The 286941-nt window shown below is 43.7% G+C and overlaps 9 protein-coding genes and 1 long non-coding RNA gene across 20 annotated transcripts in view; 9 read left to right on the top strand and 1 right to left on the bottom strand.

The window, feature by feature from the left end:
- The first annotated feature begins 28961 nt into the window (after positions 1-28961).
- Positions 28962-39238, top strand: LAG3 (lymphocyte activating 3). Its single transcript, XM_020804201.3, has 8 exons — positions 28962-29148; positions 29419-29578; positions 29770-29996; positions 30805-31065; positions 31290-31586; positions 34234-34509; positions 36991-37103; positions 37804-39238. The coding sequence occupies exons 1-8, from the start codon at positions 29094-29096 to the stop codon at positions 37909-37911; spliced, it is 1497 nt and encodes a 498-aa protein (XP_020659860.3). The 5' UTR covers positions 28962-29093; the 3' UTR covers positions 37912-39238.
- Positions 39239-51978: 12740 nt separating this feature from the next.
- On the top strand, positions 51979-57691 carry LOC140704762 (uncharacterized). Its single transcript, XR_012084178.2, has 4 exons — positions 51979-52157; positions 52266-52409; positions 53438-53542; positions 53962-57691. It is a non-coding gene; the product is annotated as an uncharacterized LOC140704762 (long non-coding RNA).
- Positions 57692-67587: 9896 nt separating this feature from the next.
- Positions 67588-106457, top strand: CD4 (CD4 molecule). Its single transcript, XM_020804155.3, has 11 exons — positions 67588-67659; positions 88205-88248; positions 95519-95621; positions 96160-96327; positions 96436-96576; positions 96735-97010; positions 99079-99381; positions 104596-104826; positions 105055-105185; positions 105291-105358; positions 105669-106457. The coding sequence occupies exons 3-11, from the start codon at positions 95579-95581 to the stop codon at positions 105697-105699; spliced, it is 1392 nt and encodes a 463-aa protein (XP_020659814.3). The 5' UTR covers positions 67588-67659; positions 88205-88248; positions 95519-95578; the 3' UTR covers positions 105700-106457.
- A 15589-nt stretch (positions 106458-122046) lies between these two features.
- On the top strand, positions 122047-137935 carry GPR162 (G protein-coupled receptor 162). Its single transcript, XM_020804145.3, has 5 exons — positions 122047-122465; positions 125404-127533; positions 132347-132536; positions 134522-134673; positions 136997-137935. Exons 2-5 carry the CDS (start codon positions 126619-126621, stop codon positions 137507-137509), a joined length of 1770 nt encoding a protein of 589 aa, XP_020659804.3. The 5' UTR covers positions 122047-122465; positions 125404-126618; the 3' UTR covers positions 137510-137935.
- Positions 137936-146122: 8187 nt separating this feature from the next.
- On the top strand, positions 146123-175152 carry P3H3 (prolyl 3-hydroxylase 3). Its single transcript, XM_020804189.3, has 15 exons — positions 146123-146714; positions 148949-149101; positions 151050-151236; positions 154441-154572; positions 154710-154843; positions 157922-158011; positions 160471-160523; positions 160746-160804; positions 163687-163811; positions 164671-164766; positions 166022-166172; positions 167737-167854; positions 173118-173193; positions 174026-174166; positions 174478-175152. The coding sequence occupies exons 1-15, from the start codon at positions 146268-146270 to the stop codon at positions 174691-174693; spliced, it is 2178 nt and encodes a 725-aa protein (XP_020659848.3). The 5' UTR covers positions 146123-146267; the 3' UTR covers positions 174694-175152.
- A 9102-nt stretch (positions 175153-184254) lies between these two features.
- GNB3 (G protein subunit beta 3) lies at positions 184255-210848 on the top strand. Of its 2 annotated transcripts, XM_020804142.3 has the most exons (10): positions 184255-184344; positions 201129-201230; positions 202853-202891; positions 203082-203188; positions 204978-205041; positions 205288-205450; positions 206591-206657; positions 207715-207916; positions 208111-208327; positions 209909-210848. In XM_020804142.3, the coding sequence occupies exons 2-10, from the start codon at positions 201174-201176 to the stop codon at positions 210013-210015; spliced, it is 1023 nt and encodes a 340-aa protein (XP_020659801.1). In that variant the 5' UTR covers positions 184255-184344; positions 201129-201173; the 3' UTR covers positions 210016-210848. The 2 variants fall into 2 exon arrangements, with proteins under 2 accessions (XP_020659801.1, XP_072847874.2); XM_072991773.2 differs by lacking the exons at positions 184255-184344; positions 201129-201230 and adding an exon at positions 201718-202592.
- Positions 210849-213735: 2887 nt separating this feature from the next.
- On the bottom strand, positions 213736-220997 carry CDCA3 (cell division cycle associated 3). 3 transcript variants are annotated; one of them, XM_020804139.3, is made up of 6 exons: positions 220858-220997; positions 217878-218056; positions 217583-217721; positions 216020-216283; positions 215430-215551; positions 213736-214146 (listed from the first exon to the last, which is right to left on the bottom strand). In XM_020804139.3, exons 2-6 carry the CDS (start codon positions 217995-217997, stop codon positions 214003-214005), a joined length of 789 nt encoding a protein of 262 aa, XP_020659798.3. In that variant the 5' UTR covers positions 217998-218056; positions 220858-220997; the 3' UTR covers positions 213736-214002. The 3 variants fall into 3 exon arrangements, with proteins under 3 accessions (XP_020659798.3, XP_078240854.1, XP_072847876.2); XM_078384728.1 differs by lacking the exon at positions 217878-218056 and adding an exon at positions 219128-219244 and having other exon boundaries at positions 220858-220990; XM_072991775.2 differs by lacking the exon at positions 220858-220997 and adding an exon at positions 219128-219244.
- A 410-nt stretch (positions 220998-221407) lies between these two features.
- On the top strand, positions 221408-255451 carry USP5 (ubiquitin specific peptidase 5). 2 transcript variants are annotated; one of them, XM_020804138.3, is made up of 20 exons: positions 221408-221580; positions 229449-229574; positions 229787-229853; positions 230123-230256; positions 230473-230618; positions 232586-232770; positions 233718-233812; positions 234214-234407; positions 236219-236290; positions 238113-238194; positions 238309-238434; positions 238744-238897; positions 239401-239575; positions 247986-248074; positions 248716-248838; positions 251022-251165; positions 251299-251444; positions 251720-251873; positions 253724-253808; positions 254820-255451. In XM_020804138.3, exons 1-20 carry the CDS (start codon positions 221473-221475, stop codon positions 254911-254913), a joined length of 2499 nt encoding a protein of 832 aa, XP_020659797.1. In that variant the 5' UTR covers positions 221408-221472; the 3' UTR covers positions 254914-255451. The 2 variants fall into 2 exon arrangements, with proteins under 2 accessions (XP_020659797.1, XP_020659796.1); XM_020804137.3 differs by having other exon boundaries at positions 248716-248907.
- Positions 255452-259083: 3632 nt separating this feature from the next.
- Positions 259084-268460, top strand: TPI1 (triosephosphate isomerase 1). The gene is made up of 7 exons (XM_020804191.3): positions 259084-259338; positions 265189-265312; positions 265407-265491; positions 265620-265752; positions 266864-266949; positions 267134-267221; positions 267841-268460. Exons 1-7 carry the CDS (start codon positions 259227-259229, stop codon positions 267957-267959), a joined length of 747 nt encoding a protein of 248 aa, XP_020659850.1. The 5' UTR covers positions 259084-259226; the 3' UTR covers positions 267960-268460.
- Positions 268461-281547: 13087 nt separating this feature from the next.
- Positions 281548-286941, top strand: part of LRRC23 (leucine rich repeat containing 23) — an 8801-nt gene continuing 3407 nt past the window's right edge. For 2 of the 7 annotated variants that reach the window (XM_020804176.3, XM_072991766.2), the window contains exons 1-6: positions 281548-281686; positions 282866-283015; positions 284270-284382; positions 284552-284805; positions 284901-285031; positions 286326-286462. In XM_020804176.3, coding sequence (XP_020659835.3) covers positions 282890-283015; positions 284270-284382; positions 284552-284805; positions 284901-285031; positions 286326-286462 — 761 coding nt within the window. In that variant the 5' untranslated portion in view covers positions 281548-281686; positions 282866-282889. The other 5 variants (XM_072991770.2, XM_078384727.1, XM_072991772.2 and 2 more) reach the window with 5 other exon arrangements.

Raw genomic sequence — 286941 nt, 5'->3', positions numbered from 1 at the left:
CTGGGTAGTGTGGGCGGCATATAAATTAAATAAATAAATAAATAAATAAATAAATAAATAAATAAATAAGTCCAGTTGCTGAAGCCTGCAAATTAGGAATAGGACGTCTGGAGAAATTCCACAGTTGCAAGGCAAACAGGTTAATGAGAGGAAATATGTCTTCTCCTTAATATCTGGTCTGACCCAGAGTTAGGGCTAAATTCAACAGTGAGTCCAAAGTAGAATAAACAGATTGAGTGAATAGGAGCTGTTCAGCCCTACCAGTTGGATTGAGCCTTAAAATGTTAGAACGTTATCCCTGCTGTTGTTACATGGCTACATACAGTATGTGTTGCTTACTTCCCATCTCTGGTCTTATCAGCAGCTCCCAGACAGTGAGCCTGTTTTCTTGCAGTCTATTTTTTGATTCCTAAATGATTCCATTTCCTTTGCCATGTACGTTCCCTAGACAGTTGGGAGCCTTTGGGTGCTTTCCATTGTGCTCGCTCTCCTTCCCGAAGAGCTTTTCAGTCATTACAGGAGGTGGTATCCATGCTCCCTCTGGTGCCCATTCTGAACATTGTTTGCACCTTCGTAACATTCGCTCCTGACAGATGTTGTTTTTTTTTCAGGGAGAGAGCTACAGATGTCTTGAAATCTCAGGCATACTGGCTGTCCCTGACAAATGAATTAAAGGAAGCAGGAACACTCTGCTCCATACAATTGGTTGGACGGAGAGAACTTGGGCTTTTGCCCAGCTCATCATTCTGCGTCTGTTACTGAGAATCCCTTTGCACAAGATGCTGCTTTGCTCTCGGCTTCGCTGCTCAATCCCCGTGCAATCAAGGTTGCGGTCTTGTTTTGTGTGCAGCCAAAAACACGGGCGATCAGGGAGCAGAAAAAGTCTGACAGCCAGCTTTGAGAGCTGGTTTGGTTTTTCAGGTAGAGCACAGCATCACCTCTGAAGAGTGTGGATTTCAAACCAGTCCTTGAGATATTTGGAGAAAGAAGACAAAAGCAAGGGCAGGCGATACCTTTATCGGAACACTACTTGTTTTAAAAAGCTAGATTTTTTTTAAAAAAAAAAATGATCCAATAAAGGTATCACCGCCTCTTGCTTTTTGTATTGTGTTAGTGCAATGGCTTGTTTTTAACACAGAGAAAAATCTCTTGCAGATTATTTTACTGTAGGCTTTTGTAATTTCACCTTGTCACCTTTAACCTTTAACCTTTCAGCATCTGGTCCTCTTCTTTTCCCATTCTTTTAAAAATCTTTAAGACAATATATAGCAAGAGCATAGACATCATTCAGCAGTGAACAAGTGCAGCTTGTAGTATGACCCCTTCTCTCAACCGTAAAGATTATACAGAGCACCCATGAGCCAAGACGTCTTGTAGATTTGTTGGGTGGCTTTTTACATTGATGATGAATATAATGCCACATTTCTCCCAACAAAGGACGCAAAGTGTCTCACAACATTAAAATTCACACAATGTAAAACACAATAAGTTAAATATTAAAAGATAAATTAATATATAATTTAAAATACAATTAAAAGATTAAAACATGAAAACATTAAAAATATCAAAATTTCTGCTGAAATGGGGTTCAGGGATTCAGTTGTAACTGTTAAAAGCCCACCTGAAGAGATGGGTGTTTAGCTTTTTTTTTTTTTTTGGAAGGAGAACAGGGAAGGGGCCATCCTGATCTCTCGAGGGAGAGCATTTCATAGCCTAGGAGCTGCCACAGAGAAGGCCCTCTCCCGTGTCCCCATCAGCTGTGTTTGTGCTGGCAATGGGACCGAGAGGAGGGTCTCCTCTGCTGAACTTAATTGCAGAGAAGGCGCATATAGGGAGATACAGTCCTTCAGGTAGCCTGGACCCAAGCTATATAGGGCTTTATAGGTAATGACCCGCACTTTGAATTGGGCCCAGAAACTGGACTGGTAGCCAGTGCAGTTCTTGTATCAGGTGCATTATAGGCTCCCTGTTGCTGGACCCAGTCAGTAGTCAGGCTGCAGAGTTTTGCACCAGCTGAAGTTTCTGAACCATCTTCAAAAGCAGACCCACAAAGAGCTTGTTACAGTAATCCAAACAGGATGTAACTAAGGATGTGCCACTGTAGCCAAATCCAACATCTCAAGGAAAGGGCGCAGCTGGTGCACCAGGAGTGCAAATGCATTCCTGGCCACCACCGAGACCTGGGCATCCAAGCTTAGGGATGAATCCAGGAGTACACCCAAGCTGTGGACTTGAGTTTTCAGGGGGAGTGTAAACCCATCCAGCACTGGTAGTATCCCCATTCCCTCATCTGCCTTCTGATTATCTAGGAGTACTGGTTTAGAGTCTTCTCTGGAATTAGGTGGAAAGGAGAGATAGGCAGCTTTGTTATCTGCATACTGGTGACACCAAACCCCAAAATTCTGGACAACCTCTCCCAGCGGTTTCATGTAGATGTTAAAAACATGGGTGACAAAGGAGAACCCTGAGGAACGCAACAGGCCAATGGCTAGCGCATTGAGTAGGAGTCACCCGGCATCACCTTCTCCCCTCCAGGAAGGACTGGAGCCACCATAAAACAGTGCCTCCAAGTCCCATCCCAGAGAGATCACCCAGAAGGATACCATGGTTGATGGTATCGAAAGCTGCTGAGAGGTCCAGCAGAACCAACCACACTCTCTCTGTCCAGTTCCTGGCATAGGTCATCCACCAAGGTTACCAAAGTTGTCTCTGTCCCACAGCCAGGCCTGAAACCAGATTGAAATGGGTCTAGATAATCCGCTTCCTCCAGGAATCCCTGGAGCTGAGAAACCACCACGCACTCCAGTAGCTTGCCCAAAAATGGGATGTTTGAGACTGGTTGGTAGTTATCCAGTACAATGGGATCCAGGGAGGGCTTCTTCAGTAGTGGTCTTATTACTGCCTCCTTTAAGCAAGCAGGGATCCTACCCTGCTGCAAGGAGGCATTTACCACTCCCCGTACCCGATTGGCTATTCCTCCTCTGGCTGCTTTTATGAGCCAGGAAGGGCAAGGGTCCAGCACACATATGGTGGCCTTCACCTCGCCAAGAATCCTGTCCACATCATTAGGCTGCACCAACTGAAAAGTATCCATTAAAACAAGACAAGTCGGGGCCAAAGTTACATCATCCACTGGGTCTGTATCAGTTACAGAATCCAAGTCAGATTGAATCCGAGTGACTTTATCTGCAAAGTGTCGTGCAAATTCCTCACAGCGTGTTGTGGGGTGGTCAATATTTTATTCTTTAGGTGGGGCAAATACTAAGCCCCTGACCACTAGAAACAACTCAGCTGGACAACTTTGTGCAGATGCAATGGCAGCCTCAAAGAACCTTTTCTTTGTTGCAGCTGTTGCCACAGAATAGGCCTTCAAATGGGCTCTAGCCTGTGTTCGGTCGGATTCAGCCTGAGTTTTCCTCCATCGTCGTTCTAGTCTCCGTCCCACTCGCTTCATCACTGCCAGCTCACCGGGGAACCAGGGGGCTTGTCTGGCTCTACTTTGTGGGAGAGGACACTTAGGAGCGATTGTGTCCACCGGCCTGGCCATTTCCACATTCCAGAGATCAGCCAGAGCTTCAACAGGATCACCTGGTGAGGCAACAGAAAACTCCCCAAGAGCAGTCAGAAAACCACTTGGATCCATCAGTCTCCTGGGACGGACCATCCTAAAAGGTCCTCCACCCCTGCAGGGATAAAGAGTTCCAGTTGCCCGGCCTTTCCTCCAGTGAGCTTGTGGTGGGGTGTATGCAGCTCTCCTTCTTTCTGCTTCATCCTCACAAGAACCCTATGAGGCTAGGGGGATAAGAGTATGACTGGCTCGACATCACAACTAAGAATTAACTCTTTTTCAAAAAGCTGCTTTTCAAATGAATTGTTTTCTACAATAATGAGCTGGAATGAATGTACTTTTTTTTTTTACTTGTAAAGTCCATGGTGGTAATATACAAGAATGAGAAGAAGCCTGTGACTTATTTCTGTTTGGGTAGTGGCCTGAGAGGTGATGTTAAGGAAGAAAAGTACACAAGGTTAGTTCATTTCATTTGAGGAAGAGCAGGCACCCGAGAGACACAACAGGTATACAAAAGAGCGAGAGGAGGTGTGCTTAATTCTTTGTTAAATATTGTAATAATTTAATTGCTTTTAGCTTTTAATATTGTTTCTTTTTTTTAATACTGTAGGCTGCCTTGGATCCTTTTTAGGAGAAAGGTTGGATATAAACAAACAGACAGACAGACAAAGGAAGAAAGAAAGAAATCAAGCAAGCAAGCAAGTGGGGACATAAGAGAGAAAAGTAAGAGCTAGCAGGCAAATGGTTGCACACAAATGAGAGAAAACAGACAGGGCACGTCTGAGGCCAGGGGTGCATGGAAGTGAGCAGGCATAGGTGCAGGTGCACACGCATGCACACACGGACACACAGCAAGTAATATCATGCAAGCAAGAAGTGAGGACATGTCCATGCAAGAGAGAGAACATGTGAGCACATGTGTAAAAGAGAAGGCAAGTGTGAGCAGCCAGGCATTTGCGTATGAGAGAGAATCATTAGGCGCGCAGGTGGATGGGCATGACCATGTGCACAAAGGAATGAAATGGGATGAGAGAACGAGAGACAGCAAGAGAGGAAATGGGCATGCATGAGTGGGATCAGAAGTTAGGCACATGTACATGTCAAAACAGGCGGATGCATGGGCATGAGAGACTGTAGGCATGGGAGATAGTGTGTAAGGGAGGTCATCTGTGCATGCACAAGAGAGTTAGATTGGCTGAGTGAGCGAGTGAGAGAGGGTGCACACATAACTGCAAGAGAGCAGATGCCTGACAGATAGAAAGAGAGCCTGCATATGTGCACATAAGAGAGCTTAGGATCTGTGGCTTAGGCAAGCACAGCAACAGACAGCTAAAGCATGCACTGGCAAGGTGACCTGGTTTAAATGAGCTGTTGTGTGTCACATGGCCTCTTGTAATTCTTCTAGCCAACGTAGCCCCTAAACCGACATGGATGTAGTTTTTAATTCCTGATGTTCATCCTGGGGATGGAGCTCTTTGGAAAGGCATTTCACGATGACCATTCAACTCATTCACTAAATATCTGTCTATGGAATTCCAGGCACCCTGGGGTTTTCTTGGTGTATTGCACTGTAGATCCCTCCCATATGCAAGCTGGATTGTGTAGGGATGGGACCATAGCTCCAGGCATATGGAAAGAACGTGCCAAGGGAAGCTTTGCTTTGTGATGTATTTATTGTCGTATTTTCAGTGCAGAACGAACGGAATTGGCCACTTGAGGGAACCAGTGAGTATCTTCATGTGTTTTTCAATGACTGTGGCGGTAACAGTAATAGCAATGTGTTAGTAAAGGGAGATTATATATATGTATATATATATACCGTATATATAATCTCCCTTTACTAACACATTGCTATTACTGTATATATATATATATTTGCAAACAGGGTAACTATAATAAAAACTGTCTGCTACTGATCCAAAGCCCTGAGTAACAGAATGAGTTCCTTTTAGAAAGCAATGTTTCAATCTTTGGCCAAAATCATCCAGTGACTTCATGGGCCAGCTGGAGTCTCCTGTATACTATCGCAACTCAGTAACCACTGCATTCACAACAACATCTTATAAAAAGGGCAAACACCCTCCCCAAACCTGCATAATCAAAGTACAGAATGTTACATGGGGTGCTAATTTGACCCATGAAAGAACACTGGGTAAGAGGGTTGTTAATCCATTGTGTGACGACCCAATTCAGCATTCCATAGACCAACCCCCAAAATAGGGGTGCACCCCCCAAAATCATAACTTTGAAACTGGACCTTGCATTAGCATCAAATTTGGCACGGATGTAGCGGTCTGCTCCTGCTCTGTGCCAAATTTGGGCATTCACACTTGTTGAAAAACAGCCCTGACAATTGCTTTGTATTTGGGTGAGAAGTCGTTAAGTGATGAAAAGGAGTCAGCCTCTGGGATTTTCCTCTGTGTGGTGTCACTTTGTGAATGATAGTGAGCAGAAGAGGGGTATCCTTAGACCATCTTGACAGCTGCCATTGCTGTCATCAACATTCAGGCTGCCCTCTGCTATGTAAAGCTTGGCATGCTGTTCCCTGTTGGTAAGGTGGGCACAATATTGTGCAGCAATCTCGTGCCCTTTCTTGGCTTTTTTTGAATCATGAGCACAAAAGTACAATATCCCACATTCATAAACCGGAGTATTATTTTTTGTAAAGAATTGACTTTCCTCCTTAACTTGAATCTCTCCTAATCTGCTACTGGGGGATTCTTCTTCTAAGTGGGGGAGAGGAAACAGGAATAATGTATAATTTGGTGCAGCACATGCCCGATATTTCTAAAAGGAATGGAAGACCTGCACTGTGTAGAACATTTATTTGATTTCACAACAGCTCTTTCCCAGTTTCTACCCCACATTAAAATACTCATGTCTCAGAGAAAAAGGCAGTCTTTGCATCAGGGTGGAAATGTCTTTCGAGGGCAAAGGATGGTAAAATAGGACTACAGAATGTTATTGTGGCCCAATAGTGGGTATATTCCTTGGGTGTCTTCCTAGGATATCAGCAAGTCCAATCTTTCATGAGTACAGTTAAATTAATTCTTATGTTTCCTTCAAACAGCTTGTTTCTAGATGATCTTGTTTGTTTGTTTATTCGATTTTTACCCCGCCCCTCTAGACAACGTCTACTCGAGGCGGCTTACATGTTAAAAAACATATGTTTTTTACAAGTTAAAAAACATATAAAATGCATTTCTACTAATTAGTTCTAAGCAACAGATTTCCAAGATGTTGATATACAAAAGAAAGAAAAAAAGAAAAAAGATAGAGAAAAAGAAAAAGAAAATCACTTAATTGACTGGGGGGTAGGCCTGTTTAAACAACCAAGTTTTTAATTGGCTTTTGAAAACACCCAGCGAGGGTGCCAGCCGGATTTCAGTGGGGAGTGTGTTCCACACAGCTGAGGGGCGACCGCCAAGAAGGCCCAGTTTCTTGTTTTCTCCTTCCGGGCCTCTCTCAGCGTCAGGCCCCTCTTACCACCAGACAGTTGAGGAGGCCAAACTTAGCTTCAGCAGTGATCGGGCACATTGGTTCTGTTGATCCATATTCTTGATCTAAGCCTCTGCCTTTTTTGACTAGACACATGTAATAGCCTGTTTCCCCGAAAATAAGACCTAATCTGAACATAAGCCTTAGTATGATTTTTCGGGATGCTCATAATATAAACTCTACCCTCAAAATAAGCCCCTGGTAAGTGAAACCCCACCCTCCACCATTGTGCAGCAACCAGAAGAAGATGACATGACTGTATTTTAATAAATTTAGATTGTTATACATGAAAAAAATAAAACATCCCCTGGGGAAAAAAGCCTTAATGCGGTTTTTTGGAGAAAAATTAATATAAAACCCTGTCTTATTTTCAGGGAAACGCGGTAACTGGTCTATTCTTGATGCTTGTAACTGGGTTGTGTTCTGCCTGCTCACAACTAAAATGTTTGTCTTCACATTGCCTAGCCATATGAGTGATGTTCCGTGGGATTACTTTCCAGGAAAAAACCAGAACTCATATAGTACTTCTGTTAAGTATCCAGTCCTTTCCAGCTATGTGTTGCTGTTGTGGCACAAAATTTAAACACAATGTTAGTTCTCAAGAAGTTTCGATTAAGACCACATTGGCAGTTTTGCTATGAGCAGACATAAAGGCTAGAAAAACCATTTTCCATTCTAAGCAACTGCTAAACATGCAAGCATGTGCATAATAAGGGCATATAGTTTTCAAATATATCAAAAACAGGAGACCATGCTATTTGCAATGTGAGTGCCATAAAGGCAAATAGAAAGTCGATTTCCACCTGAGCAGAACATGTAAGAAGAGACTTGCTGAGAGTGCAACTACATGATCAAATACCATGAGATTTCTTCCACTTATAAAATGGTGAATTCAAAAATAATTTTTTAGTGTCCATATGACACAAATGCTTAAAAGTTGAATTGGTTCTTTTTTTTCTCCCAAAGTGGCTTTTTCCCCCTCTGTGCTGGGTGGGGGGCCTCTACGCCTTCAAGCCATAACAATTCGAATGGGCTTTCCCTTGTGCATGTCTGTGGGTGGTGTTTTGGTGACACAGGCAGGTAGGGCATGATGTCCAGACCTTGTGGGGGGTGGGGCACATGCAAAAGCCAATCACATTTTATTGTGGAGGGTTGAGTGCTAGTCCTGAATCCTTTCAAACACAGTAAGCTTCAGATCTTGGGGGACAGTCCTTGTGAAGCAAAAGCTTAGTGCTGTTAATTCCTTAATTGACAGGCCTGAAAGTAGACTTTAAAAGTTTATGATGCCAATAGTTTAGAACCATATGTGACTAGAAACTAGATAATTCCTGTATGCATTAATGGAAAGTAAGGGGGGAGTAATGGATGGGAAGGGGATGTGTGACTTATGACGTATTTTACAAAATTACTGTTCAGACTTTTGGTGTTCTGTATTGACTGTTAAATATGTTTGCATGTAAATTTTCTATAGAAACATTTTTCAGAAACATAGTAGTCTGAAGCTTTAAATGAGAAAGTGGCTTCACAACAAACCATAAAATGATTAGCAGAATGGTGAACTCCCAAATCAATCCTCAATCCCTTCATGAGCACTTATGATGATTTCAACATAATACAGGTTGTGAATCAAATTGGCTTTCCAGTATAGACACACCCTAACTCTCTCCAGAGCCAGTGGTTGGGAGTTCAATTCCCCACTGTGTCTCCTGAAGGAAGAGCCAGTCTCTGTGGCCTTGGCTAAACAGCACAGTCCCAAAATCCCCCCAGAAGAAAGAAATGGCAAACCACTTCCTTATTATTTAGTCTTTAATTTCAAGCAACTGTAAGGAAAAAAAATTAATTAATTTCCTACAAATATCTCAGAGTGACTTATTGAGACTTTAAATGCCAATTAATGAGAAAGGGGTGGACTCTAGAGAACTTGTAGCTATTATTTTCTATGGATCTGTGCAGTTGTACTGCCTAACAAAAGTAATTTTACCCAACCCTTCTACAGTTACAATGGTTGAAAAGTAATCAATTTCACAAGCTTATGATAACGCTGAACATTGGTTTTTGTGTTGCTTGGTTTTGGTTTTATTACTTTCCCTTACTTTTAAAAAATGTCAGGATAACTAAAAAGTGGTATCAAACCTGAAAAATCCCTAAGGTAAAGGTAAAGGTTCCCCTTGACAATTTTTGTCTAGTCGTGTTCGACTCTAGGATGTGGTGCTTATCCCCGTTTCCAAGCCAGCGTTTGTCCGAAGACAATCTTCCATGGTCACATGGCCAGTGCGACTTAGACACAGAATGCTGTTACCTTCCCACCGAGGTGGTCCCTATTTATCTACTCGCATTTGCATGCTTTCGAACCACTAGGTTGGTGGGAGCTGGGACAAGCGCCGGGAGCTCACTCCGTCACGTGGATTCGATCTTACGACTGCTTGGTCTTCTGACCCTGCAGCACAGGCTTAGAGGCATTAAAATATAATGTAAAAGTAATTTTTTTTAAAAGTACAGTAATGTTATTCATTACACCCTTGAAATAACTTCAGTTCTGTTTGTTTTTAAATGTAATTTTATTACTTCTCAAAAGACAGAAATTACAGGTAACTACACGCCATGAAACACGTGGCTTCCAAGCCATTGACTGAGATGGGAATTGCAAAATGCCATCAGGGCTTTCATCTTATGGACTGTACAGATCCACTGACCCAGCTGGGCTGGCAAGCGGCCAGAGTGTTCCTTCCAACCATTAACGGGTGGTCCAGAAGAACAGAAGGGATCCAGCCAAGCGTTTCCTGCACTTGTGAACTTCATTTCTTGTGGCACTGGGAGAAATCTTCAATCAATCAATCAGACCTTTATTGGCATAGACAAGGCAACGTATAAAAGGAAAGTTAAAAGAGGAGTACAGTTTGCTGGTCTTTGTTACACAGGATTGTAACATAGTGTAGAAAGGATGCTACACTCGCAGATACATCCTGTAAAGAGTCACTCAACATAAAATAAACTTTGTCGGCTTCAGAGAGGCCTGATTTGTTTTTTAAAATTGGTTCTAAAAGTTGGATACGAGGGGCAGTATACTTGGGACACCCTAATAGGATATGGGAAATTGAATCGATACAGTTTTGTTTGCATGAACAAAGCCTATCTGCGTGGGGGGTCCTTAAAAATCTGCCCGTCAGGACTGCAGATGGCATCACATTAAACCGGGCCAATGAGAACGCCCTCCGGTGCTGGGGGTTACTTAGTGCAGAGAGGTATGAAGCTATATGTCCAAATTTGCAAGGAAGAGACAATTTCACTGGTGAACAAGTTTTGTTAGCCGCATTGTAAAGGTTTTGTTGCTCAATGTCCAGGACTCTTCGTTTAATTATTTGAAACGTTTCAGAGGCAGACAGCATATAGAAGGAGTCCAAGCATAGACCCAAAGCACTAATTTTTTTCTCGATGATGGCAAGCCAGTTGGAGGAGGACGAATCTTGAAGTAGTTGAAAAATGAGACTATTTGGATCAGGGGGGAGAAATCTTAAAGGCCTGCTGCTAGATTAGCCTCACAGATCCTTACAGCTGATTGAATTCATTTTAGTGTCTGAGGTTGAAAATCCAAGGGGAGTTTCCTTTCCTGCTCATTTTTACTACAGGGCACAAACAATCAGGGAACATGTGTCTGCTTGCTACTTTTCCTGGAAAGAACAGGACATGGATGATAATGCATATATGTATTCTTTGCAGTGGCTGCTTTCAAAGGGTGAGATCTTGAGATCCAAAAGGGGAAGCCTAAGGACTGAGGAGGGTGTAGAGTCTAATAAAGAACACTGGAGTTGAAGGTATTTGATATTAAAGTTATTCTTTGGTTAACTAGTTGAAGATGTTCTTCAATCTTGCTTCTGGCTCTTTGTCCTAGCATTTCCTGGCAGAATCCCCTTCCCTTGAACATCTGCCAACTCATGGTAGTGCCTGGGCACATGGCAATTTACCAGCGTGGCTGTGCCTGGCATCCCAGGGTAGAGCCTGAAGGACATGGGTGCTCAGATAAAATGTGGTGCAATCTGCTGAGAACCATTTATGGTACATGGTAATATCATATTTTTCTTTATGTTAAATATTGTAAAGCCTACTTTTGTACAGCCTGTGTCCTTTTCCTACTTGGGCAATGACTAATGGTTTTAAGCAAATTAGTCAACGTGAATAGTGGGAGTGAAGGGTAAAAGCTCTCCAACTACATGGAAAATGTCCTTGACTCTGGCTTTTTTGTCCTATGATTTTATTTCTTGACATGGAGATCTGGTTGCTTCCATTTCAGCAGAGTTTGGGAAAAAGTGCTTTGTTGATGAGTACTCCCCCATTCTCCAGAATCTAAATAAAGGACTCCGAGAGACATTACCATTTACCATAAATGGTATTCCCTGGATCGTATCACATTTTATTGAGCTGCTACATTGCCAACCCACTGCATTCAAATGTTTCCTGTATTACCTTCCTGGTTTTTTTTTTCCTTTCAGACTCAATTTGTGGCTAGTTTTTCAATCTATTTAATATTATCCAATAAAGTGGTGGATTTTAGGGACCTTTAATCAGAGGCTTCTTTTTTGTCTTTCCCTTTAAAGTGACTAGGTAGGGTTGTGAAAAACACACAACTGTTCTCCATTCCTGATTGTCAGTTAGTCAGTTCCTCTCCAAGGTGATGATGCTAGTTTTCTTTTTCAGTAACCAGAGTTGTTTCTGTTTGCTGAAAAAGAGTTTGATTTTTTTTGTATGGTTGCTGTGTGTGTGTGTTTAGTCGTTTAGTCGTGTCCGACTCTTCGTGACCCCATGGACCAGAGCACGCCAGGCCCTCCTATCTTCCACTGCCTCCCGGAGTTGGGTCAGATTCATGTTGGTTGCTTCGCAGACACTGTCCAGCCATCTCATCCTCGGTCGTCCCCTTCTTCTCTTGCCGTCACACCTTCCTAACATCAAGGTTTTTTCCAAGGACTCTTTTCTTCTCATGAAATGGCCAAAGTACTGGAGCCTCAGCTTCAGGATCTGTCCTTCCAGTGAGCACTCAGTGTTGATTTCCTTTAGAACTGATAGGTTTGTTCTCCTTGCAGTCCAGGGGATTCTCAAGAGCCTCCTCCAGCACCACAATTCAAAGGCATCAATTCTTCGGCGGTCTGCTTTCTTTATGGTCCAGCTCTCACTTCCATACATGGTTGCTGGTTGCTGAAAAAGATTTTGATTTTTTTAAAACCCTTTTCACAATATAAAGGAGCTTATGAGAGCCCAATGTAGATAATGTGCAGCCGAGATGAATGAATAGGAAACAATCAAGAACTTGGAAAGTTACTTTAAAATGTTTACTTATTACTGTTTTAATGTATTTAATGAATAATTCCTTGTCATTGTTCATCACACTGTTTTAAAAGTAATTCATGATGTTACTTCCTAGCCAAAATCCTGTTGAGTAAATTCCACCTCCTTAAAGGTGATGGTGTCAATGGCAGGGGGAGATGGCCAGTAATTAAAGAGTACCTGCTTTGATCCTAGGGCTCACCCAACTCACCCATAATTTGCCTGCAGTCAGTGTCATTGCATACAAGATGAGCAAGCCCCAGGACTGAAGCAGGATCTTTAATTTCCAGCAATTTACTCCTGCTCATGGTGTCATCATGCTTATGTAGGCATAAGTTCCTCATCAGATTTTGGCTGTTATGCTGTTTGTTATTTTTTCACTGACTTTGGAGAGAAAAATAGGATAGCTAGGAGAATGGCATAAAAATGCAAAAAAAGTCATACCAAATGGCTTTTAAACTGTCCTTCGAATACAAACAAGCCTTTTAAAAAATGAACAATAAAATAATGTCGCTCTTCTTCATTACTGTAGTTTGGAATGTGACTTCATTAACTATTTTCTACCCAAAAGTAATAAAATAATAATGTGTGCCATCAAGTCAATGCTGATTTATGGCCATCCTTTTCAGGATTTTCCAGGTAGAGAATACTTACAAGTAGTTTACCATCCCTTTCTTCTGGGAGAGCCCTGGGACTGTGCAGTTTGCCCAAGGTTACACAGGCTGGCTCTTTTCCCAGGAAGGCACAGTGGGGAATGGAACTCCCAACCTATGGCTCAACAGTCAGATACCTGAGCTATCCAGCCATCCAAAAATAATAACTTACTACATTTGTGATAGTTTGTAGCTCATTGCTTGCAAGCTCTCAGTCAGCTGTCTTAAAACAAAGGGACAAAGAGGACCATTTTGTGATTTTTCCCCCAGAGCAAACATACTCTGGGACCTTGCCTATGGGGACAGATGTTACAAGACTTTAATGAGGAAATAATATTGTATTACATTCCATGCACAGTCACCCTTTCCATTCCATGTCCAGCCCCTTACCGGAAAGCAGTGGCAAGTAATGCATAAAGGTCTTAAAGTGACAACAGTCTGCAAAAAGGGAACTAAAATCTCCGAAGCTTTGGGTCAGATGTTGATTCTTGGCACCCCTGAAATTGTGCTGGTCAGAACTGTCTGCCACTCCCACTTCTAATGGCAGCCATAGTCATTCCTCTAAGGATGCCACCTGGTTGTATCTCATGACAAGTGACATTTGCTTCCCAGACAACTAACAGATAGTGAAACGTTTGTCAGAGTGACAGGTATCACTCAACAGGGACCTAATTGATATTAGAGGCCAGAAAAAGCAATTGAGAGCAAATGTTGCAGGACGTAGGAACAAACAGATAATTTGTGGTCCAGCCAGCAGTGTGGAGTGGGGGAAGGGGCACTGGTTGGTACCATACAAACATAAATTCATTTTGTTCCCTCTCTGAAAAGGAAAATGTTCTGCAGGAAATCAGGAAACATATATGAATTCCTGGCCCTCTAGTTTCAGCCATTCATACACGGATGTAAGGGCTAGCCTTCTTGTGGTGTGAAATGACTAAAGATGACTATGTTTGCCCACACATATGTTTGCCCACACAGGAAAATAAAAGGCAATGCATTAGGTGTCGGTTACCAGAAGAGTGAGATGCCCAGTAGCCAGAAACAGATGATAGGGGCAGCAACAGCAAGAACATTCTTAAGGAATATAGCTGCATCTTGAAGAATATAGTTTCTGGAGAGCCCTTGCAAAGTTAACTATTGCTTGGGGTGGGGGACTGAAACGGAGACAACTTTCATAATGCCTCCTGTAAGGAGTCAGCTAGGAGAAATTTGGGGACCCAGTGTGTGCTTGCTTTGCTTCTGTTGAGGGTACTGTGTTGGAGGTGGGTTGAGTTGACATTTGAGCAGCTGATGATCAGCCATATTGGCATTAAAAATAGAAGATCCCCCCCCCCTTTTTAAACACATATAGGAACATACGTAGGAAACTACCCTATATTGAATTGGGGCCATTGGTCTGCCTGGCCCAGTGCTGTCAACCTAGCTCCCAGCAGCAATGCAGCATTTGGTTCATGAGTCTTTCCTAGCCCTACCAAAAGGTCCCTGGACATGAACCACACAAGCACTATTCAGGCCTGACCCTACTTAGCTGCTGAAATAGTCCACCTCTTGTTATCAATGGAAGTAGAAGCACAAAGATTGCTCTAACTCAGTGGTTCCGAACCTTGGGTAACCCAAGTGTTCTTGGACTGCAATTCCCAAAAGCCTTCACCACCAGCTGTGCTTTCTGGGAGTTGCAGTCTAAGAACATCTGGGTTACCCAAGATCAGGATCCACTGGTCTACCTGATGTACAAGGGCAATAAAAAATTTAAAAATATATATATTTGCAAAGGGTAACAATAGTGGCCCTTAGAGCAAAATCCATAAACTCCATAGGATCCTGGTAAGTGTTAAAAGCCTATTGCTCCTGATCAATGTTAAGCAAATCCCAGGAAGACACTCCTATGGGACTTGACTCTGAAATAAATCTGCTTGGCATTAGTCTCTTGGGCCCGAATCACACATGATGATACAAATACATATAACGGTAGAGCAATGGACAATGCTGAACTGGAAAAGTCTCTCCCAGAGCACCAGGGGATTGACAGCTGCCATTTCCCTGTTCTGAATTACCTCTCCATTCTAGCTCTGCTCCCCCCCCCCAACATAAGGCTTAAAACACTGGTGGGCAAAATGGGTCCATTCCTTCAGATGAGTCCACGCCTTAATGTCCCCCCAGTACCAATGATGTTCCTTCTTCTGCAACACTCTGGGCCCCTAAGGATAGTGCCCTATGGCTGATGATTAGGCATTGCTTCTTTTGTAATCCTGAATTCCTTACCCAATCTGCTGCCCCACAATTCTGGAGGATGGTGGGGTAAGGGAGTCAAGGACTGAGGCAGGGCTTAGTAATAGGGTGTGTGTGTGTGTGTGTGTGTGTGTGTGTGTGTGTGTGTGTGTGTGTGTGTGTGTGTGTGTGTGAGAGAGAGAGAGAGAGAGAGAGAGAGAGAGAGAGAGAGAGAGAGAGAGAGAGAGAGAGAGAGAGAGAGAGAGACTGGAAATTGTCGTCCAAAAATATAACTTTTCCAGGTTCTGCTCCCTAGAAATTTTAAATTATTGTGTATTAATGTGCAATCAAGTATGCCTGGTTATCAGATTACTTTGTGCTATAGTGATTAATAATATGGTGAACATCAATATTTTTGCTTCACTTAAAAGCATTTTTGTGAATTTTTAATGATATTGTACAATTTTTGTTTGTTTTCTATGTGTACATTGTGCCCTTCTGTCATTTACCTCTCCTTGGTAAAATTATTCCCCAGACCAGGAATAATTTTGTAGAAATTTCTATTCCAATTCCACTATCTGATCTTTTTTTCTAAGCAAAATATTATCCACTGCTGAGCCACAGGGCTTTCTTCAGTTGTTAGTCATGCACCACAGACCTTCGCAAAGGCTAAAATACCATTCACACTATCCTAAAGTTTCTTTCAAGTCTCTCCATGGGATTTTGTATATTTTATCCAATTCAATAGTTCTATCAAATTTAGAACCTCTTGCTGATTATTTAAAAACCTCTGTGGGAATTTCTGTTGCTGGACTCCTTCAATAAATTCAACTAATGGGCAGTTCAGCCAATTGTTAAGCCATATGTTATTATTTCTGTATTAAAGATCAGTCTTGACACAAGGAAAGTAGGTAACTTGTGACATAAATATCACTAAGTTCCCCAATTCATTTCAATGGAGCTTTGAAGGAAGGTGTCTTTATGGATTGTTTCCCCACTGATCACAATTGTTTGCCTTAGTTTGCATCACAATAGGCCTCCATCTGGGATGTGGTTTCATAGCATTTTGGTTACTAACCACCAGCGGGCCTATTCTGCATGAATTTGTTTATACAGAGGAAAGTTTCAAAATTGCTCAGTGTTAAAATATTTAATGCACTTCTGAGTGGGTGAATTTCAGAGAAGGTAGCCTGTAGTGAAAACCACCTGTGGCATCCTAAAGCAGGAACAGGAATTTATGGCTTTCTAAGTTTTGTTGTTTAATTCCATCTTAAATCTATGTATAAGGGACATGGTGGCGCTGCAGGCTAAAACGCAGAAGCCTGTGCTGCAGGGTCAGAAGACCAGCAGTCGTAAGATCGAATCCACCCAATGGAGTGAGCTCCCGTCGCTTTGTACCAGCTTCTTGCCAACCGAGCAGTTCGAAAGCATGTAATAGATAAATAGGTACCACTTCAGTTGGAAGATAAAACGGTGTTCCTTAGTCACTCTGGCCACGTGACAACAGAAACTGTCTTCAGATAAGCACTGGCTCTACGGCTTGATAAACGGGATGAGCACCGCCCCCTATAGTCGGACACAACTGGACTAAAAATGTCAAGGGGAACCCTTACCTTTCCTTGTACCTGCGTTTTGTTGAACTGTAATTTCAAATGTCCTTCACAATTCCTTGTGTCCTCCAACAATATATGGAATTACAGCAAGGGTGGAGAAATTGGGACTGTGCCCCAGGATACCAAATTGTTGTTAGTATGTGCCATCAAGTCAGAACTGACTTACAACCACCCAAATGGAGTTTTCAAGGTAAGTGAGATATTTAACAAGTGGTTTTACCAGTTCCACACTCCCAGTCAGCTTCTATAGCAGAGCGGGGGAATCAAACTCCTGGGTTTATTTATTTATTTATTTATTTATTTATTTATTTATTTATTTATTTATTTATTTATTTATTTATTCAATTTCTACCCTGCCCCTCTAGACAACGTCTACTCGGGGCGGCTTACAAACATTAAAACACATTAAAACAATGTAGAAAAATAACTAACATAAATATTATAATTAATATTATCCAAGATGGCAACATTAAGAACCAGAAAAAAGGGGAAGGAACTTAGGTGACTGGGGGGAAGGCCTGTCTGAATAACCATGTTTTTAGTTGGTTTTTGAACACACCCAGCGAGGGTGCCAGCCGAATTTCAGTGGGAAGTGTGTTCCACAGCCGAGGGGCAACTGCCGAGAAGGCCCGGTTTCTTGTTTTCTCCTTCCGGGCCTCCCTCGGCGTCAGTCCCCTCAGCCGTCCCTGCTGGCTATGTCAGGTGACTCGGGTAGATCTGGGTGGGAAGAGGCGATCTGCCAAATATTGAGGTCCCAAACAGTTTAGGGCTTTATATGTAATCATTAATACTTTGAAGTCAATGTGGAAACGAATAGGTAACCAGTGCAGCGCAGCCAGAGTGGGGGAGATGTGCTGATATTTTCTCACCCCACTAATAAGCCTGGCTGCTGCATTCTGGACCATCTGGAGTTTCCGCAAGAGCCTCTATTCTATTCTGTTACTCTATCCACAACATCCACTGGGTACCAAACCGCAGAAGGTGCAAAATCTAGAAGTGAACCTACTGATGAATGGTAGGGAAATGAACAGCGATTTACTTTAGCCTCTTGAGGAGGCGGTGGGGGGGGGGCAAAAATATGTTCTGCTCTGAATGACAAAACTTCTAGTTATGGCTGTGGAATGGTGCCATTTTCCCCTCTCGGTCTTAATTCCTAGCCAATTATTGTATCATACTTTTTATAGATTAGATGGCTGCCTTCTTCTCTAGACAGCTTTGCTGCCACTTGTCTCTAGCAAGGCCTTTAAACTCTTTTTCAGTGGATTCTGACAGTTTCTTCTCAGCTTCCCTCTCCTGGTCTCCTTTCCTTGACTTTTCTTCAGCCATCTTTGCCCAGGTCAAGTTTTGTGCTACGGATGATAAACAAGGAGCCACTTAGTCAAGTCGGCGTTTAAATGAACTGAAGGAGAGAGAGCGACTCAAGGCATCAGTTCTAAAGATAGAGTCACATGCTGAGTAAAACAGAGCCTCCGGATGGAGCCATCATTTCACAGCCGCTCACTCGGCATAAAAACCTCTGAACCAGAAATGCCTTCTCTTGATGGACAGCTCCCATTTCCAGGCAAACCCTCAGTTTTATTTTCCAAATTGTCAATTTTGCCTTCTGCTGACACTTTGAGTTAACTTATAAAGTGAAAATAAAACCATAGTGTATGCACACAGAGGGCCTTTTCTCCTAACAAACTACAGAGCAAAAAGCATACCAAATGCCAAGGCAAACTATGTATAGTGCTGTCAGCTCTGCCCACAGATGTCAAACAGCTGAAGGCGCTACTGAATGTATAACAAGAAAAGAGAAGGCAGTTCTTGATCAACAGTAGCAATGCGAGGGATAGCACCACTGTTGGTTTACTTATTTTATCAAATCATGCAAGTGCCATCCTTCAGTTGAAAACCACACTTAGAAGCTGACAAATTAATAAAAAACAGTACTTTAAAAGCTGGTAAAACAAGGACAGTGTAGTCATGTGCATAACCAAAAAAAGATAAAACTAGCAGAAAGCACTAAAAGATTGCAAGACTGAAACTAGATTGGTGACATATTGGAAAGTTTCTGGAAATAAGACAGTCTCTGTCTGGCACCCATTGGCCATCAGATAATGTGCTAAATTGGCCTTCTTCAGGAAAGTGTTCCTTGCCAGCCAGGGTATTAGCAAGGTGATGTGCTTGTCCCCCCTGGAATCCTAAATTTATTTATTATTTTAATTCAAAGATAAGGATGCAAGGTGTGTGTGGATTAGGCTAACTATGCAGCTTCCCCCCTGGAAACATTCCTGTAGACCCTCTTGGTCACATGAGGGGCCACCCTTGAGAAGATCCTTACCGCCATCAGCCCCTGAATTTGGGAAGCATTGAACACCCAAAGGGAAGACTTTAGTGGTGAATGTTAACCAAAAAGACTGTTACATGCAATTGTGATCACAAAAAGATTGCTGTAAAGTGGATTCGTCGTAATGCGGGACAATCGTTAAGCAAGGCACCACTATATTGTGGGAAGAAGAGTCTTCAGAGACACAGATCTCAAGCCACGTAGGGCATTAATGTTTAGCACTAGAACTTCGTCATGTCTTGTGATTAGAAATAAACCAGTAGGCAGTGAAATCTTGATCAAGCTGCTCAACCATGGAAGTAGCTCAGCGGCTTTGTCCTGAACAAATTGATACTTGTGACTAAGGTTGAGGAGTAAATTATACATTACAGATAACTTGTCAATAAAAGAGGGCATTCTTCAAATGACAACTGTGTTTGACTATCACAGCAGGAGCTTTTCTCACATGCCATAGTTTGAAATTTAGCTTGTTTTGTTCTGTGATGGGTATTCAGGCTCTTAGCTTATTCTTCCTTTGTAACTCTGATTTTTCAGACATCAAAGACAGTCTCAGCAATGTCTCTTGAACAGTAATGTGATTTCAAGTTTAATTATAGGCTATCTGTAATGTACAGTTTGGACCCTGGACACTATTATAACACATCATTTACTGCTCTACCTTTATTAAGCAGCCTACCTTTGTCCAAGAGAGGTTGCATTTGGTGCACCAACTCCCACTGGTGAAAAGCCCTCGGTGCCTCAGAAGAGTGCACTTGTATCTCCAGTGACAACATGGTGTCTGTCAGCATCCCACAATAATACACTGGATCCTTTCGGAGAAGTGCATCCCATCCAGAATAAGTTGGATGTCTCACTCAGATGAACTTCCTGACTATGCCACCTCCATCTTCTTAGGTCTGAGCTTGGATTGAGTTTACACAATAATTGAGTGCTTGGAGTGTACCATTGATGATTCATTCAGCAAATGTTTAGAAGTGGTGTTCTTTCAAGTAGTGAAATATATCTTTGCCAAAGTATCTGCTTGTCCTCACCTCCATAACACATTCATATCATACATTTAATTGTGCTTTATTTTCTGACTGATCAAGGGAAAGTAAGCACAAACTTGCTTTGCAAGTCAGACAGCTCAGGCACACACCTCTGGAGAAACCCCATCCTGTGATGCCCCTTTGCCATGTTCAGTGAAGAGCAGCAGCATCAAGCCTGCTTCCCCCATTGTGCTTTTCAGCAAATACCAGGAAATGCAATATTTTATCATGCAACACTATGATAGGTAGAAAAGCAAATCAGTAAATGCTTTTAAATAAATAATGGCTGAAATCCTGTTGCTTTAACTTATGCTGCACAAGGCTGATGATGTCATCAGCCATAACAATTTTTCATAAATGAAACAGTTCCAGTCCCCCTTCCCAGTGGTCCTGTGGGTTTCCTTTCATTATGTGGAAGACTTTGGGGACCATGGGACATGGGGGATGGCTCTAACTTCCAAAAATCACCTTCACGTGGTGTTTCATATACATTAAAGCCTTCCTCCTGTCCTGCAGTCTCCAACGGCAACCCCTTTGACAAAAGGGATTCCACAGGAGCCTTGAGACCTTGGGGGCGGAGGTGTTCAGAAATGTTTTATTCTCCCCCCATTAAAAAATTGATGTGATTCACAACATCATTAGCCCTATGTGTCATAGCTGGGCAAAGAGGATTTCAGCCAATAAATATGAACAATCATGTTAGCTTCAAATATATTGGTGGCCAAATCTGTTGGATTTGGTCTATGATGTTAAGAGGGAAATGGGACTCAGAAGTTATTCATATTAGAATCTCCATATGACTATTTGCCATTTTGCAGGACAGCATGCAGAAAACATGTTCTTCCTTAATTCAAAGGAAATATATGTAAATTAATCTTTTGAATTCCTAAACTTGAAGGGAATATTTACTTTAATTAGCGATGGACATATAAATGAACACTATTAAGATTTTTTTTTTACAAAATTAAATATTTTCCTCATTCTCCAGGATCTGTGTTGCAAACTTCAAAAAAACATAGAATATTCATTTCAGTTGAAATATTTATTTTTCTTTTCAAAAAGATGGGAGAAATGCAAGAATTGAAGAAAGGCTAGTGTACAATGAAAACGAACAAGAACTTCAAAAGTGATTATGGTCGAAAGTGAACCAAGGAGACTTCAAAAATAAGTCTGTATCATTTTAATTATGGTAAAGTCTCCTTTTCTACCAACATACGTGCAAGATCCTTATCTTGCTGATTAAGCATAAGTATTGTTAAGGAAACTGCTCTTGAACAACTCCAAGAATCTGTTGATTTGACGTGTATTGTTGCTGAACAGGTGGAAAATCACTCTTGCCTTTGATGATAATAGTATTTCAGTCTGCCTGGATATTCATGCTTCTCCCATAACACCTCCTTCAGTCTTTATTCTTGCAATTCTGAGCCCCATGCCTATCCTGTCTCCTGAGGTCAATCTCTTAGAGGTCACACTGAGGCTGTGGTCACACCAGCAAAATGTTTTGGAGTTACTCCTCATGAATTTCAACCCTTCTTGAGGGTTCAGACAATGTAAGGCCATTATCGATTTTTTTTGTTCCCCCTCCATGCTATCTCCTCATCGGCCTGTTGGGAGGCTAAAAGCAAAGTGTGCTGCTACTGCTATATTTGTTCCGAGTTTCATCACAGAATACAACCAACATTCCATTGAGTGTGTACTCCGAAAACAATTCATTTCTTATGCATCTGGTGTGTAGTCCCACCTCCTTCACTAGCTGTCCTTTAACTCCCTTAATTTTAAAAATAATAATTTTCAAACAGGAATGTTGGCGCATTGGTATACTTCTGTCAAATCAGTCCCCCTGCTGCCTTTTGACTGCCACTGCAGTGCATTGTGGGTTCTCCTCCATAGAGAGTAACAAAGGACAGACATAGGAAGACACGGTCCAGATCAGTACATGGCCAGCAAGGGCATTTTGCTGACATAGCAATGTACCCACACAAATTTTATTTTATTTTTTAAAGAAGGAAGGGAAGCAAAGAAAGACACAACGAAAGGAAGGGGATATGTCCCACTCAAGGGGTGTAGATGAACATGCTGCGTCTAATTCACCCCCCAAAAAAGAGGGGAACAGTTAAAAAAAGATATGAAGCACTATTACAAGATGTATGCCATGTTCACACAACACACAACTATACAGGAAGATGCAACAATGAGAGGAACGTTTCTCTAGTGTCACCATGGCCTGGGTATCTGTCAACTGAAATGTATGTCCTTATATCTCTGACTACTGGAGGCTTAGCTGCTATGATATCACAGCAGGCTGAAGTTAAGCAGCCTGATTTGCAGAAGAAAATGGGAGACTTTAGAATTTGAATTTCAAAGTCCACAACAAACAAACCACACACACACAAAACCAAAAAAACCTACCATATCAACTGCATCCAAACTCTGTGAATATACAATTAGACTAATTTCCTTTGATTGTAAATGTATGTTTTATGTTATTTGTTCCAATGGAGAGAAGGTATTACAGCCAGCCCTGATGTTCTTTTTTGAAAACACTTGTTTCTTTCTTGGTTTGAGTAATATAGTTTTCTTAGACTTTTCAGTCTACCAAGCTGACAGACTGATGTGTAGGTGTTAAAAAAGTACCTAGCATGCTATTTTGCACCTGGACCTCAACTTCTCCCTCTTCTTCTGTATGTCAGACCCTTCCCCGCCCATGGCTTCTCACAAAGAACAACCCCTTTCTTTAGGGCCAGTCGCACCAGTAGTCAGAGTGAAGCAGCCCTGGATGCTGGATGGTGTGGAGGGGGGTAGAGGTGGTGCTCTGTAGCCAGAGCGGTGTGATCTTTGTGGCTTGCCCTGTACCTCTGAAGTAAGCAAGTGTGGTCAATGACACTGTTCCACCACCCATGTATATGGAAAGGGAACGGGAGATGCCCTCTTGACCTCCAGGCAGAAATATGTCTTGGTTCCCCTCTAACTCTCTCTGAACATAACTGAATTACATTGTTCGGAGAGATGCCTCAAGTGGAGAGAGAGAGAATTTCTATTTTTTTTTTGCTAAAGATCTGACTTTGGCACTTAGCACTGGCCTACAACAATACCTCTTTTATGAACATGAAGAGAGCCATACGGGAGCAGGCCATGTGGGGCGTATCTAGTCCAGCAATCTTGTTCACACAGTGGTGAACCACATGCCATGGGAACTCCTACGAGCAGCACATGAGTGCCTCTGCGCCTTCCTGTTATTGTTCCCCACCAGCTGGTATACAGAAGCTCTAGAAGGAATCCACAGTCACAGCAACTGTTGATGGCCCTGTTGTTGTTATGTGCCATCCATCTGCTCCAAAATTATGCTGATCCTAGTAAGAGTTTTCATGGTAGGTGAGATGCTCAAGAAGTAGCTTATCATTGGCACTCCCAGCCTTGGGAGTCTTAGTCCCACCCTCTCTCCACTCTGCTAATACTCTTCCCTTCCCTAATTTTGTCTAGTTCCTTTCCAAGTGCCCACCTTCCTGTTCCATAGTTTACCCATGTGCTGAGTGGAGAAATAGTTCTTTGCATCTGTCTTGGATCTTCCATCTTTCAGCATCGCTTCTACCACTATGAGAAAAGAGAGAAGAACATTCCTATTCATTCTTGACACCACGCCAAACTCTATACCCCTAGATAACATTCATGTTTCCCCTTATTCACTTTCTTTCTCTGCTAAACATTCCTAAGTGCTGTACACGTGCATCAAAAGGAAGCTGCTCCAGCCACTTTTGCCTTGCCCTTTTCTCTGCAGGTTTTCCAGTTCTACAGAGGATGCTTGCCAGAACTAGATGCCATTTTTAAAATTATGATTGCACCATAGATTTGCACATGTGTCTTCTGATACTGGTAGTTTTATTTTTGATCTTGCTTCTCATCGTCTAGTCGTTTAGTCATGTTCAACTCTTCGTGATACCATGGACCAGAGCACGCCAGGCCCTTCTGTCTTCCACTGCCTCCCGGAGTTGGGTCAAATTCATTCTGGTAGCTTTGATGACAGTGTCCAACCATCTCATCCTCGGTCGTCCCCTTCTCCTCTTGCCCTCACACTTTCCTAACATCAAGGTCTTTTCCAAGGAATCTTCTCTTCTCATGAGATGGCCAAAGTATTGGAGCCTCAGCTTCAGGATCTGTCCTTCCAATGAGCACTCAGGGTTGATTTCCTTTAGAATTGATAGGTTTGTTCTCCTTGCAGTCCAGGGGACTCTCAAGATCCTCCTCCAGCACCGCAATTCAAAAGCATCAATTCTTCGGCGGTCAGCTTTCTTTATGGTCCAGCTCTCACTTCCGTACATCACTACAGGGAAAACCATAGCTTTGACTATGCGGACATTTGTTGGCAAGGTGATGTCTCTGCTTTTTAAGTTGCTGTCAAGGTTTGTCATCGCTTTCCTCCCAAGAAGCAGGCGTCTTTTAATTTCGTGGCTGCTGTCTCCATCTGCAGTGATCATGGAGCCCAAGAAAGTAAAATCTGTCACTGCCTCCAAATCGTCCCCTTCTATTTTCCAGGAGGTGATGGGACCAGTGGCCATGATCTTAATTTTTTTGATATTGAACTTCAGACCATTTTTTGCACCCTCCTCTTTCACCCTCATTACAAGGTTCCTTAATTCCTCCTCACTTTCTGCCATCAGAGTGGTATCATCTGCATATCGGAGTTTGTTGATATTTCTTCCGGCGATCTTAATTTTGGCTTGGGATTCCTCCAGTCCAGCCTTTCTCATGATGTATTCTGCATATAAGTTGAATAAGCAGAGGGACAATATACAGCCTTGTCGTACTCCTTTCCCAATTTTGAACCAGTCACTTGTTCCATATCCAGTTCTAACTGTTGCTTCCTGTCCCACGTATAGGTTTCTCAGGAGATACAGTAGATAAGGTAGTGAGGCACGCCCATTTCTTTAAGGACTTGACATAGTTTGCTGTGGTCCACACAGTCAAAGGCTTTTGCATAGCCAATGTAGCCACCCACTGGCACAACTCTTGGGGCGATCAGACAAAGCTATAGCTTGCTATTTGATTTGCTTTTCATGCAATTTGGTTCACCCTATTTTCCATCCACCACATGTGATTTAATTAAGAGTGGTCCATCGAGCTGTTCTGCTTCTTTTCTGGCACAGTGCTAGGGCTGTAGCTTATCTGGTGCAATTGGGAGTGCTCCTGATTATCTCGCTCTGCAGTCTGTGTGGTGGTTTAATTTGCTCTCAAACAAAGCTGTGGCTGGCATTCTCTTTGATAACAACCCTGTGGTGTATGCAGTGGGTTTTGACAGTAGAAAGGACAGCAGGGAAATCCTCTCCTCTATTTTCCTAGTCTCATGATTTTTTTTTACAAAAAATATGTTCCTAAGTGATGCATTGCTGTAGCACTATGTCACTCAATAAATTAAACAAAAAAAGTGGGGGGAGAGTTGCTGTCACTTGCAGAATGACAGCCACAACAAAAGGCAGGGAAATGGGTGGGGAGGGGTGTCAATACTTGCAATTGGAACATTCTGAAGTGCTGTCTGGATCTCTCTCTCATGGGAGAAGAAATGTCCCCTGTGTGAATGGAACGATCACTCAAGTGCAAGATAAAGCAGATTGCACCAAATATGAGAGCCCTTTAAACACAACTGGGATCGCTCCAAATTTCCCCATCTAGTTATGCTCTCTGTCGTCAAGCTACCCACCACAACCACAAGTTGTCTTTCTTGATCACTCAGCACCACTCTGAGCAAACTTAGGATTCCACCAGCATAGATGTACATTTGGGACTCATTTGCCCCGTGTGCATCACTTTATGCTTGCTTACGCTGACCTGCTTTTGCCGTTTTAATGCCAGTTCCTATTTGAAAAGGCCCTTTGCAACCTTTTCTTCAATTTAACCACATTAAGTAATTATGGTGTAAACATGACCACCTCACTGATTACCCCAAAGTCTAGATCATTTGCAAATAAATTAAAAAGCACTAACAATTCCAGTATATTGGGTGTGGGGGTGGGGAGACTCCTCACATCCCTTGATTGCAAGAACAAGATAAGTCCTATAACTGGTTTCTTCTTCCCCTTCCATTTCCAATTTATATTCCCATGACTGATAAGTTTGTTCAGGATTCTTTGGTGAGAGACTTTGGCTGAAAGCCTTTAGAAGTGCCATGCTGATTCATCTTCAGCACGACTTGTCCTTCTAGATGCTTGATATTTTCCATTTATCCAGAGTAGATATCAAACTTGCCAGTCTCTAATTTCCTTTAAAAAAAAACAACACTTCAGAATGTTCCAATTGCACGTATTGACACCCCTCCCCACCCATTTCCCTGCCTTTTGTTGTGGCTGTCATTCTGCAGGTGACAGCAACTCCCCCCTTTTTTTGTTTAATTTATTGAGTGACATAGTGCTACAGCAATGCATCACTTAGGAACATATTTTTTTGTTTAAAAAAATCATGAGAATAGGAAAATAGAGGAGAGGATTTCCTTGCTGTCCTTTCTACTGTCAAAACCCGCTCTTCAGTTCTCTACCACAAAGCCCATCATGGGAATATATTAAATTTTTTTTGTTAGGACAAGCAATTTCTTATTTGAATTCTTCAAGTACTCTCAGATGGGCATCTTCTGGTTCTGATGATTTGTTTGTTTTTAATCTGCCAGTAAGGTCTAGAAGGTGATGTCTTTTCATCACCACTATTTGGCTCTTGTCATCACTGTGTCTCAGTCCCTCCAACTCTTTTTGAAATTATAAGAGTAGGAAAATATATTTTTCCTATGTCCTTGTCAATGAAGACAGACAGAAAACATTCTGCTTCTCTCTAATATCTTTATGCTCCTTCACTACTCCTTTAATTCTGTTGTAATCTATCAGCTTTGCTAGTCAGGTTTCTGCTTCTGATATCAAGTATTTTGGAGTTTCCCTGGTACTTTTCCACTTATATATTAATTACTGTACTTCTGATAGTACTGTACTCTGGTCACTGTGTATCCCATGATGGCCAGAATGTTACTGGATATGCATGCATGGGCAAGAGCAATCACAAACATGGTCATGAGTAATTGATGACTTGCTCGTTTGTCACATGCTTCATTGTGCATCCAAAATGCATCTAGCATGCACAGGGCACCCTGTCAATTAGCCGTGACAATTTCCAAATTGCCTCTTGCGTGCACATAGGCCAAAAGCTTGTTACATTGCAGTCCCATGCACATTCTGGACAGGCCAAAGATTCTGCCAGTATACCTCTCGAGAAGTCGTCCTTCTAAAGAAGGGGCCAGCCATGACCTTCTGCTGCCTGTGTCCTTGTTTGATAGCAGCTCTGTTCCTGTTGCAGGACCGGTGCATCCATTGTACAAAGTGAGGCGCCAGTTGCAGGCTAAGGGTGCCACTAGCAGTTGTTGTCCCCTGGCCATGGCTTCTGCTCTTGCCCTGCCCTTCCCTAGATAAGATCAATCTGCACTAGTTCTCTCTTGGAGATAAATGAAGCAAAAAGGGGATGAAGGATGCATAAGCTCATCAAGTATAGTGCACTTTAAAGCAAGTATTTCTTTCTGGGCAGCATACCAGTTCAGTTGCCATATTGGGGCGGGGGGGAAGCAAGTGGTGGAATATTGTATTCTGTCTATTGATGCTAAATAAAATGATCTTTTAAAACCATTTTCTGTACATTTAGGGGATTATATGCATCATGATTTGGAATGAAGGAGAATTTTCTCTTTTGGCTCAGGCTGCAGAGTATCTTTGCTAACCTTGGCTGCTACGTGAAACCAGTCAGGAAAGCACTTTGAGTCTCTTACATCATCATCATCATCATCATCATCATCATCATCATCATCATCATCATCATCATCATCATCATCATCATCATCAATTTATTTATTTATTTATTTATTTATTTAATTTATATGCCGCCCACACTACCCAAAAGTCTCTGGGCAGCTTACAGCATTTAAAATACAATAAAGATATGTACAATTAAAATAAAATTAAAATACAATTAAAATTGCCATCAGACCCACAGCTAATATTATTTCAGTTAAAAGCCTTCTGGAACAGGAAGGTTTTGACCTGGCGCCGAAATGTCATCAGCGTCGGCGCCAGACGAATCTCAGTCGGGAGGGCATTCCATAGTCTGGGGGCAGCTGCCAAAAAGGCCCTTCGTCTGCAAGCCGTCCCTCTTACCTCCTTGAGGGACGGCTCTTTCAAAAGGGCCCCCTGGCTAGATCTTAACTGCCGAGTAGGCTCATATGGAAGGAGGCGGTCCTTCAGGTATTTATTATTATTATTATTATTATTATTATTATTATTATTATTATTATTATTATTATTATTATTATTATTATTATTATTATTATTATTATTATTATTATTATTATTATTAACATGACCACTAGAGTTTTAAACAGAACCAAACTGAGTGAGATAAAGAACTCATGCCATATAAAGGAAAAGATCAAAGAAAAACACCAGGGGTACTTCCTGAAATTTAGCCCTATGTACATTTTCCACTGCAAGCAAAACTATGAAGAAAAACAACACTGAATGAGTGGATGGAATGAGACAGAAACAGTTTCCACTGCAAGAAGCATTCGAGAACTCCCTTCGCTCTGCCTTCCTGCACATGTTTTGTTTCAAGCTGGGTTTGGTTTCTTTCTCGGCTATGACGTTTCTCACCTCACGCTGTCAGGAAACCAACAGCCCACCTGCCATATAAGGTCCACTTTGAAGGTCCTCTTTGATCAGATATCTGCCTCAGCTTCTGAGCCTAAGCCTCCTGCATCGTCCAGCCCTCTCTGTGCCTCCTCTTGGCAAAGCCCTGCCTCCCTAACTGGCAAGGGAATGGTGACCAGTTCGGGGAAACTGGATCATTGGGCTTCTTAACAGCACCATGAATTCAGGGTTCCTTTTCTGGACCCTTGCCCTCAGTTTGCAGTTGACCAATGGTAAGGATACAAAAGAGGATGTTGTGCTGAAGGATGTTTGGATGGGCTAATCATTGGAGGCTTTGCTTCAGGATTTGCAGTAAAGTCCCTGTGAGGTAACTTGAAGGCCTCCTCCATTTTGACTCCATACTTTTAAGCCACAGATACCATACCTTTCCAAACCCTCCCTGTCATCCTCAGAGCAAAGCCATGTAATACGTTAGGCTGAGAGATTTTAGTTATACTTGTAGACTTGTCCATTCTTTGTTTGGGTCCCTGTTCTTCCTGCAGCCAGAAACATCGCCGGTGTGCCCGGAGAAGAATATAAGGTGTGGGCTAAGGAGGGGAGCCAAGCTATACTCCCCTGCATCCTGAGTCCTCAAAAACTGAAGAGCACCTGGAGGCAGCTGTACAAGGGATTGGTGGTTCGCTGGGTGTGGCACGGAGACAGGTAAGCCGGGAAGGACCATTTCTGTGGAGCAGGAGGGGGGCATTTATTGTTTCCCTGCTTTGCCAATTCCTTCCATTTCCCATATATTTCCTGCATTCCACGTTCCACCTCCTGTCCCCCTGTCTTCTCTAGCCTCTTTCTCAGCTAGCAGGACACTCATCCAGCACATTTCCCCCTGTTGTTGTCTCCAGCTCCCATAAGAGACGTCGCCTGGTGTTAAAGATGGAGCCCAGTGGGCTCAAGAAAATGGGCCTTTTCACAAAGCACCGAACAACAGTCTGGGATCCTGGCTTTCTCCGGGGGAATTTCTCACTCCAGATTGACCCACTGTTGAAAGAAGATGCAGGAATCTATGAAGCGCTGGTGAAATATGGGAGAAATCTTTGGCGCTGCAAGGTGAAGCTGGGGGTAGTGACAGGTACGTGGATTTCCTAGCTATCAGGGGTATACCGTAGAACATGGTTCTACTGAGTAGGAAGAGATAGAAGACCCCCCCCCCAAAGAATTAAGAGTATTCTTCTTTTAAAGAGTTCAGCTGCACTGCTCAGCCATGGGCAATTCTAAAGTTGAATATATTTAAACAAAGTCATCCTTGGAAATAAAAACCAAATCCCTCCCCCTATTTATCAGAAGCAACAGCATCCAAGTGGGGTTAGGGACAGAGATTACCTACAAAGGCAAGGGATGAAATCCATGGGGCTAATCTAGATAGCACAGGGGTACGTGTTGTTTTATTCACATGTGAGTCACATTCCCAAAGAAACCGGTGTGGAGTGAGCCGCAGGTTCTGTCCTAAATCCACCTACAAAAAAGCCGTTGATTCACTGGGGCTGCTCTAATTGGTAGTAGCATTTGGAATTTAGCCTCTATTTCTTCTAAAAATGAAATCCTGCCCCCTCCTATCTTGCCACCATCCACTGCTTCAAACGTGTCCGATATCAGAGTTAATTGAGGGGGGGAGGGAGAAATAATTCAATAAATTTAATGGCGGGAGAGAAGTAGCATGAAACGGAGATTGCTTTGTTCCCCTCAACCACCATTGCAGTATAATGGAAAAACGAGGGGGCTCCTCCACCTCCTATTTGCCCCTTATGAACAAGGCAGCCACAGACATAAAGTCAAAGATTGTAACTGTGCCATTAAACCTAATCTGGCTGTTTGAGTGGATGAATCGTTGAGATATAGTGCATAATTCTTCATTTCAATATATTTTATTTTTTTGACAGTGGCAGCTAGCCCTCCTGGTCCCTTGGTTGAGTCTGAAGCCGTCAAGTTAAGCTGTAGCTCCACCCATCCAGAAAAGCCCACAAAGATACGCTGGTTTCATGCTGATGTCCTCGTGCACCCTGTGACGGGTCGGTTCATCCCTCTTGACCACTCTCTGTCTATCTCCCGGTTGGTGAGCAGTGACTCTGGCCCGTGGGTCTGTGACCTCAGCTTTGCCAGTGGGGAGAGAATATATGCCACGCACAACTTGCAAGTCATAGGTGAGATCAGACTCCACTTTATCTTTCATGTGGCCTCCAAACACAGATTGCTCTTGGGAGGAAATGTCATGAATCAAAAACAGGCTTCCTTCTCTTGATCTTCTAGAAGATGGGCCAAAAGATATATATCCTCTCCAAATGCTTGCTAACTGCTCTGTCCTTTGTAGGAACCACACCACCTAACGCTGTGCACCTTTTCTTTTCTTTTTTGGCCCCCTCCCCAGGATTTGCTGAGACAATGGTTTCTGTAGTCTATACAGCAGCAGGATCTGATGCTCACCTGCCCTGTGCCCTGAATTACAATCCTACGGACTACGGCATTTCAAAAGTGGCTTTCCATTGGAGCTACATGGCAAGAGAGGAAATCAGGGCAATGCCCATCCCCAGTCATGGACGCAATAGACATTTCAGCCTCCATCTCCCTGCGGTGGGCCTTGAGGACGCAGGCCAGTACCTTTGTGAGATAACCCTCCAAGACACCACCACCATCACTAAGAATGTCACACTGGCCGTAATGAGAGGTGAGAAGGGCATTTCTGGCAACAGATGGGAACATATACTTCATATTGCAAAGAGATGTTATTAAGGATTCAGGAATTATAGCCCTTCATCCCCACCTCTCTAGTTAGAGAGTTTGGCTGTTCAGCATGTACTTCTAGCGAAGCAGCAGCATATCGCAAGCAGATATTTAGTTCACTAAGAATTGGAATGGGTGAAGGAAAAAGAGTGAAAAAAAACAGGTTACTGGAGCAGGGAGAATGCAGGTCATCTGGGGAGCCATACAAAACATTTAACAAAAATTTGAAATGCTATTAAATTTACTGTTAATTTAAAAAAATCAACAACAGATTGATGTTCTATGGCCATCTATCTGGTATTAAGCCCCACAGAATGCAGTAGGGCCTTTTTGTTCTGAGAAAACATATAATCTGCTACCTGTGAGTAACACACCCAATGCCATGAGCTAATCACTGGCATCTTATATATTTTCCCTGTGGTTCTTCCATCTCTTCTCACTGCAGAGGTTGAACTTGCCAGCTTTCTCTTCAAGCAGGCTTCCCCACAGTGACTGGCTGTTTCAATGCATTGTTGGGCCTTATTGTTTTGAATGTGTTTTGATGCTGGTTTTGTTTTGTGTGTGGCATTTGTTTGATCATTTAAAAAATCTTTGTATACTTATTGTTTTTAGCTTTTAAATATTGTCTTTTAATGATGTAAGCCACCTTGGGTCCTTTTTAAGGAGAAAGGTGGAGTAAAATAGTTTAAACAAACAAAGAAACAACACATATGCAAAAGGAATGTAATCAGTTCAGGTACAGATGATTTTAGCTGTACCATTCCATTTTTGTGAAATGGCAGGGGTTTGATCTAGGCAACAATGTGTGGGAAATGTGAATCTAGCACAAGTCAACCACAGACATTTGTTATAACTTTTGCATTGGGTGCCATATTACAGCTCTGTTTTTGTGTTTTTTAAATCTATCATTTATCTTTTTTTAAAAATCTATTATTTATCTTTAGCAGCAAAATCATGGAGCTGGACAGGGGACAGATTGTATTTGTCTTCAGTGTGGGAGGGATTGTCACTCTCAAATTGGCCTTCTCAGCCACACTAGATGCTGTTCCAAGTCCTCTATTCAGAGCATGTTGCCATAGTCTCTCGAAACTGAAGGATGCCTAACCTAATCTGTCTTTAACAAAACACTCTTCTGGAGTACAAATAAGTACAAAGGTGCAATCATCATCATCATCTTAGAACTACACAATGTCAGTTAAACACATACAAACACAAATTTAGCATCATCATATTACTGTGTGCCGCAGCACTGTGACCCTATAGCAGAAAAACTATTACTGCATTGTGATAAAATAGTGCTGATCTGCTAAGAAAGTGCTGGCATAGTACTTTAACACCATAATACTATAATATTAATTTTTTCTTTATAGTATTACAAATGATGATGATGTTGTTGTTGTTGTTGTTGTTGTTGTTGTTGTTGTTACTACTACTACTACTACTACTACTACTACTACTACTACTACTACTACTACTACTACTACTACTACGTTATAGTGCTATTACACCGTGATGCAATAATGCCATTTTTTGAAGTTAACATTTTAGTAACTTCTAGACAGTTTTTTTAAAATTCAGAAATTAACATTATAGCATTATTAATGCTAGTGCATTAACAATCTTTCCTTAAAAACAGGAACAGTCTTCCAGAAAAGTGTTTTACCAATATTTGAAATATGGATTTAAAATGATTTAAAGAGAGAGAGAGAGATTATAAAACAACATCCGCTGCAAAGGTTATAGTGCATGTGTGCTGTGCTTCAAACTGTGATGCTGCTGCTGCTGCAACTGTGTCACACCCACTTGTGTCATCAGAATGTGGTAGGATGATGTACACGTACCTAATCTGCAGTATTCCTAACTGTATGGAAAGTCATTTGCAATTCCACTTGAAGTTTACAGGGTAGCACTAAGAACCCCAGTGATTCACCACCCATCTGGAGGAAGCCTTGGTGTGAAAAGAAACAAAAAGAAAATGTTAAGTTTGTCGTTAACTAGCAATAGCTTTTCTTTTTTAATCAAGGTTGACTCATACTTCCTTTCAAATGACGAAAATGCACATATCCCAAAGTATTAATACTGTGAAAATAATTGTCTAAATTATGTCACTGTCTACTCAAACGTTAGGTCCCAGTGGCTGGAATCCTGTTGCGTAGTTACACAAAAGGTGTAACTTTTATTGGGAAATAGTTACAAGTTTAAAAATCTCCATAGACATCTATTGAATACTGAGTTGCTAAACTCAGCATGCAGCAGATTATGTCAACAGAGATTGTTTATAGCAATTTCTCTGATGTTGTCTCCCTGTTAAAAGTCACACGTTTTGCATAACTGTGCAACAGGATTTCAGCCACTGAGTTCATGCTTCCGGATAAGGGTATACAACTGTAGTCTTAATAAACTTTAATGTTAATTACATTAAAGGCAGAGGACTCGTTAGCTTAAAACGAATTGACAATCCTCGTTGTGAAAAAGAAAAGAGGTAAACGAGTGAGGCCAGAAATAGCCTTATCTTTGGTAAGAAACTTGGGGGAGACAAGTGAGAGATGATGAATCTTTGTAGGAACGTTTTTCACTTCTGTTTCATTCAGTCACTACAAACGCTGAAGCGGCAGTAGTCACGGAGGGATCGCACTTGCTGCTCACCTGCAACCTCAGCTACCACACAGGGAATGAGCATTTCCAATGGAGGCAACTGGGTTTCGGCTCGTGGCCTGCAGCTGCTTCCAGCCCTGCTGAAGTCTCCAGCTGGGAACCAACTCTGGAATTCCCTGCAGTGTCACTCAACGATGGAGGCACCTGGGAATGCAGTGTCTATGGCCCAGATGGACAGCTGGCATCCATACAGTATCATCTGGAAATCGCAGGTATTACCGGTACAGTATTTATTTCTTTATTCTCCTCTGCTTTTCTGTCGTGGCAGCTTACAGTAAAGTATTTAAAATACCATAAAATAACTAATATTCAGAATAAGCCAAAACTAGGAAATCCATTTAAAAAATCATGCAGAAAAAATAATAGCAACAAAGAGAAAAACAGACCAGCAGGAACTTGGACAAATAGAAGGCTGGCATCAGAAAGCTATCAGGGTGGACACCAGGCATGTTTTTCTGTGCAAAATATCCCTACGCCACAGCATTGCCAGTCCTTTTCTTTATGGCCAGATAGAGTACTTAAGAGGATGAAGAAACTCTGAGACAACCCTCAGAAGGTGATGGTGATCTCAAAATACAGGCAGGCATAAAGTGAGAGACGTGATTATGTTGATATGCCCCACCCAAGTCAAGCAGGCCAACACCAGCACCTTGATCTGGGTGGTGATAAAACTGAATGTATTACAATCAATAAATTATCAATTCAGGTAGACATTTGCTAATGGACAGGAGAAACGTAATTCCATTTTTAAAGTAAAAGTAAATTACTTAAGTTTGCATTTCTACATTAATGTTCCTCCAGTATTAAGTTAGTTAATAGTAGAGCTAATTCCCAGCCTGACCTTCTCCACAAGGTTGTTCTTCAGGTAAAGTGAGAGGCAAGGGGAGTGGGGAGAGCCACATATACTGCCTCACTCTCACTAGGGCAAGGGTGAGACACAAATATCTATCAAAAATTGCTTTTTTGTTTTGTTTTGTGTTTCTTGTTGATATACTTGAACAGACCAACATGGCCACAAGTTCGAAAACATAAAAATATAGTACTAAATAAGAATTCACCCAGATTCCAATCAAGTAACATATGTAGATGCCTCTCTAAAAATTGGGATTTGAGGATTAATCATGAATGGGATGTTTCACCTTCACTTGGGTAAAGCTTTTAAGTGTAGCAAGGCAGTGTAAATTTAAAGGTGAATTTAATTTTTGAAAACACCCCCTTTTCCATGTAATTAAATGAAATATTGTGAGGTTATTCATGATCAGCCATGTGTATTAACTATTTCCCTCTAACTATCCCATCTCTGGACTTGAGTCTGAAAATGGGCCAGAATCCAGTGTTTGTCAAAGAACAGGCATGAACTGATCACATCACAACATCTACTCCTAGGCAGCAGCCTCACAACCAGATTCTGAATGAAATATAGTTCCCAACCCATCTTTAAAGACAGCCCTGCATCTAATGTGTTGCAGTAGTCCACTCTGGGGGTCATCCAAATTATAGATCAGTGTTTGGAATACGTCTGTACAGAGAAGGACACCACTGGCAGGTAAACAAGCTTCTACACCAGTGGTTCCCAACCTTGAGTCCTCAGATGTTCTTGGACTACAACTCCCAGAAGTCTTCACCACTAGTTGTGCTGGCCAGGATTTCTGGGAGTTAGTCCAGGAATATCTGGGGAGCCAAGGATGGGAACCACTGCTCTTCACTGTGGGAGACAATTGCATCACCCGCATAAGAGGGACGTCTTTTACGGTTCAAGAAACAGGACCAAGAGCTCTGTGTCTCTCTCCTGGGAGAGCTATCAGTAAGGACAAGGAAGGCTGTTTCTGAGCTCAAACCCCTTTTAAAATCCAATTGAAATGGATCCACTGAATATTTTAGCCCTAATTCAGCTATTACTCATCATGCTGCAGCCAACATGGAAACAGGGAACTGCCTAGCCCCATGTCCCCCCCCCCCATTTTAAAACTCATGTGGAAAGGAGCCTGAACAGGAGGAGGTTTCTGCTCATGAGGAGACCCATCATCCCTGTTTTGCTAACAACGGGGGAACAAGTCTAGGTGTCCCCTGCTGCATGTTGGTGCCACTTGAAGCTTATCACCTACCCTGGGCTTTTCTCACATCTTTTCCAGTGCTTTGATCCTAAACAGAGGCTGGAATCGATGCACAGGCATAAGCCCCATAGAATTCAGTGGGACTTCTTTTGGGGGAGACATAGGGATGGACCTATGATGTGCAAATGGACAACAACACCCACATCTTTGTTTCATGGCTCGATCGAGGCATCTCTTTCGAGCACACCCATCAGAGGCGGAAAGGCAAGGGTCCTTCTTCACCACAATGACATCCTTTATATCTGCTGTAAAAGCCATCGCTGGCTAGAAAACAAGAGTGTCATTCCATAGCGGTGTGTGTGTTGTGATATAGTCATCGTCGTCCTTGATATTCACATTTACAATACTTTTGCTTCCGGTAAGCAGGCTTTTTTTTCATTTAGAAGAGGTAGCTGGAAAGAAAAATTAGCATGTATACACTGGAGAGCTGTGGTCGTTTCATGTTACCTTCAGTTTTCCTTAGGTTCTCTTCTGTCCCTGCATCTGGTGTGGCCTTCCTCTGAACAGCCATGTTGTTGCTGAGCCTTTCTGGCCCATTTTCTCCTGGACAAGTTGTGTAATCCACGTTTTGTGTTGCAGGTACCCAGACATCCAGTTCACAGCCTGTAAATGCTAAGGTCATTCCTGGACTTATTCTTGCCTTCATCGTTCTGGTAGCCCTTGTTTTGGCTTTGACCCTCTTGAGAAAAAGGGTGAGTCGTTCTGTCTGTCTGCTGGCTTTTTGTCTCTACATGTTTCACATAGTTTGCTCTTGTTCAGAACAAGAAAGTGACTGCAAGAGGAACTTGGGGGCGTGGAAGCTGGTTCTGTGTTCTGTCTTCATTGCAGATGCTCCACCACAGTGCATGGATATCTTAGGGAAAGGCGAGCAATGTGCCCAATGTCACAGACAGGGCAAGCCATGGAACCTTGTTCCCCATAATCACCTGATGCGCATGATGCCCTTCATGCAGTCCATGCATAGACACGGGGAGGGCTTTTCCCACCCAGAACTGTGGGTAGAATATAGCAAAATGTTTGTGCGCTCACACACAGACACACAGACACAGACACACACACACACACACACACACATACACACTTGTCAAGAGGATAGAAAATCATTTGCAGTCCTCCAGAAGACCATTAACTAGAAAGTACTAAACACTTCCTTTGGAAGCAACCCATTATTCTGTTTCCAACTCTGAAGAAAGAGATGAGCAGGAAAATCTGAGTGAAGTGGGCTTGCTTAATGATTATCATTTTCTCCTGCAAGGCCATGTTATAAGCTGATAAACTATGTGCATTAGAATAATGAACAAGTTGTAACTCCAGTCCCTATTTCCTCTTCTCTCCCCCTCTTCCTTTTCTTCTTCCTCCTCTCCTCCTCCTCTTCCTCCTTCCTCTTTTTAGAGAGCCTCCCCAAATTTCCCAGCTCTGGACAGGATGGTACCTACTTTGCGAGAGAAAGGAGTGAAATCTGGAGACCAAGAAGAGAAGGTCCTGAAGATAGAGTATTGATGAGAAAGAAGGAAGGAGATCATTTACGTAGCTGACAGCTACTGAGGTTGGCCAGATGGGTTTGTGAAGTTTAGAGTTACTGTATGTGGGCATACTCAAATATTTGGTAAACTCAGTGGTTCTTAAATGTGAAGGTCGGTCCTCCTGAGCTGTATGAGGCAGCTGCAAGGAGACAGGATTCTCCAGCATGCCTCCCTGTATTACCAGCCAAGAAAAGAAGGACACTTTCGCCATCTTCCCAGCCTGATCTGGAAAGAGTTGTTGGTTGGTGTTGTTTTTTTATTTTTGTTTTTTTCCTGTTTTCTGTTTCCTTTGAGGGATTTGTTTTGTTTAGAGAAAGTTAGAAGTGTCTTACTCTGTTTCCCACTTCTTCTTAATGCCACTATTGGGTCCATGTCCTAATCCATGGATCTTGGCATAAAAAAGCAGGTTATATGCATGTAACAGCATGCAAGGCTATATCTCATGTGCTGTGACACAGAGAGTTGATGTTGGGTAGTGGAGCAGTGAGCCGGTGGCCACAGGGCTGAAGCTTTCTGATTAACAGAGTGTGTGACATCATCAACCCCTCTCCTTTGCGCTGCTTCCTTGTTCCTTCTGAGCTTAGTAGTAATTTCAGGAAAGAAATTAATTGATTTCCCCAGGAACAGGATGTTGTTGCAAGTTATCCTTGTTGCAATTCAAAGTATTTGAAGGTGGTTTCATTTTGAATAAGCCACTAGTTCTACCAAAGTTCCACTCCACATTTGTTGACATGGACCAAGCCAGCTGCCTCCAATTTTGGATTTTCCTTGTGGTGAAAGGTGGCCATGGAGACTGCCATGATGAGCGCCTACGCATCACACATAGGTTCTAGGTTAGGATGCAGAGAGACAAAAGGTTAAGATGGTACAGGTTTGGGAGCTCCAAAAATTTGAGGAACATCTAGTGAACATCTAACTTTGGTCAGATGCTAAAAGTTCAAGGACAACACAAGAGGTTCCTGTGGGCATCACAGGCGGAGAAGACCTTGGCTGTGAATTTTTTGTGCTTCTGCTTCCCTTTCTGTAAACCAGACTTTGTTTGTAAAAGTATTTCCTACCTTCCTGGCATATTTAAGAGTGTCACACAAGACCAAAATATGGCTATCAGTGCCTAGAAAGACCAGAAGTCTCTGCACTGCAAATATTTTACAACATTTCCCTTTTGCTTTTTCCTCCTGACTACGCAGCATTTTCATTACCACAATGATTTGAAGCTGTATTCATGGAAATAACTGTACCAGAGAGCACTTGTAACTTTAAAGCATGTTTCATTCTCAGAAAACTATAAAGAAACAATCCAACAAGTCTTTGGCTTCTGAATTTTATGACTATTGGTAGGCAGGCTTACTTTTCACTCATATTTCTAGTTTATGTTTTCCTTTTCCTTTTATCTCCTTGATGCTCATGGTCAATAAGAGCTCGTCTTCTTAGGAGAGAAAAGGGATGATTGAATGGCCATAGAGAAATAATGCCTATACACTTTGACTCTAAATATTGCAAAACAGGTATGAATTACTGCAGGTAGTCACATACTCCTGAATATGATCACCATATCCGACATACTGCATCATTACAAGTACACTAGAGAACTCAACACCTGGCCAGTGGTTTTGGGCAGGTAGGCAACATCAACACTACAGACTGAAACAATGTGCATGGCAAAACGACTCTTGGAATATATATCTGTGAAGATTCTCAGTCATCCAGGTGAGGTTATCTGGAAGTTGAGTCATGGCAACTGGACTTCGTTCTTATTAGGTTGAAACATTTCATTTGACTACTCATCCAAGCAGCTTCTTCAGTCTGGGGAGAGTTGGCAGGGAGACCCCTGAAATATCCTTCCGTTGGTTTCACTTCCCCCTGGTCTGAATAGGCTCATTAGATGGATAAATGAGCAAAGTGTGCTGCTTATATACCGCCCCATAGCGCTTCAAGCACTCTCTGGGCGGTTTACAAGTTAATTATGCAGGCTACACATTGCCGCCCCCTGTGAGCTGGGTAGCATAAGCATCCTTCAGTCTTGAGAGACTATGGTAACATGCTCTGAATCAAGGAGTGTCCTCTCCAGAGCATGAAGCCTGGGTAAAGTAATGTGGAGGATAGGCTGTTACCCAAGCAGCAGATCCCCCCTCTCCGCGTCGCTGAAATGGTCCAATGGAAAGGCAAGAGCCAATACAACTGGTTCCAGCAACGTTGCAGGAGTTGGCAGAATGACACAAACTGCCTCTGGGACTCCAGCTCCAGATCTTGCCTCGAGGTTTACTCCTGAAGCCTTTTCCATGAGTGGATATAGCCACAAGGCAGTGGAGGTTTGAAATCGGAGTTTTATAGAAGGCTGAGTCAACCTTGAGCCAGCTACCTGGGATTGAACCCCAGGTCGTGAGCACAGTTTTAGCTGCAGTACAGCACTTTAACCACTGCTCTACGAGGCTCTTATAATGGGGGGAGGTGAGGGATAATCCCACTTCTGCAGTCCTTCTCCATCCATTGTCATGAGTCATTAACAGTCATTAATCTTTCTTGTGTGTATCCCTAATCCTTCTTGAAGGGGATGAAAGGGCAGCTTGATAAATAGGAGACAGATTGTATCTAAGGCCTCCACCCCTGTTGAGTGAGGATTTTCTACATGGATGTGTATGGCCTCCCTGAGACTTGAAATAATTTTTTTATGAATGTGTTTTAGGTGAGTATTTCTTTCTTAGAAGACATTAGTACCCCATCCTGTTGGTAAAATACTGTATGGGCTTGAATGGTAACTTAGTTAGGACTCACCACAAGGTAGAAATTGATTTAAAGCTAGACTCCATTAATGAGGGAGCAGGGGTACGTGTTCATGAAACTGATCTGCTTGTTTACCATACAGCAATGAAATTGCACACAATTGCATTCTCAGCTCCATTGCTTAAAGTGGAAAGAGGGAGAAAGAACTGTTGCAATATATTTTTTTTAAAAGGATCAGTCACAATATTCCATGAATTTGTACCTATCATGCTGAACTGCTCACATGAAGGTACTGTTAGGCAGTCCAAGACTGGAAGAGGGAAAATCATAACTAATTTAAGCATCTGAATGTCACCACACAAGCTTCTCTCACCTCCAGGATTTTGCAAATTATATTAACGTATAGGTGTCAAGTAGCCTTTGAATACACTATGTGTTGCTGCTATGTGCCATTGAGTAGCACCCAATTTATAGCAATCATAACAGGGTTTTCACAGTATGTGAGATATCTGTAGAGTGGTTTTACCAGCACCACACACCTCAAATGAGTTTCAGCGGCCAAGCCAGGATTCAAACACAGGTCTCTAAAGTCCTAGTCCAGTGGTGTCGAACTGTGGCCCTCCAGATGTTCTTGGACTTCAACTCCCAGAAGCCTTCACCACCACCTCTGCTGGCCAGGATTTCTGGGAGTTGAAGGCCAAGAACATCTGGAGGGCCACAGTTCGACACCACTGTCCTAGTCCATCATTTTACCCACAATATCCCTGGAATTTCACCTCTACTATGAACTCTACAGATAGCATCAGGCCTTGCTCACACTGATAAACTAACAGAACAAGCTTTTGCTTAACTGACATAATATTTTGCATCATGTTCAAGTGAGTCCCTGGGCAGTAATCTAACTGGATTGCTATTGTTTCTGGCAGAAAAAGTCCATGGCCAAAATCCTATAGCCTTATGTGACTGTATAAAGTCAATTGTGCAAGCAATTCTCCATCTTGTAACTTGGCTGTTCCTTGCCCATGACTGAGCAATTAACCATGCACCCAGTTGCATGCTTGGCTGTGAGCTGGACACTGAACAAAAGGGAAAAACCAGCCATGCAATTGCCCTGATGTATGCTGATTTCCACAGCAAGATTTGTTGGTCCATATAATAATAATAATCTTAGAACTGCTGAGCTGCAAGGGATCATCGTGTCCAGCCCCTGTCAAAGAGGCACCGGGGGGGGGGGAATGAACTCCCAACCTCTGGCTCCTCAGCCAGAGACCTTCTTGGTTACTAGTGTGTTTGCACTTGCTGCATTGCCTTCTCTGCCATCACCACTGACCAAGCCCATTCATACACCAACAGTCTCAATGGAAGCTGGTATAGTCTTTTCTTCCATTGGTTGGCTTCCTCCAACCTGGTTGCATGCAGGAAAGCAGAAATAGATTTTTAGGCAATACATCTTTATTCACCCTACCTTAAAAATCCAAAAGTGTAGGTTTGTGTCAGGTACAAATTAATGTGTCAGAATCTAATATATTTTATGCTGGACACTCCTCCAAAATTTAACAACTACTGGGCACATCCTCCAGAGGTGGACTTCTTTATGACCTCTTTAACCAGGTGAAGTTCCACCTGTGCATGCGTTGGCAATTATGTTCTTTTCCACTAGCAGGTGCCAACTACATACCCCTTCTTCACCACATAAAACGTATTTATCAAGGATTAATTCATCAAAACTCTTTCCCCACATAGCCTATAACTACCCACACACAAATGTGGAGATGTAGAAGGTTTATGAACTCATAATAACAAAAAGGAGAATATTATGAGGTACTGTGTAATAAATGACAACCTTTCAGACTTTGCTAAGAGTTTGCCTCTGGATTTGGGGACATTTGCTTGCTTGCTTGCTTGCTTGCTTGCTTGCTCGCTCGCTCGCTTGCTCAAGGAGCTGTTTTACTATAAAACAGCTCCTAGTCAGCCAGAAATTCTGTGGAAGCAACGAGTCAAAACCCCTGGTTTGCATCCATGATCCTTGAACTGTGTTCCTGACTCTGGATTCTGACCCTGGACTACACTGTGTATTTGACTCTGGATTCTGACCTTGGACTGCATTCTGTGAGTTGGTTTATGGACACTGGCTTTGCATTCTTGTTATTCCTGACCCTGGACTGGTTTATAGGACTTTGGCTGTTGTAACCCCCAGGAACGTGGCATTTGACTCTAATCTGCTAAATAGGATAGCCAAATAGCATTTCATATACCTGGGGGCAGGAATGTTTCAGGAGTAGGATCATACTTCCGCACTATTAGGGAGCAGGGCGGGTAGGTGGGACTCGTCAGCCATGTAAGGCAGCCCATCTAGGAGAAGGAAAACTCTGATTTCAAACCTCCACTGCCTTGTGGCTATATCCACTGATAGAAAAGGCTTCAGGAGATAACCTCGAGGTGAAATCCAGAGCCGGAGTCCCGTAGACAGTTCGTGTTGTTCTGCCAACTCCTGCGATGTCACTGGAACCAGTTGTATTGGCTCTTGCCTCTCCATTGGACTATTGCAGTGATGTGGAGAGGGGGGATTTGCTGCTTGGTTAACAGCCTATCCTCCATATTATTCTACCCACGCTTCATGCTCTGGAGAGGACACTCCAGCTTTGCATACAGTGTTGAAATAACACAGGAACTAGCAGTTACTGGTTATAAGTCTTGCTCGATTGACGTAGAGCACTGGTTCTTAACCTTGGGTTACTCAGGAGTTTTGGACTGCAACTCCCAGAAGCCTTCACCACCAACTGTGCTGGCTGGGGTTTCTGGGAGTTGCAGTTCAAAAACATCCGAGTAACAAAGGTTAAGAACCACTGACGTAGAGCATGATGCCAGGGGCTACTTCTGATGGTGGGAGAGCCGAAAAACAGATCAATAACCCTGCACCATGCAACAATCAGAAGAAAACATCTACCCTAAAGTTGGGCACCTGGAATGTTCGGATAATGACCCCTGGCTTTTCTGACAACCTGCAGGAGATAGATGATGTGCGCAAGACAGCTATCATCGACATCAAACTGAGTAGACTGCGGATGGACATTGCTGCCCTGCAAGAAATGAGATTGCCAGACATGGGATCTGTCAAAGAAAAAAACTTCTCATTCTTCTGGCAGGGAAAACCATTGAATGAGACCAGGGAATATGGTGTTGGCTTTGCGGTCAGAAATACTCTGCTGAGATCCATTGTTCCACCTACTGTGGGGAGTGAAAGAATCCTGTCTCTGCAGCTCCACTCATCAGCGGGACTGGTCACCCTCATCAGTGCATATGCACCAACACTGTCATCCACAACAGAAGTCAAAGACAAATTCCATGACAGTGCAGTTCAGTTTTTCATAGCATAGTCCATTCCTGGACCTCAGTGTCTTCAATGACAGGAAATGAGCAAACCCAGTTTTCAGTTTTTTACTCTGGAAAATTAAGAAGCCTCCATCTCATTTCATAGTTTGGCTTTGAAGAGAGACAGTTGCCAGAAATTTTACAACTCCTTTCAGTAATCCCTTAAAAGAAGATGCAACTAGCTTTTTGTTTTCAATGCTGGCTGGGTGAAGAGCTACTGTTTTTTCATATTAGGGAAAACGTCTTATGTTAGTTGTTTTTGCTAGGCTTTTGATTCCAAGAGACTCTTTCACATTTTAATATTAATTAGACTTAATCAAATGTATTTCAGATTTTTAAAAACTATTTTAATGGTGGAGAGACTTTCAACTGGAACCTTTCAACATAGTGACTAATTTCTACTTGTTGTTTGAGGGTTTTTCCAGATATATAGAACACAGATACTCAAATAAATAGAGAAATTACTTCAGCATGATTCCTGTGTTTTTCTCCTTAGAATTGAGGTAGAACATTTCTGCAAGGATTCCCAGAAAAATTAGATAGATGGGAGGTGGGGGTGTACAGATGGACAGATGGACCAACCGCCTACGCAACCGATAGGTGGATGGATATTAGAGGGCAATAAAATTATGTGAGTTTCCATGTGGGAAAACCCTTCCTTGAGGAAGAGCCTGTGGCTTTTCTACAGGAATCTCTCCTGGCCTCCAGGGTCCATGCGGGGTCTGCGCTCGAGTATGATCTGGGGAAGAGGTGCTGTGTTAGGACCTCTGAGCTCCCACAAAAGGGACGGTGAAATCAAAAAAAGGCACCGACTTTCCCTGCGTTGTGGTCTTTTCCAGAGAACTTTGCCTTCTCACGATGGGCCTAAAGTAGGACACCTCCAGTTTTATCACGTTTGTCTCCAGAGATCATTTAGGCTTGATTTGATCAAGGACCCACTTGTTTGTCTTTTAGAAAACCCACTGAAATGAATGAAAGGTGCTTGGTCTAGCCAGCGGAATCCCCATTTGGAGAAGGGCTAATCATAGCTTTAATCTGCCAGTTCTGGCTGGTAAAAGATGGCTGATTTTTAGGCATGGGAAGCCATTCGTAAATTCATTGTCCTCGCCCCCACCCCTACCATTAAGATGCCACAGATTGTCCTTGTTTCCCATCCTAAAACATTGCAAGAGAGCTACTTTGCCCCACAATATTTCACAAACCAGCACTTCTTTCTTAAATAGACCTTCAAGGATGCTTGTTCCTTACCATCTGCGGAAGATCAAGCAGACACCAAATATGTTCCATATACATGACTGGCAATGCTTTTCTTTTGCGCCTGAAAAGTTGAGAACGAGGCACAGCTCGCCTTCCAAGACTTTGGGGCCACATGGGCTAGAAACCTGGCTATATGTTCAAATGAAGGCTGAGATAGTTGTGTTGTTTGAAAATAGGAACAATCCTTCCTTATTACAAGCTCCTGCTTGTTTGCAGACCCACAAACCTGGCCCCTAGAAAAAGGTTCAGGTCCAAGTGCTGTTCTCTTCTGCAGCTGGAAGATGCTCTCAAAGCAGCCTTTTCAATCTGGTAGCCTTCGAGGACTACAACTCCCATTCTCCCCAGTAGCATGACCCATGTGGGAAAGGCTGCTCTAGCATGACCCTGGAGAGTTGCAGCCTGCCAGAGCATCTAACCCTGGGCACAGGAACCAATGGTGATGCGATGTGATCCAACAGGGTCCAATTTTGCCACTGACAACATGGAGTCCTGTTTCATTTGGCCCATCACCTGGAATTACACCTTTGGGGCCAGGGGGCAAGCTGGTACCCAGGCTAGCTTAACAGTCCCCAGGGCAGAGGGCAGGAACCTGGGCACCTAGCCTGGCATGAAAAGCTCAGCAGTGGTAGCGCAGTCCCTGAATGGCCCCAGCTTTCTTGAATTTCAGGTGGTTATTCTGCCCACCTCCAATCAGCCACTACATCTGGGCAGGAGTCCACTGTGCCTGCTGTGGAAAGAGATACACAACCATTGGCTGTCTCCCTGGATGAAGAGGGTGCCTGTTGCACCTCCCGGCGATGGCTAGTTCAGCTGGACTGCCGGCTACTGGGCTGCTCCCTCACTGCCTCCTTCTGCAGAGAAGCTGCAGATGGATGGGAAGCACCGCTCCCTTTCTACAAACTGTGGTCAGGACAAGGGAAGCTGGATTAATTTTACGCCGTGGCCCTGCCTAGAGCTCAGCGGATTTCAGAAGACGAGGAGTAAAGGTGCTCCTCCGGAAACGAACCACCCTTTATGGAGGCACATGCCAGGGCAGAGTCCTAGTGGGGTGCACACCTGCAGCTTTTAATTTATATACATATATGTGTTTACAAATAAGTTATTTTTAGCATAAAAGCTGCATACTTCAGTGTCTTGCATCAAAATGACAGATAAGGCCAGACAAAATACTTGAGATGTCTTGTAGAAAATATTATGGTAGAAGACAGTGTGTATGATTTGTGGCAGCCCATCAGTTTTGGTTTCTCAGCTACCTTGTGGGTGAAGGACAGAATATACAGGATATGCAACTCAAAGTCTATTTGTATTTGCCCTCTGGCGCAATCATTTACTGATTGTCTAAGTGGGGTTTTGAAATTGGCATAATAAGTATTTTGTCATTCCTAATCTGTTTGAGCCTCATGGCACCGTCCCTGAATGGCCCCAGCCTTCTCGAATTATAGGTGGTTATTCTACACTGAGTGGAAACGTGGACAAAACGGCCCACGATTGGATACTTTCAGATATTTACATTTCTGCTCGCTTCTCCAAGAGTGCATATGAGCCCAACACTGGTGCAAAGGAATCATTAACACCGACATGAAAGTCAGTTAATGGTGCCTATGAGGCTCAAACGTACCCGGATCTAGAGAGGGTGCTGTTGCATCTCTCTTAGAGTCACTGTTCTGACCAAGCTGTTCATATACCCACCTCCAATCAGCCACCACATTTGGGGAGGAGTCCACTGTCCCTGCTGTGGAAAGAGATGCAAAACCATTGACTGTCTCCCTGGATGAAGAGGGTGCCTGTTGCACCTCCTGGTGATGGCTAGTTCAGCTGGACTGCCGGCTACTGGGCTGCTCCTTCACTGCCTCCTTCTGCGGAGAAGCTGCAGATGGACGGGAAGCACTGCTCCCTTTCTAAAAACTGTGGTCAGGACAAGGGAAGCTGGATTAATTTTACCGCCATGGCCCTGCGTAAAGCTCAGCGGATTTCAGAAGACGAGGAGTAAAGGCGCTCCTCCGGAAACGAACCGCCCTTTATGGAGACACATGCCAGGGCAGAGTCTTTGCGGTTGGAAAGTTGTAGAACTTTGTCCATTCCAAAGTGTCGTAGGACCGTTTGCAACGGGAGATCTGCAACACTTGGGATCTACCTATGAATCCACTTGGATGGGGATCTAGTTTTCAGAGTTTCACCATTGTCTTTACCCTTAAAAATGCTCATACTGTATTAAGGGAAAGCGTGCATCAAAGCACCTTTGTGGGTAAGGGCATGAGGAGCCCCACAACAGAGGGGAAAGGCTAGCCACAATATACACACCTTAAGGAGGGTACACACAAAAAGTAAACACGGGGAAGGGAAAAAGCACAGGAATGTGGGGGGGGGGGCATCCTCAAAGTTGCTAAGCTGTTATCTGATTCTACAGTTGCAGAGCATACTCTCCTGGATACGATGCAGCTGCTTTTGATGAGAGAGGAGTGGCTACCCATTCTTCCCCTTTCTCGTAGAGATAGAGAGCTAACTTCAAAGGCCTTTCTTTGTCCAATCCTAATTGGCATTATGCAACCATGCCGTATCAGTATGTCAACTATGTGTAAGCCTGTTAAAGTAGTAAACGGGAGTCCTCCTGGGGGCGTTGCCCAGAGGTGTGTGGAGAGGTGTGTGCGGAGGGCTCCGCTGGCAGACATCTCTGTGTGTGACTGACTTCTTCAACTTCTCTCTCTAAAACTAAATGCTTTCTTAATTACTTGTGATCACCTGAACTATCAGCCTTCGCATCCCGCAACCACTGCAGGAATGTGTCCTGGTTTCCAATGTTCAGAAAGCATCCCAGTGGCTTCCAGTCAACCCTCGCCCGTGCAATTTCTCCCTTACCAAAGGAGCCAGGAAAACGGACTGGCTGGAGTCAGGGGCATTGCTCTTCTCGGCTGGAGGCCAGAGCACCAGAGGGAGCAAAGAAGCAGAAGCCAAGAGGGATGAGGACCAAGAGGGAACCCCTGGAAGAGCAGAGGGGACTTGCCGATTACCGCCGGAAGATCCAGAGGAGACCTGGACGTTCCCCCACCTCATTGCCTTCTACTCCTTCCCTGCAGGCTCCTGCACCCACCACAGCTGCTGCTTTGGGGACCTGCAAACCAGTCTTAATGTCACCTAATCAGCAGGTCTGTATCTCATTTATCATATTGTTCACAAGGAATTGACTTGATGATGTGTGCGCACGCATGCATGCACACACAAACACAGAAAATGTATGTATGAACTGGAATGGAACTAGATCCACCAAAATCACAGATATAAATCTCTATTTTTATGAACTTTGTTCCCTATTGGAGTCATTCCTTTTTTTAAAAGCATAATTCATTTGCATATCATACCAGATAGAAATATCATCCACAGTTCAAAACGTTTGTTTTCTTTTTTTGAAATAAGTCTGCAGGGTCCTGATTCTTAGGCATTAATCCCAACTTTGCAATCACGGCCGTTTGCCAAGGATTTCCCCACTTCGTTCAGCTGAAGCAAATAGGCCATATACATTTAACAGGCAGCCTTGTTTAGTGGGTACAATTCCCTTCCTTTTCAAGGGCTCAGGACTTACCCTTTAGACATGTTCAGAAGCACCCTGTGGTGCATTTGCCTTTGGCAAGTGAAGGGAGGGAGGGAGGCCGTAGCCTTTGGAGGAGGGCGACCTCGCAACGCCTTCGAGCACCCAATGGTGGCATAGGCAACCTTGCCTTCTGTGCTTAGAAAAGAAATCCATTCGGGAGCTTTCTCCAGATTACCCAAATGCTACTTTCCCCAATGGGGCCAGATTCTGACGGCCCCCTTGGGACCCAAAGTTTGTGACAATGATGGTTTGACTGGGATTGCTCAACTTTTTCAACTATGGTTCATTTCACTGGGGCATGTGCAGAATAATTTTCCCAGTCCAGATTGGGAAACTGTAGCTAAACCCAGCAGCTCTTGATGGCTCTTCCGAAATATCAACCAGTTCAGAATGTTCGCTGCTAACATTTCTGGGCTCTTGCTCTTGTTCAGATTACTAACAAAGATACAAACAGAAACAGATATATACACTTTGAAATCAGGAGAAATAAGATAAATACAAGTGGTGCCTCGCAATATGATTTTAAGTCATTCCGCAAAAATTGTTGTCTTGTGAAAAATGGTCTTGTGAGGTTCCCTATGCATCGGTCTAAAACAAAGTCTTGCGAAGCATCAGTCTAAAAAAAAAGTCTTACGAACCACAGTCATAGAAAAAACATCTTGCGAGGCACCATAGTGATCGCAAAAACCAATTGCCTTGCGATTTTTCGTCCCATGAGGCAATCGTCTAGTGAGGCACCACTGTATTCTGTCTCGCTGTTCTATAGTCAGTTCCATTCCACAGCAAAAGGAATTTGACTTGAAGTTCCAAATTCTGCAACAGAAAACTATCCCTCAGCAGTATCAGGTCCTGGTGGCCAGGTGGCTCTGTTGGGGGAGCATTGTGACAGGTCCTTGGTTGTCACAGAGCTGCTTCCCAAGTGGCCCTGGGGGATATCATAGGCATCCTTCAGTCTCGAGAGACTATGGTAACATGCTCTGAATCGAGGAGTGTCCTCTCCAGAGCATGAAGCCCAGGTAAGTTAATATGGAGGATCGGCTGTTACCCAAGCAGCAAATCCCCCCTCTCCACGTTGCTGAAATGGTCCAATAGAAAGGCAAGAGCCAATACGACTGGTTCCAGCAACGTCGCAGGAGTTGGCAGAACGACACGAGCTGCCTTCGGGACTCCAGCTCCGGATTTTGCCTCGAGGTTAACTCCTGAAGCCTTTTCCATGAGTGGATATAGCCACAAGGCAGTGGAGGTTTGAAATCGGAGTTTTCCTTCTCCGAGATGGACTGCCTTCCATGGCTGACGAGCCCCACCTACCCGGCCTGCTCTTTAATAGTGTAAAAGTATGATCTGATCCTTAAAACTTTCCTGACTCCCTGGCTTATGCAAATCTAATTGGCTTTCCTATTTACCATATTAAGGCCAGATACAAAGTTTGAGAATTTCACACGCCATTAGGCGCGCGGTCCTGGGACACGCGCGGCCCTGGGGGAAGGGGCCTGAAAAATCCTCATTTCTCTTCATCTTCAGTGTGGAAGAAGTACCCAAAATGTGAGTCTGTTCATTTTTAACCCTCCCCCTATGATCGGGTGGCAGGCTGCAGTTTCATATGGAGGGTATAAGAGGCGCTGTCTTGGGAGAGAGGCGGAGAGCGAGGCACGCTGCCGGCCCTTTTCCCCGAGCGCCTGAGCCGCCAGTGAGCGATGCCTGAGATCGGAGCTCACTCCTGGCCCATCCTCAAAGAGTGCCTCCAAGCTGTCAACAGCAGCTGCCGCCGACTCTTCAAGGGAAGTGGCTCTCTGGCTCTCTTTCTCTCTTGGCACCCCCAGCACCAGCCCGGATAGCAGACGCCTCAGCACCCAGCCGTGCTTCCTCCTCCTCCTCCTCCTCCTCCTCTTCATCCTGCTTCAGCTGCCTTGAGTCTGGAGGCTGCCTGGGTTTGCCTCACAAAGTTTGCTCCTCTGTTGTGGTGGGGGTAGCTGCTGCTGCTGAGTGTGCCTTTTTTGAGAGGGGCCCTCAGAGGAAGGTTGCTGGACCTCCGTGTGTGTGTGTGTGTGTGTGTGTGCGTGTGTGTGCCTGCACACGCACACCCGAGGGGCCCCCCGTTCTGTTTAATTTTGCAGGTACCAATGGGGGCTTTTCTCCTTTGGCAAGGCGAACTCTGTGAGGTTTTTTTTTTTTTTTTTAATGTCATGCCCTCCCCCCCCCCCCCCGCTAGGTGGTCGCTCCCTCCCTTCTCCGCTTCTTTCTCCTGCTGCTGCTACTGTTGGTGGTAGTGAAGAAGGAGCTAGAGGGGGTCGTGGCGATGAGGGCTTGCGCACCTCTCCTCCTCCTCCTCCCCCTCGGAGCCCCAGCCGGGCTAAGGAAACTCCTGGGCGGCTTCCTCAGGCTCTTGCTCTGCTTGGCAGAAAATCTGATCTGGCCCAGCCTCACCCACCTTCTGCCTCCAGCAGCCCTCAGGCAAATTGAGTTTGAGACCCTGGCTCTAACCCACTTAGCGCGGGGCTGCCTCTGGATAGAGTCCAGAAAAGTCAGCAGATCCAAATGTCAGCATCCATCTGGCTGCCTGGGGTTGCTCCCAGGGATCCCATCACCCCTATTATAGCAGCTCCTCTGGCCCCTTAATCCATTTCCAGGCAGCTCTAACTCCAAACCTATAAATCCCGAAAAGGCTTTGATCCGAGCTGCTTCCAAGACCGCCTCTTCCTTGCTGGGCCTGTGACGTCCATTTGGAAGAAGAATAAGACTTCTCAGCTCTTCCAGGATCACATTGGATGCAGCTGTGGGAGAGGGCCTTCTCTGTGGCTGCTGCTTGCAGCCTTTGGAACTCCCTCCCACTTGAGGCCTGGCTGTCCCCCTCTCTGCTGTCCTTCTGCAGGCAGACCAAGACCTTTCTCTTCCAGCAAGCTGAGTGCCCGGCTGCCTAAGTGGAGTTTTTAACCAGTGGGCTTCACTCCTTTGGTCCTTTTTAAGCAGAAAGGTGGAGTACCCCAGATGGCAACGACAGAAATCACTCAGCGGAAACGCCTCCGGCCTCCTCGCGGACCTTCTTGGCTTGCTGGCCTGACGGAGCCCTCATCCCCCTCGTCTCCTCTTCCTTTCCAGGCTTTCAAAGCTGAAAAGCTTGTTCCAGAGAAAGGAACCTTCGGGAGAGGAGGGGGCCAGACGCCACCTCTGTCCTGCCTGGAGGCTGCCCAACCCAACATCAAAATTCCACCTGGAGGAACAGACCGGGGCCCCATCCACCTGAGGCCTCTCCAGTGTTCCCGCTGCAGCTGAGGAGCGCCAGTCTCCAGGTAAGACCCAGGTGGTCACCAGTGGGGGAGCCGAGGGGCTGTGGCCAGCTGGCTCGCCTGTGGTGCTCACTGCAAGTGCTCCATCTCCCCCTCTCTCCCCCTCCTCAGCCTTGCCGAGATCTTCCAGGAGCCCCACCAGGATCTCCCGGGAGCCTCGCCAGTTCCGTCTCCTCCCTGAATGGTGTAGAAGCAGCCAACGGTCCGGCCCAAATCACGGCAAGGTTCCTGAGCTGATGAGGGAGGAAGTCAGAGGTAGTCCTGTCCTAGGAATCCCCCCCTCTAGGTCTCACAGGTCTTGGGGTGTGGAGGGGGGATGCCCTTGGGAGGACGGGGCTTTCTGCTTCCTCAGCCCCATCTGCAGCTGCTGCAAGAAGGCTCTCATCCCGGGAAGGGAGTGCCGGGCCCTGCCCTACAGCCTGGCAGAGCTGCTTTCGGTGGTGGTGGTGAATGACCCAGGAGCCCTCTGGTCCTCTCGGCCACCCCACAGGGTAAGCTGCGGGACTGGCGCTTTGGAGCAGGTCCCTGGTCAGGCCCATGGCTCTTCCGTGACCAAACCTCCACCCCCATCCCCGCAGATCTTGGAAAGGGACTGGAGCTGCTCCTTCAGGGTCTGCGGGGAGAGGAGCCAACAAGCGGCTACCTCTTCCCTCTCTTGGATGTAAGTCCTCAGTGCCTTTGCTCGAACCACGTTTTACATCCCTGATATTCCAGGGAAACCTGGTGTCCCTCATTAGAACCCATTGTTGCGCATCCTCCCCACTGGGATGATGGAGAACCGATCCTGTCCCTCTTCTGTGTGACTCCCTTTCAGGTCTTTGAATAGTGCTCTCCTCTCTCCCCTCCGTTGTCTTTTCCCAAAGCTAATCCTGCCCCGTTCTTTTGTCTTTCTTTAAATGCTGCCTCAAATCGCGCTGCCCTTTTTTCCAGCCCCCTTGCACTGTTGGCTCATCTTCCACAACAATTTCCGCATGGCTGAGCCAAGTATCCCCCGTAACTGAGTGTTTGGAGGTTCTTCCCCAACTAGGTGTAGAACTTTGCATTTCTCCCTCTTAAATTGCATCCTGTTGTTCTCAGCCCTTTGCCTGAGCCCCTCACGAGAGCTGCTTGGTGGGTTACTCTTCTTGTGCGCAAGTCTTCACCTGTCTTCACCTCTCAGCTTGCGTCTCCCTCCTTCTCCGTTCCAATTCGGTTTGCCCTGTGAGGACCCTGCACCAAAAGCCATGTTGTGGAGGAAAGTGTTTGCCAGTGAACGGTTTCTGAGATCTCTCTTCTTCTTCCAGCACATGCAGATTTTGTTTCACTCGCCAAAGGGCACGGAGAAGGCCTGAGCAATGCGAAACACCACTCTGTAGCTCAGGCACGCCATTATCCTGCAGCATTTCCAAGTAAGTCCTCAAGGAAGTGACTACGGGGCTCTGGGAGGACGGGACCGATCCGAGAGCCTTTGTTCAAGGACTGCTGAAAGTCCCAGATGACTGGACAGGGCTCCTCATCGTTTACACCTTCCTCGGGATCGGTGTGTGTGTGTGTGTGTGGGACGGAACACCTGTTACCGGCCCGTTTGGAGGGAGGAGGGGAGGAAGGAACTGGGTCTTCTGTCTCCCTAGGCACAGGGGACCGAGGGCAAGATCTGCCACCAGATTCTGCTAATGTTTGGCCTCTGAGTCCTTTCCACAGAGAGCCACTCCTGCTTCCCTGGCAAAGTCTCCCTTTCAGCCGTAGAGTGGAGGGTGAGGGGAGAGCCCTCTCCTCTGGGCAATCCAGCTGCTCTAATGAGGTCTCTCTCCTCTTCTTCTCCACCCAGATGACATCCTGATCGAAGACCTGGAAGAGTACGGCGAGTAAAACGGTTCTCCTCTTTGGCTGTCATGGCCACCCTTGGATCTGTAAAGCTCTTTCATTGACTGAGTGGAGAAAATGAGGTAGATGGCTGTAATGCCAAACGTACTGATGGAGTGATGTAGCAAAAAACATTTTACAAAAGTATTTTTTTAAAAAAATTATAAAGAAAAATGGCAGTACCCCTGCCACCCAAAACCCACATAGGCACAAATTAAAATTACAGCACCATTCACATCCACAAAACCCAATTGTATTGAATCAATTTTAGAAGCAAGGTATTTGAAAAAGCCTCTGCTAGCCAGTTGGAAAAAAATCTTGTTTTAACATCCATATAAATTGATTTCACCTTTGCGTTGTGTGAATCATAAAACGGAAATCGATTTACATGAGGCTTAAATGCGGTGCTTCTTGTCAGTGTGACCGCAGACCGAGTGTTCATGTTTTGATAGTAATGCTACTATACTAATATAAGCAATATATCATAAAATATATAATAAAAACCCACAACAACCAGTTCTCACACAGTTATTTCAGTTATTTCAGGTGTGGATGTGACTTGGGAATCATTCTCATGGATTCCAAACACCTTCACACGATCATGGACTCTCTGCGTAGGCACTGAGAGATTCCGCTAGGGCTAGGCTGCCACCTAGAGTCTACTCTAGAAAAAATGCAGGGAAACAAGAGGAACAGGCATACCTGGGAACGCGACACCCCCTGCCATAGTTTTCATACAATATTGATATAACTTATGCCCTCACTCTGCTTTTGAAGTTGATATTTATATGATAAGCAATTTTTCCCCTTACCACACCACATAGGAAAAGTAAGACTGAATGATGCCAAGGGGGTATGCAATGACAGATCTAATTTAATCAAAAAATTAGGTCTGTCTTTTGCACATACAGAAAAGTTCTACCTTCTTGGGTGGTCATTAAGGGGTGTGGAGTTTGCCAGGATTTCTACCCAGACTTGCCGTTAGAAATCCACTTCCTGTCTTCCACAGAAAACCAGTGTAGGGCATTTTTAGGAATTATTTTTTAAAAAATAATTGAGAACATCATTTCTTCTCTTCTGGGGGTTTTGCAGGGGGTGGGTGGAGTGTTAAATTGAAAATATCTAATAGGAAGTTGTCCTGTACGCCAGCTTAAAACAATGGGAAGCATCATAGCATTAAATGCCATCTCTAGAACCAAGCAAACCTCAGTTTCAGGAGTGATGAAAAGATACAGAAAAATGCCACTGAGCTATGCAAGCCTAACCTTATGACATATAAATGAAAGGGAGGACACTGAAGGCTTCGGTACAGGACCCAGCCATTTTATTAAGAGCAAATGTTCTCTCTGTATAAGCCTCGAGTCTGCTGCAAACACTCTTTTGTTGCATTTGGGGCATAAGATTATTTCAAGCTCAGGGGAAAATCTATTATTTTGGCTTCCCAATGTACAGGTTTTGCACAGGGCTGAAGGCACGGAGCCATCTCTGTGCAAGTTAACAGAACTGAACAGTTTTTTAAATGTTAAAAATAGTTCAGGAGGTTTTTTTAAAAAAAAGTGCAAAGTAAATGAGCAAATAAACACCCTTATTGAAACATGAGGTTGGGTGAAACGGGAAGGGGCAAGCAGAATTATTTGATGTGCAGCAGCACTTGCAAATGGTATCTTTGTGGGTGGGTATAACTCCCGGGAAATTATTTATTTAATATTTATTTAAAATATTATGATGGGCATAATTGTTTGCTGTTCTAAACAAGACAGGCTGTTTGCTGTTCTAAACAAGACAGACAGAGCTTCAGTTAAGGGCCTTGTGTTTTTTTAATGACAGAAGTTCATGTAACTTTATTAGCTGGTTAACTCAACAAATATAACTGTTGTTCTTTCTCTGCATTTTGCCGCTGCCGCCTCCCCCCCTCGCCCTCCTGGCTCATTCAGAATGAGTGGCAGTCCAAGGCCTTCTTGCCCTGTGAGATGGGAGCAGAGGCATACGAGGTGCATTTTGAGAACTTCACCCGAGCGCCATTTCATCGCTCCATTTTTCCCCCTCTGATCCATCTTGTTTGTCTTCTTTCGGATCCTGTGAGGGTTGTTGTTAATTGTGCCTTTTTCACTGGGGGGGGGGTCTTGCCAAGGCAAGGACAACAGACAGACTAGTTTGCAAAGCTGTTCATTGACATTTTATGTGGCTTACTGCCTCTGTCGGCCAGCTGAAGCTCCCTCTTCACAACCGCCACAGGTGTCAGGTGTTCCGGCTGCCGGCAAAGAGTTTCTTCCTTTTGAAGTTAGCGACAATACGTTTCCGCAAGATATTCTGACTTGGCATTTTGTGCTTTCTACTGAGCAGTCCAACTTTCAGGCACTCCTTGCTGGGCCCAGTTTGTGAAAGTTTTATGGGCAAACTGCCAGTGGTTAACAAGAGGTATTAACTACAGGCCAAACTTTCAGGCCTGCTATACCTGAGCAGGTGAATACAGGTGCACTAAAACTACTACTGAGGTACCCAGTGCAGTACAGTGGACAGAGTGACAGGCTAGGACTCTGGAGATCCGGGTTCAAATCCCCACTCAGCCATGGGAACTCATGGACGGAGAGGTGTTGTACTGACAAAACCATGCCTTAAGCATCTCATATGCCTTGAAAAGCCTGTTAGGATTGGTAGAAGTCAGTACAACTTTACAACACAAAACACACACACAAGGCTGCTATTCATTGTAAGTCAATGTGAAACAGCAGCAATCTAAATGCATGGATTGATTACCAACTGGTGGGTCGAGGATGAACTACCTTGGGTAAAGATTGTGTCCAACTCCCTTCCTTTCATGGTCATTTGCTTCCCTGAGAAAAATGGAAGAACATTTAGCGACTTCTGTGGGAATACTTCTGAAATCTTACTGGAGGAAAGGGAATTATTACTCAACACATTGGTCAAGAAAAGTTTTTTTTTTTAAAGTAGAAAAATGTTGTGGCTGCTTCAGCTATGTAGACTTCCAGTCAGAAAAACAGGATTGTATCCTAACTAAGAACATTATTTGTAAATGTATGTTAAATATTGGAAGGATTTACTATAAAGAAACAATACACATGGTTCTCTCTCACACACATATACAGGGAATGGTAAATCCAAAGGCAAGGAAGGGGTGATACCTCTAGAAAATCACTTAGAAAATCACAAACAAATGCAAGCGTTTTCAGCTCATGTGAGCCTTCATCAGCCTAGGTATCTTGGTCTTGTGAAAATGCATGGGGGAAAGTACAGGGGCATTAGTCACTGAATTAAAAAAAAGTTGCAATACTCACAGTTATGTCGGTACTTTTGTAGTGTATTCCTTTGCTAAAAAGTCTGCAAATCTGTAGCCACTTAACTCCTGAGAAGATATGTGTAGGTTTCCACTCTTAAACTGTGCAAGACTGAAACAACTTTTATTTCAGTATGTAATGTGGCTTTTCCCACCTTTCCATACATAACTATGAGTAAAAGGATTGTGTTGTATGTTTTGTGCTCTCCTCTCTTTTGGGACAATGCTGGAAATGCTTCACATCACCCATGAACCTCTTGCTGATCATGGATAAGGCTAGAAATTCCCATGGAGGAGACTATTAATACATATATTTTCCCCCTCCAACACAATGATGTGTGTGTATGCGCAATGTTTGTGGTTTACACATTTTTCCATATAGCCTATTTGTAAATAAAAACTTTGAAACACTCTCACTAAATCCCTTCAGCCAGCTTGCTCCAGTTTAATACCCCTTTGAGATCCCATTTGTTAAGCAGAGGAAAGATGGACTCAGCCAGTGTTCCTCTAGTAAGCCACAGATCAAAGACAACTGTTTCCTTGACTAGGTATGTCAGAGGTGGCTGTTTTTGTGTGGGCTTTTATAAGGGTACCATCACTGGGGTGAGAATTGATCTGAATGTCTTTAACGGTGAGAGAAATGTGTGTAGAACACTTCTGGGTTAGTTTACTGAGGAAGCCTAGAATTGATGGCATGGATAGACAGAAAAGAGCCGTAAGGGAGATGCCTTTACCACCAGCTACTCAGGAGACTAAAGCAGACGCAAAGAAATAGACGGCAAGGCCTTTCTTATTAACGAGAACAAATGTCCTGTCACAGTGATTCCAACGTATGGCGACCCTTCCTCTTTTCTTCCCACATCAGGGACATCCAGAGTATTCTGAGGTGAGCCTCCCTCTATTTACCAGACCTCTTTAGCTTCAGCATTGATAGCTTCGTTGTGTGACTTAGGACCATTCCATGGGGCTCTTTTTCTACAGTTGTGCTAGCTAAAATGATTGCAGTAATAGGACCTATTCCTTTAACTAGCCCAGATACAGAAAAATAATCCCAGTAATTGACTTGATGACATATCATCATCATCATCATCATCATCATCACTATACTAACTATAGAGTTAGTCAGGTACATCCCAATCCAGATTTTCCTAATAAATTTCACAAGAGAAACAATCCTATTTATTTGTGCTATCAGAGCCAAGTGAGGCTTTGGAGATGCTGAACTGCTGTCTGGACTTGGTGTTGGCCCAGATGAAGGCCAATAAACTGAAGCTGAGTCCTGACATGACAAAGGCATAATGGTTTTGGTGGTTCCTTGGTCTGGAAGTTGGTGGAAGGGGCTGCACTTGCCACGAAGGAGCAGATGCTCCCTGATCAAGTATAGTTCTTATAAATCCGTGTGGCTTTAGATGGTTTGCCAGCTTTGGCTCTTCCTCAACAAGCACAGTCTAGCCACATGTGAGCAATGCTGTGGGCATTTCTAAGTTGCATAAGTTTCGGTGCTGCTGTTACAAGTGATTTGGAAGTTTTAACTAATATATATTTAGAACTAACAATTCATATTAGTTCTACAGGAATTATCTGGCAGCTATCAAACTCAAATCAAGGTACTTGTGCTTCACATTAAAGCCCTAAAACCAACCTCCTGGCATTAAGATAATTAGGGAATGTCTTTTTTCTGTATTCTTCATAAGAGAAATTAATTATGCATTAATCAAGTAGGTTTGGCATGCCCTCCCGATAGAGGTACGTGTTACATCAACATTATATTGATGTTGGTATCAGCTTAAAATTGCATTTGCCCTTATGTTTAAAATTATTGGGTTTTAATACTGGTTTAATATTTAATCCTCTAGGTAAAGGTAAAGGTTCCCCTTGACATTTAATCCAGTCTTGTCCGACTCTAGGGCATGGTGTTCATCCCCGTTTCCAAGCCATAGAGCCAGAGTTTGTCCGAAGACAATTTCCGTGGTCACGTGGCCAGTGTGACTAGACACAGAACGCCGTTACCTTCCCACCATGGTGGTACCTATTTATCTACTCACATTTTTACATGCTTTCATACTGCTAGGTTGGCAGGAGCTGGGACAAGCAAGGGAGCTCACTCCATTGGGTGGATTCAATCTTAAGACTGCTGGTCTTCTGACCTTGCAGCACAGAGGCTTCTGCAGTTTAACCCACAGCACCACCACGTCCCATTTAATCCTCTACTTGTTATTAAAGTTGTTTAATGTTTGATTGTACTTTAAACCTTAAATTTCTATGTTGTTCTTCTCCAACATCCATATTTTTGGATGAAGACATAGTTTATACATTCTTAAAATAGAGCATTCTTAAACAGTATAGTGGGGGTTATAAAGAAGAACACCCTGTGGGGTTGTGCCCCGTGCCCCCTTCTGTGCCTTTCTTTGGGGACTCAGAATCTACTGCCTCAGGTGAATCCATGTTGTGGCCACCTCAAGAGTTACAGCAAGCATGAAAGAGGTAACTCAGACATGGCTCTGTGTGCTGCTTGTGGCATTCACTGTCTTAGCCACAATGCATGTCTTTCTGTTTTCTCACCTGGAAATCAAAGCTGTGCCACCCTCCACTATGTAGAGGGGTACAAGTGGCAAGGAAGGCGTGGGTGGCGGAGAGATGAAATCTCAGCTCTGTCTCGAGGCCCTGTGGATTTCCTCTGTGTTACCTATACCTGGGATTCATAGAAAGAGACCAACAAGGTCTAGGTGAGAAACCACAACAACCCCTCCCTTTTTTTCCTTCAAAGGGAAGAAATCACTGAAATTTAACATTGCTCTGTGATCTGTTTACTTGAACCAAGCTCCGGAGCAATTTTCCAGCATCGGGTCCCAGAGCTGTAAGCAGCCATATTCAAAATGTCTGGGTTTTTTATCTACTGCCGTACTGCCTGGGAAATAATCAAGACCCATTCACTCCACACAGTGGTGCCACATGGAAGATTCATGGTCTCCACATAAGGTATGAGAAATTGTGCCCTTTTGTATGCAAAGGTATCAGAAATCAGTTTACAAGCCATCCTCAAAAAAAAACCAAAAAAAAAAACAGCTGTTTGCTTTGTAGGGGAAAACTCCCACTGGTACACATCCCCGCTTCAGGGTGGCTGGCTGGAGGAAGATGGTTGACAGGGCCGCGGTAGTGGAAGGCGAAGGCTAAACTCTCTCACACACCCCACCCCTAGAGTTGGTGTGGTTCTGAACTTCCTTGGGACTCCGTGCTCCACTCTTTTTGGGGGGGCTTCAGGAACCATCAAGAGAGGCAACTGAGTTCATGAAAAGCCTTCTGATTTAACATGTTGCATTCAGGTCTCTCAGTGTCATCAAGCTTCAAAACGCCAAGAAATAAAGCCAGGCATGACCTCTGAGGGCTCAGATGAAGCCTGGACTATGTCACATTGTGCAGCCCACATACCCACTGCTTGAGATGAAAGGTAAAGAATTTTCTTTAAACATTTCAAATGTAAAAAAATGGCTAAAGTGGAGGACCATGGGTGAGGTAAAGCATGGGCCAAATGGCCCTGTTGCCCCCTGGTGGAACCAGTTCCCAGCCAGCTGAGTCAGTTAGGTAACATGGATATGGTGTGGTGCCTTCTGCTGTGGCCAGTTCCACTTTCGCCACTATCTCAGGGCTGGATGGCTGCCCGTGGCAGATGCCCGTTTCATGCTCCTGATTTGACAATCGAATAGAGAAATGGTGCTGTCACGTAAATGTAACTATATTATGCCTTACAAGTACCGAGTGGAAGTCAATACAATTCACATAGAACAACCCCAATGGAAGGGTGTTGGGAACGTTTTTTACTCACTTATTTTCATTTATACAGTATGCTATTTTTCTCTCTGTAGAGTGCACAACACAAACAATACATATAAAAATATAATAAAATGGCAAGCCTTCAGAGGCCAGCAACAGCTATTCCACTACTTATGTGGCATGCATTTTTATATGTTAATGTTTATGTTGTTGCTCCATTTTACTGCATGTTATCATTTATATGGGATATTTTATTGTTATGTATTTCTTTCACATTGTGTACCATTCTGGGTCTCTATGGAGAGATGAATGGCATATAAATGAAAATGGTAGGTAGGTAGGTAGGTAGGTAGGTAGGTAGGTAGGTAGGTAGGTAGGTAGGTAGGTAGGTAGGTAGGTAGGTAGGTTTTAAAATAATCTCAGGATACCACCCATAATCCTCTCAACCACTAAAAGAAAAACGCTGAGGGGGAGAGCTGAGTGGTGAAGTGTTGTTTGGGAGGGAAGGGTGAACGCATCTCATACATTACATCATTCAAGCATTTTTGCCCCTTTTAGCTTTAAAGTTGCTTCTGGGCCAAGCAAACAGGAGGAAAGGGGTCAGAGATACCATATAGTTTATGAGTGTTCCTGCATGGATGAGGTGTGAATAACTGATGGCAACTCTCATTCATCCCAGCAACAGCAGCAGAAGAAATAACAAATTTGTTGGAGCAGAATTAATACTACAGCTTCTATTTTCTTCCAAATATCATTGTTCCCCAGCTGTTCAGTTGCACGATTCCTTCTTCGCCTGCATTTTTGTTCCTATTTCCCTGGTAGCCTGCCACACTCACTCCCTTTCTATTCCTTCCTTCCCTCCTCACATAAGGTTCATTGGATAGGCAAAAGATATTCATGCTAAGCATACCCAGGCCAATGATGACCTTCCATAGCCAAAATGAGCCAAGCTCCCAACCCACAGTTCTAATAAAGCTTCAGAGATGTTATACTACTACTGGGACAAAATCCATATTAGTTTCCCCTGTTCCGACCCAACAAACCTTTGCAAAAAGACACTGCACCAGGAGTCAAGGGTGGGGAACCTTCCAAACCCCTGAAGATCTCTATTCTTTAATTCCTACAAATGACAATTTTCTCATCCTTCCAACCTCTACATTAGAAAAAGGCACCCACCTTTGCTACACAAGTCATTTATAGGGAAGATCACAGGTTAAGGTAATTGTTTCCCCCTGCCTTTTATAAAAGCATTCAGCCAACCACACAGAAGCTCCCGATTCAAAATCCTTCTCCATATTATAACTTCTTAAGTAATTCTAAAAACTGCAAAAATATTCTCCAGAAAAAAATTAAGCTACAAATAATACATAGCATTTCTACCAAATCTAATTAGATTACTAAGGGAGGTATTCACATAACATTTACTGCCTCTGATGGCTACAAGAACAAACATATATTTCTAGACCAAGGAACTGGTAAACACTGAACAGACTTTTACTTCTGAATTTAAAAAATTACAGAAAGCCAAACCTATCTAAAAAGAAACCAAACAACCAACACTACAAACCTCTCTAGACTAAATGGCTCATTTGACTTTGAAGACATCCAGATCCTGTCAGTTGAATCTCAGAGCCTGTTAATAGCTTTTTGTAGTTTCCTTAAAGAAAGCTGAACTGCATAATTCAACAGGCAGATGATTTAACACTGTCAGGTTCTTAACAGCCCCTTCAACTCTCTTTAAAAGAACCTCAGCTACAGGTTCTGAAGAAATAGCACTGGCTGCCAATACGCTTACAATCCAAATTCAAAGTATTCATGACAACGTACAAAGCCCTAATTGGCTTGGGACTCTCCCTAAAAACACCTAAAGGAAGCCACAGACTGGAGTTTAAAAGAGTTGAGCAGGGCAGTCAAGGACATGACATTTTGGAGATTGATTATTCATAGGGTTGCTGTATGTTGGGGGTGACTTGACAACACCTGGAAATTTACTCATCATGGCAACTGGATTCTTTCTGGTTAGGTTGAAATGTTTCGCTACTCATCCAGGTAGCTTCTTCAGTCTGAGGAGAGTTGGTAGAAGATCCCTGACATATCCTCCATGTTGGTTTCACTTCCCCCTGGTCTGAATAGGCTCATCAGAGGGACAAAGGACTGGGGGTGAGGGATAATCCCACTTTTGCAGTCCTTCTCCACCCCTTGTCATGGGTTGTTAGCAGTAGTTAACATTGGTCTTTCTGGTGTGTGTGGTCCTGATCTTTCTGGGGACAGATGAAAGGGCGGCATGATAAATGGGAGACAGATTATATCTAAGGCCTCCCCCCTGTTGAGTGAGGCCACATGTATGGCCTCCCTGACCCCTCTCTCAAACCACCTATCTTCTCAGTCTAAAAATTTATTTATTTATTTATTTATTTATTTATTTAATTTATATGCCGCCCACTCTACCCAAAGGTCTCTGGGCGGCTTACAACAATTAAAATTCAATGCGATAAAATAAAATGATCAAAATACAGTTAAAATACAATTAAAATACAATTAAAAAATACAATTAAAATTACCATCATTAAGACCCACAGTTAATGTTATTTCAATTAAAAGCCTTCTGGAACAGGAAGGTTTTGACCTGGCGCCGAAATATCATCAGTGTCGGCGCCAGGCGAATTTCAGTTGGGAGGGCGTTCCATAGTCTGGGGGCAGCTGCCGAAAAGGCCCTTTGTCTACAAGCCATCCCTCTTACCTCCTTGAGGGATGGCTCTTTCAAAAGGGCCCCCTGGCTAGATCTTAACAGCCTGGTAGGCTCATATGGAAGGAGGCGGTCCTTCAGGTATCCAAATAACAACATCTTGGTCATCAAATGAATGTCCTTTGTCCTTCAAATGAAGGGACACTGCTGATTGTTGTTCTGAACCATTGCCCCTCCTGTGCTGGGCCATTCTCCTGTTTCGTGGCTGTTTGGTTTCTCCAATGTAGAGCTCTGAACACTCCTCCATGCACTGGGCCACTGCATATACTATATTGTTCCTGTTGTGTTTTGGTGTCCCGTCTTTTTGAGCTTTTCAGACACACCCACCATGGAAGGAATGACCAGGTTCTTCCATCAGCTCTGAGTCTTGCACTGTTCCATTGTCGGGTTGGGACACTGCCTTGTTAAAGGCCCATTTTGGAGATCCACAGGCCTTAAGGGCTGTCTTCAGGTGTCCATCTTCCTTCTTCTTGGCTCTTGTAGAGGTGGGGATGTTTCTTGCTCTGTGGTTTAATGTCCTGATGACCCCTAGTTTGTGTTGCAATGGGTGATGAGAGTCAAATCGCATGTATGTGTATGTAGGTTTTCTGTAGATTTCTATTCCTAAACTGCCATTGGATCCTATGATGACTGCACAGCCCAGGAAAGGCAGCCGGTTGTCTTTGGTGTCTTCCCTGGTGAATGTGATGTTTGGAGCCACTGCATTTATATGGTCTGTGAAAGCCTGTAATTTCTGAATCTTGATCTTCAGCCAGGTATCATCCACATACCTGAAGCAATGGGTTGGCGTCGTCCCCTGGAAGCTGTTTAGTGCCTTCTTTCCCACTTCTTCCATGTATAAGTTGCCAACAATGGGCGACACCCGGGAACCCATGGCACAGTCACGTTTCTGTCTGTAAAAGTAACCTCTGTAGGTGCAGTAAGTGGTGCTCAGACACTGGTCCAGGCATATTTGGTCCAAGTTAAGGCTACTTCTGCTGGAGAGGGTGTTGTCTTCTTCCAGTTTCAGAGTGAAGAAGCTACTTGGATGAGTAGCGAACCGTTTCAACCTAATAAGAAAGAAGTCCAGTTGCCATGGCTCAACTCACCTCACCTGGATGACTGAGAATCTTCACAGAAATAAACGCCTAGTTGATCATTGAAATCTACTTCGAGGGGAGCTCCTCCATGCCCCATCCTGGAGAACAATGCACCACGCAAAGAGACGAGGGAGGGCTTTCTCAGACATAGCACCTCATTAATGGTACAGTCTCCCCTTAGAGGCTTGACCGGAGCTGGCACAACCATCATTGCAGCACTAGGTTAAGATATGGTTATTCATCAAGAGCAATGGTGATTAAGGATAATGGATTTAATAGGCCATTGGGGCTTCTTTGTTATTGCTGGTTTGAATGTATTGTGTAGTTCTAAATATCTTAAATTATTTTAAAATATGGAATTGTTTTATACTGTTTCTATTGTTATACTCTACCCTGAGATAGTAGCATATAGGGCTGAATGTAAATGTATTCAGTTAATCACTCTATGAGTGGATAAACTACTGGAGTCCAAACGTGCAGTAAACTGATTAGGGATTACACAATTCAGCCAGTAAATCCATTTGACTTCCTTATGTAACAGTTTGTCCTGATCTTCCTGGTTATATTTTAGTGGCAGAAAAGCAGCATAAAAATGCAATAAGTAATAAAATAAATAAAATAATAAAGGTGCCAGTAACAACCAACTAGAATCCCCGATCATAATGCAAATGGTCCATAAAATGCTCAACTAATGGTGCACTGAGGAGTTTACTCAAAGTAAAAATGTGATGAGCTAGAGGGGGCTCAAAAGTCTTTCGTCTGGAAGAAAAGAGAACACGCTTGAGCACCCATCACTCTTGAAATGCTCCCACATCCGCCGGCCCTTGGGTAATGGGAAAACTAGTAGCTGAATGGGCTAAATAAGGCCTAGGACTATTTGTCTGGCAAAAATCCTATACGATCTCTACTGTCAGAAGTACGTCTGTCTACGTGCCAGTGTTGATGAATTATTGTAATAAGAGGAAAATAAAAAAAGGGACTACAGTACTCAAAAGCCCGTTAAAAGAACTCTTGATATAAACCCTCAGTCGCTCTTTTCTGATGTCTGAACCTACTTTTGTTTCCAGGATAATCCATATCTTGTGAATTATGTATTTCTTTTAAGGTGAACATGTTGTTCATAAAATACATCCCTACATGAGCGTGAAAAGGTGTAAAATGTAAAAGGGAATTTACATTTGAAGGTTTAACAAAAATGCACATGATCATGGTTATTTATATGGCTTCATGTCCAAAAGTGGCTTCATGTCCAATATGTTTTTTGCTGAACTGAATGAAAAATATATGTCATTGTGCATGTATATAAAATATACAAATATAATACAAAAACCTTCCATCTTATCTTCGTAAAACAACACAAACAAAAATACATGTATCATTTGTGAAAGATAATACCATTGTAAAATGGATTATGTGCTGGATTACATATTTTTGCTATCCTCCAAAGAGGCCATAAATGAATAGGCTGTACATAGGGCAAGACGACTCTCTATAGCCACACGCTAATTTGTTCGTCTACATACAGTATATATACTGTATGGATTAGAAGTAACAAATACAAACTGGGACCTGGGACAAATGGGGAGGGTTTTATGAGCCCCACTACCAAAAATCCATTTAATTTGAGTTGTGAAATAAGAAGGAAAATGTCCACACAGGTGTGAAATGCATTATTTTTGGTAGCAAAGATGACATTTACAAGTAACTTACGTAACCCTAGATTGAAAGCCCTCTTTTCCTCTTGTGATGATTCACATTATGATGAATTAACAACTAGTTCCTGTTACGTCCTTGGCATTAGAGATGCAGCATAGAAAAATTAACCCTGGGAGGATATTGTTGTTACCTGCCATCAAGTCTCTTCCAATTTATGGTGATTCTGTGAATGAGTGACCCCCAAAATGTCCTGCCCACAACTGCCCTGCTCTGTTTCTGTAAGCTTAATGTTGTGGCTTCCTTTACGGAGTCTATCCATCTCCCATTTCATCTTCCTCTTTTCCTGCTGTTGTCAACTTTTCATAACGTTATTGTCCTCCCCTGCTCTAGAACAGTCAGTCCAATCTTACCGTGTTTTTGTTTGAACTTGCCATAGAAAAGTCAGAGACCTGTTTGTAGCTACAATAATTTATGGCGTTCTGACCCTGTTGTTTACAGTTGTTTCTGTGTACCCAAAGGATAGTTCATGAACCAAGCAGGATAGCACACCACCAGAAACTTTTGGGGATGGGATCCTCCCCCCTCCCTTCACAAGTCATTTATGCTGCACCAAAAATGTCCATAAAATATATACCTTTATGGACTAGCACATCTAACAGACACAAGTGATTTCTGGCCCTTCTGAATTCTAGAGAAGAAAAATAATTTATGTATGTGTGTGCGTGTGTGAGGAAACACATTGAGGCAATGTGAATTCATTGGAAAGACTCACGAGAAATTCTGTTTGCTGTTTCGTATGTGGCATCCCTCAAATCAAAGGCAATTTAAACTCCAGAGTTACCAAATATGGCGTGTCCTGTAGTGTCCATGTCTTTGGCATGTCTCTGAAGTCCATACCAAAGAGAACTTCTTTCCACTGTTCCTGATGTGACAGGAAGAGAGACTAGAAAGGCTCATTGGCTTTCTGAATACGACCGACTATTGCAAAGTCTCAGTATTTCAGGTACAAGAGGAAGGCCCTTCCCCTTTTCTTTCCTCAGTTGCTGTTACTCATAGAACAGTTAACATCTGGTGAGGAAAAGACAGAGAAGAAAAACGTGACACAGAGAGAAAAAGGTAAAGATGACATTTAACTTTTTAAAAAATTCTGTCCTTTAATTCAACAATAGTAGGATATTTCGACTAGTTTACATGATAACCTGACACATTCCCTCTATTCCCAACTTGCTATCATTTTAATACGGGTTATTTTCTGGAGAGGCAGAAAAAAAATGTTCTGTTTTACTTATGGAAGCTATTCCTTCCATCAGAGACAATAAAAGTCTTTTCCTCTAAACGCCCTTTGGTTTTCTTGTCACAAAAGTCACCAAAAATATGGTAGCAGTAGCCTGTTAATGAGGCCATTCATCTTTAACTGGTTTTGTTTTTTTAAAGTTAGTTTCTATCTTCTTTGTCAGTTTTATTTCTTTTCCTCTAATTTCTCTTGTCCTTTTGAGACATTCAAGGAGCAGGTAGATGATCAGGAGGAAAGGGGTCTCCTATTTCCCCTCTTTCACAAAGTGACTCATGGAAATAAATAATAAGAGCTTCCCTGGATGATAATGGTGATTAGTCTAATAACCCATTATTCTGAGTCTGGTTTCATTCCTCTTTAGGAACAGTTTTGCACCACGACTGTTCTCTTTTTGATGTAGTACGTATTGTTCTTTCCTAAGCTTTTCCTTCATGACTCCCAACCCTCACTTCCAATCTGCTGTTTCTTCTCTCCCTCTTCTTTTTCCTTCTAAACTCAAGCTCAGTCTGTTTCTTCTTCCATCCCATCAGGGCAAAATGGTTCCTCAAAGTTCCACTGATAGCACTTTTTCAAAGGCAGGTGGAAGAACTGGGATGGTGGGAACTCAGTTTTGGCTCTGTTCCTTTTCCCACCTCTTCGGTCAAGGTTCTTGCATGACCCTCTGCCATATTTGCTCCCAACCTCTGTGCATTCACCTGCACATGTGAAGGCTTGCTGTACACAATTAATACATTTTGCAAAAGGCAGGCAGGCAGGCAGGCAGGCAGGCAGGCAGGCAGGCAGGCAGGCAGGCAGGCAGGCAGGCATGCATGCATGCATGCATACATACATACATACATACATACATACATACATACATACATACATACATACATACATACATACATACATACATACATACATGCACTGTGCAATTGGCCTGACTAGGTTGCAGTGTTCCATTATCATGCACATAAATGGTCTTAAATTGTTTTAGTTCGTTTTAAATCATTTTAAGTATTTTAAGTTTTCATTGTTTTCAACAGCTTTGTGATCTCTACCTTGTGATCTTTTTCATACAAGGTGAGTGAGTGAGAGAGAGAGAGATGTCACCTCGACCCTAAATTTAGGGGAAAGGCACCTTTCTTGGCTTCCATCGTGACATGCCTATGACAGAAAAGGCACTGTTCAGACTTCTGGATGCATATATGGAGTTTGGGAACAGCAGCTGCATTCTTGATTCTTCCTGTTCTCTTCTCTCTTCTCCCTTACTTGCATTTTCTTGAACATTAGAACAAAGGGCACTTCTCTCTCCATCCTTCCACATATGTTTAGATTTGGCTTCCTTGGGTTCTTTTTAAGGAGAAAGGTGGGATAAGAATATTTTAAATAAAATAAATTAAATACATGGTTCTTTGTATCTCTCTAGCTTTTTTCTTACGTTGTTTTTCCAAATTTCTGACACCGTATAGACTGTACTCTTTCCTATAATACTCGTTTAATCTAAACATCTTCTTGTTATGTTCTCTCCTGTGTTCCATTCCTGCAGTACAACCTGATCCCTGGAATGTCTGACTGAAATTTCTCAGGACATTTGTTTCCACTTGCCTTGAAAAGAGCTTTGATCATCAGGCAAACATGGCTGCTTCAGCTCATGTGTGTTTCTTTCATTGGCGGGAGAAGTTTCTCTCCTATCTCATGTACCTCCACAGTTCCTCCTACCAAGTGGGAGATTAACCTGCTATATGCCAAGTACTGTGAGGTACAATCAACCAAAAAGTCCTGTGCAAGAGTAATAGAAATTATAGGGGATTGTTTTTTCCTCATCATCCTCTAATTTTTGGCAGATTGTGCCTCATACATCACTTAGTGCCACCTTTCTTGAAGGCACCTGGAAACAACTACTTGATTTGGTTCCAGACCAAGTAGGATTACAGATAATAAAGCGAAGATATTTCTCTTCAGGCAGGTTTTCCCTTAATGACTGACTGACTGAGGGGGGCTTTAGAATGGATGGTTATGCCTCACTGCTTTAAATGTGTTTTTGGTGTTGCTTTTATTTACTGTCTTTTAATGTGGCATTTGCTTGATCCTTTTTAGTATCTGTATGTTTGCTGTTTTCAGCTTTCAATATTGTCTTTAATGCTGTAAGCTGCCTTGTTTTTTTTTTTCTTAAGGAGAAAGGTAGGGTAAAAATATTTTAAATAAATAAAAAATATAATAAACAGTAACTTCAAAAGTGCCTGAAAGCCACATGTGATTTAAAATCTAGCTTTCTGCACCTATCTTAATACAATTAAAAAAATAAATCCAAGAATATATGAAACATCACATATGGGTACTAACAATGCAGATAAATAGAAAAGGTGCTTTTAACACGATGGCTGAAAATCCTCTCACTCCTATCAAAGCATAAGGCGAATAACAGCAAGAGAGAGTTTTCTTTAGGATTGTGATTCGGAGGAGACACAGACACTCACCTTAATCAGTGTAATAAAACAAAAGAGAAATACAAAGTAGAAATCAAGACAAAAACAAAAGGAACGAGGGAGATAATTTTAGATAAACTGGTTGATGCGAGAAAACCAAACAACTTGGGGCTGTGCACAGTTTAAAAAACTCCAAAGACATGGAAGTCTTCTGCCAGGTTAATAGACAGAAAAGACTGCATCTCAGTGCTTTGTCAAAAGGGACGCTTTTACCTTTCTGAGTTTCCAGCAAAGTTCCTTGGCCATTCTGGTCTTAAACATAAATTGATACACTCAAAGATGCTGTATTTCTGAACTTGTCCATGAGATTCTGCATTATCTCTTTGACAATGACATGCAAACCAAGTTAAATTATTTCTTCAGTTCCCTGCTTATATTGGGTTCAGTCTGAGAAAGGTCTAAATTTTTACTTGGAAGTAAAGGAAGTTTCATTTTGTAACAGGCAGTCTTTCAGGGACTGGCAGCAGGTGGGGGGCGGGGGAGGAAGACCGTGCTGGTGAATATTAATTTGATAGATTTCTGTAAGGATGCACATCTCTTAACAATTCAATGTATTAATTTGGTTGTAGAATTTTATTTCAATGTGATGTGTACTGGATTTGTGTATTGAATTTTGGATTTATGAAGATAACCCGGTATTTTCTTATTTCCTTCTTCAATCAATATAATATTAGATATACGGGGAAAGTGAAAAGCAGGGGCAGATGATATGCTTATTAGACCTCTAATTTTTTTAAACAAAATACTTGTTGTTCTTATATGGCATCATCTCTCACTTATCAAGACTCTATGAACGAGCAATCTCCAAAATGTCCTGTTCTCAATAGCTATGCTCAGCTCCACTAAACTCAAGACTTTGGTGTTCTTTAGGGGAAATGGTAGTGGTAGTGGTTACAGGCCATCAAGTCATCACCGGCTTATGGTGACTGTATGAATGAAGGGTCTTCAGAATGTCCCCTCCCTGCTACTAGGTTTGTCTGGAGATCATTTTGAGAATGGGAGTCAAAAGTGGCAAACAGTTTATTGTTACAGTCCTGAGACCAATCACACAGGGGAAAAACATATAGACATTTACAGTTTCCAAAATTCCAAATACCTTGTAAAAACATTTGACATTAAAAGACCATTTAAAATCTAGTAGCTAGCTACCATAACATTTCAAAATTTCAGGTACTATGTTAAAAAAAAAACATTTGGCATTTAAAACACAATTTAAAATCTAGCATCTAGTTACCATGGAATTTCCGAGACCTGAATATCGCCATACAAAATCTGGCTATTTGATCTTGGAGTCTATATCAAGAAACTCAAATCATTTTTTTTCTTTGATCAACAGGGTGATGCTCTCACAAACCACCTCATAATCAATCAATTCTTTATTTTTTATTTATATTTTTACACTTTTTATTGTATTATAATTTTACCCTCACTTCACTTTATGAATTGTTTTTATTTTCACCCCTATGTATTAATGTTGTTATTTGCTATTTTGTTACACTGTTGTTTTTTGTTATTTGTTGTAAAGTGGCCTTGGATGCCAAATGGACAGTATATAAATCAAATCAAATAAATAAATAAATACATATTTACAGTTCTTAGACCTATCAGAGCAGTGGACAACCTAGATCCACACAATTTCTGCAGTACATAAAAACATCAAACATAGACATAAAACAAACAAACAAGTATACAAACAATTCGAAACCCTCCATACCAATATCAGAGTCAGGTATGGGGGGGGGAGTCAAGAGTGAATTTTAAAGCCATAGTCTAAACCCAGCCAGGGCCAGGGTGATGGTGGTGTGAATGAAGGTGGCACAACAAGTTCTCTGGTAAGTGCCAGGGGCCAGAGTGGCCTCTCTTTCAACTCAGAAACCATAAAGAAACTGACCACGGCAGCAAAACTGAGCTGGCCCATTCATTTTTAGGCAGAGCAAAAAGATGTCCACTTGTGACAACAGAGCACCATAAACAATGAATGTTCACTATTTCTTTTCCTGATGAGGTCCCTGATGCTGCTGAGACTTTCTAAAGAGTAAGGGACTCTCAGAGCCAGGCCGTTTGGGCAGAGTCCCCTAGGACAGTGGTCCCCAACCTTGGGCCTCCAGATGTTCTTGAACTACAACTCCCAGAAGCCTTCACCACCACTTCTGCTGGCCAAGATTTCTGGGAGTTGAAGTCCAAGAACATCTGGAGGCCCAAGGTTGGGGACCACTGCCCTAGGAGACCAGCTCAGCAACTGAAGCCCCAGAGGCTGACTTTTCTGCCAACATCAAAGCAGGATGCGGCCTGTGCTGTTCTCCATAGAGCCCAGTGCCCTCCATCTTACTCTTGGAGTGATACCATGGACATTGGCAGCAAGAAGGGGAGCAGTCTGGCTGCCAAAGAGTGCATACGAGCAGCAGCACGCATAGCAGCAAGGGTTAGGGTGTGGCAGTGGCATGTTTGCTCTCACCTTAAGGCAACAGAGACGTTTCAGCTCTTGCTGCAACAGAAGCTGTTCTTTAAAAAAACCAAAAAAACCCACACACCTGTATATGAAAATCACAATGAAAACAAGACACTATAAACCAGTTTATAGATCTTTATTGCTTTTCATTTCAGTCCTGTCTTTCTCCCAAAATGGGGACTCAAAGCAGTTGACAAAACAGTTAAAAGACAAATTTGACTAAAACCACACACAAAAAAAATCTTAATTCTTTAAAAATTAAGCATATAATACTATTAAGGAACCACTAACTCAGGACACTTTAAAACACTTTAAAAACATAAGAAAACACAGAAGAAAGCAGTAAAACGCTGTGTGTCTCCAATTAAAATTCTTCTCCCCACTGTCTGCTGGGTCGTTGCAACATGCCTGGGAAGCGAGAGGTCTTTGGCCAGCTAGCAGAAGGACAGCAGGAAAGCCGGTCCACCCGGAGACCTGCAGAAGATTGTTTTACAGTTTGGGAGCAGATATTGAAAAGGCCCTCTCTTGGGTCCTCTCACTAACTGCAAGCGGGACCGCTCAGAGACCACTGGTAATGGTGCGGTGAAAAAAATCTTGTGTATGTATGTATGTATGTATGTATGTATGTATGGATGGATGGATGGATGGATGGATGGATGGATGGATGGATGGATGGATGGATGGATGGATGGATGGATGGATGGATGGATGGATGGATGGATGGATGGATGGATGGATGGATGGATAGATAGATAGATAGATAGATAGATAGATAGATAGATAGATAGATAGATAGATAGATAGATAGATAGATAGATAGATAGATAGATAGATAGATAGATAGATAGATGTGACGGCAAAGGCAGCAGGGGTTAAATGAGGGGATATTCTCCTTCAGATACCTTGAACCCAAGCCATTAAAGGGCTTCAGAGGATGTAGCCATCATGTTGAATTAGTCCTGGCTAGACTGGCAATGAAGCCATTGCAGCAAGGACATTATATCACAGCTATAACGGGCCCTGGCCAGCAGTCTAGCATGCTGAAGGGTCTGAACATCTTTTAAAAGCACCTCCAAGTACAGCACACTACCGTAATCCAACTGGTATGTAACTAAGGTGTGTGTCCCTATAGCCAGCACAGGCAGTTCAAGAAGTGGGAGCAACTGGTGCACATGAGCTGCCATTGTGCCAACAAAGTCTGCAGAGTCTGGGAGCAGCGACAGAGAAGCCCCTCTCCTACATTCCCACTAAATGAACCTGTGAAGGTGGTGGGACAGAGAGAAAGACTTCCCTTGGTGATCTTAGTATCCAGGCAGGCTTGTCGAGGAAGAGACGGTCCTTGAGATAGCTCGGGCCCAAGTTGTTCAGGGCATTATATGTTAAAACCAGCACATTGAATTGTGCCTGGAAACAGATCAGCAGCCAGTGGACCTGCCGTAACAGGGGGTTTAATGTGATCCCTAACACTGAGGGAGGCCCGGAGAGACAGAACAAGAAACCAGGCCTTCTCGGCAGTGGCCCCTCGCCTCTGGAAGAGTCTGCCCCCAGATATCCGTCTGGCTCCCTCACTAGGTGTTTTTAAGAGCAATCTTAAGCCCTGGCTCTTTAGGCTGGCTTTCCCTCCTGTCATCATTTGATTATTTTTTTGCCATCTTGAACTATATTATTACTGTTGTTTTAATTTTAGTATATTGTTTTTACTTTTACCTATTATTACCTATTATTGTTAGTCACCCAGAGTAGACTTTGGTATGTATGTATGTATGTATGTACGTATGTACGTATGTACGTATGTACGTATGTACATATGTAATCTAGATGGGCGGGGTATGTATGTATGAATGAATGAATGAATGAATGAATGAATGAATAAATAAATAAATAAATAAATAAATAAATAAATAAATAAATAAATAAATAAATAAATTCCTGTAACCAGCCCCTTTCAACAATCTGGCCACAGCGTTTTGGACCCCCTGAAGTTTCCAAGCACTTTCCAAAAGTAACCCCACATAGAGCAAGTTACTATAATCCAACTGGGATGTAACAAAAGTGTATATCACCAAAGCCAGATCAGACCTCTCTGGAAAAGATGCAGCTGGTGCACTATTTTTTAGCTGTGCAAATGCACTCCTGGCCACTACCAAAACCTGGGCACCCAGGCTTAGAGATGAATCCAGGAGCAGCCCTAAGCTACACACCTGTGTTTTCAGAGGTGTAAACCTATGCTATATCATCATCCATACTTCTGCATAATGGAAAAATATCATATGGAGAGTAGTCATATGGCTACTGCACACCTGGGTAGGTTCATAATTTTGTTCAGCACAGGCTAGATTCCTATTTCTTGATCTGCATTTTGGAGATGAGGAACACCTTTGTCTAGATTTAAGCTTCCCTTTGTTTGCCTTTATCCAGCCCATTCGACGTCTACGTTGGCCTGGGCATGTCGTGAGAATGGCTGACTGTCAGATTCAAAAAGATCTCTTGTATGAAGAATTAGTGCAGGGAAAGCTCTCCAAAGGGAGACCAGAGCTGCAATACAGTGGTGCCTCGCATAACGAGTGCACCGTTTAACGACGAGTCCGCATAGCGATCTATTTTTTGGGATCACTAATGTGATCGCATTGCCATGTTTTAAATGGTAAAACATCGCATTGCCATGTTTTAAATGGTAAAACATCGCATTGCGATGATTGGTAAGCTTTTCGCATTGCAATGTTTTTAGAACAGCTGATCGGCGGTTCCAAAATTGCGATGTTTCCGGATAGCGACGATTAATCCAGAATGGATTAACATCGCTATGCGGGGCACCATTGTACAAGGATATCTGCAAGTGGGATCTGAAGGCCTTTGGAATGGATCTCAACAGATGGGAAACCTTGACATCTTAGCATTCAGCCTGGAGGCAGGCGGTGCATCATGGCCTCTCCCAATTTGAAAAGGCACTTGTTCAGCAGGCTGAGGCAAAGAGGCAGTCCCAAAACCAGCAAAATCAGTGAGCTGGACAGGGGACAGATTGTATTTGTCCTCAGTGTGGAAGGGATTGTCACTCTCGAATTGGCCTTTTCAGTCACACTAGACGCTATTCCAAGTCCTTCATACAAAGCACGTTACCATAATCTCTCGAGACTGAAGGATGCTTACATATCCAACCCATTCCTGACATCGGACACTGGTGTATAATTTCCTTGGAGTTAGATGGAAAGGAAAAGCTGAATAGGGTGCTCTCAGTACATTGTAATATATATCATATATTTAATATCCTTTTGGGGTCATGCTTTTGCTCATGGGACTGTTTTGCAGTGGCTCCAGTCCTTCCTCAAGGGACAAGCTCACAAAGTAGTGATGGGGGAACTCATGTGTCACGCTTTGGTCCTGGGCCTCTGGGGTCCTTCAGGATTCCCCAGTGCTATTTAGCCACAGGCCAAAGTGTGAAACACGAGTTCTCCCATCATCCTTTTCTGAGCTTGCCCCTGTATGAAGGATTGGAGCCACTGCAAGCAATGCCTCCAAGTCCCATCCTGGAGAGTGAGCCAGGAAGAATGGCAGCATCACTGGTACTAGAAGCCAGGGAGAGGTCCAGGAGAAGCATCAGAGGGTGTGATCAGAAGGGTGCATTGTCTGATTACATTGGAAACAGTTGCTTTGCTAGAAGTGATCTCCCTTAAAGCGACCCTTCCATCTGTCAGTAAATCACTCCAGCCTGTCCCCCTGCCCATAGTAGCCCTATTGCTGGACCAAAAAGTACATTGTGTGATCACCTAGAAATAGCTTGCACCAGCCCACACTATAAGTGGTTCAAGATGCAAGCGATATGCCCATGTGATCACACCCAGAGACGCTCTTCCTGTGTTGGCCACCCACCAAGGCACTCAAAGCTATAGGTGTCCAACGACAAAGGGCGGGAGACAGACTAAAATGGATCTTGATGATGGCCATTCTTATCCAAGGATTCTTGCAACTGAAAAGCTACCATATGGCCTAGTATTTTGCTCAGTAATAAAATACAGAAGACTGGCTGGTAATTACATGACACTTTGGGGTTCAAAGAGGGCCTACCACTGCCTTTTTAAGGCAGACTGGACCACTGCCTTGTTGCAGACTGCTGCTTACCACATATCTTAGCCATCCATCCATCCATTTCCCGTGTTACTACAGCAGTTTTTATGAGCAAGGAAAAACAAGGCTACAGGGGACACCTCTCTAAGCATCCTGCCTTCATCCTCAGGCTGCACAGGAGGAAATACATCTCTCGTCATGGAGCAAGCAGGAACTGAAGCACCCTGGACCTGCATCAAACAGAGCATCCAAGTGAGAGCAGGTCTGAATAGCGCCCTGTGTGAACTGGGTGGATTTGGAGTACCAGATGGACCACCTTGAGCCAGCTCTGTTAGCTACATCAGTGCAGTTATTCACAAGTAAGCCTGAATTCTCCAGAAAAGCAGGGAGTCAAGTTTTACTTTTTCAGTGAGGAATTTCAGGGCCTGAGCAGAGGAGGTGCTGATTCTGCATCTCGAGGCAGTGCGCTTGGAAGAGGAAAGCCTGGTTCTTCTGACTGTGGCTCAGCAGAGCTAAGGCTGGCAGGGTGGAAGCTCTGGGACTTTCCGAGCAGAGACTATGACATAAGCTGCCAACCCTTCAGACAAACCCCTGTTGGTTTTGAGCTTAGCTGTAGTCCTCACTGTAGTTGGGAGACAAATAGGTTCTTCAAGGAACAGTAGTCCATCATCTCAAGCTATGCTTGTTGTAATGTAAAGTATTTGATGGTGGTCTGGTCTAGAATAAGCCATTAAGAGTCATTAATTTTGCAAAAGATCTGCTTCTCACTGGTCGATATGCCGTTCCCTCCATTTTCAGACTCTCTTTACTCAGGGAAGCGTGTTGTGAGAACAGCAGTCTGACATTTACCACTGCGCCACTGATTTCAGCTCAAACGTGCCTCCATCTGCTTTTGTCAGGCTAGCTTGCTTTAGGGAATTGGGAGATATGGAAATACAAGCGTGGTTTTCTTTGTGTGCCTAATGTCTAAGATGCAGAGTCCGGAAGGAATTGTGAGCCTCAAGGGATAATGTTGTAAGAAGAGAAAATAGGCCTTTGCTTTAATGTGTGAATCTGGCCCTCAGTATTATGAACCTAAGAAGTAAATCTAGAATAGCTTATCGGTACTGTAATATTTTTTTTAAAAGATCAGATTTAGATAATAGGTGGTTTTTGCTGCTGCTGCTGCTGCTGCTGTTAACATGCTATCAAGCCTTCTCCAGCTAATGGAAACCTTATGAATGAGGGATCTCCAGAATGTCCCGTCCTCAACAGCCCTGCTCTGCTCTTGTAAATTCAAGCCTGTGGCTTCAATCCATCTTGTACTGGGTCTTCCTCTTTTCCTCCTGCTTTCAACTTTTCCCAGCATTAGTGTCTTTTTCAGAGAAACTTCTGTTCTCATAATGCGCCCGAAGCAGGACAGCCTCAGTTTCATCATTTTTTACCTCCAGAAATGGTAGAACATAGTTTAGTACTATATGATTTCATATTTGTCATGCCTCACCTGAAGGATTAAGGAAATGATGAGAGGGAGTCTTGTCCAAAAGTTCTGCAGTCAGTGACCACCCCTCCCCAGATCTCACTGTTAAAACATACTATATCTGTGATGTAAATATGACCTCGCTGACTTTTTTTTTACAAGAAACAAGAATCATTTTCTAAATTAATGTTTTTGAAGAATGTCACCAAATATTGTATTAAGTCTACAGCTCGTATATGTTGTCAGTCTGTCTGTTCCAAAAGCTCTCCAAAATGATAAGAACTAGAAACATGACATTTTGCATATGCATCAATTACACCTTGAAAATGTTTCACCAGAACACTAACTGGGCTCATTGTTCATTAGTTTTCTGACGTGTGTAGTCATAGGCATTTGCTAGACTTTTAAGTATGTCAGATAAATATCAGTTATGAGAACCCTGCCCTCTGGCTACAAAGAGTTATAAATATTTTTGAATGTTGGTTTGTCTGTCCCAAAAGATCTCCCAAACAGGAGCAGCTAGAAATAAATTATATGTATAGCTCTGATAGATTCTTTCCCTTTGACTGTGAACTTTGTCCTTAGTCTGTTGTGTGGCAGGCTTCTGTCAACTGCCTTTTATTTCCTTTCACTCAACAATTAGCATTGTAATCATGGTTTTTGAAAAATATTGCCTATTGTGATTATATGCTAGGATGAAAAACAACCTAACAATATAGGCTTAAAATGCTCTTTGATGAAATCAATCTAATTGGTGAAATCAGTATCCCCAAGCTTCTAAATAAGAATCTTGTCTGTCTGTCTGCCTGCCTGCCTGCCTGCCTGCCTGCCTCTTTCTTTCTTTCTTTCTTTCTTTCTTTCTTTCTTTCTTTCTTTCTTTCTTTCTTTCAGTTTTATACCACCCGTCTGGCCAAGCCCACTCTGGGTGGTTTACAACATATATAAGAAACATATTTAAAGTACAGTTTGACATAACAAAAGATAAAAATAATAAAAGATAAATAAGTAAAAGCTCAAAGCATAAAATGTTCAAAACATTTAAGACATTTAAGGTGGTGGACTTGATCAGATAAGCTAGTTAAACTCAGCTGAGTTTTCAGGTATAACATTTTCAAATGCCTGACTAAATAACCAGGTTTTTATTGACTTATAAAATATCACCAGTGAAGGTGCCAAATGAATTGGGGGGGGGGGAGAGAGAGAGTTCATTTCACAGCCAAGGAGCAACCGCCGAGAAGGCCCAGTTTCTCCTCTTCCACCTCTGGCCCTTTCTCAGAGTTAGCATTCTCAGCCAGCCTGCTTGAGATGTTCTTGTAGGATGGGCAGATCCTGTTGGAAGTAGGGACATTTTACCCCTGTCAGCCTCCCTTAGAAGGTCATCGTGCAGGGCAACCAATGCCATTTCCATGCCATGACATGTTCTAAACCCAGACTGGAATGGGTCGAGGGCATTGGTTTCATCCAAGAGTGCCTGATTTACATTTCCAGGTGCGCAGAAGTTACTACTGAGGTAAAGGGAGTGAAAACACCAGAAAGGGGGCCGGGTCAGAATGGGCCAGTGGGATGTGGTGAAGAGCATAGTTTGGAAGCATGTTTTTGGATGACAATTGCTGACCACGTTGGCTGTGGCCTTTGGGGCACTGTCATCCAACAGTAACATTCCTAATTGCTGATGAAAGCAGAACTAGAGTGGGAGGAACTAGCCTGTACAAATCAGTGAGAGGCAAGAATTTCATAGCTGGTCCCATTCACTGATGACAGAGGAGAGCCATTCTCCTTAGTGAGAAAGGAAGAAGCGTTGGTTTCACTGGGATTCATTCTCACTAAAACAACTGGCCTTAAAACAGACACCTTTCTCCATTCATTTTAAAGTGGTATGTCCAGCTCATGTTTAATTTCTTGTGCCTGCATGCTTCCAGTCTGTTTCTATTCAAACGTTTTACAGTTTTATTGTATAGTGGTTTACTGTGGCTGTTATGCCTTTAGGATCCTAGGATTAAAAATAAATTGAAATATTTGAGAAGGAGAGAGAGAAAGATAGAAAATATGCAAGATCACTGTATTAAAAGGAGAGAGTCTTGCTGTTTTAAAGGTTAGCATGTTTACCATGGATTGGAATCTACTTCATCAAATGCATGAAATGTTCTTGCCCACAGATGAGTAACTATGGGCACCTGTAACCTCATTGTTGTCATTTCCCCCTCTCAGTTCACATGGGACACCTGTATGTGTCTACCAAGGGAAACAGTTTAAACATCTGGTGAAGAGGATTCAAGTGGATCAAAGCTTAAGCTGTAATAAAGTTGTCAATGTGCCACAGGACTATTTGCAACTGAACTAACATTTGGAATCTTTTAAAAAAAAACCCAAACTGGATCTCTTCTAATAAATATGCAGCTCATTTCTGCTCAGAAGTAGGCCCTATTTAGTTCCATGGCATGTCGTCCCAAGTAAAAGTGCAGATCTATGTTTTTCAGATTACAGATCCTAGAATTCCCCAGGAACCATAACTTTTGGAATTCTGGGAGCCATTTTCCAAACCCAGAAACCTACATACTTGTATTGTCAAGTATGGGTATAGAGTTAAGAGTTGTCAACAGATATGTAATATGTGGAAAGAAACCTCTTGTTTCAGGGCTCAGAATATATTTTAATGGTACATATATTTTTTTTGAAAAAACATAGATCCTTATCATATGGAAAATCTACAGGACAACAGTAGGTCAACAACCAGTTTCATTATTACTGTGAATAACGATTTTCCATCTGTTCACCATGTTAATCCATCAGTCATGACTTAAGGTTTAACTAAATTGCACCACAAAACAGTAACTTCTTACAGGCACAAATTAAAGCAGTTTCCCACCCACAGTTCTTGTAAGTCTTCTGTTTCCTGTTACTTGTTTTGTGGTATTTTTATTGATAGCTTGTTTTTTATTGGGTTCCCGATTTTGATGTGGACCTGAATCTGCAATTCCAAGCTAGCTCAGACCTAAAACAAATAAAAATTTGGAAAAAGCTACATAAATGACTGAAAACCCCATTTCCCACCCACCCTGTCAAACATCTCCCTCTCCCCACTTCCTCATGTCATCTCTTTTAATTTACTGATTCCCAAGCAGATCTCAGAAATAGTCTCAGGGTATCAACACTGAATTTCCTGGGACAGATGGGGAACCTCTATGCAATACCCAGTATAGGATCAGAAGAGGACCACCATGGTCCAAAGAAGACCACCCTCCTTTCTAAAGCCATCCTTTTTACATATTGATTTTTTTTTAAAAAAAAATAACCTTGCACTATAATGGCTGAAATCCTGTTGCTTATTGTACTAAGTTACATTATTAGAGTACAATTCAATCAGTTGGGATTGGGTGAGTCAACTTCTCCATAGGTTCCATTGATTCAAATCAGGCTACTTTAGTTGTGGCTTTCTATGCTAAAGTAAGTCTCAACTGGAGTAGGCCTGTTTAAATTAGCCAAATCTATGAAGAATTTGATTCACCAAATCCCTACTGAATGAATTTACATCACTAAGCAACAGGATTTCAGCTAATGAAGGCTACCAGGTTTACATTCATTCAAGTTCAATACTCTACACATGCACCAGAATTGCCTTCAAAGTTCATTTAGGCTTACTCCCAGGAAAAGTGTCCATAGGATTGTGGTTGTCTAACCATGGTCCTATGGACAAACCAATCCAGATTTGCTCAGAAATAAATCCCACTGTGTTCTTATTCCTATGCATAGATGTTTATACTTATTAGTTACATGTGTCATCTGTCTTTTCTTAATTATTTTTCTATAAACATAATTATTTTTCAGTAAAAATATATATTTCTATAGACATTTTCTGAGATAGGAGGCTATGATTAGAAGGCACTTAAAATGAAGTTGTACACCCACAGATCTGAGAGTAAACCCCATTGGATGTAGTGGGGCCTATTTCTGAGTATACGTGCACAGGACTGCACTTTTAGACTCTTTTTAATGATAGAATCTGAGTCTATTATATAAATCGCTACATTAGAGCAGTGGTTCTTAACGTGGGCGATAATGCCCCCCAGGGGGCGATTTCATTTTTCAGGGGGGCAGTAGAACGAAAAGGGGCGGTAGGGGGGTGCTGGAGCGGAAGGGGGGCGCTGGAGCAAGCCAAACCTGTGAAGATGGCTACAGCCTTTTTACAGTGTGCATGAATATATATTTTCCTCCAATCTTAATTTAGTTTCAGAGTTTTTGTCTTGAAAGTTTTAGTTCCTGCATTGCAGTTTGTTTTTATGCCCTTTTTTATATTTCTTTTTGCGTCTTAAAATTCGCTTGCAACTGAATCATTAAATGTTACTTTTTTGGGGCATTTCATTTTCTTGGAATTGAATTTTGTTTTCAGGAGTCATTGGATTTAAGTGTCATAAACAAACAAACAAACAAACAAACAAACAAACAAACAAACAAACAAAAAGATATCATCACCGTGGGGAGGGGGGCGATGATAACTTCCTCAATGGCTCAAGGGGGCGTTTCTTTCAAAAAGGTTAAGAACCACTGCATTAGAGTACACATCACTTTATTATTTTATTTATTTGCAGTATGCTCTTTCCATTTTGTTTGACGTAAGAACATAGCACACATCTTAAGATCCGGCTGCAGTTGCATGTTGTGATCCTCTTTTTTGGGGGGGAGAGAGAATTCCGTTTTTGTGTTGGGTTTAGCAAGCCTGAAATCAGTTTAAAAAATTCTGCTTACATGATGTTCTGCTTACATGACATACTGCTAAGCACACACCCTTTTTTGGTCAGAAAGCATATTTGTTTGTTTTTTAAAAGCAGTCATGAGAGGCATGCTTATTTTAACTCCAATGTGAATGAAATTCATTTTGAATTGTTTTGGTAAACGTGAATGTCTCTGTCGGGGCAAATTGTCTCTATGGGGTTTGTCAAGCATTGTGTGACGTTGAGGACTAGTCAGTGTCCGCCTAGTCAGCCTGCTGCTTAGTGCCCAATGAAAGATATGGGGTTCTCTCCTTGGGTGTGGAGAATCAAGCAAAATCACATCTGCTGGAAGGAGCCCAGGAGCCCCCTTCTGTCAACCGAGGTTTCCAAGAAAATCAGCTACACATACCTCCTTGAAGCAGAGACTGGTTTTCTTGTATGGAGTTGCAACTGCAGCTTTGCACACAGCACCCCTCCACTGCAGCAAGAGTCCTCGGGAAGTCCCCTCCTCTCTCACTTCCTGCAGCATGATGCCACCTGCCCACCTACCTGCTCCAATGAAGGGCTGCTGAGGAAAACAGAAAGAGAGAGGATGGCTGGCAGCCCCACTGCCAAAGGTGCAAGCATCTTGGCTCTCTCCTATGTGAGGAGGTCCTGTTTCAGTTGCCTGATTTCCTGTTCCCTTCTTCCCCTCTCCCCCCCCCCTTGGTGAGTCTTTTCCTGAACTCCCCTTTCGCTCTCCTGTAGGTTTCCTAGAGTTAATGGGAAAACTGAGCCCAGAGACACCAACCAGTGAGAGGAAGATGTATGGAGCTTACCACCAAGTTGGCTCCAAATGGCCACCTCCCTGCCATAAGGCATGATCAACAAGCAAGAAGCTGTGGCTTTGTTAAGGATGCCCACAGTTCTGGCCTTCAAGTTCCACAGAGAAAGCCTCCTCATGTTTCATTCATTCCTCCTTCCATCTGATAATGTATCAAGGAAGAATCCTATCTTCCCCATCTATTTTGGTAACATGCTGTATCAACTTTTGATTCAGGACAGTACCAAATTCTGTGGAAAACCATCCGCTTGTAAACACCATGCTTTTAAAGTGCTTGTCGTTCCCGGGATCAATATACCACACCGCTTTTCAAAGTTGTCCCTAGAGGACACACATACTGACATAGAAACCACATGATTTTAGGTCGATTTCAAAAGTTGATACCTTTCAAGAGGGTAACCGCACCCTCGGTCTTTAGAAATGTTTCTGTTTGGCCAGTCGACATTTCTTTTTTGTTGGAAAGCACCAGATCAACATGTTTGATTAGAGCAACTCTTACCTTCTACCTACTCCTTCCTTCTGAAGAGTGGAGTTTGCCTTCCTCAGAGGGTTTAATCTGAATTATGGGATGGGTTTCAGAACCCACTCCATAATTTCATAACCTGGGTCCATGCAATTCAGATAAACAACAAATATAGAGTAAAGAAGGTGGGGAGTGGATTGGGAAAGGATTATAAAAGTAAGATTTAAAGTTAATACTGGTAGGATGAAGGAGAATCACTAATTGAAGTAAACAAAAAACTACAAGCAAGCTCCAGCAACCTCTTTTAAACACTTTCCTTTTCCTAACTGTAGTATCCAGTATGAGGTTATGGATAGAGTGATGGACTAGAACTCTGGAGACCTGGCTTTAAACCCCCCCACTTGGCCACAGTAAATCACTGGGGAGGGGCTGGCCCTGGAAAAAACCCACCTTACGTATTTCACTTACCTTGAAAGCCCTAGTAGGATTACTGTCAGTCTGGTGCAACTTTTCCACACATACAGCAGAGACTTAGTAAAAGAATACTTTCCACCATTCCCCATCATAAGTACTGTGACTGGGGAGGACTGGGAGATTTATTTATTTTATTTTTATTTTATTTTTTTGCCCCAGTTGAGCTGTTAATGAGTGAGGTCCTTTTTCTCCCTCTTCCCCTCTCCCCACCACGACTTTTTCCTTGTATGGGTCACTTCTGCAATATTTTGGAAATAGCGTTACAGGTATTTGGTTAGAATGTGGAGCCCATACGTGGTGAGGGGGAGCACGCTAGCCCCATAACTACCTGAACAAGGGGAGATTGCTGTACAAAGGTGGCTTGTCCACATGAACCAGAACACTGAGGAGGAGAGAAGAGGGGCTCCGATGCCAGAGAGGTCAAGGCTAGCATGCTCCTCTCAATGTGTGTGGGCCCTACACTCTTCAAAGCATAACCGCGTAGGACTTTCTTTCACATTGCTGAATCAATCTAATCTGGGCCTGATCTGGATTTATCTGAATTGGCCCAGTTTGATTTAGGATCCTCATGAATAAGTAGTGGGCCTCTGTTCTTAATTGAATGATCACAATGGCTCACAACTAGAAGTATACAGAGTTCTGCTTGTTGTTGTTGTTTAGTCATTTAGTCATCTCCGACTCTTCGTGACCCCATGGACCAGAGCACGCCAGGCCCTCCTGTCTTCCACTGCCTCCCAGAGCTGGGCCAAATTCATGTTGGTCACTTCAATGACACTGTCCAACCATCTCGTCCCTTCTCCTCTTGCCATCACACTTTCCTAACATCAGGGTCTTTTCCAAGGAGTCTTCTCTTCTCATGAGATGGCCAAAGTATTGGAACCTCAGCTTCAGGATCTGTCCTTCCAGTGAGCACTCAGGGTTGATTTCCTTTAGAATGGAGAGTTCTGCTACTGCACTGTAACTCCCAGAATTCCCTAGTCTGCCTGGGAATTGTTGCACATTTCTGTACACTATGTTTATCTAATGCAAGAGATATGTTAGAACCACACATGAAAAACAATTTCAGTTGGAAAGGAGATCGAACACCACAAAGGAAAAAGGAAATATTGAATAACCTGACTTTGACAGGGGAATTTAACTGGGCGCAGTTGACTTATTTAATAAAAATTGGTTTGAATCAATTTAAAAAACAGTGAGTTGTTTTCAATGAAATGCTAACCTATTTGCTGGCCATTCACAAACCCCAATCAATCCCCACTCTCATTTCTCTGTTCTAAACAGCCATGTCATAAACGTCTGTTTTGAGATGGATACATTTACTGTGACAACCCCCCCCCCCCAGCCATGCAGGAAAGAAGAGTTCAAATATACAGATAATGGTACTAATCTGATTCAACTAGGGTTGCCAGATTATCCAGTTGGGTGGGTTTTACCCAGACTCTAGGCATGACTCTTGATGCCTGGTTAGAGCATCAGCTGGCTGGATCCCAAACTCTCATTAAAAATGGAAAAATAAGATGTGTAAGCTTTATTGAAGATGAGATAGAAGTGAAAATACATATTTTGGCCTCTTTTTCTGGTGAGAAACAAGTTTTTCTGTGTGATTAGCCAATGAGTGGAGCATTTGACAGTTTGACAGGGCTTAAAGACTTATCGATTAAAAGCTCATCCTGTCCCACTTAATGGGTAAATGTTTAAACCATGGAAAGCCTGGACCTAACTGGTTAGTAGCCATCTGAATTCGGGTCTGTAGACCTGCCTGGCAAAATTGCATAGACAACAATGAGGCTAAAGGAATGTATGGTGGATGGTGTGAGAAACCCTAAGAATGCAGGTGAAGAAGGGTAAAAGCTGCTCATTACCTTTAAATGTTAATGTGAGAGGTTATTATGGATTCCACTGATCTGGCAATATTATACCATGCTTCATTTTTAGATGGCAACCCTCACACTGATTGGAGGAGGTAGTTGCAGTCCAAAAAAAAACAAAAAACAGAACTCTCCCAGGTGCTGATATTATGCATCTGACTGGATTCAGGGTGGGAGTGGGGGTCAAGTCCCATCTTCTCTTCCAGGAGTTTCAGAGATATCAGGAAATAACAAAAGAAAAAGAAAAAAAAACATTGTGGCACCTTAAAGACAAACTGCTTTTATTTTAATGTGACCCTTCCATGGATCAAGTCCGCTTCCTCAGACAGAAGAGTGAGAGGATACTTTTGAGAGGGTATCTGGGAATTGTTAGGTGCTGTTCTGAGAAAATATGCTGAGGAAAAAGGAGAACCAATTATTGGAGTCTTGTGCTTGTTATTGCTGTTGTTGTCATTGTTGTGGCTGCTGAGTGTATGTCTGCATAACTTTTAAATTTCTGGAAGGAGGTTCCAAAAAAACAGCAAGGAAATTTTGGAAGGATTCATTTCACCTTTAATTGCTGGACCTTTGAACTCCTGAGTCCTGTGCTGAGTGGGTCAGTGATGTGCATAGATCAATATAGTGTATTGGTATTTATGAGGAAGCAGAGCCTGAGAAAGTTACTCAACCTGAGAGGATAATATTAAGCAGTGTGGGGGTTCCATGCTAGATTAGCAGCTCTTCTGATAAATGTAGATATAGTTTTGATAAAGGTAGTTATAGTAGTGACATAAAGGAGATAAAACACTTCAGAGTTTTCAGAGGGCAGGTGTATTAATCTGTTGCATTGAAAATATGGAAATGCGTTGTGGCATTTTATGGACTAAGAAGTCGTAACTGATATAAACTTTTTTGGACACAGTGCCAAGATTTTAGCCTAGATAAGTGAATTGATATGCCATTTGTATTTTAATGAAAAGCCAAATATGAGGAAGAAAGGTAAGGTAATTGTCCCAAAATTTGTAATCTATATTGTGGAGGAAATTACACTTCGTTGTGTCACCATGATTTTGCAGTTTGCTCTCTGTGAGGGTTTGCTCTTCTCAGGTGGTGATACCTCATTAACTTCTTCCTTTGAGGTGAATAATGACAGCGGCTCAATAGGTTCCAAAACTTCCACACTTCTTTCAGGAAGATCAAGGAAACTATTAACATCAACATTAATGTCCAACATCTCCTCCCCACTAAACGGAGCAAGGAAGGGGTTAACATCTTATTTGATGAATGGATTAGAACCAGGGGTTTCAAACTGTTCATACCCATGAATTGGGTGGCCATCTTTTATCTCCAGTCCTGATGGCCCTAACAGCACAGGCAATGAGTTTAGGCACCAGGGGTCTTGTCCTGGATTTTCTCCCCCAAGTTCAGGAATGTCCCATGTGATGGGCTCCTGCCGGAAGCTGCCACTGTCAAATTGTGCCATTTAGCCTTCTCTCTCCCTTCCCAGACTAGCCTGGCTTTCTCCTCTCTGATCTTTCTACTCCACTCCCTGGCCTCCTTCTCTTCAGAACACAACGATTTCTCTGGTTTTACTTCCCTCCTTCACCTTTCAGCTTCCTCATGGGGTATCATCAGCATCTCTCATGCCCAGGGAAAGGTGAGCCACTTCAGAATATTCTATACAGTACCCAGTGGTGGGATTCAAATAAATTAACAACAGGTTCTATGTCCTAATGATAAATAAATAAATAAATAAATAAATAAATAAATAAATAAATAAATAAATAAATAAATAAATAAATAAATAAATAAATAAATAAATAAATAAATGCCCAGGACATTTTTTAAAAAAGGTACCACATAAGCAACAGTCTTATGCGGTACCTTTAACTTGAAAAAAATCATAGTAAAATGAGGACGGTTGTTTGTTTGACTGAAGCGGTCTCACCCCAAAACTTTTTCCCTCTGTGTCCTGCCCTCATGCCTTGTCAATCACTCCCCCCCCTCTGCCTCGAGGCCATGGGCTTTCCTCCAGTGATGTCAAGGACTCATCCTCCCCCCCTTTCCCCCAGTGATGCCTCTGCTCTTTCCAGGGCTTTATCTCTCTCACCCACACCCCACCTCAGACGGCTCAGTGTGGCACAGGAAGGGAGGCAGCTAATTGCGCCCCCCTCCCCCCGCTCGTCGCTGGTCACCTGGCCCCTCCTCCTTCATTCATCTCAGGCCAGCAAACGGTTCTAAGAACCAATAGTACATTTAGGAATCGGTTCTATAGAATAGGTGCGAACCTGCTGAATCCCACCTCTGACAGTACCTAGAAAACCCTGGAAAAGGTCACAGGAAGTTGGAATAAATTTGACGATAAGACATATACAAGCAGCGCACATGGCTGATTTAGATAGTGTCCCCTCTACATATAAAACTTTGAGGTAGATTTGGTAAAGAGATACTGACTGGTCTAAGGACACCAAGTAAGCTTTGTGAGTAAGCAAGAATTGGAACTCGGGTCTCCTTATTCCAAATGCAGTCCACTACATATTGATGCTATCAAATCAGTGATGATTATTTGAAATCAGACTGAAGGAGCATAGCCTACAGCTATAATCGTGATCCCAGTCTGTGTCCTATCACGTCCCTTCCCAGATTTCAGCCATTCTGCTTGTGGCCGGTTTCATCAGTGTTATTTGAGGTCTTTCCCCCAACAGATGTCTCTTGTGGACCTGGTGTATCTGGTGTTATGGTGCTGTGGAGAAATTTCTTCTGACCTAGCCCCCATCACCAACCTGCTCTGAATCCAAACAAAGAGCATGCAAATGAGGGCTCTCCTTGTATTCTTAAGGAGATGGAATGTTCCGCTTTGTCTCCACGTTCCTGGCATTATCTGTGTGCTTCCAGATCTCCAACTTAAAGAAAGAAAGAAAATGGCCACAAATGGGGTGGGGGGGATGCCAACAATGATGACTGGGCAGCAGTGCCCTAATTGTGTGACCTATCCAATAACAAAAGCCTTTGTTGGTAGCTTATAAGTAAGATGTGGCAGCCTCAGTTTCCAATGATAATGCCTTGAGATAAGAAAAGTAATTTCTACAGGCATGCTTAGTAAATTGCCATTAAGGGTGCAACTACACTGTTCAATTAAAACCGAAGCTGGTTCAAGTTTTTAGAAATCGATATCATGTGGTTTTGTCTCAGTGTGTGTCTGTTCTTATGGAAACTGCCTTTCTCCATATGCCAGGGACTCCGCAGAACCAAGAACGAGGGTGTAGTCCCACGCTCCGGTAAGGGGGAGTTTCCAAGAAGTGGCATCAACCCAGAGAGAAGAGCAAAGCATGTTCCCAGAAAGACACGAAGCCACCCACACTCCATGGCAGAGGAGACAGCTTCAGAGATCCCTTCGCCAGTGTGCCAGAGGAGGTTGGCGGGAGCAAGAATCACAAGTTTTAGTGCAGCTGCAGGTGTGACAGTGTCAGCAGCATTCGCTTGTCCCCAATCTCCTTATGTGGTTTTTTTAATATTTAATTTTTATATAAGTTTTGAACTGGCATAGCGATAGAGCGATGCACCACTAAAATAGAAATGGGGGGGGGGGAGGCAGAGCTCAGACTACAGAGAATCCTGTAGTGCAAAACTTGTGGAATTGTTCTACCTGAAGAGCTGTGCATTGCTCCACTCTCTGGAACGGCAGAAATATCCCCACTGCAGTCCATTTTTGTGCATTTGTCCAGAGAAGAGGGCACAGGGCTATTTTACACCCCACCACCTCTCAGCCAGTTGATCTCAGGTATAAATCTACCTCTGAAGCTGCCGTTTATTCTGCTAGGGGAAAAAAAGATAAATACAAATACAATACTGGAACCTATTTTTTTGCCCCTCAGCAGGGCAAATAGCATCTTTCCCCCTCAGCACAAGTACTGTACCAGCAAATAGCAGCAATATTTCATTGGACTGTATATAAATGAAGGCAGGGGACACCCATTCTAGGAAAAACACATGGGGGAAAGCCATCCTTGCCCCAGGGTTGCCCAGGTAAAAATGGGAATCCCATGCAGTTGCATTTAGGCAAAAAAGAGGAAAATGTCAGGGGAGCTGAGCATGCAACTCCCAGGTATCTTTCTTCCATTTTGCAGCTGTAATTTCTTGGCTTTGGATTTCAAGATTTGTGTTTTGAAAATAGACTGCCGGTGGTTTGTTCTCATCTGGTCCTGGAGGGTGGTGAGGAAGAAGAGAACTCCAGAGAAAGGCCTGGCCTTCTTTTATCCCCTCTCTGCAGGCTTCTGAACAAAAGCTCAGCCACAAGCAAGAACAAGAGCTGAGCGCAAAAACCGCAAGGCTAAGGGAGGAAATGTGAGAGGAACAGAAGGGATGTGCACAGAAACACACACACATAACCAAAAACAAAACAAAACAAAACAACCCTTGTTTATATAACTCTCACAGCACAAAGAAGCAGTTATAACACCTGCCTTGTACTTTTTCCCACAAAACAAGCTACATACCTGTGGCTTTGTGTGCCTTGCTTTGTTTTTTTCCGCTTAGGAGAAGAACACAACCTATAGTGTGCTGTCCCCACTCTTAGTGGCAATTTACTAAGCAGGTCTATAGAAATTACTTTCCTCATCTCAAAGCATTATGACTGGAAACTAAGGAATTTTCCCTATGAGAGCTTGCAATTTGTTTAATTTTTTAGTGATTCAATAAAAGTTTCACCCTATTCTTCCATTTGTGTAATCCTAAGGACCGCACAGCTTTTTTCTAATTCTTTCCGAGGCTCTCCTGTCTTCCTTATAAGTAGAGATGGGCACTTTGGCAGGTCATGCCGGTTCATCCTTTGGATGAACAGGTGTTCGGTGGTTCCCGGTCCCGCCTCCTTTGACGGGCGCCCACTCAGAGGCAGTGCCTGGAGGAGGTGGGGCAGGGAAGCCAGGGTCCTGCCTCTGATTGGGCGCCTGCCAGAAGAGGTGTGGCTGGAAAGTGCTGAACGCCTATTTGTCCAAAGGACGAACCAGCATTTCTACTTGTAAGCTGCAAAGAGAAGCTTTGTTATTGGACGATATGTAAAGTACTCAAGATAAAGATAATAACATATTGAGTTTTGGATACCAGATTAAATTCCTCTCATTTGACCTAAGCTATCTTTAACATACACGTTTAATCACCAAAGATGATTTCCAATATTGTTTGGCATCTCATTTACATGATGTGTTTTATTAGTGATCACTCCTGGCATCTTTTTCGCTATGCCAGATGATAGGATTAAATAAATACTCTTCACTGCTTGTCACCTGAATCTTGCTGATCCATCATCAAGTTAGAGGTGGCCAGTGTATGCGTGTTCTCAATATTTTTTTCTGAGACTTTGTGATCTGAGCATCAAATCTCTTAACCTTGAGTGGTGAGCCTTGACTCAATATTTTCTCTTAGAGGCTGACTACATGAGCCTGCCAGTTGGTTTGCTGTAGGGACAGGCTGGTTCATTCATTCTTAAAGCCAGTGCTCAGATGTCTGCAAGGGGACAGGAGGATGAATCTCCCCTTTTAACTAAACCTTCTACGCACCTTCACAATTCTGGATGATCCTCCTCCTGGCTTGATAAAGTTTGCCAGAATGTCAAGTGAATTTCAACTAAACTTTCTAGAAAACATCTGAAATTGCAGACCAAAGCAGTTACTTGCCAGCTTATTAACTTTAGATCTTTTGATACATGTCTTTTATGTATCAAAAAGCAAGAATATACTATAACTCAATGGGAGGCTTTGGACCTTGTGGTGCCAAAGGACAATGAGCACAAGTTTTGGGACAATGTTGCCCATGGTACAACTGAGGCTAGGGGATCACTGAAGTTAAGATCCCAATAGATAAGTGGACAGATTTTAAAGAAAATTACAGGTCTTCAGTGGCCTCTGTATCTTTCTGCAGATTCTAGAGCTCTTCCTTCTTGGGACCATTTTTTTAAAAATCCCAAGACGTGTTTAAAATATTTCATAACTGATGGACCCCTGTATTAGCCACATTGATTATGGAGATCAACATGATTGACCAAATTCTTATAGGCTGGAAATTATCTGTGATTTTCCCAATCTTTAAAATTCATGTTCTATTCTTCTCCTATTGGCCAGTATTATACTTTGCTCCAACGTATTGAGAGAAATGTGAGAAATGTTAGAAATCATTCTAGACTTTTTGCAACATTTGCAGATATCTCATCAATTGATTCAATTGATAAGATATCAATTGATTCAATTGATAGAAACTGCCTATGGTTGAAAGTTAGGGCTCAATCACACATAACAAAAGAACCCCAGTTACCGGTATATTGATTCTACTGTTTTAAAAAATCATTTAATAAATTTCCATTCACATGACACACCGGTAAGATCGATTCATTTGGCCAGCCAATTGTCTCTCCCCCCCCCACCCCCCAGACAGTTGGTTTAAAATGTATGGATCATGTATTGCTTCATTCCTTATAATTTCACAACTTGTCAATGTTGCTGTTGATTTGTTTACTTTGCAAAGGAGTTGGATTTCTGGGCATTGTGGCCACTTCATGGCAACTGCACCTGTACTTTTGTATTAAAAACAAAATTAAGGAGCATCAATAAATCACTAGTAGCAGTCACCACTGCCATAAAAATTTATTGCACAGAAGGAGACTACCTCCCACCTTTATTGGGTGTAAGGAAGGAAAGGGGAAAGAGGCTTGAGCAGGAAAAGCAGTATTTCCTGCTTTGACTTGTAAAGAAATGGGTGTTCCATTAACATCTCCACTCTCTTTTTAACCTTGCTCTTCACAATACTTTGCAAGTGTTTTAAAATCTGCTTCCTCCTCCCAATGCTGTTCAAGAGGGAAAAGAAAAACAAAAGTCAAGAAGTGAGAGGGAGAGATATGCAAGTAAATAAGTAAAAGGGGACAAGTGAGAAAAGGGAAAAGTGGGGGAAGAAAAATGGAAAGTGGAGCAATTTATTTATTTGTTTGTTTGTTTGTTTGTTTATTTATTTATTTGTTTATTTAGTTAGTTAGTTAGTTAGTTAGTTAGTTAGTTAGTTAGTTAGTTATCCATCCATCCATCCATCCATCCATCCATCCATCCATCCATCCATCCATCCATCCATCCATCCATCCATCCATCCATCCATCCATCCATCCATTAGATTTATATACCACACATCTAGAACGTGTCTACTCTGGGTGGTATATAAATCTAATAAATAAATAAATGTATTAGGAATCAGGAAGTGAAAATTAAAAAAGGAAGGAAGGAAGGAAGGAAGGAAGGAAGGAAGGAAGGAAGGAAGGAAGGAAGGAAGGAAGGAAGGAAGGAAGGAAGGAAGGAAGGAAGGAAGGTGACATATACCACCAGGTTGCAGCTTGACTAACCGTTAGAAGTGACGGGGAAATAATAATATATCGGTTACAAATTATTAAAAAGAAAGAAAATTTTAGGGCAGCAAGCACCCCCTTTTACCTGTAACTAGTTACGTCCAAGCTCTGATCTCATTTATATCCCATTTGATGGACCTAGTTTACTGGAGCCCATTCATGCTTCTCTCGACCATATCTACTTTGGGTGCAGATCATAATATTTTGGCATTTACTTTCAGCTGAACTCCTGTTCAATGGGCTGATGGTCTCTCCTACCTTCAGACAGACACAGTTAATAGCATAAGTGGCATCTTAAGTGCTGGTTCCTCTCTTGGTTTTGAATACACTGGAATGACCCCAAAAATATGTTTCCTGAAAGGATGGATCAGTGATGAAAGATGATTCACATGAACCCAATTCCCCCTACATTCTGGGGAATTATGTCCAGTTTATTGACTCCTAACATCCCTTTTATGTCGGACATTTCCCAATGGAGTTGCAGTGAGGCGGGGGCACATTGCTAAAAGCATTATGAAAAATGGAGCCCATTTGATTTTCTTGAGCTAGCAGCAGTCTGCAGAGCAGTGACCTCTATTTTTACTACTTCTTCAGAAACAGGCCATGGAATCATCACTGGAAAAACAAAGAACAGGTTTCCCTGTAAATAACATGGAGATCCAGTATTTCCTGGATCATATTTTTCTTGAGCAATGAGGAAAAAAAATTTAATCCAGAGTATGTATTTCAAAGAATGAAGACACACGTTTTATTTTTAAATGGTTATTAAGGAGTGCTTGAAAATGTGGGGATAAATCAGAGGAATTTCTGAATAAGATTCCCAGTGATTGTGTGGCTGGATATCAATGCCCTGGTTAGCTAGATTGTATAAAGTTCTTCTGCTGCAGAAACTGGGCATGAACAGAGTACAAAGAGCTTTGCCAGATAAGACTGAATAAATCATGCTGTGATATGCTCACGCTTCTCCTGTCCTTCACACAAGTACGTTGACTACTTCTGACACCTACAGGAACATGGGACATGATGAAATGAGGCAGAAAGAGATTGGGGTGGGCAAAGCCTGGGCCCATGGACTGAAGACAGCCCCAAGAGCCTCATCCCAGAGTGGTCTCAACCTCACAATTGGCCCCAATGACAAATTGCACACCCCAATTACCATCAGGGAGGGGGTTTCAGACTTTTTTTTCCAGGGTTTCAGCAGATGTCAGAGGTGGGCAGAACCCTCCAAGGTCTGGAGGAGGGGAAAACTGCTTATGAGACCCTTAAGAAATTGTCTCCCCTTATAGTACAAGTTATTGGGGATGTGTTGTGGTGGAAGGTTGGAGGTTCTTCAGAAACAGAAAGGAACAGTTTACCAGCTGACAAACCACATGCCACCAGTAATAATTATACAGCATAAATGATTGCCTGACACATCCATACGTGTGTGTGTGTGTGTGTGTGTGTGTGTGTGTGTGTGTGTGTGTGTGATGTGATACAAGATTTTTTTAAAAGGAATAAACCACTGGTGATTTATCTGATAAATAATTTTGTCTTCCCCTCCTAGGATCTCTTAGACAAACTACCAGTCTGCCATACCTACAGGAGAAACGGAGCACCAGTCAACATGATCTTGAACACCGTTCTTGTTTCCTTCATCCTTCAATTGGGTGAGTTCTCCTCCAGAGGTGCATGCAGGACATGAATATTTTTGTTTCAGTTGATAGTGGAAGTGTTTCTAATATACTGCTCATATACTCTCCTGTTTTCTGTCTTCAGCCCAATAATTTATTTTTAATGCCTTTCAGGACAAGCAAGTTTGCTTGACAGAAAAGATAAGAAAGACATGTGGCAGTCTATAAGAAAGAGTACTTATATCATCCAGCAGTTAATAATATGAACATCAAGAGAGGCAAAAATTAAACTCATATGTAAGCATGGCTGGGCAATTGACTACCGTGGTTTAATTTTGAAAATCCACTGGGGGCAAATAAATTGAAACAAAATTTAACAAGAAAAGCAGAGCATGAGGTTAAGTATATAAGAAAATGAAAGTAACATAAAACAGAAAGGTGGTGTAATCCATTTTAGCTATGTTGGTGAGCACAAACATAGTATTCGAAACAAAGTTTTAGGGTGGGCCAAACCTTTATTGCATCACTAAAAAGTGTCAAAGTGTTGCCTCACAAGCCTTTTCTGATCTTTCAGGGATGATGCTTCCTGTCCTTGAATGTTTAGACATAAACATTGTGGCCCATAAACCTGTTATCCTTAGCTGTCCAGTAGAGGCCAAAAAACCACAAACATTGAACAAGGTGTTTTGGAAACATAAAGAGAAAGTTATAATAAAATACACTGATGGGAGAGTTTTCAAAGGTAAGGCTTCATTTTGACATTCCTCATAAATTGAACATTGTCAAGCAAGGGAAACCTTTGCTCTGATTCAGACTGTTTTAACTTCTGGTGTTTTCCTTCTGTTCAAAGGAGACAAGTCTGCAACATATACATTTGTGAATGCAGACAATGGGAATTACTCTTTAAATCTGATAAATCCAGAAGAAGGACAATATATCTGTAAAGTGGAGGAAAACATACTAAGGACTTACGACCTTACAGTGTGGGAAAGTGAGTGATGTGATATCGAGAATAACTGGGGAGAGAAGGAAAGGGAAATATCAGCTCCCTATTTCTACCTCTTCTTCCTGGCAGTTGGTTGGGAAGAGGACAAGGGAAAGCCTAGAGTAACAAGAACTCACCAGATTGGTCTTTGTTCCCCTTCACAGTAACAGGATCTGAACAAAAATACTTCCTGCAAGGTGAATCCCTAACTTTGTCATTGAAGCAGCATGCTACTGTCATGAAGGAGGTCAAGGTCAAGTGGGTTAGCCCCAACAAGGTCAGTGTAACAGGTGAAGAATCACACTGGCAGCTGCGAAACAATAATCAAGATCTGCACATCAAACATCTGGAATTTGAAAAGGACCATGGAAGCTGGGGATGTCACATCTTTCTGGACAATGTACTTATAATCTCCCACAATGTCAACGTCAATGTGATAGGTAGGAGAAACCAGTGACATGGGTCCCAAACGCCTAGAATGTGTTTTGATCTCCCTCTAGCTCACGCATCTTTTCCTCACATAAATCCAAACATCAGCCCCAAGGTTCCCTGATAAACATGGCCAACATTCCTGGGCTGAACCAAATGACAAAGAAAAAGGTAAAATACATAATTGAGACTATATATATTAGAATTCTGCAAGACAAGGTTGTTTCCATGCTAGCTCTGAGAATAATCCATATCTGCCACATTCACATTTGCCCAAAAAAGAAGGGGGGAAAAGATCAGATGATGCTGTTGTGAAATCACTGCAGCCCCATTTTCTGTGCTGTCCTTCCATGCATTTTCACACATTATTTCAAAGCCTTTGCAATAAAACTCAGTGGAAGAGCCTGTCTTTCTTACCCAAATGGATAAAAGGTTTCTAAGGCTTTTCAGGATGTCTGCCTTCTTCATCAAAAGTGTCCTGTTTACTGTTCTTGTTTCCTGTAAATTATTGGTGGTAGACCCATAATGTATTACACTAAGCATCAGGATTTCAGTGTATTCACAAAGGCTTTCATGGCCAGGATCTAATGGTTGCTGTGAGTTTTTTGGGCTCTTTGGCCGTGTTCTGAAAGTTGTTCTTCCTAATGTTTTGCCAGTCTCTGTGGCCAGCATCTTCAGAGGACAGCACTCTGTTCTCTGGTGGTCCTCTGAAGATGCCAGCCAAAGAGACTGGCGAAACATTAGGAAGAACAACCTTCAGAACATGGCCAAAGAGCCCAAAAAACCCACAACAACAAACAGGATTTCAGTCAATTTTTGACCTTTCTGAGCACATTTTCTCTCCATGTCCTACCTTACAACTAGCAGCTGTATTTCAGACAGTGGTGGAACATGGAGTGGACTCTCCTCTAAATATTAAAATGGGTCTTCAGGGTCACATGGAAGTCAGCAGTCTTTCAATTACCTTGGTCTCAAATTGTCTGGGTTTAAAGGTAAAAACCGGCACTTTGACACTGGCCCGAAGGTTAACAGGGAAACCAAATAATACCAGAGCAATAAGTGCTCCAAAGAGCAGTTTGTATAATTCTGCAACAACTGCTCTTTCTAAACATTCGTCAAAGGCAACCTCATGTGGAACCTGTTGCAGTAATATAGCCTGGTTGTGACCCAGACTGACTAGCATCACAACGATGGAATGTGATGGAAAATGTTCCCTCCAGAAGGACAGTCCTGTATGGCTGCTGTGTCAGCATTATTAACTTTACATGAAGACAATCACAAAGCAAAAGCAAGCTAAATTGTGCCTTGTGGAGAGAAGAAATATTGTGCTCGGATAAAAAAAATGTAGTCTCTTAAAGATTCTCTGCTTTTAATAAGGGGCTCAATTTAATGTCTTGGTTCCAAAAATGGAACAGCGCTACCCGAAAGCATCTGGTTGGCTACCAGGGGTGGGAACTCGAAATCATGGGACTCACTGTCAAGTCGGACTTAAGTCACATTGGTGACTCTACTCGGACACAACTGTGTTTGGGTTTTTTTCCAATGACTCAGATTCCGCTAGTGACTCGGAACCCACCAAATCCTCCTTTTTTTCTGGGCAAAAAGCTTGTTTTTAATAGGGACTTGGTACCAAAGACTCAGAACTTGGTACCAAAGACTTGGACTTGAACTTAGGACTCAGACCCGAAGACTCACCAACATGGTATGAGGTCTCCTGCCTTGGGCAGGGGGTTAGACTAGAAGACCTCTAAGGTCCCTTACAATGATTCAGTGCTTCTATGACATCCTCATTGGCTACTGTGACAGGCAGGCTTATTGAGATAAACTTTTGTGCTAATGCCACAGGATGTCCCTTTTATATTCTACTCCTGTGAAGAGTCCCTTAGACATAATCTGAGAGTCCTTATCACATCAGAACTTGCTGTTTCACTTGACTGAAAGAGTGCAGAAATACTGTGTATCTCTGTAGAGGTCTCTGTAAAGGAAAAAAAATTCCTTCTTCCTGATGTATAGTGAGGTAAGATGAGACTTTAAACAAGGCGGCTTATTTATTCCAGTTTTTTCTCTGTCATCAATCAGGTTTTCTCAAAGCCTCAACTAAAGATGATGATGAAATGATGTTTGCTGTTGTGAACAGTAATGTGACTCTTTCATGCCTATTGAACATCAACCTCCAAGACCAAAAGGACATTCTTCTGAATGGGGAATGGTTGAAAGATAATATAATTCTTGGGAAAGAGAACATATCCAGCAGTAACTCTACCTCCTCACTTGACAAAAAAATACCAAAAGTCCAGTTTGAGGATGCGGGAAGGTACCAGTGCCGCCTCAAATTAGAAAATAGGCAGTTGGATAAATTCATCCAGCTGGTGGTGATGAAAGGTAAGGAAAAGTCTTGGTAAGTCACGAGTTTCTGCATACTCTGGAATTCTAAATGCATGGTGGTGATTATAGAAATGGGTCTCTGTGAATAAAATACATGTTGTGCTTTAATATTTTAAAAGATTATTAAACTAAACAAGAATTCCAGTATTTGTTTGTTAGTTAGTTTGTTAGTTAGTTAGTTAGCTTGTTTGTTTAACATATACCGCCCATCTTGAACATGTCTACTCTGGGCAGTTTACACAAAATATAAAAATTAACTAAGAAGATATAAATGAACTAAAGATACAACCCAAATTAACAGCAGAATCCATGATGGAAAAAGAGAAATAGGCTAGGTGATGGCTGTAGTGTAGGTCTGTATAACCATGTATTCAGATTGGTCTTAAAAGGCCCTCGGCATAAGGGGTCAGGTGTATCTGCTGTTAACTGTTCCATAGACGAGCGGCCACTGCCGAGAAGGCCCAGTTTTTTGTTTTTCCCCTTTGGATCGCTCTTGGCACTAGGCCCCTCAGCCACCTGGCCTGACTGAAACAGGTGATACAGGCAGAACTAGGTGGAAGAAGGCACTCTGCCAAGTGTCGAGGGCCTGAACCATTTAGGGCTTTATATGTAATAGTCAGCACCTTGAAAGTGATGCAGAAACAAATAGGCAGCCAGTGTAAGGCAGCCAGGGTGGGGGATATATGGTGCAATATTTTCACCTCTGTTAATAGCCTGGCCTCCATGTTCTGGACCAAAGGAAGCCCCATGTAGAGAGCAGTACAGTAGTCTATTCTTGAGACTATGAGTGCATGGACCAATGTGGTGAAGCGCCCCCGCGTCTAGATAAGGACACAGCTGGGTGATCCGCCAGAGATGTAAGTGGGCAGACCGAACCACGGACGCTACCTGGGTCTCAATGGTAAGCACCAGGTTAAGATGGACCCCCAGACTGCAAACTGCACTCTTTGTGGTGAGAATCACCCCCCAAAAAAAGAGAGGGAGTTCTGCAAACCACTGACATTGGGGGCGCCCACCCCCAGGACCTCTGTCTTGTCCGGGTTCAACCTCAGTCCATTCAACTGCATCCATTGTAGGACGGTCTCCAGGCAGCGCTCAAGGGACGGAACGGCATCCACTGCAGATGGAAGAAAGGAGATGTAGAGCTGGGTGTCATCAGCATATTGGTCACACGACGCTCCACATCCCAGGATGACACCCCACCCGAGTGGCCTCATGTAGATGTTAAACAGCATTGGGGAGATGATCGAAGCCTGCGGAACCCCACAGTTGAGGGACCACGGGGCCAATACTTTCTCCCCAAGTTGGACTCTCTGGGGACAGCTCTCCAAGAAGGACCAGAGCCAAGCAAGAGCAAGGCCACTGATCCCCAACTTGGAGAGCCTCCCCAGGAGGAGACCATGGTCAACGGTATCAAAGGTGGCTGAGATATCAAGGTGTACCAATTTTGCCCCCATTGGCCTCTCTAAGTAGATCTTCCAGGAGGGCGACCAATGCCATTTCCGTGCCATGGTGCAGCCTGAAGCCCGACTGAAATGGATCCAGTGCGTCGGTTTCATCCAAGGGGGCCTGAAGCTGATCGGCCCCCACCCTCTCAGCTACCTTGCTGAGGAAAGAAACATTAGTAATGGGCCTATAATTGCCAATGTTGTCCACCACCAAGCTCAGTTTCTTCCTAATGGGCATAATGAGTGTTTCCTTAAGGGTAAGGTTGCCCTCAAGAAGAGACCCATTTATTATTTCAGTAGCCCATTCAGTTATCACCGGCCTGGCAGCTTTGATTAGCCAGGCCGGGCAAGGCTCAAGGGAGGAGGTGGTGGATCAGCAGTGATCAAGGACCTTGCCCACCTCTGCGAACGTCACAGGTCGAAACTGAGTAATTCTCAACGGACAAGGCACTGCGCTGGATGTCTCAGCTCGATCCACTCTTTTCAAATAGGGTGCAAGATCCTGGCAGTTGGCCCCCACTTCTGATTTAAAGAATGCTGCAAATTGGTCACAAGAAATGCTAGGTGGAGGCCAATCATTGTGGCCAATTCCAGATAGATCACATACTATATGGAAAGTTCTGCCTGCTTTTGCAACCTAACATTATGGATCCAAACTTTTCTTTCTTTCTTTCTTTCTTTCTTTCTTTCTTTCTTTCTTTCTTTCTTTCTTTCTTTCTTTCTTTCTTTCTTTCTTTCTTTTTCTTTCTTTCTTTCTTTCTTTCTTTCTTTCTTTCTTTCTTTCTTTCTTTCTTTCTTTCTTTCTTTCTTTCTATTCAGATATGTTAAACCCCCTTACAGATATTAGAGCAGCCTGCAAAATTTTGACTAAAACTGATGATACTAAATCCATTGTATATTTTAGATGCCTCGTCCTGCCCCACATGTACCACAAATATGTGCCACTGGTTTTGGTGGGGGTTTTTTTTTGTTGGATCTACAAGGGACTTGGACCTACATTTGGCCATCCAAAATCAACAACAAGAAGAACAAAACCTACATAATAGCAGTTTAGAGCCAATAGAACACATGGGTCATAAATGAAGCTCAGATGACTGGGACTCTGTGAAATAGTTCTGACCTCCTGCTGACCAGATTGTAAAGCCAGCACCGGTTATACTTTTATAGAGGGGATGTTCCACAAGAGGAGCTCCACATCAGAGAAGAATCTCTCCCCTTTTTAACCATACAGTCTGCTTTTCCTTATACGGTTCGTACAGGAGACATTTTTTGTGATGCAAAAAAAAAAAACCCCACCATGCCTTTAATGAACAACATATGTGGGAAATGATCAAATAAACATCAAAAGACATAGGTAAATTAATAGCGGGATGTGTTCTTTTGAACACCCGAGCTGTTTAGATGCATAAAGGTAAGCAACAGAATCTGAACTGGTAGTCCCAATTAAAGCAAACCCATTGAATCGATAGGATTTACATTGATCCACAATGAAGCAACTGGTTCAATAGAACTGCTTTTGGTTGTGTCCACACTGGCAAGTTGAACTGGAGATACTAGCTTTGCTACAACTTGATTCACAGCCTATTTTGCACTTCTGTTCAGAGTAGATGATCACACAGAGGCTGTGGATTGTTTTGATGTCAGTATCCACACGGGTCCCTCAGTCCAATGAAACTGGGTGTTTATCACAGCCCACATACACCCTTCCTTGGATCCCACCCCCTGCCAATCCCCGGCTTGCCTTTTTTTGGTTTATAAGCTGATATGGCATGGCATTCAGAGAAAGAAACAGTCTGTCAGAGTTCTCCATAACATGCAAATGCATACACACACAACCCAGAAACATAGCAGTTTGCTGCAGTTCATCAGAGCTGTTTCTGTTTCATATCAATTTTTATTACTTTTTTTCCCAGCACTAAACTAGCAGTGCAGTAATAAGGTGATCTAGCAATACATTTAGTAGTTTTTAAAAAATCTGACTGACTAGGGAGAAAGATCGTGGGAGTGGGCCTTCTCAGTGTCCAAAAATCACACTCGGTTTGCTTATGCTCACAAAAGAAAAACCCTGTTCAGATTGCTCCAGCTTTAAGAAAGTAGAATCCCTCAGTGGCAAAAACTTGGGAGGGACTCCGCATCTGGAAACAAAAAGGACTGGACTGATTCTCACTGGCCTTTGTGTCACAGGATCTCTTTTACTTCTACAGCAAATGCTAAATTATTTGCCAGTGTAATTTCATCCTTAGTTGGGAGTTTCAACTGAACGTATTTTATTTATTTTTATTTATTTTATTTTATTTATTTATTGTCATTGTAAGTATATACACAGTATATCCATACAATGAAATTTACAGACACCCAAAGACCAGACACATGCACACACATAAAATTCCCCAAACACTCCCTACCCACTAAAAAATCCCCCAACACTCCCCACCCACTAAAAGTCCCCACTAAAAATACAAACATCTACACCGCAGGCCAAGTAACACAGTCCAACTAACTATTCACTACTGGTGGTCTTTAAGCTCATTATTAAGTGCAATAATAATAATAATAATAATAATAATAATAATAATAATAATAATAATAATAATAATAATAATAATAATAATAATAATAATAATAATAATAATAATAATAATAATAATAATAATAATAATATAATTTATTGTCATTGTAAGTATATACACAGTATACCATACAACAAAATTCACAGACACCCAGAGACCAGCTCTGGGATAAAAACTTTTCGGAAAACGTATGCCCTTGCCCAGCCAAGAAGAAGACTTTGGATAAACTGATTTTTGCTGGGTTAGAAGGACTATACTTCCTGCCTTGTGGTCCCTTTGTTGGACTAAGGCAAACCCCCAAAAGGAGACATCTTTTCCCCTTTGTGATTATTGTGCTGTGGACTTGTACATTTCATAATGATTCCTGTAGCATCCAGAATTCCATCAGCTTTTAAGGGTTGCACATAATACTTTTTTCTGCACCCATGGATCAGTGGGTCCACATAGATGGTCCAAAAACAAAGGGTACATTTTGTTGGAGTATTGACAGGTTTAAATTAAACCTGGTGGAATTGTTGAATACTGTACAATTCTGTGAGTATTTGTCAGGACCAGAGCTGTAGAAATATGTATAGCTAGAATTTATACAGCTGAGTTAATTGTGACAGCTGAGGAAGAAATCTCAGGATTAGAAAATCCTGAGATAAAGCTAGCAGACCTAGCACACACACTCTGTGGGTTGGATGGTGTTGGTGTTGTGGTGGTGCTGTGTTCTACTGTTAGCGCCACCTGGTGTATCCTGGTAATACCGCACCTCTGTCAAGTATCCTATAACTAGTTGCAACTAGAGTGGACTCGTTGACTCAGTGGGATGTGTATGTATGTGTTGACTTCCCATTCCACAGTTGATTCAGTGGCTTTACTCTTAATTGAGAGTGAGACTGTTACTGGCCTGTATATTCTTGCTGCCTGATCAAACACGTGCTGATAAAACTGGAATATCTGAAGAACTCCTCTTCCCCCCTCCCCCTGTGGTCATCACAATAACAGAGAAATTATTTTTCTCAACATAGTGGTGGGGAGAGAGATGCTTAAAGTCTCCCTTTGTACTCCTGTACTCTGTCCTCACTTGCCTTGGCACAGGAAGTGTCTCTTGTGACAAGGAGGTTTCTCGGTATAAATGCCGGACACTCAGTCCTGAGCCGTGTGGAAACTGGGTACCCATGAATTTGTCTTTCTCCATTTCTCTGCAGTCTTTCTTGAGCCCTCCTCGGAAGAAGGCAAAGGGACCTTGTGCTGCCAAGTCTCTGCTCCTGCCCCTCCCACGACACAACTGTGCTGGGTTCATGTGAATACGACCAATTGTTCTCATGGCTTTTTAGATAGTCCATTTTGTCACCCAGTCACAACCACAGGACTCTGGAGGTGTGATCTCAAAGTGAAGAATGAAGAGAAGAGAAGTGTTAACTATTCCACGGTGAAGGGTATGTTCCAGAAGTAATCTCTGTCTGAAGTCCACTGCAGTGAAAACAAGCAAGTCTTGCAGCATCTTAAATCATTAAGAGATTGGGGAGAGCATAGGTTTTCATGGGTCAGAGCATACAATTCCTGAGCCGGTGTGGGGATCATCCACACAAATCATCCTTTTCCCCTGCCCTGCATCGCTCTGGGTCGCCTTCCACTTTCAACTCTACCTCTTCTTCCTTTCACAGAGGAGGTCACAGAGATGGGAAACCATGCATTCCCAGTGACAGAAGTTCTTTCTGGAGCTGGTGTGACTCTGCTACTGTTGATCATTGTAGGCATGCTTGTGCCTGCTTGTAAAACGATTAGACGGAAAAGGGTGAGTATCTATAGGTCCATAAATGGAAGTGGGAGGGAGGAAAGTATCATGGCAAGCTAGTGGGGAAAAAACTTGAAAAAGCATAGATGTTTCATCTTTTGGCAGCAACAAGTCAAGAGAATGGCCCTGGCTAAGCAACACTTGCTTGCAAAGAGGACTTGTCAGTGTCAGAGGTAAGAAACAAAACACTCAGCAAATGCAAGATATCCCATATAGCCTCTGGAGAATTCTTTGCCATGCATTTCCCCCTAGCTTACCAAGGGGTAAGCTTACCAGCCAAGGCGTGAATGCACAAGCTGGGGGGACTGGCTGTCATTCTCCATCCAGAAGCAAGGCAAAGCAGGGCTGTGATGCTTCATTACAGATAAAGACCATTTTAATAGCTTTTACTTATTTTCATTTCCTGTCAAAGCATGCCATGCTTTTGCTTCTAGCACTGGTTCTGGATCTCAAGGAAGACTTTTCTTTTCTCTTTTTAAACAGGGAACTGACGAACGATTACTACCATACCTGAGGCAGAAAGCTTACAGTGTTATTGACATCGGAGCCATTCTGTGCCATTTCGTCCTTATACTTTGTTTTTGTTCATTTGTTTGTTTACCTTTCTTCTTTATCTTAATATATACTGCAAGACTGTGAACTGCATATATGCTGCAAATATGGATCAAACTAGAAGTTAAGAGAAATGTCTGTTTCCTTGGTTTTTCTCAGTGGCCAATCACAAAACAGAACATTGTATATGGAAGATAAGTAGAGAGGATTTTTTTCTGATACATAAGCATATTGTCCAGGCTTGACCTGAGAATGAGTGAACACAGGCAACCTTGTCTTGGATATTTCTAATATTCTTCCATGGGAAAAATTCCTTATCTCTTCAACTGATCCACAGCAAGGGTATCATTCAAAACCCTGAGTTGTGCTGACAATCATTATATGTTTTGACTTTAATAGAAGTTGCTTGCAGAACTAGGAATTTCAGATTTCCTTTCACACTCTCCCCGCCCTGGATTCTTCCAAGGCTCTCTGTGACAGCAATGCAGCAAATTAAGCCAATGGTAGTGGGGAAAGCTGTATTACACACTTCTATCTAAGCCAGCTTGCTGTGCTATCAGAGCAGATCAAATGCAGTGAACATGCCGGTCACATGGAATTGTAAGTCATGTGCCCAACTGAAAATTAAAACAAGTGTATAAATGTTTCAGTTTCAGATCTTCTCTTGGTACTGATATTTGTAGGAAAACAAAAATAAAATGGATTACATATGGCAAAGGATCTAGTGACTCAATTTGTCATTGTTTTCAGCCAAACATGATTCATGATCTGTACAAATCAATTGGAATTGCAGGTCAAACAGACTGATTCAGTAAAGCAATGACCCAGCTTTCAAGCCATTAAAATTAATGTGGAGTTTATAATGCAATTCAACATTTTTCTGTTGTTAGTTTTCTTTGAACTGTATAGACTTCTGGCATTCAGCCACAGACCAGCCTCGTAAAGCATGCTTCCAAGATCTATAGTTAGCAAGGGGGGGGGGGGGTCTCAACATTTTGGGGAAAATGGCTAGAACCCTACAAGCAATCATGGTGCAGATTGCTATGCTGGCAGAGTGCTCCATGACTGCACCAGCAATCTCTGGCCTGCAAGCAAACAAACTAGACATTTCCCTCTAAAAACATCAGGGCTTACACATGCACAAGAGAGTAGTGAATACCCCCTTGTGCATTTTGTGTGAAAAGACAAGTAGTCATGCAGTGGGCTGTTGTGAACACAGAAAAAATACTGATAGGATTCAGGCCAACAAGTTAACCAAGTGTGCTTCCAGACAGAGACCCCCATAAGGCTACCAGTAAAAACACCGTTAGTCCACCGCTTCCTCTATAAGAGATCCTTTTGTGCAAAAACAAAACAAAAACAAAAGTGGAAGAAGCATTGAAAGCATGCAGGAGGGTTCCAAGGACAAATGGAAAATGTCATCTCAGCCCCCTGTGCAACGCAGTGAATAAAGCAGGACAGTGGCTAACATTTAACTGAACTAAGATGGCAGCGGCTGGAAATGAGACTTGCTTTGTCAGAACAAAAATATTTGTGGATGTTTTGAATGTCGCAGTCTCTGGAGGGAGGTTTCTGAAAAGAAATGTAACATTTGAAAGCCACCACTTCCCACGTGTGCTCGACCGTTCATGTGCAGCATCCAAAGCACCACGTGCCCCTTGAAAGAGCAGTTATACCAATCATCTGCGTGGCTCCATTCAGCAGCCTGTCTACTGGCTGGGCCTCAGCCAGTCACAAAAGTCGCAAGCCGAGAGCTGCGGCCTATCTTCTGGTGTTATCGGATTCATAAATCCCTTAATTGGTCTAGTCTTAGTTCAGCAGTCGTGCATGCTCCCACACAGAGAGTTTTACATGGAACACATCTTGATCATACTGCGTATTAATTTTAATTGTCTTATCATTCAGTCCATCTTTTCTTTCTAAGCTAGACATGGGCCACAAGTGGCTTGAAGGGCACAGATTTTGATGAGCTGTCCAAGGTGCTGAAATCTTCAATCAAGACAACTTCAGCATTTAGATAATGACTGTTAACATCTGCACTAAAACCAGTAGTGGATTCACTACCCTGGAAAAAGCAGAGTCAGCAGTCTTTATTGCCATACAGGCATCTCACTCCTTTTTTGTGCATGCTGACTTCCCCTCCCCCAGCCCCACTGCTGAAATTGCTGCTGAACAAGAAAAAGAAGAGAAAGCATCACAGGGAGCATGCACCTTGTTTTAAAACAGAATTGTTCTCCTGGAAACGCAAATCTGTTTTAAAACAAAGTGGGCACTTCTACACACCTTGTTTAGAAACAATAGATGCAGCCTGATTAGCCTTTGCTGTGTCTCTCCAAGTTGGCAGCACAGTGATGACACTAAACAAATTGTTTTTGCTTTTATTTTATTTTTCTATTTTTTTTTCCTGCCATGCTGTTCAAATTTAATGGAGCAGCAATATTGCAGCTCCCAGGGGGTTGGGTTGGGGTGCAGCCTGCCTAACACCCCCCCAGGACATTGTTCAACCCGTTCTAATCTGTTGACAACCTCAACTTCCTTAAGTTCTTCTTCCTAGGAGGAAAATGGCTTTGTGATTGAAACAGGGTGACTAGAATCACATGGAATGCTCTCAATATGGAAACGCTGTGGACTTACGTAATGGCATTAGGTTGCCTGCTTTTTATATCTAGTCCTTCTCTAATAATTTCTAACGTTCCATTTGCCTTTGTCAGTGTCGCTGAACACCAAGTTGACATTTTCAGTGAGCTTTCTAATTTGACCCCAGGATTTCTTTCCTATGTTGTTAAAGCCAATTCAGAGTCCACCGCATACATGTGTGTCGTTTGGATTATTTCTCTTGAGGGGCAGTAAGCTGCAGTTATCAACAGTGAATTTCATCTATTTTTTATTTTTTATTTTTTGCTCAGTCTTTCAGGATGGAGCTAGTCACCAGAAGCTCATCAGCACTTCCTTTGGATTTTGTCACCTTGAGTACTTTGCTGTGTTTTCCTCTACTCCCCACCTTCCATCCTCCCCCCCCTCCTTTTCAGCCCATCACTACTGGGTTTCCCACTTCCTTTTGACTCTCAGTGACAGCACTTTTGTCCTCTAGGACTAACAGGTTTTTTTTCTCACAGAGCTGACAACTCTCTTCTAGCATGTTTATTCACAGAGAAGATGCCAAGCCTCAATCTGATAATTTTATAAATAAACTGAGGCACAGAATCTCTTCTGTCCTCATCATCTTACCCCTGTTCTTTTTAAAGTTTTCCAAAGTCTCATTTCCCAACCATTTTCCAAACTTTTTTCTTCCCAAATCCAACCCACTTTGCTTCCCTAAAAGCTATTCTTCTGTGAAGTCAGCTAGCAGAGCAGAAATGAGAAGTCCTTACAGGAGGAACCATATGCATCACATGATCTTGTGTGGGTTTTTTTTACTCCAAACTGCCCCCACAAATATCCATGGGTTTAAGCAGTCATATAACCACCATGATCATGATGACAAATGTCAAAATGTCAAAGTGCTTTTTTGATCCACAGCCACCAGTACCCTCCAATCAGGCATGACCAGAGAAGAAATAGTTTTCACAAACTCTGGTAAATTTTCAAAACTACTGGACTGGAAGGAATAGTATAGCCATTTCCATGAGGGTGTCTGACTGTTGGAGACAAATTAGGAAAGTGATTTCAGTAGTGTCTGTTGTGTTCTGCTTCTTCAGGAGCTAAACCAATATGGGGTCAGGGTTAGGGAATGCTCGCCCTTCAGGAAAGAAACTAGGAGGAGCAATTCAGGTCTGCATGAGTTTCTGAGATGCCAGGACATTCCTCAGACACTGCTTCACTTAAGGTATCCATTTTCTTAAAGATTAGATGTTGCTTTTCATGCCATTTTGATATGGGTTACGATAATTACACTTGTTAATAAAGAGGTAAGAGGCATCTCTAGCCTAAGGTGTTGAAAACCATGTAGTTGGTTAGTCATACTTAGGCAGGACATTCTAGTCTCCCTCCATCATCACATCCATCACCCTCTTACATCTGGTGGGAGGTGAGTCTAGAATAAAGACCATCAAACATGAGTATCCCAACTCACATGGAGAGCCCTCACAGGCTCATGACTCTCCACCTGTTCAGTAATTATAATCATAATAATCATGTGTCATCAAGTCAATTCTGATTTATGCCAATCGTTTTTCCCAGGTTTTTCTAGGTAGAGAATACTCAATTTCCCTTCTTCTGGGGATGCCCTGGGATGGTGCAGCATGCCCAGGGCTACATAGGTTGGCTGTACTTGCAGGAGGCCCAGTGGGGAATCAAAACTCCAAGCACTGACTCTGTGGCCAGATACCTAAACCACTGAGCTCTCCAGCCAGAAGGAGGAGTCCCATCTGGCTGTTGTTCAAACAGAGGTCTGTCCTGTGTGAAAGAGAACACCATATCTGCTCCTCACTCTGCCCTGACTGTTTCCACAATGTTTCTGAGATTTCGCAAACCTCTCCTAATTTCTGAGTCTGACAGGTCCCACATCTTGCTCTTCCCATCAACAGCTATCATAGTCAGCTGAACAGAATTATGGGAGTTCACCTCAGTCTCATAGTTTTGCCTCACAGCTTGGACAAAATATTACATGTCAAACAGTCACTTTCCAGATGTTTCTGCACTGACAGGTCTACAGAAGACTCACAAAGAGAACCCCAGTGGATTCTGGAGAAGAGGGGATGCTCTGTGGTGCTTGGAACTAACCCAGTACCCTTTTGTGACACCGTATTGTAATGGAAGATTAATAACACAAATATCACTGGAATATGGGCTTATGGGTTACATACAGTGATTATAAACAAGTAACATGTGTTTATAATCTCTGTATGTAACCCATAAACCAATATTCCAGTGATATTTGTGTATTGGTTTTAATGAAAGTTTCTATTTACTTTTTTAAATGCTTCTACGATTTATTTCTTAATTCTAAACAAGGCAAAGAAGGCAGGCAGGCAGCAATGGAGTGGCAGCTTTGATTAGGTGAGCTTGGAATGAAACACAAAGCTGTAGAAAGCTTGAAAATATATGAAACTGGCTGGGTGCCAGGATTAAACCTAAGTGTAGGGGTCCCTTCTGATGCCAAGGTTATTTCTGTCACTGTGTGACACTGCAATGTCCCAGTTCACCCAGTTCCTTCCTTCCCACCCCCACCCCCATGTGATTCATGCTCCTCAAGGGAAGTGCTTCACATTGTCTCTCGGAATCAGTGAAGTCTGAATGACCACGGATGGATTTTTGTCATATATCCTCAAAACCTTAGGGAAAGGGGAGGCAAGCAAATTAAAATCTCCATCCTCTTTCCTTCTCTTCATTTCACAGTTAAAATTTCTACAGTTGGTCCCTTTATATTACCAATATCACATAGGTTATGCCCCAGTGAAGACTGCAGTTCCCAACTTTACCCACACATGTAATGAGAATAACAAGAAGAGAGAAAAAGGGGGGGAAACAGAACTATTCAGATTAATAGGATAATGAGATTGATGGTGTTTTCATGACAGTCCAGTGTTTAAAGAGGGATCTGTCTACAAGGAAAAAAATAGCAATTGTTTATTATCAACTTACTAGGTACATGGAATATTTGAGGATTCACTTCTGGCCTGGTCCTTATGAGACATAGGAGAGCACGGGAGAAGACTAGCTTGGTCAGTGTTTGGATGGACCTGGAACTGAAATTCCCACGAGATAAAGCAGATGATGTGGAAAACCATGGAGGAATCTTCCAGTAAATGTTGCAGGCTGGTTTCAGATGTTGCCACTGCATCAAGGAAGCAGAGTGCAATCAGAACCAGGATTAGGGGTGTGTGCTACATTTCAGACACAAATGGAATGAAGAACCATAATGTTCTATATTGTCTCGTCAATAGGCTGTGATACTGGATTCCATACCTACCGTGTCTTTGGGTTTCAAGCTGAGACTGAGGAGACAACTACTGTACATTGAGCATTTAACCTGCAATAGGCATCAGGTTTGGCATAGATGAATACAAATTAAAACCTGGTGACTACATAATGTAAAACTTAATGGAGGGAATCCTATTGTGGAATCATTTCTTTTGAATGTGTAACTATTTTTTTTTTTGTTCAGCTGGCAGCCAAGGATTTAAATGTTCTCTGACTGGCTAATACCACTTTTCTGCACTTTCTGCTGTGTGTGATCACCTGATCCAGAGGCAAAGGGACACTTGTAGGAGTGACTGCCAGTTGCTCTCAACAATGTTGTTTGTTTGTTTATTTTTTGTGCTTCGAAGGTGGAATATCATTAGGTCATTTAGGAAAAATAAAATTTAAAAAGGGAGTGGAGGCTGTCAATCAGCACCTTGTCAAGGGCAGCTTCTGTAGTAGGAACATGATTGGAGATGGGGGTATTTGTAAATGAATATCCCTGCACAGGTGCAGATAACAATGGTCCGGACCCCTGGGGCCAGACTGACCACTCACGATTCCGCTGCTGCTGTGAGCTCCATGGTCCCTTCCTATCTCTCCATTGCTCATGATGGATTAGCCACTCTTTGACCTGACAGAGAGGCTCGTCATCCCACCTTCTGTCAGGAGTGGCGAATCCATCACGATCAAAGGAGTGATAGGAAATGACCTATGGCAGCGGTGGAATCATGAGAGGTCAGTTTGGCCTCAGGGGCCCAGACCCTCGTTATCTGCACCTGTGGGGGGATATTCATATTGTATACAAATACGAATACCCCCATCTCTAAACATGATGCAAACCAAGCTCTCTGCCACTGCTACTGCTAACTTCTGCAAATTGTTGTCTGGACAGCTACAGCAATTTCACTTGCAGAAACCCTGTTTGAAAAACTAGACCATAGCACCTCTAAATATATTTTCCCTACTGTGTAATTACACCCTTATTTGTGGTGCAGTGGTTCAACTGCTGTACTGCAACCAAAACTGTGCTCACGACCTGGGGTTCAATCCCAGCTAGCCAGCTTCTATCGTTCTGATTTTGGTAAAATGAGTACCCATCTCGCTGGGGCAGGGGCAATGTGTAGCCTGCATAATTAAATTATAAACCGCCCAGAGAGTGCTTGAAGCACTATGGGGCGGTGTATAAGCAGCACGCTTTTTTTTGCTTTGCTTATTCAGCAAAAAATTATGTTCAGTGTATACCTTGATTTCATGTCATGTCACATCATGTCATGTCACGTCACTGCTGCTTTTCTCCTTCTGTAAGGACCCAAAATAGCTCATCAATCTTTCACTAAAGGCTTTGGTGGCTGTAATGTACCTGACATATCTCTTATACACACAGACCAGAGTCTGACTGGATTTCACTGCATATATAGAGGGCAATCAACAAGCAGTTTTCTTGTTCTGCAGGCTGTTTATCACATGACTGGTCTTGTAATTGATTGCACAACCAGGGATTGAATGAACACGTGACAGATGGCCCACAAAACAGCACACACTGCTTGCATGATTGTCACAGCCATTACTAGCAGTTTTGGCACCTGGGGCAAACAGTAGAAAATGTGTTCCAAAATCAACTTTGTAATTTATGTCAGCAGGATGATATCAAAAAATAATTACAGCACTGAACATCTTGCAAACCTCTCTTCTCCTCCACAGCAATTAGCAACACTCCATAAGCTTTTAAAGAAACAGAAACTCAAAAGCGTAACAGACAGACAGACAGACAGATATTGTTTAACATGTCACAGATTACTAAGATGTTTCTTCCAGCCCAGAGGCCTGGTATATTGAGCAACTGTCCCACAAGGGAGGCCTGGCCTACTTACATGATCCAGGTAGACTGTCTTCCCCCATATGGATCTGACCCTCTTTCCTGGTGCAGATCAGAGTCCTGATCTACCTAGCCTTGGCTAGACCTGCCTTCTGATACCTCATCAAGTCCTGGTATATCAACCACCTTTCCTCTGCTCTCTTGTCTCAGCCTGGTCTACAAGCTGCATGAGAAGTCAAAAACTGGCCTGGTCTATGGCCATCTTTCCTTACAGCTGTAAACCAGGCAGTCAGAGTGATCTTAGCTATCTGGAGGTAGAGGAACTCCCCTAAATTTGGCACCCTGGGACAAAGGCCCAGTAACCCTGCCCTAGTTATGGTCATGGTGATTGGCCTTCAGTGCTTAATGACTCCAGCAAGATTTGGCCAAGATTTGGCTGTGCCCCATTATAGCTTCTTTTGAGGGGGAGATTATTCCACATATGGAATGGAAATTGGTTTCTGTGTCCTCATGATGGCTAAACATCCTATCTTGCAGCATTGGAAAGACAAGTGCCTGTTACCCATTGTCCCACTGGCTGAGTGCAGACTATACAAATTTTTCAGCATTGCAACACATGGAACATAGGCTGCAACTCCATATCTACCTATTTGGTAATCTTCCACTGGTTTCTTTTGTTCTTTTTTCATTTTCCTTCTGTTTTCCCCCCTCCCCACCCATCTTCTTCCTTGACAAAACTGAATGTTCTCCAAGTTTCTGAGTTGCACATATGCCCCTAGCTCTCACTTTTGAAAGCCATTTCATAGTACAGTATATGATTTCAAATACAGTATCATACTTCAAATTTTGTAATCTTCTCTTTCACAACGAAGCAACTCTTCCTGTCTGCTTCGGTTATGGAAATTCCTACCCTTTCAAAGTGTTTAATACTTAGGTTTATTACTTAGAATATGATTTTATTTTATTTACTTTGGTTGTAGCTAATTTCTTTAGATAACCATGAACAAAATTAACCCAACAACACTGAGGGAACTTTGGGACATCAAGAAAATTCTGTTTGCTTAGAATATCCACCTGCACAGACAAAATAGCTGTGTATTGTTTTATTGTTTGGTGAAAACATATCCAAAATTGTCCTGTCAGATCAGCTTCATGTTGACTAGTAAATCATTGTTGTGATAGCTCTCCATGGAGTCTGGAGAAATGTCAGACATTACTGTCAACACACCTATTCTTCCTTTAAGCAAACATGCCTTATGATCCTTCTCCTTTGTTGCTGCGATGTGCCATCAAGTCAGAACTTGACATCCAACCTTTTCATCAAAAACATGGAATGAGGGAAGAAACAGAATAGTCCAAACATTCGACCATATGTTGGAGTCATGTGGTCTATGGCTAAAGTCACATGACCATTTCTTCTGACAATCTGAAACAGCTGTTCTCTAGTGATGACAGGAAACATAATGAGGATATAATAAACACAGAGATCTGACCCTGAAACAAACCTGGATGCCAGCTCTGACACAACACTAATAATGGGACCCAATAATATCATCCACAACAATACCTGCTCACCTTTCCATTTGGTACGTGCCACCTGTTAGCAATAAACGTCTGTATCCCACACAGGCAAACAGGCCTGCCTCATGAATGAAAGGGAAATAAACACATATCTGACATCAGGAATATTCAAATTTCAGCAAGAAAATGTTGCAGCCTCTCAGGACACTCTGTCCAACTCACTGATATGAAAAGGGCCACTCTTGAGCAAAGAAATGTCAAAGATGGATGACCAAGGTTCAGTAACACATCCTGCAACTTGAATTACGATTAAGAGGTTGTTGGTTTGTTTAATGGCATTATAAGCATTAATTGGCTTATCTGAAGTCAGGACTCAGGACAATTGTGAGGAACAATAGTTTTGTGAATAGCTATTGTTAACAATGTGCTTGTCACTGCACTGCTCACACATTCATTTTCCCAATTTAACTCTACTCCATACCATCCCTACTATATATATATTGTATGTTAAGTGCTATCAAGTCAAAACTGACATAGTGACCCTAATAAGGTGAGGCATTTAACGAGTAGTTTTCTTGGTCCCACTCCCCCCATGGTAGAGCAGGGGAATAGAACCCAGTTCTCCCGAGTCCTAGTCCATTATTCTGCCCACTACACCATACTGGGTAGCCCACTACATGTGTAGGCACCTGTAATTTAGGATAGCACAACCTGCACTTAATGGACAATGCTACTGTCCACAAAAGGCTATGAATTACAAATTGCCTTCTCATGATGTGTTCCAAGTAGGACAAGCTCACTTTTATCATTGTTGCCTCGAGAGATAGTTCAGGCTTGATTTGATCTAGGGCCCACTTGTTTGTCTTTCTGGCAGTCCATATTTGCAAAGTTCTCCTCCAGCACCATATTTCAAATGAATCCATTTTTAAAATGACTATCCAGCATTGATATCCATACATGGTTTGTTTATGGTGTTACAAGTCTCCTTGTTGTTTTGCTACACCCAGTTACCACTGCTAATCCCATTAATCTGTTGTGTGTGCCAAAGTATTTCAGAGGGTATCAACAGAGAAAACCTTCCCCCATCACCGATGTTCCTATGCCATTCCATGCAACTACTTTATCATAATCTAATTAGGGGACTGCTGGATCACACACTTAAAAATTTATTCAAATCCAACTGGCTATGTGCATCCATTCACCTGAGGAATTATTTTCTGGATCTTTGTGCTTCACATCTGAAGTACAAAACATGAGGCATGCACATGATTTTTTTTTTTAGTTTTTCATTTTTATTTTTTGATTTAAAATAACCCCAGTCAGTCTTAGCAATGAGAAAACAGCCTGTGACACATATTTGCTATTTCAGTACTAGGAAGAAGTGTTTAAGTGCAGCCAGAAAATTATTACTCACTTCAGTAGCACCTTTTTTTTAAAGTGAAGAATATTTTGCAGTGCTCTGCTCATTCAACCTGAGAACCATCCTGCAAGATGAGTCATGAACATGGTTATTCAACATAGAATGACTTGTACGCAGGACCAGGCAACAAGTTCATAGCTGAGTTTAAACTGAAACTTGGGTCTTCTGAGTCCCAGCAGATTAGATTGATCAAGCACTGTGACTGATGCAGCAACCTGCAACACTTATATTTTGTTACCAGTTTTGAGGATGGTTTGTAGTCACTGACAAAACAACTGTTGGAAAACCATCTCTGTTTTGCACAATTCACTGTGATTAGATATTCTGGTTGTCTGCAGTGGAAACATTGGTCCATATCCGCTCACTCTTCTGTTTGTTCTCTCAGTGATTCATATGAATAGCTATTTATATTTCTTGTCTAGCATTTCAAGTCCTTTTCGTTTAAGGCTATTGGCTCCACTTGTTTGCAGTTCTGAGTTAGTTTCATGAGAAGTGACTTACTTTCCAGCCTAGGTTTGCAGAGGTGGTGCATTATTTGTATTGATGAAAGGAGAACAAGGAGCTCGTTATCATTTTACATACAATGAAGAGCAAGGGTCTTCGACTATTAAATTGGCTTATGTGGGATTTCTGTCCACACAAAAGCAATAATGAACACTTTAGTTGCTTTTTCCCCCCTTGAAAAGCACACTCCATGCCCTGTGGCAAGCTGCTTTAGAAATATAAGGAAGTTTAAAAAGCAGCTTGTGGTGCAACATTGAGGTCAACTGTTCAAGGAGGGGGGGAAAGTCAACAGTTCCATTGGACTAGTGCAAACATCTTGCATAAACTTGAATAATTATTTGGTTCTCAGCCAACATATTTTCTTAACTAATTCAAGATGAAGGGCTTTTACAGGGATTTTCACAGTAACTATAATTCCTTGTCATAGCTGCGTTCTTGATTTAAATCCTACTTAGCATGCATGGCCAACTTCTGAATTTTGGGGGAGAAATCTATTTTTCAGACATCATTTGAAGAACCAGAAATTTTAGTGTGTTGCACAAATAGAACTCCTGATCTATTGGTCCGGTTCCGTATATCAAACTGGAAGAATTTCACAGAACTGTCTTCCTACCTGAATGCAGAGCAACTTCTGTCAGGCACAGAACTATATGCTAACAGGTACAATGATACAGAGTATCAGCAACCAAAATATATGCTAAAATTGAACGTGTGAATATTTCCTAATCCTTATAACTATTTGCAGCCCCCTCCAACTGTACTACTCTAACTGCATGCAAATCAATTCTGCTTTACGGTGACCCTTCCCAGTGTTTTCCAGATAGATCATTCTCAGGTTTCCTATTCTTTTCTTCTGGGGGTACCCTGGGAAGGTGCAGCTTGCCCAAGACTACATAGGCTGGCTCTTTTCCCAGGAGGCAGAGTAGGGAATCAAACTTCCACAGCCAGATACTTAATTTGCTCATCCAACTGCAATTTGATATTTGACTGAAAATAAACAGCAGTTCATAGGGATGGTAGCCACTATCCCCCTGTATCCTCACAAGACCTTTAACAGAGCTTTTTTCCCCCCTTTTAGTGGTTTGATAGCCATCATCAGATACCTGAAAGGCTATTCTTGCTGTCAATAGTGAAATGGACTATCTCAGAAGTTAGTGGGTTCTCCTTCATTGTAACATCTCCAAAGAATGGTTGGATGGTTATTTATATGGGTAGCTTTGACTACAGAGGTTGTTGTTGGTTTTTCGGGCTCTTTGGCCGTGTTCTGAAGGTTGTTCTTCCTGACGTTTCACCAGTCTCTGTGGCCGGCATCTTCAGAGGACAGCAACCTGAGGTGCCTTTAAAGTAGAAATGTACTTTGCATTCAGAATTTATTCAGAAAATAAAGTGAAGTGGTTAACTTTCGTCAGTTTCTGAGCCAATACAAAAAGAATTGAGTAAGCCTCCAATGGACTCAAATCAGGGTTCTCCAAAGTGCCAAATATTATGCCAGTTTTAAAAATTGAAAAATTAAAAATCAAACACTTGGCACCAGGATGTCACACTCAGAAGACAAAGTTAATAGTGTATTTTAACAGAAACAATAATTTCAAAGCAGAAGAAGATTGACCACTCAAGCACTAATGGAAATCTCAAGCTCTTTCAGAAAAACCTATCATGGAAGCCCTCGGAGGGGTTCAATAGATGAGATAAATGTCCCTTTCCCTTTAACTGGCATCCATTTTGCATCTTGGTGGGGCAAGGGAAGGGTATCAATCTGTTAGAGATTGTTATCTGTGTCATTTTCATGTTCAATGGTGTGAGTGTCCACTAAAGATTTTTCTTCTTTTCTTTTAGACAGCTGCAAAGCTCATTTTTCATTACTGTTTAGAATCCAATCCCTTGATTGCCTGTGTGTGTGAATGCACCATGGATGTATTGAGTCTCATGCAAGATTTGAGTAGTCATAGCAGCATTATGAAAAGGAGCTAAGTATCTCTCCTCCTCACCTGCTTTGTACCTAATTTTTAACTCTTGCCACTGGCTTTTATTTTTGTGGCACTTTATCTTTCTCCCTTTTCACAGACGGGGTGTTCCAGAGGGGGTGAGTGATGAAACATGACACAGAGAGCAAGGATCAGGTCTACCCTCATGGGAAGCAAAAATGTTACCTGGGGACATTCCTTCCTCTTTCAACAAACACTGTGTAAATTTCAGTAAATTGCACAGCTCTTCATAGGGAGGGAGGGAACGAAAGATGCTTGTGGAAGATTTGCCTGTGCACTGGAGGTTAGCAGTACAATGGTGCCCCACTAGACGATTACCTCACAAAACGACGAATCCGCATGACAATGAGTTTTTGCGATCACTATAGCGCTTCGCAAAACAGTGTTTCCTATAGGCGATTTTTGCTATACAATGTTTTGGACCGTGCTTCGCAAGACTTTTTTTGGGGGGGACCGTTTTTTGCAAGACGATTTTGACACATGAATCTGCACTTCACAAAACGAGTGTTTTGGGGACCATTTTTCGCAAGAAAGCAATTTTAACAGCTGATTGGCGCTTTGCAAAACGGTTTCTCTATGGGCGATTTTCGCAAAACGACAATTTGTCCCCATTGGAACGCATTAAACGGATTTCAATGCATTCCAATGGGGAACTGCATTTCGCAAGGCGATGTTTTTGCAAAACAGCAATTTACATGGAACAAATTAACATTGTCTTGCGGGGCACCACTGTACTTGATGGCAATGAGTTTTATCCCATTCATCCACCATCACAGCTCAAAGCCCTTTATATTCCCCATGTTCATGTCTTCTCCTATCCAAACAAATATAAATGCACACAAATACTCTGAAATATTCAGGTGTGAACTGAAGGCTTTCATGGCCGGGATTCAATGGTTGTTGTGGGTTTTTCGGGCTGTTTGGCCATGCTCTGGAGGTTTTTCTTCCTAACATTTTGCCAGTCTCTCTGGCCGGCATCTTCAGAGTACAGAGTGCTGTCCTCTGAAGATGCCGGCCACAGAGACTGGCAAAACGTTAGGAAGAAAAAACCTCCAAAGCATGGCCAAATAGCCCAAAAAGACTACAACAAACATCCTATTAGGATCGTTGTAAGTTGGTTCCAATTTGACAGAACATAACTAATTATAAGCACATGAATGATAAGATTCACTAACTTCATTAATTCTCATTTTGTTCCTGAACTTGGTTCAATGTGTTGCTTTCTACCTTTGTGGCTTGAGAACCTAGTACCTTGATAGTAGTAGGACCTACTACTCTTGATGGTCACCAATATCTCCATGCATCTACCCAGATTCTCTTTTAGACACACTTCTCTGGGTACCACATGCCAGGTAGGTAAATGGGTAATGGAGAAAAAGCCTGTTCAGTGGTAACACTCTGGGAGGATCCTTTTGGTACCCACCTTGCTGTCATTTTAGTGCCAGGTGAAGATCTTATTTATCTTCCAGGCCTATTTATTTTCTCTTTCACATATACCAGCTTTAATATATGCATTCCTTTTATTCTGCTGCTTTAATGCTTTAACATTGTTTTATTATATTTTGTTCATGTTTAACCTTAACTTAATTCTAAATGAGACTTGCTCTAGGTGGCTTTTAAATGAAGGTCATAAAAGCCTTGACCTTTTTTTTGTTTTTAGCGGCCACAGTTATTAATAACAGATGAAACACAACAGAATACCATTCTACAGCAAATTTGACTGGGTCTACAAACAGATATGGAGCTTTTTTAAATCCTTCTAAAGAAAGAGAACGGAATGGAATGTGAAGATGTACACAATTGTCTCCATCTGCATGATTTTGTAGTGCAAAGCCTGCTTTGACTAGATATTACAATGAACTAAAACAAACATGTTCTGTGAGAGATAGCTTTCAAGTCTCTGGAAAATATGGATGTTCAGATCCCAATTCTTGTTCAGAACCCATGTTAATGTCCAAAGGCAGTTTTTCAAAGCCTACATCCACCCATACACAAACATTTCTCCAAAATGTTCTGCCAGTCAGAAACAATCATATTTTCACAAAACGCACTTACTCTTCTATGCAATATTACAGATTTTTTTTTAATCGCTTCCACGACACACATTCCTGTAACACAGACCAACTTTTCTGGTCTTCAAGTTACCATCATTTAAGTTTCCCATAATGTCTTGTGGCAGGTCTCCTGTTCCTTTTAAAACCGCCTGACAGGCAAATCTTATTGAATGACACTTCTCCCATCAAGATACAGGAAGAGACTGAAGCCTGCTGAATTTCCCTCTATCTAGCAAGAGATACAGTACAGGGACTGCCAGCACGTCTTTTTCATACATCATACTATGGCGAAGCAAGCTTCCAAATATATTTTCTAGTGTGTATTCAGACCTACATCCAATTTAGGTTCCCTTATAAGTGTATTGCTGTGACACATGGACTTCCCAATAACACTCTTGTCTGTCAGGGTCACAAGCAAGATTTTTTTTAAAAAAACCCAAGTGTGGGGCGGGGGGGGGGGCTGGGAACTGCCACTGAGGCAGTAGAGTGAGTGGGTCGGGAGAAGGAGGGCTGAACCCTCGCCTCCTGGGCCTTGTCCCCAGGCAGACTGGCTCACCTTAAGTTGCTTCTCCCCCACCAGAAGAAAACACCGGAGGCCCCATAATATTATTCTAGCACGTCACTGGACACTTGCAGGGTCTCCGGCTGTGCACCAAGGGCGTAACGTGCGAAGCCGCTGGGCACCCCGACAACTTTTCCCGCGTTCCTCGCGCCGCTCTTGAGGCGCAGCCCAAGGGTCCGGTTCTCTTGGCCAGGAACTTCCCCAGGCCACCTGCAAGGCATCCCCATGACCGACTCTCTGCAACCCCCCCCTCTCTCTCTCGGGGGTCCCCACCCACCCCAGTCTGCAGCCTCCCGTCCCCCCTGCTACCCTCGACGAGCTTCGCCAGGCAGGGGGGGCGGCGGCCGCGCGACGCCCAGCTCCACGCCTGGACTGTGGCGCCCTCTCCCTTCCCCCTTCCCCCCTCTTCCTCGCCTCCTTTCTTCCCCCGGGGAGAGAGACGCAAATCCCCAAGCAACCCTGAGCGGCAATAATGCTGTCGCCTCCCTCGGGGAACCGGGGCGGGGGAGGGACGCGGAGGGGACAGGCACGCGCGCACCACCAGCGGCGGCGGCGGCGGCGGCCGGGCCAGGGCCGCAGCCATTAAGAGCACGCAGCAGCCGGGGAGGTGGGTGCCCTTTCGTCTCCTCCGTGGCCGGCGGAGCTCCCCGGCCCGGGTGCGCCGTGCTTCTTGCCTCTTCCTCCTCCCTCCCTCCCTTCCTCGAGCCTCTCTGGGTACCCCCTCGCCAGCCCCGGCTGGGTGGCCGTCGCAGCAGCTGGGTGGGAGGCGGGCAGCGGCACCCAGAGCCACCGGCGTGGAGGGCAAGTGAGCGAGCCGCTCCTGCAGGCAGGCAGGCAGGCAAGGAGACACGCACGCAAGCCAGCCCGCCCGCCCGCCCGCCAGCCGGCGGCAGGAGGAGCAGGAGCGGGAGAAGCCAAGGATGCTCCGGTCGCCATGGCAGCGACAGCAGCGGCGGCAGGAGGTAAGATGGGTCCCCTCGCTCGGCTTCTTCCCTCCAGCGGCTGAGGCCGAAGCGCGGGAAGGGGCGGCTGGAGCGAAGGCGGGGGGGGGGGGCTCGCCTGGCAGAGGCGTCCATGGCGCCTCCGTCAGCTCCCCGCTTGCCTTTGCTTCCCTTCGCGGCTCGCTTCTCCCTTTTCTTCGCCGCCACCGACCCCTACCTGTGTGCCCGCCCTTGCTGGAGCCCTCCGGGAGAGTGGGGGGGGGGGAGCTGGACCGGAGGAGCAGCTGCTCTTTCCTTCCCACTAGGACGCGCGCCCCCCCCCCTCGAGAAACCCGCCTGCCTGCCACCAGGATCCGACCCGCTCCCCACCGGCGCAGACCTGGGTCTCTAGTGGTGTGTGGTTGCCATTGAGACGGCCCCTGGCGACAGATCAGACTTGTCCTCCACCCTGCCTCCCAAACCATCCTTCCCCCCCACTTTCAAGGGGGAGGGCAAGAGAGGTCTGGGTTGCTCCCTCTCCTTACTATCTGCCTTCCTCTCCTCTCCTCCCTCGTCCCAGGCCTACCCTCTTCAGCCACATAACCATGGCAACTTGTCTGAGGTCACGGCCAGCTGCAGTTTGCTTAAGCTGGAGACCTAAAGATAAGACATTTGAGGGGGGGTGTTCGTTGAGAGACAACCTCCCCCCCTCACACACACACACCGCCACTGTCACCATTTATTATGCCTTCCTCTCCCTAATCCCTAGGAAGCAGCAGCAGGGCCTTTGGCCCATCTCCACCAAGCTTCCTTTTTTATATATATCAGCCTCACATTTTGCTTTGTTCCCTGTCTTTTCTGGGTCACCTTGTTCCCCCTCCTTTTCCTCTTCTTTCTGCCTCTTCCCCTCCAGTCACAAGCCCGTGAGTTTTAACTTGTTTCCCTTGTCCGACAGAACTTCCCATCTGGAGATACAACTAGGTTAGTGGGAGGTGGCATTTAACAGGAAGCGTGGGGTCGGGTGGGAATGTGCCAGCAGAAGGCTTGCAGGGAACCAAGCATCGTGTAGGCCTGCACCTCAATGCACAAAAAGAAGTCAAAATAAAGCTTACTCAAAGAACCTAGATAGAACCCACTTAAGAATTGTGGGGCTTGACCAGAAATTATGGGAAAGATTTGCAAGAAAGAGCTATCCCATTCCTGTTGAGCTTAGTACCATCATGATGGCTTTGGACTCTGCTAATCCATCCAGATAAATCTCAATGTGCCCTTTGGAAAACAAGAACCAGTCTCTATGTGCCCTGCTGTGGCTTATGAGTAACATGTACCCTTCACTGGTTCACCTGACATGCAGGTATGGATGATCATTTTTGTAGAATCATGCTTGAAGCTGGTGTGATGCTGAAGCATTATAAAAACCTGCAACAGCAATTCAACCAGAAACGTTAGCAAGCAGAAGAAAATAAGCCTTTTACAATGGGCAGCAATGGTTCTATCATGTCCCCTGCAAACCTCTGACTAAATCATCATCTGGACAGAAAGACCTGAGCTAGAAAGCAGGATTCTGAGCAGAGCTAAAAGCAAGTTCAACAAGATGGACAGCAGATCTTTCATTAGCCTTTTAGATACTCTTGCTTGTGAGCTTATTGGCTAAGTGATTCCAAGACTTTATACGCATTTGTACACGAGATAGGTGGAGTTGCACTCTAACTCGGAGAAAGAAGAACAGCATTGAAAAATTGCCTCTCTCTTTTTTAAAGTTAAATACGTCTCTGAATCCACTACTCTCCTCAGCAAATACCCAGTTTCTTGGTCTTCCGTTCTGGAACTATTCCAGCAGGTTCCAGCAAGTGCAGCCTGAAATGTACCAATTAGGAGATTGTGTATAGCTCAATAATCTTTGCCAAACAATCTTATAGACCAAATGGGTCCCAGACATCATTCTGAGCTAAATTAAGAGTTGTTGGACAGAATGGGTTGAGTTTTATCAAACAAGTTATCTGCAATGAAAAAAAAAAGGCTATCATGAGATATGAAGGTACATGGACATTGGCAGGGCTCTGTGGATGTTCAGATCAGCCTGAGCAGGGAGGAGACTGCTGCAAGACTGGGGAGCAGTAGCTGAACCATGGTAGAATCAGAAGTATGGTACAGCATGCATGAAAAGTGAATTGCTGCCACAACACAGACCCCTATTCTTCAAGGGGGTAGAAAGATGAGCAGAGCTATGTGTTGCCTGCTTCTTGGGTGGATCACTAAAAGTAATGGTAAGGCAGTTAGTGCGTATCCTGGAAGTGGAGAAAAAGGAGTTCCTGCTCCACAATACTTTGTGACCACTGCTGCAGAGTATCCTAATACTAAAACAGGAACTGGTATGCAGATTTAATCCAAGATATTTTAAGTGCCTAAGGGCAAAAATCCAAATGAATGCATGATAATTAACATGCATGGCAATTAACAGGGGATAGCAAATCATCAAGACCCTGGCATAGCATGAGCTATGTTCCCATTCTTGCCAAGGAGGTCTTGTGCAGAAGAACACTTTGTGAGTTGTGCCCCATGGGCCACAATGATCTATCTTCATTTAACCGTGAATTAAATCTGTGTGAATTAAATCTGCCTGTGACATTAGCTCTCTTTCCTTCATGCCTAGGGCAGAGTTGGGTGGTGTCAAGAATGGGAAAACAGAGAGGGACTTTAAAGACCCACAAAAGTAACAGTGATCCTCCACACCTTAGCTTTCATCTTTCACAGAACACTCCTGGGGGTGAAGAAGATTACATGTGCCCGGAATATGGTTGAATTCATTTCATATGTTTCAGTGTCATGCTGATCCAGTGATGTGACACAATAGGCTACATGCTCCTTTAACTACCCATTGTGTGGGCTGGTAAATTGGAATGATTTCTATGAGTGGGGGAGTAGAGGCTGGAAGAGATGGAGCTATTTGCTTATGTCTTTATTTTTGTTCTTTCTACAGTAAAAAGGGTTTTGTGAGCCCAAGTTGCCAAGGAGCTCAGGTGAAAGGATTAATACCTCCTGCGGTTCTTGCCTGTCTACCTACAGATACAAAATCCAAACCAGAAGACATGGTTCTGGGAGACAGTGAACCTGAAGGCCTGGCTGAGAAGCGGAGGGTATCCGTTTCCTACAGACACTGAATTGCTCACTGGTGAGAAAGGCTGGTGGCAGAAACCAGGTTTGGTACCCTTTGAAGACGAAGAGGACCAAGGCTTACCAACTCCATAATTACCATTCATTCCTCCCATAATGACCGTTCATTTATCCTTTATGCATCAAGGAAGACAAAGCTTAATGGGTTGTTAAAGGGAGGTAATAATTTTTTGAGAGGAAGGAAGGAAGGAAGGAAGGAAGGAAGGAAGGAAGGAAGGAAGGAAGGAAGGAAGGAAGGAAGGAAGGAAGGAAGGAAGAAGACGACCTCTCCTTTATTTCATTTTTCATTGAATATGTTATTTATTTAAAACATGCTTTTTCTGCCTCTTTGTGCACACAAGGTAATGTAAAGATTTGTCAGGGCCAAGTATAACAAAAATAACCAATACAAGAATATAGTCAAAATGGCTGAGTTATAAGGACCCCAAAAGTTGTCTAGTGTAACTTGAGAGAACTATTATCCTGATGAGCTGTAAATCACTAAGTTCATAGGTTACCAATTAATCAAACATGACATGTACCAACCAAAGAACCTAGGCTTTGTTTAACAAGCTAGCAGGGATCTGGATAGGCTATCATCCTAAGAGGGGTGGTTCAGTCACATCAAGCTGATAGCTGTAAAGACCTTAAATGATCCTGCACTCACTGTAAATGTTAACCTTTCATAAAAACATAGCAGGAATTTTTCAGTGACCTTGAATTATGGGGGGACTCACAGAGGACAGAGATGTTTGTTTTGTTTCCATGAATTTTATGTTTTCTGTAAATACATTTCAAAGTAAGAACTAGAAAACCCTCTAAAAGAAAGACAGAGAAAAGAAAAAAGGGATGGATCAATGGAGAGGAAGTGAAGAAAACAGAAAGAGGGTAAAGAAGGAAGAGGGTAACAAATAACAGCCTAAGATACTGCCCATTATCTTCATGGCTGTACCTCCCAGAGGTTTCCTGTCCATCTCTCTCCTGTTTCGCTTCGGAAGTCGATGAAGGAGCTATCACTGGCTCCTTTGTGGGGATCCTTTGTATGATCTTTTTCTTAGTCATTTCTCAGTCCCAAGGAGGAGACAGCACAATGAATCGTGGGGGAGGCAGCAGCCCTGTGGAGGAACTGTCTAAGGCTACCCTGCACAATAACTCCTTGTGGTGGCTGGCTTGTGGGCTGCTTGCACTGCTAGCTAACTCCTGGATAATCTTGAGCATCACAGCCAAGCAACAGAAACACAAGCCCCTGGAGCTGTTACTGTGCTTCTTGGCAGGGACACACATTCTCATGGCGGCTGTGCCGCTCACCACCTATGCCGTGGTGCAGTTGCGACGTGAATCCTCTGACTACGACTGGAACGAGAGCATTTGCAAAGTCTTTGTCTCCACGTATTACACATTGGCCTTGGCCACGTGCTTCACCGTGGCCTCCTTGTCGTACCACCGTATGTGGATGGTGAGATGGCCTGTCAACTACCGGCTGAGCAATGCCAAGAAGCAGGCCCTTCATGCTGTGATGGGCATCTGGATGGTATCTTTCATTCTCTCCACGTTGCCTTCCATTGGCTGGCACAACAATGGGGAACGCTACTTTACTGGAGGTTGCCAGTTCATTGTCAGCAAGATAGGTCTGGGGTTTGGTGTATGCTTCAGCTTGCTTCTCCTAGGAGGCATAGTCATGGGCTTGGTTTGTGTGGGCATTACTTTCTACCAGACCTTATGGGCACACCGAAGGCACCACAGATGCCATCATCAGAGAACGGAAGAAGCTTCTTCGTCGTGCCCCGCTTCAGCCCACAACACCTTCAATGTGCCAGCTATCGTGGTCGAGGATGTCCGAGGCAAAAGACGATCCTCGTTGGATGGATCTGAATCTGCCAAGACTTCCATGCAAATGACGAACCTCATCACTGCCATTGTGTTCCTGTACGACACACTGACTGGAGTACCCATACTGGTAAGGTGTACTTCCTTCTTCCCCCACCCTATTCCCCCATGATCTTAGAAAAGTGGTTTCCAGAACTGGATCTTTCCAAACTGCCCTGTTTACAAACAAAACAAAATAAAACACCCCTCTGAGTGTTAGGCACGGTTTTCCTTGTCTTTTGCATTACTCTATTCTTTTAGGCCATGTTTTGTGCTCTAACGTTCGAACGAACGAACGAATGAATGAATGAGGTCCGTACTTCTACCCTCCATGTGGACACAGCAAGGGAAGATCAGTAATGATTGTCTTTCAGGGAGGTTTCTTGGCTATTATTGAGAATCTCACCTAGAAATCCCCAGGAAGTATCCCAAGGATATCTAGGCTTCCTGACAAGCAGTTTGAAAACAAATGCTTTGAAAAGTCATTCAATTTCCTTTATATTTACTCCATAGAGAGAGCTGAAGGTTCTAAGGCAGAGACATCGTGGCCCATGGTGTACATCAGTATTGGTGATCTTTCATGAGCAGCCTGCTGCAAGCTTCCTGCTACGACTGTACTAGGAAAGGCCAAAGGCAACACTGGGGAGGACCAAACCCAAATGGGCAGGAAAAAGGCCACCTGCACAGCCTGTTTACACCCATCCAGACATCCATGCACGCTCCCCTCCCTTTCTCATATATCCATATACCCTCAATCAAACACATTGAGATATCCACACCTTGACATTCACATACTCCATTCTGACATCATCTCACTCCAGTTCCCCCATTCCATTCTCAGTCACTCTTATTCTTTGCCCCCGTTACCTACTTTCCCATTCTTTCTCCCTCTCCTTCTCTCTCTCTTGTCTTCCTTTCTCTCCTTTCTCTCTCCTCCCTCCATTTTCCCATTTGCCTGTCCCCACCCCACCCACTGCTCCTCTCCTGCAGAAAATGCAGCAAGCTGGGGGATGCAGAAAAAGAGAGATCTCATCCTCTTGTCATCTGCTTCCTTCTTCCCACAGATCTCTCTCCCCCCCCCACTTCTCAGCTGTTTTATCAAATGAGTAATGGGCGTAGACTGAGATAGTTGAAACTTTGTCCATGAACTCCCCATCCTACACTGCTTGGATGATCCTTGGGAGATAGCTTAGAATGGAAGGGAATGCAAACGTAGGATAGTGAGTAGAACCTGGGAAGAGTAGGTGAGCCAGAAGTGGAGCATGGTGAATATATGTGGCTTGCAGGTCACAATCTCCCTATCCTGGATGGGCATATAGTAGATTTCTTTTGTCCCAACCTTGTCTCTGAACACTCAAGTTTTTGTAAGTTTTGAAGCACTACAATAATCTTAAAAACAAAACAAAAGAAAAAAAAACCAAGAAAGCAATAAAGTATGCACACGAAAAGCACCAGGTTATCTATGGTCCCAAACTGAGCAAAACTGTAATGTTTCTAGCTTCAAACTGCCTTTGATGTGCTCCCATGAATGGCCTGCATAGGGTATGATCTTTGCCCTAAATCCTCAGTTCCTTTTAGAATTGGTAAATTAAAATCATTTTAAGAAAGGAATTCCAACAGAGAAACCAAGAGGTTTTGGATTTGTTTGTTTTTTCAGTGTGGGCATTTGATATTCTGAAATAATGTTATCTTAAAAGAACAGACATTTAGTAGCCCAAGGGGCTTGTGGATTATATCACAAGTGCGTAAAAGATTTCCAGACTTACTCAGTATCTTTAAGCTTTGATGTCTTTATTTTTGGATACTCTTTTACATATTAACTCACACACTTCAGGTCACATTGTACAGTCATACACATGCTCTCCCTAGGCCCACCTATTGGACCTGCAATACACTAAACAGATTCTATGAACCACAATTTCAAAAGGTTTGTGCTATTGTTCACTTGTTCAATGCATGTTATCTATGCAGGAAATTCCTGTAGATTGGAAGAATCCTTGTGGACGTAGTGAAAACGGACTGAGCTGAGAGAACCTGCAGAATCTTTGTCATGCAGGATAGATCACTTGGTATCTGGCCTAACTACAGTTGTATCCTCAAATGCCACACTTAATTTCCCCCCTCTGTACAGAAAAAGATTGCCCAGGGTAGAGTATGGATGTCAATGCTGGATACCACTGGAGCAAATGCTAAAAATGGTGTCCATTGATTTTCATGGGGTAAAAGACGGCTTCTCTTTCTGCTTGAAAAGAAGTGACAGAGCAACTTTCTTTCTGAGGTTTTAAGGAGTTTTCTACACAGTGGCCAACTATGGATGTCACAATAAGCTTGAGAATTGTAGGGACCTTGGCTTTTTGAGGTTAAGCAGTGTATCGTTGTATACTGCCAACTTGCTCCTGCTTGCATTGTGAGCAACTAAGCAAGTGGCAGATCTTTTGCCCATCTCAGCAAGCCAGAGAAAGAAATCATAAAAACTAACCCTGGATTCTTCCTCTGCCTCCTGGACAAGCTGGAGCACCATCTGCTGCCAGTTTTGGACATCACAGTAAACAAACCTTGCCTGTCATGTCCCAAACCAGCATCATTTACCTAACTGTTTAGCCACTCGCATTGCAAGAGGGAGCAAGTGGACAGTGCCTCCTCAACCCCATCCTCAGTAAGCCAAAGCTCCCAGGGTTCTCTGGCTTATTGTGCTATCTAAAAGATATGCATTTTCCTTTTCATACAGTGCTATCTCTGATCTCTTTTAGGAGGGAATGTTAATAATTCCATTACTCTCCAGTGCTCTGGCAGGGCAGGGGATAGGTGCCGTATGACCTGTTTGATGCCATTGTTCGTTTCACTTAAGCTCCCTGCAATCCTTTTCTATTTCAGCCACAGCCTACGTAGCTGCTGGGATGTTCATTCCCATGGATGTGCGCTCCAGCAGTGGTGGGCGGAACAAGAGTCTTCTGATAGTTATTGATTCAGGGTGTATCAGAAATAAAATGTTAGCACTGTGAGAAACATTGCTGATGGTTAACATTTGGAATAATAATGACAGCAGAGCCTAAAAACTGCATTACAAAAAAATAAATACCAGTGAAAAGGCTGCAGAGAACTCTGATGCACTGAGTTAGTGCTTGCAATGTTAGTGTGAGCCATATTTTACACGGGCGCTGTGACTGTCATTGACGCTGTGACTGTCATCGACACAGTAACTGGTGCAGTGGGTAGAGTGATGGGCTAGGACTATGGATGATAAGGTTCAATTCCACACTGAACCATGGAAACTCACAGAGGGAGTGGAGCAGATAAAGCCACTCCTTAAATATCTCATTGATCTTGAGAGCCCTGCCAGCGTCATTATCAGTCGGTTCTGTCCAGACAACAAAACAACAACAACAAATATACTGCTATTTAGTGGGAAAATGGGGTGCCCTTGCAAAAAGAGGTATAGCCTTTAGACACATCGGAGGCTTCCGAATGAAGCTTTTATTGTGAGAGGGCCCTGCCTAAAGTCCAGCTCTTATCACCTCCCACTTGATACTCTTCCATGTTTTCCTAGATTTTCTTCCCTCTTTTTTTCCCCCCACCACATAAAAATCTATTTAGGAAAGGAGAAGTTCTGCTGTTTTCTTTGATTTGCAGCACCGGAAGCTTTCCATCTGGAAGTCCCTGAAATTTGAATCCGGCAGAACAGTTGACTACCAAACATTTTATTTCAAGAGAGAAAAAGAGTTGCAAGAGGAAAAACCATCACCCATGGCAAAGGCAACACTCTCCACACCCCTGGCCACATGGCCGTGTCCCCTGGCACTTTGGAGGGATGCTGGCCAAGTCTTTGGGTCTGAGTTCAAGTCTTTGGCACCAAGTCCTGAGTCCCAAGCCCCAAGTCTGAATCCTTATTTTTAAAAAATAAGTTCTTTTCCTGAGGAAAAAAGGGAGGGGTGGGTGGGTTCTGAATTGCAAGTCGAGTCTGAGTCATTGGAGGAAAGAAAAACAAGTTGAGTCACCAGCATGACTTAAGTCTGACTTGACGGAGAGTCCCGCGACTCGAGTCCCCCTCCCCTGGTGCTTTGGTGATCTCCATCTTCTCCAGACCTTGATATTTAAGAGTTTAGCAGTTCACAGCATGAGCAGGAAAGTGATACAGTGCATGCAATTAATAAGTATCAATGACAATTAATAGGGATATCTAACTGTCCCCACAAAAGACATTCCCAATTGAGATGATTGTGCTGATAAGTACAGTTTCATCTTCTGCTTGTGGCGAACGAGAAGAATAGTATTGACTTGATCAGTACTACCAAGTGCAATTTCCACAGCACAGAAAGTATACCCTTTCTGCTTAATTTCACATATCGGGGTGTTTTTTTTTCCGGGGAGAGGACACCTTCTAAGTGCATTTTGTTATTCCTGGTAAGAGATGGGCTGGTAACTATCAATAATTTTCTGAGGGTTTGAGGAAACTTAATTTCCCATGATGAATGCATGTATTAATTTCTGTCATTGTTCCCCATGATAAAATATGTTTGGCAGAGTTTTGGAAGAGTATAAAACTTGCAGAGACTGTCTATAAATCCAACAAAATATTTTTGATGTGTGCCATCAGGTTGTTTCTGGCGATCTCAATAGTGTTTTTCAAGGCATCTGAGATGTGCAAGGAGTAGTTTGCCACACCCTCCCCAAGCAAGCTTTCATAGTCAAGCAGGGATTTGTACCCACATTTCCTAGTTCTGAATCCAGTACTATCCACTATAGCTGTTGCAAATATAACTAGCGAAATATAACTTACCAAGTCGCTGATGGGCGGGCTCTTTCAATTCTCTGGAAAAATGTGTCTCCTGGTTTAGCTGCTCTGGGAATAGGGAGTAAGACATTATTTATGTTTTCTCCACCCTTGATTCTTTCCTTTTCTTTAGGTGGTGAGTTTTTTAAGCCTGCGCTTAGATGTGGCTCCTACCTGGATGGTCCTGGCTGTGCTCTGGTGTTCCATGGTACAGACTCTGCTGCTCCCATCCTTCATCTGGTCCTGTGAACGTTACCGTGCTGATGTCCGTACCGTGTGGGAACAGTGTGTGGCCATAATGTCAGAGGAAGATGGAGATGATGGTGAGCCCCTCTATGTATTAAGAGAAGAAAGCAGAACATGGTATGAAAGGTTAGCAGAAAAACAGTGGATAAGGCTTTGGAGGCTGTGGGATGGGCAGCCTCAGGATCTCACTAGATTTGGTTCTGTTTTAAAAAACAGAGGAAGAGGCAAGGAGGTCTAGAACAGTGGTGAGGAGGAGGGTTAACCTTTCTTCTATGTGCCATTTCCCTAGTGTGAACCACCCTTTTTGCTGTTTGCCCTAAAGGGGAAACATGTATGTTTTATACCCTCCCTACTCTGCATGTACTTTTAAAAACAATGCATAAGACTTTCCAATTCACATTTCCCTAATTAATGGAGGAGGGTTGGAACAAAATGGGTCCATCTTCCAGATTAACTAGAATTATAGTTAAATGGATGTTCATTCATGGTGAATAAGGTTAATAGCAAACGAACTAACATAAAATGATATTAAAAGCAGGTAGCAGTTAACTATCACTAAAAGCAGTGGCCAAATACAATTTTACCCAAATAAGCAAAATAAATCAGATATGTATTTAGTTTGCATTAAAACGCAGCAGTAACTCTTTAAAGTGCCATAACATTTTTGTCTTCTTTATTTTTTTTATTTTTGTTCTGTTTTTTTTTTTTTTTTTTTGCCTGATATGCTAGCACAGACTATCATGGCTACATCTTGTAAACCTACAGATATTTAGGAAAATCTTATTTGGGGAATTCTTCTACACAAGTCCAGTTAACAGGGAAAAAGAGGGGGAGAGGACCCTTGTCTTCTGTGTTGCACTTGCTAAAATACATTTTGCTGAAGTCAAATTGTAGGCAGTCAGTGAACAGAACGAATTATATCTGGTGGCTTTCTCAGTTCAATCCTAGATAAAAGCTGCAAGTGTGCCTTCAATTAGTTAAAACCAAATAACGGTGAAAAACTGTAAACGTAAACCAAAATAACAGTCAGGGTTGGTGTAAAATTCAAACAGCAGCTACAGATGAGAGCCCTGTATCACATTCTTCGTGACTTTAGCTTGCTGAATGCCGGGTCAGCCATCAGTAACTTTAGACTCTACCCTCCTGTATCTGGTTTCAGTTTTTAAAGGATGCATACATTCAATTGTTCACAGCTCCATCAGCTTCACAAAATACATACACACAAAATTGCAATGCTACTGTTATATGCATAGACTGGAGATGTCACACTGTGAAACTGTAGGATCCTCCACACTCAGTTGTTTCCCCAGTCACACTGTAGATTTGAAAAAGAAGGTTTACAGCTCTTGATCAAGTACAGAAAAATGTCTATGTGGACCCCGGCATATAATAAGAACACTTGCAAATTGCCCCCCTCCCCGTTGCTCTAAAAATATTCCATCTGCCTTCAGCCTAAATCTATTCCCTACACAAAGAATTATGGAATTGGAAAGAATCCAGAGCACCAGCTTGCCCATCCTCATTCTACTAGGCAGTATGCCCAGTGGCTGTAGCATCCCTGCCTGGAACCTGTCTGCCAACATTACAAAGAAAAGAAGCAGCTGATGTACATAACCAGCTTGCCATAGTCCAATCTGGATATTCTTTGTGCTTGGGGCAGAGTTGTCATTGCAGGCCATTCACCCTAAGACTGGATTAGCAGCAACCCTGCATTGTGAGGAATTTAGTCGCAGGACCAGCTCAGTGCAGGTTTGCAGCACAGGTACAAAACTGTGGCAGAGCCCTCAGAAAAACATTTCCCATTGGATCTATGCAATAGCTACCTAAAACAAAGGTGGACAAAGCTGCAACTCCCACCAGCCCGATCTGGCATAATCAGTGAAGAAGGACAATGGGAATTGCAGTCCAGCAACATCTGCAAGATACTTGGCCCACTCCTGACCTAAAGAATCCAGACAATCATGAAAACCTGCCTTCTGTCTTCACATGCCACCCAGGTGAGAAGGGAGGAAGAGACGTGTGCGTGGAGAAAAGAGATTCTTAATGTCTTGTTCTGTTCTAGATGGCACTGCCGATGATTATGGTGATGGGAGGATCTGCAAAGTTCGATTTGATGCCAACGGTGCTGCAGCTATGAAACGGAATCCAAGGGATGCTAAGCTGCTGCCAGTGCATCACATGCTATTGCCCCATGACAGGGTGCACTACCTGCAGGTAGGAGGTCTACTCTTCTTCATCTGCTTTGTTCCCTGGTCTGGGACAGACTCAATTTGTGCATTTGCAACACTGCCAGTGGATGCTGATTTTTACCTGATCAGTCTATCTAGCACAGACAAGAGTCTGTCTTCATTGTGGTTTCTGAGATTCTTCTGAATGGAGATGCCAGAGGGCTGAACATCATATTTTTCATGTACAAAAGCTGTACTGTGCCCATGAGCTTTGTTGCCTCTCCAGATCAAAAAATGTGGATGTTATCAAAATAATAAGACTTGAACCAGATGTTATGGGTGCGAAATATGGCTACTGCTTCCAACATGGCTTCTCCCCACATCTCCCCAGTAATGTCTACTGAAAGAAGATACATAAAACCACATCAGGATGCTTGTTATTCCCCGACATCTGCTCCATTTCTTTGGGCAGTGTTCCTTGCTAGAGGTTACCAGGGAAACACAGGAAGGAATATGGGTCAGTGGCAGCCATTAAATCTCATTTGGGCCTAAGTGAATGCACACTTTACACTGGTTTTGAGACCTAGCATGATATCAGCCATCTGTATCTGGTGCCACACATGAAGCTATTTGATCTGGACAACACACTGGGGAGGTAAGTTAGGTTGAATTAGCCCAAACAACTTGAAGATCTGTACCTGAGTCTTTTCATTCCATATCTAGCACATGCATGGCATGGGCTCCCAATACTGGATTCTATACGTGATTAGGTTATCATTTAATTCACAATTCTTTTAAGCTTTTCCTTCCTGTCCTTTGGGGTAGTGGTGGTGTGAGGAAATAATAATGTAAGCCGCTTTTAATTCAGTGTAGAGTTCCAACATTCTCCCTCCATACCTCTTGATAGAATACTGCACAATATTGCTGCAGGCTGCTGACACATATGCACATGTGTCTTCCTCGCACAGATGTAGATCATGGAGCCTCTTTGTTGCTCCCTCCATACGAGTCCTAAGATTCTTTTCCAACAGATTCCCTTCTCAAGAGCAGATTTATCTTGCAGACTAGGGGAAGACCTAAACAACTGTTGTAAATCCCTAACACTTCCCGTACCCCCCACACACACATACTCAACTTCCCTCAGAGGAATCCATGGTAGCTCTGTCTTGACAAGTGTTAGCAAGCAGGTGAATCCAAACTTAGGGGACATGTGTGTGTACACTGTGGATTAATGGAGTACACTTGAAGTTTTAAAACCCAAATACAATTTTTAAGCAGGGAAAGCTCTCTCCACTCATCCTAAGAAAATTATGGAGTTCTGTGTGTTGGTGCATATTTAGGAAGGATCTGCAAGAGATAATTTTCTTAGGATGAGTGGAGAGAGCTTTCCCTGCTTAAAAATTGTATTGGATAGGCAAGTTTCTTAAATTAAATAAATAAAAAATTTCTAAGAATAGCTTATCTTACCAAGTGATAATATGGTGACCTAGTCAGAAAAAGAGTTTGTGCTCCTCAGTACAAAGCAGTGAGGAAGTGTCTTGCTTTCCCCTCAGCCAGCTATAATGTAGGGAGCCTAGACTACAAAAAACCCTTGGATTGCCCAGGTCACGGCAGCCCATCTGCTGTGGGAGAAAAGACCATGGTGAGCTGGATTCAGGCCTCTCCAGTATGTAAGAATGTTTGTGTGTTTTCTTTGGCTGCATTGTAGCTTGCTGTAGCCATGTCAACCATCTATATACAGTAATAAGTCTTCTAAGGCACCAGTGGCTTTCTGTCTTCATCAAGACTCAAAGCATTTATTTACTATTTATTTAAAATATATCTACTCCACCCTTCTCCTTAAAAAGGTTCCAATGTAGCTTACATCATTAAAAGACAATATTTAAAGCTAAAAACAGTAAGTATACAAATGTTAGAAAGCGTCAAATGCCACACTGCATTGGGTTCTAGCTGACCCCAAACCACCAAGCAACATAAACATCTATTGGCAAAACTGAATGATTGAGAGGCCTTCATAGAACATATGGTTAGGTTAAGTATTTCCAGAATAATGCAGATTTTTTTTAGCAGTGGCATGATTGACAAAGAATTTGCCTCTAATTTTGATAACATTTACATTTAATCAAAATTATTCAGTATTTGATCACTTTTAGCATTCTATAATATATACCACTAAAACACCACAAAACTCTTGACTATGTGTCAGCTGGTAATCAATGGCTAAAAATAGGGGAGGACTTCAACATGAATATGTCAATTTTCTCACCTTGATTTATTCTAGTAAGCCTTTTGTCATTGGACCTACCCACAAATAGCAAAAACCTGTATTTTAATAAGGCCTCATCTATCACTAACTTCTTTCCTGTTAGGTCCCTATCTCGCGGAGGATGTCCCACGATGAAACTAACATCTTCTCCTCCCACCGATCCTCTCCTTCCTTCCTTCACAAGTGGTCCTCATCTGATGACATCCGTGTTGTTGCACCCCACAAACCTGGGGGAGCGTCTGGCTTTTTGCCTCCAGAACTCCGCAACTATCCTCACCGTCGACGGCCACTTGAAGATGAGTTCACCACACTTCGACAATTCTTGGAAGCTGGACTGGCCTCCCGGGCCCCTGGTTCTACCACTTGTTTCTTCCGTGATGAGATTACCACCTTCATTGATGAAACACCAGTGCCCTCCCCACTCACCAGTCCACGCCACTCACGCCTCCCCTTTTCAGTGCAGCGTGAAAGGCACTATTCCCTCAATGGTGCTGAGCAGGAAGGGGTTGCTGACAGGGATCGACGGTGTTCACTAACTGGTGGCGAAAATCTTTACTTCTCCAGTGGCGATCAGCAGGAGGACAGTAAATGGACCATGACAGCTTATGAGACATAGACCTTCTAGGAGCTCAATCTATGAAATGCCATCCAAAGCATTTGCTGTGCTCTGGATTTTTAAGTAACACTCAACAAGTCTGCCCAATTCCAGGGCCCAATGGGAAATTTAGGTCCTCTTGTTTCTCACCATAGCAGTGGAGGGAATGTGCCCACTGTTTGTCCTGCTGTGGTGGGGAGGAAAGATGTGGCAGGAGAAGAAATTGCATTTATTTTTGGAAGGAGCCACAGCACCTTGCTCTCAGATGAAAAATGGACATGCAGACCACTGCAATTCATTGAGGGCACTTTTTGTCAGCTCCACCCTGTTGAGTAGGATTACTAGTACCAACCATCCCTTTCTTAGCTCCACCCATTATGAGAAACACTAATTGATTGCCAATTATGGGACAGGAAGGTATTAAAAACATCTATATTTGGAGTGTCATATGTGTCTTGCTTTTTGTTTATGAGTTATGTTTTTGTAACAGTTATTTGATCTCAGCTGTAATCCTCTACACACTAGCTGGGAATAAGACCCACTAAAAACTGTCAAATATACTTAACATGCATGGCATTATGCTCTCAGCAAGTACTAGAAGAGACTGAAACACAAGCAATCGGAAAGAAAGAACATTTGGGTCTGCTGCAGATCTAGTCTTAGGCTGTGACAACACAATAAAATACCGCAGGATTTGCTGCAGTTATAGTATGAGTTGACCTAAAGTATTTTGTCTGATCACACGACACAAAGGCCAGTTCAAATCAGTCCAGCCTTTTTTGCTCCCAACTTGTTTTTTTCTCTGCCACTCTGAGTTTCTACTTTTTCCAAGCCAGAACAATTTGAATGGACATTTTCCTGTGTGACCAGTTGATCCATTCTTGTAAAAACAAGGGGCATGGCTATGGGTGGCGTTTCTGTGACACAAGCAGTTGGCGTATGATGTTCAGGACTGCAGGAATACCCACTCTTGCATTCTTCCCTCCCAACTGTCCTCCAATTAAAAAAATTTACATATATGAGATTAGTGCTAGATTGCTTTATCACCCTATCACTAGTACTGATAAACTAGTTTAGCACTAGATCAACCTCAGATGAAAAAAATATTTTAATTACAAAGAAAATAGAAACAACCCAGATGAAATAAAAGCCATTTCTGTGCTGCGTGGTATTTCTGTACATATTATGAAGAACTTTGGAACACAGCCACCTTTTCCAGAACACTGTAGAACCCTTTTAAAACCAAGTGGCTTTACAGAAAACTGTAGAGTCAGCAGAGAATCAGCAGAGGAAGGATCAGAGTAAGGAAGGAAAAAGGGGGGGTTGTGGGCTGAAATGCAAATTGCATTGCCTCTTGTGTGAACACTGAACTCCCAAAATCAATCCATAGCCTCTGTGTAATCATTGACTGCAAATTCAGCCATAATACAGGCTAAGAATCCAATTGCACTGCAGTCACAGCCTTAGCTACCAACACATGAAATGCTAAGCAAGGAAAGATACTAAGCAAGTATGGACTATATTTCATCATGTTTCCCATACATTACCTCAGTAATCCTTCTAGCTCCCCTGTTAAAATAGGCCATTATTATTACCCTCGTAATACAGATGACTAGGGCTAACAGGAGGTATGGAAGACAAGTTTCCAAGGGGCAAGATGAGAAGTCCTCTCCACTAGTGCAAAATAAAGAAATAAATACATAAACGTGTAAAGAGAGAAAGAAAGAAAGAAAGAAAGAAAGAAAGAAAGAAAAGAAAGAAAGAAAGAAAGAAAGAAAGAAAGAAAGAAAGAAAGAAAGAAAGAAAGAAAGAAAGAAAGAAAGAAAGAAAGAAAGAAAGTAGAAATTTCTCTGTGCAAGTCCTTTGGAAATTTTTCCCATTATTCATGTTACAGGGCCATCGTGTATTGATATAAACTTAGCCAAGGTCAGAAGTTAGAGTGAAAAGCATTACCAGTTGTTTTCCTGCAGGCACATTGATTTAAACTATCGTCTTACGCCTGATTTATTTGTATGGACAGAACATAGCATGACGGTGGTAGCAAAAAATGAAATATTGCAAGAAATGTGGAAAGTTACAGGCAATTCATCTTGCAGCTTACAATGGTAGGCAACTGATCTGTCAGTGCTAGAAGCTGCTTACCACAAATTAGCCCAGATTTAATAAGGCTCATATTAAGCCTAAAAGTTGTTGGTAGTTGTATAAAAATCCTCTCGTTTCCTATGTTATAGCTCCTGTTTCTTTTGGGCTGCACAAGTTCATCCTATATGTCTGTATCTTATTTTTAAGTGCCTAAGCTTAAGATATAGGGCGTGGTGGCGCTGCGGGCTAAACCGCAGAAGCTTCTGTGCTGCAGGGTCAGAAGACCAGCAGTCGTAAGATCGCATCCACGCGACGGAGTGAGCTCCCATCACTTTGTCCCAGCTCCTCGCCAACCTAGCAGCTCAAAAGCATATAAATGCAAGTAGATAAATAGGTACCATCTCTGTGGGAAGGTAAAACGGCATTCCCTAGTCACGCTGGCCACGTGGCAACGGAAACTGTCTTCAGACATGTGCTGGCTCTATGGCTTGAAAACGGGGATGAGCACCGCCCCCTAGAGTCGGACACGACTGGACAAAAAAAAATATCAAGGGGAACCTTTACCTTTACCTTTAAGCTTAAGATGGCTGGATAGCTCTGTGAGTTAAGTTATCTGGTTGTGGAGCCAGTGGCTGGGGTGCCTTCAGCCTATGTGGCCTTGAACAAGCTACACAGTTCCAGGGTACCCCTAGAAGAAGAGAATAATGAAGCCACTTGGAGTATTGTCAATCTATAAAACCCTGAAAAGGGTTGCCGTAAGTAAGAATTTACATGACAGCACATGATAAATAAGCTTAAAATAATAATCATTGTTTAACAGTAATTAAAAATAACAAGATTTGTCTCTCAGACTATTTCTGAAGCACATTTGTCTGCAAACATCTGCTACTGGTCCAGAAAATGGTTTAGATATGGTTCCCACAAAGTTATTCCTGATCTAAAGAATGAGATATTGGGCAGGTAATCTTCTCTTCCAGCTCCCCCAGATCTTTGCCTTGGTGTCGGCTCCGTTGGATGTGAAGCTGCCTTCGGGTCTTCTTGATGGTCTTGTGCTATATCTTCCGGCTTTCCTGCATAAAGCTTCTGTGCCCATAAACTCAGGATTTTGTACTGTTTGGCAGCTACCCTCTTCCTATGTAGCCAGCACATTTGGATACACATTGGAAACAACATGGATAGGACTCAGAATCGAAGAAACATGTCTAGGAAATGAAAACGTAGCAGAAGCTTTGAATAAAACCCAACAGCAGGAAATATGGGAGAGATGGAAAGTATTGTACACAGAAGAGAAACAGCTTAATGCAGGGGCAGTAAGGACAGCAGTCAGTGGTTAATGCGCTGATCCATTAACTTCTTTTGTATGGAGCACTAGATGGAAAACCCAAGGGTACATGGATGCTGCCTATTTTTCTCAACTTACTCTATCCACTGTGGAAAGAGCAACTGAAGGATATAGGCAACTTCTTGTCCCAGAACCACAAGTTGGCATGCCCTCAAGATATAACACAACATGTGTACATGTATGTGTGTGTGTGTTTGTCTGTCTGTATGCACTTATATATACAGTGGCTCTAGCAAAGTACATGATGCTTGAGAGTTTTTTATATATAGCTAGGACCCTGCTCCTGAGGGCCTTACAACTTAAAATGGTATAAAATTTGTTCTCACATAACTTCTAGTACTTTAAATTTTTTCACAATCTGTTTGGCAATGTGCAAAAACAGAAGATGTTAAAGACCTTTCCATTTGACAAATTTTGAGGGACAGATTATTTCACATGGGTTAAATCTCTGCCTTTTGAGAGAACTGGTGCAACAGAGCAGGATTGCACTGGGGACACCCACTCATCCTTCTACTGCCTTTCCTTTCAGGTCCTGTTTTTGTAGCGTTTCATAAACCTGCAAAACCTATTTCACCAGGGATAGCTGTAGGGCAAGAAAAACAAACCAGATGTTTTAGATAATTCTAGTAAGACTTCTCCTTGACATGATAATATTCCATAGGGATTTTTTTTATGTTCCTGTGTGATGAAACATTCAGTCATGTGACTTTTCAGCAGTCAGGAGTGGTACAATCCAGACACTGGATTGCCACCTCAGTGACAACTAAAACTTAAACAGTGTTCACAGCCTTGGTTTTATCAGTCCCTTCTGCTAGCCTGAAGGGAGGAAATGTTCTGAATTTGTTCCATTTTAGTACTACCAATATCCTGAATTCAATCAATTTCATATATCACACTTACTTAAGATGTTCCTAGGTTATTCTGATGATAAATCCTTATTTTTAATTGCTTGGGATTTGAATTATTTAAGAATATTGGGGTGAACACAGCTGGGCACTGTTGCTTTTTAATACTGTGGAATAACTGCTAACATTAAGAGACCATGGTTTGCCACAGACTATCTGGTGCATGAATAGCTGCCAAGATAATTTCAATGCTGGGCATTTTGCCTCAAAAATTCATGTTTTCCACAGCTAACCCATCTCTTTTTGGCCTGAAATGGTTGTAACCTCAAACTCAATTGAACTAAGAGAAGCCTCCCATTGTTCTAAATACCATAGAATAAACAGGAGCTCAGGCCCTCTTTTAATCCTTAATGTAACATTATCAGATTATATGGGATAGTGATGTGCAATTCTCATTTATTTTAAAACTAGAGGGAACCATTATTCTGCTGCTGGGAGCTCTAAAAGAGGTATCAGAGGAAGAGGGAGAAACTTAAGGATAAGGGGAAGATGGACCAGTCTGGAGCAAACTAGTGACGCTCCCCAATGTGGTGGTAGAGGAAGAGGTTGAAAGCCTTGAGGAACAGTCATACCATTTGCATGTCAAGCTCCCAGAGGACCCCACGCCACATTGGGACTGGGAAAATATATTTAAAAGACCCATAGACTGGGGGTGCTGGTCCAGCTTTGGGTGCTCAAAGAAGAAGCAGAAAGGCAGCTTATTGCCACCCCCACCACATCCTTCTTTTTGTGGTGAGGGGGAAAAAGAAAGGAGAGAGGCCACCAAGCCCAAGAGGAAGCACCCAGGGAACTGATGGGAACACAAGCCAGGCACGAGGCAGAGGGAAAGACCTGCCAGGCTCAACCCCAGGGACAACCCAAGGGACAGTGGAAGCCAGAGACCCACAGTCTTGTCCTCACTGTGAGTGTATAAACCATCCATGACATGTGATATATGGCGTTACCCATTCTGCAGTCCAGAAAGAGCAACCCCTCTGAAATAGGCAGGACAGAAATCCCTGCCAGTGGCAATATCTGACGGGGGCTACAGATTCTGGACTAAAATATTGAGGACTCCCGTGCAGTGCCTTAAACTAGTTTGGGAGAGTTTCATGCCATCAAAGTTGTTGACCCATTCCTTTTTTAATAAAACCCGTTTTCTTGCAAACACTTGCATTTTTGTTCATTGGAGCAAAGAATGAAAGGAGCACCTCCAAACCCGGCAAGGGTTGGTGGGGCTCACAGGAACCTGTTAAGAACTCTAGGCCATTTATACCTGGTAACTTCCCTTCTGTTCTCAGTATTTTTAATTTTTGTTAGCTCTCATGCATTTTTCTTGCACACACAAACCAGGTATTCATTCACCTATAACTGTGCCTCCTAGGGGGGCAACTAGACTGTGTAGCTTTAGGCAAGTTGCACAGTCCCAAGATGACCCCAGAAGAAGGGAATGGTAAACCACTTCTGAGTATTCTCTTCCTGGAAAAATCTTGAAAAGGATCACCATAAATCAGAATTGACTTGACAACATGCAATTATTATTATGACCATGTTATACTATGCAATCATAGCGGTGCCTCACTTGACGAGGATAATTCATTCCGTTCAAATCGCTGTTAAGCGGAATCATCGTCAAACGAAATTTAAAAACCCATTGAAATGCATTGAAAACCGGTTCAATGTGTTCCAGTGGGTGAAATACCTGCTCGTTTTGCGAAGATCCTCCATAGGGCTGCCATTTTCCGGTGCCTGTAAAGCGAGGAATCCGTCCTAAAGCACAGCGGGGAGCCATTTTGCACAGCGGGTGAGCATTTTAGAGCCGCTGATCAGCTGTTTTAAAATCGTCATCTAGCGAAAAATTGGTTCCCGAAGCAGGGAACCGATCATCATTAAGCAATTTTCCCCATGGGAACATTGTTTTGCGATCACAATAGCAATCACAAAAACTTCATCGTAAAGCGGTTTCGTCGTTTAACGAGGTAATCGTTAAGCGAGGCACCACTGTATTTTGTTGTACTTACTTCTGAAGAGTTTGGGTTGAGCAACATATCATAACCAGCAAGACCTGCAGTACAGTGTTGTGTAGGGTGATCACCAGCAGACAAGTTTTTTCTTGCCTGTCTATACCGTTGGACAAAGTGAGGTGGCCGCCTCAGGTATCTTATTTTGGGCAATGTGAAACATGATTACAATCCTGGTGTGAAGATAAAAGTAAGTAAAACCATAAATGTCTGCATGGCATCGTATTCCACAGAGACACCATCTTTCTTCAAAGAAGTTCAAAGCAGTCTATCATGATCCTTCCCCTCCCTTTAGCCCCATGAAAACCCCTTGGATGCGGAGAAAAAGTGACTGGCCTAAGACCAGTACTACTAAAATGTGTTTTGAATCTGGATCTTGCCAGTCTCAGCCCAGTGACCAAGGCAGTGACATGCAGGAGTAATTGGGTAAGGAAAAAATTGTTCAGAAATAGCACCCCTGGCACAGCATGTCTAGTGCCATCTTTCTCAACACCACAGGAGCTACATCTTCTTTACTCAACTCTCCTATACTGCACATTCCAGAGCAGTCAAGGGACCATTTCACAAAGTAGGTGACAACCAGACTGACTGCCAAAGCACCCATTTACCTGAGAGTTTGATGCGAAACTCGTGAGACCAGGAGCCAGGCTCCTGTGATATAACAGGGTGAGGATTCTTGTATAACTGCAGAATGAAGGCCCTTCCACATGAAAGAGTGGATTTCCTGTATTATGACTTCGTTTAGTTTAGTCATTTAGTCGTGTCCGACTCTTCGTGACCCCATGGACCAGAGCACGCCAGGCCCTCCTGTCTTCCACTGCCTCCCGGAGTTGGGTCAGATTCATGTTGGTTGCTTCGGTGACACTGTCCAACCATCTCATCCTCTGTCGTCCCCTTCTCCTCTTGCCTTCACACTTTCCTTACACACTTACAAACCCCTTCATGTTCAGCCAGGGAACTGTGATGCAGTAGGCAGCGGGCATCAAAGCATACAAATTGTCCCTGGAGAGACGTGCAGCCAATCCCAACATATTCAGAAGAAAACTTATCTTTGCAAGAACACTGTGCCCTCTAAAGGTCTGTGTTTGCATCCCTGCTCTGCATTTCCAACGTAAAACCGTCTGAACGTGCTCTAAGGTCGACGTGAAGCCACAGGCGCTTCCTCTCATTACACATCCTTAGCAAAAAAATTTTTTAAAAAAGTCATGTGACTTTTTAAAAATATTTTATTTTTTAACAAAGAGTAACAGGAGAACAATTCTAAAGGAAATAAACCCTGAGTGCTCACTGGAAGGACAGATCCTGAAGCTGAGGCTCCAATACTTTGGCCATTTCATGAGAAGAAAAGACTCCCTGCAAAAGACCCTGATGTTGGGAAAGTGTGAAGGCGAGAGGAGAAGGGGATGACAGAGGATGAGATGGTTGGAACAGTGTCATCGAAGCTACCAGCATGAATTTGACCAAACTCCGGGAGGCAGTGGAAGACACGAGGGCCTGGCGTGCTCTGGTCCATGGGGTCACGAAGAGTCGGATACGACTAAACCACTAAACAAACGAACAGGAAGGAAAAAGGGATTGAGGTCAAAGGGAAGAGGAGAAACAATAACATACTAATATCCATTCTATACATATTGCCATATCAAAATTCCAAATTGCTCTTTTTACTATTTTCTGCCTTCCAGATTTAAGTTCTCATTTTAATACATGTTCTTCAAGCAGTGTCTGATGACCCAAACCATTTTTCTCCTGTGCCATTTGGAAAGCTAACGGGATTTATGGGCGCGCGTGCGGTTTTTGGGGAATGCCCGTCTCTTCCCCCGGCTGTAGCCTGAAGGCCAGGCTTCCAAGAGGCCGGCTGCCCTTCACCAAACGCTCGCCAAGAAATGGTTTAGCCTTCAAGGCGCCAGGAGAGTTTGGGGAGGGAGCTGTGCGTGTCCTGCTTTTCTTGTCACCCGTGGCGAAAGAAAAGAAAAAAAAAAACACGGGGCACCCCGGCCACTTCGTTGGAAACTGGCCCCGAAGGCCGGTCTCAGGCGAAGCTCCTCGGGCTGCCCTGAAAAGCAAGCCCCAGACAGGGGGGAAGCGAGAAGCGTGCTGCAACCGCGCGCTCCGCTTTGCCAGAGGCGCCTTCTTCCCGCGCCTCAACATCATCCGTGCTGCCCGGCCTCCCGAAGGAATGTCTCGCCCCGGCAGTCCCGGAGTCGACTCTGGAGTGACTCCGCCTTCCTTCCTCCCTCCCTTGCTCCTCCAGCCGCGCAGGGCCCCTTCCCTGCTCCAGGAAAACGCAAGCCAGGAAACCCGCCGAGGCATCTCCCTCCCTCCCTCCCCTCGCCAGCCGACGTTGCCTTGCTTTCCCTTCTTCGCCCCGCGCCTTCTGCCTTCGGGTCTGCTTCCCTCCCAACTTCAGTTCTCGGCGCCCCCTTTTCCCTCTCCCTTTCGCTCCAGTAGTCATGCCTTCTTCTTTTCTTCCCCTCCTCTTCCTCCTCTTGCGCTCGCTGCCTGCCAGCCGGGCCCAGCTCTCGGCGGGTTCAAGCCGGCTGACCCCTTACGACTCGCTCTACGCCGACGGGGTGCGGGCGTATTTCGCGCGGGACTGGCCGCGGGCGGCGGAGCTCCTGCAGCGCTCCTTGCACAGCTACTCCCGCTTGCAGGACGTGCGCCGCGGGTGCCAGCGGAGCTGCCAAGGGGAAGCCGGCTTCGCGGAGGTTCGGCCGGCCGCTTCGCCGCCTTGGGAGGCGGGCTTCTTTGAGCGGGTCTTGCAGCGGGCCGAATGCCTGGAGGAGTGCCTGGGGCGAAGGCTCGGGGGGCAGCCGACCCGCCACCGGGTCAGCCGAGCCGTCGAGCAGGAGTTTGAAGAGAGGGAGCCCTACAATTATTTACAAGTGGCTTTCTTCAAGGTGAGTGGCAGCCCGCACCGGGTGGGGGCCTGCCGCCGCCGCCGCTGATGATGATGTGGCTGCCACTCTGGGCCTCCCCTTCCATGCCTGACCCGAGCAGAGAGGCTGACAGAAAACCTTCCAAAACCACCTCATAAGCACAAAATTAGCTTTGCAAACCCCCCCCCCCACCTTCCAGGGCCAACGCTTGCTCTGGTCACGCTTGCATTTTGCCCTCACAGACCCCAGTGATTTTTAATCTGAAGCAGGTCTTTGGGCTAAGGATTCCCAGGAGGTACTGTAGTCTGGTTCATCTGCTGCAACAAAAGCTGCCTGGAGTCTTGTGGCACTTTTTAAGACAAATGAGTTTTATTTGGCACTGGCTGTCCTAGAGGTAGCCCGCTCCTTAAAAAGCCTCATCAAGTGCCACAACTGAAGTTCCAAATTTTAGGAGTATTGGTTATGGTTATCAGAAGGGGGTCAGAATGAGATGGGATACAGAAAATGGCAATTATATTCATGAACCCTGTTAAAAACCTAATTGTCTCCTGGTCCTGTCAGGAAAAGATCATTTGTATCATACATGATGGCAATAATATGTAGTCACTTCTGGGTTTAGATAAGTAGTAGGTACTACTTAGATACTCTCTTGAAAACAGCAGAGTAAGTGACCTGTGCAGCTTACCATACTGTTGCTAGGATATCAATGTTATGCCACCCTTTGACAATGTATGACCAGTGTTAATTAAGGCAACAGTTGGTTCCCTTTAAGGTCCCACAAGACACTCTCGGTTGTATGAGCCAAACCATTCTTTGATTACAGCCCTTTGGGGGGGGGGTAGCTGCTGAAGAGCTGATGAAAGAGAGTTCTAGGAGGCTAAGAAATGGCTTGGAGACCATTCATTGATCCATGCCACCAATTGTTCAGGACACTGACTGGCAGAAGCTTCAGCAGGATTTTGTCGTTTGCCCCGGTTAGAGATGCCAAGAATTGCACTTAGGACCTTCTGTGTGCAAATTACGTCCTGTACCGCTGAGCTGCTTCCTCTCCCCACCTCTGAAAGCTAGGAGAGGTCTGGGGGTGTTCTGCTGGGTACCGTATGGAACAGGGAGACCCCTTGGTAGCACCCACAATCACAAACCCTGCCTTTTAGAGCGTGTGCTGGGGGAAATGATATTTTCAGAAAGAGGGCTCTTCCTGTTAGCAGTCAGAAGGCACTCTGCAACTATTCTGAACAGTGTCTTGCTGGGCTTCTGCTGAATGGGAAGTCAAAGATCATGGAGCTTCCTGCTGCTTGCAAAAATGTGGCCTTGAGGGGTGGAGATTTGATCCTGTATTACTAAACTGGTGGGTCTTCTCCATCCAGCAAAAAGGTCAGTAAAGATACTGACCTTTGTCTCATTGTCCTTGAAATGAGCTTTAAGGGTTAAAAAAGAAAGATGGAAGGAGAGTTGGAAAAACAGTGAAGGATTGTAAGAGTGGAAGATAACAGACTTCTGAAGTCCCCATAGCAATTCTGTGAATAAGACACAGCAAAGGTAAAAGCTTCATTTGACACCACTTTGCAGAGCACATTTTGAATTTCTGAAAAGAAAGCAAATTGTTACTTGACGTGTGATTACACAGGGGAATATATAGCAATTTGGACCACTCGTGCAATCTGTTTCCCAGAGATCACACAATATATGGGGAAATGCGTTCGAACCCAGGCCTGATCCGTGCCCAAACTGGACCTTTTTGGTCCAACTCTAGAGGTACTACTTTTGCAGGCTGGGCTGGAGCGATTTCTCGGAAAATGGAAGTATCACTGTAAAGGAGATTGCTCCTGTAAAGCAGTGTGATCAGACACACACCTTTCCTGTTGTCTGATCACACTCTTACTTACCTTACTATCATTGTGTTTGTATTAGCAGATTGAAGGAGAGCACCTCTTGAAAGTTAAATCTCAAAAGCCAAAATCATTTACCGGTAATCATCTTTGAGTACTGAAAGGAGCTAATGGAAGTGTGGACCTTTATTGCTTTTCTTTATGTAGCAAAATATCTTAGGTCAGTGATGCTCAAGACTATGTATATTTCCATACTCTACATAGTGAATAAGACGAAAGGCACAAATCTCATTTGTTTTAAAAGGGTAATCTGACCTATGCCAGGAGCATGAAGTATCTGAATTCCTGTAACAAATGCTTATTAGGTCTTACTTTTCTCCCTCTGCCCTGAATTTATCTCTAAAGGTACCTTTTCTATTTCAACAGCTAAAGAAACTAGACGAGGCGGTCTCTTCAGCTCACACATTCTTCGTAGCCAATCCACAGCACCTACAGATGCGTGAGGATATAGAGAAGTACCAGCGCATGGCAGGAGTCAAATCGGAAAGCTTTCGCGATCTTGAGGCCATGCCACACTGGGTGAGAAGGATTCTCTCAGAGAACAGAAAATGCAACTCTGTTGGGCCTGTGGCACACTGTGGTAAAAAGAACCAAGCCACAGAGGCCTGTTTCCAAACAGTGAGGTAGCTGTGCTTTTCCACTTCTCTTACCAAGCATCTTTGTGACATTGTGACATAATGTTATCTGTTTCCTCTTTCTTATTCTGTTTTTTTTTTCTTAGACCACCAAAAAAGCACCCCTTTTTGGAAAGCATAGAATATTAACATTTTCTCTCCAGGCTGTACTGTTGTTTTTAAGAGGTATTATGGTGCACCTTTTTCGTAGCTTCGATGGTGTCACCGAAGCTACCAATATGAATTTGACCCAACTCTGGGAGGCAGTGGAAGACAGGAGGGCCTGGCGTGCTCTGGTCCATGGGCTCACAAAGAGTCGGACACGACTAAACGATTAAACAACAATAACATGGTGCACCTTGAGTGCAAGATGTGGCTGGACTATAATGTTCAGAACGTATGCTGGATGGTGCTTTTGGGAATCCAGTAACATGTAGAAAACGGGAGTAGGACAGTGGGACCGGTGCTTTAGCACACATTTCCAGCAAATATTTATGTGGTTGTTGCATGCTGTCAAGTCCAAATTGACTTATAGTGACCCCATAATTGGGTTTTCAAGATAAGTGAGATATTTAAGGAGTGGAATTGGTAATGTGTGTGCTTCCTTGGCTGAGCAGGGATTCAAACCCAGGCCTCCTGAGTCCTGGTCTATCTTCACTCTATCCATTACACCACACTGATGTCAGTCTCAAATTTAGCCCCACCTATTTTTTATTAAATTCATGGTCAAACTCTATTCCTGATTTATACTTGCATAATGCAAGCATAAATCAGCAGCAGGGATCTGGCTGATGTTTTAATTTGTTCATTCTCGGCATGGATACTTAGGCATGCTTCTCCGGGAAGCTAAATAGTTCCGCATCATGATTGATCCAATGAGTGAATCCAGCAGTCAGTCATTCCTGATGCATCTGAGTTATTCCTATTTGAAATGGAGGATAAATTGAAGGAGGCAAGGCAGAAGATTTAGCAAGACATACCTTGGGATGAAATGGTTGTACTTTGGGCAGACTTTGATTTTTTTTAATGGTATGTTAATTTGCCTGACTTGGGAGTTTATCCCAAAAGCAAACACCAAAGAAAATTTTGTGCCTTCTTTAGAGACGAGCACATTTATTCTGTTTTGAGGTTTTGTGGAGTACACTCCATTTCCTAAAGGTTTGGATGACTGTCAGATCTAGCTGGTACTCAACACCTGTAACTGGGTGCAGAATTCAGAGTGCCTCTATCGCCAGACTGAATGTGCTCCTATACCAAAACGAAAACCCTGAAAGCCTCTCTATAGAATACCAATGTGTCTGAAAGGTACATTTTAACTTGTTCCTCTCCTTGGCACTGTGGGTTTCTGTCTGGGAGCATTTATTCCTTTTAACAGACATTGTGTCACATAAGCTGCCTAGAGTGGTCTATTAGGCCAGATAGGCGGGGTAGAAATCAAATAAATAAAAATAAATAAGTCCCTTCCCTCCACACATGCAGCCTGAAGTGATAAAATCCAGACTCAAAAACCGTTTGCACACTTCAGGTGTGGAAAAATCTGCAATCAAAACTCTTGGTGCATTTGCAAAATGTTTTAAGGTAGCTGGGCTGTGGCCGTGGGGGTATTTGTACCTTTTGCTCCTCTGTTCATTTTTAGAACATGTGTACACACACATCTGTAGCCACATTTAACGGCTGAACTGGTTCTCTCCTCCACCCTGTGACTTTTAAAGAGGCCTGAAACATCTATCCATTGGTCTCCTCTGCCAGCTGAGGTTTGGCCCCAACATCTGAGCTTTGGGTAGCATGACCTCTGAAAACGTCATGGTCTCAGGGCTCTCCTCAAATGTTAACGCATCTTTGTGGTCTTACAGGAGGCATACGAAGCGGGACTGCGACATTACAGTGTGGATGACTACCAACAGGCAGTGACAAAACTGGAGGAGTCACTGAAAGAGGGGCTGGTAGCCCTGGAGGACTGCCGAGCACTTTGCGAAGGGCCCCAAGAGGCGGAGGACGGAGAAGACAACATGCAGCTTGGGCTCTATGAAACTATTGCAGGTAGCACCAGCAATCCATGAAGGAGCGTTACGTGTTGTGGACGCAGTGATGATAGGAGGTGAATTTGTGGTTTGTGAAGCTCAGTAAGTCCCAAATTAGTAGGGCATCTGAAGAAAATGTGTGCTTCTTAAAAGATGAACAGCCAGCTATTCTATGTACTGCAGTGTTGCATGTTCTCCGTATCTTGATCAAATGTTTGCATGGCAACACAACATTGAGATGTGAGGCTGTGGCTAGATATGGCATGGGAGATCAAGGATACCTTCTGTTGCCTCCCCACCCCCAAACATATGAGTGTAATTTGATAAGATTCCTATCATATGTGCAAAACAACACAGAGGCGAGTGGCACATTTAAGACCAACAAATGTACAGTGGTGCTCGCATTGCGACGTTAATTCGTTCGTTCTGCAAAAATCGCTGCAGAACAAAAACGTCGCAATGTGAAATAAAAAAGCCCATAGAAACACATTAAAACCTGATTAATGCATTCCTATGGGCTTAAAACTCACCGTTCAGCAAAGATCCTCCACAGCGCGGCCATTTTCGGTGCCTCTTAAGTGAGGAATCCATCCCAGAAAACAGCGGGCGGCCATTTTGTTTACCCGGCGGCCATTTTGAAACTGCCGATCAGCTGTTAGGAAATCGTCGCTTTGCAATGCTCAGTTCCTGAAGCAGGGAACCGATCATCGCAAAAAAACCCCATAGGAAACATCGCAAAGCGATTGCTTTTGCAATCGCAAAAAATACGTTGCAAAGCAATTTCAACGCTAAACGGAGCAATCGCTATGCGAGGCACCACTGTATTGTAGCACAAGCTTGATAGTTCATGCCCTGTGTCCTCATTCAGATGTGAGGAATATATTCTTAGAGGTTCTGTTGTCTTGTTGTTATGTGCCATCAAGACACCACTGATTTATGACAACACTATGAATGAGTGATCACTAAAATGTCCCATCTTGAACAGTCCTGCTTAGCTTCTGCAAACTCAAGCCTGTAGTTTCTTTTAGGGAGTCAGTCCATCTCTTATTGGGGCTTCTTCTTTTCCTGCTGCCTTCAACCTTTCCCAGCATTATTATCTTTCCCAGAGAATTCTTTGTTTTCATGATGTGCCCAGAGTATGACAGCCTCAGTTTCAACTTGTTTTCCTCCAGAGATAGTTCAGGCTTGATTGGATCTAGGACCTATTTCTTTATATTTTTTGGCAGTCCAGGCTCTTCCCTGGCACTACATTTCAAAGGACTCAGGTTTTTTCCTGTCAGCTTTGTTAACTGCCCACACTTGATGATTTTTTCCCATTTCCTTCATTGCTGCCCTTCCTAATCCCAGTCTTTTTCTGCTTTCTTTGCTGCAGTCTCTATTTGGATTGATGATTGAACCAAGGTATACAAAATCCCTAACTGTTTTAATCTCTTCATTGTCAGTGTTAAAGTTGTGTAGTTCTTTTTTAGTCATGATTTTGGTCTTCTTAATATTCAGCTGCAGTCATGTTTGGCACTTTCTTTACTTTCATTAACAGTCATTTCACGGCTGCTTTTTGCTAGTAAGATGGTGTCGTCTACATATGTTAGATTATTGATGTTTCTTTCAATAATTTTCACTCCTCCTTCATCTGAATGTAGTCTGACTTTTCATATGACATGTTCCACATATAGATTGAACAGACAATGAGTAAAATGCACCCTTGTCTGACACCTTTGTCTATAGGAAACTATTCCGTCTCTCCATATTCTGTCCTAATGGTAGCTTCTTGTCCACAATACAATTTATACTTCAGGACAATCAAGTGCTGAGGCAGACCCATTTCTTTCAGAATAGCTCATAGTTTCTCATGATTTACACAGTCTATATTGAACGTTTCCAGCCTGTGGGCCTTTGTTTTGTTTTCTATATTTATTGGCATATTCTTATTTGGATTTTGTCAGATTCATTCTCTGTCACTTAAAATAGTTCTATCGGCATTTCATCTACCCCTGGTGATTTATTTCTTCCTAGTTATTTTGGAGCAGCTTTGACTTCACTTTCTAGAAGTGCAGGTTCTTCATGATGGGATTGCTCTTCGAATGGTCTGTCATTGTTTTATCTCTTCTGTCAATTATGTAAATACAGATATAGAGATAGAGATAGTGAGCATAGTTTTGGGTTATATAGCAGTTAATCTTTAAGGTGCCACAAAGTTTTTATCTTTTTATTTTTATTTTTTCATGACATGCTAGCACTAACACAGCTACCCCTTCTAAAACTATGTAGTTGGGGGTGATATTTTGGCAATAAGGTCAGAGTGAATTTATGAATTTCTCACTTGCTCTTCTTTGGATGTTTCTTCATACTGTAAATCAATAAAGAGTTTTCACTTTTCAGTGTAAAGAAACCTTAAAGGCAGATTACAGTAAGAAAGCACTGAGCATTTTCAAGTTCATATTGGATAATTGATACATCTGAACTCTGTGGACACATTAGGTATATTTCCCATTAATTAAAAAATATTTTTATTAAAAATGTGGACAAATGTGAAATATATTGGTATGTTATTATTTAAAGCTAAGGTCCTACTTTAAATGATGCTAAATACTGTACAAAAAATGCAATTCAGAATCTCTCCCAAAGTGAAAGAACAATATGCCTTCGTCTCACCAAACAGACTGTGTGCTTTGACCAGGGATGCATGGATGTTTTCATGTCAGATAAAACTCAGAATGCAGCAAACTCCACAGAATTGATATCAAATGCCCATGTTGTGTGATTCACCAGATGTTTTCATGATGTTCTTCTCCGCTATCCAGCTTCTTCTTTGTTCTTTACCTTTTGTGCATGTGTGCGCACAAACATACGCATGCATGCACATCCCTACACACCTCCATTTAGGGCGCACATAATGCAAGCCCTAAATACAACCTCAGCATGCTGTACATACCTACACTGCCACCATTCATTGTGTTCCCAGGAATAGATACTTTATGATCAAAATCTGAATGGGGAAATCGGAAATGTTGGAAATCTGAATATTGGTGGTATTTGTTTTGATTCTTGTCTCCTTTCTGCAGCCAAGAGGAAAAAAAATTATTTGGAACAGGGACCTTGGACAGTGCTTGGAGAAGTATCTTCTGCCTCCCACTTTGTAGAAGGAGACAGTATGATTCGGGCTACTGGAGGCCCAGCCTACGCGTTCTCTCTCACTCCTTGTCTTTTCTTCTCTGTATCCTAGCATACTACATCCAGGTGTTGAAGTGCAGGCAGCAGTGCATCTTCGACATTGCCACCAAGCCAGGGAGGGTCTCTTCCACAGAAGATTTTATCCCATCTCATTTTGATTTGCTGCAGTTTGCCTATGACAGAAGTAAGTGAGGAAAGCTCTGCTGGGAGGAAGCAGTAAGATCCCTGCCTCTGCTTTGCTGCAATACTGATGGAAGTGGGACATTGCTGGAATGGCAGGCAGAGCTAGCAGGCTGACCCAGTCAACCTTCTGTCTTTCAGTTGGGGATCAGGCGGCGGCGGCTGAATGTGCAGCCACCTACTTGCTCTTCTATCCCAAAGATGAGGCAATGCAGGAGAAGCTGAAACAGTACCGAGCAGAGATAGGAGAAGACATCCCAGTTGCACCCAGAGAGGTACCAGTTAACATTCTCTCCCCCCCAGAACCTTTCTCAGCTCTCTCTATTAGAGATGGGCATGAACCTCATTTCAGAGGTTTCTGCCGGTTTGTTGGTGCAGCACCGCAGGGGTGCCGTGCATTCCATTCCCCCACCCATCCTGGCCAGTTCCCCCACTCACTATCCTGTGCACACAGCTTTTCTCCTGCTCTTTGTGCAGTTGTCAGTTCCGGCAGGAGCATGGACTTCCCTTCTCCGCCTCCTCCAGCAGCTGCTCACACAAAGGCAGCATCTCAGGAATCCCTGCCCCGCCTCCACCTCTGAGTGGGTCAGTGTTCATGCCCATCTCTACTCCCTACCAATAGGTCCCATAACTCATTACTACAAGCCATGTTAGCTGGGGCTTCTAGAATTGGAATATCTAAGGGACATGAATTTGGCAACAGTTGCTGTATACAAATTAATGCCTTTTGGCTTTTGTTTTAATTCAGAAAGAATTAGGGTGTGCCTCCATTGGAAACAGCTGAGAGGGAGAGAAAGACAGGAAAACTAGGGATGTGTGAGATTAAAGGCAAAAGGAGGAAAGAGAAAATGAAATCATAATAAATCGAAGAAAGCTTCTGATGAAAAAAAAATGGAGATAGCCAAAATGGGGAGGGCTCAGAAATCAAATCCCCCCCCGATCCTGGACCAGTGTCTGAGCACCACTTACTTCGACTACAGAGGTGACTTTTACAGATGGAATCGTGACTGTGCCATGGGTTCCCTGGTGTCACCCATTGTTGCCAACTTATTACATGGAAGAATGGAAAAGAAGGCACTAAACAGCTTCCAGAGGACTATTCCAACCCATTGCTTCAAGTATGTGGGTGACACCTGGTTGAAAATCAAGATTCAGAAATTACAGGCTTTCACAGACCACATAAATGTAGTGCATCCAAACATCAAGTTCATCAGGGAAGACACCAAAGACAACCGGCTGCCTTTCCTAGGCTGTGCAGTCATCATAGGATCCAATGGCAGTTTAGGAATAGAAATCTACAGAAAACCTACATACACATACATGCAATTTGACTCTCATCACCCATTGCAACACAAACTAGGGGTCATCAAGACATTAAACCACAGAGCAAGAAACATCCCCACCTCTACAAGAGCCAAGAAGAAGGAAGATGGACAGCTGAAGACAGCCCTTAAAGCCTGTGGATCTCCAAAATGGGCCTTTAACAAGGCAGTGTCCTAACCCAGCAGGACAATGGAACAGCCCGAGACCCAGAGCTGACGGAAGAACCTGGTCATTCCTTCCATGGCAGGTGTGTCTGAAAAGCACAAAAGGATTTTTGGCAAGCACCACATACCCGTGCACTTCAAACACACTAAGGCAGAGGCTCATCCACCCAAAAGACTGGACACCAAAATACAACAGGAGCAGTATAGTACATGTGGTGGTCCAATGCCAAGAGGAGTGTTCAGAGCTCTACATTGGAGAAACCAAACAGCCATGAAACATGAGAATGGCCCAGCACAGGAGGGGCAATGGCTCAGGACCACAATCAGCAGTGTCCCTTCATTTGAAGGACAAAGGACACTCATTTGATGACCAAGATGTAGTCATTTTAGATTGAGAAGATAGGTACGTAGTTTGAGAGAGGGGCCAGGGAGGCCATATTTGTACATATAGAAAATCCCTCACTCAACAGGGGTGGAGGCTTTAGGTACAATCTGTCTCCCATTTATCATGCTGCCCTTTTACTGGACCCCAGAAAGATGAGTACCACACACACCAGAAAGACCAACTGTTAACAACCCTTGACAGACCCATGACAAGGGGTGGAGAAGGACTGCAGAAGTGGGATTATCCCTCACCCCCAGTCCTTTGTCCTTCTAATGAGCCTATTCAGACGAGGGGGAAGTGAAACCAACATGGAGAATATATCAGGGATCTCCTACCAACTCTCCTCAGACTGAAGAAACTACTTGGATGAGTAATGTTTCAGTCTAAGCAGAAAGAAGTCCAGTTGCCATGACTCAACATCCACCCAGATAACCTCACCTGAATGACTGAGAATCTTCACAGACATGTTGTCCCACCCACCCCGGATCATCTGTAGCAGACAGAATCCCTCTGACAAAGAACCTTTTCTGCTGCTGCCTCCTGATAGCCATAGTAATTTTGTGCAACACAAATTGTGAGGAGAGAGGCATTTGACCCGCAGATGGTAGACTGGAGCAGTAGCAAAAAAAAGTTCAAAAGTGATGCTGCTTGTGAACTGTTCCAGCGAATAGGAAGAGTGACGTGAGACAACAGCAGCAGCCGCCTGTGCCAGGCTTGGCCCCAGTGACCGTGGGCACCATGCTGTGCACTAAGGCAATCCGGTTGGTCTTCAGATGCTCCAGTAAATGCCAGTATATTCCAGGATTTTCTGTCTCCACATCTAAAATTCCAAGAATTGCTGATAAAAAAAAAAAGAGTTCTTGCCATTTATTGTGAAAGATGGAGAGAACACAATCAAGAGACGAACTAAATGCACCAGTGGTTACAGTCTGACTCAGGATCATTGCGGGGGGGGGGGAATTCCCTTCTCTCAGTGCTGCCCCAGTGAAAATGATCCCTCCTTCAATGGGATAGTGGTGGGGGAGGGATATCCTTCCTCTGTACTGATTTCTCAAGTTGTTACTGGGTAGCTGTTTTTCTCCTGATTTGGGGAAGCACTTTTGCATCAGGGCTACATCATGGGGAGAAGGGAGTTTTGAAACCTCACTCATGTCCTATCCCCCTGCAGAGGAAGTGCAAACCATATGTTTAATATGACATGGCCTTGATTCCTGTTAGCAGCCCTGAGGCGTAGTTCTGGAAGAAAGGTAGAGTAGAAATAACAATAATAATGTTGCAGTAACATTCCCCTTAAAGCAGCCTTGGTTGATCATTTTTGGAATGGTTTGTTTATTTAAAATATTTATGCCCTGAAGAAAGGAATGAATTATGAATGGTTATGAATATTTATTGGCGGAGTCTGTTTTGTTAACCAAGCAATGCTTAAACAGTTTTGTAAAATGACTTAGTGTGTTATTTTAATAGCTTCCCTTCACCCACAGATCATCCACCTTTATGTGCAGAGGTCTCTGATGGAGAAGAAACTCATTTACTATGCAGTAGAACATCTTGGGGAAACTTTTCATGACCCTGTAAGTGGCCATAATCTTTTCTGGATATAAATTCTTCATAATTTCATTGCATCAGAGTGATTTATCACTTTTATTCATCTACAAAACTGAACTTGACTATATATATATATTTTCCTCTTGGCCCATTATCTGGGCTAAGTGACATGCAAGAGAGATTCATGTCTTAAGTTTGTTTATGTGTCTGTTTGTTGCACTTTAAAACTATTGTTATAGGTTATAAGCCGCCGCCACCCCACTAAGGGCATAGAGTATGCAATAAGCATAAAAACCAAGATATACCTCGAGGTAACATAATAAAACAATTGTTAAACTACTGTTTTTAGTTACTTTTGCAGAATGAAATAATTCACAGTAACTTCTGATTTCTAACTGATAAATTTCTCCTTGAATTTTTCTGCAACTCACCTACTCACTATTTACCTTCTACAGGAATAACTGCACCATGGCTGAAACCCTCTTGGTGCATCTACACTTTGGGAGCGATGATGGCATCACCAACAGGGAGAGGTTTTCAGTAAGGAAGAGCTTCCCCCTTTTCTTGCAAATAACCCGTTTCATCATGTAGAGGCTATGGGACCTTTGGCAGCAATTTTTGGCAAAGACTTCCTCTTCCTGTCAGTGCCTCCCACGCGATGAAAGAAATTATTTGTAAGTCAGAAAAGCTGTGAAAGAAAAGGGGGAGGTCTTTCATTACTGAAAATCTTCTCCTACTGGTGAAGTCATCACTCTTCCACAGGCATAGTTGCGCCAACAAGATTTCAGCCTATGGGATTTTGGTCTATAAAATGTTATAGTCATAAAAATAAAAAAAAACAGAGGCAGAAAAACTGCAGAGCAAACAAGGGCCGGCCCTGCCATTGATTTTACATACAGATCATACAACTGCTCGTTCTTTTCAAAGACTTACTGTAACTCACCAGTGGGCTAGTATTGCTATTAGACCAAATCCCACCCAGCACCCTGTTAAAGGGAGCCACTTTTCCCATCATTCCAACATTCCAAAACCAGACAGCTGGTGCTCCTCTCTGGTGGTAGCTGTTTTTTTAATAGGCTGGCTCAGAAGGCCTCTCCGAGTGAATCATTTTTCATAAGCTACTGGAGAAGTTGTCTTCTTTCCCGCGGTATAGGCAATTTCTCAAAACAGTGCATGAAAGACACTTGGCTCTAAACAGGTCCTGAGAGCCAAGGAATTAGAAAATAGCCTGCTTGGTGGAAAACCAAGCTGTAGTGCTTTTTGTACAGATGTTCTGGTAAAATGAATGGTAAAGTGAAGACAGCAGCAGTGGTGGGGAAAGGAAACCAAGGAGGGGAGTAGCGATGGGGGAGAGAAAGAAGAGGCAGAGGTGCCAAGGAAGGGGGAAGCAGCAGTGGAAGAACTGGAATGGGGAGGAAGAAGATGTGGAGATAGCTGGGAGGGGGGTGCAAATAAAGGGGAAAGTGCCAAGGGAGGTGGAGAAGAAGTGGCAGAATTGTGGCGGGTAGGGAGAAAGAAGAGACCAAGGTGGCAGCAGCATGAAAAGTAGCAATGCTATAAGGTGACACTTATCTTGCTGCCTCAGGCACAGGAAGTATTTGGGTCACCCCCTCAACCTGATGTGAACATGAATACAGCTTAAATGAAGATTGGTGGTTGTAGCGATCAGCCCCACCCTCACCTGTCCGTCACAGCTGAGCAGTGGAGAAGGAGCCAATGAGTGGACAGAAGGCGGTGCCAAGGGGGGAGGGGGTTGGATATAAAGGCTGGTGCATGGAGTCTGAGAGGGAGATTCTGATAGTGAGAGAAAGTGTGAAACTTAAAAAGTGAACTGGTAGAGACTTAGAGATCTGTAAGAACACTGAGAGTTAATAGAAATTTAAAGTAAAACTGATAGAAATACAAGTGATTAGCAACCTGTGATTTACCTATTGAATATTAATCATATATTAACTTTCCTGATCTAATAAATGAGTTAAGTTTTAAAAGTACACATGTCTCCTTGAGTGAATAGTATTGAGGCAGCAATACCTGGTGGCAGCGAAGAAAGTAGAAGGGCGAGAACCTTGTGAAGGCCTCAGGGGATAGGGGCTTCAGAGGAAATCGCCACAGTGGTCACCACTGAGAAGACTCCAGTTATAAATGCCCGTGTAAGGACTTGACCAGACAGCTTCCGCTACTTGCCTAGTAAAATCCTCCAAGGCATTAGCTTGGAGATAACCTAAAAGAAAGAATGTGCTCCTTACGTACCTTGAGACCACATCCTCCCATCTTACAGAAAGCCCGCTAGTAAATCTCTGTCTGCTGGTGGTTCCACAGGGATCCCTATATTGTGGGCAAGCTGGGAAAGTGTCTGGTGAAAAAAGGAAGCACAAGCCCCCAAGGAAAAGATGATGTGGCACTTGAAGGTTGATGAGGTTCTTGAGTCTGCCATAGTTGGGAAGGGCCTTCTTCTGGAACTAAGGACGCACATTTGTTTCTTTAGGAACCATGGACGCCTGAAGAACTCATTCCTGAAAGCATGAAGGAAAAGCAAAAGTAAGTTTTAAAGAAGCAACATAGGCTATATGTGGATGTCTTGAGAAAGGACAGAGCTTCAGGATCTGTGCAGAGAGGCCAGGCTCAAGAATAAAAGTAGGAGCAACTAAGCAGGAGCAAAGAAAAAAGGTTGTAGCGTTGGTGTATTGGTGAGCTTTTTAACTCTCACGTCCTACAGTTCTGCTACTGATGTCTTTCCTATGTTTACTTCTGAATCTGCAGAGAAGATAAAGAGAAGCAAAGCCTGAGGATCTCAGATTTGGAACAGCAAGGGAAAAGTGGTGAGTAGCGGCGGAAGAGCTGATGTACTGAGGAGAAACTCAGAGGCCCATAAGGTTATTGCCACCACCCCTGCTCACTTTATCAAGAGGAGAGCCAGATTCTGGTGGGATGAGAGCTCTATCCTATGGTCCAAATAGGAGAGGACCCTCTTTGCCCCTTGCCCCTTCCCACCCCGAAGTGATGTACTGGAAATCTGGGTTATGTTTTGACTGTGTGCATCCTAGCCACAAGGACAAAATTGTAAAAAAAGCCTCTGACTTTTGCTGGGACCCAGAGTTGATGGGGGGGGATGTGCGTATGGCAGTTCGCATAGTGTCTCTGTGCCTGACAGATGCCCACACCACCTGTCACAATAAAGAGACACAACACACATCCAGTTCTAGGCACGGGGACAAACCTAAAGCTTGGCGTAGGGAATATTATGCTGGGCTGGTGCTGCATTTTGAAACAGAGATAATACCCTGCCTTTTGTGGGATGGGGGTTCTTACTAGCTTAAGGCTGAGGAAGATTTGCTCTAGAGGAGGAGAGTAAATCCTTATTTATTGCTTTGTCTCCATTTGTATGCCATTCTTCCGACTAAGAACACCCAGGAAAGCATACAACGTGATTAAAGGTATAAAACATATTGAAACTTACTGGCAGGCCATTTATGCAAAAAAAAAAACCATCTTAAATATTCCCATCCTTGTTATAGAAAAAGCACTGCGTTCCTTGAAGAAAAATCCAAATCAGTACTATAATTTTGTAGAATCTCTGGTCTGTTTCACATGCTTGACATTAATTTGGCTGTGTAATGTCTATTTTGATTTCTGAATATGTCCAAATCTGAACTTGATAGATCCAAATATCTGTAATAATAATTCCTAATATTCAGAATCCTGTTTACTCCTATTGAAATAAAAGGCAGCCATATGGTCAGTACAAAATACAACTGGAAGTGTAGGCAATACCTTTATAGACCATTTTAAAAAATCATCATACAGCCTGCAAGCTTTCATGGATCAGGACCATCCACTTTGTCGGGCATGTACCAGGTTCATGGCAAAATGGATATAAGCTCCAAAAGTTCTTAGTAAGATGAATGTTGTCAGACACATCTTTCTTAGACCTAAGGCTGTTGCTTTAAAGTTACAGCTGAGGCAGCTGTGGATTGGATATCACACTGCAATTCTTGACACAAAGAGGCCCACGCCATGCATGCACACACCCCTACCCACTTGGCCTTTCTTTGAAATGGACATGTCTCTGTTTGGTTGGGGGTGTGCTCCTCAATGTCTGATACATGTTTCTCCAGGGCTGCTGGCATTTCCTGTTGGCATTCCCACTGTTCAGAGGTCAACCAGTATGCCCATTACAGTCATTTCCCAGTACTTAGGCAACACTGGTTGTTGGTGTGTCGTCTTTTTGTTTGGCACACTAACTAGAAAAGTGTTGGAGGACTCAGGCAAATCCTTTTAAAAATGTTTTAACTGTCTGTGTTTGGGAAATTCTGGCTTTTTCAAATTCCAAGTTCCAAATCCAAAGGGCTGTGATTCCAAAGTCAAATTCTAAATCCAAATTTTGCTGTTAGTGCACCTCTCTGATAAATTTTTGAATCAGATGACTCAGGAACAGTTTCTTCAGTTAGAAGACAGATATAATGTGGGAAATAAACATCAGTGGCAAGTAATTAGGAGATTGTTTGCCATACTTGGAATCCTGCAGATTCAGGCAGCACCCTTGCAGTGGCAGTGTTTGTTTACATATGTGTGCCGATCCATATGAGGGAATGAAAGCCTTCCCTCCCAGTAGGAGCCAAACCCACATAACCTGATTGGCAGGGGATTATCCTCTCTGGGATCAACAGTTTACACCAGCTATTTCCTATCTCGGTTTATCTGCTGAATCGCTACCCTTTCCATTTCTAGTCCCATTAGAAGGGTATCGATTTCTCATGAGCTGTAAGAGGACAAACTGTCCATGTCACGTAGACATCAAGGGTGTTTCTGGTTAGGCCATTTTTATGCAGTTGATTGTCATCAAAGCACATCTGATTGGATGCTAGTCCTCTGGATCCATCTGTACAGCAAATAGTGAAAGCATGAGCTAGCAGGTCCTGCATATGGCAGTCAAGGGAGCCAACATGTTGGTGAGCAACAGGAGATTTATTTGAATGGCTTCAACATTTCCAAATGACCAGTGCAATTCAGAGCAGCTTTGTTCCTGAAGTTTTTCTTTCTTTTCTTTTCTTTTCTTTCTTTTTCTTTTTTGAGAGAGAGAGAGAGAGAATCCAAAACTTCTTCTCCCAGAAGACTTATGGCAGTGTAGATGGTATGACTTTTAAGATTGTGCTATATATTAATTGTGCTATATATTAATGACTGTTGCTTTTAGCTTAGTTTGTGGGGTTTATTGGATATTCGCTTGCAGGACATCCTGAGCTTTGGAAGAGGCTGGAATTCAGACATTTCGAATGAATAATGATGGGCCAATGAAGTAAGGCGCAGTGTGATCGTTCCTCTGAGCTACTCTCGATTTAGGCATCATGAAAACCTTTGCCAGCTTTGGAGAAGGTGTCAAACTGTTAACTGCAGAGCCTGTAATTATGGGGGGGGGGGATTTTTGGTTCTCAACATTTGGATCCTTTGGCAGCCTCGGGCCAAGTTGTACAGCACTGCACATATTTATACTGTTGGGTTTCAAAGTGCTTTTGGGTGCAGATCACTTGAGTTGACTTGGAGTCTGTTGAATGCAGCTTATAAGAAACTGGAAGTGCTCCTTCAGAGTGAGACTAGCAACACATACGAGACCACGGAAGAGGACATGTCCTCCCTGTCTGTTTACACTTCTTGGGCACAGATATGCACCGTCTATACCATCTTCTTCAACTCATTTTTGCAGAGTCACTCCCCTTTGAAGGCATCACCATCACCATGGACTCCCAGCAACTCAATGGCTCCCAGCGGGTTGTCTTGGACAGAGTGCTGACCGAGTCTGAATGCAAAGACATCCTTCGTTTGGCTAAAGTAAGGACAAGCGCTGGCCTCTCTTCACTTCCAGCAGCAGGAAAGCTAATTGACTAATGCCAGCTCTTTGGCCTTTAAGTCTGTGTCTGATTCTTCTGAATTATTTGGCTGGAGGCTATGGAACAGAAGGTTACTTCAGTGGGTCTTTCATTCTTGTACCTGCTATCTATAGGTTTACAGGGTACTAAACCGACTGTTGAACAAAGACTAGTAGATACTGATTACCAAGAGGTCTAAAGGAGCTGCAAAGGAGATCTTGTTCTTCTCGGTCGCTGGGGCTATTGTGCTTTAGGATGGTTAACCATTCGTAAAGAGAGAAAGGTTTTTTTCTCTTGCAAGATTAACATTATCCGTTTTAAGATACTGTCCTTGTGACAGTGCTTACATCAAGTATATTTTGCTTGTTCTTTCCCACCACGGTTTCTATAAAGGATGTGGAGAAAACCTATTATATCTTATTATTCAGTTCCTCTCTACCCCTTTTCTGAGTCTCTTGGGATTCATTGCTTCAGGGTTCTAATTTCAGACACAAAACTAGTGGCAAATTTGTTGAACTTGGCCATTCTTGTTAGACCACATACGATTTTTTATTGTTTTCTTGGTTTAATATTTGTATAAATCTATATTTCTATGAATGTGTGTTTTGGAATGTGTTTTTATTGAATGTTACAATGGTTTGTGGACTGTAAATAAAGTCTCTCTCTCTCTCTCTCTCTCTCTCACACACACACACACACACACACACACAAACACAAACACAAACATGCACACACACACAAGGAGAACTTTGGCATCAGTCAAAGGGTGGTGGGAAGTCAAGAGCAATCTTGGGTGCTTCATATGTTTATGCATGTTTCAGGCAGCTGGAGGAGCAGGAGATGGCTACCGTGGCAGGCGTTCACCTCACACCCCACACGAGAGATTTGAAGGCTTAACAGTGTTAAAGGCTCTGCAGGTAAATGTTTTGATGGCTTTAGAATAGACATTTGGACCTGCCCACAAACTAGAAACCACTCAGATAAGGTGGTAAAAATCCCATTTGTTTCTTCCAAGAAAAAGATATTTCAGGAGGAAGTGATTATCAGCTGGGAAAGGGCAAGGGTGAGGGGTCTCCCTCACCCTTCATCTGCCTTTTTTTCCGTTCCAAACCCAAATGCTCCTGCTTTTTCCCATAGGGTTCCAAGCGTATCTCTATGTTTACATAGCCTTCAGGTTGGCAAAGCTGCTTTTTGTTGCAGGCCAAGGAGGGGTGGAGCACACACACAAGCATGCTTCTTTGAAGCTTCTTTTCCTTTTTTGCTGTTTGTAAGGGGTAAGCTTGCCTCACAAGATTGTACCAAAAAAACACTGAATGCTAAAGATATGTATTGCTAGATTGGGTGTAAACATCATCAGGAGTGAGACAAAGGCAGTAACAAACCCAAAGGTAAAAATAGAGGCTGTATTTACCAGCCTGTATCAACAATGCACCAGGAGCATCCTGCTGGGAAGCATTTGAGAACAGAATCTACAGGAGGTAGCAAAAAGATAGTCCAAAATAATTGAATAGACTGCATGCAGTAGAGTAGGAGAGACCTAGCAGAAGCCTTTGAGAAGAGTGCTATCATGGTAAACAAGACATTTCTTTCTAGTGCAGGATATTTTTTTAAATGTGTTTCATTTATATGCTTCCATGTTTGTTTCCTCCAGAAGGAGAAATGAGGGTGTTCTTGCTCTGTCCTGCCCTGTTTGGCTATATATTAGGAGCATGCCGGCTTCGAGCCCCATTTCCTGAAAACCAATGAAAACCCCTTCCCCCCTTCCCAACTTTAGGATCCCCCTCTTTGCAGTCTTATAAAAAGTGGCCATTGTACAGCAAGAGGACACAAGGCTCTGTACTGTTAAGAATGGTGCGAATGGAGGAATTCGGCAGGCCAGTCACTCACAGACCGGGTTCCGTCTTTACTGTGCTGCAGGCTTTTTCTTGTCTCATTTCATTGATGCCTTTAAAAACAAGGGCACATTAACTTGAAGGAATGAAAGGGAGAAAAGTACCACCCTGCTATTAAAAGGGATGGAGAACGACTCTGTCACCACCGCATTTTATTAAGCATTTGGCTGTATTTTCTGTGGAGTGCTCTTTTGCATAGGCATGCATGTGCCCCTAGACCATCACACAAATTAAGCATCCTGTTTCATGTTGTCCCCACTCCCTAACTCCCATCTTCTAGCTGGCAGAAGAAGGTGTCGTGAACTGGAAGGATGCTAAGCTGTTCTTGCAAGCCAGTGAGAAATCCAGGGAAATTGTGGAATCCTATTTCACCCCTGGGAAAAGCCTCAATTTTTCCTTCACGCATCTTGTGTGTCGCACAGCTGCAGAAGGTAAGTCATGCTTAGAACCCACCACGCAAGGCTCTGCCCTGATCAAGAGTTGACAAAGACAGCTTAACACACTGTTAGGCTGTAATATGAGATTGCTGCTAGGTTGGCCACTGCAAAATGAACAGTTATCAGATAGGATAATGGTAAGGATACAAACAATTCAGACGGCAATCATATAACAGGTCGAGCAAAGACAGGGGACGTGTTATGGTTACATCATGTGCATATGGACTCTACTTCCAAACAGCACAAAAGTTTACAGTTTTCAGTGATTCAGTTGCTAGGATTCACTCTGCTTAGGAGAAAATCACTGGAAACTCAGTATTTCTGTGATATTTATTTTATTTATTTATGTATTATTATTATTATTATTATTATTATTATTATTATTATTATTATTATTATTATTATTATTATTATTATTATTAGTTTATCATGTATGTATGTATTTATATATGCTGCCTTTCTCCCCATAGGGGACCCAAGGTGGCTCACAACAGATAAAACAGCAGATTTAAAAATACTGTATAAATACCACATTTTTAAAAAACAAGTAAACATTTATTAAGGTTTTAAAAATCAAGTTTAGAAACAGTCTAAAAACATTTAAAAATATGTACGTTAAAAACCAGCATACAAGATTTATTCACATACACACAGAGAGACAGTTCTCTAGACATCTGGATGGAAGCAGTGTGTGTGTGTGTGTGTGTGTGTGTGTGTGTGTGTGTGTGTGTGTGTGTGTGTGTGTGTGTGTGTGTGTGTGTGTGTGCGAGCGAGCGAGCGAGCAAGTGAGCCAGGCACACCTATCCACCCACATATATCTTGCTTCCCCATAGATGGCCATGGGGAACCTTATCCTGCCATGAGGTGTCCTACAGGCAGCAAAGTGAGCTCTCTGCCTCCTCTTAGTTCCATCTCCAGCATAAGCTGATTCACAGAAAGAGCTCTTGTCCTCTCCTTTTGACTAGCAAGCGGAAGAAAAGATGAGTCATCTCCTCCAGTCACCTCTGCCTTCCTGGTCCATTCCAGTTCCCACTGAAAAACATCACCAAAATGTTACCAGGCAGATGCTGCTAAATAAGTCCTTTTTTTAAACAAGTGATTCTCCAATCAGTTTTTGCCTTTCCTGAATTGTTAGGATAAATGTTCCTCTCCCCCCCCCCCAAGAGTTTTTTGATGCTTCCTCTTCATAATAGTACCTGAGTTGGCTGTTGTTGTTTTTTCTGCAGCCTGGGGCCACAGGCACTTTTTCTATGCCCTCCCCACCAAAATGGAATGGAAGGAGCAGGGGAATTGTGATGGGACGGACAAGTAGTTTGGATTTTCTGACTCAGGCATCACACCCAAATGGGCTAGTCCTCTTCTGTTAGAATGGCATTGTAGTCTCACCCAAGATGACTTCCAGTTGTCCTTTGGATTACGGCTCACGGAAGCTCCTAGTCATTGTGGTTAGTGGCCACGTTATGGCAGAAAGGAGGCCACGCTTTTCTTGTGGCTATCAGGTGGTAAAATATGGGTGTCAGGCCTGGGAAAGGTACCATTTTTGCTGATTTTCCTTTAGGTGAACAGGAAGGTCGCATGGATCTCAGCCACCCAGTCCATGCTGATAATTGCCTCTTGGATCCAGAGGGAAACACTTGTTGGAAGGAGCCCCCAGCCTACATATACAGGGACTATAGGTAAGACTGAAGGAATTTGTAAAGAGCCACAGTTTGCAAACAATACATTCATGTGTCGTCATCTTTCACCTCATGAAACAACTACAAATAGAGGCCTGCAACTATTTTAAAAGAAGAGTTGTGGAAAGGTAGAGAGAACCATGGTTTCACGGATGCTTATTAATAGACCCTTTGCTCAGATTGATCCCCCTGTTCAGGCTCACCTACGGTGAAAGCCTTGCACTCGCATTTTTCTGAAGAGTGTGCCTTGGAACTGCTTACAAAGTGACCCTGCAGCCTTTGTCCCTCTCTCTGAAGTATGTTTGTCCACACCGGCCTATTGGCACAAGTCAGCACACCCGGCCTCTCTCCAACAATTACAAACAACATGCCGCCATTTTGCATAGACTCTTTACTGTGGTCCTCCATTTCCATTCCCAGAGCAAGGAAGTGTTGCTACTTCTCTTTGGGGCCACACAAAGGCACAGAGTGGAAGAGGGAGTTGGTGGCAAGGAGAAGGAAGAGGGCAACAAGTACTGCAAGCAGTTTCGCTCTTCTTTCTTATTTTCCCAATTTTACTGCTTCAAAGAGAGGCAAATCCCACAACTGAGTTTGGCTCCGTCTTTGGCAATGTTTGTCCCTGCTACCACCTGCTGCCTAGATGAGCAGGGAATAGAGTTAAGTTGATGATGAGATGCTATTTGCTTCTCATCCTATCTTGCTGGCACAACAGCAAGTAAACCTAGAAGAACAGGCCTGCCAGATATCTGAAGGCTTTGCTCTCCGGATAAGGATTATCAAACCAAACTATTCCTCACTGTATGCTATTTATCTGGGATTGGTCACAGTGACGGGCCTCCCAGTAACATTTCCTGTGACCAATTTGCGTCCTTTTTAAAACACAAAATGGAGGCCTTCTGCCAGGACCTAGATTTTTTCCTCTTTATCAGTAGATCGAGCTGACACATCCTACACATCATCTTGTCGGGTAATTCTAACACAATTTCAGCCTGTGACATCAGCTGAGGTTGACAGGGTCCTTGACCGCTGCAGGGCCACCACCTCCACACTAGACCCTTGCCCGGCCTGGCTCTTGAAAGCGGCCAGACCATTAACAACTGAGTGGGCAGGGGCCATTATTAATGGGTCTCTCCTTGAGGGCAACGTTCCCCTTGCGCTCAAGGAGCCAATTTCTGAGAAAGCCCAAAGTGGCGGTTGACAGCATTAACAACACCGCCCAGTCGCCAATATCCCCTTTATTGCCAAGCTGGTGGAGAGAGTGGTGGCTGATCAGATTCAGGCTCTCCTGGAGGAAACCGACACCCTTGATGTGTTCCAGTCCAGGTTCAGGCCACATTATGGCACAGAGATGGCTTTGGTCGCCCTGCAAGATGACCTTTTGAGGGAGGCTGATAAGGGCAAAATGTTCTTGTTGGCCCTCCTTGACCTGTCAGCAGCCTTCAATACTGTTGACCATGGTATTCTCCTGGGGAGGCTCTCGGGGTTGGGGAACAGTGGTCAGGCCTTGACTTGGCTCCAGTCCTTCCTGGAGGAGCGCCCTTGGAGATACAGCTTTGGGAAATGCTGTCCACTCTGTCAACTCTCAATTGTGGAGTCCCACAGGGGTCAATAATCTCCCCAATACTATTCAATATCTCTGTGAGGTCTCTAGGAGAGGTCATTAGGAGTTTTGGAGCTTCGCGTCACCAATATGTATGCGGATGACACACAGTTCTATCCCACCATTCTGCAGTGGATGCTGTCCCATCCCTTGAGTGCTGCCTGGATGCGGTGCTGGGATAGATGAGGGAAAACAGACTGAGGCTGAACCCGGACAAAACAGAAATCTTGCAGGTGGGAGTCCCTAGTGTTCGTGGTCTGGGTGGTTCCCTTTCCTTCAGGGGAGCCACGCTTTCCATGAAGGGTGAGGTGCACAGCCTGGGCATTCTTTTGGATCCAGCGTGATCAATGAAATCCTAGGTAGTATTTGTGGTCCAAGCCGCCAACTTCCACCTAAAGCTGATTGCCCAGCTGCGTCCCTACCTTGACACAGGACCCCTCACCATGCTGGTCCATATGTTGGTAGTCTTGAGATTAGACTACTGCCATGCCCTCTATGTGGGGCTGCTATGGGAGACTGCAACGGATCCAGAATGTGGTGGTCAGACTACTGAGTGGGGTTAGAAAATATCAACATATTTCCCCCACCTTGGCCACCTTGCCCTGGTTACCTGCTCGCTTCAGTACCAATTTCAAGGTGATGGTATTAACCTATAAGGTCCTAAATGGTTTGGGACCTCGCTATCTAGCCAAGCGCCTCCTTCCTGTTAGGTCTGCCTGGCCAGTCATATCATCACAGGCAGGGTGGCTGAAACTCCAAGAGAGGCCTGGAAAATTACCATCAGAAATCGGGCCTACAACTGTGGAACAGCTTCCTCCCCGAAGTCTGCCCGGCCCCTTCACTGAGCACTTTAAAAAAAACTATTAAAAGACAGGCCTTCCCAGATCAAATAACATCCTGATGCAATAGTGCTTCTGACAACATAATATCTAATCTCCCATCAAGCTTTTAATGTTATTTCATTTTAGGAAATAAAAGGCCTTCAGCCTTCCAGGTATTTTGCTCCAAACTCCCATCATTGCCTTCATTTCCCTCTATTTCAAAGTGCAGGTTGAGGGCAGGCCCTATATGATCTTCAGGCCAAGTCTTGTCTCTCACAAGCCAAAATGTCTGTTGAAAGCTCAGAGGAGGGTAATATTGACACAATTTCTACTCAGGGTGCAGCTACTTTGACAAATACTGCAGAAAATGCTCTGGGATTGGATGGTCGATGCACATCATTTTCCATTGCCTACGTGATGTGCAAGTCCATGCAAATCAGCCCCAAGTTTCCCCCCCAGTAATCCGTATTTTTAAAATCTCTGCTGATGGGACTTCAACATTTTTGGAACTGAATGTACAGTGGTGCCCCGCATAGCGACGTTAATCCGTTCCGGATTAATCGTTGCTATCCAGAAACATCGCAGTGCGGGTGGGAAAACCGCATAGAAACGCATTAAATTTCATTTAATGCGTTCCTATGGGGCGAAAACTCACCATTATGCGAAGATCCTCCATAGCGCTGCCATTTTCGCGCCCTCGGTAAGTGAGGAAATCCTGCGAAAATGGTTGCGGCTGCCATTTTGGAACCACCGATCAGCTGGCCAAAAATGGGGCCGGCACTCGGGCAGGAGGGCGGGGGAAGGCTCCCCCGCCCTCCTCCCGAGCGCCCGCCGGCATTTTCCCCCAGCTGACTGGCGGGAGCTTCGGAAGGTCCTTCCGAAGACCCCGCCGGTCAGCTGGGGGAAAATGGGTCCTATGGGGAAAAATCGCAAAGCAATTTTTCCCCATAGGGAACTTCGCAATGTGATCGCAAAAGCGATCGCAAAATCTTCTTTGCTATGCGGATTTGTCGTTAAACGGGGTGCCCGTTAAGCGAGGCACCACTGTATTTGCATTGGTTCAGGCAGTGTGATTGCCTAATCCAATGCGGAGGGAGTTGCAGTGGTTATATTTCTAGCTACTCCAGCCAGCTACAGCGCAGTGAGAGAGGCAGGGCAGGAAAACGAGCTGCCATTTGAATCCTCTCCTCTGCACACCTACTGCCTGGATCTGATTTCCTTTCCCTTTCTGTCTCTTACTCCCCCTTTCGTTTAAGGGCTTCCTGCCCTAGTGTTAGGGTAGCTAGGTGAGCAAAGTGAAAAGAAGAGCAAGGAATCAGCGAAGGGATAAGAGGAATTTATCAGTCAGCCTTGTTTCCCCTTGTTCCTACTGCAGATCTGTATGGCCAGAGCAGAACTACCTTAAGCTGCAAACAAAGATTTGAGTGCCAATTTCCTCCCCTCTTTCTGCTGCCTCCTGTATGGTTGGCTGAAGTGAATTAACTTGGGGAAAACTGACTTCCTAGGTGTGACTTCACAGCAGATGCATTCACATTTTTCTTGCTGTGTAGTCACATCCTCACTTGGGATGACTCCTGCCCCCATTAATTGTATTTAAAGTGTGAACTAGGGTGCCCCACAACGCACAATTGCCCACTCTTCGTATTCAAGTATTTTTTCCTTTCTAAAGAAAAATTATTTTTCCACCAAAATCACACCCAGACATGTCTTTAGGGTTAAGGGAATATGGCTTCCACAGAACAGACTGCAGAAAACACGAAGTAGGTCCCTAGTGGTCTTTTGTCCAGGAGCTGACAAGTTCAAAACTGAGATATAAATTGCCGTGAGGTTTGATGCCTCCTTAGAGAGTTTCCACATTTTCCCCATCTCCAGACTGTAATGTTTAGCAGGGCTCACTCATTGCATGGGTTGAGGGCCCTGGTGTTGCCTGGCATAGCTTGCTCTTGAAAGGAGAAACCCATTCATTTATTGTTATGTTATGTTGACGTTCCCCTGAGCAGATTAGAAGAGGAGGTGCAATGTCATAATCTCCTCTGGGGTGTTTATCAGCCTGAGGGCAAGAGTGGGAAAAGGTTCGCGTCATCTACCATAGCAAACACCATGACTGGCCACCCAGCTGCCTTAATCTATTTAATTTACAATTTGAGCAGACAAATCGTTGTTGTTTTTATTATTTCAATCAAAGATTATTGATTGGTTGATCTTAAATGTGAGCGGCCTGAGACATCTTATAGGTTGGTTGGGTAGAAATGTTTTAAATAAATGAGCTGGCAGCCATGGGCTATTGCTCTCTCGCTAATTGATAGCAAGTAGAAGAACAGCACACTGAGAATAGAAAAAAAGAAATAGTTTGTTCCCCTCTTATAACCCTAGAGCTTAGGATCACGAAAGAAACTGATTGGCAGCGGATTCAGGGACAAGCAGAAGAAAAGGCTAATTTGACACTATTCTTAATTTGGGTACTCAGTTTACAACCAAAAGATATGTTGGCGGCTACTGCCATTGATGGATCATTCTAGATGTTCCCTTCAGGAGTCAAGGGTAGGAGCGTGCCCTGAGGTGTGAGGTTGCCTCATCCTACAGCAAAGGGCTGTTGTGTTCTTCATGCTTGGACCTCAGCTGCCGTTGATGTGTAACCTGGTTGGAAGTTTCCCAGAAGAACGCAGCTGGGCCCAATGGGAAGGAAGCAGAACACTTGGGTACACGGGCCTCGCTCCTGATTTACTCCGGAAGTGGAGCTGATTAGGCCAAGGGCCCGTTTCAGGGACAACTTGGATATCTCCTGGAGCTTCAAGGTAGGTGAGGAACTGTGGAAGCCTAACTGCTCCCTCTTTTTCCGTAGTGCCATCCTTTACCTGAATGATGACTTCCAAGGGGGGAACCTCTTTTTCACCGAGAAGGATGCTGTGACTGTTACAGTGAGTCTGGGTCAAGACATGGGTGTGGCAAAAGGGGGGGGGAGAGCAAGTGAAGCAGGTGGGGCTGGGTGGCTGCTGCTCCTAGAGGCTCTGTCTCCAGCAACAAAAGCAATTCAAATTAGGCTGCCCAAGGCAAAATTGTAGCCAAATTTCACCCCAGGACAAATATTAACTCTTCCTTTACTGGCATATCCAGTTTCCTGCTTGTTTCCGCATTCCCTTTTTCCTCCTCCTTTGTCCCTCTCCAGTCCTATAAGGCATTGTTGGTCCAGAGTAGGCAGGCATCTCTTTGTTCCTCCACTGTCTGCAGGGTCGCCATTCTCCTTGGGATTCCGGAGAAGGTAACTACAGTGGTGCCTCGCTAGACAGTTACCCTGCATGACAGTTTTTTCGCTAAACATTGACTTTTTGCGATCACTATAGCAATTCGCGAAACAGTGATTCCAATGGGGGAATTTCGCTGGACAGTGTTTGGTCCCTGCTTCGCAAACCGATTTTCACCAGACGACGATTTTGACAGCTCCCTCCGCGCTCGCAAAACAGGTGTTTTCGGGACCTAAGCTTGGCAAGACAGCGATTTAAACAGCTGATCGGCGATTCGCAAAGCGGCTTTCCTATTGCTAGACAACGACAATTCTTACCCATTGGAATGCATTAAACAGGTTTCAATGCATTCCAATGGGGAAATGCTTTTCGCTAGATGATGATTTCACTAAACAGCAATTTCAGTGGAACAGATTATCATTGTCTAGCGAGGCACCACTGTATAGGGCAGAGAAGGGGAAGAAGGGAGCTGTTGATGTACCATCTTTCTTTTATCTCTCTCCGGCAGGCCCAGGTGCGTCCTAAATGTGGGAGGCTGGTGGCCTTCAGCTCTGGCGGGGAGAACCCCCATGGTGTGTGGGCAGTGACCCAAGGGAGGCGCTGTGCCATTGCCCTTTGGTACACCCTGTCTCCAGAGCACGTGGAACAGGTAACAGAGCAAGGGGACAGGTGTGGAAGGAAGGGAAAGAGGGAGGGAGGAGAGGACCCAAGGATAGTGTCTAGAGTTACAATAGCCGGGTAAAATACTGGAGAAAACCTGTATCCAAGCAATTCTGGGAGAGGCTTTTGCATAAAGGGGTACTGTGGATTTCTAGAGGAGGAAATGGCTTTTATTGTCTTGGGAACAATTTTGAACTACATTGGGAAACCAGGTTTTTTTTGTATGGGCTTTTACAAGCAGAAAACCAATTAAAAGCAAAGCGTTGTTTTACAAAACTCGCTCCCTTTCTTTCTTCGTAGGAACGGGCCCAAGCAGAAGAGCTGATGAGACAAGCAAAGGAGAAAGAACAGTCAGATCCAGACGGCGAGGAGAATACAGGCGCCGGGCATGGTGGTCGAGACTCACCAGAGCCCCCCTCTCTTAGGGGAAGAGCTAGGTCCACCAGCCGAAGGGCCAAATCAGACTCAGAGTCTGGGGTACGGTCCATGGGACAGCGAGCCAGAGATGAATTCTGAGCAGATTTGAGAGGCTCCAGCCTTGCAGCTCTTGTCAGTAACCCGCGCAAATGAATGACATGGGTGTGTTTGTGACTGTGAATCTTTCTACGAGGGACTAATGACATCTGCATGGCTTCACCATGATATCTTGAGAGATGATACAGGAAGGTTGCCTCCAGCTCCTGGACCACAGCCGCCATGTCAGCCCTGAGAATAATTGTTTTTCGTAAGGCTGCCAGACTTATGAACCAGTGTAGTATAATGGCTAAAAGAGACTGTGCTGTAAAGTGGGAATCCCAACGCAAATGTGTCGTGTACACACAAGTCACTACCCTCTCTCAGGCATAGCCCCTCATCTGTGATACTGGGGTAACAAATAGTTTCCTTATAAGGCTATTGTAACGATGATTACGATAATAATGAGAAGTGCTGTGAGCAGTTGGAAGTGCTATGCAAATATTAAACATTTTTCTATCAGCCTCTTTTGCTTGCAGAGATGGTTAGCATTTTAATGCAGAATTACTGAGCTTGTGTCTCCCAGAATTGGTGCTTGAGTCAGAAGCAATGTGGTGGATAGATAACTGCATATTCCCTAGCTCCTACTGTTCTTCCACTCCTTTCCAAATGTTCAAAGGAATGTGCACATATGAAAAATGTACCCGGAAAAATGCAAATTTTAGTCAGTGGTAGAAGGCATGAAAAATAGCACATTAAAAATCTGTGTGCACATGTGTGTATTTTGAGAAATGCATATAAATCGGTAAGAATTTATGAGCAAGGAGAAAACAGGCTTAGAGTCTGATGCAACCCCAGACTAGAACATAGATGGTGTCGGAAATGACTGCTTGAAAGCATCAAGGCTGGCAGATTCACCGATGAACCAAAAGCAGGCAAAAGACACAAACAATTGATTTGAATGCATGGTCTGAGAACTGTGATGGAAACACATCTGTGTAGAACTAGCCAAGCTAGACTAGGCACATGGAGCTGAAAAATAAGGACCAGATCAAGGCAAGAACCTAAAGTGATCTGTGTCATTATCTAGAGCAGATAGTCTAGAGCTGGTCCTTTTTAGCCCCATGAACCGGCTGGGGAAGGCAGGGCACCACCTCGGTGACCGTGCGCATGCACAAAGGAGTGTGCACCCTCTCACACATGTGCTTGTGCACATGCACAAAGGAAGAGGGGCACTCATGTGGGTGTACACTGTAGGTGCGCAAAGGGCAGAACAGCACTCATGCGGGTGCATGGGCAAACGGGCTGTGCTGGGGAAGTGCATGCGGGGCTGGGGTGGGGAGGTCTGTCTCCGCAGCCCGGTCTGGCTCAGGCCATGGACCAGCACCGGCCCATGGACCAGGGGTTGGGGACCTCTGCTCTAGAGTGAAATGGCAACAAAGAGTGCAACTACATTGATAAATAATGCAAGAAATGCTCCATCATTGGATGGTCTGATGCACATTATTTTCCATTGACTACCTGACATATCAAGTCATGTGAATCAGCCTGGAGCTTTCCCCCTTCTATTCATAATTTTTTCCTCTGCCACTGTGGCTTTACTTTTTTAAAATTCAATGAATCTGCATTGGTTCAGGCAGTGTGATTTCTTGAGCCAACATGGAGGGGTTTGCAGCTCTTCTGTTTGAAGCCATTCCAGCAGGATACAGTAGCAGTGAGAGAGGCTGGGCAATCCTCTCCCCCGTAAACCTGGGTCTGCTTTCCTCTTCCTCTCCTGTTCCATTCTTTCCTTATTTTGAAGACTTGCTACTTGGGCAGCAGCTAGATAGCCAAAGGTGGGAGGGGGAGTGAGGAGTCAGCAGAGAAAAAGGAAGAAGTTCTCAATCAGCCTTGTTTTTAGTTTTTCAAGGTAGCTCTGCTCTAACTATGCATTCTGCAAATGTGGATGGCCAGAGCAAAGCTACCTTAACAACACGCTGCAAAGAAAGCTGAATGCCAAATAGAGTAGTCCTAGAACGAGCTGGAATTTTTAGCATATATACATTACTGAAACAGAGATGTCTACGTTGCCTTGGGCATGTCGTGAGAATGGCTGATGGTCGGATTCCAAAAGATCTCCTGTATGGAGAATTAGTGCAGGGAAATCGCCCCAGAGGGAGACCACAGCTGCGATACAAGGATATCTGCAAGCGGAATCTGAAGGCCTTAGGAATGGACCTCAACAGATGGGAAACCCTGACATCTGAGGTGCATCATGGCCTCTCCCTACTTGAAGAGACCCTTGTCCAGCAGGCCAAGGCAAAGAGGCAGTTACGAAAGCAGCAAAATCAGGGAGCTGGATAGGGGACAGATTGGATTGTGTGGAAGGGATTGTCACTCTCGAATTGGCCTCAGCCACACTAGACGCTGTTCCAAGTCCTCCATACAGAGCACGTTACCATAGTCTTTCGAGACTGAAGGATGCCTAATGAATGCCCTCTTTATGCTTACTCCTCTGTGGTCAACTAAAACAAATTAACCCAAGAAATCTGACTTCTCAGGGGACCCATTTGCATTTTTCCCACTGTGTAGTCGCACTCAAGAGTAAAACGATGAGAGAGGTACTAAAGAAGAATTTGTACCAGCTAGTTTTCTTCAGATATATTGCAAGACCATTTCATGGTGTCTGTCCCTCCTTTGAGTAGATCAGTGTTCTGTATCCATGTTGGTTTCAGACATACAGTGTACTAACATCTTTGCTTTTCTGCACGTATTAATTTTTTATTTCTTAGGATGCTGAATTCTGCAACAGGTACTAACTCTTCTCTTTTTCTCCAGTTAAATAGCTCTGAAGAAAATATAATTACCTAGTGGCATCTCACATTATGTAAAGTTGAGTTTATTTCCACTGGGCAAATTTTGGCTTTGAAAAAGGGTTTTGTGCAGTTTGGTTGTTGCGCAAGTCGTGAGTTTATATAATTGAAGGTGAGTTCTCTTCAGCTAAGTGGGACTCTGGGTCAAACTGGATGTTGAGCAGGAAAGCAGCTTTGAGAGCCTGGCTTGCTACCAGAGAGCTGCAGAGTGGCTCTTGAGGAAAGACAGTGACTTGCCGTGGATAAAGGGGAGTGCTGCCCTCCGTTTCCTTCTGTCCAGCTCATTTCTCTGTGACACAGCAAATGTGTCTTGAACTGCAGCAAAGGGAGGACTTAGTGTGTGGGGGGGGGGGAAGTACAAGGGTTAAAGAGCCCACCCCATTCCTGCCACCTCTTTGTTGCTGATAAGTCCTGCTTTCTAAGTGTGGGCGGTCCGGTAGTGATCAATTTATCAGACTCGAGCCCTTATATCCAAACAGGGCAAGGGAACATGGTCCTGATATTTTGGACTACAAATCCCATAATCCCTTATCCATAAGAATTTTCCTTCACTGGTCATCAAGACTTTTAAGTCTTGGCAACAACTGGATAGATTGGAGACAGGTCGTACATATTTATGTATGCATTTGCTTTGATATGGCTGTGTATCAACAGATATTATTTGGGTAGCTTATGTACCAAGAAGCAAAACAGTGTTGAAAATAAATATACACTAATTAAAAACAGAAAACAGTAAAAACATAACACAAAACAAATTTGTAATGGTGGCAGAAACAATTGTTGAAAAGAGCTTAGAGATGTGGAAACGTTTTCTTCCCATAGGAACACATGTGCACGAATACGCACACACACTTTTAGTAGGCAATAGACGAAACCTGTGGATCCCACCTCCTAGCTTTTTAAAAAAAAAATCTTTCAGGGAAACTACTACCATTATCCACTCTCTAGGCATAATGAATTAAATTTGTTTTGCTTCTAAAACTGACATAAACACATTGACTCAGTGTGGGACTTGCACAAGTGTTAACAAGTCCACTTCGTCCCAAAGATGTGCTGTAGTTGGGACTAAATTGGATTTACCCCAACTTCTCATCTTAAGGCTCCTTGTACTTGGGGCACATTATGATGAGTACACATGCACAGCTCTTGTATATACAAAGGCTTTCTTGTTTACTAAGCACACCTAAACATGATGGAATCTCGGTGGGAAAAAATCATCTCTTGCAATTAAATGTTCTGTTTACCTAGCACATACTTTCTATCTTTTAATGTTACTAAAAAAGTTTTGGACTGGCCAGTAAAAAAATTACCTTGGTGAGGGGTAAACGTGAGCCCCAGATGCACTTTTGTAACTTTTTTTTCTTAGATGAAGGGAATTTGCCAGAAATGTAGGCCTTGAATAACATTCATGGCATTAGAAGCTGCCACTTCCATGTTCACAGTGCTGCCAGTGGAAAGAGTGTGCACTTGTGTTAAGCCTCATAATTTCAGTACATCTCACAACTAGCCCTCCCTGAAAGTGGCACCTATTATGGGATTTGGCAGCGTTGAACAGAAAAGGAGACAAAATTATGAACTTGCTAAGTAAATGTGTGCGCTTTGGGAGGAGAGGAATACAGTTCCTATTGTGAGGCTGTGAAAACTGATCGGTCCAATTAGATGAGGGTAGCTGCAACTTCTGAGAAGCTGCCTCTATTCGTTCGTTCGTTTAGTCGTTTAGTCGTGTCCGACTCTTCGTGACCCCATGGACCAGAGCACGCCAGGCCCTCCTATCTTCTACTGCCTCCCGGAGTTGTGTCAAATTCATGTTGGTTGCTTCGCAGACACTGTCCAGCCATCTCATCCTCGGTCGTCCCCTTCTCCTCTTGCCATCACACTTTCCCAACATCAGGGCCTTTTCCAGGGAGTCTTTTCTTCTCATTAGATGGCCAAAGTACTGGAGCCTCAGCTTCAGGATCTGTCCTTCCAGTGAGCACTCAGGGTTGATTTCCTTTAGAATTGATAGGTTTGTTCTCCTTGCAGTCCAGGGGATTCTCAAGAGTCTCCTCCAGCACCACAATTCAAAGGCATCAATTCGTCTGCGGTCTGCTTTCTTTATGGTCCAGCTCTCACTTCCATACATCACGACAGGAAAAACCATAGCTTTGACTATTCGGACTTTTGCTGGCAAGGTGATGTCTCTGCTTTTTAACATGCTGTCAAGATTTGTCATCGCTTTCCTCCCAAGAAGCAGGCGTCTTTTAATTTCGTGGCTGCTGTCTCCATCTGCAGTGATCATGGAGCCCAGGAAAATAAAATCTGTCACTGCCTCCATATCTTCCCCTTCTATTTCCCAGGAGGTGATGGGACCAGTGGCCATGATCTTAGTTTTTTTGATGTTGAGTTTCAGACCGTTTTTTGCACTCTCTTCTTTCACCCTCATTACAAGGTTCTTTAATTCCTCCTCACTTTCTGCCATCAGAGTGGTGTCATCTGCATATCGGAGGTTGTTGATATTTCTTCCAGCAATCTTAATTCCGGCTTGGGATTCCTCCAGTCCAGCCTTCCGCATGATGTATTCTGCATCTAAGTTGAATAAGCTGGGAGACAATATACAGCCTTGTCGTACTCCTTTCCCAATTTTGAACCAATCAGTTGTTCCATATCCAGTTCTAACTGTTGCTTCCTGTCCCACATATAGGTTTCTCAGTAGATAGATAAGGTGGTCAGGCACGCCCATTTCTTTAAGAACTTGCCATAGTTTGTTGTGGTCCACACAGTCAAAGGCTTTTGCATAGTCAATGAAGCAGAAGTAGATGTTTTTCTGGAACTCTCTGGCTTTCTCCATAATACAGCGCAAGTTAGCAATTTGGTCTCGATTGCCTCTGCCTCTTCGGAATCCAGCTTGTACTTCTGGGAGTTCTCGGTCCACATACTGCTGAAGCCTACCTTGGAGGATTTTGAGCATAACCTTGCTAGCGTGTGAAATGAGTGCAATTGTACGGTAGTTGTAGCACTCTTTGGCACTGCCTTTCTTTGGGATTGGGATGTAGACTGATCTTTTCCAATCCTCTGGCCACTGTTGGGTTTTCCAAACTTGCTGGCATATTGAATGTAGCACCTTAACAGCATCATCTTTCAAGATTTTAAATAGTTCAACTGGAATGCCATCACCTCCACTGGCCTTGCTGTTAGCCAGGCTTTCTAAGGCCCACTTGACTTCACTCTCCAGGATGTCTGGCTCAAGGTCTGCAACTATATTGTCTGGGTTGTCCGGGATATCCACATCTTTCTGATATAATTCCTCTGTGTATTCTTGCCACCTCTTCTTGATGTCTTCTGCTTCTGTTAGGTCCCTCCCATTTTTGTCCTTTATCATGTTCCTCTTTGCGCGAAATGTTCCTCTAATATCTCCAATTTTCCTGAACAGATCTCTGGTTTTTCCTTTTCTGTTATTTTCCTCTATTTCTTTGCATTGTTCATTTAAGAAGGCCCTCTTGTCTCTCCTTGCTATTCTTTGGAAGTCTGCATTCAATTTTCTGTAACTTTCCCTATCTCCCTTGCATTTTGCTTCCCTTCTTCTCTCTGCTATTTCTAAGGCCTCGTTGGACAGCCACTTTGCTTTCTTGCATTTCCTTTTCTTTGGGACGGTTTTTGTTGCTGCCTCCTGGACGATGTTACGAGCCTCTATCCAAAGTTCTTCAGGCACTCTATAGGTGGGCACAAACTGTCCGTTTGGCGGTTTGTTCTGATTCATTTATCACCCAAACGGGTTTTTGGTGCTTCCAAGCCACTCAGAGGAAGCCCCCAGAGAAGGCACATCAGGGAAGCTGGGCCACTGTCTCTGAGTGGGTTCCCTGCTGGAGGAGGCAGGGCTGGAAACCACCAAACATTTGTTTGGATGCTAAACAAACTGGCATGAACCGCCAAATTTAGCAGTTCCTGCCCATCTCTAATCACAACTGGAGAAAGCGGAGAGAGGTGGAAGGTGCCATCTTTGTTGACCTTAGAAGCAAAAAAATGAATTAACAAATAATGGCAGGAGATCGAGGCCTGAAGGAAGGGAGGAGAGATGAGCCACCCTTCCCATGGCAAACACAAACTGAGTAAGATTAGGAAGAGGGTTGTGCGTACCTCGGTTTGACATTTAATGAAACCTTCCCCACCAGGAGAGATTCAGGCTTTCATACTCTAGGGATTTATATTGGCTCACACAGGCAAACAGAAGGGAAGACAAGGACTTTGGACTGTTTACAGCTTTCCAGGCAGAGATAAACACAATCCACTGCTCCTGCATGAGGGGATTAGCATTGAGATGGGATTACATTGTAGCCCAGCAGAAGCCAAGAGGGGAGAACACCAAAAAAGCACCAGTAATATCATTCCTGGGAAGGATTCTGCCCTGAGCTTCAGAAGGTGCTTCCAGACTGATCACTTTTGGTGCTACCAAAGTACCGCTCTACCGCTATATGCTACTGCTGGCATTTCAGTTGACCTTTTCCCATGCCTATAAGGCTTTTTTTTTAAAAAATGTGTACAATCCATTTACTATTGTCCATGCTAGCAGTAGGACTGGCACAGTCGTGTGGGCAGGAAAGAAACCATTTGAAACCATTTTTTTTTTTAAAAAGCCTTTTAAAAAAATAACTGGTGCAAAAGTGCATTTTAAAAATCGAACCATATCATGCAGTCAGTTCAATGGCTTAAAAATGCGTTTTGAAAGTGTTTTAGGGCAAATTTCAGGAGAAGAGAGAGATCATACCAAACTGTTATATTACTGGGGGGAAATTGTTAGAATGCTTGAAGTGAACTGTATTAATATAATAATGTTATTTTTAAATTACCTGCGGAGTTTACATATGTAAAGGAGAAGAGTACGGCCAGTCCTGCTCTCCCTCCTCAAGCAAATGTAATTGTGTGAATGGATGATGCTCCAGTACTAGTAGGAAAAGTTATTACTTCATTTCTCTGCCATCTTTTTCTTTGCTTAAAAGGAGGCAAAGAGTCCAGACTGAATTGGAGTCGTGCCATTGAGAAGGGAGTAATATTTTCTTGCCATGTCTTTCCTTTGCATCATCATCAGCAGCAGCTTCAGTCAACCAAGGTGTTAACACCTGAGTTTCTCTCTTGACTTTAGAAAGGGCAGGGTTGAAGGCACCAAGGGCAGAGTTTTTGAAGAAAGCTTGGGTGAAAATGCTAGTGGAATTAAAAGATCTCAATTTCCTACCCAGTCAGTGGTTGTGTGGCTACTTGCATGGAGCTAATCCAGTCCTGATAAGTTTGGGAGTGTAGGAAGGCTAAGCAGATGCTCTTTTTGCTACAACACTGAGGTTTGGTTATCATGGGCTTCTGCTGAAAGCTTGTAGGCATTTCCCACCATAGTTATTTACTGAGCGTTAACTAAGATGCCCCGTCTCCAGTCTGATCTCCATTACAGCCAAATCTCATTCTCAGCCTTAGCTGTTTATTTGGAGCAATTGCTATAAAAATGCTGTAGGGCTAGTCTAAGGAAACCTCGAGTAATATGTATTCAGCATTTAAGATTCTTGAAATGAAACATATAAACAATACATGGGATTGATACTACCCGTTTGCTTTTATTATTGATTGTAATGTGCAGTTCGCCCATGTATCTTGCCCTGAGAGCTTTGGTGACTGGGTGAGTCGTAAATTAAAAAGCCCAACAAACAAATTCTAAAGCCGCAGTGGGCAACGTATATGTTTTGGATCCTATCTATACCCCCTTCCTCTTCTAACAAGCCCTTTTGCACATGCATCCTATCACCACTGACAATTTTTTTCCACCTCTACAGTTAAAGAGCAGAGGCGGAGAGTAAACAAAATCTGTTTCCCTCCCCTTTTTCACCAGTAGGCTGTGCCAGCCAGAGTTGGCCTCATATCCAGATGTGGATGAGACACCCTCTTTTGCAAGGGGAAGGCAAAATGATCGGGCTGATTGTTAAGACTGAGGTACAGATCAGGTGGCGGGCCCTTGCAACCGCGTGGTGGCTACCTCTGGCCCAGAAGTGGCCCAGCTGATTAGATTGATGGCTTCCTGACGTCAGATGCTATCCGTTAAAAGGTATTTATCTCAAGCTTGGGCCAAAGCTGCAGGAGAGATTAAAAGAGATTGAGGCCAAGATAATCCTTCTTCAGCAGCATCCCAGAACACACAGCTGCCAAAAGGCCTTCGATCAAATGCTTTTGCCAGCCCACCACACACCTTCTCCCTCTACTTCCAAAGAGCAGGAGTTCCCTCAAAGAGCATGGCCCTCTTCTTCCTCTTTCCCAAAGCAGGCATCTCAGGCGGGGTTCACCACAGTGCAAAGGGGGTCCCCTTACTAGCCTACCAACCTTTTGGATGCTGTGCTTGGGACCTATTTGCTATACAGTGTGCAGTTTTATGTCGCTTTTCTTATTTTGGATTATCTCTGTTACATTAATGCAATATACAGAAATAAAGTATATCAAACTCTCTGGTGGTGTTTTTCTTTTTCTTTCCGAAAGAGCACCATACTCTCCCTGCTGGTCCCCTCCCAATCCACCTGCTTTGCATTAAGTCCCAATCCGATTTCCCCCAACTCGCTGGTGTCTGATTTAATTTGCCTGATGTTGCTCCTGGAGTTGGCCCTCCCCCAAACCTCCACCCTCCCTCCACAATATCCCAGCTCCCCACAGGGAGATCTATCGTGGGAGAGGACAAGACGCTGAGAGCGAGTGAGAGATATTCTCAAAGAAGCGTGTGGACTGGCGGCTGGTGCTGGAACAAGGACAGCTGAAGCGAGGTAGCGGGGCAGCCAGTGTCTCCTGGCCTGTGGGAGCCGACCTCCCCCCACAGGGAGCCAGGGGGTCCTGAGCAGGAGGGGGCAGCCCACACAGCACGGTAGGTGAGAAAGATCCCCCCTGTTGCGATTCTCTTTTCTCTCCTAATTCTTGGGATCTGGTGCCTGAATCCTCTGCTTTTTTTTCTGATGTGGAAGGAAAATTCCCTCACTGTGTATGGAAAGAGATGTCCTTTTGAAAGGGGGGAAAAAAGCCCATTTAAAAGGTTAGTGGATAGGTCATTTCATTAGAACTATTTTTCTCTTCTTGGAGATACTTTCACAAACTACATTTTCCAGCCTCTAGAGAAGGGGAAAATGTGTACCACATTACTGTGAAATGCAAGGTGACTATTTCTGTTTTGACTGATGGATCGGCTTCTCAGCCATCAGTTTGCGCCACACTTCGCAGCATGAGATGTTGCACGCCTTTCCCATACCTTCCGGTTCTCTCTCTCTCTCTCTCTCTCATGTAAGGACCAAACATCCCGCAAGAAGGGGGACCTCAGAGGCAGGCAAACCAAGGTCAGCTTTCCTCACTAAAAGGAGGGTTGCAAGGTGAGCCTGATGGGCAATCTACGTTCCCCCCCCAAGAAAAGGTGACCCCAGCAGCTTGAGTAGACACTGTGTTTGGAGAGACACCCCCCCATCATGTAAGGAACTGGGAGACAGACTTTGGGGGCATCTTGTTTCTGTACCAAAAGTTTTTCTCTTGCTCTGTTTCGTAAAGAAGGGCAGTTGAGAGAAGGGCTGCAGGGACAGCGAAGAGGAGATCAGGGTAATTTTATCCCGCCCTTTGATCTCTCTTCTGGCAGGAGGTGGTGGATCAGCTCTCTATCCCTTTTCAAAGGAGCTCAGGGTCAACAGGGCGAGCCAAGCATGGTCCGCTCAGAGATTACATGGAGCCCCAAGACATCTATTAATCCTCCGTCCTTCCGTACCTTTCCCTTTTCTATTTACAGCTCCCTAATGTGGTCCTCTGTTTAGAGGTAATCTTGGGGTGCTGTAACAGGGTGCGAAGACCTGGCCCATCTGCAGTCCCCCTCCCCGATTCTCTTCTCCAGTCCCTTTCGATGCAAGTGTGTGGCAATTTTGGCTGGCTAACATCAAAACGCTCTCCTCAAATAATGAGAGTCCGAGGATGACTTGACAAGAGCTGAACTTAGCATATCCCTTTGAATTTTCATTATTTGGGCCCACATAATACTTGTAGCATGTCCTTTTTTTCAGCACAGAGAGAATAACAATTGCAGCCAAGACTTCCTCCTACACAACATTTTTTTATTGATATATCTTGCAATGGACATAAACACACTATTATAAATAACGCCAGGTTATGATTCATTTTCTATGTATCAGGTACACAAGGTTTGGCAAGATAACCAGATAATTAGTCTGTATTTGCTGTTCTTGCAAGCAAGAAGAATGTTTGTTTCTAAAATAACGATTGGTGCAAGCTGTTCATCTTTCAAATTGTAAATCATACCCTGTTAAGTGGGTTGTAACATGCTCCTGGGGTGTTGTATACTGAACCCTAATCCTATTGCTTTAGCTTTTAAAAATTTCACTGGGCCCCACCAGCATGCAACCGCTGTAGAAATGACCCTGTAAGAGGCATCTCAGTGGGAGAAAAATCATTGGGTGAGCAAGAAACAAAAACACCCAATTCGAGTAAAGAACTAAAGTGGCAGAATGTTTTGGAAGTAAGGCAGGCACTTGGCTTATCGGATGCAGGAGAATTTAGAGTGGATAGATGAAAACCGCTGGCTCAGTGGCCGTACGTGTTGATATCAATGGAAATCCTATGAAGTTTGGAAATAAAGCCTGGGGGGGAAATTGACACTATTGCTAAAAAACTGAAAAACAAATCTGTAAGCACCAGAATTTATCTCATGTATTCGCGAAGGCTTTCACGGCCGGGATCTAATGGTTGTTGTGGGTTTTTCGGGCTCTTTGGCCATATTCTGAACCATTAGAACTTATCTCAATTAAGCAATGGAGGGTGGGGATCTTGTACAATATAAGACAGATCTGTTTGGGTGGGGTTAGATTTATGAAGGGTCAGACTCCAGACCATGCAAGCCATGTCACACCTGTACTTTATGAAGGGCAGGAGAAGAATTCTGGTGTACCCTGCTTTTCCTGACAACCAGGAAGGAGTCCAGCACAGAAAGATGGCCACTCTTAGCTGGTGTTTGCAGCATTTTGTCTGAGCCATGACCTCAGGAGTCTTTCTGAAAGACTCTGAAGGCAAGTCAGAGAGAACCAAATATGGCTTCCATCTCTGATACAGATGAAGCTATATGGGCTCTAGTACTGCGGCAAAAGATGTAGAACATGGGTGGGCCATCCTGGCCCTATGAATCTTGATTTGGAAAGCATTCCCCATCTTTGTCTAGGCTGTCAAGGGCTGACGGGAACTGAACATGTTCAACAACCTCTAAAGGAATACAATTGCCCCTCAAACCAGCCATGAGGGATGGACAAAGTGAAAATGTTCCAAAAGAGGCAGGCACTGTAATGGATTGTATTCACACAAACTTTAACATACAGGTCATAGAAGTTAACAGTGATGTTGTGCTTTGTACCAGTTAAGATTAATTGGACTATTGTTCTATTTACCATAACTTAAACAAAACAAAACACCGAAGTATGCAGGTAGAATTCTCATTATTACTTCTTGTGAGATATGTTGTTTGTACTGGTTCTGAATTTTGTCTTTTCTACCTGTAAGATGCTTAGAGCCTCTTTTTTTTTTAAAGAAAGAAAGAAGCCAAGAAATGAAACAATGATATTAATAAGGTTGTAATAAGTAAGTACTGTTGAGTGATATGGGTCTGTTAAGATGGAGGAGCATGCAGTTTGTTTGAAACAGCTGGGGGGAAAACGGTCATTAGTTTGCTTATAGCAATTGACAAAAAGAATTTTTTTTTCAATTGCTGAGGAAATAGCAACCCAGCAAATGGTTTTCCCAGCTTACAGATGATAGTATGAAATGCCAAAGGAGGGAGCCTGTGGAACTGTGCTTCCTTCTTACTCTGGAGACCCAAGGAGTGCGGCTGTCTAGTAAAGGAGAGCTGGCTCTATCTGACTCTTCAGGCCGCATTGTGGTTCATTAACACTCCATGAAAAGCACAAGCTTCGGCTGATCATAGCCTGTCTGTTCAAACGAGATGGAACAAGCAGGGAAATCAAGATGTGGGTTTGGGTTGGGTGGTTGATTAAAGTGGGTTGAATTTGACAGTGCATGATGTTTCGAACCTGTGTTGCAGGGACATGGGTTCAAATTCGTATTCACCCAAGCTGTTCTTTAAGTGACTTTTTATCCTCACATACCCAAATGGGACTATTATGAAGAGAAAATGGGCTAAATCTATGCACGCTTCCTTGGGCTGCACAGATGAAAAGGAGAAGAATGCAAATTCAATAAATAAGTGCATCAGAAGTTAACATAAACACAGAGAAGCACAAATTACTCTGGAGTGTTTCCATGCTAAAATGCATACCCTTGTCTAGCATTGCAGGCAAAGAGATGCAGCTAACTGGAAAAATATCCAAATATGATAGTGCCATAATCATATTTTTATTGGCATCAATTAAAATTGCAAAGAAACGGCGATTTGGTCTTCATATAACTTCCCTCATGGCTGTGGGTGGAACACAGGGGAATAGACTATGTTGCTAGCACAGACCTCAGAGAATCTCCATTGGGAGAAAATATATCAAAAGTATATTTGTCTATTTTCTCACCTCTATTTTCTTCTCCACCTCCACTGCAATACAGAGCCTGAGCGCTTCCAAGAATCCTACTTTGTGATTTTTAATTGCTCCTCACAAAAGTAGCCTTAGGGCTTTGCTCCTGTCTGGATTTTGTCCAGTGCTGTGTGTCCTATGAATCTAACTACTGGTTGTTTCAAGACAACACTTTTATCCTATATTTGTCCTGCCTCATCCATTTGATCGTACACATATGGGAAACAATGTATTTTCCCATTTCTCTATTTCCCCCTTTTTTTTACTATTTTGCTTTCCATTAATATCTATTAAAAAGGAAACAATAAACTAACTTTAGACCAGTTGTGCTATAGTTGTTCTGTCTGGAAGCACTCATCCATACGGTACGAGACTTGTACTCTGAATAGTATTTCACTTGCGTTATAGTCCTGCATGTGTACCTGTGCCCTTTCTATAGGTCTCTGGATCACTCTGGCCTCCTATAAAGCTTTGGGCAATGCCAGATCTACTCTTGGCGGCACTCAAAAACCAAGGTCCTTCCTTTGACAGTGCATGGGTCCACTGGGCTTCTTCTCTCCAGGGGCAGCTGCCATTCCAGGCCAAAATGCACTTCCTGCCATTTATAGTGGGTCTGAGCAGAGCAGAGGCTCCAGGGGAATGTAAAGTTATTCTTATCCCAAACAGTGGCTTCTTGTCCTTCTACAGTTGGGAACAATTCTCAGCCTTCATTTAGATTGTTCCCTTTGAGAGATTTAAAGGTTTCAGTGGAGACCTCAGCCTAAGCTGTTTCAGCTCTCCCTTCTGCTATATTTAGCACTTCCTATCCCTCCTTCTAAGACAGCCTCTGCCCTAGCCTGGAATTCTTTCGCCAGCTTAGTCACCTTCTCCACCTTTCTAGTGCAACCACACGGCGTGTAGGAAGCGCCACCCAATCACATCTCTCCACCATCACCAATGAATATTTAAGCTTAAAAATAGAAAATAATAGAGCAGAAAAGAAAACAGAAAGAAAAAGCTAAGAGACAAAGGGGAAGGGTACAGTACGGAGAATTATGGTTTGGAAATAGAACAAAGAAAATGTGAATAGATGGAGAAACAACAGACAATAAATCCAGGTCTATACTTACTGCTGATGTTAGGGCTAAGGACAGTAATAGGAAGAGCAAACGTCCCTACAGGAATTCCAGTCCTGATAGTACAGGACTGGAGCTGTGGGCAGGGAAGACGAAGAGTAGGTAGGAAGAAGAAGAGGGGAGAACATATTAAGGGCAATTTGCAGGTTGGCAATCCCTACACAAGGACCTGATGAACAACTCCATTTGTATGCTGAGCAGAGAAATTCAAACAGAGAGAACATTGTAGGACAAGGAAAACCTTAAATGTAAATGTGGAACCAAACAGCACTAGGAAGTCACTTTTGGATTTTCCTTATTCAAGGAAAATACAGAAGTAAGTGGGGGAAAGACTGGGATAGGAAGATAAATTGAACCCTGCAAATGTCTATGCACAAAGACATGTGGAAAGCATATGAAAAGATGCTCTTGACCCATCCTGTTTCACACGATACAGGACCACATGGGAAAAGCTTCTGGAAAGGATGGGGTTTTAATCCAACAGAAGTAACAATGCCTTGTTAATACAAGTACAGTAGTTGCCAGTTTGTAACAAGTCATTAACCTGCATTCATATTTAACACATGTGGGCCTTACATAGAAAAATCATCCAGCAACTTGAGTTCTGAGGGATTATCCTTCAGAAATGTGCTCCCACAATAGAAAAGGGTTAGCTGCTATTACTTGAACCCTAATGTTGTTAACATGACTAACAAAAGATATGTATGAATACAATAATCCCTCGTGGTCATTTAATTCTGCAGAATATTCAAAGCCTTTTATGTACATTAGTTCAGTAATCCTTGCATTATAACTGAGAAATGAGGCTGAGGAAAAAAAGGAGCTTGCCTCTTTGAATACATGACTACAGTATAGTGAAATCTGAACCAGGGGCTTTCCGGAGCATAGCCTACATTTTTACCCACTGTTAAATTGACAGAAGAAAAACATTAAAAACCTTCAAAATTTTGCCAGTACTGTATTAAAATACACAGAATCCCTGTGTTCCCCCTTAATATCCTGCCTTCCTATTTCCTTTGAGCCTTTTCTGCTGTTTTTTTTTCCCAGTAGATTCTCTGTGTTCATTCACGGTGACCGGTAAACAAATGGCCTGGGCACAAATTCTTAGTATTGCGCACTATGACATATTTTGGATATCCACAATAGGATTCCTGTTTGTGTGCCATGGTCAGCCATTTTGACAAGTGCTGTTCCCGATTCCTGTAGCTCAAACCAAAGCAGGGCAAAATAGTACCAAGCCACATTGCAAGGTAGTTGTGTGTAAACTTCTCAGGACAGGGACCTACATTATTCTGCTCTAGAACCACACGAGAGCCCAGCATATAACTGTACACTCATCAAGGACAAAAATCACCCCAAAACATTATAGGTGCAAGCCACACATATGCACTAACAGATCTGTAGGTCAGAGCCAGTACAATGTAAAAAGATTCATTATAAATGGCACAAATTCACAGATAATTTGTGGTGCAGAAAGAAATGGAGACATCATCATCATCACAGAAATGTCTGTATCTCCTTTTGCTAGAAATCTCCAGGACATTTTATATAAAAGAAAATTTAAAAGCATTAAAATGTGGGCAAGTATTAAAACAGGATGGAGAAAAATACTGAAAGCCAGATAAAAACAAGAAATAAATCTAATTTAAACTGGAAAAAAATGAAAGGAATTAAAATTCTTCCTTGATGCTTGAAAGAACAAGAAAACAGATGCTTTCTGAAGTTGTTTGGGGCTATTAAAATTTCATAACTGGAGCATCACTACAGGGGTCACCCAGACAGAACACTCTGTTCATATTTAGAAAATTATAGCACATTTTCCTTCCAATGACACAATGCCCTCAGAACTGCATTTCTGAGCCATCAGATTTGCAGAATAAGCCTGTGTTTACTTTCTCATGATCAACCATACATGCACCTCCCCTCCCCTTTCATATTGAACACTAAAGACCTCAGATGGGTGGTGTTGCTATTATTTCAGTTCTCTAGCCCAACAACCTCATTCACATCATATGCAATGCATATCATGCAAATTTAACATTTTAATTGTTGCATTCTTTTCCTGTCTCTGATTCAGTTCTTGAACCATTTGTACAACAATTTGATTCATCAAGGACTTATCTGACATAGCCAGTACAGTGTGAAAGTTAATAGTGCTAAACTTCAAATAGGGAAATCAAGGTTGCTTTTAAAAAAATAATTACTATGAGTACATCCAACTAAGTCCTTAAGAAGCCTCCACATGAAGCCTCCTAACAGTGTTTATCCTGATTTGCCTGTACAGTTAGTTTTGTTGCATTTTCTCTCATACATTCCTAATGCTCCACTGCTTTCTGTGCACTGTTTGCCGCCTGCTCTATAAAAATAAGCCTCGGCTATCTGCAAATAGGCTAGGCTCCCTCTTCCCCATCCTCCCTACTCCATAACTGCAACATTTACCTCAGAAATTTGGAGATATTGAGTCAGTCTACAATTTCACATCTATAAAACTGTGGAAAATGTTGACTGTGGGTATAAATCTCAGCAAAACACACTAAAAACTGTCGGACAGCTCAGTGGCTTAGGTCTATGGCCGTGAAGCCAGAGGTTGGGAGTTCCATTCACCCACTGTGCCTCCTTGACAAGGGCTTGTGTCAGTGATGATCTATAGGGTCCCTTCTGGCGTTCAAAGGTTGTTGTTATTGATGTTATTATTAAAGGAGTGTAGCATACTAATTCCTTGCAAAACAGTTGGTTAGAATAGAAACTGCACATTCTGCATCATATTTTAGCTTTGACAACAGCTAAAGGTTTTCTTTATTTGTTCATTTGTTTATTTTTAATGAAAGCTAGGAATGTGGGGCACAATATAAAGGCATATGGTGCCTAAATTCTTTGTGAAACACAGCCCAACACATAAGGTGTCAATCCTATAGCTGCCAATGAAAATACTAAATCTGTGGCAGGGAAATTTGGAGATAGGAAGCCTTTCAGGTGTCCTGGCTTACCCTTGTCTTAGGGCAGAGAACTGTGAACAGCTCACATCTTAGTCATTAAAAAGGAGAAAAGGAGGAGACAAATGCCTGTTTGCTCAGTGGCCCTGCGAAGGACACTGAAAGCAGGAAGCCCAGAGCAAAAATGGAAGATGGAAGGCAATTTGTTTCCCTTGAATAACACAGCTGAATAGCCAAAATGAGACTCTGAGCTTTAGAGCATCTCCAAGAGCTAATGAAAATTCATTATAACTATAACAGCATTCATGGAATTAAAAAAAAATTAAGGGCATTGTGGGAAAAAGGTACTCCCTCTTGCAGCCATCTTTGGCATTTTCTGGGGACTCTGCAGCAACAGCAAGAATGGTGAGAACAACAGTAACAACACAGTATGGGATCAAAGAAAAATACTGCATAGGAACCTGAAATGTAAGATCCTGGAGAGTGACGTCAAGTCGGCCTTGGCTAACAACAAGGCCAGTGGAGGTGATGGCATTCCAGTTGAACTGTTTAAAATCTTAAAAGATGATGCTGTTAAGGTGCTACACTCAATATGCCAGCAAGTTTGGAAAAACCAACAGTGGCCAGAGGACTGGAAAAGATCCGTCTACATCCCAATCCCAAAGAAAGGCAGTGCCAAAGAATGCTCCAACTACCATACAATTGCACTCATTTCACACGCTAGCAAGGTTATGTTCAAAATCCTACAAGGTAGGCTTCAGCAGTATGTGGACCGAGAACTGCCAGAAGTACAGGCTGGATTTCGAAGGGGCAGAGGAACTAGAGACCAAATTGCTAACATGCGCTGGATTAGGGAGAAAACCAGAGAGTTCCAGAAAAGCATCTTCTGCTTCATTGACTATTCAAAAGCCTTTGACTGTGTGGACCACAGCAAACTATGGCAAGTTCTTAAAGAAATGGGAGTGCCTAATCACCTTATCTATTTCCTAAGAAAACTACAGTATATGTGGGACGGGAAGCAACTGTTAGAACTGGATATGGAACAACTGATTGGTTCAATATTGGGAAAGGAGTACGATAAGGCTGTATATTGTCTCCCTGCTTATTTAACTTATATGCAGAATACATCATGAAAAAGGCTGGACTGGATGAATCCCAAACTGGAATTAAGATTGCCGGAAGAAATATCAACAACCTCTGATATGCAGATGATACCACTCTGATGGCAGAAAGTGAGGAGGAATTAAAGAACCTTGTAATGAGGGTGAAAGAGGAGAGTGCAAAAAATGGTCTGAAGCTCAACATCAAAAAAACTAAGATCATGGCCACTGGTCCCATCACCTCCTGGCAAATAGAAGAAGATATGGAGGTAGTGACAGATTTACTTTCCTGGGCTCCATGATCACTGCAGATGGTGACAGCAGCCACAAAATTAAAAGATGCCTGCTTCTTGGGAGGAAAGCGATGACAAAGCTAGACAACATCTTAAAAAGCAGAGACATCACCTTGCCGACAAAGGTCCGCATAGTCAAAGCTATGGTTTTTCCTGTAGCGATGTGTGGAAGTAAGAGCTGGACCATAAAGAAAGCTGACTGCCAAAGAATTGATGCTTTTGAATTGTGGTGCTGGAGGAGGCTCTTGAGAGTCCCATGGACTGCAAGGAGAACAAACCTATCAATTCGAAAGGAAATCAACCCTGAGTGCTCACTGGAAGGACAGATCCTGAAGCTGAGGCTCCAATACCTTGGCCATCTCATGAGAAGACTCCCTGGAAAAGACCCTGATGTTGGGAAAGTGTGATGGCAAGAGGAGAAGGGGATGTCAGAGGACCAGATTGTTGGACAGTGTTATTGAAGTGACCAACATGAATTTGACCCAACTCCGGGAGGCAGTGGAAGAGAGGAGGGCCTGGCATGCTCTGGTCCATAGGGTCATGAAGAGTTGGACATGACTTAACAACAACAAATGGGATCAACTGGCTGTAAAACTGAAGGGAACCTGCAACTCATGATGCCTCTCGAAAATAACATACCCAGTGCCTGCTCTATGTTCTGAAAATATTAGCTTTTGTTGGAAGTGCTTGAAACAGTGAGAGTTCAGAGGAGGAGGAGGAAGGGCTGGGAATGGTGTGAGGAAGTTCTTCAGTGAGGGCTTGGTTTTTCCAAAGCAGTTTCTTCCCATCTCTGTAGAGGTGACCTTCCTCTTCACTCTTGGTAGGTTATTTTGTGCAAAATGGTTAATACATGTTTACAGGCTTAATATAGCTGTACTCAGGATGGGATGGAAAAATAGGATGTTTTTGTCCTTTAAGAGTGTACTTATAGGTTAAAATTTCTGATCTAAGCTACCCACTGCAAGTACAAAAGCATGAGGTCATAGTCTATTTCAGAATGGTAAATCTATAATAATTTGGGAGTGTCTGCGTGATTACGAATCTATGCTACCAAAAAAAAAAAGAAAAAAGAAAAAAAAAAGAAAAGGCTTGTGTTTGTAACTCCCTTAGGTCCTCAGAGTATTCTGTGGACAAAAATTTCCAGGGAAGCCAGCAGGAAGATCTAAAATTTAGGGCAGATTTGATTTGACAAATCGATCTGCTTTACTTGAAAGAACAGAGGTGAGGAAAAGGAAAGGAAGAAAGCCGGAATAAATGACTTCCCTGGAATAAAAAACCTCCCCCTTGGAACCAGCCACTCCCTGAATCATTCAAGTAATGTAATTCCTGCCACCAGACACCTTTGCCTGCGATGTCAGGCAAGATGCAAAACACCAAACATCCTGAAACCTGAAACTCACCTTGGACCAACGCAGCACAGGTGCAAGGGCGCATGAAGTGGGATGCCAAACAAGGTGTGGGGAGAGGAGTCAAGAGTCAACAATTAATAGTAACAAAGATAGGAAACATTGCATTTACAGTAATGAGGCTCCAATAAATAGACACAGCCAGGTGAGATTAGCTATCTTCCTCTCTTTATTTCCTTTAAGGGACCATTTGTAGATTTTTGCCTTTGTGTCACTCTTTAGAACATGTTCCATGTTTCCAAGGAAATCATTTTATTCTTTTATTTACTTGCCCCTGCAATGGATGGCTGTCAGTTTACCTGCATGAAAACGAGCTCTAGCGGGTTCTGTGCTCTATGCTTGGGGGCTGTCCAAACAGAGGGAATTCGGAGCACAAAAGGTTCCTGCCTTCAGTGAAATTTTGTCTCTTGAGCAGTCTTTCCATTCACACTGGAGACGACTATTCTCCTGTAAGAAGAGTTCACACAAGTCTTTGGATTACCAGTTTACTTACATGCAAGTATGCTTGGTTTACTCACATGTAAGTTCTGGCAGTTTACTTATGAGTAAGGTGGCAGCAGCGGATGACAGTGGCTGCTTGCAGTGGTGGCGGTACTGCTGCAAGAGTAAACGTTAGGGTGAAGGTTGGGAAAACAGAAGGGAAGGAACCTCCCTTTTCCGGCCATTCTCCTCAGTCAGGGCTCTGCCTTGTGGGGGCAGAGCCCTTGGAGTCAACGTAGCCCCCCCCTTCCCTGGTTTTTTCTTGCTGTCACCATTCAGCCAGCCACAGTGGCTTTCCTTTTTTTTCTTTTCCTTTTGGTTAATCAAAGTAAATGGCATGCTGAAAGAGCAATGCTGCTACCTAGCGTGGCATTAGAATGCTTCGGAAAATGTTGAAAAAATAAGATAAAAATAGAGGAAGGGGCTTTCTCTGTCCACCTTTTTAATGCCACAACCCGCCTATTACCTCACAGGGTTGTCTCCTGGTAATGCTGCCGACAGCTCCGTTTGGGTGCAGGCTAACCATCCACACAGGCTACCCAATGAGTGAATTGGAATTGCGTTGAATCATACCAAAACCAAGACATGCCTTAGTCCTGTGCCAGAAAGGTGTGCAGCAGCTCTTAAAGGGTCAAAATGGATTCCTCTCATTAGAAACTAACGTGGATGCTCTCATTCGGTACTAACTAGAGATGGGCGTGAACAGTGAGTGCCCACTCCGAAGTAGGGACCTGGCTTCCCTGATCCACACCTCCTTCAGGCGCTGCCTCTGAGTGGACATGGACCAGAGGGGACAAGGCACCAAACTGCAGAGCATGTGCTTGGCTGTTATCCAAACTGGCACGAACTGCCGAATTGGCAGTTCATGCCCATCTCTAGTTAGAACCAAACAGCACCAACAGTGAGCTATATATCGATCTATATGTCAGTCTAGACAGGCCCTTTGTCTGTTGCCTTGCTCGCTTTTTATTTACCTCTTTCTTGAGTAATATTTCTTAGTTGCCACCAGAGGGCAGAGCTGTGTTTTCTATCTTTTGCTTTCCAGTAGTTTGACTAAACAACAACAAGTTTTGGAAAGAGGTAGCCATGTTACAGTCCATTTCAGCAGGTATAGCAAGCAAATGATAACAAAAGCCTTTTGGTGCCATCAAGTTTTATCTAAGTGTAACCCTAAGTTTATTTTTTCAGACTGTAAAAGTTATGGCGGCCACTGAAGGTGCATCTAACACAGTGGTTCTTAACCTTGGGTTACTCAGGAGTTTTTGAACTGCAACTCCCAGAAACCCCAGCCAACACAGCGGGTGGTGAAGGCTTCTGGGAATTGCAGTCCAACAACACCTGAGTAACCCAAGGTTAAGAACCACTGATCTAACACATGACACATCGTGTTCATAAATCATTGCTCTGCCACAATAAGTTAGAAGAGAAATAGCATAATTATTATGACTGTATGCAATATCTACATGTTTAAATCATGAAAGAATAAGTCCTTTCAGTCTCGTCAGTTTCAGGAAGTTGGTAAATGGTAGAGCTTGGAGAAATGAGGTACATTATGGGAATACAGTGTTCTATATATTAATTTTAGAAATAATAATGATGATGGCGATGATGTGCCACCAAGTTAATACTGACTTATAACAACTCTTTTCACAGTTTTTCAGATTGAGAGTAATCAGAAATGATTTACCATTCCTTTCCTGGGGGGGGGGGGAATGCCCTGGAATGGTGCAGCTTGTATTACATGAACTCCTGAATAGCTTAATGGTTTAGATAGAGGTTGGGAGTTTGATTCTTCACTGTGACTTCCTGACAGGAGTTAGACTCGATGTTCCATAGGGTTCCTTCCCTCTGCAGTTCTAAGACAAGCTCTTAATGCACAACCACACATAATCTGTTTCTTTTTCCCCCCTCTCTTTCTCCAACTGCACATCTGTTAATTTCCAACTGCAAAGCCTTTTTCCGACTGCACATTTTGTATCCATCTGCGTGCTAAAAACAAAGAAAGAAAGAAACAACAACCCTTGATTCTGCACCTGAAAGCAGTCTCATTCATTTGATCAAATTCTTCAGAAAAGAAAGTTGTTTCCAAATGAAGGCCTCCAGGGACTGCCCATCAAAAGGCATTTTGCGGCCGTTCTGTTCTTCCCTTGGGGTCAGGTTGTTTCTTGCAAGAAAAAAAGAAGATGTGGCAATGGGGAAACACAAGAGGGTTACAACTGGAAGATAGAACCTCTGGGAAATTCCATGTTAGAGAGACAGCTGTGTAATAAAAGCTTCACCTGCCCATGAGCTTCATGTAATGGATTTCTTATTCAGCTGAGCAGTATCAATGACTGATATTTAAAAGTTCAAAACAAAATATAAAAACAACTTTAGTTAGGCATCCTTTAGTCTTGAAAGACTATGGTTACGTGCTCTGTATGGAAGACTTGGAACAGCATCTAGTGTGGCTGAGAAGGCCAATTCAAGAGTGACAATCCCTTCCACACACAATTTACTTTTGAATTTTAAACATACTTTATTGATGCAATATTCTACACAACCCTCAGCACTCAATACATATACTGACATTATACTTACAATATTGTAAGTACTTGTAAGCTCATTGTACCTATGTATAATTAGTATTTTAGGATTAACAAGAGGAAGAGAAGAAGGGAAAAGTAGGTTCTGATAGATTTTGTTGATGTTATGTTATACCAGAAATGCTTGAAAGGTCCTTTAAGAACTTTCTATGCAAACTAGCCAAAATGGATGTTAAAATTTCAAATCTTTGTTGGAGATGTAAATAAAAATAAGGTTCTTTTTATCATATGTGGTGGTCACATAGGAAAACCCAAAAATATTAGGAAAAAGTTGAAATGGTTTTGCAAGAGGTTTTAGAGATTCTGATCGTTGTAACCCCTGATTTTTTTTTCTTCTAAATATAATCCCAGATTCAATAGACTCAATGGAAAAATATTTAGTTATCCATATCTTGACAGCTGCATGAATTCTTTTTGCTAAACATTGGAAAGACCTGGAGAATCCATCTCAAGATGAGTTAACAGCAAAAATCCTGGATATGGCGGGAATGGATAAACTATCAGAATGGCTAGACTCAACAAAAAATCATGAAGATTGTTGGCATAAATTTTATGATTGGCTTAGAAACAGAACGCAAATTAATATTTGATAACTGAACGCTTAAGATCAATTTAGAAATAGAATATGTATTATAAATTAGTTACACTGGAAACTTATCTCTGAAATGTAATAGATAAGAATGAATATTGTAAAATGTTCATGTTGATTTAAAATCCCTGTTCAATCCCCTGTCCCCTATCCCTACACCTAACCTATAAAATAAAATTTTAAAAAGAGAACTTTCTATGCAAATACTGTATTCACAAACCCTGTGTGTTTGGAATTCAAATTTACATTACATCGTGGATTTACATTTGTCTGTTGGTTATAATCCAGCAAAGATGGTAATTTTTAAGATCTTGACAACAGGGGAGGTTAAGTACCTACTTCACACAATCCTTTAATTCAGTGACTTAAGATTTCTTTGCTTCTCCTTTCTCTTTGATTTGAACACCTTTCTTTCTAAATTCTCAGCCCACAAATTAAGACTGTGCATGTACTTTTGCAAGGGAACTTGGGAGGGACTCTCCACTTCATCCTGCAAGCCTCCAGAGCCTTACTTTAGAGGAGTCCTCTCTTTTTCAAGCTAATTAACTCATCCCCCTTTTTTCATTAAAAAGTGCTCTGAAATCATGTGGTATCAGGCAATACCATGTGCTGGTTTTCTGCTCATTCAAGTTTAAGCATAGACAGCCATTGAGGTACCTCCCTGTACACCCTACCAGCTTTATAGGGCTGCCTATCAGGAACATTTGCCAACCAAATGTGATTCAGCCAGCTGTAAAATCCAGACATACATTCACTGAGAATAATGCTCTTGCATTCTTGCAATGGAATAACGTGGTCTACTTTTCTGAAGTATAATTTAACCTCTTCTTCTCATAAGCATTATAAAAAAACTAGTGGAGGGTGGCAGCCAAAGTGGTGTCCACAGGAGATTTTGTCTAGTGGCCTTTCCCCTTGATTTGTGGAAGAGTGCCATAGTAGAGATCATTGGTTTGCTTTGGATTGCACCTTGGATTTGGAAAATACTTTGCAATGATATTCTGTCAGTTTGCCTCATTTTCAATAAACAAAGTTAAACCTGGCTGGAATTGTTCATCCACTGGAAACCTCATTTTTAGACTACTGTAATGCAATGTACTGTAATATAATGTAATGTAATGTACTGTAATGTCCCACCAACCTAGCGGCTCTAAAGCATGCAAAATGCAAAAATGCGAGTAGATAAATAGGTACCACCTTGGTGGGAAGGTAAACGGCGTTCACTGTCTAGTCACGCTGGCCACGTGACCACGGAGGATTGTCTGTGGACAAAACGCTAGCTCTATGGGTTGGGAAAGGAGATGAGCACCACCCCCTAGAGTCGGACACGAGTAGACAAATTGTCAAGGGGTAACTTTTACCTTTACCTAATGTGCTTAGTGTAGGACTGCCCTAAAAGACAATAAGGATGCTACCAACAATACAATATGTGACACCCAGGCTGCTAACAGAAACAGCTACAACCCTTCTTCTGAAAGAATCACACTGGCTGCCAATACACTTCCAGTCTGAGAACAAGGTGTTGATAATGTTTTGGGTTCTGGATGTTTGAGAGAGTGCCTCTCCTCATGCGTATCTGCCCAGTGATTAAGATAATTAATGCTCGGAGAAAGGGACTCATCCATGTCCCCCCCCCCTCCAGAATAGTACACTGTCTAGAGATATGGTAGAGGGCTTTTTCAGCTGTAGCAACTCAACTGGAGTCTCTCTTTCAGAAGCTTGAATGGTGCTGATGTTGATTTCTTTTATTTATTGTTTATTTAAAATATTTTTAACAAACCTTTTTTCTTTAAAAGGACCCAGGGTGGCTTAAAACAATTAAAAGCCAGCGTTTATAATCATAGAATAATGGAGTTGGAAGGGGCCAAGGGCTGGAATAATGGAGTTGGAAGGGCATCCAGCCCAACCCCTCACCTGCTCAATGCATTTAAGATTAGTACCAATGAGTATACAATACTAAAAGGATCAAAGAATACAATATCAAGCACCAAACTGAAAAAAATACCTCTTCACCAGAGCCTTTGGATATTAGGGATCTTGGTTTTAATAGCTTGTCAATGAAAAGAATTGCTTAAATTGTCCAATATGATTTCAATTGTTTGAACTTTAAAAAAAATTTTTTTAATGTGTTTTAAACCTTTAAATCACTTTATATTGTTTTTGTCATACCATGCCCTGTGATCTCATGACATAGGGCAAGATATAAACACTGTATTCTAAATTAATAAATAATTTAAACAGATACTTAAGATCTAAAAATTCAGGAGGCAAGCTTATAACCAGAAACTCTAAGCTTGGGGTGGCCTGGGAATCATTGGCGTTAGCCTACCATGTTAAGTGAAAAGGTGGTGAGATACAATATTTATAAATACATTATTTAATAGGCTTCATGGCCTCCACCAGGAAATTAATATGGGCTAAGGGAGGACAAATGTTGCCTTCTTAAAGCAATGGGCACCCTGACCCGGCTTTTAGAAATGAGGGCAGAGAGTCATTTGGGATAGCTAGCCTTTCGTATGTCCCCCTTCCTCCTTCTGCAAGAGGTACAGTATTTGGGCGTTTGCAACCTCACTTTATTTCTTTGGATCTCTGCAGGACTCGGGAGACTCCACGTGGGGGCCCCACCGTTAGTCTGTCACCATGGGTGAAATAGAACAGATGAAGCAAGAGAGCGAGCAGCTCAAGAAGCAGATTGAGGTAAGCAACAAGGAAACGGTTTAGCTTGGGCTCCCCGCTTCCCCTCCGGCCATCTTTGCTGAAGCATTAAGAATAAGTTACAAACCATATGCCTTTGCCATGAACTCACTAGATAGCAGGTAACCAGCAGTATCCAAATCCCTGAGATTGCAGGGCCAAAACCTGAGGCCAGAGGGTTGGGCCCTTGTGATGTCCTGGGCTGCATCCTTCAGCAACACTGCCATATGGGGTATTACAGATAAAATGGCGGCGACACCATGAGGAATTGAAAGGTCAGTGAGACAGGACTAGCTATGGTCTGTGTCCTAGATTCTGCTGGGAGAGATTTGCAAGCTGCAGTCCACACCATTGGAACTGTTACATATACGTACGCTACTGCAGAATCATTCATCCAGGATGCTTGCAGCAGAAGCAAGATAAGAAATGCTGATGTGTCAATCTGAGCAAGCAGCAGTAGAGCATACAACGAAGATGACTTAAAGGGCCTCTCAGCAGGTCTGGAGTCTCTGGATGGCACAGCCTGCACTCGTGAGAATGGAACCCCAGGTCCAGGTTTGCCAGTTGGCAGTGTCCCATTCCCTCAGATTTGAGGTCAAAAGCTTGAAACCTAGAAAATGAACCCCCCCCTCCCCCAAACTGATTCTCAGAGCCGAAGCTTGGAGGCTGGCAACCTGATTAGGTAACCTTAAGGAAACCCACTCCTTCTTGAGTCTCACCACCCACATCTGTAAGATGGACAATAATAACACTGGCCTGCCTCACACAGTTACAGTAAAGATTACAAGTAGGTTACTTTATGTTATATCTTTTCATATGTAAAGTGTTGTTGCTATTGTGGCTGATTCCGCTGTTGTTGTCCTCATCATCTGCAATGGTAGCATTGTTACCATCATTATCATCTTGGTTTCACCCCGAATTTATTGGAATTGTCTTTTTTCCAATTCTACCAAAAAGTATTGTATTTACACTTATTTCTTTTTGGTTGGCCTAAAGAAGATATCATCCTGGTATCAATAACTGATTTTTGGACTTTATTTATTGACCAACATAGCTGCTTCTGCATTCTGTTTTATTTACAGTGGTGCCTCGCTTATCAATTGCTTCGTTAAATGACGGAACTGCTATACGATGAATGTTTTGCGATCGCAAAACAATGTTTTAATAGGCAAAATCCACTTTGCAATGATCGGTTCCCTGCTTCGGGAACCGATTCTTTGCATTACGACAATTTTAAAACAGCTGATCGGTGGCTTCAAAATGGCCGCTGGCTGCTCAAAATGGCTCCCCGCTGTGTTTTTGGACAGATTCCTCGCTATACAGGTACCGAAAATGGCCGCCCCTATGGAGGATCTTCACTGGACGGTGAGTTTTCAGCCCATTGGAACGCATTGAACGGGTTTTCAATGTGTTTCAGTGGGATTTTTTATTTAGCTTAACGAGGATTTCGCTCTACAGCGATTTCGCTGGAATGGATTATCCTCGTTAAACGAGGCACCACTGTATTTGGATCGCCTTGACTGGTACAAAATACAAAGCAAATATGACAAGAGATCTCTGTTCCAGTGACTTTCTTCTTTTGCTGGCCTGACACCAACTCTTCCCCTTTTTATCTTTTGTTGCAGGATGCACGAAAAGCTTGCGCTGACACTACACTTGCTCAGGTAGGAGGAACTTGTAGTAACTTACTCCACCCAGGCAGAATTTGTCTCTGAGAGGAAAAGTCTGGCATAAATTCCAAGAAGCAATGGGATCCCCCAAATCACCCGACATAAGACAGTTGCGAGAAGGAGGGAAGTTTTCTTTCTCCGTCAGCTTGATGAAAAGGGCTAAAATGCCCCCTTTTCTCTGCAGCTCGTTTCTGGGATTGAAGTGGTTGGGCGCATACAGATGCGCACACGGCGGACCCTGCGTGGACACCTGGCCAAGATTTACGCTTGTCACTGGTCCACTGATTCCAAGTAAGTGGTGCCAGATTGAAAGGGCCACCACATTGGTTTTCCCATGAGCCCCTCTATGCCGGAAACCCCTTTCTCCAGCACCACCCTGTCTTTCTGCGAACCCTTCCCTGACAAACCAAGCCCCGCCCAGCCCAGCCACAGAGGCCTGCTAAGCTATCTTACTTCTCCTCTTACTTCTGCTTTCCAGAGAGGTCTTGAAGAGGGAGCGGCTGGTCCCTCTAGACTAGTGTATCTTGTTATCTTAACGTTAGAACTGCAGAACTGGAAGGGACCCTTTGGATCATCGAACTCAGCCCGTCAAGGAGGCACAGGTTGAACTCCCAACCGTAACCAGTTTCTGAGTGGATGCTTATAAGCAGGTTCTGAGGTCTTAGTGATGGTGCCTACATATGTAGCCTATACAAACTAGCTGTATGAATGTGAAATTGTAAATGGAAATAAGAAAATACTATCCTAAACCAGCTCACAAAGTTTACTATTCTTAAAATTGGAGGGGGGGCGTTATTTTGTTGCAATAGCCTCTGGTTCAAATCTCTCCCCCCCCCCCATAAAGCCTTTTATTAAACCCTTAATATCCATCTCCATGTGAAATAAGGTTTGTTTGTTTACTTTTAAAATCTCATTTATACCCCAGCATTCATCCAAAATGGCATTCATTTCCCTCACGATCTTACCCTCAGAACTACTTTGCAAGATACAGAGATCACTGAGTTCCAGCGTTACCCAATGGGCTTCCGTCCATTTGTTTACAACATGTAAAAGACATGTAAATGACATGAAGTTAAATGAAATGTTATTTTCAATAGCAAAACCAACAAATAAACAGAGAACAGCTCTTTCTGGTTTTCTGGAACAAACTAAGAGGCCAGCTACGTTACAATTTATTGTCCATTTTGTCCTCCAGTTGGGATGGTCTAGTTCAACCTAATTACCAGAGGCTACATGTTGTACAGGTAATCGTGAATTAGATCAGCTCTTTTCCAGGGCTATCCACACGTTTTTGGATCACTAGCAGAGGGAGAAGCAGGAGAGGAAAAGGAGGGGAATCTCTTTTCTGTAGAATCCAGCACTCTGTCACTTGCATTATGACAAGCCAATTCAGCATTATGCCACTTCCCAATGATTTATTTTTAAATTCCAGCTTTCCCCTACCCCCATGGAGACAGAGACAGGAGAGGACATGGGGATATAAAAGCAGAGAGAGAGAGAGGAATGAATTAAAAAGTCTTGTTTTTGAGCTGCTGTGTGGTTTCTCATCCCAAAACCACTGCATGCTTAGTGTGAATACAAGGATTGTGCTAAACGATATACCATACTTTGAAGCAAATCTATTTAGTCTGATTCACTGCAGAATAAATTGACTCCTAAGTCTTACCCTAACATTGCTACTCTCCTGATCAATTGTGTATTTTGTAGAACAGCCTTACACACCCAAGCACTGTATTGATTTTTTTCGGCTGCCGTTCCTGTCAGCTCCAGTAAGTGTAGCCCAGCATAGCCCAGATCAGGGATAATGGAAAGCAGGGTGTAAACTATTGATGATGTGGTAATAATTAACTAATAACAAACTACAATCCATAAGCATGTTGATACCTAAGAATCCACCTCCATCTCTTAACAATTTTATATAGTTGGCCAGAATAGTGCTGTGAGGGCACTAATCTCCCTGGAGTAGGGGCACAAAGCCATGAAGATGTGATCACACAGAGAGGGCAGAGAGAGAGAGCTGTGGTCTGGGAGACAAGACTTTGCGCAATTGTGCTGATACAGCTTTGGTGTTTCCCTTTAGGCTCTTGGTCAGTGCCTCACAAGATGGGAAGCTCATTGTATGGGACACATACACAACAAACAAGGTAAGGGATATATACAAAAGGAGTTAGAAATATCAGAAGCCTCTCCAGAAAAAAAATATCAGAAGCCTCTCCAGAAAAATCCTCTCCAGAAGCTACCAGCTTTTCATTCCTGAGTCTGCAGTGCTACTACTTAAGTCTCGCAAGCTTAAAGCGGATGTTTCCTCTAAGGTCCTCAGTCAGTCCCGGGAGAATCTCAATGTCAAATTGGATTTCCACCCTTTTTGTTTGTTTGTTTTTTAATCTCAGGTTCATGCCATCCCTCTCCGCTCCTCCTGGGTCATGACCTGTGCCTATGCCCCGTCAGGGAATTTTGTGGCCTGTGGAGGTCTTGACAACATGTGCTCAATCTACAATCTCAAGAGCCGTGAAGGGAACGTGAAAGTGAGCCGGGAGCTCTCAGCCCATACAGGTGATTTTTTAAAAAATGTGGCAGCACAGTTCAAGGCAAAGGTTGTGCATGTTTATCCACCAACACAAGCACAGAAAATTGTACCTGATGAAGGCCTTGGCTCTCCAACTTTTAATATAGTTTTAATATAAACCAACACTGCTGGAACGTCTTGTGATTGTGAAGCTGTGCCAAGAAGTTGTGTGGGAAACAACGCATAATCTCAAAAGCCAGAAGGGTTGCTGAGGGTGTTTCTTTTTCTTTTTTTCTTCACTGGTGTTGTCTATGGTCCCTCATTCCACCCCATGGCCATCAGAATCAAAATAAGTAACTGCACTTAAAACTGACAGATTGCAGAACAGTACATCCACCTTTTCTTTGATGATGATGATGATAATAATAAATAAATAAATAAATAAATAAATAAATAAATAAATAAATAAATAAATAAATAAATAAATAAATAAATAAATAAATAAATAAATAAATAAATAAATGTCCAGTATCTTCTTGTGGAGCTCTGTTGGCACAGAGTGAGTGACAACACTACTGACAGTAGCAGATTGTAACTACAGTAGTGCATTTAAAGAGTTCTCGTTTTGGGTGTGTGTGGCTTTGTCTCATTGCATGCAAGTTCTTGTTAAAAGTAAAAGGGTCCCCTTGACATTTAGTCCAGTTGTGTCCAATTCTAGGGCGCAGTGCTCATCCCCGTTTCCAAGCCATGTTTGTCCATAGACAGTTTCCGTGGTCACGTGGCCAGTGCGACTTAGACACGGAACGCCATTACCTTCCCACTGTGGTGGTACCTATTTATCCACTTGCATTTACATGCTTTCGAACTCCTAGGTTGGCAGGAGTTGTTATGTGCCATCAAATAGAAACCAACTTATAACAATCCTATTAAGTCTTTCAAGGCAAATAAGGTATTTAAGGAGTGGTTTTACCAGTTCCACGCCCTGCTAGTGAATTTCCACACTCAAGATCTCCTGACTCCTAGTCCCTCACCCCTATCCACTACACCACATTGGGTACCTTTGCAAGTTGTACACACCCCAAAATAAAATTTAAAATTAGAACTCTTTAATATGTGGTACTCTGCAGATGTCAGTGATGTGACTCTGGCTATTTGGCGACTTACATTCTGATATACTCTCCCTGCAGGCTACCTCTCTTGCTGTCGATTCCTGGATGACAATAACATTGTGACCAGTTCTGGGGACACCACATGGTATGTTTTTTCCACCTGTATATGGGTTGACCCTCTGGCAGTGGCATGAGGGGGCTGTAAAGAGGAAGTATGGGACTTCTGTCCATCATATATTGTTTTTCAAGTCGGCTAGAAAAATCTCCTTTACTCACAGAGGAGAAATTTCCACAGTATCTCAACATTACTAAGGGAAATGCGTTAAGTTAAAAGAACAGAAACAACTTGGATGTCTGTTTACCTTCAGAAGATGGTACTCTTTTATTCAATGTGGTATCATTTTGTCAGCATCTGACAGGATTAGAGTTGGCAGGTGTTTGCACTGGGTTCCCAAGTTTAACACTTTACCCTGAACTGAGAAAAGTTATTTTTCTAGACGACGACTCCATGAATCACCCAGGCAAGATGGCTAGTGTTGTTGTTCTCCAACCACCAGTAACTTCTTTACATCCTGATTTTATCATTCGTCTCAAGATTTCCAGAAATAGCACAAAATACCTCACAATCACAGCAACTGGAGCTTCCCTCTTGAGGCAAAATGCTCAGTCCAAAAATCTGTTTCTGGATTATGGTTATGGCAAATGGCTAAACTGCTTCTTCGTTCCACACCACAATCCTGATTTGTTGATTATAAAAATAAACTCAAATGTATTTAAGCTCTAAAGGTACAGGACAGGCAGAACGTGGCTTGATAAGAGCTTGGATTCTTCTCGTAGCTCTGTCCATTGTCCCTTTTGCTCTCACTTCTCCCTTGGCATCACACTCAGTGCCTCAGCCTTCAGCCTCCCTGCCTGCCAGGCATTGCCCCTTACTTCCCATGGAGTCAAAGGATTTGAAGCTCTGGAGACTGAGCAACTTTAAACTGGGACCATTTGTGCAGATTCCATTCTGTTCTTAACATTAGTGTTAAGATTTTGTTTTAATTTATTGTTGACAGAGGCTTTGAAATGTTCTGTGGAAAGGAAGAACATCAATGCTTTTTTTAAAAAAATGTAAATATTCCTAGTCTGTACTCGATGCTTGGTTCACCGAAATGGCCCCACCATTTAGGGCTCTGACTTCTTGGCTCTGTTCACCACAGTGCCCTCTGGGACATTGAAACAGGCCAGCAGAAGACAGTCTTCGTAGGCCACACAGGAGACTGCATGAGCCTGGCCGTCTCCCCAGACTTCAAGCTTTTCATCTCTGGAGCCTGTGATGCCACTGCCAAGCTGTGGGATGTCCGAGAGGGAACTTGCCGCCAGACGTTTACTGGACATGAGTCTGATATCAATGCCATCAATGTAAGTTTCATCCAGCAGCCAAGAGCCACCATCAGGGTGGAGGGTGGCAGATGCAAGAGCTGAGGTAAGCGGAGGGCAACAGGGTCAGAAGAGTGTGATTAAACACTAAACCATGGGAAAGATGAGGCTGAACATAGGGTGTTTGTAGCGGAGGAGGATAGAGGGGAGTGACTTTGTGTTCTGTCCTTTCCCAGTTCTTCCCCAACGGCGAGGCCATCTGCACTGGTTCTGATGATGCCACCTGCCGCCTCTATGACCTTCGGGCAGACCAGGAGCTCATTGTCTACTCTCACGAGAGCATCATCTGTGGAATTACATCAGTTGCATTCTCCCGCAGTGGGCGCCTCCTCCTGGCTGGATATGATGACTTTAACTGCAACATCTGGGACTCTTTGAAAGCCGAGCGTGTGGGTGAGTGGACTTGGCCTGTGCTTGCTTTCCTCTAAGCAGGCTGTTGTTGTTTAATCGTTAACTCGTGTCCGACTCTTCGTGACCCCATGGACCAGAGCATGCCAGGCATTCCTGTCTTCCACTGCCTCCCAGAGTTTGGTCAAATTCAGGTTGGTTGCTTCGGTGACACTGTCCAACCATCTCATCCTCTGTCGTCCCCTTCTCCTCTTGCCCTCACGCTCTCCCAACATCAGGGTCTTTTCCAAGGAGTCTTCTCTTCTCATGAGATGGCCAAAGTATGGGAGCCTCAGCAGGCTACCCCCCTTGTAAGAGCTGAGGTCATCTCCTTGCCAGAAGAGCAGGTTCCATGGGTGACTCATGAACCAGGAAGGGGGGGACGGCCCAGCCCAGCCCAGCCCAGCCCAGCCCAGTCACAAGCTGTCTCTGGCAGGTTCGGGCACAAAGATGTTCAGTTCTCCAGAGCAGAAGGTAAAGCTTACCCCTTCCAAGAGAGCAGACTTCTGGCTGAGAGCTTCTCTACCGAGTTAGTATACTGCATCATCAATTATTCCTCAACTTTGTCACTGTGTGCAGGCAAATGTCAGGGCAGCAAAAACCAACTAGAGCCAAGGGCAAACCTTTTTATTTTGCATATCATGGATGGTAGGATATTTTATCAAAATTGCGGGTTGCAGTCTATAAAGCCTTACACACAGACACACAAAAATATCTTGTTAGTCATTATAGTGACATTAGACTGTTCCAGGCCAAGTCATATGCAGTTATTTTATAATGATTGCGGGTTGCAGTCTATAAAGCCTCTCTCTCTCTCTCTCTCTCTCTCTCTCTCTCTCTCTCTCTCTCTCTCTCTCACACACACACACACACACACACACACACACACACACACACACACACACACACACACACACACACACACACACACACACACACACACACACACACAATATCTTGTTAGTCATTATAGTGACATTAGACTGTTCCAGGCCAAGTCATATGCAGTTATTTTATAACGTGACCCTTTATTTGCAGAATTGTGCTGCATCACAACATTGCAATGCTTTTGAACCCACGCACTGAGTATGTGAGAGCCAGCATAGTGCAGTGTACTGGACTAGGACTCAGGAGACCTGGGTTAAAATCCTCACTCAGCCATGGAAGCGCACTGGAGGGTGGCACTGGTACAACCGACTCCTTAAATATCTCACATCCCTTCGAGTCTCTCTGAGTGATGATTTGATGGCACGTAGCAACAACACATAGCAAATAGAGACAAGGTATTTTCAACACGGCTACCCAGACTTTGAGTGTACCCTCTCCACTGATGTCTGTGATGTTCAACACACACACAAAAATTCCATTTAGATGGGAAGGAAGGAGGGAACAGGTCTTTTAACAAGATTCATCATTGCATCTCTGCTGTTTTCGGATTATGTTTCATTTTATATTGTGGGCCGATGGGTTATTTTCTATTATGATTTTGTCCTTGCGTCATCTGCCTTGGTTATCATGGCAAAAGACAGGAAGCACAGATTAAAAATTAAAGTCATCCATAATGACTTAAATTTCCTTCCGTCTCAGGAATCCTGTCTGGGCACGACAACAGGGTGAGCTGTTTGGGAGTAACTGCTGATGGCATGGCTGTAGCTACCGGTTCCTGGGACAGCTTTCTGAAAATCTGGAACTGAAGAAGGAGGAAGATTGTGGGGAGCCCTCCCCAGGTGTATAATTTATTGAATACTTCTACTGACACTTCGGCTTGCTCTGTGCAGACTTAATGATACACAAGACACTTCCCTACCTAAAGGAGAAGCTCAGGGAAAGGGTCCATGTTGGCCAAGTTTCCCGACAATCTTTCTTGTCTGTCTGTCTGCTGCCCACCCCTCCCTCCAGCTCAGGGCTCCCTTGAGGCAATGACCGCTTCAGAAATATAACTCATGGAGAGGCAGCCAGCTTTCCTTTCACGAAGAGACAGAACACCTTAATGGAATCCCAACATATTTCTAAAGTCCCTGAATCGGAGACATTCAAACAGCACTAAGAAAGGCATCCTTTTCTGGGGTACTCCACACTTGGGGGTCACCTGAATATTTATTTTCCATTTCCATTCCATTAGTCCACTTCAGAAACATCCCAGGCATAGTTTTGTTCCCTCAAAGATATACAGCCTTGAGAGATTATTACAGCAAGGACTTTGATTTTTAATTACTTTCTCTCCAGTAAGGATGGAGGAGTAATTTAGCTCACTGCTTTAACCTATGCAATGTATGGGGGAGCGTTTGCTGCCCTGTTGTGGGCACCAGAGCCAGAGAAAATTTAATGTAATTCTATTTATTGTCTGCCTGTAGCCACTCCTTTTCACACCACCCTACAATCCCTCACCCATCATGTACTGTGTACTCAGTCTCTTTCTTTCTCCACCCCTACCCTGTCATCCTTTCGGTTCTCCTTAGCCACTGCTTTAAGATGTAACTATCATACAGGAGTTTTATAGCCAAGGCAAAATAAAGGTGAAAAATCAGATTGTTGCAAGCTTCATTCTTCAGGAGTTTGTCTGGGAAGAAACTTTGAAACATTCAAAATAAATGTGAGGGCATCTTGAACTTATTCTGTAGTCAAAAGAGTGTGGCTGATCTAGTATTTTCCATGGCTCCAAAAAGAAAAAAGAAAAGAAAAGAAAAGAAAAGAAAAGAAAAGAAAAGAAAGAAAGAAAGAAAGAAAGAAAGAAAGAAAGAAAGAAAGAAAGAAACAAACAAACAAACAAAGAAAGAAAGAAAGAAAAGGGTAGTGGATCTGGAGGTTTCAAGAGGAGATGAACTATTATGCAGCCACCCTTTTCTTGAGTTGGGAAATGCTCTTAGCCACAATAGCTGGCTGAGGAATTCTGGACTCCATGGTCCAAAGTTCTGGTTATGTTAAGCGTAGAAATATGAGCATTATGAAAACAAATACATTCCTATGAGCAGAAATAGGTTGGGAGCCTCAGATTCTCAGAAAACATTTTCATAGTGCCTGTATTTCCGCTGCCCCTAAAGATGCTCTAGCCTAAGTTTTCATGTACGTATTCTCAGCTATGACTCGATCCCACATACACCCTTTCTGATAACTGCTCAGTGTGCATGTGCTCGTCCTTTTTCTTTGTATTCTACACTCCAGGGGTGTGTACAAAGGGTTGCTCTGCAGCCGAATTACAAATACCCATCAACCACCTGCCACAATTTATTCGCAAACAATCAGCTTTTCACAGGATGGGTGACCATTTTCCACCCAAGAACAAATCAAATTTGCAAAATTAAGTGTTTGTGCTTACTTCTTCCTCTATGATTATACATCATTAACTACGAGGCAATATATAATTCTAAGGAATTAAAATGAGATCTTGGGAAATAAAGGGGCAGTTCTACTTGTAGCCTTTCGGCAATGATTCAAGACCTGTTGATTATGATAAACACTTAGGGCCTATATACAGCACTTCAGAGCATTCAAAGAAATTCACATACAAATTCAGTTCTGATATCACATGAACCCAGTTCACACGACTTGGAACAGCTTGTTCTGTTACACACTCCATTCTCTTAGGTTCCAAAATTCACTTGCTTCCATTAAATATTAACCTGTAGAACAGGGATGGGCATGGTACAACCATCCAGATCGAGTTGTTACTCTTACCTGACATAATCAGTGCTGAAATTTTCTGGGAGTTATTGTCCAACAACTTGTGGAAGGCTACACTTTGCCCCTCCTTGCTTTAGGGATGCACAGTGGTAAATACATTCTGGTATCACTCCAAGGCATTGTTACATTAAAAATATTATTCACAAATTCCTTTCAAGCCACAGTTTCCAGTTGCCAGATGATTGCAAACAAGGGTTTGTCAATTGAGATATGACATCACCTAGTTTAAGCTGCCATGGTTTTCTATGACTGTAAAACTGAACCAATATTTCAGCAGTTTTCACATGTATTATCTCCATTTGCATGGAGGTGAAATAGAGTCTGAGCAAAGAAAAAGCAGCTTGCCAAAGATTAAGTACCCTAGACAGGGATCATGGATAGCTCACTTCCTTAGAAACCAGAAGGGAATGTGTACTACCTCTGAGAACATCCTACTTACCTCTCTATTTTCATCCTATCCCCTATAGACAAAAATCTGTAGAAAAACAGTCTCATGTCCTTTTTCACCTTGGCAAAGGGGGACACACACCCTAATTCACCAGAAATAAGGTTCTATTATTTGCAACTCCTTAAGGACCAAAAGAGCCATTGGTACAATGAGCACAAAACTGGATGTGAGTGATACTTCTCAGGTCAGTGGCAATGCAACATGAGTTTGGACAAGGTTAACATGGTTTGGCCAGAAGCAATTCCATGTATACCCATCAACCACCTGCTTCAGCAATTCTGTGTACAGTGGACCCTTGACTTACAGACGGCTTGACTTACAGACTTTTTGAGTTACAGACTTCTCTGGCCGCAAAATTTAGGTTTGACTTGCAGACCGAGATTTGACTTACAGACCAGAAAAAAAACAAAATGGAACAAAAACGGCCTGTTATGGGATTAATTGGTTTTCAATGCACTGTAGGTCAATGGAGACTCGACTTACAGACTTTTTGACTTGAGAACCGCCTTCCAATACGGATTAAGTTCTCAAGTCAAGACCCCACTGTATAGCCATAGAGACCAAGGTAGGTCTCAAGGACTCAATTAAGAATTTAGCAAAGAATTTGGTATCCGTATGTTTGTTTCCGTGGCAAAAGTTTGAAGGTAGCTTTCAGTGTGTGCTGGTTAAGCTCTTTGCAGGAAATGCACCCCTTGTTTTCTCCACTGCAAAGTCTAATGCATCAAGTCACATGCCTTTTTACAAACCTGAGATTCTGAGAATACATAATATTACATGGAATATTGGTACCTATTCCAAGTAGGAAAAAATACTTCTCAAATACTCCTGAAAGAGGCACATAGGGGATACTAGGCTTTACAATATCAGACTCCTGATCCATCAAGCCAAGTTGTTTTCTATAACTGTTATGACCATCCAAAGCCTTAGGAAAAGGTCTTTTTAACTGAAGAAACTGGACTAACCCTGAGAGTAAGACCATGCAAAACCAACACTGCATAAATGCCATCTATGTCCAGCATTAAGACTCACATGAAGTTATATGCATAATTTCTTAGACATTAGCCCCCTTCCAATCAGCTGGGCATACTCCCTATAGTTTAAGTATCTACAGGACTTCCTCCTTTGTTTCTGTATTCTGCTTTTCTGCTGGACATCCAAATCCAGTAATCTCCAGCAAAGGACAACGGCTCCTAAGATGCTTGTGAGAGCAAATAACTTTCAGCCTATATTCTTAGTCCTATTCATTAGCTTTGCCAATATGGCAGAATACCACAGGGAGCTGATGTCTCATTCTGTAGTGACATTTATTTTCCTTCCAGACAGACACCAAAATTTGGATGCAGAGAAAGCATTCTAAAAATGTAGCTAAATGCAACAATCGGTTCAATTTAAACAAGGAACCAGAGATGATATATATATACAGGTAATTCCCTTTCCTGTCTAAGCCAGAAGGAACAAGAAGGAAAGGACAGGCCGCCAGAACATCTTCACTCATGAGTCTTCAAAGCCTCCCTGCCAGAGATCAGCAATCCCTGGAGCATCTGAAGAGGGCCTAATTTTCCACCATATAACACTGCCGATTCTCTTTGTTCAAGGACTGCCAGTTACAGGTGCCTGCCTTCAGGCTTCGTCCAGAGCTTAATACTGCCTCTTTGCGGTCTTCTTGGCTGTCTGCCACTGAAAGGCACCTTTTGCCCTGAGGGGGAAAAAGAAAGCTGTCATGATGAGATGCGCAAAAGGAAACAAAGTCAACTAAAACATGGGGAGGGAGGGAGAGCAAGACACAGTGAGCGTAAAAGAAAAGGAATTTTACATTTTATTTTTACTTCTTATCTGAAAAATGCCCAGCTCAGAGGAAAAGCCCCAAATAGGGGCTGTTTTGTCGTGTACACAAACACTACCATTTGGTTCCTCAGTCAAAAGAAGACCTAAACTGAATGGGTAAGTGCTTTTGGGATTTGACCCTTGTATCACTGAGGCTTGTTGCTTTGTGTCCTGGGACTCACTGACATTCAGGGAGAAAATTAAGAACTTCAACTGGGAAAAAGAGGTAATCTACCCCGTTTCAAGTGACACTGGGATAAAGAGATCCTTCCAGACATGAATCCTTCCCACTAGTGCATAAATGGAAGGAAACTGACTGTCACTGCACAATGCACACAACATAAAATCTGTCTCTTGCTCACCACAAAAGGAACCACAACTTGTTCTTAACATGTTCGGGATGGCAGGACTTATTTTCTGACACATAAGGCGAAACTGCAGTCTTAAATTCCTCTCTCCAGCTGCAGACGCAGCCTCTAAGAAGAGCTGCGCCTGCTGCTGAGGAAGACTCACAGTGTAGGTTTCCAGAAAAGTCTTGGAGAAATGCTGCTTATTAATACATGTCATGTGTTCTTCAGAGTAAGAATAAAAGTGCACTTGGCAAGCAAATAAATAAGGTCTGAATCATAACCATTCCTACTGGTCCTTTTGTTGCCTATGGGTTAGAAGCTCTCTAGCCCAAGCCTTAGCATCAAGGAGCCCAAAGAGCTAGCCCATGGGCCAGTCCTTTGCCATCAAAGCCCTATAGGATGGGACAGATTCTGTTGTGAAAGCCAAGCTAACGGTACGTATCTGGCATCAAATTAAAACATCTTGTTACAATAAAAGCCATAGAAGTGCCTCACGCCATGTGTGTGTGTGAACATTTGCAGAGCACGCACCCGAAGCTGTCAGATAAATGGTGTTGAAAAACAAAGCAACCACAATTAACATGGAGCAGACACTTGAAAAATGTAGAGTCTGGAACAGAGCAAATAGGATTGTATGGCACCGAGGAGGCAGACTCTGGCTACTCTGATTGACAAAGAGACAAAAGCCTTAGCTTTTCAAGAACAACTGTCATAAGCCCTGGAAGGAAAAGTGAAGGTAGGAAGGAAGTCTTTGCTTGGCTGTTAATGGAATAATGAAAGTTCCTTTCATCATATAATGTATCACCTGGAGAGAAGCAAGAGAATTTGGGGAGTTGTCATCCTGCAGGATACCAAGAGGGGAACGCCCAGCACCTGTTGACATGGTCAGTTTTTTGCTATTGGCTCTGCGCCTTGCTGGCTTGCTTCCTTGAAAAGAAAAGAAAAAGACATTACAGATTAATCACAGTATTTTTTGAAAAATGGAGGCCAAAGAGCTTTGATACTCCTTAGCCTTCTTCCCTAGTTGTGAACCCTTACACCATCTGAGGCATACAACCTGAGGAGTTGGAGGTGTTTGGCTACTCCAGGCAATGTATACCTTGCAGTGCATCCCTCTTTTTCCACCCTGTGACACAAATCTCCAAGCAGAGGGGGATCATAAGCCTCCCATGTGCTGCAGAGGTAGGCTCTTAGATTTAACCAACCCAACCCTCATTCCTTACAATCTGAATTTAGAATCAACAAGGGCAGCACTTGTTTCAGTACCTCCTTTCAGAACAATCTCATGCTTGTGTTATTGGGAATTCCTCTTCCCCATAAAAAGATGTGCAATATTTCCCCACCCACCTTAGAGGCAAGGAACAGAAGCCCTACCTGGAGCCGTTACAGCCTCACCTGTAGGTTGAAGGACACCAGAAAGGTGAGTTGGTCTTGCTGCAGCCGCAACAGAAACATTGGGGGTCTGCTGCTCATTTTTCTCCTCTGCCCATAGCGAACTTTCTTGTGATGCTTCCAGGGAAGATTGCTCCTCTAAGGCTGTTTCCAAAACAGAGGCAATGTTGGGCTTCTGGTCTGGATGACATAATTCCTCTAGAAGAAGTTCTTCATTCTCTGCCATAAAGACTTCACTCAGCTGCTTCACTGGGCAGTTTATGGTATCTGGAAAGAAAGGAATTCATCTGCGATCTCAATGCCAGGAGAAACATCTTTGGTAAGAAGAATTCAGAAGGAAGTCCATTTTCAGAACAAAGATTTATTGTTCGACAATGCCTCATATGGCCAGTCATGGAATCCCAGGATTGTCAAAGAGACATGTGCAGCAAGACTCTTAAAACTTTGGTAGGGATCTTCTAGGGACGCTTTCCTTTCTTTCTTCCCCAAGGGAGCACTCTACATGTAGCAAGCGAAGAAGGGAGCTGCCTAGTTCTTGACCTGCGCTCTTCATTGTGAAAAGACACACATGTCCAGCATCCAAACCCAAGGATGAGAGGAATCAGACCCACTATGATAACCCATTTGCCCCAAACCAGAAATTCTTTCACATGTAGCCAGAAAACTGATCATTCAACTGCTGGCAGTTAGGGGAGTGACAGGGGATAAAATCAGGCAGGAAAAGCCGTAACACCACCATGGGAATTGGGATTTTGGGGGTAGAGAGGCTACCTCACAGCAACATTACATTTCTTCTTTTATACATAATTTTTATTACTTTTTAAAAACTAAACACATCAATAAAACATATCCAATTTACATTCTATCCAAACAAATTACATCATCATCATCATAATCTTAGTGCTCCACTCTGGGGACAATTATATCTTACTCTTTTTTTAACCTCCTTATACCTGATCTTCAATCCATCATTTAACTTTCCCCATGTCCCTTCCAAAAATACATATACAGTAATCTTGGTTCAGCTTTTTCCCTTTCCCTAACACAGCATTTATAAATTCATCCAGTATCTCATTAAATATAGTTGTCTTTCACTCTCCTTTTTTGAACTTAATTTCCAAAGTCAACATATCATTCATTGCAATATTCCAAATATCATTACACCATTCATGCAGTTGTTTTTGCAACAATACATCTCTCAGATAATGCGAGCAGCCCCACTTTAGCTTCCATGGAGATCATTCTGGGATGGAAGGTCAGATTAGAAACCTAACAACATTGTTGGTGCAGGGGAGGTCCACAAGAAAAAGCCAGCTTCTAGAAGAGCTTCTTCAGGTGTGGAAAAACACAGACTCATCAAAGCAATTAGCAAAAGTGTCATTTCTTTTTCTTAAAAATTCATTAAGCCCAACAAGTTAGGAGTAAAAGACAGAAGAGCGCAGCCAATAGGGCTCAGAAAAGCCATTCAGAACTCATTTGCCCCCAGGCAAAGTCTTGGTTTTTTGCGTCATGGCCTTTACAGAAATAACAGCAGGCAAGGCAAGGCGTGTCATGGTCCCCACTTACCATTTACCACGTCTTTCATGGGGGTGCGGGAGATACCAGGTGTGGGGGAACGGGGGTCCCAGGACAAATTCTGGCTGTGGACAGCTAAACCATTTTCACTGGGAAGACACAGGGGACTTGGCTGGGGGGAGTTTTCTACCTGAGAAGGAGTGAACAAAAGTATGATTCAGCATGAATGAGCCAAAGTAAACAGCCCTAGATTAATAAGGAGAAGACATCATGGAAGGAGGAACAAGTGCAAAGTAGAGTACTATCAGACAGATAAGTCCTGCAGTTTAAAGACAATTTCCTGTACCTCTATGGGCGTTCTCAGGATTCCAGCTGTGGGCGACCGGGGGTCACTGACTTGAGCCAGGTGCTTGTTCAGCAAAGGGTTACAGGTGGGTGTTTGGGGGCAGCTCTCAGAAGCCCCCATGTCACCAGTCAGTCAACAGAGCCGACTCCTCAGAATAAATCTTCTACTGGCAAGAAGCTCTGCAAAAAGAAGAAACACTCTGTGTAGAGCTTTGCAGTCCAAGAAGAAAGGCACTAAGATTCAGTGAAAGCCCTGTTGCTACATAAGGACTGCCCTCACTTGGGGATGTACAAGGACCATCGGTGCCATGATGATCGCTTATGATGCAGCTGAGCACAGCCTTTCACTGGATGATCTTTATGAGACACCAAGTAAGAGTCTTGTACTGTATTCTCTTGGCATGTCCATAAACAACTGTGCCCAGAGAAAGCTCTCAGATTTCACAGAGGTCTACCATCTGGTGCACTTAAGCATCTCAGCACTGACTGCTAAATATGGAAAGGCTCAAATATATGGAAACATTATATAGAACAGATTAACCACAGTTAGTGTTTAGTGTTTTCAGTACCTGTTGGCAGTGACTTGTTTTTTTTTGCCACACATTTAATTCTGCTGAGTTCAGTTAACTTCAGAGTGCATTCATAGCACTGTCATTTTCCTCACTCATAACCCAAATAGCCTGAAACCTTCTAACTGTTGGCATCTTCACCTTCTTAAGTTTATAAACATTCCACTACATGACATAGCAAAAGCAAAACACAAGATTATCCACATGTATTGCGGTACTACACAGAGTTTTCTTCTTTTTGCAGATCTGATATGTTTATTTCAGTGTAATCTTTTGTGAATTACAATTTTCGCTTCTTCTAACATATGAAGTACAATCTTTAGGCTGCATATTTACATACAGAGTACACGGTGATAGTGTAGGGACCGAGTGAAACGAGATCAAGATGAGAATTTAATTATTATCAGCTTTAATGAAGTTCCAAAGTGCTGACTAAACAAACCTCCTGGCAATAATTAGGATAATGAGCTAATGCTAAACATACATAGCCTAAGACACTACTTTTTTTTGGGGGGGGGGGGGGGACCCTTTACATCCCTTTGGTGCAATACCTTTTAGTTGTTATTCAGCTACAAGTATTAGAGATGCTAACAGGGCCTTAAATGCTACCGTAAGATTTTAACTGTGATTAATTTGTTATATACAAGGTTTCCCCATTCCTCTTCTTAGTATATACACATACCAGCAAAACAGCCACCAGATCTGTCAGCATTATTGGGAGAATGGAGAACCTCCAGCTCTTTTCTTTTGCTAATAATGCCCGGCACTGGATCTGTTCAGGATGAAACACTACATGCGGCTGAAACGAGGATAAGGGATAAAGAACACATCCAGCTCTGCTGTCTGCAGTAAACTGGCAGAATGCTCTCTACTAATTCATTCAGGATGACATTCAAGGCCAAGAACCACCAGGTCATTATAGTACACCTATCTAACAATATTAACATTATATCCCCAAAAGCAGGTGAACCTAATGGCTAGCAGAATATCTTCTCATTTCCACTAATTACCCTGAAAGGGATGGCTCCAGGGGAGAAATATCCTGCCACCATGCAGTAAAATAATGGACCACTCCTTTCCCACACATTGTGACAGGCTCAGCACTACTATAGATGTTCCTGCAGGTGGCAGCTGAAGTCCTTGAACTGCACTTCCAACTCACTCTTGATTAAATTCCCTAGGCTTAATCAGGCAATCAGTATTAGCCCTGCAGGCCACTTCCCTGCAGTTGCCTCTCTTTATGGGCAAGGCAACCCAAGTGGAAGTTGTTACGGAAACCAGGGTAGCATCTCCCTCCTTTGGAGGGACGTCCATATTAAAAAAGATGTTCAGTATGGTCAGCAGGCAATTGCCCATGAACTGGAAGTAACCAAACTGTATGGCTACCATACATAAAGATATTGGGAATTAGGGTCTGTCTCACATTGTGTCCCTGTACAATAAATACTTGAATCACAAAATCCCATTCAAGCAATTAACAGGGTAACCACACACACTTGTATTCAAATAAATGCCCTACCAGATTAACAGGCTGCTGTTATGTGCTTTCACTATCACTATCCTACAAATGGTTAACTTCCAGCTGGTCTTGTCATTAACAGTTTTTCTCAGGTCTTGCAAACTCAAGGCCCTGGCTCCCCTTTTTTTTAAGTCCACCCTTCTCATGTTTGGTCTCCCTCCTCTTCTACTGCCATCAGGTTTTCCTAGCCTTATTGTCTTTCCCCCATGAGTTTTGGTGTCTTGATGTGGTATGTCCAAAGTGCAACAGCCTCCACTCATGGGACTTGCTTCCAAACAAAAGTGCATAGATTTGCAGTGCAGTTTTGGCAAGGGGACCTATACCCTCCCATAGGATTGCCCCACGGCTATAGATTAGCTCCCCCAGATGGCTCTGGACCACTCTTAGGGCTGGTGGGAGGAGAACTGCTATCTTACATCAAGGAACGCTCCTCTGCGAGCGATTTATCTAAAGACGCGCCCCCTAGTACAGTGTAGTGGCTGACCAGGACCTTAGCAAGCCTGGGTTCGAATCCCCCACTCGGCCGGAAACTCACCGGGGGCGGGGGGGGTGTTTGTCTGGAACTGGTAAGACCCACCCTTTTAAACATTTCACTGTACCTCGAAACCTCCGTTAAGGCCAGCCTAGGTCAGGAGCAACCTGGAGACAGGTAACAAAACCAAAGCGACCGGGGGGGGGGGGGAAACAAGGCTCGAATCCCCCTTTGTGTCTGTGCAGGAGGGAGGGCTTTTGCAGAGACATATTTTGTCCCCCCCCCGGTCACCCTCCGCCACACAGGGAGGACCTGACTCCGCAACAGACATTCGCCTGCCCTCCCTCTTCCTCCTCCCCACACAAGAGGGGTCCTTGCAACGTCTGCCCCCCCCCCCTCCCGCTACGAGCCACTCACTCACCTCCACTCGCCCCGTCGGGCAAGCCGGCCTCGCTTCGAATCTCCCGCCTTCTCCCACCGGCGCGTGAAAGAAAGCTCCGATTGGCCCAAGCAGCTGTCACTCAACGCCCTTCGCTCCACGCTCCGGGCAGTTTGAATCCGCCCGGTTTTAATTTAGATCTCTCTCCTTCTCCTTGTACTGTACTCTTTCAATTGCTGGAAAATAAAATCCCGCCCCTTGGCTTCCTTTGCTATTGGTCTAGAACCCTGCAAATCAACCGTTAGTTGCCACTTTATTGGCTAGTTTAGACGAATACAAGTAACCACCACCCAATGGCACATCCCGAACTCCAGAAGATAGGGGTGGTGACAAAACGAAACCGGACGTTTGCATTTGTTGGGGGAATATGCGCTTTGGAGTCGTGATTGGATAAAATCGCTGTCCGTTTAAGGAAAGCCTTCGGGGCACGAGAGACAGAAAGGGCGGCCCAAACAAAGTACCTCGCCTTCCAAGGGGGAGGAAGGATTAGACTCCGCCTTCTCTTTGTGCCGTGCTCATTGGCTGTAAGAACCCGGAGTCCTCCCTTCTCTGATTGGTAGGGGGAAGGTGTGGGCGGTGTCCAACAAAGCAGCTGTCATGGCGGAGCTGAGCGAAGCGCTACTCTCTGTGCTGCCATCTATCCGGGTGCCCAAGGCCGGGGACCGCGTCCATAAGGATGAATGCGCTTTCTCCTTTGATACTCCGGTAAGGTGCCTGACAAGAAAGCCGGGCGTTGGCTGGGTGGGTGGGGGCTCCGTTGTCTCCACAGACTCCGGCTACCAGGGCTTCGGAGGGGGGAAGGGTAGCGGTGCCTACGCAAGTCATCATGGGAGCTGTATTTCTCTCTATGGGTCCTCGTCCTTTATGGCCACTGGTAAGGAAACAAGAGAGCACTACGAGTCCCAGGAGGCGTAGCGGCCCCTTTGGTCTTACTGGAAATGCTTTGCTTGTTGGGGATTGTAGTCCTGGAGGGTTCCGTCGCAGGTCTGCAAACGGCTATGCGGGAGTGCTTAGATCCTCATCCCCATCTCTCCCCGTGGGATCTACTTGATATCTATCCCGTGATTGTCGGCTGGGTGGGTGTAACTTGAATAAGGCCAGGTGTATGAGGTGAGCAGGCGCAGGGCATGCTGGGCAACGTAGTTTTCCTGACCAGCTGCAACGATAAGATTCGCTGAGGGGCTGCGCTTCGCTGGACTACTGAAGCCTCTGGAACTATCCAGGCGTGCCTCCCAGGGCATGCTGGGAAGCGGAGTCCCCCTCTTTGTATCGCTAACGCTGGCTTCTGCTCCGAAGCACTGCGAATCCCAGAGTCCTTCGGGGAGAAGGACTATGTCAGCCCTCTTGCTTCGGAGTCATCCATGTGCTGCATCACTGGGGTGCCTCCCAGTGACTCCTCTCCTAATTCTGGGCGTGTGTGATGCGCTTTCCTACCTGATACCTCTTTGTACCAATATAGTAATTGAATTCTTTGTGTCTAGATAATTATATCTTTTCCCTGGCTGCAATAGAGCGTGCCAGGGCTGGTCAGCTAGATTTTTCTTGGGACCAAGAAGGTGGGGGGAGAGAGAGAGACTGGGCTTTTGATAGATCCTGGAGGCAGGAGACTTGCTTAGCTTGCTAATCTGTGGCCCTTGTTGCTATACCCTCCCTTAAGCCTCTTGTCAGGTTGAGAAGTTTGGAGGAGAGACAGAAATCTCTCTTTTCTTAATGTTCTGATGCTGTATGAAGAAGGTGAAAAACAGGACAAGTCTCTTCCAAGCAACAGAAAAGTATCTTGTTATTTTCTTTTTCAAACATTGATACAAAGGAGAACACCATCATCAGACCGCACTGATCTATCTGATTACAAAAGCAAAGCCAGGCTCAGACCTGTTTAATGCGTTAGAACACCCTGAGTAGTGTGTGCTAGGAACGAATCCTAACTGAAAAGCATAGATATTTGTGATTTTGGACTATAACTTGGAGAACTCCTTAGATAGCATGGCCACAGGCTATGCTGATTAGTGAGTTCTGGGGGTTGTAGTCTTAGAACACAAATTTGCGCATCAACAAGAATTGCTGCTGGTCATAGTTGACGGTATTGGCTACAGGGGCGCATGATCTCAGTCAGTATAAGGCAGTTTCCCTGTGTTTCTATGATATAAGGTTTCTTAAATATGTGGATTTTCCCCCCAAAACTGGCTAGAAAATTATAAGAGTTGTAGTCCAACCAATGTAGGAATGTTGATATATAAAGAAGGGTCGTCTTAACAATTTGGAGCAGGTTATTCATGGAAAGGGCTTGGCAGTATAAATTGTGTTCAGATTTCAGCTTGCTGTTCGCACCAAAAGTGATATGGGTCTTCTTATTTTACTTTAGAAATTGAATTTATAAAATAAAAGTCAATTTCAGCTAGGCAGCAGTCAGTGGACTGGGAGTGGTGTCAACTTGGCAAAAGATGTGAGGATTTTTTGAGGGGAGGACAATCATTTGCCATTCAAGACACAGTCTGGCATTGTTCTCCTGGCATCTGTGCAGCAGTGATTCTGCTTGTTTTTGGGGTGTGTGACATTTTTCCAGTGACAAAATGTAGTATTTTGACCTCTTTGAAAATCCAACATCTCTATGAAAAAAGTGGTGCTTTGAGAAGAGACCCGAGTCCATTATAACAAATGCACACTTGTTGATCTACCAGGGAGAGTCATTTTGAAAGGCTCACTATCAGAAAAGCAATGATCTGGAGTGACAAGTGACATAATTCTGTTTCTCACTAAGCAGGCTGATATCACTGACTCTGACGTAGTATTAGTAGAGTTGTACATATAGTCAGATAAGGATAGTGTTTACATCTCACAAGCTGTAGCAGCATGTCCCTAATTAGTAAAAAGCAGACTGGCACTGATAATTATGATACTGTTGCCTCAGCATCTTCTTGCAGTGCATTTCAAGAAGGTGTCATCAACTCTCTTGATCTATAATACAGAAAACAGGCTGAAACAATTATGTAAACCAGCATTTTTTTAGTATATACAGCGGTAGTGTCTTGTAAATAAAAATAATATCCATATTCTTGCTGATTTCTGACAGATACTACTTTTACATCTCTGTGTAGCAATACTCGAGTCTAAAGCTTGTTTTCAAAGCTGAGAAAGAATGAATATGAGATAAGAACATAAGTAGCCCTGCTTGACAACACCAAAGGCTTGTCTAATCCAATGACATATTAACATAGTGATAGCCCAGTTTAGTTACCTTTTATTTCATTCCATTTATATCCCTTGGCAACTGGACTTCTTTCTTGTTAGGTTGAAACGTTTTGCTATTCATCCAAGTACAGTGGTGCCTCGCAAGATGATGTTAATTCGTTCCACGAAAATCGCTGTCTTGTGAAAATATCGTCTTGCGAAATGCGGTTCCCCATTGGAATGCATTGAAATCCATTTAATCCATTCCAATGGGGGGGAAATTGTCGTCTTGCGAAAAACCGTCCCTAAAAAACCATTTTGCGAAGCGTGGACCCAGCTGTCAAAATCATCATCTTGCGAAAAACCGTTTTGCGAAGCGCGGACTCAGCTGTCAAAATCGTCATCTTGAAAAAAACCATTTTGTGAAGCGTGGACTCAGCTGTCAAAATCGTTGTCTTGCGAAAAACAGTCCCGAAAAAACCCCGTCTTATGAAGCATGGACTGAAACATTGTCTAGCGAAAATCACCCATAGGGAAAACCGTTTTGCAAAGCGCTATAGTGATTGCAAAAACCCATCGTCTTGCGAATAAACTGTTTTGTGAGGTAATCGTCTAGCAAGGCATCACTGTAGCTTCTTCAGAGAAGGGTCCTTGTGTTCTAACTGAAGGACAGGAGGGAGAGCCATCGGGGAGACCATGTTTCAAGTTCTCACCAGTGAGGTTGGTGGGAACAAGAGAAGGACCTCTCTGAAGATCTTAAAACTAGGGCTTTATAGGTCATAACCAGCACACCGCATTTAACCCAGAAATGGCCTGGCATTCAATGGATCTGATCTTACAGGATACTTTTATGCTCCCTGTAATCAGATTAGCATTGGAGGTTCTAAATATTATGAGAAAGGAAATAAAGCTGTTTGCTGACCAATTTTTCTGCACCATGCATTTCTGTCACACCTCCCCTTTTTTAAAAAACAAAACCCCAGTCATCATAACCTTTCTGCACAGGGTAGTTGCGCCAACTCTTTGTGGAGTTCGGTTCCCTTTTTCCAGTTCTCCTTATCCAGGTACAATGACCAGAGCTATACACATTATTCCAGTTTAAGACTCTAGAGGATTTCCTCCACATCACTCGCCATGGTTGGTTTATTAGCTGCCTTTATATCCCATCTGTTCTTCGGTAAACCAAAGGCAGTGTCCATGACCCTCCTCTCGCTTTATTCTCACAAGAACAGACTTATGTAGTTAGGCTGAGAAAGTGGAACCAGCTCAGGGCAACCCAATGAATTTCATGGCTTATTCAGAGACTAGAACTTGGATCTTCTAATCTGTAGTTCAGTTTTCTAAGCACTATGCCATGCTTGCTCTCCCTTGTGCTCTCCGGGGAGAGGAATTGGGCAGCAGTAGTTACTTGAGGATGATTCAGCTTTGGACGTTGTAATAATTTTCAGAAGGAGGATGTTACTGCAGGTAGAAGTTGTTCAGGGTGTCTAGCATTATGTCTGTTGGCCAATTTTGCTGTCATAATAGCTTCAAATAGTGAGGCAATCCTGACATTCTGTTAGGCAAGTTGTGAGAATTGTATGTACAGTGGTGCCCCGCATAGCGACGATAATCCGTGCAGCAAAAATCGTCGCTATACAGATTCATCGCTATGTGAAATTAAAAAGCCCATAGGAATGCATTGAAACCCCTTCAATGCGTTCCTGTGGGCTTAAAACATACCTTTTAAGCAAAAATCCTCCATACGGCGGCCATTTTAGCTGCCCGGTAAGCGAGGAATCCGTCCCTGTTTTACCTGGCGGCCATTTTGGAACTGCCGATCAGCTGGGGAAAAAACATTGCTATGCGGAGATCGGTAATCAAAACAGCTTACCGATCATCGCAAAGCGATTTTCCCCCATAGGAAACATCGTTATGCGATCGCAAAAGCGATCACAAAAACATCGTCGCTGTGTGGATTCGTCGTTAAATGGGGCACCCGTTATGCGAGGCACCACTGTATATTTGACTTCCCAGGTGGCAGAAAGGATTCCACAGAATCGGTGCCATGGGTCAATTGCTTAATGCTTCCCTAAGAGGGAAAGCTAAGACTGGTTCAAAAAAAGGACAGCATCACTGTCAGATGGGATAAGGGGCAGTGGGCAAGTGGTGGTTCTTTAGGAGTAGGGATGCTTTTTATCAGGCAATAAAATTAAAGGAAGGTGTGAATTAAAGGAAGGTGCTTCTTAGAAGCAACATTGGTGTGCTGGAGTGAGGTGTGGTTATTTAAGAAGCCACCTAGTAGCAGTTTCACAGCAAAGCTTTATTTAGTACTTTGTAAGTTTGTTGTGTGGATCTTTTGTGTCTGGAGTGTTTTAAAAAATAAACAGCAGTTATTGGTATGAAGAAAAAAAACCCAGTTCGTCTGGGCTACAGTGTAGGCTGGGTGGACTGTGTTTCCGTGACTTACACACCTTCAATTTTATCTACTCTGGGGACAAACAATACTCTCCGAACTTGAAGTCAGGTTACTTTGAGGGTGGAGGTCCAAATGAGCCTTAAAGGGGAAATCTCTTGACCCCATTAGAGCAGCAGTGGGAACTTCTCACAGCCAAATTCATTTACAGAGGGGTTCACCAGAGCTGCATTCCAGCCGTGCCCAAAAATCTGGGGGACCAGCAAAGTTTAAAGCTCATACAGCTAGCAACTACTCCTTAGGAGAACTATTTTAAGCTTTTACAGTAACACACAGAAAGAGAAAGGCTGGATAACAACCACATGTTTATGTCATGAAGAAAAGGGGAAATTAGAGAAGGCCTTGAAAATCTGAGGGGCCGGATTCAGCCCCAGTCTTGAGTTTTCCCTCCTCGGCTGCTTATTTTCAGGAAAGCTTAAGATAGGCTCCTTTCTATCCGTTCAGGTATTTCTGAAAGGAGTTATAGTCCCTACTCTCTGTTCTAAAACAGGCCATTTTGTCTAGCTTGTCTGTAAATTAGACTCCAGTTTACCAGAAGGGATAATAAGTAGTCACCCTAGTTGTCTGATTGTAAATGCAGTGGAAAGATACTAGTGGCTTTGATTCATCACTAGCAGGGTACCCACGTACCCCACAGCCAGAAAAGTTTGTACAGTCTGCTTGCCTTGTCTTAACAATTATATTATTGGCTGAAGGTGGAATAGAATACTGGAAAAGCACATCAGATCTTTTATGATCAAAAGTGTGCTAATTTTTTCCCTGTTGAACTTTGGAGGAAAGGACTAGTGAGGTGAGGTGCTAAGGTTTATAAAATTAAAACAGCCAGCAAAGAAACCTTGCTTTCAGGTCACATTGAAACTGAATTGGCAGCAGACTGAAGAGAAAGGAAACATGGTTGGTGTCTTCTAGTGGGTTAGAGTTAACTTGTAAATTTATTCGTCCGAAGATGTCATGGTGGCCAGTGACCTGAGTAGAGGGCCAGCCCCTTTATGAAAACTAGGACCTTTAACTGTAATTGGAGCTGGGATTCCTTTGTGTTTCAGCTGCTAGGGGTCAATGAGGTGTGCCTATTTCCACCCTTATTGGCCTGTGGAAAATCTCTAGAAGATAACTGGCCAGGCACTGTTGGGTGCAGAGTGCAGGATGACATGCCTGTTAGTTTGGTTTCGCAAAGGCAGTCAGTTCTCACACTTTCCTGCTTACTGTTTCTCACATGTTTTGTTTTTGATACTGAAGACTTAGCAGGTTGTTCATAAATTAAATATTACATTAAAGTCTCTACATGCAGCTATCAAATCCCCCTTGGAACTAGGTTTATTATACCCTTGCAATAAGTTGTCAAAACAGAAAGCATATCTCATAAAAGAATGTCATTTGCAATGGAAATTTTGTATTTTCGGTGGTCAGGGTGGGCAACTTTGTAGTATCTGGGAGCCAGTTCCTCTCCACCACCCTGAAATTTGCTGCAAGCTACACAAAAATACCTTAGGGTCCCTCTTCTTTTTTTAAAACAAACCCGAAAATGAACAAACATGCACACAGCAGATTGACACTAAAGAACTATTTGTGGAGGCTTCTGAGATCAGCTCCCCTCCCTGCTTTAAACAAACAAACCAAAACTGTGTCATTGTCCATTCAGGGTGGCCAGGGTACTATAAGCCTGGGTGTGGGCAGCTTATGGCCCACCCTTCATAGATGAGAGGGATTGCTTTCATTTACTTTGTAGTATTTAACAATGAACAGACATTTTGAAGGGAACAAAGCCTCTGCTTCCGATGATAGTTGACAATCCGGGTAATCATATTAGCAATAGGAAAAGGGTGTTGATCTATTTTATAAGTTTAGTCATTAAGAGTAGAACAGAGAGTGAAAGCTGTTTTACATATTTTCCTAACTGAGAATACATGATGAAGCAGGTGCTGCAGTTCTGTCCAGCACCATACATGATCCATGTGTAAGATTACATGTAGAAGGAAGAATGGAGCAAATTGAGCATACGTGAGCTATGTTATCCTGAAGATACACCTGCTTCTTTGCCTTGTTAAAAGGGTGCATTGCTGTATGAACCCGTAAACTGTCCCTCGTGCTGGGCATAGTTTAAACTCTCAGTAGCCTTTGGACATGGCAGGTGGAGTGATGAATGAGGACGGATTCTGAGCTACAATGTGCAGGACAAGCTAATGTGCGTTACTAATTGCAAGCCATTTGCAGAGACATTTTGCTCAAATGAATAAAGTGAGAGACAGAAAAACCCAGGTATTGCATATCTTGCCCGTTTGGACAGTTTCAGACAAAATGTCTGATGGTCCAGTTAAAATTTTCCATGCACATGCAAGGCTTATATGTGGGAGAGAAGGCCCAAGCCTAGCCTTCTCCCTGACGTGCTAGCTTTCAATCTGTCTGTCAGGCAGACAAACCATCTGACTTCTTCGCTTCTAAACTGTTCCATTCCAGGAGCAGCTGGTAGCACACAGAGGAAGCTGACTCTGGAGCTTGGCTCTAGGAATGGAAGTGTAGGCTGCCTGCCCTGTTAGTTTTGCAGAAAATATGCTTGAGGGTGGAGGGCAGTGAGGGTGCACAGATGCAGTCAGAGGTGTGGCTGAGTAACGTTTCAAGGGGTTAGGCGTAGTTTCAGGACCTGGCTGAAGAATTCCCACCCCTTTGCTAGACAATAACAGTCTTTCCACACAAGAGTTTCAAGAGACCGGTTGACTTGTGTGAAATCCTTCAATCTCATCTAGTGCACTTTATCTTTTTCCACAGCAATGAATGCGAGGAAGGAGAACATACAAACCTTAAAAGAAATCAGGCACAATGAATAACCGTTTTCACACTGATAATTTCTTGGCATAGAGTCTTCAGGAAATGGATCACACACAGCCCAAAAAGCTAAAAAAAAAACCCTTCTCAGTCTGCTCTCTATTGAATAAATCTCTTTTCTGCTCTGTAGGAATCTGAAGGAGGCTTGTATATTTGCATGAACACATTCCTGGGCTTTGGAAAGCAATATGTGAAGAAACATTATGAGAAAACAGGCCAGCGGGTCTATCTGCATCTGAAGAAGACACGCAAGTTGGTATGGCAAACTTTTCTTTCTGTCTTTTATGCTTACTCTATGAGCTGAAATTTGCCTATTTAAAAAAATATATAAGCAAGAGAAGAAAATCCATGTCCCAACACATGATGCAACCTGCTTTGATGTTTTGCCATCCGCTCCTTGCTGCCAAGACGTCTGCCTTTTTGTGAAAGGATTGCCACCTAACTAGTTCTCTCTTGGTTCTGCTACAGAAAGAGGAAGATACCAGTTCCAGTTCTGGAGACCCTCCTCGGAAGAAACCAACCCGTCTAGCAATTGGTAAGGAAGCGGCCCTCATCTCTGGTTGTGTTGAGGAAAAGGTCCTTGCAGGTTGATAGGCTACAACTTTCCAAGAAGAAAAGCTTGCAGGAGGCCTTAAATTCAGTTATTTTGGCAGTTCCTCTCAGTCTGTATAATATCCTAAACAGGGACCTCGAGACGTGGGAAGTGGTGCTTCCTTTAATGTTGACTTCTGAATTCTCAAGAGTTGTTAAGGTGTTATTTCTTACTCCTTTCAATGGCTGCTGTTTGTGCTTGTCTTTTGGTAGGTGTGGAAGGTGGGTTTGACATCCCAGAGGAGAAATACGAATATGATGAGCATGTCAAAATAGTCATTTTACCCGAGCATTTGGATATTCCCCGAGATGGACTGGAGAGCCTGCCAGACATGGTCAAAGACAGGGTAAACTCTTTGACTGGGGAGAAATCATAGCATAGGTCTAGAATGCCTTGGTTGGGGGCAGAGTTCGAATGGGAGGCAAGGGCTGGCGTTTTGGAATGTGGCAGTTATGGAAAATACCTGGCTGGACGCTGTAGGCTTATCTTAATGGTAGATGCCATAGAGAGCAGGACAAAATCTAGAACCCTTAGACTTGCCTGTGTTCTCTTCACTTCACAGATTTCCAGTGCAATTGAAGCGCTTCTGACAGCAGATTCTGCCTCACGGAAACAGGAGGTGCAGGCTTGGGATGGGGAGGTTCGACGTGTGTCCAAACATGCCTACTCACTGCAGCAGCTCCAAAATGGTGTGCGTATCCCTCCTTGGTGAGTTTGATTGCAGCTGCATCCACTTTTTAAATCTTCTAACCTATTGAGTTACTTAGTCAAATGCAGGGTAAAGTATTGGAACTCCTTTCCTCTTAATTTTAACTAAGGTACATGTACGTGCTTTCTGTGGCCTCCACTGTGTAGAATCTGTCTGTTTGTTGTTTTTAGTATTTTATCTTTTTATTTTTTTGCCCAACAGGATTCCCAAAACAATTTAGAGTTCTTAATTATTATTAAAAACAAGTTGAAACATTATTAAAAAGCATATATAAGAACTTGGAAAGCAAATAAAAAAACCTTTCCTAAAAGCCAGTCTTAGAGAGCAGAAATCATTCAGAATAAGGCAATTCTAGTTAGCTGTTGGAAACAGCAGAGGTGGAAGAAGCCTAGCTTCCCTTGAGAGAAGGTGTTTCATCATTGGAGTGTTTTCATGTATACATCAGTGTGCCATCCTGAGATGATAAACAAGCAACATGGCATTCACTGAGCATCTCACAGACAAGGCAGGTACATATGGGAGAAGGTGGGTGAAGGTGGTCTTTCAAGTATTCTGGTGCCAAACTGCTTAGACATTTATAGATCATGACTGCCAACTTGTATTGATTTTAGAAACAATTAGAAGCCAGTGCAGGACTAGCGATGGGGGTATTTGTATATGAATACGAATGTCCCACCACAGGTGCAGGTAATGAGGGTCCGGCCCCCTGGGGCCAGACTGACCACTCACCTGTCCACCACTGCCGCGGGCTCTGCAATCCCTTCTTATCACTCCGGAGCTCGCAATAGATTAGCCACACTTCAACTTGGCAGAGAGGCTTGTCATCCCGCCTTCTGCCAGGAGTGGCTAATCCATCGTAAACTCCGGAGTGATAGGAAGGGAGTGTGGAGCCAGTGGCAGCGGCGGACAGGTAAGAAGTCGGTCTGGCCCCCATCATCTGCACCTGTGGGGGGGATATTCAAATACGAATATGAATACCCCCATCTCTATTCAGGGTTGATCTTATGTGGTCTCTTAAGCACATGTTAGACAGCAGCCCTTTTACAGTATCTGTAGCGTCTGAACACTTCTTGAAGGCAGCCCTACATAAAGTGTGTTGCAGTAAATCAGACTTGAATTACTGTGGCCAAAGCCCCCCAATTGTAGAGAGGGGTGCAGCAGGCGTAATATCCAGAACTAGGCAAAGGAACCTGTCCATGGCAACCAGCTAGCTTTCCATGAGCACCCTCAAACACTTTGAACCTGTTCCTTCAGAGGGGGATTAACCCCATCCAGAAGAGGCTGTAATCCCAGTCCTAGTCTGGCCATTTGTCTGTATTGAGCCCCAGTTTGCTTGGCTGTGTCCTGTCCCTCACTGCATCTGGATATGGATCCAAGACTTCCACCTCAGACTTTGGGTGATCTCTTCCTGCAACTTCATTTAAATGTTTAAAAGCATGAATGGGCGACACTGAGCCTTGAAAAATCACATAAACTCAGGATCAGGAAGCCAAACACCAGTGCCTGAGCATCACCTTCTGGTAGTATTCAGCCAAAGAGAACCAGAACCAATGCAAAATAGTGCCCCCAAGCAGTCTAGAAGGACACATGGTGCTTTCAAGGGGTTAAGCAGAACCACCAAAGGGTTGTACTTATTTTGTCCACTCAACCTGGCTGACTACTCCCCTTCTATCAGTTCCTGTTTGTTGTTCAGATAGCAGCATGCCAGGTAGGCCTAGTTGTATGGCGCCATTCCTAGCAGCTGCCGGTTGCATTGTCTTCATCCTCTAGCGAATAGGGGAATTCAAGTGAATGTAGTCTATAGGCTGATCTCTGGTCAACAGGCAGTTGTTATATATACTGCAGAGCAGTGAGTTCTCCCCAAAGTGGGCAGTCCTGAATTCAGCTTAATTGCGCCCCTATTTCCTATGGGATAAATCTGGACGTGGCTGAAAGGAGACACTTATCCACCACCTTCTGTTGCTAGTGGCTGGAAGTGCACCAAGTGTGATATGCGGGAGAACCTATGGCTGAACATGACAGATGGATCCATCTTGTGTGGCCGCCGCTACTTTGATGGCAGTGGTGGCAACAACCACGCTGTGGAGCATTACCGAGAGACGGGCTATCCCCTGGCTGTGAAGTTGGGAACCATCACTCCTGATGGAGCAGGTAAGAAAGCCATCTGATTGTGCTTGCAGCTGATGTTTGCCCTCGAGTCACTGATGATGTTCAGGAGGAATTCAGAGTACCTCTCGTACTGGACTCTGTCACTACATTTGGGAGGATGGTAGAAGATAAATGTATTATCTAGGCCTATTGACAGTATTTCTGACCCATATCAGAGTGAATTGTTCTCATCCCCACCAATTTGATGGGAGTCAGTCTGCTTTGTTATGGATGATTATCGTTTCTTGACCCAGGAGGGGAGATTGAAGGTGAATTCTGCCACACACGTCAACCTCCTGCAGCAGCTGCCTTCATTTAAGAGCTGCTCCTTCACTTCTATACATCACATGTACTTCCACACAGTCTGCAAATATGCACATACCACTTGCATGTGAAAGGGGTATTATAAAACTGGACCACCTCTGCTTCTTGAAAACATGATGATTTCTGGCTCCCTTTTTCTGGCAAGAAAAAGCTTGGACTGTACCCTAGTTAAGTTTGGTAGGACCTCCATGAGTCAGATCACTTGAGCCAGTGGCAGGATTTGCCCCATCACTTCCAGCTGGCAATCCTTCTCTTAACATTTTGCTGGGAGCATATAGTGCAGTACCACTCACCCCTTGGACTGCATGCACCATTGTTTTGAACAGTTACCGTCCAAGTTATTGTACAGAAACCCTTCTCAAAAAAAATCAAAATGTTTATGTCTGGAAGACTGTTCTCACACGCAGTTTTCACAAATTATAATTCTTTATATGTTCAGTCAAAGATTTTTCTCACAGCTTCTCTCCTAGATAGCAAATTGGGCTGATTTTCTGGGGACCAGATGGAATTTGTTTCCCAGCTGAATCATCCCTGCTGTCAGGGTGGAAGGGATTTTTTTCTTGTTGGAACAGCTCTGAACTGTATTAGGTCAAATGTTGTTGTCCCTTCATTCCCTTCTTTGGCAGATGTCTACTCTTACGATGAGGATGACATGGTTTTGGACCCTAACCTGGCCGAGCACCTTGCTCATTTTGGGATAGACATGCTCAAAATGCAGAAGGTGAGAAGGGGTGATGGAGCGAAAGGCTTTGGTTTCTGCTCTGGGGTTGGTCATCATAGTCACTGTTCCACCTAGATAGGATGAAGTGCCACATTGGGAAGGGACACAGGGGCCTCCCTAGGCAAGGGGAGAGTGGTGGTGACCGTTTCCCATTCCTGTGGCTAGATTTTGGGTCGGAATGCTGCTTCTGTCCCTTTTCCCGAGTTCTAGGCACCTCCATTCAGAAAGTAGGTGGGGAGAGAGCTCACGCATCTTCCTCTCTGCCTCTGGCTTAACAAAGGCATTGCTTACTGCCCCTGTCATGACTTCTTGCAGCAGGCTGCTGTTCAGAATTTCCCTTGGATCCCCAGGGACATCCTCCCTCTTCCTTGAATATTTTCTGTGGCTCTTTTTTTCTGCAGACTGACAAGACAATGACGGAGCTGGAGATTGATATGAACCAGCGGATTGGTGAGTGGGAGCTGATCCAGGAGTCTGGAGTGCAGCTCAAGCCCCTCTACGGCCCTGGCTACACAGGTATCCGTAACCTGGGAAACAGCTGCTACCTCAACTCGGTAGTGCAGGTGCTCTTCAGCATACCAGACTTTCAGCGGAAGTAAGTGAATCCAAGGTGGCCTCTATGACTCTGTAGCCCTGGAGCATCAAGCCACTTTCTAAGAGAGTCAACAGTGGATCCTATCGCGCGAATGTTCTTTTTCTTTTTCTTTTATTTAATTTTTGGTGGGGGGGAGGACAGCCCCAAATGGTCTTCCATGCCTGACTATGTGTATAGGCCTGAACCTGGACCAAATAATGGCAAATCTGGCAGATCAGATGTTGGGAGCACTTTTGCGTTTTTTATGCCCTGCCTTATCTCACATTCTTGGAAAAGGGCGGGGAGGGGAACAGTATGTCAAAATCAAAAGTTTCTTGGAGTGCTTTGATGAAATCCCATCTTGCCCTGTCCCTTGACCCCAAGAAATCAAATCATTAAACAGTGTGTTATGCTACTTCTGTAAGGCAAGTCAGAACGTTAGAGGAAGGGAATGTCAGAATTGAGGGGTAGAGACTCCTCCTTTCAGGTGTACACATACCGCTGGTGAGAGACAGAAGTCTTATGGGTGGGCCATCCAGCTTTCATAACAGTTGCTAATGATTAGTAACAACATTGCTGTTTCAGCTAATGCCTGTAATGTGTCTTTCCTCCCAACAATACTGCTGAACTTGTTTATGTTGTTGACACGTCAATGATGAATACGATAACAGAATTCTAATATGTGTACTTTTCAGAAAAGGTGGGGTTTTTGTTTATACAGTGGTGCCTCACTTAACGATGATAATCCGTTCCAGCAAAATCGCCATTAAGCGAAAACATCGTAAAACGAAATTAAAAACCCCATTGAAACGCATTGAAACCCGTTCAATGCGTTCCAATGGGGTAAAAACTCGCCGTCCAGCGAAGATCCTCCATACGGCTGCCATTTTCGCTGCCTGTATAGCGAGGAATCCATCCCTAAACACAGCGGGGAGCCATTTTAAGCACCCGGCGGCCATTTTGAAAACCCGACAATCAGCTGTTTTGATCGTTGTAATGCAAAGAATCGGTTTCTGAAGCAGGGAACCGATCTTTGCAAAGCGAAAAAAAACGATTTAGACTATTGTTTTGCGATCACAATTGCGATCTCAAAAAGATCATCGTAATGCAGTTTTGTCATAATGCGGGGCAATTGTTAAGCGAGGTACCACTGTATAATGGTAGAGCCCCGGTTTGTTGATAGTAGGATTGGTCGGATGTAAGATACAGAAAAGCAGAACCACTGCTCAGAATGAGACATTCAGGACAAACACATGCCCTGTCCCATAATTCGGCAGGAACCCCCTCCCAGGTTGAATTATGGGATGGAGAGCCATTAAACAGCAAGAGAAAGAGCAGTTCTTTATGCCATTCCTGTGCCGTTTTCACGCCATCTGAAAAGCACCCAGCTGCGCCTTTGCATGTTGCAAGGATTCCCGCAACTCTCAAAGGTGCAGCTGGGTGCTTTTCAGAGGATGCAGAGAAGCCGCATGAGAATGGCATGGAGGTAGGAGGACTGTTCTACCTGTTGCTGTTCGAGGACTCCCAGTCCTGTAATTCCACCGGTGGTGGTGGGACGATTCCCATAAAATTATGGAACTGGGAGTTTGTGCCATCCCTAACCAGAGTTTCAGTGCCTTCTGAAGATTCCCTGTCGGAACCTGAAATGGGAATCCGGGAAGTAGAGACATCTCTGTTACTCCTATGCCTAGGTGCTTGTGTATCTTGTAAAATAGGCATGTAATTATTTGGGCTTCAAACTCTGAAAAGGTTATCATCATGACCTTGCAGATGTGATGTTCTGAAAAGTGTTCTCTCAGTTACCTAAGTTGGCCTTTCTGTTTGCTTTTTAGGTATGTAGACAAGATAGAGAAAATATTTCAGAATTCTCCTGCAGATCCTACACAAGACTTCAGTACTCAAGTGTATGTAGTGCTCTAAAGCGGTGGTCCCCAACCTTTTCCGAATCACGGACCGAGGGGGCGGGGTCTGTGTGCGGGGAGGCACCCGTGCGTGCGTATGAGTGGGTGGGGCACCAGTGCACACATATGCGGGGGACGGGACGCACATGCAGGTACGCGGGGCACCCGTGCATGCATGCATGGTCGTGTGCGCGCATGCATGCATGCATGCAGGGGGGCAGGAGATTTGTCTCCACGGCCTGGTCCTGACAAGGCCACAAGCCGGTGCCAGCCGGGGGTTGGGGACCCCGGCTCTAAAGGAATGAGGTCAGGCACCCTTATATGGGGCCACTTCATTCTGCTGCTACCATCCCTGCTGTTGTATCTCAAGTGCTCAGTGATGCTCTGCTGCAGACATTGCTTCTGAGTTACTGTAACATATTGTTACTACTAAGAAATTGAATTTCATGTGAAATTTCCAGTCAAGTACACAGAGAAAGTCCGATTATTGCTGAACAGTACTTATAACAGTAATGTTTTTTGTGTCAGCAGTTACTGTGAAATCTTATCAGAATATTTTCCCAAGTAATGGTAGGGACGTGGTGGCGCTGTGGGCTAAACCGCAGAAGCCTGTGCTACAGGGTCAGAAGACCAAGCAGTCATAAGATCGAATCCACGTGACAGAGTGAGCGCCCGTCACTTGTCCCAGCTCCCGCCAACCTAGCGGTTTGAAAGCATGCAAATGCCAGTAGATAAATAGGACCACTTCGGTGGGAAGGTAACAGCGTTCCGTGTCTAAGTCTCACTGGCCATGTGACCACAGAAGATTGTCTTCGGACAAAACACTGGCTCTATGGCTTGGAAACGGGGATGAGCACCGCCCCCTAGAGTTGAACACGACTGGCCAAAAATTGTCAAGGGGAACCTTTACCTTTACCTTTAATGAACAGTCATCAGGAAGTGCACCTCTCTCCCTAAGCCTTTGAAAGCCCTGCTCATAAGGGGCCCTAAGTAACCACACCTCATTCTCTCCTCTTTTGTTTCTTGTACTGGTGTTTCCCTAATCTCCTTGACTACTGCATCATTTCCCGGTTGGTCATTTCAGTAGGTTTGGTTACATGGCGCTCTCCCACTGCCTTTCATGGAGTCCCCCCAATGCATATTAAACTATCTGTCCAAGTCACAGTTGTGTACAGAAATGACTTGATTAACTGAAGCCGTCACAATTTGAAAAACATTACATGCAATAACATTAACTGTCATAGCAGTTTTTCTGTTTTTGCAGAGACAAAGTGGTTTACAAACTCAACTTAAAAAGACAAACTTGCTGAATTCGGTGTGTGTTTTTTTAAATCTTGAAGTGCATTTCCAAGTTCAGTTGTTAGTAAATTAAAGGTGAAAGCATGAATAAGCTCTGCCTTTGGGAAAACTTCCAAGGGGTTTGAGAGCCTCACGATGTATCAAGCCTTCCAGGACAAAGAAGAGGGGTGTCTGCAGCTCCATACACATTACTGTATTTGGACTGCAATTCCTACCAGTCCTCTTGTAATCCAGACATCTATATTCCTGAATGAATATATGGCTTCCAGGTAGTGTTGGATTGCATAGATAGTGAAGAGGGATAATGGGAGCTGCAATCCAGGTAGAATAGTATCTATGGAACTGCAGACAGTCCCTCCTTGTCTTGGAAGACTTGATACAACATGAGGCTCACAAAACACATGGAACCAAATCTTGGCCCTTTGTGGGGAACGGGATGCCCTCATTGATTTAAATGGATTTCAAGATCTTGCTCGTACATTTTCTTAGTATTTCATGTCTATTTTCATTTAATCTGTTTTTTCAGAGCCAAACTGGGCCATGGGTTACTCTCTGGGGAATATTCAAAACCTGCCACTTCAGACGGGGAACAGCAATCGGACCAGAAGGTAGGGGCTGTTGTTCACTGTTCTTAAAGTTGGAGAGAGGTCTTGCCTATCTGTGGTTTAGCAGTCCTAAGAGTCTTCTGCTTGAAGGATATACTCAATCAGCTCTCCTTACAGGGCATTCAAGATGGTATTGCACCACGGATGTTCAAGTCTCTTGTCGGCAAAGGTCATCCAGAATTTTCTACCAACCGGCAGCAAGATGCACAAGAGTTCTTCCTACACTTCATCAACATGGTGGAGGTACCAACATTCCACCTTCCTCCCTCCCTCCAGAATACACAGTTATAAGAACAAATGGCTGTAGGCTAAGGTTCACATCCTGATCCTCTGCCTTTAACATAGAAAGCATGGGGTTGGCCTACAGAATTCTGTCCCTGTCCTGCCTCAACTGACCAAGCAAGTGTAGAAAATGTTCCTGAGATGGGAAATGAGGAAACCACTTGTGTAGGTTTTAAACTTAGGATTCTGAAAGCGCCTTTAGTCTAAATTCTTGCTGAATCACGTTAATGTTTTTGCTGACCCTTTTTTTCAAATGTTATCCTTCCCCAGAGGAACTGCCGTAGTTCTGAAAATCCAAACGAGGTCTTCCGGTTCTTGGTAGAGGAGAAGCTGAAGTGTTTGGCCACCGAGAAGGTGAAATACACCCAACGCGTTGATTACATCATGCAGCTGCCTGTACCCATGGAGGCAGCCCTGAACAAAGGTTGGGAGCTCTTAGGGTAACTGGGTCTGCCGTCTTTCCCAAACACCCTTCTGTACTGATAGGTTAAAAGCGGGATGTGGACTTCTTGGGAATTGGAGGGTGAGGTGGGAGAAAGCCTTGCTTGTTTCTCCCAAAACATGGTAAAATAAAACTGATATCCTAAGGACAGTTAGAACGGAGCGATGGCATTCCTTTTTTCTTGCTTCACACTTAGAAGTGGGTGAAGACTTGTTCTGAAACCCTGACAAAGCTAAACGTTCACGATATGGTTTCCCTCGGTTGTTGCGTCCAACCATCTTGGCTCTACACCATGCACTCAGAATGGATGTGGGAGATTTTTCTCTAGGGCTTTTGCTGTTCTCTTGTCCAAAACAAGTTTATCACTGGGCGGCAAGCGAGTCCAGGAACTGTCTACTTCCTATGGCCACTCCTGTCCCTGTTTTAAAGTGGACCGCCTCTGTGGTGGATCCAATAGGTCCTCCTTGCATTTTGTTTTTCACCAGATGAGTTGCTGGAATATGAAGAAAAGAAGCGACAGGCGGAAGAAGAGAAGCAGCCACTGCCTGAGCTGGTCCGTGCCAAGGTGCCTTTCAGCTCCTGCCTTGAGGCCTATGGAGCTCCAGAACAAGTAGATGATTTCTGGAGCACAGCCTTGCAGGCCAAGTCTGTGGCACTCAAGTGAGTACGGTAATAGGGAGATGGATGGAGCTAGCTAGAAAGGAAGGGTATGCACGAAAAAAAAGTTACTCTCATTTTCACTGTTATTAGAAAATGCAGAAGTGTTTGAAATGTGGATTTATTTCAAGGTACAGTACTAAGAATGTATGAGATTGAGAGGATAACCAATTTAGAAGCACTAAAATTAATGAGTGAGGGTCAAGAGATTGTAAAAACACCTAAAGTGTAACAGCCTAGAGTATATTTACATGAGGAGAAACGAAAAGCACAGATCGCTTACAGCTGATCTTTACAGAGTAAGATGAATTCATGAAAATTCATGCAGAAAGGTGAGGAATGCAATTAGTGATGAACCAGGGAGACTGACTCATTTTAATTTAACACAACATTGTGTATGGCAGTTGCATCCAAGGTCAGGATAACCATGATAACATCCAATTTCTGGCAAGAAAGTAACAACAAGAAAAGTACTTTCTTGTCCAACTCACCGTTTCATAGTGAATTCAAGTGGTTTTTAATTATTCCTAAGGGCTCTTGATTTCCAATTGATTAAGAGATTCCTAACTTCTCTCCTACTAAAACCTCACTGATTGTCATCTCTATGTTTCTCCCTTGTTGAGAGAAATGCAGCATATAAATAAAACTAATAATAATAGTATGGAATACTGTTTATTTACGTCAACTGTTTTTAGCCTGCCTTTCTCCTTAAAAGGACCCAAGGCAGCTTACGTCATTACAAGCATTGTGAGGGATCAAACTCTGCCAAATTTTATAATTCTTAATATCTTGCAGTTGTTTAAAAATCACAAAGACATAAGAGCCAAGCTAGCTAAAGTAATATTGAGAAAAAATGTGAGGCATGATAGGAGGATCAAGCTGGAGATATTTCAGCACCAAACAGCTACATGGGCTGATATGTTTTCATATTGTTGGGTTTTGGAACTGTGACCATGATTAAGGGCGAAGGAAGTGGTGAGAATAACACTGTGACATGTGCTTCTAGAGATTACATTCTTAGACCTGTTTCAGAGCCAGTTATGGATGAACTGGAATGAGGTCTGTGATATAACATAGCTCTCCTAAAAACTCTCCCTGTCAATAGGGGCAGCTATAATGATGGGGTCACGAAGAGTCGGACACGACTTAATGACTAAACAACAACAATAATGACTTACTGTATTCTGTTTAACACTAGTAATATTCTAGCTGATAGATTGGTCAAGTAGTGTGTTTAGTTTTTCCTTTCTTAGTGCTGCCCTCAATACTGTATTCTCTTATCTCTTCCAAGTATTGTCTGTAGTTGAGTCCTTGGTTGGTGTGCATGTATGCTATTTCTCCAAATCCGTGCTTGACTTCTCTGACCTTGGCCTGGCTTCTTAGGGGTCCTTGCTTGTTAGATCTTAGTTATCTCTAAAAATCTGGGCTACGAGAAAATCCAGGTCCCCAAACCTTGCAGTGGCATAGATATGAGAAAGGAAGGCAATGAAACATGCTGTCTGTGGTGTATCCTAATGCGGGGGGGGGGCACCTGCCAGATGAGAAAATTTGCATGTAGGCACCTCCTGTACTGCCTCCAGCTTGTGGGCCACGACAAAAAGGGATGTTGTGTCTACATGGTGATCATACCTGTTCTTCTTCGTGGCCTCTGTGAATGCACACTAATGGGTTAAATCTGCACTTGTGCAGAGGCCTCGGAATATTCTAGAGCTTAAAGTAACACTTTTGGCTCCGCCCCCCAGGACCTCATGGTCCGCCCGTCCTAACAGTTACCTCAGTTCCATTTTTTCCGCTGCTGCAGTTAGGTCTCCTGGCTAGAGCTCCGTGAAATTATTGGAAATTCTTGGAAAATATTTGGCTCCTGTTCGATTCTTCATTAAGGAAAGTACAAAGACTTTATTATTTAGGAGGGGAAGTGTGCGTTTTGGCCCTTTGCGAGGGTTTTCCCTCTTTCCCCCTCCCTTCCCCCCCTTCCCCCCCCCCTTGAATTGTTCCCAGGCCTCCAAGGCTTCCTCATCTCCCAGGGTTACTTTTAAAAGCTGCATTGCCTTGGAGAGTCGCACAAAAATCTTTGTGTATGCATTGAAGCAGCCTCTGCGTCCGCAGAACCCGACCCTTTACCTCATATATAACCTAGGGAAAAGAGTAAAGCCTCTAAAACTAAGGCCAAACCCTTAGTTTTATAACCACCGACCCCTCATTCTTCGGCTATTCCTAGCCTGCCACCACAGGCTTCCCCGTCCTTGCCTGTCCTCACTCCTCAGTCTCCTGTTTTTTCCTAGGGCTCTTCGCCTCCATCTTCACCGCCATCGTTGGTCCCGCTTCCTCCTACTCCGGAATTATCCCTGCAACATCCTCTCCGAAAAATAAGAAGGTGAAAGCGAAGCATTTGGCGCCATCTTTAGAGATTCCCGGTCTCCGAGCCACTCGGGACCGAAGGTCTCACCCCACGGGGCTCGACATTTTCGCCCCAATAAAGCGAAGAAGCATGCGCCTAAAGAGGACTTGCGAAAAACAAGAAGGCGAAAACGAAGCATTTCGCGCCATCTTTTAGAGATTCCCGGTCTCCGAGCCACTCGGGACCGAAGGTCTCACCCCACGGGGCTCGACATCTTCGCCCCAATCAAGCTAAAGAGCATGCGCCTAAAGAGGACTTGCAACCGCTCAAGCTCTCTAAGAGCTATTTGAGACGTTGGAGGCAGCAAATGCAAAAGCTGTATTATCCGCGTCTGCTATACAGCCTTGCTGTGGAAACTTCATCCTCCGAGTCCTCCTCGTCCTCATCAGAATCCTCCAATGAGAGTTCAACATCGTCGGTACCGTCCTTCCCTGATATCGGGAGGAAGAGGCACCGATCGGTACCGAGGGAACCTCCGTTACTGGAGATGCCCGAACATCGATGGACCTCCCAGGTCCCGATACTCCCGTGGGCTCCGGTACCGAAGAAAGAGATCATCTCCTGATACCAAAAGACATAAGAAGAGATGGTACCATGAAGCCTCCCTGGTACAGGAGGTTAAAACATGCTGGTACCATGCCTTGGTACCAAGCAGAAGGCTAAAACATGCTGGTACCAGGAGGTCAAAACATGCTGGTACCATGCCTTGGTACCAAGCGGAAGGCTAAAACAGGCTGGTACCAGGAGGTTAAAATATGCTGGTACCATGCCTTGGTACCAAGCGGAAGGTTAAAACAGGCTGGTACCAGGAGGTTAAAACATGCTGGTACCATGCCTTGGTACCAAGCGGAAGGCTAAAACATGCTGGTACCAGGAGGTCAAAACATGCTGGTACCATGCCTTGGTACCAAGCGGAAGGCTAAAACATGCTGGTACCAGGAGGTCAAAACATGCTGGTACCATGCCTTGGTACCAAGCGGAAGGCTAAAACAGGCTGGTACCAGGAGGTCAAAACATGCTGGTACCATGCCTTGGTACCAAGCGGAAGGCTAAAACATGCTGGTACCAGGGGATTAAAACATGCTGATACCATGCCTTGGTACCAAGCGGAAGGTTAAAACAGGTTGGTACCAGGAGGTTAAAACATGCTGGTACCATGCCTTGGTACCAAGCGGAAGGTTAAAACAGGCTGGTACCAGGAGGTTAAAACATGCTGGTACCATGCCTTGGTACCAAGCGGAAGGCTAAAACATGCTGGTACCAGGAGGTCAAAACATGCTGGTACCATGCCTTGGTACCAAGCGGAAGGCTAAAACAGGCTGGTACCAGGAGGTCAAAACATGCTGGTACCATGCCTTGGTACCAAGCGGAAGGCTAAAACATGCTGGTACCAGGGGATTAAAACATGCTGGTACCATGCCTTGGTACCAAGCGGAAGGCTAAAACTTGCTGGTACCAGGGAATTAAAACATGCTGGTACCATGCCTTGGTACCAAGCAGAAAGTTAAAACGGGCTGGTACCAGGGAATTAAAACATGCTGGTACCATGCCTTGGTACCAAGCAGAAAGTTAAAACGGGCTGGTACCAGGAGGTTAAAACATGCTGGTACCATGCCTTGGTACCAAGCAGAAGGCTAAAACTTGCTGGTACCAGGGGATTAAAACATGCTGATACCATGCCTTGGTACCAAGCGAAAGGTTAAAACAGGCTGGTACCAGGAGGTTAAAACATGCTGGTACCATGCCTTGGTACCAAGCAGAAAGTTAAAACAGGCTGGTACCAGGAGGTTAAAACATGCTGGTACCATGCCTTGGTACCAAGCAGAAGGCTAAAACATGCTGGTACCAGGGGATTAAAACATGCTGGTACCATGCCTTGGTACCAAGCAGAAGTCTAAAACATGCTGGTACCAGGGGATTAAAACATGCTGGTACCATGCCTTGGTACCAAGCGAAAGGTTAAAACAGGCTGGTACCAGGGGATTAAAACATGCTGGTACCATGCCTTGGTACCAAGCAGAAAGTTAAAACAGGCGGGTACCAGGAGGTTAAAACATGCTGGTACCATGCCTTGGTACCAAGTGGAAGACTAAAACAATATATGCCCATAAGAAACGCCTGGTACTGAGGAAGTATTCTTAAGGAAGATACTGAATACTGATGATATGAGGAAGGATACTGAAAAAGAAACCAGAAGTCGTTTTTCACTTCTGATGCTCCACTTTCTTCTACTTCCCATGACTCTGACTCTGAATCTTCCGACTCCATGGGACCAGACCACTCCTAACCTGACCCTGCCAGACTCTGATATTTGTGATGGCTTTCCTCCATCCCTCATTTCCGAATTTCATTCATGTTCTAACATGATACAGAGAATCAATAAGGCTCTTGATTTAACAGTACATCAACTTCAAACAGAGTCTGATAAGGTTTATGCAGATATTGATGAGGAATCAGTGCCTTCCCTGTGCTTGTCCCTTATCCCATCTTTATTCTGCTTGCTTCAGTAGACCTGGGAAAAGCCCTTCTCTGTCCCTAAAATGTCCAGGCTTGTAGAAAATCTGTACAAGACCTATGGTACCAATACAGATTTTTAACTAGGCATCCTCCTCCTTATGTGGATGTGGACACCACACAAGCCAGATCACGCTCGAGATCTACTACCACACCGAGCAGCGAGGAGGTGAGAAAGCTCATCTACATGGCAGCTATGGGCGCCTAACATGTCAGCCTCTCTAACTGTGCACTACCCTCTCTTCAGGCAGCCCCAGCAGCATTTAATCCGAAAGGGCTTGCTCCATTAAGACGCCATGTCCCTCACTCAGCAAGAGAGTGTGATAGCGCATCACATTATCGAGGCCACCTCCAAACAACTCATGACTGGGGTAACCTTGCAAAGACACGATTGGCTAAGGTCAGCCAACATTTCTGATTATGTCAGATTTGGAATAGGGGACTTGCTCTTTGATGGCTCTAGGTTATTCGATCCCTAGATGGCCTTCAAAGAATGAGGAAAACAGCATGGTCGTACAACGTTCAGCCTTATAGATCCCCGTTCTCTCTAGTAAGGCCCATTTTAGAGTTCAGCGCCTTGCCATTCAGCTCTCGACGGCGCCTCGAGTATTCACATAGGGGCCGTATTGGAATCTTGGCCGGCAAGAGTTTTTCCTTTCCCAGAATGGCATGGTTTAAATTTGTTCCCTGATATGTTGCTCCCCTCCGTTGTCTTGGATCACAGCCCATCAGGCCCAAAATCTTCGGGGACTCATGATTTCCACCATATCTGTCATAAAGCCCGCGAGGCTCAAGAGGCAGTCCCTACAGGCCTGGCATCTGCCCTGTTTAACCCCATGAAAAATACGCCCTACATATGCCTCCAGATTACTTATGAGCTTGCACACCAACCCTGCTGGTAATCAACCCAGAAGACTTGGCCCTGGAAGGACTGTTTGCTCCACTCCTACCTACCTCGAGAATCACGACAGACTCCAGTCTGGTCGGATGGGACCCCACTGTACCAGTCTTCATATCTACGACACCTGTTCAGTGAAGTAAAACTTTCTCTTTTTAAAAAAATCTGGAATTGCTGGCCATCTTCAAAGCATTTCAGGCGCTCCTAACTCTCAACCTAGGCATGGCTGTCCAAGTTACTACGGATAATGCGACAGCAATGTACTACATCAACAAACAGGGAGGCACCCATTCTCTTCCTCTGCTGTACCTGACTGTTCAGTTTTGGGAGTAGTGTCTAGAATTCCACATCTTTCTGTCTGCTGTGCACATCTCCGCCCAGGACTTCACATGGGCAGACCATCTGAGCAGGCAAACATACCAAATACACGAGTGATCTCTGGACCATTGCACATTCATCAGAATCTGCAAGAGTTTTTTTTTTTTTTTTTTGGTTCCTCCCTGCCATAGATGCCCTTGCAATTGAGGTGAACAGCTAGTGTGCCATCTATCTTTCACGGCCTGGACTAGGGGTAAACTCTCAAGGAGACGCCCTCATGGTGCCCTGGAAGGGCTGCTTCATGTACATGTTCCCTCCAATACCTCTCCTACTGTGCATAATAGTGAAGATATGACATGACAATGCCACCGTGATCCTCATAGCTCCATACTGACCCATACGGCTGTGGTTCACAACACTGCTGACAATGTCGTCAGGCTCCCTGTGACCCCTGTCTATTCCTCATCTTCTGACCCAGAATCAAGGGAAAACGTACCGTCCAGGTCTACAAGCTCTTCACCTCATGGCATGGAAAATTCCTCCTCAATAAACTCCATATTATCACACTCCAGGAAGCCCTCTACCAATCAATTCTATTTCTGCAATTAGCTGGCATTTACCAAAATTACTACTTGCTACCCTAACTGAAGAGGTTTTCCCGTGGTACGGCAAACCTTTACCCTCCACGGGGCCAGTCTATACCACAGTGGACTCTTCACACTGTCCTGAGTGCCTCTCGTATTCATCGTTTGAGCCACTGACCACAATTGCTGGACATTTGTTGACTTTCAAGGTTATTTCTTAGTTGCAGTTACTTCCAGTAGCACTTCAGGTGGATCCTCCCTTCCTACTTTGCCACCTGGACAAAGTTATACTGTTCCCAGATGTCTCCTTCATACCTAAAGTTTCTACTGAGTTTCATATCAGTCTGCCCACTTTCTTTCCTAACTGCCTACAGATGTAGAGAGGTCTCTTCACCTGCTAGATGTTCGCAGAGCATTATCGTTCTATGTTTGCAGGGCTGTTTTTCCCCCTGCAAATCTAATCACCTGCGCCCGGTGAATGCTCATTTTACCGGAACTTTGGCTACTTCTACAGCTTTTCCTCAAGGGTGTCCCGCTGTCAGACACCTGCACAGCTGACATTTGGCCCACTCCGTCAGCCTTCATCTTTCACTTTTGCCTGAATCTGCGGGCCAAGGAGGATGTCATTTTTGGACGCGCGGTCCTGTCTGCTGTTTTGCCGTGACGTCCCTCCTCCTATCAGAGACAAGCTTGCTAATCACCCATTAGTGTGCATTCACAGAGGCCACGAAGAAGAAAGAAAGGTTACTTACCTGTAACTCTGGTTCTTCGAGTGGTCCTCTGTGAATTCACACGTCCCGCCCGTCCTCCCCTCTTTCCGTCACGGCTGTCTCACCTTAGAGCAGCAGCGGAATTTGGGGAACTGAGGTAACTGTTAGGACGGGCGGACCATGAGGTCCTGGGGGGCGGAGCCAAAAGTGTTACTTTAAGCTCTAGAATATTCCGAGGCCTCTGCACAAGTGCAGATTTAACCCATTAGTGTGAATTCACAGAGGACCACTCGAAGAACCAGAGTTACAGGTAAGTAACCTTTCTTTTTGAGATATAGGTGTTCCCCCTAAGCACGGTAGTTGGACTTTTTTCCATGAGAAAGCACAAAGCAGTATATAATCAAAATGATGTCTGAAATATTGCATAAATAAAAAATTTAAAAAACAAGCTTACATCTGTAAAAGGACAGAGGAATACTTAAACACAGATGATACAAATATCTTTGCCTATATAGAAGATCATTCACAATCACACCACAATTTGAGCATCCAAACAGCTGTGTTATATGCAGATGGACATCCAGTCTGTGAACCTGCTTGTTCAGTGGGATTTGATTTATTAGGGCCACCTTCTTGAGTGGAAGCAAGAGCTACTGTCATTATTTATGAATCATATTTGTATTTGGCTTGTTTGGTACAAGTCTTTGTTCATCTTGTATCTGTCCCTTAAATATCTGTGCAGACTTAAAATTAACCATGCAGTTTCTTAGATTATAAATGTACCCTTGTAGTTATCTGTAAGTTTAGCCATGTATGCACGTTCCTGGAATCACAGCATTCAGAATAGTAAACTTGGGAGAAAGCAAGAAACTAAACCTGTAGTTGTCAGTGCAGTTGTGAAGTGTTTATTGAGATGGTTCTCTTCCTCTCCCTTGAATGTTTTTGGACTGTTGAAATGTGATGCTCTACTATCCTTTTCTTTCTTTTTCAGGACAACCCGGTTTGCCTCCTTCCCAGATTATCTAGTGATCCAGATCAAGAAATTCACTTTTGGCCTAGATTGGGTGCCCAAAAAGCTTGGTAAGAAGTATATGGAGAAAACACGATGGATCAGAATCTGGAACCTCTTCCCCCTAAATCCGACATAGCTGCACCAACTTTTGCAAACAAGAATAATGACGGTGGCTAAAATCCACTCGAAGATGTGCCAGCATAAGTTTCAGTGGAGAATTAAAAGTAGCTAAGAAGTCAGATTTGCATAACAAGTCGCACAACTGGTGTGTGATATGAAATGCAATTGTTGACTTCCAAACTAGTGGCAATTTGCTCCTGAGCTTTTATACTAATAGGCTTGACGTCGGCAGGCATAAGTAGTAGGTTTCTGGCAAACGTTTGGCAAGTTCCAACTGCTCATGATGAAAGGTCATTTAACTGTCTTAGTAATTCTCAGAATATCCCTGTGAGGTCATCCAGTATTGTCTGAAATTGCAGATGTGGGGAATTGAAACTGTGAGTAGCGGCTTGTATAAAGCCAACTGTTTTAAGTTTGTGGCTGAGCTGAAATTTGACCTGAGAGCTACTGGGCAGTTTTATTTTGGTAGCATACTCACAGTTTGTGATTTTTAACAGTACAGTAATTATTTTAGCCACCCAAGTTCTTCTCGCTTCTGACACCTTTAATGATTTCCCAGTTACCCGGTGGATGTTGCTTGTGTTTTCAGATGTCTCCATTGAAATGCCAGATGAGTTGGACATCGCTGCACTTCGAGGGACAGGACTGCAGCCCGAGGAGGAAGAGATGCCTGATATAGCACCCCCACTTGTGACACCAGATGAGCCCAAAGGTAGCCTGGGTTTCTATGGCAACGAGGACGACGACTCCTTCTGCTCCCCTCACTTCTCCTCTCCGACATGTTAGTGACTCTTCTCCTCCTCTCTTCCTTGAGCCTTACTCACTACCCTGTTCTTTCCCTCTCCTCGTGTCCTGTTACCTGTGTTAGTGCCTTCCCTCCTCCTTGCTCAGTCTGTCTTCCTGTCATCTTGACTGCTGAATTGCTGCCTGTCTTCACACCCTGTGTTTCAGAATGTTCTCCCCTGAGCAGTGGTTTAATCGAGGGTGTGCATAGAAGCTGGTGAAATGTTCTCCTAGACAGAGCATCTGTGATATATGCAGCCTCCCTGAGGAGATGTTGTCCCCCACATCTTCTCAGAGGAGCGTCTGACTTAAGAGCTGTGCTTCTGCCACACCTTCTGTTCTTAGATGGGAACATCTAAGGAGGCTCCTGGAGATTCCTGAATGGAGATGCCCAGGTTGGGCAGCCCTTTTTGGCCAAAGGGCCAAAGGGCCAAATGGGTTCTAGAGAAGTATGCTGGGAGCTCCATGCCAGCATGGTCCTCTCCATTTTGGCATGGCCCTTTGGTCCATGACGCACTTGCTGAGACCCCTGTGAAGAGATTGATTTTAAGGGTGGGTTTAGCTCGTACCGGCAAAAGCACTCTCTGCAAGTAGTCTTTGCAGGGAAGATTTTAGAAGTATCTTAAATGTAGTGTGGTGGGGGGGAACTAGGGGTGACGTTTTCTCTAGTTTTCAATTATTGTCTGAGGGACAATAAAGAGGTGGTGCCGAGGGGGACAATAAATTGGTGCAGGTATGGGGACCACCACCACCCAGGCCATACCAAGCCCAAAGATAAAGGGGTTTCCTATCTCTTAGATGAGCCATTGTGAAATTAGCAGAGTGCACACTCCAAAGAGGTCCGAGAAACTCTGCCACCCAAGTCTCGTTCCTTTCTTATTTCTTTGTGTTTACATCAACATGTGAGGAGAAGGAGAGTGTCTTTGCTCTACTTCTCCATCCCTGGTTCCTGTGCCCTCCTGCACATGAAAAGTTAGGAGTCCAAAGAAGATCATCCTCCTTTGACCATGGACAACTCTCAGCATGGATCTGGGTTTGATTTTCCACGTTTCCAGCTCATGCGATGAAGCCCATGGACAGCAGAGGCTCATAGAAGTCAGGGTGGAGGGGTTGGGGATAAAGGCTGTCCCTTCCTGGTGTGTTGATGTAACATGCAAAAATAAGCTGTTACTAGGGCTCGAACTACCATAATAAAATCCTAATTCATCCTTCCTTCCTTTAAATGTTGCCTTAGTGAACATTTTGCACTTGTGAAATGAACAATTTGCGCATGAAATCAACAGAAGTTTTTTTGGCTAGGAGATACGTGTCCAGATGGATGAAACTTCTGTGTTTTTTCAACAGACGTGTCCTGGGGAATGCCCTGCCTTCCAGATCCTCAGCAAAGTCAGTGTTCTGTCTAGGAACACATGTCCTTGTTCTTATAGTAGTTTTGACAGGTATATGGCATTTTAGAAGAGGCCTGTGTGAGGTGTGATGCACCAGACTGAAATTGTCTGCTAGCTGTATATTGTAAACCTGCCAGGAATCTGACAGCCATCCCAGCCTTTTACAATTCCTCTGACACATTCAGAATCCAGTGATACAAATGCCACAATTTTTTCCTTTGGCCCTCTTATCTGAACAGGATGCAGTAACTTCCTGAGTTTTTCTCAGAACCATGAAAGCCCCCCCCCCCAAATTGTAGCAGATCAAAGAAGAAAGCATTGGGATCATCCCTGCCTCCCATTCTCTTTAAGTTTGTGTAGCATTGAGCCTGGAATTAAGAGAGGAAATTGATTTTGCTGTGCTGTGAATAGATAAGGAACAAGTCATAATGCCCATACAACCATGCTAATGAGTGTATTTTATATGTATGATGTAGGTGAGAAGAGTGACTAGCCATGTGGCTTTGATTCAGATTCTAAGGGATCTACTGGAATTAGAGATGGTTATAGCAACTTTGCTTCCAAAGAGGTGGCCACTTCCATGCTTTGACATCTCAGAATTTAGGCATGGTGTTGTATGGCCAACGTGTGGTGAGAGAGACTGGCAGAATAGAGGGGCAGACAGCGAGTTGGACAGAAGTGCCGTTATCTGAGAACCCCTAATCCTTTTCTTTCCCACTTGCAGCCCCCATGCTGGATGAGTCTGTGGTAACTCAACTAGTGGAGATGGGCTTTCCGATGGATGCCTGCCGCAAAGCTGTGTATTACACGGGCAACAGTGGGGCCGAGGCTGCGATGAACTGGGTTATGTCACACATGGATGATCCAGGTAGGTCAACAAGTGATGCCACTGTGCTGTTGTGCCTCAGATATCCAGATCAAGGCAGCAGAATCTTGAAGGCAAAAATGGAGGTAGATCCACAAACCAGGACTTTTAAAAACTCTGTTTCTCTTTTCTTTAGATTTTGCAAATCCTCTGGTTCTTCCAGGATCCAGTGGACCAGGCTCCACTATCACCTGTCCAGATCCCCCATCAGAAGACAGTGTGGCAACTATAGTCTCCATGGGTTTCTCCCGTGATCAAGCTATGAAAGCACTCAGAGCAACAGTAAGTGAGGCATGAAAAAGTAACAAAATGGCCTTTAGTAAGTTGCTACTACTCGTAAAGTAGGCCCATTGAATCAGTGGAACTTAAAATGGAATTTTGACGTTGACTAGAACAAATCCCCACTGTTTTTAATGGACCTGTGCTAGTTGTGACTTACTGCTGGATTTCAGCCAACATTTCTCTTCTGCTCATGAAACGTCCTCCTTTCTGCCGCGTTGTGCCTTGGGGAAAGGGGGACGGGGCATCCTTTAGCTTGACGATTTTCATCTCTCTAGAATAACAGCCTTGAGCGGGCAGTGGACTGGATCTTCAGCCATATTGATGATCTGGACGCAGAAGCTGCTATGGACATCTCTGAGGGGCGTTCAGCAGCCGAGTCCATCTCCGAGTCTGTCCCCGTAGGGCCAAAAGTGCGCGATGGACATGGAAGTGAGTTTGGAACCCGGGCCGTGTCTTGGCTTTTGAAGTTTAAATGGTTTGGGCTCCCCAGCCCTTGCTGCAGCTTTACATTTCTACTTCCTCTGTAGAATCTCTTGGTCAGGGTTAACAAAGGATGCACCAGGTCTCAGTATTTCTCCCAGACCTGAAGCGTGCCCTCTGGGTTGTGCCTTGGTGACCTTTTGGAAGGAGTTGAGCCATACAGGAAGGGTATCGCAGCTGAGTAACAAGGCACATGTTCTTATTGTGTGGCAAGTAGATGGCACATAATTTATGGAACTTGCTTCCATAAGTTGCAGTGGCTGTACAGGAGGGATCACACAAGATACAGGCAGTCGGCTGTCAGAGATGCTCATCTATTTGGGATATTGAACCAAGCAAGGGAAAGCAACAGTTGCAGCACCTTAATACACAACTATATTCTGTTACAGAAATGTAAGAATACCTCCAAAATGGATTATAAAGTGCATTTTGAATTATTTAACGTAAAGATGCACATGTGGTGTAAAAGGCTTTATCAGAATGTAAAGTTACTAACAGTAAAATATGGGTTCATGCTCAGGTGCAGATGCTAAATCATGGGCTTCTTCTATCAAACTGAAAAGTGTGAGACAGGACGTTTTGATAAAAGTGATCCTATTTCAGTTGCCTTTTTCAGTTTCAACATTTCATATACAATTACCATGGTATCAACATTTTGAATTTCCAAAAAAAATACCATTGATGTAGTACGTCAAGGAACAGTAGTTCCAACAGTAAATGGTAAACTGACTGAACTCCACTCATCATTGCACTTCACAAACTATGTGGATTGTTCATATTCACAGAAAACATGTCTATGAACTCCTGTTGCCAGGAGCAAACAATGGAAGGCCTATTCAATTCAGGCCTATTCGCCATGCTGCTTGATAAGTCATCAAGAGCATCAGAAACACTGGTAGTTTTTTAACTCCATTGAAGAAAGTAGAGATGGGCACAAACCTGAAAAATGGTACTTTGTTGTGGTTCATAATTAGCCATGCGCCAGCCAGAAAACTAAACCATGAACTGGTTCAGTTTTCAGTTCATGCCCTTGTCCTGTTCTGCCACTGCCACACCACCAAAGCCGGCATTGCTGCCAGTGTGCACGGTGCAGTACCAGCTTCTTTTCCAGGAGCCCAGGGGTGGTCTATGTGTATGCACCGGACCCCCCCCCAGCTAATCATTCTGATCAGCTGATAGGCAGGCGCATGCACAGAGAGGAAGCATGCACAGAGACAGCAGGCCCACCTCCTGGAAGGGTAGCCAGGCCACTGTCTCTGAAGATGGTGGTGACAGAGGAGGAGAAGGTGCCAGGACCGAGTATGGAGGCAACATGGGCAGCAGGAAGGGGCGAGTGGGCAAAACAGGTTTTGCAAACTGAACCACAAACCTGCCCAGTTCCTGTTTTGTTCCAGTCCATAGTTTGGTTCATGCCCATCTTTAGAAGAAAGACATACAGTGTTTCCCTGAAAAGAAGACAGGGTCTTATATTAATTTTTGCTCCAAAAACTGTGTTAGGGGTTATTTTCAGAGGACTTTTTTTATGTACAACAATCTACATTTATTCAAACACAGTTATGTCATCTTCTGGCTGCTGCACAATGGTGGAGGGTGGGGTTTAAACTTAACTGGGGCTTATTTTTGGGGTAGGGCTTATATTATGAGCATCCTGAAAAATCATAGTAGGGCTTATTTTCAGGTTAGGTCTTATTTTCGAGGTAGAGCTAAATTTGAACTGTAAAGATTCTCCCAAGGTTTATGGGGGAAGCCTCTGGACAAAGAGCAAGGAGCAGATCTGACTCTTCATTTATCTCTTTCAGAATACCAGCTTTTTGCCTTCATCAGTCACATGGGTACTTCCACTATGTGTGGCCATTATGTCTGTCATATCAAGAAGGATAACAGGTACGTAATTAGAAAATAGGAACTGGAAAGAGCAGTGCAGGATTCTGGAGGAAATTACTTGGTAAAATTACCATTTCTTGGTTTGAACTGAGTACCTTGTCAAACTTCAAGGGCAGAGAAAAAAGAGCTGCCACTTTCTTGAACTGCCCTACAGACGACTGGCTCCTGGGAATGCCAACAGGCACAGTCATATATATTCTGGATGGTGCTAATCCACATTTTGCAAACTTATTTGATTATTCCGCCATTCCCGATGTCTAGATTGGTAGGTATGCATCATTTGGATTTTTGGATTCCAACTTCCACAATTTCCCTAGCAGAATGCTGGGAATTGTAGCCCATCCCTACAGGCACCTCTGGACATCTGTATTTGGCTCACCTGAAGCAGGGCCCTTCAAGGCTGCATGCCTGTTTCATGCTTACTTCCTGTTGCTAATTTACAAAAACGAAACCTGCCATGATGCTTTCTGTAGTCTCACTGTCTTGTGGGCTTGGGGGGGCACCTCCCAAAGCGCTACAATGCCGAGAAACCACATAGCAGCTTCCGAGACAGACCCTGCTCCAGTTGACTGAAATATAAATGTCTGATGTCTGCAAATGTGGTCCTGTAAGATGTAACTCACAGAATTCTGCCTGAGGAAATCCTGGAGAATCCTGGCCGTGGTAGTCCAAAAAATTCAAATGGCAGATCCTTACTTTTTGGTGTCGCTTACTCTATTTTTGCTTGAAGGAGGGGTTGCAAGAAAACCTCCAGTTTTGGAGAGATCAGCCAGCAATATTGGTTCACTTGCAAGCATGTATTTGGAATCGTATGCTTGTGAATTAGAAACTTGCTTTAAAAAAACAAAGATACTCAAGACCAAGTAAATGAACGTTATGGTATTTGTCCCCTTTTTTTGCACACTATTGCAAGGTTAGTGCATACATAAGTGTGCCCCCCATTTAAAAAATTTTTACACTGTGCTCTTTTTTCTCTCTCTTCGCCCTCTCTCAACCGCTCTTGGTTCCCAGGTGGGTGATCTATAATGATCAGAAAGTCTGCGCCTCTGAGAAGCCTCCAAAGGATCTTGGCTATATCTACTTCTACCAGAGGATCCCGAGCTAGGACCCTTCCTTCTGGGTGTGGAGCAGGATCCAGCTTATGGCACGAGGAGGAGGGGGAATGGCGGCAATGAATGGAAAGAAGAGGGCCAGCTCTCAACCCTTACGTGTCTATGTGCCACTGCTGCAGCCCCAGAGGCGGGATTCCTCCATACGGAAGCTGTGGTCTGGTGCCCCTGTGGACACTGATGGGCAGTGTGAGTGTGTGTATGTGTGTGTGTGCACGCGTGTGTGGATTTGAATCTGTGTGTAAAAACAAGAAGAAAAAGTATCTCACTGATCCGGTCACCCTAGGAAACATCCCATGCACACTGTTTCTTCTTGATGTAACTGTAACACTTTCTGGACAGCCTAGAAATGGGTGGGGAGAGGAGGGGAGCATTCGGGTTTATGTCACACGGTGTACCGTTCAGGGTGGGTTTCCTCCATCCCCTTGGAAATTGTGCAGGAATTATCTGGGTCCATAAAGTAGCACCTGTTCTTCATGTGCCCCTTAAATGCCAAAAGATACAGGATCAAATAAAAACCTTGTACCCCCTCCAGCTGTGGTCTGTCCATATAGCTTCCCTTCCACATTTTACATTATCAGCAGGTATACAATTATATGCACCACACAGGACTGAGGAATGAAATTAACATCTGGCTCTTCGGGAGAAGGAAGTTAATGGAAGCAAACGTTATGCCTATGAAAGAAACCTGCTAGACTCCCTTCTACGTACTGTTGTTGCTTGGGTTGGCTTTCCTAGCCTTTCTGCCTGCTCACCGATGTAGTCACATAAACTGTTCAGGAGTGCAATCTCAGTTGCAGTTCAGTCACATGGCTTGATGTTTTTGCCATGAGGGGGGCGTGGGCTTACCTCCTGTGAACAGGTTCGTCTTCAGCCGGAGGCGCGCCTTGGTTTTTTGGAGGGAAGGAGGAGCGGAGGCGGTTCAGATCTTTTAACACAAGCTTCTTTATTTTTTGAACAGTTCAATTCAACGGTATCAAAAGGATCTAACAAACTTAACTCTGGCAGAACTTTATAAGTCTTAACTCTAACATCAGGGGTCTTCCAATCACTCCTTATAGAGGGGCCGGACCAAAGCGCTCCCTGTCCGTCATAGGTCTCAAGGGGGTGCTCCTCACGGCACAGACCGTCCCACAACATGGGTGACGAGCCCAGTCCCCCTCGGGTGGTTGCTGGAGAAAAGAGGGACTGGGACGGATCACCCTCCGTCCCCCATGCTGATTGCATGGGAAAACGACAACCGTCCATTCTAGAGGATCTCCCTCCCTCCCTTTCAATTTGCCCAGGCTAGGTTCGGGTAACAGACCTCCTCCTAGTTGTAGATTCAGAAAGTCTTTTAGAAGGCCCGTAGAGTCCTCTAAGTCACGCATGGGCTCGGTTTGCACCATGCAACTCTTTCTTCCCAACAATGCTCCGTCACTTGTCAAATTTAAAATCTGCTTTCCCCCTCTTTTATGTCCTCCCATGATATTAGATCTAACTCCTCCCCTTCCTCATCCACTAGACACACCTCTGAGGCTGTTGTGGGTTTAACTGTTTCCTGTTCTATCTCTACGAGTATTCCCTCCACACATCCACTCTCTTCCACTGGGTGTTGCGAGGTAGAGGACGGCACACTGCTCTTCGGTCCTTCACACCCCCTCAAGTGGGTTGCCTGTTTTACTTTGAACATTCTGTCTTTCTGATATCCTTCAGGACACACTCAGAAGTGGTAAATGCCTTTCTTCCTTCCAGCATTGTAAGAGAACTCCGGAGAGCTACATTAGCTCTTCCTGTGCACACTGAATCTGAAAGAGAGTGGTCCTTTCGGACCAGATAGGCGGGGTATAAATCAAATAAATAAATAAATAAAGATAAATTTTGAAGAAACATTTAAGCAAGCTGTTCTGGTGCCATTTAGTGACCCGTTGTGCAGCGTAAACATATGCATTGAACTGGAGCTTAAGCACTTATTGGTGTGCTTCGGTTGCAGCCTTAAGTGTATAGATAAGGCAAGAAAACCTATGGCTGAGGCAGCATGTGGAGGCAAGGATTATTTTAAGACTAGGAGCCTCCTCACAGTAAAGTGAGCATGTACGCATGCACACAAAACCTCCAAATCAGTTCTGTGTTGGCCGAGATTGTGTCTTTGGAGAGATACATTAGAATAGGTCTGGGCTTGATAAAAAGGTTCCCCTTGACAATTTTTGTCCAGTCGTGTCCGACTCTAGGGGGCGGCGCTCATCCCGCTCTTCAAGCTATAGAGCCAACGTTTTGTCCGAAGACAATCTTTCCGTGGTCACATGGCTAGTGTGATTTAGACACGGAACACTGTTTACCTTCCCACCGAGATGGTACCTATTTATCTACTCGCATTTGCATGCTTTCGAACCGCTAGGTTGGCGGGAGCTGGGACAAGCGACAGGCGCTCACTCCGTCGCGTGGATTCGATCTTACAACTGCTTGGTCTTCTGACCCTGCAGCACAACGTATTTATCAGTGATCAGTGTGTCTGTGTATTTTTCTGGTATGTGCTCTGTGGTCTGCAGCATACTTGTCCTCCCTTTCTGCCTTTTCCAGCATCCCCTAAGGAAAAGGGGGAAGCCTTCCACTGCTTCTGTGTCAAGTTGTTTGTCTCTCCTAATGATACTAAAAATGCTCACTTTCATTTCCATAAGGCAGCCCCTGAATCCCAGCACATTGGCTAACAGTGAGAGACCCTGTGCTTAGTGGTTCAGTGAAGTGTGGAAGGAACCAAGTGCCTCACCAGTAGCAGGGCAACACCTCAGCCTTTCAGCGACCCTCACACCAGGAGGGGCTCCTCCTTTAGATCAGTTCTTGGATTTGCTGAATTTCGGATGCATTTGTGCACATTCTTTCCATGTTTGTTGAGACATTGATCAGCCAGGGCTGATCCTTCCCCCACTGTAAAAATTACTGGAGTTACAGAACCTTTTAAAATCATTAATGAGGTGGTGAATGTGGGGTATCCGTAGCATACCAAAGGCAGGAACATTCTTTAGTCAGGCATCTGGTCTGTTTTCTGCTAGGAATCCCAAAAGTGAGCTCATGTGACATGCAATTTATTTAAGTAGGGCTATGATCTCTCAGTGTAGGATGTTACTTAATTTAACCAACAAAAACAACAACACTACTAACCTGTATACATGTTTATTATTGTGTTAGGTTATTCAGTCTGTACTGGTGGTTTTTAACCTTGGGTCTCCAGATGTTGTTGGGACTAACATTCCCGGAAGCTTTTACCACTGGGCGTTTTAGTCCAATTAGATCTGGAGACCCAAGGTTGGAAACCACTGAGCTACACCATTTAGCCCTTCTCTGACCAACTGCAATCCTTGTCATTGGAAAGTTACGGAACCAGCTTTTTAAGATATTGGGGACAGAACAAATATGTTCCCTGAAATAATACTTGCAATATATTACATTCAAAATGTAAGAAAGTGCATGATGCAAATAGCTTGAAAGAACACATAATGGTCAGAATCCTAATGGCAATGCATGGTTGCATAAGAGAGATCTTTCAAGTTAGTAACAAGGTGCTGGATGTGTCCCAAAGGATGCAACTGAGGCATCTGTAAAGGAAGGCAGCTAGTGCCTCATTAGTGAGGGTAATTTGTCAGCACGACTTTTGTGATTTGCGACGCACAAGCTTGTCTGTGCATGTGTGAATGAGAGTCAAATCGTGCCAAAGCAAGTAGAGAACCAAACAGGCTGGGGGAAGTCTGACCTAAAATTAATTTCCCGCTCGCGAGTACAGGAGCTTCTTCTAAAATTTTTCAACTTAAGTAGGCGCATGGATGGAGTGTGAGGCTGTGACTAGGGAGAAGTTGGGTTCAAATCCCGACCTCGGCCATGGAAACTGAACAGTGGTAGTCATGGCATACCAGAACGCCTCGCATCCCCTCGAAAACCTTCAGGTTCCTGGGGGTCGAAATTACAAAGAGGATGCATAGATACAAATCCAAGCACACGATTAAAAACGTACAACAGGTACTGTAATCATCTTGCTGTCACCACCGGGGATGGAGGGGGCGACCACGTGGGCTCCCGGCGCGCGTGCGCGCCTCCTCCCTCGTGGGTCGGGAAGGCCTTTCCGAGCTTTCGGAACTCGGGAGAGATGAAAGGGAGAGGCGGTGCCTGTGTGACGTCACGGGGGGTCAGGTGGGCGTGGCTGCCTCGCGTGCCTATAAAGTGGCGCCAGCACTCGCCTCGCTGCCGCTGCGCTCCGTCGACCTTCAAAGTTCTCCTTCGGCTCCGTCTCCGCCAGCGGCCCGGCAACGACCGTCCCTCTCCTCCTCCTCCTCTCATCATGGCACCCAGGAAGTTCTTCGTGGGCGGGAACTGGAAAATGAATGGCGACAAGAAAAGCCTGGGCGAGCTGATCCAAAAGCTCAACGGGGCCAAGATCCCTGCCGAGACCGGTAAGGCGGACCCTCCGGAGAGGAAGCCTGGGCTTGGGGGTGGGGTGGGGAGCCCCGTTCACTTGGGGCAGAAGCTCTACTCGAGAGTAGGGGTGGTCTACTCGAGAGTAGGAGTGGGGGTGGGGAAATGTTGATGCAGACCCCAGCCTGCAGCTCCTTTTGCATCCTCCTCCTAGATCTTCTCTCTTTGCAAGGGATCCCTGACCTTCTGCCGCTTTCTTTTCCAAAGTTGCCCCTTTATGGGATTTGGGATTAGAAAATCGGCCAGTAAAGGAGGGAAGGGATCGCGCGGAGGGAATCGCTCCTCTTTTTGGGGGCGGGGGAATTTGGGAAAGGGTCGCGACCCCCGGGCAGAGGAGGAGAGAGCAGGTCCGGGGAGGTGCCCGCTTCGGCCGCTCTCCACCCTGGGCTCCCTCCCTCTTCCTGCCGCTGCGTGCCCGCCTGCACGTATACTCCACCCAACCCATCAGCGGGCAGGACCGGCCGCCTCTTCTTTTCTTTTTTTTCCCTCCCTGTTGCAAAACCTCGGCGGGAGAGACCCGGAAAAAAAAACCCACCCGAGATCAATCGACTGACTGCATCCCGTTTCTCAGCTACGGTTGTCGTCGAAGGCCCTCGTTCTCTCCACAGGAGGCTTATAGAAGAAAAAAAGCAGTTAAAATGTTTTTGTATGTTAGATACGAACGCCTTTTAAATAAAATCTAGAGCCAGTAAAATACACTTTTGCACAGGTATCAATAGTAAATGCGATTGAAGTGGATAAAGCCTAGGGAAACGGATACATTTTAATAGCGTCTCACAAGCTCCTCCGGCTGTCCTCATCCTGAGTCAATAAGCAAAGCCTCTGAAACTGTGGTTAAAAATGAGCAATCTTACAACCCTAGCACCTTCCCTTGCTTCTGCACCTCTCTAAGCAGCCCTTCCCAACCCAGAAGTAACTGAACACCAGTACCTGGAAAACCCAGAATGCTAAAACCCAGAGTGCTAAAAATTTCTAGATGTTTGGGGCCTGTTTAAGCACAGCTGGAAGTCCTGTATCATGTTGAATGGGTTGGAAAGAGGTGTTGGGTTAAATAGCTTTGGTTATTAAAGGGCATCTTGGAAGTTGGAAGACAGAACCTTTTAGAGGTGCAACAATTGCCTTTTTTGGTATAGAAATCATTGCCCTCATCCCAAGATTATTCCAGAACACATAAACCACTCTGTCTTGGGTATTGATATTGGCCAGTACCTTGTTGCTGTTTGCATAAGGCTTGCGTAACTTGCTATATCTCATGACAGCTGATTGACAAAGGTACTGGGGGTGCTTCATGGTTGTGCAGTAAGATGCTTGACCAGTCATATAGCTGAGGTGCACTGTGGCACCTTATTAGTTAGTTCCAATTAGCCATGGCAAATTACAGAAATAGGATTCTGGTTGCTGCACTGGCAAATTCTGGGTCAAAGCTAGGAGTATAACATAATAATTGTAGAATAATGGAGTTGCAAAGAGGCTGTCGGGCCATTGAGTCCAACCCCCAGTATACCACAAAATTCAGTATTGCCACAAAATAAGAGAAGAGCTGGTGCAACCTTTTTTTAAAAGATAGAAAGTGGTATATGCATGTCAATCATTCTGTGGTTTTGCAGTTACAAGTTTGAGGATCAGGGAAGAGTGAATTTATATTTTAACTGTAAGATCTTAAGGAGCAGGCCTAGAATATCTCAGGAGAGGTTTCCCTCCCTTTTTTCATATATACACTTTGGAAGGCAATTGGGTACACTAGTCACTACATAACTTCCATGTTTAGGGGCAGTCTACCTACCGGTTACTGGAATCTATTGAAATTGTAGGTATGTCAGTGTGCCCTCCTTATGAGCTTCCCTAAGATGTTGCTGCTGACAGTGGATCAGATGCTGAAATAAATGATCAGAACAGATCTTATAAAGATTTTGTTAGCAAGACAAAGGGAGTAGATGCAATGGACACCTAGTCTCCTCTTGTTCCCAGACTGCCTTTTGTGTGTGCGCCCACAAGTGGCATGATGCGTAGATCGCGGGCAATGAAGAGATAGCCTGCTTCTCTTGGTTCTGCCTGGCCTGATTTTTGCCAGCGGAAGATCCTCCTCTAGCATTGATCTAGCAGTGCCAGTCGGAGAGAGCTGTGGTTCATTTGGCAGATCCTCTGCTGCCCCATGGCATCCAAAGGGCAAGATGGAAGGCAGGCAGGCTGCTCTTTGAGGAGTGGTTATCCTGAAGAAATGTCAAAGGGCCTGGAGGAGTGGACATCCTAAATATAGGTGGCCATTCAGCTATGTAAAAATGCTCTAATTGGAGTTGGAAACTTTATCCCTCCAGTCTATTAAAGGTCAGGAGACAGCCCTGCAAGGGAAGTGCAGGGAAAGGCAAGGATTGAGTCTGTGGCCCGAGATACTCCCCTCTCCAGGATTATTTGGCTTGCTTGAAGAAGAGTGAGGAGGAGGCTTGAGCAGCTCTGGAGATCCTGTCCTCTAACTGCAAAGGTCACCTTTAGAGGTACTGCAAATACATAGTGTTTGCTCCCTCCTCCATAATTTGCCTTTGCTAGCCACATGGTCTCTATCGTTCTATCAAAAGGAGATGTGGATGGCTAGATAAAAAAAACCCTCCCACACAGAAAGGGATCTTCCCTAAAATGGAAGAAAAGCATTTATTTAAGATTTAAAAGACTGTTCTGGCCATTCATGTGAGCCTATTGTTTCAATTTTCAAGTTACTGATTTCTGCCAGGGCCCACTCATCCCTCTCTCACTTAGCTTCCCTACAGTTGGTTGGTTGGTTTTTATCCCTTTCTAACATGTATATGAATCTGTGAAGCTGCAAGTCCTTTATTTCACCGAACCCAGTGCTATTTGTTCTGTTGGCAGTGGCTTCCTAGTTATTCAGATAGAAACAGCCCCTTTCCCAGCAGTGCTGGGATTCTTTTAACTTCTGTGTGTTCTACAACTGCAGGTTGCCACACAGGGACCTCACCTCCCAGTCACAAAGATCAGAACAGGGGCAGCCAGAGCAAAACGGAGAATTCAGAGGTTTGCTGTGCTTTACTACAAACGCTTCTAGTACAGCATCCAGATAGTAAAGAAACTAGGATGCGTTATAGTTATCGTTTAGTTACAGCCAGCAGAATAAGTAGATGTTTCAGCTCATTCAGTGGACCTGTCGTGAAACCTGTGAAAGAAAGAATATGGGTGTGAGTATGTGTGAGAGGAGATAAATGGATTTATATGAAAATCAGTTGGTTCAAGGAGGAGGATAGGACAATTCTGCTCATTTTTTGCTCAGGCCCCACTGCCTTTTTGTAGGGACCCCTACCCATGAGGAGCAGGTAGCCTTTAAGAAGATTGACCACAAAAGAAGGTGGCCTTTGGACTTAAAAAGTGTCCCACATCTTATAGTTTAAAGTATTCTCTAACTACTGCCCATTCTCCCCCCACACACACACATTTTCCTCTGTGCTGAGGAGAATAGTTGCCAGCTTCGATTTTTTCAAAAAAAATCTGCTCATCTAGCAGCACAACAGTGGTTGGAGCTCTTCAAATGTTCTCCTAAAATAGATGTGGATTTTAGCCTAAAACCCTTGTATATTGAAAAAAATAATAAAACCTCTTGGTCTGTAACATTGATAGTGCCCAGATCTACCTAGATAACAAAGTACTCCTGATAACTGTTTTTTTATTGAGTTTTTAACCAATTTTCTTAAACCTCACATACAAAGCAGCTTATTTGTCTAGATACTTCATTTCTAGCCTCATGAAAGCCTTCACCTTTGATCCTGATTCTTCACCCCTCCTCCGTTTTAATTCCGAATGCTTTCTTGCCTGCCTTTTCCCTTTCACAAACTACAGTTCCATCTCAGGTTCAGCCCCTCACCATCCATAGACAGAAATCTCTATGGTTTAATACCATTGATTATCACTGCAACATTGCAAATATATGCAGACCCTAATATGTATCTGTGTGCTAAAGATCCTTTTTTTCTTCTCCTTTAGGCTCCTTTGGAGAAGCCAGGAGGACCCTTAGAATGCCATAGGCTGAAATTATTTATTCATTAGACCTCTAGCCCGCCCATCTAGGTGAAAAGTCTACTTTGGGCAGCATCTGAACTGTGGTTTTAGAATAGATGTACACACACCCTGTGCTTGCGGGGCACCTCAGACAGCAGGAGGAGAGGCCATGCCTTGGCCCAAAGCAAATAGGAGGCGGGGCCCATCTCCACCGCGGAGGCCAGTGCAAACCTTGCGGCGAGGTCAGCGGCTCCGTAAAGCCGTCAGGGCAAAGTGCAGTCCCTGAAATACTGTTTGATGGCAAACTCCCGTTGCATTCCTTTCAATTTGCTGTCTGGCAGGGGCTGATGGGAGTTGTAATCCAGAAACTTATGGCGGGGGGGTTTTACTTCCCCACAACTGAACTGTCCGGCGGGGAGGGGGTAACACCACCCAAAAGAGACTCGTAGAAGGGGATGGTTGTGAAAGGACAGTTGCAGCCTCTCAGTGAGAAGGAAGAGTCAGAGCAGGGGGTGGTGCAGGAGAATGCAGTCCCTGGTATGGCGGGAGGGCACCCATATCTGGGCCTTCTCCCAGGGAGGCTGGGTTTGTGGTGTCTGCTGTATATATTTTTTTTGATGATCTTGAGGGGCCTGGCTCAGTCTGAGACATCTCTCAGTTTAGGGTGGCTTCACGTCATTGAAGCCGCATGGGTGCTTTTCCTGGAGTGAGGGTGCTGCCAGATTAAAAAGGGGGCACTTCAGTTGGCTGCATGTTATGTCTTGTCAAATCATTCATAAACATTTTCCTCAGGATACTAGTACAAATATTCCACCTCTAATCACTCTTCCCTTACTTGTGTGTCACTCTTTACTTGAATTTTGTACTTTCTCCACCTGCAGTCAGTTTAATCCTCTAGTAGAAGTGATCTGTCTTTCGTTTGACTAGCTGGGTGAAAACACAGAGAGCAAGAGGCATTACAGTGGTGCCTCGCTTAACGACGTTAATTCATTCCAGCGAAATCGCTGTAGAGCGAAAATGTCGTAAAGTGAAATTTAAAAGCCCATTGAAATGCATTGAAAACCGTTCAGTGCTTTCCAATGGGCTGAAAAGTCACCGTTCAGCAAAGATCCTCCATACGGGTGGCCATTTTTGGGTGCCTGTAAAGCAAAAAATGGTTCTTAAACACAGCGGGGAGCCATTTTGTACACCCGGTGGCCATTTTGAAACCCAACGATCAGCTATTTTTGATAGTCTTAAAGCGAAAATCAGTTCCCGAAGCAGCGAAGCGATCATTGCAAAGCGGAATTTCCCCATTCAAACCATCGTTTTGCGATCGCAAAAACATCGTCGTCAAGTGGATTCGTCATTAAATGGGGTAATCGTAAAGCAGGGCACAACTGTATTGTTAGGTACCCAGAGTAGACTTGTGTCTAGATGAGCGGGTTATAAATTCAATAAATAAATAAAGTCAAGGGGGGGTGACAAGGAAGGGATGAGAGGAGGTGGCCACCTTCTGCCTGCAAATGATTATTCGCCAAAGAAATTGGTTTCTCAGAAGAAAAAGAGTTTCCCACCCTTGTTTTAACTGAACAATTGATAGGGCCCCCCCAATCTACATATTAAGGAGAGTGAAGCATTAGAGCACAATGGCATGTAGATTTTCACAATCCACAAAGGGGCCGAGCCTGCTTTTCCAGCGCGAACCTCATGGTTGAGCAAGAGACTTCCAAGCTATGCTTAAATGATGTTTTGGGAGCTGTGGGCTGGAAGCATCTAGAGCCGAAAACACATTTGGGGAGGACCTGCTTCATCTTTGGTGTACTTCTTTTTTCCCCTTGTGCTCCCAGAGGTCGTTTGTGGTGCTCCCTCCATATATCTCGACTTTGCCCGCCAGAAGCTTGATGCCAAGATTGGTGTGGCTGCCCAGAATTGTTACAAGGTGGCTAAAGGAGCCTTCACAGGAGAAATCAGGTGAGTCTGCTGGGACTTCGGGGCCAGGGGTCTGCAATAACTGGGTCGGCTGGTAGCCTGATCCTTTGCCTTTCCTCTCCCCACTTTTCTTCAGCCCAGCCATGATAAAGGATATTGGTGTTAATTGGGTGATCCTGGGACACTCTGAGAGAAGGCATGTCTTCGGCGAGTCAGATGAGGTAGGCGATCCTCGCCATTTGTCGCTCAAAAAAGTTCCCCTTATCCAAGTTGCACAATGCAAGAGTTTGTCAGCAGCCGGCACATGCGCTGAGGCTGTATATATTTTATGGGTCTCTTTCTTTCCCAGCTCATTGGACAGAAGGTGGCCCATGCCTTGGCTGAAGGTCTTGGTGTCATTGCATGCATTGGGGAGAAACTGGATGAGCGAGAGGCTGGCATCACAGAGAAGGTGGTGTTCGAACAGACCAAGGCTATTGCTGGTAAGGGAGCATTGGGGAACTACCTGCCGAATGTTGCAATTTGCTTAGTTAGTTTCAGAATTATGAGAGGAGAGGAGGTTTCCCTTTCCTGGTTCTCTCTCTTGACACTTTTTAAGACTGTATTAAACAAGTCAGCAGAGTTAAGCCCTGTCAAAAGAAAACTTTAACATTCCAGTAGAATTTCTATACAGTGGTTCCTCGCATAGCGACGATAATCGGTGTAGCAAAAATCGCTGCAAAGCGATTTCGTCGCTATACGATATTAAAAAGCCCATAGGAATGCATTGAAACCCCTTCAATGCATTCCTATGGACTTCAGACTCGCCTTTAAGCGAAAATCCTCCATACGGCGGCCATTTTCGCTGCCCGGTAAGCGAGGAATCCGTCCCAGAAAATAGCAGGCGGCCATTTTGGAACCGCCAATGAGCTGTTAAAAAATCATCGCTTTGTGATAATCGGTAAGCAAAGCAATTTTTCCCATTTAAGACATCGCAATGCGATCGCAAAAAGTTAATCGCAATGCGATTTCGTCGTTAAACGGGGCGCCCGTTAAGCGAGGCACCACTGTATTTGTAGAGTTTAAGCAGGAGAGACATTCTGCTTTGTAGAACTCATTTGTTGCAGTTTAAAATGACTGTACAAATTATTCAGTAAAAACCAGGGGATGTCATGTGAGCTCCATAAAACTTTGGGTAAACCATTCTTTGAAGTGAGCCAGATTCTGTCCCTCATTCCTTTGATTTTTGGGTATGCCAGCAAGAAGTATCAAGAAATAAGAGGGGGTAATGATGTGGTTGATAGGTGGAATTATATTTTTAAAGAATTTGAGGGATAATCCTCAGATGATTTGACTTCTAAAACCTGTTTTAACAAAAGCTAAGATACAGAGTCCAATAGATTCACATTTATTATGAAACTGCGACAGTATTCACACACATAAGTTTATTGTGTGGCACACAGGCCGTTGCAAAGTACATCAAATAAAAACAATATAATACAGTATAATTCAATACACTGTAGTATGAGGGGGGGATGCTGCAGTATTCGCCTTCCCAGCAGGTGACATTGGGTCTGGACTTCTAAATAATGCTCGCTTACTTCTTATTCCTAGATAATGTGAAAGACTGGAGCAAAGTGGTGCTTGCCTATGAACCAGTTTGGGCCATTGGAACGGGCAAAACTGCAACTCCCCAGCAGGTATGGATTTCACAAGGCGCAAACACATTCTGAAATATCAGTTATCTTTTGTGAGGGATGTCTGTACTGAGGGGTGGAAAAGTATTTCCAAGACCCACTTCCAGAGACATGCTCTATTTGTTATTCTGACCTGCACCATTTACTCCTACACGTTGTGGTAACACAGTTTTTAACACGGTTGCAGGCCCAGGAAGTTCATGAGAAATTGAGGGGCTGGCTGAAGAGCCACGTGTCTGATGCTGTTTCACAATCAACTCTAATCATCTATGGAGGTAAATGGAGGCCACCTTTCCCGATGCAGAAACCAATTTGTCAGGAAGTTGCCTATTTGCAGTCTAGCCAGCATTCGGTTCCTGTTTGCTGCAGAGAATTTGGACTGGGAACGAAGTTCCTCTTCATTCTTTGCAGTCAGCTAGGTTTGGTAGGAGCCTGCTTGAGGGACCTCCGCACAACACCCGAAAGGTTGTGCGTTGAAGAAAGTGAGAGGAAAACTGTTTCAAAAGTTTTTTTTTTAATGGCAAAGTGGTAGCAGATTTGCTATGAGCAAAACAGAAAAGGTACCTACAGTATGTGAGTCATCCATAGAAACCAAGCTTTGGGTTGCATAATAGCACATTCGGGGTGGGGGGTCGAGGAGTGATAACTCAGCCTGGGAGCAAGACCCACTAAAGCCCAGTGCTTCTTCACTTCCAAATAGACTGTCTGGAGCCGAACAGTGAAATCCATCCTTTCAGAAGGGACTTCACTTAAAAAAAGACGCCAGAATGCTATTAAAAAATCAGCCTTTGCAACGTCATATAGCAGAAAACCTTGCCGTTTCTCATCTTTGTCTTATGTGTTTTTCATTGACGTTTTGTTTTGTTTTGAATGATGACCCTGTTTCCTTTGCAGGTTCAGTCACTGCTGCCAATTGCAAAGAGCTGGCTACCCAACATGATGTGGATGGCTTCCTTGTCGGTGGCGCCTCTCTCAAGCCTGAATTTATAGACATCATCAATGCAAAACACTGAAACTGCAGAGTTGGAAGCCGAGGTGGGGTTGGGGGAGGGGGACAGCTGGACCCATCGTAGGTGGGGATAGATACTGTAAAAATATGCACTCACCCTCTGCATTCAAATGAAATGGCCTCTTCCCTCACATCCATGTTTCCCACACTTGCCGTTAATTGTTCAATTCTGCTGCTCAATACAATGGTTGCCAATTACGTTTTATCAGTTAGCCAAGAGCATTGGAAAGACAGGGCTTTGTTCACTTGCCTTCCTCTTGTGGGTAGGGTTTCCTGCGTTGCTCTTGTCCCCCCCCCCAACTAGGTTACGCAGAGGTCAGTTTTCTGACCCGTGTCTGTAGGACTGCTTCCCAGGGCTACCTCCCTGGCTGAGGAAGGGGCCTTGCCTCTTGTTTTGGCCACATAAGTGTGGATGCGCCGTGGCTTGTATTGTTTGTAAGATGTCTTGTCTGTTCCATGTCCCCTAAGCCCACAATGAACAGAAATAAACAAAAGGGAAAAGAGAGTGTGTGAGAATGGTTGTTGCAATGTGGGAGAAAAACTACAGCACCATCATCATGTATTCTGAAGGTCCCGGGGGGGGGGGGGGCAAGTACAAGACTTGGATGTTTGCTGCCCTGCCACCTATCTTAATGTACAACCCCCACCCTGGTCAAAGCTGCTAGAATTGGACACGTTCACTACTTTTCCATTACAAAAAGTCCTCCTGCGGTTGATCTCCATCCCAGTGAGTCTCTCCTGTGGGAGTTCGAGGAGTGGGTGGAGATGCTGAGGCCAGATCAGCAACCTGCTTAAATGGGCTTCCCAGGAATCCCCACTTACAGTGAGGAACAAAAATCAAGGGAGCAAAGCTATCTGCGGTTTTCCCTGAGAGACTTTGCCATTCACATTAAACAATCCCCCTCAGAGACCCTGAGGCAGTAACTACCATCAAGCTCTCTCACATCCTCTGCCTTGGCCAGTCGCCACTTAGTTTATGTTTTCGTTTGCCAGACTCTGCCTCCTGAACCTTGTGGAGCCAGGCTGTTCTGCCTCTTATGGAGATGGGTGTGCGAGCAGTCTGTGGCACACTTCCTTCTTGTTGGAGGGAGGAGAACAAGCAAGCTGAGGCCTCTGGACCTCTTCTGGTGGCATCCTCTCTCCTCAGCCTTCGATTCAGGAATCATAGTTTTCCCATACAGGACAGAAATAGAGTGCTGTCCATCCACAATTCCTCCCTTTCCTGCTTTTAAAGCTATACCCCTGCACACGGACAGGCTACCCCTTCTCAAGCTAGAAAGGTATAACCTAAATTCTGTTGGGAAGGTCTCTCTTTTTCTTCAGGCCTCAAAAGCTGATGGCTTCTTTTAAACGCTTTGAACGGCCAAGTACAGTAATACCAGGGCTATTTTGGGGAGACGCTCAGCCTACATAGCAGCAAAATGTCAGAGGTAACTCAGCCTATCCGCTCGGCTGCAAAAGAGACCTGCCTGTGTAAGCAGCCCTTCCCTTCTTTCTTTGGAGGCGTATATTGGTTTACCTCCACATCCAAGCCACACTGAACTGGTGGGAGTGGAGGTATGGGGCCGTAGGTGGAGGCAACCATTTGGTCTGTGATCATAGCTGGAAGGCAGCTGAATTTGGTAGAGTTCAAGTTTCAGAATCACGCACATCAGTCATCTAAAGGCTAGCCAATGTATGCAGCTTGCATTAGCTTCACCTATACCGTAGATGGAAACTGATAAGAGTAATTGCTGGATGGCATAATATGAAAAGTGGAATTCCCTGTCGCTGGGTTTTTCATCCCAGGAATAAAGGGGGGGGGTCTCCAAGATGCAACAGGAGGGCCAGCACAGCACCATAGCTGGCCCAGTTTCTTCATACCAGATGTCCCATGGTCTCTCTTGTATGCCACTCCACAGCATTTAAAGCACACTGTCTACAATTTTAATTGTAAAAGTTTACAATTTTAATTATGCAGGCTATACAATATACATTGCCTCTTCCCCCAGTAAGCTTGGGTACTCGATTTACCCACCTCGGAAGGATGGAAAGTTGAGTCAAGTCTGAGCTGGCTAATTTAGGCAGTGAGCAAGATCTTCACTGCAGTACTGCAGTTTGATCACTCCATGATCCAGCCATCTTTATGGCCTATTTTATGTGCTACCTGCATCTTCCTGTAATTCCAGATTGCATGTGCCACACAAACTAATCTCCCCTCTTTTGTAGGAAAAGCTAATGTAGACATTACTTGTGTCAGTCATTGCCCTGTTGGCTATATTAGACCATAATTCCCAGTCAGCATAGCATCTGTAACAACACAAAGGAAAAGACTCAAGACCATATTAGCTGCATATGGCAACCCCTTGTTGGGTTCTCACAGTGATGAGCTTTATTTATTTATTTATTTATTTATTTATTTATTTATTTATTTATTTATTTATTTATTTATTTATTTATTTATTTATTTATTTATGTGATTTTTGCCCCACCCCTCTAGACCATGTTTACTCGGGGCGGCTTACAAAATAAAATAAAACAGTATAAAAATATATAAAATCATAAAATTACAAATTTCAATTTAAAACAATTAATTTAATGAGAGGATTACCAAGATGGAATAGCAAAGAAAAAAAGAGAGAAAGACTTAATTGACTGGAGGGAAGGCCTTCTTGAATAACCAAGTTTTTAACTGGCTTTTAAAAACACCCAGCGAGGGTGCCAGCCGAATTTCTGTTGGGAGGGCATTCCACAGCCGAGGGGCCACCGCCGAGAAGGCCCGGTTTCTTGTTTTTTCCTTCCGGGCCTCTCTTGGCGTCAGACCCCTCAGCCACCCCTGCTGGCTATATCGGGTGATTCGGGTAGATCTGGGTGGGAGAAGACGATCTGCCAAATATTGAGGTCCCAAACCGTTTAGGGCTTTATAAGTGATCATTAGCACTTTGAAGTCGACGCGGAAACGGGCAACCAGTGCAAAGCAGCCAGGGTGGGGGAGATATGCTGGTGTTTTCTCACCCCACTAAGGAGCCTGGCTGCTGCATTCTGGACCATCTGAAGTTTCCGCGTCAGCCTCAAAGGCAGCCCCACGTAGAGTGCATTACAATGGTCTAATCTCGAGATTACGAGCGCATGGACTAGAGTAGTGAGGGCCCCCTGATCAAGATATGGTCGCAGCTGGGCAATCCGCCATAGATGAAAATAGGCGGAGCGGACCACGGACATCACCTGGGTTTCCATGGTAAGCGTCGGGTCCAGATGTATTCCCAAGCTGCGGACCTCACTCTTTGCGGCAAGGGTCGTCCCTCCAAAGGAGAGGGAGTCACCTATGCCGCTGACTGAAGGGCCGCCCACCCTCAAGACCTCCGTCTTGTCCGGGTTCAGCCTCAATCCATTTGACTGCATCCATTCCAGTACAGTGTCCAGGCAGCGCTGGAGGGACCGGACGGCATCCACTGAAGTTGGTGTAAAGGAGATGTAGAGCTGTGTGTCATCAGCGTACTGATGACACGATGCCCCACACCCCCTGATGACCCCGCCCAGCAGCCTCATATAGATATTAAACAGCATTGGGGAGATATCGACCCCTGTGGAATCCCACAATTGAGATTCCACGGGGCCGAGACCCTCTCCCCAAGCTGTACTCTCTGGGGGCAGTCCTCCAGGAAGGAGCGGAGCCAGGCAAGTGCCAGGCCACTGACTCCCAACTCGGAGAGCCTCCCCAGGAGGATACCGTGGTCGACGGTATCAAAGGCGGCTGAGATGTCGAGGAGGACCAACAAGGACATGTTGCCCCCATCGGCCTCCCTCAGCAGGTCATCCAACAGTGCGACCAGTGCCGTCTCTGTACCATAGCGCGGCCTGAAGCCCGACTGAAATGGGTCCAGAGCATTGGTTTCATCCAAGAGCGCCTGAAGCTGATCTGCCACCACCCTCTCAACCACTTTGCTGAGGAAAGAAACATTGGCGACGGGCCTATAATTGCCAATTTCATCCGCCGCCAAATTTGGTTTCTTCCTATGCAATTGCCTATGCAATTCTTCTCAAATCTATATATTCCTTACGTTTTTATGTCACAGCGGGGCATGAATGCAAGAGCATCCGTGGCGGAAGAGAACTGACTTCCGCCGTTTACAGCAGCCCAGTGTTAAATTTAGGTTGAAAGTGTCTGCAGGAACATGATCTATAATAAGAACCACAGTAGAGGTAGATGGATCAATTCTGTTTGAACCATTAGATTTTACTGCTTGCATGATCTGCTATCCAAGGAAGAAACTAATAAACAACTCTGAGAACAAGGAAAAGACTGGTCCCCAAGGTTAGACAAATGTAAGAATGAGTGATACTCTATATTGGACCATTAAAAAAAAAACAAAGTGCAAGCTTTCGTAGATAATATTCCACTTCCTCAGCATTCGTGCAGCCTTTTTATGGATAGTGCAGACAAAAGGTACAGAAGAGTCCAAAACTTGGTGGTGCATGTCTGTGAGAATTGACGTAATCCTTCAATCCTCTTTTGCAGCATGATCTGGAATTTTTACACCCTTCTCTTAGAAGCAAAAGGCTACCAACTACTCTGGCTCTGTGGGTTTTTCCACACAAAATTGTTCTGAGCATTACTGTTCCAAAAGCATTGGATGACTTAGCTCTTGTAGCTTTTTTTTAAAAGGTGGGTTCCAAATGTGTAGAACACACCTGCCCACAGTTCTCTGAGGCAGGATGCATTAAGCAATAAGGAAGTTCTACCAGAAGTACCTTTGGATCACCCCAAAAGCTCAAAAACCATTGGTGTGTAATTAATTCATGTGGTAAACATCTCTCCAAAATGCTTACCTTGCCCTAAGGGTAGGGAGCCTGTTTTCAGCCTAAGAGCCTCAACTCAATTTCAGAAAAGTTTGTGGAGCATTACATTCCAATGTCAGGCAGGTCCCAAAACACTGAGCATATTTGGGGTTAAAACTCTGAACTGCCAGTAATGAAGCTACATGAGAGGCATTTCAAACTTTTAAAATGGGGGAAATCCTATGAAAAAAAATCTGAGAAACCATCAAGTCAGGATGGTAATAGGAAAGGGGATGTGGAATCTACAATATCCTAGCTTTGACTCTGGAGCTTGTAGTAATCCACCCCTGCTTGATGCAGTGCCACCTCGTGTGGGGCACAGCCTCATTATTTCACTCATCTGCGAAGGAACATTCAAGTAACCACCAGAGTTGGAAAAGCCAACGCATACCTAGTTTTGCCCTGACCTAAGGGAAAGAGCCACGGACCTGTAGCCTCTTTTGGTAGACTTATTCACTCAATGGGATTTACATACCTGCTAATGTATCACTAATTCATCAATTGATTTAATGGACCTCCATTTAGTTGGGACTAGCAAGGAGATACTGGTTATACTCAAAACCCAGGCAAACAAGCTTGGTAGCACTGCTTTGGCTTTGTTGGTGCTTACAGCTTATCTCAGAGCTCCCTCGAGTGGCCAGCTATAGTAGTTTAAGCAAAACAATCATCTCGTTCCAGACTCTTCCAGACTTGGTGATTTCTGAGTCATCTTTAAGAGATGATTATGCCCTCTAAAATATGAGTGAACCATCATGTAAATGTTTGATCCGGAAGCACTGCCAGTCCGTAGACCAACACTTCCTTTCTGATTGTTTTAATAAATTTTTTTTCTCTTGAAAGAAAACGATGGCAACTGACATAATTAAAAGAAACCATTGTCAGTCATTAAATCCTTAAATGTTCATAATCTCAACATCTGCACTGTTTAGTAGTCTGGAGCTTGTGGGGTTCTTCAGAAATAGATTTAATCACACATCTTTGCTAGCACTTGCCTTTAACAGTTTGAAATAGCTAATTTGCACACAGGCTACATTTAATTAAAAGTATATTAAGCCTAGAGTAATAGAGTAAGCCTAGACAATGGGGTGTGGTGGCGCTGCAGGTGAAACCACAAAGCCTCTGGGCTGCAAGGTTGAAAGATCAGCAGTTCGAATCCACGCAACAGAGTGAGCTCCCGTTGCTTTGTCCCAGCTCCTCGCCAACCTAGCAGTTTGAAAGCATGTAAAATGTGAGTAGATAAATAGGTACCACCTCAGTGGGAAGGTAACAGCGTTCTGTGTCTAGTTGCACTGGCCACGTGACTACGGAAACTATCTATGGGCAAACGCTGGCTCTATGGCATGGAAACGGGGATGAGCACTGCACCCTAGAGCCGGACACGACTGGACTAAATGTCAAGGAGAACCTTTAATAAGTGACAACTTCACCTGCACCAAAATGCACTGTATTGCAGATAATTAAGTTGTAGGTAAATGCGGGTCACCTTTGGACACCACAAATCACAAATTGGTGGCTGCTTTAAATTTGTCAGCTGCCTGGCTTTCCTTTTAAGAGGAACAATTCTGAATCAGGGCAACCAGCTTTTCCGGTTGCTAGTCTTCACCCTTTTTGCTATTCTGCAAAATACTTGCAGTTCACTGTCTTTTAAAAAGAAAAACAATGATCAGGTCTGCAGCCTATCTTCTCCTACTGCTTCAGTGCTTTCAAAGAGCCAAGGAGACTCTCCGGGGTGCCATCTGGCACTTGTGTTTGCAAATGAAAAAGGTGATGGGGCATGTGGGACATCATTACCCTGCTTCCCTGAAAATAAGACAGGGTCTTATGTTAATTTTTGCTCCAAAAAAACCGCATTAGGGCTTATTTTCAGGGGATGTTTTATTTTGTCATGTACAACCATGTACATTTATTCAAATACAGTCATGTCATCTATGTTATCTTCTGGTTGCTGCACAATGGTGGAGGGCAGGGTTTCACTTAACCAGGGCTTATTTTTGGAGTCGGACTTATATTATGAGCATTCTGAAAAATAATACTATGGCTTATTTTCAGGTTAGGTCTTATTTTAGGGGAAACAGGCTAGCACATTATTTCATAGCCACCCACTGACTAGATTAATCAGTTGGGGTAAAATAAGGCCTTGGAATTCAGTCAGGACAGCATCACACAGACTGTCCACAACAGAAACTGTTTGCAACTAGGGCACAAAGGAAGAGTTTGACCTGAACATTTCCAGATGGGATATTCAGAAACATGGCTGACATAAAAGGCCAGAAGATATTTGTTGACAGTAGCTCTCGGTATCTGCCAGAGAGTGAGAGTGGGAGGATACCTCTCAACTTTTTGCAGATATTTGCTGACACCACCCAAACATGTAAGAAAACACAGTCAAAATGGTACTGGTTATTTAAAATGACATCCAATAAGAAAACAAGAATGATGAGGGAGAAAAATAGAGCCATCTCCAGTGCTGAACTTTTCTACACTTATCAGACTAAATGAGGCAACCCAAAACAGAAACCAGCAACAGCTAAAGCCTGTCAATAGATATTTCACTTTAAAGTGAAGGGGGTGGGGAAATAGCATGGATCTCCACAGTTGAGAGGGGGGGACACTTTGTGGCACAGATATTGATTTGCTGACTCTAGTGAATGCAAAAAACACCTGCTAAGTAGGACCCCCCAACAACTGTCTTAGGATGTGTGAAGGATTTCTAAAGCGGTCCACTCTGTATGGAGTGGCCCAGATGCAGCTCCTGAGACTAGCAGCAGCTAAGACGCATTGAACAGAGTAGTGTGAACCTCTCAGAGAACAGGCTTATTGACGAAAAGATACAGTGGGGGCAGGGTAGTATATATATAAAAAACAAAATGCTCCTGTAGGAATAAGTAAAAATGACATGAGGAGCTTCAGGCAAAAGTGGGGGAAAATGTATGTAAAACATGAATTTGCAAGAATGAATGATCTATGGTTCTATCATAAGGGAAGGATAACTTTTGTTTTGTTCATATAAGCCAAAGCACATATTTACTAATCCATTCCATCTTTAAATTCAGCTACTAAAATTAGCCACCATGACCTAGAAAAATGTCTAAGAGGCCTTGCTAGCTGTGGGAAAGTCAGGAGAGAGATAAATCCACGAGTTTGCTTTCTCATCTGTGTCAGAATGTCTTTTTTGCCATTGTATTTCTTGTTGATATGCTTGCACAGACTAACAGGGTTACAGCTTCAAAAATTTCCTTTATCGATCCTCTGCTTTTAGGACCTTGAAGGGCGACATCAACTTTATATGTTTGTTTCGCCTTCAACTAACATCTGTCATTAGACTTTCCACACCATTAATGTTTTCTCATTTTGCTTGGCTTTATGTGTTAGTTCCATAATTCTGCACATATAGCCTTTACCTGTGGCTGTAAATGTTTGTAGCAACTTTTGCTGTGCTTTGTCCTGTTATGAACCACTTTTATCTTAGACATTCTATGAATTTTGGCTAGCAATTCTAGTTAGAGAAAACTGCAGCCATGCCTTAAATTAGGGTTGCATGCATAATCTTTAAGAAGAAGTGCAGTCTTCCATTTGAAGGGCTGCCAGAGGGCAATCTTCATTTTCCTGATGTCTCCCATTTGAAGGATTAGAGGTAAAGAACTGCAAGGAAGGAAAATAGAGGCCTTGAAGTTGCCCATCCATAGTGAGCACCTGAAGAGCAGTCCCAGCAGGTGCACAGATAATATGGTCACTGCCTTCCCTACTCAAGTAAAGGCACTGTAATTCTGCTTCAGTTAGAAATATAATGTCTACTTTTGCAAATGAATACATGAATTAGTACTAGCGATATAATGCAGATGTGTCCTCTCCTTGTCCTCCTTTTTGATAGTGATGGTGATGATAATACATGCCCTTTTTCTTGGCAACGTGTCAGTGGCCACCCTACTAAAATCAGAGGTGCACAACCTTCCATTTTCAGCTCAATTTAGATGCCTACTTTTGCTGGAGAAAAATTCTGACCTCTGGCAAGGGCAGCCAGCCTTTCTGTCAGCAGCCTGCTGGGCAGAGAGGAAGAGGGAAGGGAGGAGAGAGAGGGAGAAAAAAAGGGATGTCTGAAAGAACAAGACAAAGGGAAAAGATGGTAAGAGGAAAAAGCAGAGGGGGTCTCCCAATTTTTGGTTCTGATTCCATTTACCATTGGTTCCACCTATGCGGCTCCTGGCAGTTTTGCCCAAGGAAGGCATGGGGCCCTGAGGGGATGAGGAGGAGGGTTACCCACCCTTGAATCATAAGGAGAAATGGAAAAGGCTTATGGAGATCACTGACGGAGAGAAGGAAATACTGTATATATTTCCAGCGACGCACTGTTATCTAAGCATGCTCCCCCATCTATAGTCCTTTTCCGATGTATGTAGCTGTCATTCCTTGTTCCTCCTGCTTCCTCTTTCTTTCATACTACCTCTACTTTTGCCATCCTTCCTAACTGCTACTTGCCAGAAGCCTCCATTTGTTCTTCTGAGGATGTTACCTTGCTGGTTGCACTCAAAGTTCCTACAGGTAACAACTGAAACGTTTGCTAGCTTTATGTGAATGTAACACCGGTGGGGGAGCAAGTGCTTGCTTACTCAACAAAGAATAAGGTGATCAGATGCAGCAGCAGTGAGGTCTCCTTTCACATTTCTGTGAAGGGGTTTCCTGTGTACCCACAAGAGTTTTTTCAGAGGCAGGAGCAGCATAGTGGCTTGTCAGCACAATACATGCACGTGGTGCGTTCCAGTATAATACATATGGATTTCACATTTGTGACTGCACACATGCTTTAGATCCTCAGTTATCACATTCCCTGACATTTAAAAGCTTATAAACAGTGGGAGGAAAATCCTCAGGACTTGGAATGTGACAGCATTAATGTAGAACAGGAGGCATTGTGGACCCTACCAAAGTTTATGCAGTGTAAAAGGCCCTAGGAAAAGAAAAATTAAGAAGCAAGCAAAAAAAAAAAAAAAAAAAAAAACCTCACATGAACAAACACAGCACTTAACCAGTTCAGTTTATTGCATAACACACAAGCCTTTGCAGAATACACAATATAAAATCAACACAATACAATACAATATAAAATAAATTAAACCAAACTTCTAATCAAACGTATAAGTTCTAAAATTTCGGGGACGTCTACATTAAAAAAATTTAAAACCCAGATAAACAAACACAGCACTTAACAAAGTACTTGGGTGTTTATTGATACAATGGCTCTTATCACAACATTGATCGCTTTGTAAGGAAGAATTTTCATGTCCTACAATGGTTTCCTTCATCATGAAATAATTGGTAAACATCCTGTGTAGAGAGTAACAGTCAGGTCTGTATGGAGTACATGCGGAGCAAGGGAGATACACTTATTAATGATAGGTATTGGGCATTTTACAGAAGATAGCTGACCACTTAATTTTTCACATTGTGATCAGCCACTTTTTGACATCAGTTCATGTAAAATAATGCTTGCATCTCTTGAATTCTGAACTGGACATACATTATTCTAAACAACATGTTTCATGTATGAAGAACCCCTGACACTGGTTGCCAAACAGACATGGTATATGTGCTTCATGACGGGGGTATACAAAATTCTATGTGGGTGCATGATTTCTTATTTCCATAATGAAAAAAATATTTTACTGGCCTAAACAAACTTCTATGACTGATATGTTTATAGAATTTAGGATTTCTCAATAAAAATTACTTGTGCTGATTTTGAATTTTAAAATATTTTGTCTATGTATTTGTAATATTCAGTTATGACTTGACTGTTTTGTTAAAAGGGATTAAATGAAAAAGGAGGCTTGATGCTGAGAATTTTGGAAATCACTGGTTTAAGTGGATGGGCCTAGGTAGATGTTTTTTCATAAAACACATCGAGGAGTGGGGAGGTATCTATTTATTTGATTTATATATCGCCCATCTGGCAGCCAAGGCCACTCTGGGCGGTGCCCCCTCCAGGCCACAGATACCCACGGGAATTTTAGCACATATGGCTTGTGATGTCAGATCAAAACTGCTGCCTCTGTTAAAAGCCAAAGCCCAAACATGCCTCACGCACGTTTGAAAATTGACATCATTCTCACAGAGAAATTATTTATCTTTAAATTTCTGCTTATGGTACAAGCAGCCAGTGCACACCCACAGTGCCCCATCATTGGACCTTTTTACAGTATAACTAAGACAGAGAACAGGAGGGTGTTTAATAATAAACTGAAAGTGACACACACACAGGCAAGCCAGCAGGAAATAAAACAGAAAGGAAAGGAAAGAAGAATGAAGACACAAAGACAGCAAGAGAGATTAAGATGCTTTGGAAGGAATGAGGGATGGAGATCATGTTAGGTAAAAGTAAAGGTTCCCCTTGACATTTAGTCCAGTCGTGACCGACTCTAAGGCACAATGCTCATCCCTGTTTCCAAGCCGTAGAGCCAGCGTTTTGTCTGAAGACAGTTTCCGTGGTCACGTGGCCAGTAAGACTAGACATGGAACGCCGTTACCTTCCCACTGAGGTGGTACCTATTTATCTACTCGCATTTTTACATGCTTTCGAACTGCTAGGTTGTCAGGAGCTGGGACAAGCGACGGGAGATCATGTTACCTTCCCTCAAACTTTGGGAAATGAGATTATTTTCTCTCCTTAAATGATGTTGAGTACTGAGATATCTCTCCTTCCCATACACCCATAAACAAAGCATAATCTGAGTGGACTGACTCATCTCCATTGTAACTGTGACCTTGGATAAGCTGCTGTGACAAAATCGTTATTATCCCAGCAAACTGGATTGACCTTTTTCAGGGTTTTCTAGGCATGAAGTATTCAAATATGGTTCGCTCATTCCTTCTCTAGGACTGTGTAGCTTGCCCAAGGCCATTTGGGCTGGCTTTTCTCCCAGGAGAGGAGGGACTCAAGCTCCTTGGCTCCAAAAAGTGAGCTATCCAGCCAGCACCACACTGGTATACTGGGAGTTAAGAAAGGCTTTTCACAAAATGGCTGTTCAAATGCAGAGTGTACATTATGGGGGGAAAGCCCAGGGCACAAACACAATAAAATCAATAAATTTGATTGCCCTTGAGTTCATCTGAACGGCTTGTGGCTAGTTCTGCCTGTAATGCCATGCCATCTCCTGGACTGAAGGTAAGACCTTGTTTCAGTCCGAGAGTCTTCTGTGAGATGCTTCTGCTTGTAGAGCCTGTGTTGAAATGAACTCTAAGTCTTGACAGGTAATAGAAGCATAAATTAAGGGCCCACTGGTGCAGGCTGGTACCATCCAACAGTGCAGCAACAGCCACAATAGCTGAGCTCAACGTACTCCATGAATCATCTGATGACACAGCATTTGTAGCAAAGTAGCCCTACTGGAGGCAGATATTGCACTGGCAGATTCTTGATCTTGGCAGATTCTTGATCAGCAGGCATGTCCGCTGATCAAGAATCTGCCAAGATCAAGAATCTGCCAGTGCAATATCTGCCTCCAGTAGGGCTACTTTTGTGGTCTCGTATGGACCTGGCGCCATGTACTATCAGAAAGAAGCTCACGTTGCCAGGGTCACAAAGTCAGCCACTGCTTATTGGTGCATCAGAACCAGTTTCCCAATTCATTAAGCATGATGTGAAAAAAGAAAGACAGCAAAATGGCTATGATCAGAAACAAACTGAGGCAGCTGAAAGCATATTAATATTGCACGATGGTTGAGCCAGGATGTCAGGCTTGTGAAATCTCACTCCAAAGGAATCCTGTGCTTAGATCCAGAAGACCAACTGCCAAACAAAGCAAGTTAATTTGAATGTCACTGTCTGGTACTGCAGAATAAATTAGCAGGAATTTAATGAATCTTAGAACTGCAGAGCTGAAAGGGACCCTATGGATCATCCAGTGTAGCTCTCATCTAGGAGGCGCAGTGGGGAATGGGACGCCCTTCCCCTGAATTTCTGGCTCCACAGCCGGATATTTAAACCAGCAAGCCATCCAGCAGTCCATAATAGAAAAGTCAAGTCATTGAAGAAACAGTACACCGAGGGTGGAAAAACTTCAGAAAACCATGCTACTGTGGATGAACCATGAGAAGACAAGGATCCCTGGGGGAAATGGAAGGCTGCAAATAAGATGGCACAGTATCGGAAGCTAGGGTGTTGAGTTCGCAAGATCTGGATGGGGCTCTTAATGACGACTTGTTGAAGGTTATTAATTCAGACTTGACATAAATCAGAAGCAACATGCTAACAACCTGAAGGGCAGACTAGAGACGTACTGCTATGACGCCCAGCACAAAAGAGAATAGATTCCGGTATCTTGAATAGCTGGACAGCCCGAGGTTTTTATTCAGCCTTTTACGATATATAATGCATTTGTGAAACAATACATATACTGTACAGAAGCAGCAGGCGATACTTTCATTGGACCACTCTTAAAAAAAGTACTATTTGGAGCTTCTGAGGCTAACCCATCTCCCTCAGGGCCTGTTCCAAAGTCAAACCGCCCTTTTCAGCACGTTTGTCAGAGACACTGTCTTCCTGTGTCTCTCCTCACCCTGCACTTTCCATCTTATCCCGTGAACAATTAACAGTGCTTTGCCTGCCCCCTGACTCTATTTTGTTGCCCTCGGTGCCACCGCCAACCCCACACGTCCGGTTCCTCCCTTGCCTGTAGAGAGCCTCCAATCTATTCAAATTAAGTGCCTGCCTCATCCAATCAGCTTCTCCCCCCGGTTTCTTCCCTACCTAGCCTTTGTTCCAGACTGTCCCCTTCCACAATTTCGGCCGTGCTTGTCAATCATCCCCCGGTTGCCTGGGCAAGCAATAGATCGCCCTGGCAACAGTGCTAGCCTCCTCCCCCTCCGTCCAGTGGCCCTGGCAACGAAAATAACAGGCCGGCTCCCGCTTTCGCTTGGGTGAAACCTCGGCAGCAACTCGGGGACTCGGCTGTGGGTGGTTGGGGTTGCCGCCCCCCCCGCTCTACACCCCCCCCTTACTCACAGGTCTAGGGGTGGGCTGTTTTGGAGCAGGGAAGAGCCACCGGGTCGCTGGTGAAGCTAAAGGAGGTGGGGGTGGGAAGCTTTCTAGCTAACGCAGCTTCTCTCAGTGGTTTGTGAGCTTTGCCCTTTTAGGGTGAGCAGATGCAGGCCTTCTTCTCAGAAAGCAGGCTTTTGCTCTGGCTAAACCATGTCAGAATAACACACTTTTTATTGCTTTTGTACAAGACCTTGCAACACTTCCCCCCCCCCCGCCCTTGGAAATGTTCCTGGCTATGCATAGATAAATGTCCCTGAGGCATTGCTTATAACAACAACAAGGAAGTATTGTGGCACTTTTAAGGTTTGCTAGGTTTATAAAGAAGGCTGACGGCAGGAAGAATGGATGCTTTGGAATTGTGGTGCTGAAGGAGGCTCTTGAGAGTCCCCTGGACTGCAAGGAGAACAAACCTATCCATTCTAGAGGAAATCAATCCTGAGTGCTCACTGGAAGGACAGATCCTGCAGCTGAGGCTCCAATACTTTGGCCATCTCATGAGAAGAAAAGACTCCCTGGAAAAGACCCTGATGCTGTGAAAGTGTGAAGGCAAGAGGAGAAGGGGACGACAGAGGACGAGACGGTTGGACAGTGTCATCGAAGCGACCAACATGAGTTTGACCAAACTCCGGGAGGCAGTGGAAGACAGGAGGGCCTGGCGTGCTCTGGTCCATGGGGTCACGAAGAGTCGGACACGACTAAACAACAACAAAAGGTTTATTTCACTGTGAGCTTTTGTGGATTGCCATCAACTTTTTTGAGATACGTGTGGCATCTGAATTGTGACCAAAGCAGTTAGATTTTTCTAGGCCATCTGGAAGGAGCTAAACAGCAAGAGTCCTCATTGAAATGAATGGCCCCAAATAGCTGGCAAGGAATCCAAGGAGTTGTTGATTCACTGCATGTTCCCGAAAAGAGTCCCCTCCGTCAGCTACCGTGTGGCATAAATGGGCGTAGTGAGGGGGAAACCTCTGCCACCAGTATGAATGTATTCCATGGGAGTGAGATGACTCTCTGGCGAATTGCTGACATCTGCTTCCCTTCAATCTCTTTGTTTATAGAGCTCAAAGTACTAGCCTGTGAAGATGTCGGATGAGGAACCTGAGGATGAAAATGATGTTGAGGAACAGAAGGAAGATGCTGAAGACAAAGGGGACGATGAAGTGGAAGGAGAGGAAGAGAAGGAAGCTGGGGAGGAGGAGGAAGAAGAGGTAAAAAAAAATAATATTATCTATTGCATTATGCTTAAAAGTACATAGCACAACCCAGACCATTAGGCTCTTTTATGTTTCCTGAGCATCAGTGAGAGAGATGCTAAGCACATGCCTACTTTTCCCCATTAAATCAATGGGACTTAAAAGGGCTTATCTGTATGCTGCATGGTTTCCACATTAGGTGCTTTACAAAAGATAAACAAGCTCCTTGCCTAAAGTAGCTTACACTCTAAGAATCTAAAAATAAATAAGAAGCAGAAGAAACTACTGATAAAAGGGAGGGAAAAGGGAAGAACAGAGTATGGAGAGGTTAATCCTTGTTGGGGTAAGAGGCTTTTCTATGTGTGTGCGTGTGTGTGTGTGCGCATGTACACATGCATATGTGTGTGAGAGTTGTAGTCTTTCTGCAAAAGGTTGTTGTTGTTGTTGTTATTGTTGTTGTTGTTATTGTTATTGTTATTATTATTGTTGTTGTTGTTATTATTATTATTATTATTATTATTATTATTATTATTATTATTATTATTATTATTATTATTATTATTATTATTATTATTATTATTGAGAACAATATTTGGAACAATATCAAGAAACTTCACCCAGTACTATAAGCAGTTGCAGATCTTAGAAATCACATAATCAGAGCTACAAAAATGGCAATATTAGGAACAGCATAATACTGCGCCAATATTTAACAGATACAGTACTTCGGTTTGTGGTTAAAACTTGTATCTGTCATATAATACCAGTCAATGTTTTATGGTTTTGATTGTGCCTGATGTTATAATAATAACGATGATGGTGGTGGTGGTGGTGATATGCTAACAAACCCATTCCAGCATCTTTTTAGGTATAGAGTCTGCAGAGGTGGTTTACTATTTCTTTCTTCTGGGGAAACACTGGGACTGTGCAGGTTGCTGAAGGCTACACTGGCTGGCCCTTCTCTTGGAAAGCACAGTGAGGAATCAAACTCTCAATGTCTGGTTCTACAGCCAGCTACAGAACTCAAAGGACCCTGACTTTCTGTATTGTAGCCAAACTGTCCTTCTTTCTGGCTAATATAGTGAAGTAGGAAAGGAGACAGAGGAAAGTACTAGTGGGAATATTTGGGAGAAATAACTATAATCTCACATCCCACTTCAATTTTACATCTAGAGGTTCAAGGGCATCTTTATTAACCATTTTTAAACCATCTTTTAAAACCTCTTTATAGTAATGTATTTCTTTTTCTTTCTGTGCATCTTTTACCAGCCTCAGGTCACTAATTTGCTGTCTGAGGACATCATGAAGGAAGGTCTATCACTTTTATGTAAAACTGGCAATGGCCTAGCTCATGCATTTGTGAAATTTGAGGCAAAGGAAAAGTAAGTATGTAAAATATGCCAGAGCCACCACTTGTCCCTCAACCATTTCCCCCTTTCTAAACAAATGATTTGCTTTCCTCATCCATATCCCTAAAAAACGGGGAATTATTGTGGAGAGGAAAGCTGACACTGCTGAATAATATAATTTCCCACTTTTACCTTATGGCAGGGAATTGACAGACATTACCTTGATTCAAAGTTTCATCCACTTACGCTATGTAGACTTGTCAGACAACCTGATCCGAGACCTCTCTCCACTATCAAGTCTGACACATTTATTGTGGCTGAAAGTGGATGGCAATCGGCTGACCAGTGCTAGCATGGACGAGCTACCATATCTGCAGATTGCCAGCTTTGCCAACAATCATATCAAAGACACCAATGGCATTAACCATCCACGCCTGACCAGCCTCAACCTGAAAGGTAGGTGGGCATACACTCAAGATTCTCTCTGAAACCAAGAAAGGAATCTTGGGGATATTAATTCTTTCTTTGGTGTATATTCCACTGATATCCAGGTAATGAGATTGAAGTAATATCCGGACTGGATCCAGACAAGTTGTCAAATCTGCACACATTAGAGTTGCGGGGTAACAACCTAAAATCTACAGCTGGACTCTACCTCCCCAAACTCAAAAATCTATACCTGGTAAGGAAACATGCCCCAGCCACCTCTGTGACTCAACCTAGACATGATATTAATTGTGAGAATTCACTTAATGTGTGTATTTTTATGTAAATAGTCATAGGAAACATAAGCAGCTTTGGCAGTGTGGGAAATTCAACCCTTTCTTTCCTAGTTTCAGGAGTATATTCCACTGGCACCAGTAGACATTTCTCTTGAAATGCAAATACTAGCTTCAGAGGAACCGTATTTTTCTGAATTGTAGCAAAGAAGGAAGAGGAAAGAAATTTCCTAGCTGCTCAGGTTTTCAATAATACTACATGTAGTTTGACCTTACTGTGTTTCAGTCCCAGAACCCCATCTGATATGACATTTGAAACACCTATTCATTTCAATCCCACCTGTAGTACTTGATTTATGCACTGTAATAACTTGATAAGAAGCCCAACAGGAAAGTAATGGGACTGAATAAATACAATGCGACAAGGATCACTTGGGTTCAAATGTGCAATTGTTTCTATACAGTTTAGTGGAAGTAATTGAGCCACCTCCACCCTAACTTTCATGCTAACAGCATGGTTTTCTGTATATGTGAAGCTTTTGTGCACACAGCTGTAATGTCCGCATAATTCAAGATCTCAAATGCAAAGGGTTCAGAAATGTATGGAATTGCATAGTTCACGCAAAGGGCTTCATCCCTATAGATCTCTGTGTGGTGTGTGTCCTAGCTACAGGCAGAGATGTGTGGCACACACAACATCAGATGCATGTCATAGCCCCATCATTGTTCACATACTGAGTTCCCTATTTGTGGATAATGCCTGCAGAAGGTTAATGTGACTGTCTCCTTGCCTGTACATTTTATTCAGTTAGAAGAAGTATTGCACTTCCTCTGAAAATGCTTGAGTTCTGGAAGCAAAAGAATTGCTAGCAGTACTGAATGTGTAGAGATGACAGTGACATAGGCATTTGGTGTGTTGAGCCCTAACTTACTCTTAAAGAACCTGGAGGACTGTAGTTCTGTGTATGCATGCAGATCTATGTCTGGATCCTGGGAATCAGCTACAAAGAATTTTCAGCACCTAATCAAGCTACAGTTCCCTGGATTCTTTGGGAAAGGCTATTGCAGTTAAACTGGTATGAAAGCAATATAGACTTGCTTTCTAATTATATATGCCCTCCAATCTAATTAATTGCAACAGGTTGCTATTTTTTAGGATTCCTTATCTGTGTTTCATATGTGAATGCTCTCTGGAATCCGGATTGATATCCAGTTGCCCATCTTCTGTGTCTTAGCTTGCAACATGTCCCATCCTAGGCACAGAATGCTCTTACCCATCTAGAGGGTCTGGAAGACTTGGAGCAACTCACAATCCTTCATTTACGAGACAATCAGCTTGAAAGTCTGGATGGCTTCTCAGAGACAATGAAATCTCTTCAGTACCTCAATATACGGTGGGCTGTTGTTCCTTGTTCAGAATCTTCATCACAAACACCTTAACAGTACAAGAGAAACAGCACAGGGAGTGGTTTTTGGACCATGTTCAGCTCTGGAAAAAAAAGTCTGGACTTGACTTAGCACATTCCCCACAGTATATGCTGTAAATGAGAGTGTAATTAGTGCAGGATGGTAGAGATACTGATGCCCAGTGTGGTATAGTGGATAGAATTATGGACTAGGGCCCAGGATACAAGGGTTCAAATCTCCACTCAGCCATGGAAACTCATGGTTTGAGAGTGTGTGTGTGTATGTGCAACCAGTAAAACTACTTCTTAAATATCTCACTTATCTTGAAAGCCCTATTGGGATCATTATAAACAGGTCTTGACATAATGGCGCATAAAACAGACAGTAAAAGCCCTGGGAGCCCCAGCCAGAGGCATGAAATGCTAATCAAAATCATGTATCAAGAATTAAAATAATACTACATTAG

This window comes from Pogona vitticeps, chromosome 2, assembly GCF_051106095.1.
Source record: "Pogona vitticeps strain Pit_001003342236 chromosome 2, PviZW2.1, whole genome shotgun sequence".
NCBI classification, from domain to species: domain Eukaryota; kingdom Metazoa; phylum Chordata; class Lepidosauria; order Squamata; family Agamidae; genus Pogona; species Pogona vitticeps.
Note: the sequence above shows the minus strand (reverse complement) of the source record. Positions and strands in the feature narration are given on the sequence as shown.

Coding starts and splice junctions, on each gene's coding strand:
- LAG3 (XM_020804201.3), top strand. CDS start 29,094: ATGAATTCAGGGTTCCTTTTCTGGACCCTTGCCCTCAGTTTGCAGTTG. Junction 31,066..31,289: donor GCACAACTTGCAAGTCATAG/GTGAGATCAGAC, acceptor CCCCCTCCCCAG/GATTTGCTGAGACAATGGTT. Junction 31,587..34,233: donor CACACTGGCCGTAATGAGAG/GTGAGAAGGGCA, acceptor TGTTTCATTCAG/TCACTACAAACGCTGAAGCG.
- CD4 (XM_020804155.3), top strand. CDS start 95,579: ATGATCTTGAACACCGTTCTTGTTTCCTTCATCCTTCAATTGG. Junction 105,186..105,290: donor AAACGATTAGACGGAAAAGG/GTGAGTATCTAT, acceptor ATCTTTTGGCAG/CAACAAGTCAAGAGAATGGC. Junction 105,359..105,668: donor AGGACTTGTCAGTGTCAGAG/GTAAGAAACAAA, acceptor CTTTTTAAACAG/GGAACTGACGAACGATTACT.
- GPR162 (XM_020804145.3), top strand. CDS start 126,619: ATGATCTTTTTCTTAGTCATTTCTCAGTCCCAAGGAGGAGACAGCACA. Junction 132,537..134,521: donor AGAGGAAGATGGAGATGATG/GTGAGCCCCTCT, acceptor GTTCTGTTCTAG/ATGGCACTGCCGATGATTAT. Junction 134,674..136,996: donor ACAGGGTGCACTACCTGCAG/GTAGGAGGTCTA, acceptor CTTTCCTGTTAG/GTCCCTATCTCGCGGAGGAT.
- P3H3 (XM_020804189.3), top strand. CDS start 146,268: ATGCCTTCTTCTTTTCTTCCCCTCCTCTTCCTCCTCTTGCGCTCGCTG. Junction 154,573..154,709: donor GCAGTTTGCCTATGACAGAA/GTAAGTGAGGAA, acceptor TCTGTCTTTCAG/TTGGGGATCAGGCGGCGGCG. Junction 163,812..164,670: donor ACATCCTTCGTTTGGCTAAA/GTAAGGACAAGC, acceptor TGCATGTTTCAG/GCAGCTGGAGGAGCAGGAGA.
- GNB3 (XM_072991773.2), top strand. CDS start 202,359: ATGAATGTTTTGCGATCGCAAAACAATGTTTTAATAGGCAAAATCCAC. Junction 205,042..205,287: donor ACACATACACAACAAACAAG/GTAAGGGATATA, acceptor TTTTAATCTCAG/GTTCATGCCATCCCTCTCCG. Junction 205,451..206,590: donor GGAGCTCTCAGCCCATACAG/GTGATTTTTTAA, acceptor CTCTCCCTGCAG/GCTACCTCTCTTGCTGTCGA.
- CDCA3 (XM_020804139.3), bottom strand. CDS start 217,997: ATGGGGGCTTCTGAGAGCTGCCCCCAAACACCCACCTGTAACCCTTTG. Junction 216,284..217,582: donor CATGAAAGACGTGGTAAATG/GTAAGTGGGGAC, acceptor CTTTCTTTCCAG/ATACCATAAACTGCCCAGTG. Junction 214,147..215,429: donor ATTCTCTTGCTTCTCTCCAG/GTGATACATTAT, acceptor TTTCCCCCTCAG/GGCAAAAGGTGCCTTTCAGT.
- USP5 (XM_020804137.3), top strand. CDS start 221,473: ATGGCGGAGCTGAGCGAAGCGCTACTCTCTGTGCTGCCATCTATCCGG. Junction 230,257..230,472: donor CAGACATGGTCAAAGACAGG/GTAAACTCTTTG, acceptor TTCACTTCACAG/ATTTCCAGTGCAATTGAAGC. Junction 253,809..254,819: donor CATATCAAGAAGGATAACAG/GTACGTAATTAG, acceptor CTTGGTTCCCAG/GTGGGTGATCTATAATGATC.
- TPI1 (XM_020804191.3), top strand. CDS start 259,227: ATGGCACCCAGGAAGTTCTTCGTGGGCGGGAACTGGAAAATGAATGGC. Junction 259,339..265,188: donor CAAGATCCCTGCCGAGACCG/GTAAGGCGGACC, acceptor TTGTGCTCCCAG/AGGTCGTTTGTGGTGCTCCC. Junction 265,492..265,619: donor TCTTCGGCGAGTCAGATGAG/GTAGGCGATCCT, acceptor TTTCTTTCCCAG/CTCATTGGACAGAAGGTGGC.